Genomic DNA, 288,358 nt, shown 5'->3' with positions numbered 1-288,358 from the left:
CACTCTCTCTGTGTCACTCACACACTATGGGGGAACCTGAACAGCATGTCTTTGGACTGTAGGAGGAAACCAGAGCACCCAGAGGAAACCCACACAGACAGGGGGAGAACATGCAAACTCCACACAGACTGACCAGGGATCAAACCCACGTTCTCTTGCACCACCCAGGTGCTGTGAGACAGCAGTGCTACTTGCTGCGCCACCATGCCTTAACTGGAGATTGGACTACAATGTAATCATAGCAAGACTAATTATTGCTTTCTTCATTTTTTCTTTTCAAAGATTATCTGCAGCATCAGTCATTAATTTACATTGTTGTTTCTAGAAATTTTAAACCATACTGACGATATGATTCTTCAGAGCTTTACACTTTACATATTTAAACAGATGTAAACCCAACTGGCCATCAGAACCAGTTCCTGACAGATTCTTGCAGATTTTGCTACATGTTTTTTCAGTGACTCTATATTGATTTAATGTTGCTTTTCCATATTTGAATGTTTCATTCCAACTTTACACTGAGCCCCACAGGTCTCACACCTCTGACATTCTAGCCACTTCTTTGGCAGTCCATTGTACTATGGGTAGACTGTATCCTCTGAAACAATTTTTTTGCAGTTTAAAGCAGAGAAAGAATTGGTTGTTGTTTCCATTAAGTCATCTTGCTTCAATCAAAGCTTGCTGAAGCATTCAAAGTGAACCAAGTAAAAGAATTCAATAAAGACGAACTGGAGTGTAAAGGGATTTGTCGTTCATTTTAAATTAATTCCATTCTCTTTTATTTGATCCCAGCAGATGGGAACTGTCACAACCCGAGGGGGTGAAATCCTTAATATTTACCAGAAGCACCACATGTGAGCCATATAACTAACCCAACGCGCATGTTTTCAATTAACCTCATCACCAGTTCCCTAGCCCTATAAAAAGGAGTAAATATATTTCACTAAATTGTGGATTCTTGATAAGTGCTTTGTGATTCTTATTCACTGAGCTGTTCCTCCAGTTAGTGGTCATGTTCTTCATGATCCTGTCCAGGTCTTCTGTACTCACCTTATTGCTTCTTTTTGTATTAACTCCGTTCATCCAACAGTCTCATTTGCAGTAAACACATTGTGATGCCCCCTTACTATATGTCATCCATGAATTATATCTCCAGGTTTGCACCGTATGCTTGTACATACACTCTGCTGTTGAGATCATTGCACTTTATATTTACATCTGCATATTAGGGGAGCTTGTTCAAGAAAGAGACATGTACCTGGGGAGTGTTTTTTTTTAATGTGAACTAAACACCTTAATTCCAGGAAATTTTCAGATACCCACACCCCTCTACTTACGCAAATTTGACTTATGGAAATCCGGATATACATAAAAAATTTCTGGCATACACATTATTTACGGATAGTGCTTAACAGCTGAAATATGTTAAGCAGAAGTCGGTGAAACCTGACAAGACAGGAAGCTGCATCTTCCCAGTTCCCGCATGTTTTGAGGCTTGAACGCATCTCCTCTCGTTAGTGTAGTGCTTCTTTCACATATTTTTACCATTTTCATTACATTAGTTACATATTTGCCTCATCTCACAAGCGTACAGCAATCAATTTGCAGAAGAAACTGAAAGTAATAAGCAAGTATGAAAGTGGACAAGGATTATCGTCTATAGCACGGGAGCCAGGTTTAGCTGTATCCACTATAAATATAATAGTGAAGGATGCTGCACGTATAAAGGAGCACAAGATGTTGAACTGTGGGGGAGGAAGGGAAATCTGACATGTAACTTTTGACTTACATAAGGGGTTGAAGAATGGTCTATTTGCGAAAGTTGAGGGGTGTCTGTACTGTATTTATGAGCAAACAGAATAGGCGGTAGTCCGTTCCCTCAGCACTTTCTATGATATGAACCCAATTGCCCCATTCTGACTTCATCCATAATGCTGAAATGTGCTTGTTGGACCTCACATTGAATGACTGCCTTTTCACAACAACCAAGGAATGGATTACTGTTTCCATCCTGTGCTGAACCAGTGTGACAATATTTAAGCCACCAAACCCTTCCCAGCACACACAGACCTTTCTCATGTCTCCATTGCTCCTCAGAGGATAAGAGTCATGGCACCCAATCAATATGAAGCACCTAACTGAGCACTCCTTGGTTTTGTTATTGTTCGCAACATCTGGTATCAGAGGTCTGTGCACCGCAGTGCATTTTGGCCCCAGCGGTTTAAATCACCTTATGCATCATAAGCCTGAGGCAAAACCACTGATAATGTGCCTGATATTATAAATATAGCTGAACTGATCAATCAAAAACGATGTTCTATTAACCTTTACTCTATCAATGGTTTTTGTGTTCAGTTGGATTTTAAAGGACCCTGAGCTACCCTTAGATGCACTATGCTTGGTTTTCACAATTTAAAACCACAAACACATCTGTAACACTGTGGTAGCACGCTTTTCCAGGAAGTTCTTTAGAGAAAAGGAGATAAAGGGGCTTGAAACTGGGCTAATTATCTCTATATTTATGTGAACACATGACAGCACATTTTCTTTCCTACATGAGTCACAGCTGATTAACAAAACAGGGCCCCCTGAAAATGGTTCTTGTAGCGATGACCTTCTGGCTCATCTCTGAACACAGGAATAATACTGGTGATAAAGAGCCAGCTATTTGCATTTCCTTCAAGCTTTCCATCAGTTTGTAACTCTGTTTAAATAGATCTCTATCAACTCAGCACACAGGAGTTTTTCCTTAGTTATAAATAATAATAAAAAAGTCAATCACTTGGCTGCACAAGTGTGCACATTCTATATTATAGAAGCTGTAACTCTGTTTAACTGGTTACATACCAAACCATGTGCCAAGGTAGTTTCTTTTACATGACGTCAGCTAAAGTGATGTCTGATTTTTGCTAAATTCAAGGTGATTTTTCAAAAATCTAATTGGTTGCATAGTGCAAAGATTATCATGTCCACAGAGAAAAAGATCAGGATCTTACTTTTGGTACAAATACAATCGAGGGAAATTAACAAATTTCAAATACGTTATATTTATCAAAGTTTATTTATCATTGTTTTTTCCCTGAGAGGTTTGTTGCTTTGTTGAGAAGTGTTTACTAAAAGAATAAATGTAGACTCTAAATTCAAAGAACACTGTGTAGACTGTTAATAAGAAGTGGAAGAATGACATGGCACCACTAGGACATCACACATACCAAGGCATCTCAAGAAAAGAAAAAAGTTATTAGGGAGGTGACCAAAAGGAAAAAGTCAACTTTTAATAGAGCTGTAGGACTTAATGACAGTAACTGGCTGCACCCTGCACATTTTAGCATTTCACATATTCTACACAAGTCTAAGCTGTGGGGTCAGAAGACAAGGTGAAAAGCATTTCTCACAATACAGAACACACACACACTTTTTCAGAACCACTTGTCCCATACGGGGTCACGGGGAACCAGAGCCTACCTGGTAACACAGGGCGTAAGGCCGGAGGGGGAGGGGACACACCCAGGACGGGACGCCAGTCCATCGCAAGGCACCCCAAGCAGGACTCAAACCCCAGACCCACCGGAGAGCAGGACTGTGGTCCAACCCACTGCGCCACCGCACCCCCTCCAATACAGAACATTCAAACCCATATGCAAGAAGGCACTCAATCTCCTAAAACTATGAAAAATGTTAAAAGAAATTGCCTTGAGGTCTAATTCACAGGTGTGAATTCAACATGTGTCGAGCTGTTTTACATAAAGCAGTCCACAGCAACATATATATTATTATTAATATATACTATCTTTACCATTAGTGCTTTAAATTTTGTCATGGCGAACAGAGAACACGGAGGGAGCTGTACCCACGTGCAGGATTTTTTAATCAAAACCATTGGGTTAAACTTTTTCTTGTAGTTGGGGACAGGCAAATGGTTGGTCGATCAGTGAACAGGACAATGGTGAAGATCCAAAGTCATGGTTGGGGGATTAGGCAGGTGATCTTTACCAAAGAGACACGGAGCAGGGCTTGAGGAACAAAGAGGAACAGAATGTGGATGCCACGCCTGCGCCATCATGTCAACAAGGAACACCTGACACCCAACCAGAAGAGAGGCATAAAAGGCGCAAACGGACAACACCAGGTGCAGAACCTAGTTCAGCAAACCCTTGCTCTTTGGATTGTGTTAGTTAACTTAACCTTCCCTTGTTCTCCCGTCCACTCTCCCTTTCTCCTTCGCTACTCCTTTGATCCCCGCTGCCTTCTCAGTGCGGATCTCTGCCTGTTTAACGACTATGACTTCGAATTGTCCATCAAACCCTGTTTGTGCATAGATCGACTCGGTTTGTATCATGACTACGGCTTTGGATTTCCCCTGGAAATAAAGAACAGTACTCTGCATCTTGTGTCCACCATCTTGCTTCAGGCGAAAGTCATGGCAGAAGGTTCCGCCCACGCGTCGGACACAGCAAAGCAGGATCAGTTCCAGTGCGGGCTCGCTGCACAGGGAGCGCGCCTGGGAAACCTGGAGCAGACATTCAATCGCCTGGTTGAGGCGTTTACTGACCTGGTGACAGCGTTACAAGACCAAGGCATGCTTAACCCAGGGCTACCGGCAGACCCCGAGACCCCACCTCCGGTGAGACCCCTGCTAGTGATCACCCTGCCGCCGCCCGAGCACGACCTGTGACTCGCACCACCAGCCAGGTTTGATGACACCCCTTCCCGCCGCGCTGGCTTCCTCATGCAGTGTGAGCTGGTTTTTTCCTCCCTCCCTCATGTGTATCAGTGTGATCAAAACCGCATTGCTTACCTCATTTCCCTGCTGACTGGGAGGGCGCTTGACTGGGCCATGGCAGCATGGGACAGCAACTCCCCAGAAACATATGCCAAATTCAAGACCTGGTTCCAGGCTGTCTTCGGGCTCCCGCTCCAAGATTTAAATGCAGCTGAGCGCATTGTGAACCTGAGTCAAGGCGACCGCCCGGTGGCCAACTATGTTATTGAATTCTAGATCCTGGCTGCTCGAAGTGGTTGGGGGGACAAAGCACTCCTAGCCTGCTTCCGAAGAGGTTTGAACCCCCACCTGAGAAGGGAGATGACGTTCAGGAGGGAAACCTGGACCCTTGACACATTTATCAAAACGGCGGTCGCGTTGGACAACCTAGCTTGGGACAGGGAGCCGTGAACCAGAACCCTCCTGGAGCACCTAGGGGCTCCATGGGAGGAGGTTGAACCTATACAGCTGGGACCTGGCCGACTGACTGCCGTCGAATGCCAACGCTGGATCCAGGACCACCTATGCCTCTATTGTGGGAACCCTGGCCACCTGCGGCTCCAATGCCCGGTTCGCCCCCAGGTTCAGGTGAGTGGAGCCCTCTGCTGTAATAAACTTACCATACCTGTTACTTTAGCTAGTGGATTCGGGGGCCGCGGGGAGTTTCATGGATGCTAAATTCGCCTCAACACATCAAATACCCTGTAGACGGTGCAAGACCCGACTAAGGATAAGTACCCTAGATGGCAAACCTCTAGGTAAGGGCTATGTGGATTCCCAAACTGACCAGTTAAGAGTACAAGTAGGAGCCTGTCATCAAGAACACATGTCGTTCTATGTGATCGCGTCCCCAGAATTCCCTTGTAGAGCTACCTCTGTTGAAAGCACAGGCACTGACTCACCAGTCTCTATTCCCCTGAGTATCAAGACCTCGCTAAAGTATTTAGTAAAACCCAGGCAGCGGAATTACCTCCACACGGACCCTGGGACTGTGCAATCGACTTCCTTCCAGGTACCATGCAGCCTCAAAACAGGGTGTACCCATTGTCCCGACCAGAATAACAGGCCCTTCAGCACTACATCTCTGAGGCTCCTGCCACAGGTATCATCCGCCCATCTCCTGCCACTGCTGGGTTCTTCTTCATAGAGAAGAAGGATGGGGGCATGCGGCCTTGTATAGATGACCAAGGTCTAAACCACATCACCATTAAGTATCCACATCCTTTGTCATTGATCACCACCGCTGTGGAACAGATACAAGGAGCACAGTGGTTCACCATATTAGACCTCTGTAGTGCATACAATCTCATCCAAATCCGGAAAGGGGATGAATGGAAGACCGCCTTCTGTACGTCCCTAGGTCATTATGAATACTGTGTTATGCCGCTTGGCCTAGCAAACGCGCCTAGCGTATTTCAGGCCTTTGTAAACCACGTCCCGGGCGATCTCATAAACAATGGGGTATTGGTCTACCTCGACGATATATTGATCTACTCCCCTTCCATGTGTAGTGCCACCCTCCATTTCACCTAATTATGAGGGTGGTGCCCTGGGTTCTATTCCAACTAAATGTATAACCCAACTCAAGTATTTCGATAACAAAACAAACAAATTTATTAAATTCTCCAAACACCATCTTCTTTGGTCTTTAGCTGGAGATTTGGGGGGCAGGTCACCCTCTCAACCACTATGCTGCTGTAGGTGCCGCAGGATTTCGTATGTCATTCACAATACGCTCCCATTTCTGGCGATCATTCTAGCCTCGTTGATGGTCAGTCGCTGGTTCTTTAGGTTTTATTCAACATGTTTAAGCCATGTTTTCTTTGGCACTGCTCGTTGAACCCTCTAGTGGACAGGTTGCTCTTGCCAACGGAGCTTGTGTGGCAGCTGATTGATGTTCATTCTGCATACATGGCCAAACCATCGCAGTCTGCGTGTTTGGATTTGCTCTTCGATTGAGGGTTGATTGTCACACTTTTTCTGAATTATCTCGTTACAATGGCGATCACGAAGAGAGACACCCAGGATCTGTCTCAGGCATCTCATTTCGAAGACTTCACGCTTGTTGATGTCTGATTTGAGCAGAGTCCATGTTTCCGATCCGTATAGGAGGATTGGCAGGATCAGTGTTCGGAAGAGGCGAATTTTGGTCTTGGTGGAGATGTTAGCCTTCTTCCATAGGTACCATTTGAGCGAGGTGAATGCTGCTGTTGCCTGGCCAATCCTGCTGTGGACTTCGGTGGTGGATGCCACTTTCTTCTCCTGCACCAACAATCCCAGGTATTTGAATTTTTGGACCTGCTCGATTTGGATTCCATCGAGGTGGACGTTAGCTTGTGATCCATTAGTGGTCATAACTTTGATCTTGTCTGCATTGATTCTTAGACCGTAGGATTGGGCGATGCGGGCGATTTGGCACAGAATGTTGGTGGTCTCTGCATCTGTGTCGGCGAATATGGCACTGTTGTCTGTGAACATCAAGTCGGTGAGGAAGTTGTTTACGTCATATTGAACTCCACATCTGACCTCAAATGCCTTCCTCATAATGGCATCGATCACGATATTGAAAAGCAGGGGAGAAGCAACATCTCCCTGGCGGACTCCAGTCTGAATAGGAAATTCCTCAGATAGTTTGTTTCGGACCCGCACGGTGCTGGTTGAGCCATTGTATGATGCTTGGAGAAGTTGGATGATCTTCAGTGGTACATGCTCGTTCTCCAGCACCCTCCACAGGGCTGGCCGGTGAACACAGTCAAATGCGGATTTAAGGTCGATGAAGACGATGACAGTTCGCTTTCCACACCTGATCCTCTCCTCCACCATTTGGCGAATAGCGAATACTTGATCGGTGCAGCCCCTTTGTGGTCTGAATCCTGCTTGCTCTTCTTGACTGGTCTGTTCACTATGTTTCTGCAGCCTTGATTGTATGATCTTCATGAATACCTTGCCGATGATTGAAATGAGGCTGATGCCGCGGTTGTTCTTGCATTCCCGGCTATCTCCTTTTTTCAGGATTGGCACGATGATGGCTTTCTTCCATGCTGATGGGACACGTTCTGAGCGCCAGATGCGTGTCAGGAGAACGTGGAACCGTTGCAGTAGGACATCTCCTCCGGCTTTGATCATTTCGGCAGTAACTTGGTCTATTCCAGGAGCTTTTCCATTCTTCAATGATCTTATCGCACTCTTCACTTCATTTACTAATGGCTCATCGTCAAGGAATGGATTTTCCGGAGGGTTGATGGGTTGTCCCTGAGGCGGATAGTGGTTATTCAGTTGTTGGAAGAACTCTTTCCACCTGCTGCAGGTGTTCACCAGGGGATCTCACAAAGGTGCCATCCACTTTCTTGATATTGTCGTTGGTTGATTTGGATCTACCACTCAATCTCCTGAGGGTCTGATATAGAGTCCGGTATTCGTGCCTCGATGCTGCTTCTTCCAGGTCGGTTGCGACTCTATTCTAACAGGCGTCTTGTTCTGCTTTCGTCTGCTGTCTGACCTCTGTGTTAAGTCGCTGGTACTGTTCGAAGTCGGTAAGTTTAACTCGTTTTCGTTTTTCCACCAGATTTAGGCATTCGTCCGAAATCCATGGCTGTGTCTGACAGCGGATGGGTGAACACAGAGGGGGGCGCATTCTAGGATGGACTCAGATAGCTGCTTTTCTTCTGCATCAACATCCGATGGTCCGAGTGTTGAGAACTTGTTGGATAGGGCGATTTGAAATTCTTGTTGGAGCACCGGATCCCTCAGACATGCCCAATTCAGTTTGGCTGGTGGGGGTGCCTTGTGCTTTGCCTGTTTTAATCGCAGCTGTACCTTGGCACGGACGAGGTAGTGGTCTGATCCACAGTCGGGTCCCCTCTTTTTCATGTATATCTTTGAGCAACGATCGAAACCTGGAGTTGATCAGGATGTAGACCAAGATGGCTGAATCTTCACCAGATGGGTTGCACCACGTAAGCTGGTGTTTGCGAGGGTGCTGAAATTGGCTGTTACCGACTACCAAGTTGTTTGATGCAACAAAGGACAGCAGGCGCAGTCCATTGTCATTTATCTCACCATGACCAAATCTGCCCAGCATTTGTTCCCATCCAGTTCTGTCTGCACCGACGTGGGCATTGAAATCTCCCGCCAGAATGATCAACTCGGTTTGTGGGATCGTATCCAGCGTGTGTTGGAGCTGGTTGTAGAAGTCGTCCTTGGCTGTATCCGGGCTAGTCTCAGCTGGAGCGTAGGTGGACAGGATATGAATCTTGACTGTGCCGTCGATCTGCCAGACGATCCGAACACCATAAAACCCAAAGGAATATTCAAAGTTATTGTCCCATACACACAATATACTAACCCCAAAATCCCATCAGATGAAAATGAATGCAACAACCAAACATAAGAAAACACACTTCTTCACACACACGTACACTCAATATCTTACAAACAACGAATAACCTCGGTGCTACACTTCGACACACAACAGACTTTAGAAGTTTCTTACAGAACCTTCTGTTTGCACACAATAATAATACCTCAAATACTCCAGAGTATTTCTAACATAGGTAAAAACACCCTCGTTGCAGGCCTGGGCGCAGTTTGTGTGCGTTGAGACCCAAAATTATGGGTTGCTTCACTCTTGTGAGCAAAAGGGGAAAAAAACCGCAGTTTACCTTATCCACCGTCCACTCGCGTTTGGGGCGGGTGAAAACTCCAGCGATGCCCGAGGAACTTTGCATGTTACCAGTAGCACAAAGTGCTATCAGGTTCTCCTCAGTCCTCCTCCATCACCGGCGTAGCAGTTTGACGAGACAGGCTGAAAACTTGTCGTTTTAACTGGATGTCTCGTCAGACCACGAGGACACCACGGAAACTTAAACTCGCCTATACAAAATCCACACGAAATGATATTTTCTCTTTGGTTGCTCTTCCAGCAACCAAAAAAATATCACCTCCTCACACTCTGGAGCGTTCTCTCGAACACCTCCTTCTCACACTCTCTTCTGCACCATTTCTAGAAAAGTCTAGAAACTTTTCCCATTCATTCCATCCCTCTCTTCTCTCATTGGTTCGGCGCCAAACCGAACCCCTATCACTTCACAATAGGCAAAAAACTGACATAACATATAGGTTGCACCTGTTCGAGCATATGTTGGTATGGCTTCAACCGAACTATATCAAATTTAAGAAGCTTTATTTAAATCTTCAAAATTGAACACACAAACTAGTAGCGCTACAGGGCTACACATGGAACACCATGTCCATCTGGTGAGGCGTGTGTTACTGTCATGGTCGGGTCTGAAGGAAGCGGCGGACCCAAGTGCAGAGCGCTAATCGTGGTGGTGTCTTCGGGGAAATCCAAGAGAGGAGGTCAGAGGACGGGCAAAGGGTCTTCGAGGTGCAAACGTCGTAACAGGGAGGATCCAAAAGGCGAGGTCAGTACACAGGCAAGAGGTCGATGATCAGAAAGAGGCAGGAGATCAGGGGAACAAGGGACAGGTTCGGGGAAGGCATTCGGGAACAGGAAATGGCTAGAGAAGGTCGCTAACGAGGAGGCAGATCAAGGTTCCACATCAGCTGGTGGTCTGACGCAGCCTTTTATGCTATAGTCTGCGTTGCGTCCCAGGTGTTCCGTGTTGGCCCGGAGGTGAGGGCGTGGCAGTTACGTCATCTGTTACAACATCGGCTTTTTGTCAAACTTGAAAAATGTCAGTTCCACCAAAAGCAGGTCACATTCCTGGGGTTTGTACTTTGCCCCGAAGGCATCGCCATGGACCCAAGTAAGGTGCAAACCATCATACAGTGGACACCTCTGACCACAGTCAAGGCCCTGCAACGTTTTTTAGGCTTTGCCAATTTTTACCGTCGTTTTATCCGGAACTTCAGCACCGTAGCCACACCAGTCACCACCCTGACCGCAAGTCCCACACTCCAACTCCACTGGACAGCTGACGCACAACATGCATTTGACACATTGAAACAAAAATTCATAACCGCACCAATACGTCACCAGCCTGATCCAGAACTGCCATTCATAGTGGAGGTGGATGCCTTGGAGACCGGAGCAGAGGCTGTGCTCTCATAGAGGCAGGGTAACCCCACAAAGATGTACCCATGAGCTTTCTTTTTCAGGAAGTTATCTCCAGCCAAACACAGTTATGATATAGGCAACAGAAAACTTCTGGCTATTAAACTGGCCCTGGAGGAATGATGTCACTGGCTGGAAGGAGCCAAATACCCCTTCGTGGTCTTCACTGACCATAAGAACCTAGAGCATTTGCAGAATGCTCAATGCCTTGATCCACAACAAGCCAGGTGGGCTCTTTTCTTTTCTCATTTAATTTTGCTGTTACTTACAGACCTGGCAGAAAGAACACAGACGCCGACGCGCTCTCCTGGATCCATAAAGACCCAGTACCAAAATCTGACCCAGATTTCATTCTATCAAGACACTGCTTCAGGGCTCCCATACAGTGGAACTTCTCCCAAGACTTAACACAGGCCCAAACCACTGAACCAGAACCTCCCGGCAAGCCTGACAGCAAGCAATATGTACCACCAGGGATGCGGAAGACCCTTCTCCAGTGGGCACATGACCACCCCACCGCTGAACACCCTGGTTATGGTAAGACGTTGAGCCTGTTACAGAAACAATTCTGGTGGTCTTCCCTCCAGGACGACATTCAAGATTATGTTCTGACGTGCTATACTTGCGCGCAATCCAAGCCTTCCTTCCAAAAGCCTGCCGGACTCATCGTACCCCTGCCGGTTCCGAACAGTCCCTGGTCGCACATTGCCATAGACTTTCTAGTCGATCTCCCGTCCTCAGAAGGTAAGACCACCATCATGACTGTCCTCAGATTTTCTAAGGGTTGTCACTTAATACCCCTTTCAAAGCTCCCAACTGCTCTGGAAACAACAGAACTCTTGTTTCAGCAAGTTTTTGCTTCTTTGGGATACCGGAGGACATCGTGTCCGATCACAGACCCCAATTCACGTCCCGCTTATGGAAGGCCTTCTGGGGAAAGTTAGGAGTAACAGTAAGCTTGACATCCGGCTGTCACCCCCAGGCTAATGGGCAGGTGGAGAGACTACAACAAGATATTGGATGCTTCTTACGTAGTTACTGCATGAATAGCCCTCATCAATGGGTAAGATATCTCCCGTGGGCAGAATATGCACACAGCACCCTGACTCACTCCTCCACCGGATGCTCCCCATTTCAGTGTGTTTTAGGATATCAACCTCCGTGTTCCCTTGGCACCCGGACTCCAGTGACATCCCTGCAGCAGATGCTTGGAACCGGAACAGCAAAAAGGTATGGCAAAAGGTAAAGGAGCACCTTCTTCGCAGCCAAACCACAGTCAAGGCACAAGAGGATCACCGACGAAGACCCCTCTCCCTAGTCCCGGGTCAACGGGTTTGGTTGTTCACTCGGGGGCTCCGGGGTTCCTATATGCTGAAGAAACCAAGCCCCAGATATTTGGGTCCTTTCAAGGTCCTGCGGAGGGTAACTCCGGTGTCCTATTGTCTACGGTTACCGTCACATTTACGTGTCCACCCAACCTTTCACGTCTCTTTCCTGAAACCTTGTGCCACCTCCTTACACCAACCTGCACCAGTCACACCCGGCCCTCTTCCGTTGCAGGATGGAGGAGCACTGGCCTACACAGTGCGTGCCCTGTTGGATTCCAGACACCGGGGTGGCACGCTCCAGTATCTTGTTGATTTGGAGGGTTATGGTCCAGAAGAACAGAGCTGGGTGGCAGCAAAGGACATTCTAGATCCTGATTTGATTTCTGATTTCCATAGGGGTCATCATGATCGGCCTGCACCGCAACCCCAGGGACGCCTGCCAGGCCCTCGCAAAGCGGCTAGAGCCGCTCCTGGAGAGGGGGGGTACTGCCACGCGTGCACCATCGTGTCAACAAGGAACACACACACACACACACACTTTCTGAACCGCTTGTCCCATACGGGGTCGCGGGGAACCAGAGCCTACCCATCAACACACAGGGCGTACAGCCAGAGGGGGAGGGGACACACCCAGGATGGGATGCCAGGCCATCGCAAGGCACCCCACGTGGGACTCAAACCGCAGACCCACTGGAGAGCAGGACCTGGGCCAACCCACTGCGCCACCGCACCCCCGTCAACAAGGAACACCTGACACCCAACCCGAAGAGAGGCATAAAAGGCGCAGATGATCCCTGCTGCCTTGTCCTTGGTTCGGATCTCTGCCTGTTTATTGACTACGACTTTGGATTGTCCATCAAACCTTGTTTGCGCATCGAAAGACCCGTCTTGTATCACGACTACGGCTTTGGATTTCCCCTGGAAATAAAGAACAGTGCTCTGCATCTTGTGTCCGCCATATTGCTTCAGGCGAAAGCCATGGCAGTGGAAATAGTAAGGCGAGGTATGTTGTAGAGTACAGACAGGACAGATTCCACAACTGGGAAGGGGTTGAGAGGTGTTTTATATAGCTGAGTGTTCCGATTAAAGCCAGGTGTTTAATCGGAGCAGGTATTGCTGGTTGAGGTGTGGGTGTGCTCATGACAAATTCTATTGAATCAAAAAATTATGCAGGTACAGATACATGAACACATGCCACAAATGAATAAAAACAAACAATTTTTCAGTTCACACATTTAAGATTCAATATTTCACTTACAGTGATTTTTACCCATGCTTCCCTCAGTCAAGTTCACAGTAATGACTGCAGCCTTCAGCCAAAAAAAGTTTTAATTAGACTAAGAAAAGTTTTTTGTTAACTCTAGAAGATTTGTTTGGCACACAGCTCCTCACCCAAAGAATTCAGTATCTGCGGTCAAGTACTGTGCTGGCAATTTCATGCTATGGCACTCATTCCGCAGCAAGGACAAGGGCTCCAGTGAAGATAGAGTAGAAATAAATAGTTTCTAATATTAAGACCCTTTGGCACAAAATCTACTGCCCTTACAAGATGTTAATAAATCAGAATCAGAATGAGTTTTATTGCGAAGTATGTTTACACATACAAGGAATTTGTCTTGTTGACAAAAACTTCCACAGCACAGACAGAATGATAGTGACAAGACACAGATAATAAAAATAGAATCGGTGAATAAAAAAATAATACACAATATATAAACAGACACTAGACATGATATGTATGTACAAGTATGTTGTATAACTTGACCTTTCAATGTGAGAATAACGCACACATTTACATTTATTTAGGTGATGAGTTTTCTCCATATTGACTTAGCTAATTACAGATATTTACCCATTTATACAGCTGGGCAATATTTCTTTGTATAATTCAGGGTGGGTACCTTGCTCAGGGGTACTAGAGCAGGATATGAGATTCAAACCCAGGTTTTTTTATATCCAAATCTTGAGGCGCTAACCACTAAGTCATGCAAGGAACGGTTTAAAAAAGGAATCTACTTGACCTGGAACGACTTAATCTGAGTCTGGACTACTGTCCAGTGAGTATCTGTGGACTGACCTAGAAAGAGCTATGTAAAGAAGATCCCCCTACAATTTGACTGAGCTTAAAATGTTCTGCAAAGAAAAAGTCAGAGAACATTCCAAAATTCAGGTCTACTAATATATTTGGTTTCTACTCACATTCTGTTGATTAAAAGAAAAAAGGTGAAAAAAGGTCTGATATGATTTGTCTTGGAAGCTGAAATTCCATTAAAGGTACATCTCCCCTTCAAAGTATGCCAAGTGTTGGCTTTTACACTCTTGTGACACGAAAGCTGTGAGCCTCCCACTGCCCTTTACTCTGCAAACTGAAATTCCACTAGGTTATGTTACATGCTTGGGGGACAGTTTGCCCAAAGAAGCATGGACAGTGTGTGTTCCAGGACCTCCTTATACCATCAGATTCATGTTTCACAGCAGCGACTCAAACCCAATTCCCACCAGCTGGTACACGTTAAGCAGGGCTTTTACAGATGAAGTCAGACCGTTATTAAACATATTTGGTTTGAAAAAAATAGAATTTCTTTCTGTAATGTTACTTTTGTTGGTACTGAGGTTATTTTTCATTTCTGATTTCTGAAAGTGTCAAGCCGCTATATTCAATATAAAGTTCCATTTTTATAATAAAGTCCTTTTATCATGCAACCCTGATACTTCTGTTCTGCCATTCAGGTATCTCAACCAAGAGGTGCTACACCTTCGATTTTATTTGTAGATACCATCAATGCATGTGCTCACCAGTGCTTCACAGCAGGACTCTGTATTGTAAAGGTCCTTCATGGTGAGACTGTCAGTTCTTTCAATGCGAAAAGGACTGACATACTGTCACAGGGGATAAAAAAACACAGAAGAATTCAGCAAATTACTTCAAACAACACAGTGGGCTTTACAGGATACACAAATCCTCAAAACATTTGTATGGATTCTGTTACAAGAAAAATTTGTATTCAAGGCAAAGTGCAAAGCCAACATATGGCACAGTGAAAGAATGCACATAAGAGCAACTAAAGTGCTGAGCTTCTTGTGTAGTGTTGGGGTGCCAGTGTGGCAGAAATAAGGTCACCCAGTTACGACACTAAAACATTTCCAATACCTATCTAGTTCCTTAACTGTGATCGCTCTACTCAAGCACCAGAGTAAACACAAAGATTTACCTTTTATTTAGCACAATTTCAACACACTATTTTATTCAGTGTGGAGAACAGTTTTTTGTTTGGAGGGAGGTGTCCTATGAAATGAGATTAATATAGTATTTGTGTTTTTTTTTACATTAATTTATTTAGCAGACACTTTCAGCCAAAGGAACTTCCAATGAACACTAGGTACTATTATCAGCCCACACACCTTATTCATCAAGGTGATTTTCACACACACACACACACACACACACACACACACACACACACACACACACACACACACACACACACAAACTCCCTGTCCCAAGCAGAGTCGCCATGAACTAGAGCCTAACCCAGCAACACAGGGTGCAAGGCTGAAAGGGGAGGGGACATACCTAGGACGGGACACCAGTCCATCGCAAAGGCACCCCAAGTGGGAATCAAACCCCAGACCCACCGGAGACCAGGACTCGGACTCGGTCAAACCTGCTGTGCCACCACATCCCCAAATGATGACTTACACATCTAGAAAAAAAAAATTCTATATACTGTACATATTTTTTTTATGTTATGCCCAATTTCTGGCTGTTTGTCATCTGAATTGCTTACTTTCCGATTCAATAAAATACTTATTTCAAACAATGAAAATCACAGATTAACTACATGTGGACTGCATTGTAGAAAAAATGTACAAGCCATCTCAGGTCAAAGTATTATTGACAGGATATAGGTTGTTTGCTATCTCAAGATGTTTTGTCACTGAGGGGATGCTGTTCACTTATTTATTCTTGCTCATCACGTAAAACTATTCAATTCAATTCAATTCAATTCATTTTTAGAGAGTGCTCTTCTCGCACAGTGACACAGAGCACTGAACAAAGGGATAAAACAAATAAATAAGACAGTTGACTATATATTTACCCCTCCTTGAACTGCCACCTTACCGTGGTGGAGGGGTTTGAGTGCCTGAATGATTTCAGGAGCTATGTTGCCTGGGGCTATATGCCCCTGGTAGGGTCTCCTATGGCAAGCAGGTCCTGGATGACAGACGAGACAAAGTGCGGTTCAAAAGCCCCTTATGATGAGACAGTTAAACTAAGGCTTTCATTTACCCCGCCCGGTATGGGGCCACTGGGGCCCCACCCTGGAGCCAGGCCTCGGTGGGGGGGATCGCATGAGAGCGCCTGGTGGCCAGGTCTATGCCCACGGGGCTTGGCCGGGCTCAGCCCGAAGCCATGACGTGGAGTCACTCTTCGGTGGGCTCACCACCTGCCATAGAGACCGTAAGGGGCTGGTGCATTGTGATTTGGGCGGTGGTCGGGCCGAGTGCCCGGCTGAACCAAACCTGGGGTGCCAACTCTGGATTTTGGGACTTGGAATGTCACCTCACTGGTGGGGAAGGAGCCTGAGCTGGTGCGGGAGGTTGAGAGATACCGTCTAGATATAGTTGGGCTCACTTCCACTCACAGCTTGGGTTCTGGAACCACTCTTCTTGACCAGGGGTGGACTCTCCACTATTCTGGCGTTGCCCAGGGTGAGAGGCGGTGGGCGGGTGTGGGCTTATTAATAGCCCCCCAGTTCAGCCGCCATGTGTTGGAGTCTACCCCGGTGAATGAGAGGGTCGTCTCCCTGCGCCATCGGGTCAGGGAACGGTCTCTTACTGTCGTTTGTGCCTTTTTGGAGTCCCTGGGGGGCGTGCTGGAAAGTGCTCCCACTGGGGACTCTGTCGTTCTACTGGGGGACTTTAACGCCCACGTGGGGGGCGACAGTGACACCTGGAGGGGCGTGACTGGGAGGAATGGCCTCCCTGATCTGAACCCGAGTGGTGAGTTGTTATTGGATTTCTGTGCTAATCATGGTTTGTCCATAACGAACACCATGTTCATGCATAAGGGTGTCCATCAGTGCACTTGGCACCAGGACACCCTAGGTCGGAGGTCGATGATCAACTTTGTAGTCGTTTCTTCTGATCTTCAGCCATATGTCTTAGACACTTGGGTGAAGAGAGGGGCTGAGCTGTCAACTGATCACCACCTGGTGGTGAGTTGGATTCGATGCGGGGGAAAAATCTGGACAGACCTGGCAGGCCCAAACGCATAGTGAGGGTCTGTTGGGAACATTTGGCGGAGGCCCCTGTCAGAGAGGTCTTCAATTCCCACCTCCGACAGAGCTTCAACCAGGTCTCTGGCGCCTGTCGCGGCGGCAATCCCCAAACACGGTGGTGGACACCGGAAGTAAGGGATGCCGTCAAGCTGAAGAAGGAGTTCTATTGGGTCTGGCTGGCTCATGGGACTCCTGAAGCAGCTGACGGGTACCGACAGGCCAAACGGAACGCGGCTCTGGCAGTCGCCGCGGCAAAAACTCGGGCCTGGGAGGAGTTCGGTGAGGCCATGGAGGAAGACTTTTGGTCGGCCTCAAAGAGATTCTGGCAAACCGTCCGGTGACTCAGAGGGGGGAAGCGGTGTTCCGCCAACACTGTTTACAGTGGAAGTGGTGCGCTGCTGACCTCAACTGAGGATGTCCTCGGACGGTGGAAGGAGTACTTTGACGATCTCCTCAATCCCTCCGACACGCCTTCCGTAGAGGAAGCTGAGGCCGGGGACTCGGAGGGGGACTCGTCCATTACCCTGGCTGAAGTTGCTGAGGTAGTCAAAAAACTCCTCGGTGTCAAGGTTCCGGGGGTGGATGAGATCCGCCCCGAGTTTCTCAAGCCTCTGGATGTTGTGGGGCTGTCTTAGCTGACACGCCTCTGCAGCATTCCGTGGAGCTCGGAACGGTGCCTCTGGACTGGCAGACCGGGATGGTGGCCCCTCTTTTTAAGAAGGGGGACCGGAGATTGTGTTCCAACTATAGGGGGATCACACTCCTTAGCCTCCCTGGGAAAGTCTATGCCGGGATACTGGAGAGGAGAATCCGACCGATAGTCGAACCTCGGATTCAGGAGGAACAATGCGGTTTTCACCCTGGCCGTGGAACACTGGACCAGCTCTATACCCTCACTAGGGTGTTGGAGGGTTCATGGGAGTTTGCCCAACCAGTCCATATGTGTTTTGTGGACCTGGAGAAGGCATTCGACCGTGTCCCTCATGGCATCCTGTGGGAGGTGCTTCGGGATTATGGGGTTCAGGGCTCGTTGCTATGAGCTGTTCGTTCCCTGTATTACCGGAGCAGGAGCTTCGTTCGCATTGCCGGCAGTAAGTCAGACCTGTTCCTGGTGCATGTTGGACTCCGCCAGGGCTGCCCTTTGTCACCGATTCTGTTCATTATCTTCATGGACAGAATTTCTAGGCGCAGCCAGGGAACGGAGGGTGTCTGTTTTGGTGGCCGCGGGATCTCGTCTCTGCTTTTTGCGGACAATGTGGTCCTGCTGGCTTCATCGAAACAAGACTTACAGCGTGCACTGGAGAGGTTTGCAGCCGAGTGCGAAGCGGCGGGGATGAGAATCAGCACCTCCAAATCCGAGGCCATGGTTCTCAGTCGGAAAAAGGTGGCTTGCCCCCTTTGGGTTAGGGGGGAGTTGTTCCCTCAAGTGGAGGAGTTTAAGTATCTCGGGGTCTTGTTCACGAGTGAGGGAAAAATGGAGCGGCAGGTTGACGGACGGATCAGTGCGGCATCCGCAGTAATGCGGTCATTGTACCGGTCTGTTGTGGTGAAGAGGGAGCTGAGTCGTAAGGTGATGCTCTCAAATTACTGGTCGATCTACGTTCCTACCCTCACCTATGGTCATGAACTCTGGATCATGACCGAAAGAATGAGATCGCGGATACAAGCGGGAGAAATGAGTTTCCTCTGCAGAGTGGCTGGGCGCACCCTTAGGGATAGGGTGAGGAGCTCAGTCACCCAGGAGGAGCTCGGAGTAGAGCCGCTGCTCCTCCGCATCGAGAGGAGCCAGTTGAGGTGGCTCGGGCATCTGTTCCGGATGCCTCCTGGACGCCTCCCTAGTGAGGTGTTCCGGGCATGTCCCACTGGGAGGAGGCCTCGGGGCAGACCCAGGACACGTTGGAGAGACTATGTCTCCTGGCTGGCCTTGGAACACCTTGGGGTTTCCCCAGAGGAACTGGAGGAGGTGTGTGGGTAGAGGGAAGTCTGGAAGACACTGCTTGGACTCCTGCCCCGCGACCCGGCCCCGGATAAGCGGAGGAAGATGGCTGGATGGATGGACTATATATTTATAATTTCATTGTATTGCACGGCAGTACTGTCATGGCACGGGGTGAATGGAGTGACAGACTCATGTGTGTTAAACAAATCCTTTTATTAAGCCAAAGGGTTAGATAGGACAGGTGGTCAGGGGACAGTCGAGGTTCAGGAGATGAAAAGAATCCGAGGGACAGCCAAGAGCCATAGTCAGACGAAGTGAGGATCGAATACCTAGGGGAAGTAAACAAGTGAGGGAACAAGTAGTACAAGGGATCGGAGTGCTGCGGTGTCTCAAGAGGAGGTTCCGCTGTGAAGGGTGTTTGGGATGTCCTTTTATGCTGGTTCCTCCTGATCAGCAGGAGATGTCATTGGAGGGCTGTCAGACATGGGTGTGACAGCACCCCCCCTCCACAGGCGGCCCAAGCTGCCCTACGCTGGGAAGGAGGTTTCCCCCTGGGAAGCGTCGCCAGACAATCTGGGTGGTCTCTGTGGAAGGTCACAATAAGATCAGGGTCCAATATTTCACGGGCATTCACCCAGGACCTCTCCTCTGGGCCGTACCCTTCCTAATCGACGAGGCACTGCTGTACCCCCCACTGATGGTGGGAGTCCAACAACTCCTTTGGGATGTACGCAGGTTCCCTGTTGACCTGCACCAGAAGAGGGAGCAAGTTAGATGTAGCCAGCTTTAAGAACGAGGTCCCACAGGCCTTCAGGAGGGACACCTGGAACGTGTCCTCATTCTCAGTGGTAGATACAGTTTGTAGGTGACCAAGAACACTCAGCAGATTTCCTTGTAAGGCCCTATGTAACGGGGCTGAGTTTCCTGGAGGCCAGCTGCAATCGGAGGTCCCTTGTGGACAGACAGACATGCTGCGAGGGCACGAAGGACAACATCCCCCATTGCTGGTCAGCCTGGTGCTTGTACCGAGCCATGCTGGCCTCTAGATGGTTTCGGACCAACCACCACCTATTGCCACTCTCCTGGTGCCAGTCTTCCACTGCAGGCACCTGGTTGGGTGCGGTCTCCCACGGGAGCAATGTAGGTTGGTACCCCAGCACATATTGGAACAGTGACAACCTAGTGAAGGTGTGGGTTAGAGCATTGTGGGGGTATTCTGCCCAGGGCAAGAATTGGGCCCATTGATGCTGCTTTTGTGGGCAATAGGATGTTAAATTGGGGGAGATGTCTTGCTGGAGGCATTCGGCCTGACCAATGGCCTGCGGATTGTGCCCCGAGGTTAGACTCACCTAGACCCCGAGTCGGTCCCAGAAAGCCCGCCAGAACTTTGAAGTGAACTTGGTCTCTCGGTCTGAGGCGATGTCCTCCAGTAAGCCAAACTGTTTGATCACTCCGCAGAACAGGAGCTCAGCGGTCTCCAATGCAGTTGGAAGCTTGGGAAGAGGGATCAGATGACACACCTTCGAGAACCTGTCAACCAAAGTAAGGATCATGGTTTTACCGTCCGAGACAGGGAGGTCCACCAGGAAGTCTATCGCCACATGTGACCACAGGCAAGAGGGGATCGGCAGTGTTTCCAGAAGGCCCGTGGGTTTTAGCATGGGGGTCTGGGCCTGGGCACATGTGGTACAGGCCTCCACGTACTCTCAAACATCGTCAGGCATGGTCGGCCACCAGAGGCGTCCCTACGAGAGAGAGAGCCCTTCGGACTTCGGGGTAGCCCAAGGAGGGAGAGTCATGTGCCCATTGTAGCAAGGTGGATCGCATTCGGGTAGGCACATACTTCCTCCCCTCTGGTGTCTCTGGCGGAGCGACCTTGGATGCTTGGGCCACCTACAGGTCCTGGAAGAACCGTCATCAAATGGAGTGTGATTCAGGATCGTGTAAATGGGACCGGGCATCCTCGTTGGTATTCTAAGGTCCCAGTCTGTAAGACACCTTGAACCAGAATCTAGAAAAGAACAAGGCCCACCGAGACTGTCATGAGTTCAGCCTGCAGGCCGTTTCCAGGTATTCCAGATTCTGGTGGTCGGTCAGGACTAAGAAAGGGTGGACAGCACCCTCGATGCAGTGCCTCCACTCTTTGAGTGCCAATTTGATAGCCAGGAGTTCTCGGTTCCCAATGTCGTCGTTGCCCTTGGCAGGGGTCAATTTCCGTGAGAAATAAGCATAGGGGTATAGCTTTGACGGGCCACCTTGGCGCTTTGACAGGACTGCACCCACTCTGACCAGTGAGGCATCAACCTCGACCATAAACGGCAGAGAGGGGTCAGGGTGCCGGAGAACTGGGGTGGACGTGAACCATGCCTTCAGGTCCTGGAACGCTCTCTTGGCTGTGTCTGTCCACAGCAATCGTGGGCCCTTGGTAGCAGTGAGTGCAATGAGGGTGGCTGCGAGAGAACTAAAACTGCAGATGAACCGGCGATAAAAATTCTCTAACCCCAGAAACTGTTGGAGCGCCTTCAGCGTGGAGGGTCAGGGCTATTTGGTCACTGCACTCCCCTTCAGGGGGTCCATTGCGACCCCCTCTTGGATGAGAATCCAAGGAGGTTCCGCAGTGAAGGGTGTTTGGGATGCCCTTTTTTGCTGGTTCCTCCTGATCAGCAGCAGGTGTCGCTGGAGGGCTGTCAGACGTGGGCGTGACAAGTACAATGACAATAAAGTCTTCAATTCAATATGCCACAGTACTACATAATCCATGCATTTATTAAAGCTATAATTATGCCTACTGATTACGTAAGAAAGGAACAAGAACTCCCAACCAAAAGTCAAAGGAGAAAAAACCTCTGGAGGTCCAAGTGCCAGTGGCTCCCCACTCCTCCTGGGCATTCTAGATTAAAAAAGTCAATTTACAACTAATAAGAAGATTGTAGATGAGTGTTAACTACAGTCCTTGATTTTGTTTAAGAATTTTGAACTGATTATGCTTAGCTGCTGTTGCAGAACATTTCACAAACAGAGTTGTATGCGCTGATCCCATTCTGCTGACAGTTTGCTATTGACCGTGAAGATTGCCGAATGTATTTGGACATTTGAAACGTAAACCTAGATTATGGTATATAAACTTGAAATATCCACTCATTTAGTGGAGCACTCTGAGGTTTCTTTATTGCACTGGAACAAAGTCAGATGGCTGTACTGAATAAACCACAAAAGTATGAAGTTTTAAGTGTTTTTCTTACTCAACATCATCAAGAGAATCACAGTACCCTTTTGCACATGACCATTTGCTGTGGTATTCAAATCTTTTAGATGGATAGTATTGCTCAGTGGAGATTACTCAAGGTTAACATGCATTCACTGAGGTTCTATTGCAAGAAACATTCATCATTCTAGGAAGCAATGCATTCTTTAGCCCACTTAATTCATTTGTGATCTCACTTTGTAGTTTGATCTCACACCTAATAGTAATAGCCATTGTTTGAAATTTTTATTCACAGCATACCTTTGAAATGAAAGGTACTAATATTTTATCGAGAGTGAAATGACCCATCTCCAGACTGATACTAATCAGGTAATTGGCAGTGCTCGGACTTCATTATTTAAGTGCTTAGTCGAAAATTTTAGTGAATGGCCAATAAAAATGGTCCAAAACGTATGAAAAATAGCAGTAATTGTCACCAAATAAAATGGAGTAGGCTGCAAGATTCAAAGCAAAGCAATATTACCTAGTTATGGCCACTCTGTGAATCTTCATTTTAAAGTGGATGTAAAACAATCTTTTCAGATTGCAGTCTTTTACAAATTCCTTCCATGGTAGTTACTATAATGCAGATCACTGCACATCTTTGTAGCCACTTCATCCCACCCTGTGATCTGAAGAGTTTTAAGCTCCGTTTAGTTTTATACTTCTTTAAGTGGGTTATTTCTGTGACCCATAAAAAAAGAATGGCTAAATTTAATGCAAGTTTTTTTTTTTTTTAATCTTTAATGCTTTTCATAAAAAGAACGTTGTCTTGGTAAATCATATGAAGATTACCACACCTAGCAATGGTGTAAAATTTCCAGATTTACAGCATGAATCAATGACCATGTACTTTAAACACAAATTAAAATTAAGTTAATTAAGTTATAATTAAGTAAAATATGATATAAATGGTTTACACAGTCACTCAATGAACAATAAAATACATTACACTAAATTACATCTTGCTGCACGTTTGCAACATTCATAAATTTGGGGATTTTATCGCTATGAGCTGCATTGTGCATTTGGTTTGAGACCCATCTCTTGGAAGTACCACATTAGGGCTGCACAAAAAACTGGTGATCTCATATTTGACCTACGAATTTTGAATAATGGTGCTATTGATTGTCATTTGCTTTATATCAAGCCTTATATCTAAATATTGAGTTGGTGCGTGGTTCATGGTCCGCAATTGCTTATTCTGGAGGTTGGTAATTCAAAGTTCAAAGCATCTACTAAGTAAATGGTTAAATAATTGTAGGTAGCATAAACTGTAAATTGCTCTGGAGAAAAGTGTCAGCTAAAATAAAAAGTGTCAAAAAAAGAAAAAGTGTCAGCTCAGTGAATGTGGCTGTTAGTTTGCCATGGGGAATATACATGAAGTAGGTGACATACATTTATGGATTTCTGCAGCAGTAAAAGTCATAGTCAAGTGCCACCTACAACAAAAATATTGAAATGCTTCTTTGGTGAAAGAGGGATGATCTTAATAAAGACCTGAATGTCACTTTAAGATAATTACATAATCTCTCCCAGCAGGTTGTGCAAAACGAAATGAACACAAATATTCCCAGAAAGGCTGGTATTTGGGCAACATAATGAAACACTCACAAAAAGTTACTATTATTCTCTGTGAGTCTCCTTAATTCACTTCTCAAGGAAATTAGGATGGAGTCTATATTTTAGGTATATTGCTATTATAGTATATTGAGGACATCACCTGTAACATTTAAACTTACACCAATGGACCGCATTCTAGAGTTATTAATACTTTCTGGGCTTAGACATTTCTCCTACTCATTAAAGCAACTTCATCTGCACAATTGAGCCACATGGTGTCATTTACATGTATCAGTTCAGCCGAGACTTTTCTCCAAAGCAAGTTACAATTTTGAGATACTTACAATTATTAACCTATTTTTAGAGCCTTTAGATTAAAAGGCAGCAGTTCTAACCGCTACACTACCAGCCGAGTAATTTTACTGATGCAATTTAGGGTAAGTGTCTTGGTCAAGGGCACTATAATTTCAGATGGGATTCAAACCTGCAACTGCTGGATCCAAAGACAACAGCTCTAACCACTACACCACCAGCTACCCCATTTATTACTCATTTGATGTGATAATGGAGAATTTTAATATGCAGCTAAACTCCATGGCTTCTGTGTTAATTACTCTGCAATGTATTCAAAAGAAAAGGTCTACAGATTAAAAAAAACTTTATCTACAGATATGGTAGAACATTCTGCAAAGTGTAAAAAAAGTTTTTTTTTTTGTTTACTTGTTTAGCTTTTTTTACATATTACATCTTTTAATATGTTTTTTTTAATCTGTTACTGTTAATATAACAATCACTATATTTTTCTGTTGCAGCTTTCAGCTTTAATGATTTATGCACCTGGATATTTTTAAAAGGTGAAAGTGCCCAGCAGTATTAAAACAGGGCTCCCCATGTGCCTAAACCAGCAACCTTCGGGCATAAGTATGTCATTAATCACTATGCTATGTGCTGCACTGCACATACAATGATGTGCACGTCTGTTCGCCACAAGACTGAGTACTTTCAGTGTTCAGAAAGTGGAATTGAAATCATTCCACAGAGCGAGTGTTGTGTCATTCTTTTCCTGCCTGGTTCAGCTCTACTTGTTCCCTGTTATGCTCCATATGCAGCTTCATCACCCCCATTCAGGCACCAACCTGGAGCTGTCAACTTCCCTCGCTTTACTTCTCCAGACCATGGTAACTGACAGAGATTTGTTCCAGGATCCAAAACTGATACTCAAGGTCAGCAGGTCCAGGTGGAGTGGATGAGAATTCTGGTAAGGATTCTACAAACCAGACTGGGTGTTTGAGCAACTTCCACTTCATTGGTAAGAGATGGAATCCATGCAGGATCTTTGCTTTCCTGCTTCACAGGAACAGTGAACAGGTGAAGGGAAACTCTTCCCCAGGTTCACACAGATCTTGGTGTTACTGATTTAGTATAATGAACTTTAAACCAACCCAGATGAGAAAATTGTCTGTAACGGTAATCCATCCATCTTCTCTCCTGCTTGTCCTTAAAGGGTCACGGTGGCAGCAGGGAGAGCAGAGAGGCCCAGCCGCCCCTGTCCCCCACAACTTCCTCCAGCTTAACCTGGGGGATCCCCAGCCGTTCCCAGGCCAACTGTGAGATATAATCCCTCCAGCGTGTCCTGGGCCGACCTCGGGGCCTCGTCCCAGTTGGCCATGCTTGGTATACCTCCAAAGGGAGGTGCCCAGGGGGCATCCTTATCAGATGCCCGAATCACCTCAACTGGCTCCTTTCAATGTGAAAGAGTAGCGGCTCTACTCTGAGTTCCTCCCAGATGTCCGAACTCCTCATTCTGTCACGGAGAGTGAGTCCCAGCAACCTGCGGAGAAAACTCATTTCAGCCGCTTGTATCTGCAATCTTATTCTTTCGGTCATCACCCAGAGTTGATGACCATAAGTGAGGGTAGGGATGTAGATCGACTGGTAAATGGAGACCTTATGGCTCAGCTCCCCCTTCACCACTACAGTCCGGTACAGCGACCGCATTACTGCTGCCGCTGCTCCCAGTCTGTGGCCGATCTCACGCTCCCTTCTTCCCTCACTCATGAACAAGACCCCAAGATAGTTGAACTCCTCCACCTGGGGCAAAAACTCTCCCCTTACCTGGAGGGGTCATACCATCCTTTTCCGTGAGAGAACCATGGACTCAGACTTTTAGGTGCTGATCCTCATTCCCACCGCTTCACACTTCGCTGCAAAGCGTTCCAGTGCGTGCTGGAGGCAGCCATGTGACAATGCCAAAAGGACAACATCATATGCAAAAAGTAGAGACGTAAACTTACGACTCACACACAGAATGCCCTCCTGACCTTGACTGTGTCTTGATATCCTGTACATGAAAACCACAAACAGGAGTGGAGACAAGGTACCACCTTGGCGGAGTCCAACACCCACACTGAACAGGCCTGACTTAATGCCGAGTATGAGGACACAGCTTTCGCTCCGTATGTACAAGGACCGAATGGCCCGCAGTAGTGGCCCCGGTACCCCATACTCCCGAAGCACCTCCCACAGAATTTCCTGGGGAACACGGTCATAGGCCTTCTCCAAGTCCACAAAACACATGTAGACTGGATTAGCAAATTCCCATGCCCCTTCAATTATCTGAGAGGGTAAAGAGCTGGTCCACTGTTCCACGGCCAAGGCAGAATCCCTATTGTTCCTGTTCAATTTGAGGTTCAACTATCAGCCGGAGCCTCCTCTCATTCAGACTCCATGTCCCCTACCTCCTCCGGGACATGGGAAAAGCTCTCCCGGAGGTGCGCGTTAAAATCATTCTGGACAAGGTCCTCTGAAAGTCGTTCCCAGCACACCCTCATTAAACGCATGGGCCTATCGGGTCTGTCCATCAGTTTTCCCCACCATCTGATCCAACTCACCACCAGATGGTGATCAGTGGACAGCTCAGCACCTCTCTTCACCCAAGTGTCCAGAACATATGGCCTCAAGTCAGAAGAAACTACTACAAAGTCGATCATTGACCTTTAGCCCAAGGAGCTCTGGTACCAAGTACACTTATGAGCATCCTAGCGTTCGAACATGATGTTTGTTGTGGACAAACCATGACTAGCACAGAAGTCCAATTACATTTCCCCATTCGGGTTCAGATTGGGCAGGCCGTTCTTCCCAGTCACCCCCCGCCAGATTTCCCAGTCATTGTCAACGTGAGCGTTGAAATACCCCAGCAGGACTATGGCGTCTGTAGGTGGGGCCCTGTCCAGAACCCCTCCCACCTTCTCCAAGAAGGCCGAATACTCTGAACTGCTGTTTGGTGCATAAGCACACACAACAGTCAAAGTTTTCCTCTCTGCAACCCTAAGTCACATTGAGGCAACCCTCTCGTCCACTGGGGCAAACTCCAGCTGTATGGCAGCCAGCCAGGGGCCTGTGAGTATCCCCACACCCCCCCGACGCCTCTCACTTCGTGCAACTCCTGAGGAGGAGAAGGACCACCCCTTATCGAGGAGTTTGGTTCCAGAGCCAATACTGTGAGTGGAAGTGAGCCCAACTATATCTACTTGGTATTTTTCAACCTCCTGCACCAGTTCCGGCTCCTTCCCCCCAAGTGAAGTGACATTCCACGTACCAAGAGACAGTTTTCGTCGCGAGGGGCCGTGACGCCATGCGCCACCCCGCCCCCTCCCGCCACCAGGTATACATAGCACCAGACTCCCATGCTGGACCTTGCAGGTGGTGGGCCCACATGGCCCCCCCACGATGCCTTTTTGGGCTATGTGGGCTGCCCGGCCACCAGGCGCTCGCCTAGGAACACTACCCGCAGGCCTGGCTCAGGGTAAACGATCTCCTGTTTCTTTTTTCCATGGAGGTTTTTGGATCGTGTTAATCTGGATCTACACTCGAGACCTGTTCGCCTTGGGAGACCCTACCAGGAGCATAATGCTCCCGACGACATAGCTCTGGAGATCCCTAGATCACGCAAGCCCTTCTGCCACGCCAAGGCCCCGATCCAGGAAGGGTGTAACAGTAATGAGAATCCTTATCAATTTTGCTCCCAGTGATGGTAACCATAATGGTTTAGCAAACATCTTGTCTTTCAAAATTATTACTTGTTTAATTTTAACTTAGTTATTTTCAAGATCCGGTTGCAATAATGAAAACCATGCTGTTAAAGCGAAAACAGAGACACCTTTAAGGTATGAAAAAGAAAAAAATCTACTTGTCATCATCTTTAGTCTCAACTTCTTAATGAGGCATTGTGAAAAAATTAGATTTCATTTAAACATTATTTCTAAATATGAGAAGCATTGAGACAAATGTAAAACAAAATGAGAAACATGTCCGGACACCATCATTTTAGTTAAAAATTACATTTTTGCATTTAGATGACACTTTTCTCCAAAGTGTCTTACAATGTTAAGCTACTTAGAGTGATTTAACTATTTATAGAGCTACTTAATTTTTACTGAAATGATTTTGGGTAATTACTTTGCTCAAGGGCACTATAACAGTTGGCAGGATTCAAACCAAAATATTTTTATTGTTTCTAGCGGATTGTTTAGAGCGGATTGCAGTTGATACAGGAAATAAAACTGTTACTCCACTGTCTGACCAACTACTGCGCTACTCTTTCCTCTCTTTTGTGTGTTTTGCAGATTAATTTATTAACTGACACACAAAGTCACAGTGTGCCAACAGTATCCCTTCTTCATTCACATCTGTTCACTCCTTTATCTCAACCTGACGGTTCCTCAGTGCCATGCCCCCGCCATTGGTGTAATCTGAAACACCTGAGGCTCGACAGGATATAAGGCAGAAACAAATGAAGAGTGTTGTGGAACCTTATTCACCTACTGCTCACTCTCTCCGAGTCAGCCTACCTGTTGCCTCTGAATCCAATCACTTGCTTCTCGTTCCCTTTCCCGTCACCTACTCCCAAAACCCCTTCCACCCTAGCTCCTGATCTGCTTGCTTGTGTTGTGACCTATTGCCTGTTCCTCTGACTACGATTCTGGACTTCCTTGTGTACCACGTTCTTCATCCGAAGACCAATGCCTGTCCCTGACTACGATTCCTGTCTCGAGTTTGAATAAACCCCTGTTCCCACCACAATTGAGTCCGCCCTTATCCTTCCGGGTTGAAACCATGGCAGAAGGTTCTGCCCGATGAACGGACTCAGTGGAGCTCGATCATGTTGAGACGGCGATCGCCTCCCAGGGAAATTGTCTGGGTTCCATGGAGCAGACCCTGAACAGCCTCGCTGAGGCTTTCCAGTCACTGGTAGGGACAATGCAGGAACAAGGCCTGCTCACTGCAGCAGACTTCGCTCCTACATCCGCTTTCGGACCGGCGGAGACGCCAGAAACACCACCCCTGCAGCTGCCGCCGCCACCCCAGGACCACCGTCTGCTGCCGCCTGCCCGTTTTGAAGGTGAATTCACTCACTGTACTGGCTTTATAATGCAATGTGAGCTGGTTTTTTTAAGCCTTTCACAGGTTTATGGTACAGAAATAAGCCGTATTACTTACATCATGTTGCTCCTCGCTGGGAGGGCATTAGATTGGGCCACGGCCACCTGGGAATGCAATTCCAAGTCATCTTATGAAGATTTTAAAACCCAGTTTCAGGCCGTATTCGGTCTTCCCCTATCCGATGAGAGTATCACTGAATGTCTGTTTGAGATTTGGCAGGGAGACCGGACAGTGGCAGACTACACCATTGAATTCCGTACCCTCGCGGCACGCAGCGATTGGGGTCAGACTGCACTCTTGGCCAGTTTTCGCCGTGGTTTGGATTCACGCATCCGAAAGGAGATGGCATTTCGTGGGGAAAAATGGACCCTGGATTAATTTATCGACACAGTGGTGGCTGTAGACAATGCAGAACGAACCAAGGAGCCTCGGCATCGCACCTCACCAGAAAAACCCGGTCATGAGTGTCGAGGAGCGGAGCCCATGCAGCTGGAGCGTGGTCACCTGTCACCTACTGAGAGGCAGCGGAGGTTCCGAGATGATCTGTGCCTTTACTGCGGAGAAGCAGGCCGTCTCCAGTGCCCCGTCCATCCCAGAGCCCAGGTGAGTGGAATCCTCCACTGTAATCGGTTAACGGTACCCATTACGTTGTCATGCGGCACGGGGAGTGTGTCAGTACAAGCTTTGGTCGACTCAGGGGCCGCTGGGAGTTTCATTGACACTAAGTTCGCCCAGTTTCATGAAATCCCCATAACCCAATGTCCCAAGCACTTGAAAATCAAAGCACTAGACGGTCAGCCACTAGGCAAGGGGATTGTAGACTCCCAGACTGTATCCATTCAAACATCAATCAGGGCTTGCCACCATGAAACAATAGAATTTTACCTCATCACGTCACCTGATGTTCCTGTGATATTAGGCTTTCCGTGGTTAGCACGTCATGAGCCCGTCTTCAGGAGTACTGGAGACCTCACTGCATGGGGGAAACAATGTGAAGGAAGATGTCTTAAGTTACCTTGCAGGGCGACCTCCATCGAGGGTACGGACTCCTCACACCAGACCGAAATACCCCCCGAATATCAAGAACTGGCCCAGGTCTTCAGCCACAATCATGCCGCTGAGCTCCCTCCTCATCATCCCTGGGATTGTGCAATAGATCTCTTGCCAGGTACTTCACCACCTCATAGCCGTATTTATCCCCTGTCACAGCTTGAACACCAGGCACTCCAACAATACATCACTGAGGCTCTCGCCTCTGGCATCATTCGACCTTCCACCTCTCCAGCCTCCGCCGGCTTCTTTTTTGTGGAGAAGAAGGACGGGAGGCTCCGTCCATGAATTGACTATAGGGGTTTGAATCAAATCACTGTCAGATACCCCCATCCGATGCCACTGATCACAGCCGCCCTCGAACAGGTACGTGAGGCAAGGTGGTTTACGAAATTAGATCTCAGGAGTGCTTATAACCTCATCCGTATTAGAGAAGGTGATGAGTGGAAGACTGCCTTCAGTATGACCATGAGGCATTATGAATACCGTGTTATGCCTTTTGGTATTGCTAATGCACCGAGTGTCTTTCAGGCCTTTGTGAACCATGTGCTTGGGGATCTGGTCAACAACGGGGTACTCGTTTACCTGGATGACATCCTGATATTCTCTAAGGACCTCAACAGTTACATCGAGCTGGTGAAACAGGGTTTAAGAAGTTTGCTCCAAAATCACCTGTTTGTCAAGCTACTGAAGTGCGAGTTCCACCAACAATGAGTGCCTTTCCTTGGCTTTGTGCAGACCCCAGATGGAATCTTCATGGACCCTGGTAAGGTACATGCATTATAAGAATGGCCACGTCTGACCACTACAAAAGCCCTACAACGTTTCCTTGGGTTTGCAAATTTTTATCGCCGCTTCGTAAGAAATTTCAGTATCATCGCAGCACCACTGACCGCGTTAACCTCACGTAAAGCAAATAGGCTCCCTTGGAACCCTGAGGCCCAGAGGGCATTCGACGAGCTCAAACATCGGTTCACCTCAGCGCCCATCCTGCACCAGACCAACCCTGAACTTCCTTTTATCGTGGAGGTTGATGCATCGGAAACCGGAGTGGGTGCGGTTTTGTCGCAATGCCAAGGTAAACCAGAGAAAATGTACCCCTGTGCCTTTTTTTCTAGGAAGTTGTCCCCCGCTGAGCGAAGGTATGATATAGGAAATCGGGAATTGTTAGCGATGAAATTGGCATTGGAAGAATGGCGCCATTGATTAGAAGGTGCTAAACATCCCTTCTTAATTCTCACGGATCACAAGAATCTAGAATACCTTCAGAGTGCTTGATGCCTAAATTCTAGACAAGCCAGGTGGGCACTCTTTTTTTCACGCTTCAATTTCACGGTAACTTACAGGCCTGGGACAAAAAACACCAAAGCTGACGCCCTTTCCCGTGTGTATGAGGAGAAGCAGAGACCCGAGGACCCAGACTACATCATTCCCCGGGCCCGAGTGGTGGGCCCCACACTATGGGAGGCCAACCAAGGACAGCACCCCGAACCCAAACCAGCCGGAAAACCCGCGGGTAAGCAATATGTACCCCCTGGAATGCGGAAGATGTTTCTCCAATGGGCCCATGACCATCCTGCCGCAGACCACCTAAGCTTTAGTAAAACACAGGAACAACTGCAGAAACAAATCTGGTGGCCGTCCCTCAAGGAGGATGTACAGGACTATGTCCGGGCATGTCCTGTTTGCGCCCAAACAAAGGTGCGTAACCAGAAACCTGCCGGCCTACTACCACCGTTGCCAGTACCCAATCGCCCCTGGACTCACATCGCCCTAGACTTCCTTGTCGCTCTACCCAGCTCAGCTCTGAAGGTAAGACTACGATACTGACTATCATTGACCGCTTTCAAAGGGGTGTCGCCTGGTTCCATTGCCCAAATTGCCTACTGTGTTAGAGACTGCTGAACTCCTTTTTCATCACGTTTTCCGTCTCTACGGACTACCCAAGGACATCGTGTCCGACCGCGGTCCTCAATTCACCTCACAGGTGTGGAAGGCCTTCTGGAAAAAGTTGGGGATTATGGTGAGTCAACCCTCCCCATATCATCCACAGGCTAACGGACAAGTAGAGCGGCTTCAACAGGATATTGGACGCTTCCTCCGAAGCTATTGCTTTGATAATCCACAACACTGGGTGCGGTACCTATCCTGGGCCGAATACGCTCATAACACCCTTACCCACACATCAACCAGACGCTCACCCTTGCAATGTATCTTGGGTTACCAACCACCTCTATTCCCTTGGCATCCAGATCCCAGTAATGTGCCCACTGTAGATGTCTGGTACAGGAGCAGCCAGAAGGTGTGGAAGTCTGTATGGGATCATCTCCTCTGTCGCCAGTCGCAACTGAAACAGCAGGAAGACCGCTGGGGGCGACCCCTGACCCTCATGCCAGGTCAACAAGTCTGGCTATCCTCCCGTGGCTTGAAGGGACCCTACATGTCAAGAAAACTCAGCCCCAGGTATTTGGGTCCTTTTAAGGTTTTACAACAAGTCACACCTGTAACCTATAAGTTACAACTGCCCCGGCACTTGCGAGTGCATCCTCCTTTCCATGTGTCATTCCTAAAGCCCGTAGCCACTTCTCTTCATCAGCCGCCACCATCACCTCCTCACCCGATTGCCCTGCCAGATGGGAGCGGGCCCGCATACATTGTTAGGACGCTCTTAGATTCTCGTCACCGTGGAGGGACCCTCCAGTACCTGGTGGACTGGGAGGGGTATGGCCCTGAGGAGCGCAGTTGGGTGGCAGCCCGTGATATTCTGGATCCTGATCTCATTTCTGATTTTCACAGGGCCCATCCGGACCAGCCCGCTCCTAGGCCTCACGGCCGTTCTCCGGGTCCCAATAGAGCGTCTAGAGCCACTCCTGGAGGGGAGGGTCCTGCCATACCCACGCCATCAGCGTAATCTGAAACACCTGAGGCTCGACAGGATATAAGGCAGAAACAAATGAAGAGTGTTGTGGAACATTATTCACCTACTGCTCACTCTCTCCGAGTCAGCCTACCTGTTGCCTCTGAATCCAATTACTTGCTTCTCGTTCCCTTTCCCGTCACCTACTCCCAAAACCCCTTCCACCCTAGCTCCTGATCTGCTTGCTTGTGTTGTGACCTACTGCCTGTTCCTCTGACTACAATTCTGGACTTCCTTGTGTACCACGTTCGCCGTCTGAAGACCAACGCCTGTCCCTGACTACGGTTCCTGCCTCGCGTTTGAATAAACCCCTGCTCCCACCGCAATTGAGTCCGCCTTTATCCTTCCGGGTGGAAACCCATGGCACTCAGTGTGATAAGTACAGTATATAAAATTAGTTACATTATTTTCATATTGGATGGGGTGCGGTGGCGCAGTGGGTTGGACCGCAGGCCTGCTCTCTGGTGGGTCTGGGGTTCAAGTCCCGCTTGGGGTGCCTTGCGACGGACTGGCGTCCCGTCCTGGGTGTGTCCCCTTCCCCCTCCGGCCTTACGCCCTGTGTTGCCGGGTAGGCTCCGGTTCCCCGTGACCCCGTGAGGGACGAGCGGTTCTGAAGATGTGTGTGTGTGTGTGTGTGTGTGTGTATTTTCATACTGTAACAGCACTGAGGGGGTTATATCAGCATCCTGTAAATAGTTAATGTTAGTGTTCATTTGTGTACATAATTGTGTGTGTCATGTGCTGGTTGGTTATCATTCTATTTATGTTCAGTGTTGAAGAGGGGAATTCTGGGGAGTCCTGGGGGTAGCCCCTTAACCATGGGGTGTAGCTGGGGAGCTGGGAGTGACCCAGGGGGATTCTCCAGTGTTTTGCACCTTTTTGTACTGTCTGAAGCGTCTTTATTAAGACTGCTAGAAAAAAAGACATGTACATGTACATGTACATGTACATGTTTAATAAAGAGCACTTTCCTTTTATCCTGACTCCTGAACCAGTTTCTAGTAGCTCCATTGGGGGATGCTACAATATTCTACACAAAATTTGATCAGACTTTAAAGAAAAAACACAGCATTTAAAATTTTTGTAGAATCTTCCTCATATCTTGTAAAAATCTTAAAAACAGGATCACCACTATGGTTAGCATTGTTATCGGCTCCCTAGCTAATTATGGATGGTTATTGTCATCATCATCATCGTTACCAACTTCCTGACGGACAGGCAGCAGCTAGTGAGGCTGGGAAAATTCTCATCCAAGACTCACATGACCAGTACTGGCACCCCAGGGATGTATGCTCTTCCCACTGCTCTTCTCCCTGTACACCAACGACCGCACTGCAAAAGACCCCTCTGTAAAGCACCTGAAGTTCGCAGATGACGCCACACTCATCGTCCTCATCCAGGATGGTGACGAGTCTGCTTACAGACAGGAAGTTAAAGAGCTGGCTGTCTGGTGGAGTCATAACAACCTGGAGCTGGACACGCTCAAAACGGTGGAGATGATTGTGGACCTTAGGAAAAACACCCCAGCATTACCCTCACTCACCATCATGAACAGCACTGTGGCAACAGTGGAGTCATTCAGGTTCCTGGGCACCACCATCTCACAGGACCTGAAGTGGGAGTTCCACATAGACTCCATTGTGAAGAAGGCCCAGCAGAGGTTGTACTTCCTTCGCCAGCTGAGGAAGTTCAACCTGCCACAGAGGCTGCTGATGCAATTCTGTTCTGCAGTTATCCAATATGTCCTCTGCACCTCTATAACTGTCTGGTTCTGCTCAGCTATAAAATCAGACCTCAGAAGATTACAGCGGATAGTCCGGACGGCTGGAGGAATCATCGGCACACCCCCCCCAACTCTCCAAGAATTGTACTCGTCCGGAGTGAGAAAAAGGGCTGGCAAAATCATTCTAGACCCTTTGCACCCAGGCCACTTCCTCTTTGAACTTTTGCCGTCTGGCTGGCGCTACAGGGCACTGAAGCACCAAGACAGCCAGGCACAGGAAAAGTTTCTTTCCTCAGGCCATCTACCTCATGAACAGCTAAATGCCCACTAGGGAGTAAACTGGTGCAATAAACAATGCTATTTATATTTATATTTATTTTTCACATCATATCTCTTATTTACTTTCCCTTGCATTGTATATAACATACCTGTACAAACATATGTCTAGTGTCTATTTTGTATATTGTGTGCTTTATACTCTATATATTTTTTTTAATCTTTTTTTAGCCCACTCTACTTTTATTATGTGTCACTGTCATTCTGTGTGTTCTGTGGAAGTTTCTGTCACCAAGACGAATGTCACGTTCTCCGCATCTGGCACATCCGCGACACCTGCCGTTCCCTAATGGGAACGACTATAAAGAGGGAAGCCGAGGAAGCCCAGATGCGGAACCTTGTTTTGCCTCCTCGTTTCCCTGCGAACCGTATTACTGAGAGACCCATTCCGAATTCGACCCTTTGCCTGTTTCTTCCTGACCACGTTCTTTGCCTAGCCCTTCCTACGACATTTGCTGATCGCCTGACCCTCGCCTGCCCTGACCACGTTCTTTGCCTAGCCCTTTCCACGACGTTTGCTGATCGCCTGACCCTCGCCTGCCCCTCGACTACGATTATGGATTCTGATTCGGCTTCCGTGCACGTCGATCCGAACTCTCTGCACTTGAGTCCTTCCGTGCTACGCGCAACCGTGATAACGAATTCCTTGTATGTGTAAACATACTTGGCAATAAAGCTCATTCATTCATCCATTCATCACTATGGAAAAAAGTGCTTCATGTTTTTAATCCACCCTCCATCAGCTGCAGCTCAGTAGAACCCCAAATACAAAATCACACAGCAAATAACATCTGCTGCTGCATTTTATGGCAGTGCCACAGTGCCAAAATACATCAACAGCAGCAAATACTACAATCCCCACTATAAAAATGTTGTCAAACAATTTCAGCTTACATCCCACATCTTACCTAGATCATCATTAATGCAGGTGATGTGTGTGATTTTTTCCTTTCTTTTTGTCTTTTTTTCCCGAAAGAGCACATTATGGGTGTGCCGGCCCAGAGCCTGTGAAATTGCAAATCCCACTTCTGTGTTGTGCCATATAATATTTATTGGGAAGAGTAAATTATTCAAGCCCTCCATAGGGCAATACTTTAAGTCCTGTCAGCGACTGTCACCACTTTTTCATGTCCATCTTTGTCCCACAAATTATGTCCTTTGAACAGTAGCGTTTGTAGGACAAAAGTTGATGGAGGCAACTTGGACTGGCCAGCAGCAGCAACCTTATCGTGAGCAATAATCTTCAACAAGATTTTCTATAATTGCATTTCTGATTCTCAGTCATCCTGTATCGACTAGAGGAAACCGTACGTCATTCTGAGGCCCATCTAATTATGTTGTTAGTGATTGAACCATGCATGCTAAGTACGCTATCAAATTAAATTTACCTTCTGCAAATTAATTTTTTGCCAAGTGTGTCACACTATTTGCCAGATTTTTGGTTTTCTCAGCTTCATCATCACTTATCTAACCTTAACATAGCATCTTTTCTATTATTTTCATCTCAGAATGCCCAGCAGGACTTAACTGATAGAAATGATTGCAAGGAGAGATTTATGGTGCGTCCCACAAAAAGTAAAAAACTGCAAAATTTACAGTGATGAATCGAAGATTACAGTGATAAAAAATCTTTAGCATGGATTAAAATAACTCATGAATCACCTGTATTATAGCTATTAGGCCTACATGCAACCATATATTCAAAGCATGTTTATTCATCATGTTATGCTTGAGCATAAACCTCAGAGGATGTGCAGCACACAGTAATTAATGTAGAACAGTACTGATTATGAGGTAGAAATCCAGTTTGTTGTGTCATTTCTTACTCGTTCAATTTTCCTAAGCGCTTGTCCTGGTCAGGGTCATTGTGGTCCAGAGCCTATCCCAGAATCATTGGACACAAGACTGGGGTGGTACACCTTAGATAGGTCCAGTCCTTTCCAGGGTATGCATACACACAGACACACACACACACACAGACACACACTAAGGGCAATTTAGCATCACCAGTTCATCAGTTGGACTGTAGGAGGAAACCAGAGCACCCGGTGGAACCCCATGTAGACATAGGGGGAACCTGTAGACTCCACACAGACTGAGCTACTACATCTACTACATTGCAGCATCATCTCAAGCATTCTTGTCTAAAATGTGTTTGTTCATGTCTAATACGTGCTTGTATTGTCAGTGTCTGAATCTGAGCCTCGTCACAAGCATTTCAATGCCCAGTGTACCCAGTGTAACTGTGCAAATGACAAATAAACGACTCTGACAGGCTCTGACTCTGAGCTGAATTGAAACCTATAACCAAAGCACTCAGATAGTCCCATGCTTCATTTCTTTTTCCTGATTTCTTATTTCAAAATGAGTGACACTGTGGTTAGGTGGGACAGGAGCAGCCTGAAAAGACACTAAATCACTCAGGGGAGGTACCCTTGCCTAGGTAGCCCAAAAAAGCAGTGGAATCACTGTTGAGACGGAGGGGCTGCAATGACATGTGCTCCCCTCCATCCCATTCAGAGCCCCTGTCCTCTGAGAGATCTCCGAATCAGAAACCCCTCCAAACAAAAGGCTGCAAGAACTGTGCTAAATCCTATGGGGAGGAGGTATAACCTTGGAAATATGGTTGTCTTCACCTCAGCCAAGATGCAGAATTTTGGAAAAATAAAGCAGTGAACCTTTTTGAAATATCAAAGGAGAAAAAAGCCTTGATGTTTAAAGTAATATTGGCCAGGTTCCATATTGCTTTTGCTACCCATCTTTATTTACTGGGAGATACTATGTACTGTAACTGATTATTAAAGATATATGCTGCACAGGTACATACTGTGTTCACCACGGAAGGAGGCAAACAGAGGTGCACACCTGGGTTTCTCACATATCTCTGCTTTGCCCAATATCGTCTGTGAGCTGTTAACTTCAGGATCACAAAATTCATAGAGCAGTTATGGATATATATCCAGTGCTGTCTTTTCTCATCACACACTATGCAGTTGCATGGGGCCCCAAAGTGACGTTAAATGGTTAAAAAGTTCAGTTTATATAGATTTTTCCAAATGATCACTGTAAAGGATTAATTCATAGCAGAAGGAGAAGACTTTAAAGAACTAAGTATTGAATGTTTTTGTCCTTGTGCAGTTGTCCTACCTACTCTGTTACCATCCTCGTGGGTACTGTGCAGATTAGAAGATCTTTCCTTTGAGCTACACTGCAGTCGGAAACATTTCCATTGAATCTGAGCAGCTAATGTGTTTTGACCTGTGTAACATCTGGAAAACCTCTATGGAAAATGATAGCAGAGGTAGATATAATTAAAGGGAATATGATATTATGAGGAAGGAGCATACTTACCTCTGCCCCGAATTTCTAAATCTGCTCCTGGATATGTGGAAAGAAGCAGGTTTGCTCCACTGAACCGTGAAATAATAAAAAGGGCAGGTTGTCATACATTTTTCTCAGATCCTCGTGAACAGAGGCCCGAACAGCCCATGTGGGCAGCCTGATGAGTTGGCGTGTGTGTTCCCGACTCAGCTCTGAACAGGTGCATCATCAGTGAACTACTGAGGTGAAATTAATCTCTCTCTGCAGGTAGTTTGTACCTGCATAGGAAACAATCAACAAAGCATCGCCCTATTCCACTGGCACATGTAGAGATGCACAGATTTCCCTGAGCGACTTCAGGCGTTGAGGTGTTGAGTGCAGCACAGCAGTTTGACCAGCATCCTCAGTCTGTCTGAAAACCACAAATCAATTTCCCCAAGTACCGCCAATACACTGTAAGTAAAATCTATATTAAATCTATATCAAATTAAATCTATTTAAAATTACAACCCACCTTGACTGTTCTGTTGGCCCTCGCTGCAGCAAGGTTTTTGCCACAACTTTATTAAGAAATTAAGTAATGTAAAATGCTCCAGGCACTCAAATAACCTTAGCACCACAACACCAAAAATATTACACACAATAAAAAAAGAACAAAAATCAAAAATATAAGGGCAGATGGTACTAGAGCTGCTACTGTTTGGTATGAATCCTACTTTGAGCTGTAGCTCTCCAGAGCAAGACACATACCCTAAATTGCTCCAAATTGCACCACTAAAATTACCCAGCTGTAAAAATAGGTAAAGAATTGGAAGTCCTTCTGGAGGAAAGTGGCAGTTAAATGAATAAATGGAAAATATTAACAGATTCTTATATACTCACCAAAAGGACAAATATTGATCAGAATGCTGCTGCATGAGCTGTGTTTGACTTGCCAAAGTGTCCCCTTGTTTTTTCACCTCCATCTTATTGCATTGGCTTCCTATAGCCTTCAAACCTAATATCATAAATCATTCATTCAACTCACGAAATTCTTTAGAATCACATTCAGAACACTATCAGACTCAAAGAAGATCACATATCTTTCCATATATGTCAACAGTATTATATTAAAGTTACCCATATAGTCAAACCAAACCACTAAAAATAACATAAAAAAGCAATAAATGAAGACAAAACAACACTCTGAAAGAGTATTACATAGAAGGAATGTTCAAATCACACACACACTTTCAGAACCGCTTGTCCCATACAGAGTCACAGAGCCTACCCAGCAACACAGGGTGTAAGGCTGGAGGGGACACACCCAGGACGGGACGCCAGTCCATCGCAAGGCACCCCAAGCAGGACTTGAACCCCAGACCCCCCCTGAGAGCAGGACTGCGGTCTAACCCACTGCGCCACTGCACCACAGCACCCCCTTGCTGTTCAAATCACAATAAAGTCTAATTAAAATCAGAGATTAGACAACTTTTCTAAATAATAATCCTTCTCCTCCCCAGCACAATAGACCCTCACTAGACCCTAAAAAACTGAAGCTAGGAGGGAACCCCACTGGAGACAAACCAATAACTGACCCATATGAATAATCAGGTCCAACTGGGGAGGGGTGTAATCTTGCCAGCCTTCCTGAGGGGTGTCAATCAAAACAAGCACCCCCCACTGTAGTACCAGTGATTGCCCCAACCGTCCTCCTGCTCTTTTTTCCCTCCTGGTTACCCTTGAAAAGTTCAGATTTGTGACCCTTGTGACCAGGACAGTGAGAAGTACAGCTGAAGTGCCACTTAAGTGGGATCCACTAACACTAACCACTGCCAAATTGTCCTTTACCTGAGCCCCAGCCTCTGGTCCCATCTGTCTCCCAGCACCTGTCGATGACAAAGATGTCCTTAAGCTGTCCTACGGGGAAATCACACTCCCCTGCACTGCTCCAAGACACAGCGGCAAGGGCTGGGGGCAACTGCACAAGAGGTCTCCTTCTCCTCTGCATCAGGTACAGGGTCAGGTCACAAATCTCCAAACACTACAGGCACATCATGTCTTTACAGTTGTTCTCCATGTCTCCCAACCCCCAACACTGGCAGTAGCAGGGAGGTTGACTCTGAAAAAACAGGTAGCCCATGTTCCAGCAAATGGTGAAATACACAGGGGGGTAGCAGAAATCCTCAATCCCACAGAGTCAGGAAGGAAACAGATGTGAAACTGTTGCCACTCGTTCCAAAAGCCCAGCTTATCCCATGAATCCCAGCATTTCCCAACCACATCAAAAACTCTGCTAAGAAGACTTCCATGGCTGCTGTCAACACAAGAATGTCGCAATTCTTTGGTCATCCCTCTGCAGTGAAGTAAAAATGCAAGAAGGTGGCAGCTAGTAAGTAGTGCAGTGGTTAGAACTGCTGCCTTTGAATCCAAAGGTTGCAGGTTCAATTTCTGTCTCTGACTATAGTTCCCTTGAGCAAGGTACTTACCCTAAAATTGCTACTGTAACATTACCCAGGTGTAAAAATGACTGAAGAGTTGTAAGTCACTTTGGAGAAAGGGGTCAGCTAAATGAATAAAAGGTAAAAGTATAGTTGGCACTGTCCCTACAGGTCCCAGGGGTTTTGAGTACTCTGCCTTGGTCAGCATACATTCAGTCTGCAAGAACTACACAACACTCAGGCCAGCAATTCCCATAGCTTCCCAAAACAAATACCTATTCAACTATGTGCACAAACAGGGGCAGCACTGCATTATGGGAAAGCCACACCCCCATCACCACTATAATAAGTATTGATGCCTGATCAGACTCATGAATTCAATTCATTCTCACACAGAGTGCTTGAACACAGGCATAAAGCAAGAAAAACAAATACATTAGACAAAGAAGACAGTTCACTAGAGACTAGCATAATACATTATAACACCTAAAAATCATTGGTAATTATCAATGCTTTAATAGAGCTATAATTTTGCCTACTGGCCATGGAGGAAAAGAACACACACACACACACACACACACACACAGACAGACAGTCCGAAACCACTTGTCCCAAGTGAGGTCATGGCAAGCCGCCGCCTAACCAGGCAACACAGGGTGGAAGGCTGGAGGGGGAGGGGACACACACAGGATGGGATTCCAGTCTATCACAAGGCACCCCAAGCAGGACTCAAACCCCAGATCTACCAGAGAGCAGGCCCTGGCCAAACCCAGTGCGCCACCGCACACCCAGGAAAAGAACAAAAAAACTACAAAATAAAAGTTAAAGGAGAAAAAGTGCTGCCCACACCTCCTAGGCATTCTAGATTAAATAAGACTTCTCAGTCAGTTTACAACTAAATATAGCATTGTTGCTGTATGATAACTTGATTTCCCAGTTCACCAAGGTATGTCTAGTGCTTATGTGATGGCCAGCCAGCCTGTTAGTAATTTATAACTTAGAGAAATTAGACAGTTTAATGCATTTTAATACAGAGGTGGAAAAAACAGAAACACAGCCAAGCGGAATTACATTTCTTAGTGATATGCCTAAGTGAACATGTAAGTCTTTAGTCTGGATTTAAGGACTGAGATAGAGGGGCATTTCTGACAGTAACTGGTAAACTATTCCACAGTTTAGGTGGTCTGTGGCTAAAGCTGCAACCTCTTACTGAGGTCTTATTGATCACAGGTATTTTAAGGTAACCCGCATCCAATGAACGAAGATATCGTCCTGGTATATAAGAACCAATAATCTCACAAAGGTAAGCCAAAGAAATGTCATGTACTGCCTTATAGGTCAAAAGTAGGACTTTATAATCAACTATACATGTAACTGGGAATCAATGCGGTGATTTCAGTACCTAGGATTTAATGTACATTGATTAAATGTACTCTAGCACATGGTGGGCCAGGTGGGGCAGAGGCTGGGTCCCGTTGTGTGGCAGGTCTGGGAATGGAGTGCTGCTTGGCATGTATTGTAGCAGACTGGTGTCACATCCAGGGTGTGTCCCCTCCCCCTCCAGCCTTGGACCCTGTATTGCCGAGTTAGGCTCCGGTTCACCGCGACCCCACTTGGGACAAGTGGTCTCGAACTGTGTGTGTGTGTGTGTGTGTGTACTCCAGCACATGTGGCTTTTGAACAAGGAACCGATGAATCCCTTGCAAATTATCAATCAATTATGCAATGGGTATATTCCTGAGCAGTAAGTTTTGAGAAACAAATTTTGCTTTCCTTACATTAGACAACAACGAACATAGTGTCAACTACAGTACATTACTGTACTTCCACTTCACCCTCACAATTTTTAAATGTGGATTGATTGGCGGGGTTTTTTTTGAGGGTTTTTTTGGCAGACCTTACATAAATTTTTTTGCGCAGATTTTTTTGTTTTGCAAATTGAAAATTTGGGATTTAAAGCCAAAAGCCATTATACCAAAATTTCAGATGAACAAGATTTGTAAATCAAGGGGTGCATGTATTATATTGTGTATTTTGTATTGTTATTACGACGTAGATAACCATCCCTTCTTATCAAGGAGGGAAAACTATTACACAATAATAATTATTTTTTATTTAGCTTACTGCTTTTTCAAAGGTGACTTTCAATTTTAGGTCTATGCACCTAGTAATATATAATAAAGTTACCTAGCAGGATATATTTACTGGAGGAATTTAATGCATTTTGATTGAAAGTACTCCAGCACACGTGGGTTTTGAACCAGGAACCTCCAGTCTGCAAGATTACTGAATATGATTTGTTGCGGGTGTACTGTAAGTTTTGTTGTTAAGCTTAATTAGTGTTAACTGAGGAATAATTAACCTAATAGTGAAAATATACCTAAAGCTATTCATGTTTTCATTTTCACCCCTTAAAATGGAAATTAAGCCCATATGTGTTTCATTCATACAGCAAAAGCCTTTGCTTACCTACACAAACGATGAACCTCGGTGCAGCAAGTGGTAGGGAACAAATTAAGTTTGCTTGAGACTTTCATGTCTGCAGCTATGTCTCCTTCTCTTAATGTAATGCATAAATTGTACACATACACACACATTTTCTAAACCGCTTGTCCCATTCGGGGTCGCAGGGAGCCAGAGCCAAACCTGGCCACACAGGGCGTAAGGCTGGAGGGGGAGGGGACATACCGCCAGTCTGTCGCAAGGCACCCCAAGCGGGACTCGAACCCCAAACCCACCAGATAGCAGGACCTGGTCCAACCCACTGTGCCACCGCATAAATTGTACTTTTGCTGAAATGTACGTCGCTTTGGACAAAAGCGTCTGCTAAATGAATAAATGTAAGTGTAAATGTAAATGATTGCATAAACCATGGTAAAATGTGTAATATACTCAGAAACATAAGTACAGCTGATTATCCTGATGAAGAACTTGTACTGGAGAGGAAATGACTGCTAAAGCAGGTCAGGGAGAAACCAAATGGTTTCCATTTGACCAAAGAGTAAGAAAAGGCTCTAGACTTTCTCCTTACTTTTTAAATTGCTTACAGTGCACATTACAAACAGATTAAGGTGGAGAGAAAAAAAATGGGCCTGTGATTAAATCTGAAGAAAAAACTGCAATCCTGACACCTGAAAGAATAAGCTTTCTTATTGATGGTGAAGATATATAAGTATATTGGCGAATTCTGCCCACTGGGGTCAATAATAAACAAGTAATCTAACAGCCAAGAAATACTCCAAAGACTAGCACTTGGCAGAGCTTCAATTAAACATTTAGAAATGGTTCTGAAATATGCTGATGTATCTGCAAGAATAAAGATGAGAACTGGTCAAGCAATGAAATGTTCTACAGCATTATATGGGCATACGAGCTGGACTGTAGTGCTGGAGGAGACTATAGAGAGCCTTGGAAACAGACAGATATTGGAGCCAGTGAGACTAGAACTCTCATCAGAAGTTCAAATGATGAGATTAAGTTATTGTACTATGGATACACCATGTGGAGTATTGTCAATTACAGTGACAATAGACACACCCCTTTCAACCCTGAGGGCACAAGTGGAGTGAAATTTTAGGAAGCACTTCATATAAGTGGCCACCAAGAGCTGACATAGATTCAATAACTCTTAACAACACTTCCTGAACCGCTTGTCCCATGTGGGGTCGCGGGGAACCAGAGCCTACCTGGTAACACAGGGCGTAAGGCCAGAGGGGGAGGAGACACACCCAGGACGGGATGCCAGTCCATCACAAGGCACCCCACGTGGGACTCGAACCCCAGACCCACTGGAGAGCAGGACCCGGTCCAACCCACTGCGTCACTGCGCCACCGCGCCACCGCGCCCCCCCTCTTAACAACAAAAAAAGTGAATTGGGACAAAGAGTTGCTCTATTACTCAAAAAGTATGAAAGTGAAAAGACATGACAATTATGAGAAATAAAACCACAATTACAAGAAATCAAAAAACAATGTGAGTTGCATTTTACTTGCCTTGAAACACAGACGACGACTGCTCATCAGCACTAGATGTATAACACTTACGTGCAGGATAACTCGAAACTAGCATAAAGACATAGGACCATCTTCAGCCTGTTCATCTTCTCTTTGCTCCTTCTCTACTTTCTCCACTCTTCTGAAAAACCTAAAGCACGTAGTGTCCAAGGCCTATCTGTTGACACACTGGGTAATGCTGTGGCATTCGATTTCAATTGGTAAGCTAGCATAAATACTTCTCAAAACTTCAAAAACTCTTAAGTTAGGGAGCAGCAGTTTCATATGGGTGGTACTTCTGGACAATTCATCAAAATTTAAAATACCTCCTGATTTATTAATGGAAAATCAATACAACTCAATGCAAGTTATTAGAGAATCATGCATCTGAAAGATTTTTTGTCAACATAATACACTGCATTTCCTACTGTGTACAATACTGTACTTCTGGGAAAGGGTTACATTAATGAAATTTAATAAGAAATTGTTGAAAACCCTTGTTTGATTTTGTAGTGGAAAGGGAAGAACAGATATTTAAACTCTCAGTGACAGAGTGTGGGAGTCCGCAAGAGTTTGAAGGCATCTAAAGGTGGTGTGAGGGAGCGCAGAAAGTGTGATTGAGTTTCATGATTATGTGGCTCTTTAAAGCAAAGAAACATAGCATTTAATAACCTTAGACAGAGCCAAAGTGTAAAAGTTGGTTAATTAATTTGTGGAGGTAAAAGTCAATGCAGTTAGAAAGTCTCTCTCAGTGAGAAATATGTATTAATGCTTATTAGCGCTTTAGGAAAAATATCACAAGCTGTGAATACAGTGAATGATCATTGGAATCAGTAATTCAATGTAGTCACATCTAATGATTCATATTTGGAACAACATGAACTGATATTAAACCAACACAAAAAAGATTAAAAGTACTGATAAATACAAAACCCCTTCCCAGATAGGGGCCTTGGCATGGCGGAAGGGCTTGCGTGATCTAGGGATCTCCAGAGCTATGTCGTCGGGAGCACTATGTTCCTGGTAGGGTCTCCCAAGGCGAACAGGTCTGGAGTGTAGATCCAGACTAACACGATCCAAAAACCTCCATAGAAAAAAGAAACAGGAGATTGTTTACCCTGCCCGGAATAGGGTCACCGGGACCTACCCCTGGAGCCAGGCCTGCGGGTAGTGTTCCTAGGCGAGCACCTGGTGGCAGGGCAGCCCACGTAGCCTGGCCGGGCTCAGCCCAAAAAGGCATCGTGGGGGGGCCATGTGGGCCCACCACCTGCAAGGTCCAGCATGGGGGTCTGGTGCTATGTATACCTGGTGGCGGGAGGGGTTGGGGTGGCGCATGGCGTCGTAGCCCCTCGCGACAGAAACTGGCTCTTGGTACGTGAAATGTCACCTCACTTGGGGGGAAGGAGCCGGAACTGGTGCAGGAGGTTGAGAAATACCAACTAGATATAGTTGGGCTGACCTCCACTCACAGTGTTGGCTCTGGAACCAAACTCCGCGATAAGGGGTGGTCCCTCTTCTACTCAGGAGTTGCACAAGGTGAGAGGTTCTGGGCGGGTGTGGAGATACTCACAAGCCCCCGGCTGGCTGCCATACAGCTGGAGTTTGCCCGGGTGGATGACAGGGTCGCCTCAATGCGACTTAGGGTTGCAGAGAGGAAAACTTTGACTGTTGTGTGTGCTTATGCACCAAACAGCAGTTCAGAGTATTTGGCCTTCTTGGAGAAGGTGGGTGGGGTTCTGGACAGGGCCCTACCTACAGATACCATAGTCCTGCTGGGGTATTTCAACGCTCACGTTGGCAATGACTGGGAGATCTGGCGGGGGGGTGACTGCTTGGGCCAAAGGTCAATGATCGACTTTGTAGTCGTTTCTTCTGACTTGAGGCCACATGTTCTGGACACTCGGGTGAAGAGAGGTGCTGAGCTGTCAATTGATCACCATCTGGTGGTGAGTTGGATCAAATGGCGGGGAAAACTGATGGACAGACCCAATAGGCCCAGGAGTTTAATGAGGGTGTGCTGGGAACGACTGTCAGAGGACCTTGTCCGGAATGATTTTAACTCGCACCTCCGGGAGAGCTTCTCCCATGTCTCGGAGGAGTTAGGGGACATGGAGTCTGAATGGACCCTGTTCAAAACCCCCACGGTGGAAGTAGCCAGGCACAGCTGTGGCCAGAAGCTTGTTGGTGCGAGCCACGGCGGTAACCCGAGAAGCCACTGGTGGACACCGGTGGTGAGGGAAGCCGTCAAGCTGAAGAAGGAGGCCTTTAGGGCCTGGTTAGCTCTGGGGACTCCTGACTCAGCAGATAGGTACCGGCAGGTGAAAAAGGCAGCAGTGGCTGCGGTTGCAGAAGCCAAATCCAGGGCATGGGAGGAGTTTGGAGATACCATGGAAAACGACTATCAGTCAGCTCAAAGAGGTTCTGGAGAACCATCCGGCAGCTCAAAAGGGGTCGGAGGAGTTTCGCTCAGGCTTTGTTCAGCAGGAGTGGAGAAACTCTGACCTCTAATGAGGACATTGTCAGGAGGTGGAAGGAGCACTTTGAGGAACTCTTAAACCCGAGTGATATGCCTCCCTTACAGGAGTCAGGGCCAGAGGCTTTCAGGCTGTCAAGAGTCTATTTTCCTGATGACGGTGACTGAGGTAGTTGGGAAGCTCCATAGTGGCAAAGCACGAGGGGGTGGATGAGATCCGCCCAGAAATGCTTAAGGCCCTGGATGTTGCAGGGCTGTTATGGATGACACGCCTCTGCAATGTTGCGTGGACCTTGGGGACAGTGCTCTTCGATTGGCAAACTGGGGTGGTGGTCCCTATTTTTAAAAAAGGGGACCGGAGAGTGTGTGCCAACTATTGGAGCATCACACTTCTCAGCCTCCCTGGGAAAGTCTATGCCGGGGTGCTGGAGAGGAGGCTCCGGCCGATAGCTGAACCTCAGATTGAAGAGGAACAATGCGGATTCCGCCCTGGTTGTGGAACAGTGGACCAGCTTTTTACCCTCTCACAGATAATTGAAGGGGCATGGGAATTTGTTAATCCAGTCTACATGTGTTTTGTGGACTTGGAGAAGATCTATGACTGTGTTCCGCAGGAAATTCTGTGGGAGGTGCTTCAGGAGTATGGGGTACCTGGGCCACTACTGCGGGCCATTCGGTCCTTGTACATACGGAGCGAAAGCTGTGTCCGCATACTTGGCATTAAGTCAAGCCTGTTCAGTGTGGGTGTCGGACTCCGCCAAGGTTGTGCCTTGTCTCCACTCCTGTTTGTGGTTTTCATGGACAGGATATCAAGGCGCAGTCGAGGTCAGGAGGGCATTCTGTGTGTGAGTTGGAAGGTGACGTCTCTGCTTTTTGCGGATGATGTTGTCCTTTTGGCCCGTCACATGGTTGCCTCCAGCATGCACTGGAACAGTTTGCAGCCGAGCGTGAAGCGGTGGGGATGAGGATCAGCACCTCAAAGTCTGAATCCATGGTTCTCTCACGAAAAAGGATGGTATGTCCCCTCCAGGTAAGGGGAGAGTTTTTGCCCCAGGTGGGGGAGTTCAACTATCTTGGGGTCATGTTCATGAGTGAGGGAAGAAGGGAGCGTGAGATGGGCCACAGACTGGGAGCAGCGGCAGCAGTAATGCGGTTGCTGTACCGGAGTGTAGTGGTGAAGGGGGAGCTGAGCCATAAGGCAAAGCTCTCCATTTACCACTCGATCTACGTCCCTACCATCACCTATGGTCATGAACTTTGGGTAATGACCGAAAGAATAAGATCGTGGATACAAGCAGCCGAAATGAGTCTTCTCTGCAGGGTGTTGGGATTCACTCTCCGTTACAGGGTGAGGAGTTCGGATATCCGGGAGGAACTCAGAGTAGAGTCGCTACTCCTCCACATTGAGAGAAGCCAGTTGAGGTGGTTCGGGCATCTGATAAGGATGCCCCCTGGGCGCCTCCCTCTGGAGATATACCAGGCACGGCCAACTGGGACGAGGCCCCGAAGTCAGCCCAGGACCCGCTGGAGGGATTATATCTTACAGTTGGCCTGGGAACGGCTGGGGATCCCCTAGGCTGAGCTGGAGGAAGTTGCGAGGGACGGGGTGTCTGGGCCTCTCTGCTCTCTCTGCTACTACCGTGACCCTTTTAGGACAAGCGGGACAGAAGATGAGATAAATCCATCTATCCATCCATCTTCCTCCGCTTTATCCGGGGCCGGGTCGCGGGGGCAGCAGTCCGAGCAGAGTACTCCAGACTTCCCTCTCCCCGCACACCTCCTCCAGTTCCTCTGGGGGAACCCCAAGGCGTTCCCAGGCCAGCCGGGAGACATAGTCTCTCCAACGTGTCCTGGGTCTGCCCCGAGGCCTCCTCCCAGTGGGACAAGCCCGGAACACCTCCCCAGGGAGGCGTCCAGGAGGCATCCGGAACAGATGCCCGAGCCACCTCAACTGGCTCCTCTCGATGCGGAGGAGCAGCGGCTCTACTCCGAGCTCCTCCCGGGCGCATTACTGCGGACGCCGCACCGATCCGCCTGTCAACCTGCCGCTCCATTTTTCCCTCACTCGTGAACAAGACCCCGAGATACTTAAACTCCTCCACTTGAGGGAGGAGCTCCCCCCTAACCCGGAGGGGGCAATCCACCTTTTTCCGACTGAGGACCATGGCCTCGGATTTGGAGGTGCTGATTCTCATCCCCGCCGCTTCGCACTCGGCTGCAAACCTCCCCAGTGCACGCTGCAAGTCTTGACTTGATGAAGCCAACAGGACCACATCGTCCGCAAAAAGCAGAGACGAGATCTCGCGGCCACCAAAGCAGACACCCTCCGTTCCCTGACTGCGCCTAGAAATTCTGTCCATAAAAATAATGAACAGAATCGGTGACAAAGGGCAGCCCTGGCGGAGTCCAACATGCACCGGGAAAAGGTCTGACTTACTGCCGGCAATGCGAACCAAGCTCCTGCTCCGGTCATACAGGGAACGAACAGCCCGTAGCAACGAGCTCCGAACCCCATAATCCCGAAGTACCTCCCACAGGATGCCACGAGGGACACGGTCGAATGCCTTCTCCAGGTCCACAAAACACATATGGACTGGTTGGGCAAACTCCCATGAACCCTCCAGCACCCTAGTGAGGGTATAGAGCTGGTCCAGTGTTCCACGGCCAGGGCGAAAACCGCATTGCTCCTCCTGAATCCGAGGTTCGACTATCGGTCGGATTCTCCTTTCCAGTACCCTGGCATAGGCTTTCCCAGGGAGGCTAAGGAGTGTGATCCCCCTGTAGTTGGAACACAATCTCCGGTCCCCCTTCTTAAAAAGAGGGACCACCACCCCGGTCTGCCAGTCCAGAGGCACTGTTCCCGAACTCCACGCGATGCTGCAGAGGCGTGTCAGCCAAGACAGCCCCACAACATCCAGAGACTTGAGAAACTCGGGGCGGATCTCATCCACCCCCGGAGCCTTGCCACCGAGGAGTTTTTTGACTACCTCAGCAACTTCAGCCAGGGTAATGGACGAGTCCCCCTCCAAGTCCCCAGCCTCAGCTTCCTCTACGGAAGGCGTGTCGGAGGGATTGAGGAGATCCTCAAAGTACTCCTTCCACCGCCCGAGAACATCCTCAGCTGAGGTCAGCAGCGCACCACTTCCACTGTAAACAGTGTTCGTGGAACACCGCTTCCCCCCTCTGAGTCGCCGGACGGTTTGCCAGAATCTCTTTGAGGCCGACCGAAAGTCTTCCTCCATGGCCTCACCGAACTCCTCCCAAGCCCGAGTTTTTGCTGCGGCGACTGCCAGAGCCGCGCTCCGTTTGGCCCGTCGGTACCTGTCAGCTGCTTCAGGAGTCCCATGAGCCAGCCAGGCCCGATAAAACTCCTTCTTCAGCTTGACGGCATCCCTTACTTCCGGTGTCCACCACCGTGTTCGGGGATTGCCGCCGCGACAGGCACCGGAGACCTTATGGCCGCAGCTCCGAACCGCCGCACCGACAATGGAGGAGCGGAACATAGTCCATTCGGACTCAATGTCCCCCACCTCCCTCGGGACCTGGTTGAAGCTCTGTCGGAGGTGGGAGTTGAAGACCTCTCTGACAGGGGCCTCCGCCAAACGTTCCCAACAGACCCTCACTATGCGTTTGGGCCTGCCAGGTCTGTCCAGCTTTTTCCCCCGCCATCGAATCCAACTCACCACCAGGTGGTGATCAGTTGACAGCTCAGCCCCTCTCTTCACCCGAGTGTCCAAGACATATGGCCGAAGGTCAGAAGAAACGACTACAAAGTTGATCATCGACCTCCGACCTAGGGTGTCCTGGTGCCAAGTGCACTGGTGGACACCCTTATGCATGAACATGGTGTTCGTTATGGATAAACCGCGACTAGCACAGAAATCCAATAACAACTCACCACTCGGGTTCAGATCAGGGAGGCCGTTCCTCCCAATCACGCCCCTCCAGGTATCACTGTCGCTGCCCACGTGGGCGTTAAAGTCCCCCAGTAGAACGACAGAGTCCCCAGTGGGAGCGCTTTCCAGCACGCCCCCCAGGGACTCCAAAAAGGCCGGGTACTCTACACTGCCGCTAGGCGCATAAGCACAAACGACAGTGAGAGACCGTTCCCTGACCCGAAGGCGTAGGGAGATGACCCTCTCATTCACCGGGGTAGACTCCAACACATGGCGGCTGAACTGGGGGGCTATTAATAAGCCCACACCAGCCCGCCGCCTCTCACCTTGGGCAACGCCAGAATAGTGGAGAGTCCACCCTCGATCGAGTAGAGTGGTTCCAGAACCCAAGCTGTGAGTGGAAGTGAGCCCGACTATATCTAGACGGTATCTCTCAACTTCCCGCACCAGCTCAGGCTCCTTCCCCGCCAGTGAGGTGACATTCCAAGTCCCAAAAACCAGAGTTGGCGCCCGAGGTTTGGGTCGGCCGGGCACTCGGCCCCGACCACCGCCCAAATCACAATGCACCGGCCCCTTACGGTTTCTCCGGCAGGTGGTGAGCCCACCGAAGAAGATGAGATAAATACAAAGCAAATATGTGACTGTAGACCCAAGGGAAATACTTGGTACCAGCTTGGGTCTTTTTATTACCAGTAACTGTTTTGTGTCTTTTTAAAGATTTCAGCACATGGGAAATTTAGTATTTGAATCAAAAACAACTTTTACTGTGTTTTTACCAGCTCCACTACTTCTAATTTATTTAATCTACTGATTTATCATATTAGTGAAAAGCAGAATAATTGGTGCACCTTTATACTTGAGGACAGACTTTGTAACTTGCCTGGCAGAACAAGTAGCACTAATGTCCTGCATGTGTCTTAAAATGATCAACCAGGCAGTTTGGATACAGCAGGTAGCATAGTGAAGAGAACCACTGACTTTTGAATTCAGATACTTCTAAGTTCAAATCTCACTTCCTGCAACAGTGCCCTTGAAAAAGCTACTTACAATATTCCAGTATTTATTTAAAAAAAAAAAAAAAAAAAAACCCAGCTGTCCAAATGAGTACATAATTGTAGGTAGCTCAACATTGTAAGTTGCTATGGAGACAAATGTGGTTTTCATTTGTCAAAGCAGTGATCAGTGCAGATAGTTTACTGCCCCCTTGTGGAGACAACTCAAATACAGGCAAGAAACTGCAGGAATTTTGTCCATCAGATGCAGCTATTAGCCTCTTTTATTATCTTATTATTCTGGGATTAGCTCCATAATAAAGAAATGATAAACCACTTCTCTGGGGGGGGGGGAAAAAAAAAAAAAAAAAAAAAAAAAAAAAACACTGTTGACAATGTTTCATGCACTTTAATATATCAGTTTCTCATATTCACAACAAATACATTTACCTCTTTCCTTTAATATAATACAGTCAAATATTTTTACACAGAAATAGTTTCTTAGAATCTCATCTATCAAAACATTTTATCATCTTAAGCTTTGTTTTTTTTTTTTATTTCATTTTCATCATTTTAGTCTCCATGCCTTCTAGCAAACTGACATTTTAATTGTACAAATTTACAAGTCATGAGTTACCCAGAAGGTGGGTCATGGACAGTTCTTTGAGAAATTAGGAATGTAGTGGGGTGGATGACAGGCAAGAAAGGGTCAGATCCAGGATAAGGGCAGGCTCTGCAAGGTCAAAGCAGGGTATGAGGAACAGTACAGAAAAATAAGCAAGAAGGGCATAGGAGGACAGTGGGAGGGGACATTTCAAACATAAGAATAATGTCCAAATTGACTCCTTAATCCCTATGGTTCACACTTTAAAAGATAAACCTCTGTAATATTCTTTTAAAAAATAAAATATTTATACAAAATAAATACAGCTATTTGAAAACAAATTCCCATGTATTCCGCATTTTTATTATCATAGGCTTGTAATGTCACACCATAAACACAGATGCCCAGAATGGGCCTTGAAAATAAATAGGTGAGCAAGGACATCTTATCCAGTACACACGTGTGGCAGCAACCATCAGCTAGCTTGATTGCCATGTACAACAGATACTTCACAAAAGCAGGAAAATGTGATAATTTGCTGACTTCTTTCAGTAAAACACTTTTACAGTCTGAGCTCCAGTTGTTTCGATTTCTACAGTCAACTATGTTACAAATTAACAAAATAATTCAGATCAGACATATCCTTCAAACACACGAAAAGAGATCGTATACTTAGAAAAGGAAAATGCACCACAACTGTTAGGTATCAGTTTTACCCCATTGTCACTCATTCTTAAAAGAGAGGGGAAAAAAACATCTATTATTCATAGATGTTGCTGTATTTGACATATTTAAGAAGCAATACTCAGGAAACATCTGAAAATATGTTTAAACAGTAAGGGATTTGCCAGTACTGTAAATATTACTCAAGGACTAGACTAATCTCTGTAAACATCATAGAAATGCCCTGAGATCCTGCACGGTCTGGTCTCCTCTTGCATTTGGTACCGATCTTTAACTCTGGCATGCAGTTCACTAACACAACTTGTGTTTATAGCCTTTTTCTGCCACGGCAAAAGCAGGAAGGGGAGGGAAAAAAAAATGCAGAAGTTTAGTTAGCCTGCTTGACAATAACAACTCTAGCAAGGATTGCCTCAAAATGAAAAGATTATGTGGCTGCAGTGTTGGCAGTGCGCGCGGATAGGATGTGTTTGTCAGGTCACAACAGAATGATACAGCCTGACCACACACGCTTGACAGTCATATTACAGAGCAGTGAGGAAGTCAGTCAGTCCCTATGCGAAAAGCACACAAAAAAGAGGAAATCAAAACTGCTTACAGACTCATTAGCTCTGAATATTGCCCTGGGAGACAGCTGTAACAAGATTTTTGTGCACTTTAAACATGTACATTTAATTGGCGAGAAAATTTAAAGTAGATTAAGAGTAAAAACATTTGAGTTGATGGAAACATGTTATTTTGTCCAGTTAACAGAAATTGCCAAGTCCACCCCCCATAAAGTCGGTGAACTGATGAGAGTGCTGAACAGCAGGTGGAGCAGCAACCAAGAGTTTGGTTCCACAGACTCAAAGAGTAACTGGTGTCGCTGTTTAAACTGCACGGCTCCAGCTTGGCAAGTGTATGAAATGAAAATTCATATAAGCCAGCTTTTGGGGGGGGTAGGCCATCTGCTTAAAGCTCAAATTTGAACACTTCACACCAAATTCTTCCAGTGGGGCAGTGCACAAAAGCTACGTATCCTTGAGCGTATCAGGACAAAATTACTTACGCTGACCATTGTGAAGAATGCAAGTGAGCCAAGATGTGAGACATAGTAAGCTATTCAAAGCAGGGAAACTGCTTGAAGTTCTTCCATTACTTCTTCATGACCAACTTCCAAACCATGGCTGAATTAAACATGAACACACACTTTAGTGTGTCTTGTCATGTCCGGGCAACACTACTGTTTGAACACATGGGTCAAATGCATCCTTCTCTTCCTTAGTGGCTGCACTCCGCAGCGCACTTTGTCAAGTCATACAAGAACCCGCAGCAAATTACTCCACATTCCCGGTCAATGAAAGCACACATCAGCACCTTCTAGATCAGCTGAGGAAATGCACAAAAGCATTGGGACCTGAAGCAGAGTGAGTTGCCAGTCCACGTATCGACAACAAACTTTTCTTTTCAGAAATTGTGCAGAATTTAAAATCTCTTTATACTCTTAAGACTTTGTAACAATCAAGTCTTTTAAAAAGCACAAAACCAGGAGATAACACATTGAAGGATTTCAAACCAGGACACAGAGGGGAAACGGTGATGCTAAGATCCATCCCAGCGTTTCGATAGTGAGATATATTCTGATCCACCCAAACGCAAGTGTCTGCTCTATTGATACGAAGAAAAAAATAAGACCGGAAACTTGTATTTTCTGACATGTCAGGGACTGAGAAAAACGTAAAACGATCATCGCACATTGACTGACAGCTGGCTAATGCAAAAGTCACGGTAAGTAGAACAGCATACCGTGAAGTTGATACAGCCTTCATTACAGTAAATTCAGTGATACCTTAGTAACTGTCCACCTTTGACAGGAGGACATTCAAAGGCAAATAGTTTCAATTTGCAATGAGCAGAGTTGCCCTTCCAACTTTCTGCCCTTGAAGAGATGGTGTATACCAACAATTCCCTAGTTAGACTTGCAAGTGTAAATAGCTCAATCACATATTCAGTGCCTGGCAACACCGTTTTAAACTGCCCTGTTCACTGAAGTCCGACTACAAACAGAGCAGCTGTAAACCTGTTCCCACGGGAGGTCCGACCTAGAACGTGCCGATTCAGTGCTCTGTGAAAGCGTCAGTCTGCTGCTCCCAGAATTCTCAGTTCTGCTGTATGTGGAAGGCTAACACTGCCCACTGCTGGCTGGTTGAAGAAAAGCAAGACAAGAACGAACGCATAATGCTGCACATGATGACCTTCCAGAGACAGCGAATAGACATACCCTGGTGAGCAGTAGTGTCTGCTAGGCTGCATTAATTTCAACAAACATCTGAAGAGGCCTGTATCAATAAAGTAAAATCTAGGATTAAAGTAAAATCCAGTGTGCACATTTGTTATATGAACAGGGATAAACGGGTCAGCAAGACAAAACCCATTTTTACTTTTTGTAAAAAAGTTAGTGTATGCCAAAAAAGGAAACTGAATATTATACAGAAGTGAGGTGCAAATTTTACAAAAATTCTGCAAACTGATATGCAGATTGAGGGACAAAATTTTATTATACATTTTCTGCCACAGCAATACGCTTTTACTTTGGCAGTACGGACATAGACTGGACTAAAATAATAACAGCTTTATTTAAATACCTTTTAAAGAAGTGTTTCTCATTTGGATGAAGTACTACAAAGTGCAAGTAGATGCATCTGAATGATGAAGTAAGCAGTTAGACACAAAGACTTTAAACCAAAAGTTTTCCAAAACAAATGTTAACATTCTCATAAATACTAGAAATGATCCTAAATTCACAGGCCTGCCTGTCCACACAAAAAAAGGTTCAAAAACATAAACAATAACACTGACCCTTTAAACAACTACTGGAATGAGAAGACGGGTTTCTGTGAGACAGAGGAGCCGGATTACGGCGAGTTTCCAAAACGACACCACGTCCAGTGCAGGACCAGAATTTCAAAAGGTCAATTCTCATATCCCTCCTATGCAGTTATCCACAGCTTAATATGGGAGGTTCTCCATTTGAATGTTGCATGTGAATTCAGAACAAGGCAGAAAAAATTAAATACAATCACAAAAGAAAGCAAACTTTCTACTCATGGCAAAAATATGGCAAGGAAATTTTACTCCAGCAACAACACTGCTTAACAGCTAACAGGAATTTGTAAAAGAGACAAGAAGAAAAGAAACCTTTTATTAAATTAAGGAGTCTGGCTTCGTATGGCACAATGTGTAACAGAAGTATAGACCTCACAGTAACAAAACGAATTAAATAGCTTCCTATTTACTTTGCTGTGCTCTGAACTTGTCCTATTGTCACTACTGTCAGAGTAGACCGGCAAACAAGGACAATCACATTTGTCGCCGAACGTGGAGAGTTGTCGTGTCTAGCAGAAAACACCAGGAATCACAATGCAGTGATTAAAAGTACTATCGACAACAGCGTTTCTTCAACCAGCTTGTTAACACACATCTACAGCTTAACCCCTTTTTCATTCCACTACCTTCTGTAAATAAAGAGTGGACGTACATTCCATAGGCAACGCTCCACATGCAAGCCTGCCTTGTCCAGAAGGCGCGATCATTTAAGGACTGTATGAGAAGGGCCTGCCACGCGCTTTTTGAGGAACAGGCAACAGAAAAATAGTTGCTTTTTGTAGCTTCTTCAGAGCGCGTAAAAGTGCCGTTGGGTTTGTTTCGGACGGAATGTACTCGGAATTCTTTCAGCACACCCTCAAAAGAAGGAGGGGAGGAGGAGGAGAGAAAAAAAAAAAAAAAAAAAAAAAAGTCTTTTAGCAGTCTTTCCCCAGAACCAGATGAAAACAAATACCAACCACCTTGCTCCTAATGCCAAAAACCAAGGTGAAAAGACAAAACAATCAAATGAAAAACAAAAACAAATCATTCAAGTCATCTTCCAACAGGACTGACCCTGTGTCCTCTCATGCCTCACTGGGAAGTGGGAATGGCTCCAATGCAAGCCTGACAGCAGCCAGTGAGCAGCCGAGAAAGGATGCTCTCTAGAGCCACTGGTCAAAGGGTGTCTTTCGAACTCCAGCTCACCTTGTGTGACCCTACAGCCAACCATGTGGGAGGGACAAGATCAGGCAAATCTTCCTCTTCTCTTTCCATCGCCCCTTCACCAATGGAGCTACAGGGAGACCATTGGCAACGTTCATCTCCTATGGGGTTTTCCACCAGGTCTTAGTTATGGATTCCTTACAGTGCATGTCATCATCTCAGCCATATTGTTCACACGTGCTTCTTTGACATCTATTTTTCATTGTAGTTGAAATTTCTCCTCAAGAGATTTTTTTTTTTTTTTTTTGCTGTTCCAGCACAGTTGTTGCTCTTCAGATAGCAAGAAGGAAAACAGCACATTCGTTGTAACTGTTTATAATGGATGAACCCACTTTAGGAACACAAGACTTTTTTTTTTTTTTTTTGTTTTTTTTCAGTGATGAGGGATGAACAAGTGGAATCTTCTCTTCTACTTGAATGCTGAAAATTCCCCTATAAGGACGAAGCAAAAAGGAAAAAAGAAACTGACATTTCTGCAGTGCAACTTTGTTTCTACAATTGACTGGAGGACAAACAAAATACTTTTGTTTGAATGTTTTGCAGACTTGATGCTGTAACTTTAGAACTAATACGGTGTGAAACTAAAAAAAGGCTAAAACCATCAAAAAACTACACTTTTACCAAAAACAAAAAAAAAAGGGGGGGGGGGGTTCTCATAATGAATTTCACAGTACAGCTAATGCTATTGAAACCTCACAAAGCTGCAGTGCATAGTCCACTCACCATATCCTCCAGCCTGGATAGGGGTCTTGGGGGAGGCGCAAGTGTACAGGCTAAAGTCCTCCGTCTGGAAGCCAGCCCGATTCAGCGAAGGCTCAGAGGCGCTGCGGTGGATCTTGGGTAGCGACCGTGCCAGCAGTTCAATGGAGGCGAGGATCTACCAGACAAACAAAGACATTTCTATATCACACTTTCAGTATTATCATGTATTCCCCCAATCCTGTCAAATGATTCTATTATACAATTCCAGGTACTGAATTTGCATTGTAATATACTGAAGTTTGTGCTCTATCTTACTGATGTTTCTAATCAATGTTTTCTTGCATTAAACAAAGCAAATATTTACACTGACACTAACAGCTGAAAGGAACAAGGTGAATAAGCTTACTAATAAAGTCATCTGTTTCTATTAAGCCTCCATGCTACCACACAAACATGCTTTGGGGAGCAGAGTCAGGTGTGCTGAGATTGTTTCGGTCACCTGGGGGAACAGTGGCCGTTCCTCTCTTTTCTTTTTCAGGCATTCAGCCATCAGCCTCTTCATGGCCTTGGGACAGTTGCTGCGCACTTTGCTAAGGTCTGGGGACAAGTAGCCCCTTCCTACCATGAAGATGATCTGTGAGGAAAGGACTGTCATCAATCATCACATGAAGAAAATGGGTATAGAAACATTTCTTATACATACTTAAAAGCCCAAAAGTAAAGAATGCAATATCTAAACATGCAAAATTTTATGTCAGTTATAGGAAAGGGACTGCTGAGCTTGAAGGAGGGAAAAAGTGTGCATAATGTTAAAGACTGAACCAAGAATTGCAAAACAATAAGCATTTTTTATATGGAAGCAGGATTTCTGCAGAAATGTATCTCGACTAAACTGAAATTATCCATCAGCTGCCTCATACAAAAACTTTTAAGTAAAATGTCAGACAAGCTGTTTTTGCAAGAGCTTGAAACCACTGTCAATAATAGTCAAGAAAAAAAGGCAAAGAGGTCAACAGCTGAAGTACCTAAGACACCACTGCGACTATATCCTCTCCATCCTACAAATAAATCCCAGTGAGTTAATCCTATATTTGGCCTTGTAAGTCCAATGTGCCTGTACCGCTACAACTTTGTCAAAGGTCTTTCATTATATTCCATAATCCATACAGATGACACTAAAAGAAAGAGGGTTTTTATTCCATTACAGGACCACCATTCTCAGTGCCATATATGTCCTTGTGACCTATACCCACCTGGTCTCGGTTATTGATGTTGGAATATGGTAGAGCCCCTGACATGAGCTCATAGAGCACAATGCCAAAGGCATACACATCTGACTGGAAGCTGTAGGGGTTCTTGTCCTGCAGGCGTATCACTTCTGGGGCCTGGGGAGGGGGGACGGTGAGGACAGAGGAACTCTTAAACCCATGACATTAAGCACACTGGTCTTTAGCGCTTTCACAGGAACACCTGAGCACGATCACCTACAGCAGAACTGTTCAACCAGAATACTGGAGTGCCAGCTCCGGGGAGACAAAAAAAGACAAGATCCAAATTGCATTCTAGGCTGAACCAATGTAGCTCCTGCTCTGGGCTTTTAGTACCGTGACAAGACTTCAAAAACCTGATGAACTCCATCTTGGCCAGCTAAGCTCTATGCACATGGAGTAGTAGACAGAAAATCGCAGATATCCAAGGAAAGACAATTTTTCAGACTGCGAGCAAAGCCTCACGTTTCAAAGGCAACTGAAATGCTGTCCTTCCTCCGATCCCCATCACTATAGCCCTAGTTAGCTCCAGCAAGAACAGCACACTCACCATCCACAGGATGGAACCAGAGAGCTGCTCAAACTGATGTGAGCCGCTCCAGCGCGACTTCACTGTGGCCAGGCCAAAGTCACCTATCTTCACTGTCAGGTCTTCATGCAGGAAGATGTCTAGAAGGAGGGTCAAGGGCATTTCTCCCAAGAGCACTGTGGGATGCCATCTCAGGGAAAACCACCCCCTTCTTACCTTTTACCATCAGGAATCTTGATTTGTCAAACATAAAGGATACTGTTGCTCTTTAGGTCTCTGTGAATGATGGATTTGGCATGCAAATAGCTGAGGGGACAAAAAAAAGTTTCAATGACAAAAATATAGTGCTATCATAAGAACAGGACACAAAGAGCAATTTCACAAAATTGTCCACTACAAATTGCATGCTGCATGCTTACTGCCCTTCAGCATAAGTATGTAATAAATCCACCTTACAATGCCGTACCATACCCTGTTTGAAGGTCATCTCATGCCAGGGTATTTATACACGCTTGTTGGCAGCAACAATCAACATTGGCGCGATCACTTTAACGATCAAATTTCCCTGGGACTAGAGATACTATATGTTATTGTAAACTTCTTGGGATCTAGTCAGTCATTCCTACCATCTCTGCTGCAAAAAACCTTATGGCACGTACTGAAATGACTCACATATTGCTAGTTTGTATACTAAGCCTATGCATAAGCTTTGTGTAGCAAAGCATATTATTTAAATCGTGACCTCTCACCACTCACCATACTGATAACTCATTTTATTGTCACATAACAGTGGACTTTTATATTGCGTACACTTTTACACTAGATAGTATAGTTTTTGCACCGGTACTAAAACACTGCTCTAGTACAGTAATAGTGTTTTTTTTTTGTGAATGCAAATTAACACAAACTAAAAATGCAGATACTGTACACTTTAAAATGATATTTTCTGCACATTGCTCCAACCCATGAGTGAGGTGAGCTGGGGGGGAGAAACCGATGACTCACTCCATGCCCTGTGCAGTCTGCCGGGCAATGTCGATGAGCTTTATCATCTCAAACTTGGTCTCGATGATGTGTAGGTGGTGATAGAGGCTGGAGCCCTCGCACCACTGCGTCACAATGGCCAGCTGAGGCTTGGTGGTGTAGCCCATGAATAGCAGGATGTTCACATGTCGTGTTTTCCTAGACAGGGAGCCACGTGACACAGATACTGTTATGGCCAGGAGTTCAGAAACAAACTATTTCTGGTGTCTGAGGGGGATATCATTACATTACTCAACAGAGACTGGAAGGATACATACTCTGAAGTGTCCCCTTGTTAAATTTATAGAAAAAGGATTTTCCTCAGGTCTGACTTGTTAAAGGGAATCTTTGGTGGGGGGTTACTGTTTGTCTCTGCCAGTAAAACAGCAGAGATAGAGAAGAGTAGTCATGGACCCACAAAAACCCAAGATGGAGTTGTAATTAGGACAGAGCCTCAAAGACATGCATCAGCAATGAAAACCCTCCCGGCCCAGTAGGCTTCCATCTCAAGTCATATTGATTTGTACAGAACACAGCTACAGCATGATGAACCGCAGGGGGAAATTCTTTGTAAACTCATAACTGCAAGAGTGTGTGCAATCAGCACTAATGCTATTAGTTTGCCATCACTGAAGGCCTACTGACTCAAGTGTAAAGGAAAGTAAGGCATTTCTGGAAAAAACTGAATTCCATGTTCCTCCACTGCAATGATCTTATGATATGTTTCCACTGACATGCTGGTGCTATCCTTGTAAAGGTGAATTGTTTTGTGCCGATTTCCTATAAAGAGACAGCGTAAAAAGCTTTCTTTGGAAAGAAAGCTTTCTAGCTTTGTTCTTACCTGAGCACCCCGACTTCATTCTTGAAGGCCTGTAACTGCTGAGGAGTTGGAGCTGTAACATTAAGCATCTTCACAGCCACATCACCTGCAAAGGTGTAAAAGTGTGGATTAGTGACAAAAGAAGGGAAATGTTCCAAGTCATTCAGCCTATGAGAATGCTTTTTCTACAATGTGAATGCTTTACAAAGTTACAATGAACATTCAGGGATCTCCCAAATGAAATGAGTGATTCACATTTACATTTACTTAATTAGCAGATGCTTTTCGCCAAAACGACTTCCAGTTAACCGTACGTAGTGTTATCCGCCCACACCTTATTCACCAAGGTGACTTACACTGCTAGATATGCTACAATGGGTGACTCATCCATACATCAGTGGAACACACTCTCTCTGTCACTCACACACTAGGGGTGAACCTAAACAGCATGTCTTTGGACTGTGGGAAGAAACCGGAGCATCTAGAGGAAACCCATGCAGACATGGGGAGAACATGCAAGCTCCACAGAGACTGAGAAGGGATCTAACCCATGTCCTCTCGCACTACTCAGGCGCTATGACTCTATTCGCTGCACCACATACATACAAGTGAGGTGCGAGTATGTGTGTGTAAAAGCTACAAGTGCAACAAACTTACAGAAGAGTGACAAATGCACACACAACTTTTCTGAGGAAATGCATTAATATAGCATAGCTATCTACACACAGTTGCAGTCCTTCCCTCCCCTGCTGCAAGAAAGTGTTTCTTAGCAGCATGTTTTCAGAGAAACCTTGAAATAAAACTCCCTTAAATCAGGTCTAGCAACTTGTACTACCTCAACTGTACTGCATTACTGGTCACTTCTGATAAACACTGGATAAACAGAGTAACAAGGTGAAGCCCCACACTTTTTACCGCACAATGTAAAGATGTTGTGTTTCATGTTCTACTCAGCACATGGTTAAACAAACCACGTCCTTTAGGCATGAAAACTGGTAAGCTACAGTGTCTGACAGCACTCTCTAAGCACATCCTTGGTTTACCCATCTTCCCTTTGTTCCATCTTACCATGCCACTTGCCCTTGTAGACAGTCCCAAAGGACCCAGAGCCTATTCTCTGACCCAGCGTAATCTGGCCCTCGGGGATCTCCCAGTCGTCACTTGAGTCCCGTCGGCCCAAAGACTTCTGTAGTTGAGGGACACAGAGCAGCTATCAGCAAGCAGTCCTCACACCCTCAAGCCATCCTTTTCAGTTGGTCTTTTTCATTCGGTATTATTTTTTATAAGTTAATTAAAATATGAACACAGGAACTAAAAGTATATGTTTAAGTAAGCAAGCAGCACAGTGACTCGCCATTTTATTGCGATCCTCAGAGGAAGATGAGGACTTGCGCTCCCTTTGCTGCCCTGGAGACTTCTGTGGTGCCTTCACATTGGTCAGTGAACCAGGGAGGGAGGCTGGAGGTGTGGCTGACAGTCCTGTCGTGGAGCCTGAGGGACAAAGAGAAAAGAAACAAAAAATGGTAAGAAGCAGCATGCCCGAGGATGGTGGCAGCCAAACGCGGTTTCGAGACAAGAACGTGGGGGCTGGGGTGTTAAGCCAGTCAGTGTTGGGTCTGCTCTCTGTTACATGATATGAGGTGGTCGGAGGCAGCACACAAACACATGCAATGTAGGTTGTAGGGAGTGCTGGGAAGTAGGGTGTGGTGGCCAAGGCAAAAAAAGGGGGGAGGGTAGGGATCAGCCCCCAGACAGGCCAGCGTTGAGCTGCACTTCCACACTGAGCCCCTTTTGTTGGACCACTTGTATTACACAAGATGAATGGAGACAGTGACACTACCTCAGTAATTCTGACATATTTCTAGTTATAAATAAAGATTCTAAATATGCATCAAGAACTTTGATATCTTTCTCGGTTCAGCGTTCCCAAGTTGCAGAACCACCAGTGAACATTCAGAGCTACAGTGGCTGTGAACATGAGCTTGCTGAGGTTTGTGTGATTCTGGCACATTTGCTGGTAAACAGACAACAAAACCCTGGCTAGGTGGTCCTAGAAAAGCAGAAGTAGTTATCCTGGGATAAAATTTCTTAAAATAACTTGAAATAAACCATACTTTATGCAATAGACACATTAAAAATATAGACAAACTTTGTGTTACTGAGAAGGATGTTAAGTTAAATGTAACCATTTATAAATCAACATATATTATAAAAAGACATTTGACTACTCAAGTTGATGCAAACTGTTAGTATTTTACACAGTCACACCCTGAAGCTGGATGGGTGCAGAAAACAAAATAACGCCCCCACAAAACCAAACGTAGACACTTAGAAACTGGATTCGCATACTCTCCTATGCCAACTAAACATCTCAAAAACTGCATCATGGGATGCATAAGTAAGCTTCTAAGCAACCTTCCATAAAAACACCTACTACACCTCTAGATAGTCACATAAAATAAATTTCTGCAATTAGAACCTGAAGAGTCAAAATGTGGCGCAGTAGTCTAAGACAGTGAGGATGTCTGCTTAGGGGTGGTGTGACAGTGAGACTGAAGAGAACAGAGAGAAAGGGGAGAAGAAGAAAAGGAGGAAGAGCAAGAAAGAACAAGCATGGGACACAAAGGCCTAGCTACCTCGAAACACAGGACCAGGCTCAAAATCAAACACAATGTCATTGGGGTAGGAGTATAGGAGGGGACTTGAGGTCCGGGTTCGGTGCTTCCTCAAGCAGCGAGCTGGTTGGGCTGGGGGGGCTGTAGGAGGAGAGAGACAGACACAGATCACAGGCCAGGAAGCCCAGAAACTCCCCCACAGCGGGTGTGTGCCGAGCAACAGGTGTTAGAGAGTTGGGGTGGGGCAAGGGGAACCAAAACTCTGCTTCCCAAGGAGGAAATCTTTTTAAAGACCTGAGCTGGCCTTTAAAAAGATGCATGACAAGATGAAAGGAGGCTGCAAATACAAGACCCTATGAAATGTGCGCATTTACAGTGCAGAATGTTCCAGGTGTTAGTCTACAACTCACCCTGGAAGCTTGACGGCTATATTTGAGTTTGAGGACAGTGCAACCGAATACTCTCATAAAATGATGAAAAAATGTAGGATTAAATACAGGTAATGACTGAACAGCACGTATATCACATCCCTTTGCAATTAACGCAGATTTCATAGGGACCTTACGGAGCCAAGCAGACTGCTGGTAGTTATGGATTCTGTGTAAGTAACATGAAACTGAACAGATGACAAGCAGTGATCCTCTTACCTTTAATGAGGAGTGAGTGGCGATGATGAATAAACTCAACAGAACCTTTCAGCGTCAGCACATGAGCATTCCCATAGATGAAAAATGGCACGGACAGGTAGTTGGAAAAGTACCACTGAAAGAACATTAAAAACTCACCTCCATCTGACCTCTGCAACCCCTGATCTCGAATAAGGTCCTGAAATAGAATAATGTGGTAGAACAATCAATTTTTCTAGACCTGGGAGTTGGGATACACTTTTTGGTACAATGCTACAATAAGCAAAGGCACTGTTAAATTCACTTCATGGAGGATCAGTGTGAAGGCTAATGTTTACATCAACTGATTTACCTGTTGCAATTACTCCAATTGCTTTGCCACTTATATGTTCTCAAGCACATCTGTACACTTTCAGAAATGTTGCCAGATTCTTTTTTTTTTTTTTTTTTTTTTTTTTAAAAAGAAAAATCTTTTTCAGGCAAACTGAGGAAGTAGTTACGTAGGTGTGCTAATAAAAATTTACATTTATTCATTTAGCAGATGCTTTTGTCCAAAGAGAAGTACATCTCAGCAAAAGTACAAATTTTATGACGGTTAAATCTTAAATCAATTCATTCATTCATTAAAAATCTATCAACATGCACAATGGTTAACATGAACTGTTTGACACCTGATTTGAGTATCTAAGAAATTTGCATCTTACTGATACATTACTTCATTAACATTTAAATGCTAATTTATCAGCAGACCCTCCCCACTCACATCAATGTTAACAGGCTCAATAGTGTTGATGTGGACATTGGGGGCAGAGGAAGAGCGGTCCCTCTGGCCAAATTGGTTACGGTGGTCCTCGTCACCAGGACGGAAGGTCTGTGGGATGGGGATGGACTTGGTGGACTGGGGGCATGGAGAGGGGGACGGGGGGCAAGGAGACCTTGTGGACCAAGAAGCAAAGAACAAAGGTCATGAGTTGAGGCTCAATCCAAGCTGCAGAAATTCAGTCTTCACTACAAATTATACCTAGAAACAGGAACCAGGAATCAAACCAAGACTAGATGTGCATTAAGGCACTGTTTGTGTACATTTGTTCATTAGCAATTCAGAGTTTCTCATAAAAGCAAGGATGACTATGCATTTTGCGTTCACCTGGCACTTAATGGGTATGTATGGCTATGTTCGGGTTGTGTGGGGTGTCAGGGAGGGGTAGTACCCCTGATGGGGGAACAGTCATACTTAGGAGTAACTTGCCCACTTTGGTCCCCACCTGACACTCAGCTCACACCTATGGCTCCATGTAGCTGTTAGCATGTGACAGCAGCCACACCCCAGAAACCACTTCGACTGGCGACTAAACCAGGCAAAGGTAGCCGACGGGCCTGAATCCCTCAGCGAGTTAGAGCTTCTCTGCCGATATATATGAAGACTGGATCTGGCAGATTAAGCAGAGGAAACCTCACAGGTTCAACGGTCAGGAAGGCAGTGACAGCAAGCACTGTGGAATGCTCAGAGCCCAAGACACATAAGGTGTCTTGGTCATCCACTGCGCCCAGCCCTATCTCCAGCCATCCCAACTTTTGGCTTGCCACTGGATAAAGATAGGAACTGGGAAGAGAGAGTGAGGCTGACGTCAAACAACTCTCTCTCACTTTAATCCAACTCATGCGCAAGTCTCGACACCTTCTTATCAAGTCCTGTGGCGATGCACGGGCGACGAAGCAGCAGGTGTGGATACACTGGGAGCTGTAGCCAGGAGCCTGCACACAGACGGCTCAGGCTTAAGGATCGTTACTTCATTGACCAAAGCAGCAGTGGAGCTCAGCGTCTTCCTAAGCAACTAAGCAGCCCTACTCAGGATTGCACTGCTCACTTCCATAGCATGAGGAAGAGGCTAGAAAAGGTGCCCTAAACATTGCCTGCTTCACCTTACACTGGCCAGCATACCACGGCTGGCGGAGCTCCAACGTAAGCGGTCGAACCAATACAAAACGTAGGGTGACGCCGATCACCATTGGCACATGGAATGTAAACATGCTACTGGAGAACCTCACAGCAGACAGATCGCAGAGATGATCAGTGCTTGTCGCCAGACAGCTCGCAAGTTACAACATTGACTTTGCAGCCCTTAACGAAACTCGCCTTGCAAATGAGGATCAGCTGGCCAAGGTAGGAGGCGGCTATACATTCTTCTGGAGTTGCCGCAGCAGTGATGAGCATCACGAATCTAGAGTTGGCGTCGCCATAAAGAGTCATCTTGCTTGGAAACTTGCTAGCCTCCCCAAGGGTGTGAATGACCGACTCATGACAATGCAGCTCCTACTTAAAAAGGAAGACGAGCTACCTTGATCAGTGCATACGCCCCCACAATGACCAACCCAGAGGATGTAAATGACACGTTCTATGAAAAACGTCAGTCAGTGCACCGCACAGACAAGCTGATTCTGCTTGGCAATTTCAACACAAGAGTAGGGTGCGATGCTTCAGCCTGGTAAGCTGGTAGCGTAGTGGTTAGAGCAACTGCCTTTGGAAAAAAAGGTTGCAGGTTTGAGCCTCACCTCTGGCTATAGTACCCTTGAGCAAGGTACTTACCCTGAATTGCTCCAGTAAAAACTACCCAGCTGTATAAATGGGTAAATAATTGTAACCTTAACATTGTAAGTTTTGGAGAAAAGTGTCAGCTAAATGAATAAATGTAAATGGTAAGGAGTCATCAGGAGAAATGGAGTGGGCATGTGCAACAGCAACGGCCTGCTACTTCTGAAAACCTGTGCAGCACATGACCTTCTGATCACCCACACAGTCTTCTGCCTCCCTAGCAGCAACAGGACTTTGTGGATGCATGCTCGCTCTAAGCACTGGCATCTGATTGACTATGACATCATCAGGAGAAGGGAAAGACAGGCTTTGTCACCCTGATATCCTATGTGCGGTGCTGCCTGTTGGACGGATCACAGGCTCATAGTATCCAAAATGAAGCTTTGCATCATGCTGAAGAGATGATCACAAGGTTGTAAGGCCATCAAAAGGATCAAGGTGTCGAAGCTGAAGAACAGCCGCTTCACTGAAAATCTAGTGAAAGATTTAGAGAATGAGCATGTTGATTTCTTGAGGACGACGCTGAGAAAGACTGGGAGCAATTCCGCAACACTGTCCGTACAGCTGCTCCATAACAGCAAGACTGGTTTCACAAGAATGATATGGAAAGCCAGGCCTTACTTGCTGAGAAGCACTGCCTGCATCATGCCCATCAGAATGACCCATCCTCAGCAAAGAAGGCTGCCTTCATCAGTGCTCACATAACAGTACAAAATAAACTCCAAAAAAATGCAGGACTCATGGCTGAGTGCCAAGGATGAAATACAGGCATGTGTAGACAGGAATGACTCCAAGCAGTTTGATGAAGCCCTCAACACACTCCATGGACCACAGTCTTCTGGGAATTCTCCCATCCTGAGTTCAGATGGCACTACTCTTATTAGAGAAGACACAGATCCTTCAGAGATGGGCTAAACATTCTGAAGCTGTTCTCAACCACCCTTCAGTCATCAGGCTCCAGGTTGCTGTCGATTTTATGGATGTGCTACCAGAAGAGTGCAATGTGAAGAAGGTCATCAGTTAGCTGTCAAGCAGCAAACCTCCAAGGTCAGATGCCCTACCAGCAGAAGTATACAAAGACACTGCTGCTACAGAAACTCACTGAGCTGTTCCACTCCTTCTGGAAGCAAGGATCCATCTCACAGGAAGTTAGAGACGCATCCATCGTACACCTCTATAAGAGGAAGGGCAATCGCCAGGTAAGTGACAATCACTGTGGGATCTTGCTGCTCTCCACAGCAGGTAAAGTCCTTGCAAGACTCCTGCTGAACCGTCTGAGTACTTACCTGGAGCAGGGCTTACTGCCAGAAACACAGTGCGGCGCCTGCAAGGAACGTGGAAACATTGACATGATCTTCACTGCACGCCAACTACAGAACTGTCAAGAGCAGAATCGTGAACTCTACGCAACTTTTGCTGAAGTCACAAAAACCTTTGACTCTGTCAGTTGCCAGAGTCTGTAGAGAATCATGTCAAAATTTAGCTGTCCAGACAGATTCATACTGACGGTACAGCAATTTCATAATGGTATGATGACTCGTGTCCTGAATGACGGCGAAGCATCTGAGGCCTTCCCAGTCACCAATGGCATCAAGCAAGGATGTGTTCTAGCACCCACCTTGTTCAGTATGATGTTCTCTGCCACGCTGACTGATGCCTTCCAGCACAGTGATGGAGTATGACTGAAGTACAGAACTGATGGGAAACTCTTCAATTTGAGGCAACTGCAAGCCATCACCATCCTTAAGATCAATGCCGCTGTCAACAGAAGCCCCATCACATTAGAAGGTGAAGTGCTAGAAGAGGTGGAGAACTTCACATACCTTGGTAGCATCATCGATATGAAAGGTGGAGCGGATGCTGACATTAGAGTACAGATCGGCAAGGCAAGGGTAGCTTTCCTCCAACTGAAGAACATCTGGAGAGCAACGGACCTGAACATCAACACCAAAATCAGGATCTTCAACACGATCATGAAGCCTGTCCTACTTTATGAAGCTGAGACCTGGAGAACGACTGCCACAACCATGAGAAGAATCCAGACATTTAACACTTGCCTCAGACAGATTTTCCAGATTGGCTGGTCCGAGACCATTACCAACAAAGAACTTTGGCAGCAAACAAAACAGCAACCAGTGGAGGACGAAATACTCCAAAGATGCTGGAGATGGATCGGCCACAACCTTCGAAAACCTGCTTTCAGCATCAAATGGCAAGCCCTCACCTGGAAACCACAAGGGAAGAAAAATCGAGGCTGACCAAAACAGCTTGTGCCACAACAGAGGCAGACATGAAGGGGATGGGATACACCTGGAGACAACTCAAGAGACTGGCTCAGGACCGGGATGCTTGGAGAGCTCTCGTAGGTTGCCTATGCCCCAGGTGGGGCCGAAGGTGAAAGAAGAAGAATAAGTAAGGCGTCACCGAAGCGAAGGAAACCGTGCTACAGGACTTTCTTTGCCGACGACTGTGTTGTGAATGCTAGTAGACAGCCAGAAATGAAAGCCAGCATGGACAAGTTTTCGTCTCCATGGAACAATTTCGGTCTCACCATTAACACCAAGAAGACTAAGGTCTTGCACCAACCAGCTCCCCACACAGAACCCTCTATCACTGAAAATAGAGACCGCAAGCAGTGGACCACTTCACATACTGGGCAGTACCCTTTCCAAAGCAGTGCTGAAGTAAACTGCAGAATTGCTAAAGCTAGCTCTGTCTTCAATAGATCGCGCTCCAACATTTTGGAATGTCAAGGGATCAGCCTACCAGCTAAACTGAAGGTCTACTGTGCAGTGGTGATTTCAACTCTGCTGTATGCCTGCGAAACGTGGACTCTCTACCAGGGGCATGCACGACAGAACAATCACTTCCACATGTCCCGTCTCTGCAAGCTTCTGAAAATCAGATGGCAGGACAAAGTGCCAGACACTGAAGTCCCTTCCAGAGCCAGTCTGCCATCACTGCTAATGAGAGCTCAGGCCAGGTGAGCAGGGCACATTGTCAGAATGTCAGACGAGCGCATCCCCAAACAGCTCTTCTATGAAGAACTCACTCAGGGAAAGTGCTCCCTTGGAGGGCAGAAGTCCCTTGAGATCAACACCACCACCTGTGAAACCCTCGCACTGAACCATCCAGCATGGCGGAGATTTATTCACAATGGCTGCCAAACAGCCGAGGCGAACTGCTGAGGCTCAAAGAAAGCGTGAACTGCGAAAGTCCAGAGCTGCTTGCACATCATCAACAATGTTGTCACATTTTTGCCCGACGTGTGACAGGACATTCCGCACCCAAATCGGACTACTCAGTGATCATCGGACTCACAGAGCCCGGTTGCCAAATCAATAGTGATGTTGAGGTTTTCATCGACAACGATGGACAAACATCAATGGATATGCAACATGACAAAGTAGAGAATGACAGCCTGTGAATCCTCTCACCCAGCTGAGTCCAAAGCAGGCATGGATGGGCACAAATCAGACACAGGTGTGGTGCCTTCTGATGACGTCTCCTCCTGCATGATAGGATGATGCTCGAAGAACTTGGATACCAGAAGTAAACTACACAGAAAGATACAACGGCAGTTTACTTACAAAGCCCAGTAAGCATGTACTGTTCATGCAATCATGCCTTGCTTTCCTGACAATAAAACTTATCATGTGAAAGGTAGAGACAATTAATATCCACCAGTCACCACTGAAAACATGTTTTTAACATCAAAAACATCTGTGCACTATAGCCCTCACAGAAAAGCCAGAGAGAAAACTCACTCCAGCTGATCGTAGTTGACACACATGAGCGGAACCTCGGTGCTACAGCGCTGGTGGAACTTGTACCCACATGTCTGGCAGCGGAAGCCTTGGAACAGCAGCTTCCGACAGAAGTCGCAGAATGCCAGCGTGAAGAATGTCTTTCGCACCTGGGTCAAAATTGGATACCAAATTAGATTACAGTCAAAACTTTTTTGCTTACGTTTCTTAACTAGAGCAACTGGTTGCTGGTTCAAATCTCACCTACTGCTGACCAAGGTACTTACCCTCAATTGCTCCAGTAACATTACACATCTGTATAAGTTTGTAAATAACTGCAGGTAGCTTTACATTGTAAATGGCTTTGGAGAAAAGAATTAGCCAAATAAATAAATGTAAATATACTGTAAAGTGGCAGTGGCTATCATTGCAGACAGGCATCACTGTCACTGCTGATCAGAATTTACACAAGCTTACAGAATAATGAAGACAAGCATTTCATCCTATATCAAAACCCAAAGAGAACATACTCTTAATCCATATTATTTTTTCCCTACTTTTTATTCTACTTTAATGAGAACAAGGGTGTACTAGAAGAGTCTGCTGTACATCCATACTTACAAAATTGTGCGTTGTCAGTGGCACATTTTCTAAAACCTCTACATGCAGCTCCTCCCCAGTGAGCCAAGAAATATCCATGTCCCAGCCAATCGGTTTCTTTTCCCTGGACAAGAAGGGAGGAAGAAAATTGTTATAAATGAGACCTTAGCTCAAAATGTACATTTTAGCACTATATTTACTTGTGGAGGCAAGATGAGTACACAAATGTAATGAAGTCTTGGCTTAGAGCAGTGGTTCCCAACAGTTGGTGGCCTTGTAACCCTAAATGCTGGTACATGTCGTGTTATTGACCAATAATTTTGCCATCTTAAATTATTCAGATACAAAAAAAAAAAAAAAAAAAAAACAAAAAAAAAAAAATTGGCAACAGAACATAATAAACTCTATTGATAAAATTCATCTAGAAAATTCATCTAGCGCACTGGACAATAAAGTGCAAAATTCTAAAATTCCAAAGCCACCTATATCACCACATTCCGGTCTGAGTGCTACTTAAAAACAGGCTGTTGGCTAGTCTTCTTGATACCCAAGTATTGGATATGAAGTGACGGGAACATTATTGTATTAAGCGTATACAGGCATGCCCCGCTATCCACCCTCCCGGTATCAGCACTTATAATGCCTCACTATAATGTCTTTTGAAAATGAATACCCTTCTTCACTATGCATCCCAATGCCTCCTGCTATAACGCCTTTTATTCAAAGCGTCTCAGAAAAAAAAAAAAAAACTTAAAAATTAGCCTCTAAGAACGTGTTTTCTAACTCAAAATGATAAAAATGCTATAAAGCATATTGTAGGGGCAACAATGAGAGCAGTAGCGCTCCCATAATGCAGCACTAACACGGTGGATATAAGTAGCTGTTGGAAAACCACAGAGAGGAGTTATGGGGGACTAATGACTATGTTGTTGAAGACCTTTTGGCCAGGCGTATGTGTGCTCCATCAGCTGTGTTCCAATACTTCTGACTCCTGAGCCATTTTTCTGTAATGTCATCGACAGCATGGTCTGGCTGAATTGTTGCAATATTTCTGGGCAACTTAAATATAGTGTTTTGTTGTACTTTATTATTTCAACATATTATTCAAAGTGTTTACTATCATTTTTAGAGACATTTGTCACAGTTAGCTGGGGTTTTCGGTAGGGGCAAAGAACTGACTATAATTTTCCCCATAAGGAATAATGGGAAATAGGCTCCTGCTATCCGCCTTTTCATTATCCACCCCATTTTCAGGAACGGATTAAGGGTTCATGCGGGGTATGCGTGTACTGATAGTATCCACAATTATCTACTTTAATTACAATTTTAATAATCCTTCATAGCATGCCATTAAAGCAACCTCCTCATGTCATTGTAATATAATATTTTTAGACTGTCCCCCAACCCTCAGGAAGACCCTCTTGACTCTCTTTTGGGTCATGATCTTAGTTTGAGAAGCACTTGCTCAGAACAAGAAGGGAAAAAGGAAAAGGGACCATAATGGGAGGCGCATTATATCTAGAATAGTGTAAGTACCCGTCCTGTATTCTGTAGACAGCACAACATTCTGGGATAAGCCCCCTCATCATCAAGGCCTTCTTCAGCGAGTCTCTGACAGTCATGCCACAGCGAGCAGGGACCTAGAGAAATGGAAGGTAGGGACATGTTCCTGTCAGTGCCGGCAGCACATGCTGCCTCCTGAGCACCAGGGCATCCATCAGGTACTGCTGCATGCCCCAACGCTGCGCTTCATTCACTGTGTCATTGTCTGAGCCATCAGCCCTAAAAGTCTCCATACATTCTGCTGTTGCTACTGCTCATCAGCATCACTCCCTGGTTGTAATGAGAGAGAAAGGAGGTCACCTAAATTCCAAACCTAATTTCCCTCGGACTTCAACTGCTTGACATTCTGTATTGGGGGGGACTCAGGTCTGGCCAGAGACGCAACTTTCTTGTTTCAGCTAAAATAAATCCACTTGGATTCAATTCCTCATTTAAGTGCTTCCTTCTAAAAATCTCAAGAGATAAAATTCTGCTTTTGCCTACTTTTTCCTCAACACTTTGTAAGGACTCTGCTATTAATACGAATACTGAAGTTTGCATACATAGATTTTGCAAAAGGTGCCAGAGATATAACCTGCAGCATAAATACTGTTCGAATCCTGCTGACATGACTTGGCAGAAAAATCTAATGTAATTAAAGAAATAATGGAACTATAATTACAGTCAAGGCTATTTTAAAAATTTACATTCAAAGAATTTCAATAATTCTGCAACAAAACAACACAAAAATGAGGCAGGTAATTGCCCCTTAAATATTCCTACCTCACTCTTCCAACACATCAGCCAGTATAGTTACTGGTCACTATTTTTCTCATTACTTGCCTAATTTACCTGCTACACTAGTCGTTTGACCCACCAAAGCGTTCCCATATATCCCCCCACTCCTCCTTGTCTCTCTCCATTGGCTTCCTAATAGCTGCCCACATCAAATTCAAGACTTTAGTTACAGCCTACAAAAGCAGATCTGCTTCTCGATGTCTACAAGACCTGATCACTCAAATCTTTTACGAAAGCACTTAACCTGAACTGCTGCTTTGACACAAATGCACAGAAAGAAACTGTTCACTATGCAAAGCTGTTTTGGAAAGCAGCAACTCTGAATTAACTATAGCTTTCTTCAGTCGCTGTGCTTACAGAGCTGAACTGCCACAGCCCAGAAGACATCCAATTGGTGCACTTACCACTGTTCTCTGCTTGTTGGGCAGGAAGACCCTCACGATGGGCTTTTGTGGGGATTTGGGGTTATTGCGGGAGGGGTCAACAGGTGTATGGAGGACGGCCAAAGTGGTGGGGGCTGCAGGGAAACCCTGAGCACCACCAATCTTAACATCCAGGAGTGCAGGTGCAGGAGAGGGGCAGGAGAAGTCGGTGCCATTCCCAATGGCCTCCAGTAGCTGCTGCTCTCGCTGTTGTAGGGCATCCAACTTGCTGGTGTACTCCTCATAGGCCTGGGTAAGCAGTCAGAGGTCAGCACTTAGACTAATCGCACAATGCTGTATATTAAAAGGCAACAAAAAACTGGTATTAAAAGATTGCTCCAGTTGAAACATTAGAAAAACATTTTTGAAAGTGAATATGCAAAATTACAGATAAAATGTAAAAATGAAAGTAAGCATCTTATAACACAACTTGAAGGAACTCACAAAAGTAATTTTACTCACCTCCAGGTATATGGAGGGTGGATTGTGTTCACCACCAAACTTGTCAAGAAGTGCTTCTAGGTGCTCCTGTGTCAATTTTATCATCTGCTTGATGTTCCATATCTGCAAAAAGAAATCCAGTTCATCACATACAAAATACAAACAAATCTCAGCGTGCCTCACTTCTCCTGGTTTTGCATCTATTGTTTTCTCTCAACTTTTGACTTGTTAGCAAGAACAAATGTCAACAATTGCTTAAACAGGAATTGAGGAACAGGTGAGAAACAGAAAGCAAACAAAAGATCACAAAATTTACCATAATCTATTTCAAAGGTTCAGCTTGTAAAATAACACATTTGACAGGATATTTTACGAGGTGAAGCACTGTCAAATAACTTGTCTGTACATGATATGTAGGAAAAAATTTTAGGGACTACAAAAAAGTAACTCTTGTCAATTTAAGTAGAATTAAGTAGAATTTTTCCAGTTGATGCACGCTCGCGCACACACACTGTCCAAAACTGCTTGTCCCGAGTGGGGTCGTGGTGAACCGGAGCCTAACCCGGCAACACAAGGCGCAAAGTCGATGCAAAAAGGGAAATTACACAACTAAGATTTAACACCACAAATGGTGAACATTTTCTTTATCAGCCAAAAGAAAAACCTAACCTGAAATAATATGTAATGCACATGTAAAATTCTCTTACTGGAGTTTTAAGAAGTTATACCAAATATTGGGTGCCAGAATGGGTAGCAATAGTGCTTCGCCACTCCTGGGCTGTGGGCCTGAATCCAGTCTTTGAGTCTGCATGTTCTCCTTGTGTTTGCATGCATTTTCTATGGGTGCTCTGGTTTCCTTACACAGTTCAGAGAGATCCATTCCACCTGGATTAGTGACCATAACTGACTGCAAAGAGTAAACTGTATTCATGAAAAAAATACTTCCCAAAAAATCTGTTATTCGAAAGTTTTTGCATAGGGAACCCACTGTACTTTGCAGCAAAGGCACTACTTATTATAAACAGATGGAAAAAAATTCCATCTTAAACAATCCAATACAATGACCATGGTCCCTATGCTATTTCCACTTTAACATCTCCATGAAGCACTCATCCAAGGGGTTCCAAACATATCAAGGTCACAGTCACTAACTACTGCTTTTCCATGTATGCTGGCCAACAGATGGAAAGCTCACACCGCCCCCCACACACATAGAGCTGTAAAAACATTTGAATGATTCATAAGCCTGTCAGTTTAGGTATATGTTATAGAGCAACTTATAGTAGAGTGGTTACAGCTGTTGCCTTTGGGTCCAAAGGCTGCAGGTTCGAATCTCATCTACTGCTACAGCACACTTGCGAAAAGTACTTACCCTCAATGCACCAGTTAAATTATCCAGCTGTATAAATGGACAAATAGTTGTAGATAGATATAATATTAATTTCGCTGTTGCTTTCCCCAAAGCAAATTTCTATCTTTCTACTTTTCTCCAAAGCTAAATTAATGTATATACAAGACCTGATCATCTGCTACACTCCTCCACCTCTGCCCGCTTGGTGGTCCCACACACAGAAGGTCCAAAAGCAAAAGCACGAAGGCTCGGTTCTGGCTCCGATGTGGCTGAACAACCTCCCACTCTAACTCAGAACTGCTGAATCTCTGTCCACATTTAAAAAGGGTCTTAAAACTCATCTCTTTCAGACTCATTTCTCCCATGATCTCTTAAGTTCTTCTAATGTGTAAATGTTCATCCACTATAAATTAATATCTGTTACACAATGGATAAACCTTCATGCAGCTACTAATACCTAATAATAATAATTAGGAATGTGATGAGGAATCGTCAAAATTCAGATAGTTTTATGCAGCTACTCATGTGATGTACATTGGTTCATATGGTGGAACATAAACTAACTACTTTAGAATCACTCATCTGCAGCCAAGTGTTTCTTCCTGCTAATTTAATGCACACATTGTATTTTCTATGAGATGTATGTTGCTTTGGAGAAAAGCATCTGCAAAATGAATAAATGTAAATATAATAAGATGTATGATGGCCTTGTCTCATGACATCAATCTTTTGTTCAGTTCATGTAGAATGTAGGGAAACATTAGGGGGGAACCAGGTCAGATGATCCCACAGCAGTTCACACACTTTGCCATTTTGTTCTCGCCTTTTCTTTCACTATCATTTCATTACTGTCTGCTGGGCCAGTGTATAGTTAGCCTGGCTTCTTTCAATCATATTGTGCTAGACTGTGCTCAGACTTCCGAAGCTCGAAATATTGTAACGACTTGCATTACTGTTTTGAGCGGGAAAAGTGTTTATTGTAATTGGTTAGCGTTTGGTGACGTACGGGGAATATAAGGGGGTGATTCCGTCTGCCAGAAGGAGAAAGAAGAGAGCCTGGGGGCGCTAAGCAGGCTGGGAAGGGTGGCTGGAGGCGCAGGTCCTGGAGGAAACGGGGTCCTTGGACTGAGAGCGTTATTTCCCTGTGTGCCGGTGTTCAAATAAACGTTTGACATGAACGCTGCCTCTGCGTCTTTTTTCGCCCCATCCAAACCCACAAAATTAACCATGGAAAAGTATAAACCAGAAAGTTTTCAAGACTGACTGCAAGTAACAGAGGTTACGACAGAGCGTAAGTACAACATATATGAAAAGAGTAACAAAGAGCTAGAATATTTAACCAGATACAGGAAATAAATCATTTTAAAATTTAAATGCACTCACTGGGTGGAGATTACAGAAATGCTGTAATTTGGGAGAAAAATAAGTAGCATTACAAATGACAATCATCAAAGTGAAATTATTTGAGCCTTCAGGTCTTTAAGATTTAAGAATTAGAAAAACACTTTTTCCACTATTCACAGGCAGAACTACAGCAGAAAGTAACAACTGACATTTTATATGCATTATCAGTATAGAGTTTAACAATTAATAGTTTCAAGATCAAATAGCCCTAATTGCTAAATATTAAATAAAACTTTCATAATGAATCTTAGGTAAATATTACCAAATTACCAAAGCACTATCAATTACAAAACTATTGTGTTACAAAAGTATTCTGGTACCAAAAAAATACTTGAGGTTAAAACTTCAAAATAGTCAAGCAGTTCAATTTTGATGAAGACACTTCAGTAGTGGCACAAAACAGCATTTTTTTTATGACAGTCCCTAAGGTGTGAAGAAAGAGAGGCATCTTGGCTCAGTTATGAACCAATATTACTCAACAGCACTGCAGAAAGAACTACCTTGCAACCAATATGCAGCCCTTGCACTGGGTTCAAACACAAACTCTCCTAGGAGCAGTGAAACTATGGATATATCCTCTAGATTCTTGTTCTCTATAGATCCATGAACAAAGAATTCATTACCAAGGGAATCTGATTCAGGGCAACAAAAATCAACAGATAAAGTGTGGACACACAATGGAAACACTGTGGAAACGTAGGGAGTCAAGCTGAAAAGAGCACATTTTGGAGGCATTGCAGGTTATTAAAAAAATATATATAGTAAGGTAAGTGATTTCTCATTCTGGTTCTACTTCACAAGTGTACAGAACATCATGTTAATCACAAAATATCAAACAACCTAATCGCAGAATATTCTAATTACCAAACCCAATATTACTTCAGCAAGAAACAAGTGAAATCTGGGAAGCATACAGTTGAAAATTAAATTATTCCGTTTTGTGAAAGGAGCAATAGGACCCAGAAGTTCTCAGGTTTATTGGCCAGAAATCCGATTTTTCCATGGTTCCTCTGACTTCACCTAGGCAAACAGGCAAGGTTGAAAGAAAGAGAATCAAGATTTACTCTACAAGTTTACCAGTCAACCCTTGTAACCAGGAGCTACTGACCAATCATGCACCTGTCCATTATGGAGAATCTCTTTTCCAGTACAGAGTTGTGGAGGTCCAGATCGTATCCCAGAAATATAGGCCAAGAAGCAGGGTACACCTTGGATGTAAGCCAGTACAATTAATTTTATGGTCCTATTACAAGGTAAAAGCACACTTGTCAGTGTTTGTGGTTGAGCGTCACACTGCCAGCACTCCAGACAGCAGAGATGAACGCTCCACCACACACCTCCAGCGCACCACACCCAGGTACCAGACATCTTAGATGCTAATTTCAGGACCGTTTGCTGATTCTCTGGTGCTCAGCAAAGGGACGCGTCCAGATGGGCATGGCCTGGTTTCTAGACCCTGTGAATAAACCAGGTCAGCAAACCTACTCATCCAGTGTTCCAACTATGCCTGTATGTGTTACTTTTCTGTTTCCATAGCCTATGCTTTCATCCAAAGTTTCAACATTTTTCTCCCCTTTATGATGGAATATTTCACAAGAGCAATTCAGGTTACACACCTTGCTCAAGGATATTACAACAGAACAACCCATTTGGTCTCCATAAACACAACAGTACTCGCTATTTAAATGTGACAGAAACCCTAAATACTGCTCAGCTATAATGGACATAACACACTGATCGCTCTTGTAAATGAACCATAGTCCATGCAGGCCACGTTAAATTTAACGTTAAACCTATAAAAATGGTCTTAAGGTGTCCAGCAATTTCAAAGAGATTTCTAAGCAATTTAATTTTATTTCAGTTTTGTTTTGGATTTTAAAAAAACTATTTTACTTACTTTTCTAATAACAGCAACATTTGGGAAGATAACAAGAAACAGTATCAGAATTATTAGAATCAGAAGAAAGTAACACCTCCTGATTTTGCAGTATTAACCACTGTGGGGAGAGCAGCTTTCCTCTGAAAAACAAAAATTGCATTGAAATCCACGAGTACGTATGGTCAAGGCAAAAAAACCACTGAATGACAGCAATTGCACTATTGCCTAGTTAGGTTTACCATGAAACAAGCATCTTCATCACTGCATTGTAGGGTTTACTGCAGAAAAACAATTCTGTTTTCATTCTAATAATTTCCAAGTTCACTGGTAATAAATGAACTCAAAGTGTTATTCAATGTCATACAATAAAGACATCCATATTTACCCTGTGTGGCTTTATTTATGCTACATTAGAATGTTGTAGTATTTTAAGACCATAAAAACAGCTGCTTTCTAATGAGATTAACATAAATCTAGATACTACTGTTGAGGAATACCTTCTGCAGAAACAACATTTTACAGTCCAAAAAATGTTATTTTGTAAAAACATGCAACATTTTTTGGTTTTACACTTTTCCACCGGGGGGGACTTCGGCATACATGTTCTTTAATGCTACCTTTGAGTATAAATGTTACTGTGATGCTGCAGATAGGTGGAAAAGGGACTTTTAAGCTGTAAGTTCCTACCTAGAACATGTTTGACACCATCTATTGAACTTAAAGGAATGAACCAGCTAGCCTTAGGATTTCATTTATCTGTTACCCAAGAACTAGCAGTACAGCAATAGTTCTAGGGTAACAGTATTAGAATTAGATATTTTATGATCATACAATCTATAAACCTAAACATCTTCAACTTGAAATTCCTGCTCAATCAATAATGATTCAAACCTTAAGTGAACTCAAGCCTTAAAGAAAAAACAATGAAAATAAACAGAAAATGAAAAGATCATTTATACTGTAGCTACCCTTAAATGAAATGTGAATTTAAAAGCCAATTAATATCACCAAGTCTATTAGTGGACAGTGGTGCACTTGTGATTTTTAGAGCTGGTTTCAAAATTCTTCCCATGAATTTGTCATTAGAAATATGTAAATTGACAATTTTTGCACTTAAACATTTACTATGGAGACACAAAGAGGTCCTAAGTTATGATATTCAAAACTTCAAACAATTAAGCAACCTAAAAACTCAATTTCTTAAATGTGTAGTAATCAAATGATAAACCACAAGCTGCAGTATGCACAAAGCACAAGATTAACAAAAGATTATTTCCTGAGTCGCCACCAGCTGTAACAAGACCATGTCATAGCTTCATTTTCATTTTGCTTGCTATGTACTACACTACTGTTAGCAAACAACTACTGAATTTAGAAATATTGACACACAAAAAAAAATTCTACATACCTTCTACAGGAAAATTTTTCACTGAAAGCCTACCAAGAGCAAGTTCAATCGCGGCAACACACTGCTTTTGACGAAGAGAAATCTATCAAAAACATCCACCCAATGCAGTTTTAGACAAACTTTTACTAATTTAATGCCTTTCTTCCACATTAACTACAGACAGAATAATTACTGCGTGTTAATTTTGAGTATGTGAATGATTTGTTCTGACATATCAAAATTACGTGCCACCATCTGCACAAAAGACAATACGGTTTGAAGGTGAAGTATCATACTGTGTCGATGCAGTGTTTCTAAATGCACACTAGCGCTGACCAAATGGGTGTGTGCATCAAACATGATTACAATAATGAACAGATCTCTCAAAAAGCTATATATCCACGTTTCACTAGGTGCTTACCCAGTTCAGGATCATGGTGCTTCAGAGCATATCCCACAGAGAACAGGGCAGGGGAAGGCGGCCCATCACAGGGCAATCGCACAGAGTCATCTTTCGACTGTGGCAGGGAACCAAAAAACCCGAAGTAAACCCACATGAACATAAGGAGAATGTCCACACAGACTGAGCCAGATCTGAGCCCACACCCAAAAAAGAGTGCTCCAGACCCTGTGTTAAAAATATCCCATTGATTTCAAAGTAATGCATTACAACATAGATTGTAAACTAGAGATTTATTATGTTGAACTGCTTACCCCAACAACTGGTCAGGAAAATTATGGATTAGGTTGAACCACATTTAATAGCAGCGGAGATGGGGCTTGTATTTTCCTACCTTGTATAATCGCAGCTGATGAGAGGGGAATTTCAGACTAGCTTTTCTAAACTCAAAGTTCATACTAATATCCAGCCTACACATCAGGCACAGAAGGCAGAGGATAGAGTATATTACTTGGTAAAACACACAGCAAAAACAGTTTTTCTGCCGCTACCTTCTAACTGAATGGTGCAGACATTACAAAAGGGAAGAATAACTATGCAAAATAACTGCTATATCATTTTGCTATTTCTCCAGTAATGTTTTTACAAGAATACATTGGCAATTATTCATTTTTACAATTTATTATTATACATTTATTTAGCTGTTAACTTACAATGTCAATCTACTTACAATTATTTAGCCATTTATATAGCTGGGAAGTGTTACTGGAGCAATTTTTAGAGTAAGTACCTTGCTCAAGGGCACTAAAGCCAGAGGTGAGATTCAAACTTGTGACTTCTGGATCCAAAGGCAGCAGCTCTAACCACTACGCTACCAGTTATCCCAAAATATCTCAAGTAATTTTTGCTGTTCAGAAATTTCACAAAATTCAGTAACTCACACACACAGTCTGAAACCACTTGTTCCAAGCAGGGTCACGGCAAACCAGAGCCTAACCCGGCAACACAGGGCGCAAGGCTGGAGGGGGAGGGGACACACCCAGGACAGGACGCCAGCCTGTCGCAAGGCAGCCCAAGGGGGACTTGAACCCCAGACCCACTGGAGAGCAGGACCCATTAAAACCTGCTGCGCCACCGCACCCCCTCTTTTCCCCAGTAGCTTCCCATCACAATTCACTCGGACAGTTGAAAGCCTTGGACATGAGTTTAAACTCCAGCTAGAGCAACACTATTTCTATATCCTTATATACTAAACACCGTATTGGTGGAAAAAGAGGGACTTGCAGTATCTTGGCAACATAAAATTGACTAATGAAGGTTATCAGTGTACATTAGAATTAGATACCGTTAAGCCTTTTTGACTACAGAAATAAACAAACAGAACAAATCACAGTTTACTGAGCCTTTAAACAGTGATGCAGATAATGATGACAATACTTTCTAAACACGATTTTCAGGGTTTTCTCTCTACACAAGAGAACAGCAAAAAAAGGAAAATGCACATGTTGTCTACAATGCACCTTGCACTGTCTAATACACAAATGTTGCCGTTTCCCCATGAAAATAAATGATTTTATAACAAACAACAGATCAACCTCTAGAACCAAATACACTATAAGCTGAGCTGACAGAGCTAATGGCAGGCAAAGGATGTTAAGTTTCCTGGCTGGAACTTACAAAGTAATGCATTGTGAGACTGTGAATCAAACATTTACAAATTTAACATCAATGATCTCCTTTTTATTTTATCAGGAAAGTAAAGATATGACCCATGATACATGCTGAACACTTCATATGACAAGTGACCCAAACCTTTTAACCTACTTATCACTTTAAGGTACATAGCAAATGTGTACACATGTAAAGTGTGTCTTCTGTGATTACTGTGTTTGTCACCCTTTTGACATGTGCAGTTGATTAATGGTGCTTTTTTTGGTGTTTGCACATTACTATTTATGAAAAAACTGAAAAATGAAATTTCCTCTTCCAGTCTCACTTCGTCCATGATCTCAAGTTCACGTCAGGTATAAATGTTCACACACTATAACTTTAACATCATGCCCGGATCAATCCTTTACGCAGCTACTCCGGCAATGTAACGTAAATGTTTATATGCATCTCTAAAAAAAAAAAAATACTAGGAAGGTGATTAGGAATCGTTGAAATTCTAGTAAAGTTTTATGCAGCTACTTGCGTGATGAACATTGGTTCATATGGTGAAAGAAACTATTTAAGAATCACACATCTGCAACTATGTCTCTTTCTCCTAATGTAATGCACAAATTGTTTTTTCTTTGAGATGTACGTGGTTTTGGAGAAAAGTGTCTGCTAAATGAACAAATGTAAATGTAGAACTTTTCTGCTGAGATTATACCCTATTATACTATTTCTGACCCAAGCATAGACCACCTCAATTTGTTCTGAAACAATCTCACTTGAAGCCTACAGATGCCATTATCACTTTATAAATATCTTAGATGTGTCCAGACCAATCATGTATTGGTTGATACCATTAAGTAACGACCATGTGGACAACTATCACAATAATAAACCATCTTTAAAAAATTTTTAAAAAAAAGCTGCATTTAAAGTCTTGAAAGACAGACCTAAAAACCCAAATTCATACTAATAGAAAGTTAAGTTAATCTTTAAAAAAGATTGCATGTACTGCCCTCTACACATTAATCACATTAAACAAAGGTTTAAAAGGCCAGAAGTGGTCCCACGTTTAACTGCAAAATCTACAAACACATGACACACATCTAAAGGAAGGACTAACTAACCGCCCCCCCCCCTTTTTTAGACAGTGAAGGATTCCCCAAAACAGTGTGTCACACCTGCTTCAACACACTGCAGCTGTAGGGCCTGCATTGGTGTGTTGCAGTCAGAGAAATGTACACAAATTCCACATTATTGACAAAATGTGGAATAATATTGACAGTATATGAACATCATGCCTTCCTTAATTCATTTCGTCAGACCAATTCTATCTCCACCTGGCTGGTGCAAATGTTAGCCACGTCAAGAACACAGGCTCCAATGTGTGTGCACAAAAATAACCTACACACGTAGGCAAACCTACCTACATAGTGCAAAGCATATGGCTGCGCGCGCGCGCACACACAGTGCATTTACAGCATTTTCACATGTCAGTCATGAGGCGGGACGCAGTCCCGTGCTTCCCGCGGGCCCCGGCCCGTGTGCCCACTAATCCGACATGACATTCATCTCATTTTTACCCACACACGCCACGTTATTAATTTTTCAAAGTGTAGGACTTAATAATACATGATGATGTACAATCGCCCAAACAAAAGCGAAGCGACGCACGCACGGACATCGCCTGGCCACCCGAAACGTCCGCTGATCCAAAATGGCAATGAAATTATTGCCGTTGCGCGGACATTCCGTTGGTTTTACAACAAGGAAATCGTTTGGCCCCTCATCGCTCGCCCAACTTGGCTGGTTGCACAAAATGGATACACGTCAGCAAGCACTGACATAATCGCACAGCGCTGAAACGATGGCGAATTGCTGCGCTGCGAAACTAGGAGCCTCACAGAGGCCCGCGAGCGACGTGGAGCGTTATTTAACCGCGTGCCGCGCTGTCGCTCGCTTCCAACGGCTCTGTCTGTTAACGGGGCTGCGGCTGCACGAGCCCGTACACAACGCGGGCAGCACGCTCGAGCACCGTCGCGGGCCTACTGATAAACAATGTGTCTGCGAGCTGCAGTCCGCATCTACGACACGGGCGACGCCGTCCTGCACTCTCCCGCAGCACCGAAGCGCATAGCGTGCACTGCGTTCGCAGCGTCCACAATGCTCGTGCGCGTTTTCCGCATCGCCCGGTGCTCCGCACTGCACCTGTGCGGTGCACCTCCACACCAGAACCGGTATTTCTTGAAGACGTCCATCCAGCGATCGGCGCTCGCCATCCGACGTCTCCTTCGCTTCTGCCCCCCTCCCCCCCGTCACCCCGCCGCCGCCGCCGCCGCCGCCGCTGCTGCTGCTGCTGCCGCTGCCTCCCATCGCATACCTCCTCCGGAATGTCCTGGTGGCTGTCCGGGACCCCCTCAGAGCACACGGGCTCCAGTCCGGCGCCGAGTCCGTGCAGCCCCCGTTCCGGCTCCCGCTCCGGGTCCATGGCGTCTCCGTTGAAGACGGGCGGTGGGGACTCGGCGCTGCTCAACGCCGCCATTTTACACTGCGAGAAGCGAGCGCAGAATAATAGAGGGAGAGACAGGGACGGAAGGGGGAGACAGAGAGGCTCAGAGAGAGACGCGGAGAAATCCTCGCGTAGAGGGAGGCAGGGGACGGCCGAGGTTGGGGGCGGTCACCGGTCAGACACAAGCCCTCCTCCGCTCAATATATTTTTGTCGTTGTTATGTGGATCTCTGCTGTGTGCTTCACCGTCCATATACATTTGCTTGCGATATGCATTCTGTTTAGACTCGTTATTTATTTATTTATTTATTTATTTATTTATTTAGTAAGGCAATAGGGAGTGACACAAGGAACAAGACAGAACGAAAAAGATCCAGACACACAGTTCCTTGAGCCTGGTACGCCTGGCGAAGAGAGAGTTCATTTATTCCTAGTGGCTTCTTTATATCTTTTATTGCCATAATAATTGTTCATACCACTTGCAGCATTGCTTATTACAAAGCATATTGTGACGTGCTGAAGAGATACCAGTAAATAGTTGGAGACATTTGTGTGTTTATAAGTGTGACTTGCATTGATTCACTGTTTATGCTGGTTTGTCCTCTTGGGGGGATTCTGGGAAGCCTGGGAATTGACAACCGTGGTGGGGAGTTGGAGGGCTCACCTTTTTCTGTGTGGTGCACTTATATTCACAACAGTTTATGTGTTGTGATTAGGGCATGTACAGTAAATAACAAATAAAAATAACCATTTCTGTGTGTTTATAGTTCATTACTTTAATTCAGGAAAGTTAGGGAAATTTTTGAAACTTGTGTCTCCTAAACCCTCTTCTGATATAAACATAAGTCGGTGCTATAGGGGTGTAAGAAGTGGGGTGGAGCAGGAGTTGGGAGGCTCAAGCTACGCCATGGCATGGAACTGTGGAAAATGTGAAGGCGCACTATAGCATCCTACAGGAGGAGACAGCACAGGTATTTGAGGTGTCTGCTGCTTTTGAACAACTCTAGGAGGAAGTGGGTAGGACAGCTTTGGCCTGGCTGCACCAGGATAGGAAGCTGTAGCAACAAAGTCCACCCTAGAGAGGCCACTGCGGAAAACCTAAAAGGCACAGCTTCAGTTGGTGGTGAAGCACAACATTCCTAAGTGCCGATATGGGGAAGACAGTGCCCCAGCTAAATTGGCACAGTGGGGATGGACCTTGTCTTCTTAAAACAGAAATTTAATACAAGCAAAACTTCAGCATTAGCTTCTGAAAACATAGTTCCAGAATTTCAAGTTTCTTTATTTGGCTTCTCAGTCAATCATATAGCATAATACAACAATCATGAATTAGAAGAGTTTAAAGTGGATCATGTCAATGAATATAGTTCAGAGGGCATTTACCCCTCTTTTTGCACATTTAGGAGTGAAAAAGCCTAGGGGCTACAATATCAAAATCTGGCCCTGGTCCTGTCTTCCCATGTGCTTTTATTTCTCCCAATTCCTTCCATTGGTGGGTTTTGTTTTTTCTCTTGCTGGACAACTGTGTTTTAAGTTTTCCTCGTGCTGTTGCTTTTTTTATGTCAGCTCACATGCACGTCGTGCATTCTGTCTCATTTCGTGGTCCATATTGCCTCCTGGAGCTGGGTGCTTTTAGTAATTGTTTCCCTGCATACCTGGCTCACAAAATGTCTCTCTATCCAATTCTACCTTTCTCTGTTTGGGTTGCATATCCTTTTCTCTACTTTTCTATCACTCTTTGGCATGGATCCACTTGCATTTCCTACTACATGTATCTTCACCCCAAAATTGGCCCCATCTCATTCTGATCCATGCCTCGTCCTCCCTAATCCTGCCTTTGGGGCAGGTACTCTTCAATCTAATGCACTTACGTTCTCAAAACTGCCTTTCACATCTTTTTCTGTATGCAGTTGTGTTTGTCATGATTTATAAACATCTCTCTGTGTGGTTCTTTAGTTGAGAGGTAAAACTCAAAGGGTACACGAAAGGCCTTAAATATCCACCCACATACACACACACGCTGAAACAGCTTGTCCCAAGTGGGGTCGCGGTGAGCCGGAGCCTAACCCGGCAACACAGGGTGCAAGGCTGAAGGAGGAGGGGACACAACCAGGACAGGACACCAGTCTATTACAAGGCACCCCAAGCAGGACTCGAACCCCAGACCCACAAAAGAGCATCATCCAGCCAAACCCACTATGCCACCATGCCCCCATGTCCCCACCTTAAATATCCCTGTAAGCAAAGTCTACTTGATTATTATTAAGTCTAAGGGGCCACCGTACCCTCCAGCTAGTCTGTATCAGGCCTTCCTTCTAAAGCCCTGCTTTGTAAATGGTGCAGCCTACACGGTCTACAATATAAGTAAATCTGAATTACTAAATAATAGTTCAGGACACAAGTATTTAGGGAAGATAGGCAAAACATGAAACCACACACACACACACACACACACACACACATTTTCAGAACCGCTTGTCCCTTACGGGGTCACGGAGCCTACCCGGCAACACAGGGCGTAAGGCCGGAGGGGGAGGGGACACACCCAGGACGGGACGCCAGTCCGTCGCAAAGCACCCCAAGCGGGACTCGAACCCCAGACCCACCCGAGAGCAGGACTGTGGTCCAACCCACTGCGCCACCGCACCCCCTACATGAAACCACTACTAAATATAAACCACTTAAAAAGCTATGATGAGCTTGCTGAAAAGCACCTGAGTGATCCTGAAAAAAATCTGTCTAGAGGTGCTATGGTTAGATCTTTTGCATTCTGATTTAAGCTCTGGCAGAATATTATCCAATCTACACCATCCTTATTGTATAGTATGTCAGCAGCAGCGGTGTGCTGTGAATATGCTTCCTCTTAGCAGGAATTTGAAAACAGATTATGACTGAAGAAATCATAAATGGCGTAAATTACAGGCACATGCTTAATGAAAATTTCCTTTTTGATCGGGTAAATATCAAGACAGTCTAGAGCAGAAGGCCAAAGCTATATGAGTCACATACGAATGAATATCCTTCATCAGCTAAGCCTTGTAGAAAAAGGTGTATATACTCCTAAAAAATTAGAGTACTTGCATCTTAAAACTATGCTGCATTAGTAGTCTAATGTGAAAAACAAGTTTAAAAAAAGTATTTTATAAATTCATAAAATGGAACATCATAGGAAGGGTCTATTTTATTGTATTCTTTGTATTGTCTAATGTTAAATAAATATGGAAACCTATTTTAGAACATAATATTAGAGGTGTATGAGCATCATATAGAAGAAAGGTTAAGGTACCTGACTAGTGATGACATGAACCGCAAAAAAGGTACTTTGTCCTGAATTGTTTGCAACTGTAGCACTGAGGTGCATTGTCCTTTGACTCCTGAAGAAAAGTCACACATGGCTGTTGAAATGCTTTTATTTAGCTGGCACCATACTCCAAGGTGACTTAATGATGTACCTATACAGTGTGGTATTCTTACTGGAGCAATTTGGGATAAGTGCCTTGGTCAGAAGTTTGACAGCAGAAGTGGGGAATGAAACTTTGGTCTTTTGGGCTACAAGGCAATGGCTGTAGCCCTCTATACTACCTGCTGTTCCAACATAATAAAGAAAAATAACTAATAAGTTATTATTGCAAGTGAATAATCACAATTCAGATAATACCGTAATTTGTAATAATGCAGCCCCACTACCAAAAAAATCAATGTTTCAAGAAAGAAGTATGCCAAAGAGGGTAGAAACATCAGACATACTGTATGCATTTGCCTTTCGACAAAGTTTCTATTACTGATGATCAAAAAAAGGTATGTTATATAATTATGTTGTACCTAATGCAAGTCCAAAATGAATTTTATATTACTACAAAAAATGAAAAGGTAACAGCTGGACAAAAGCTGGAAAACAAGAACCAGTGCAATTATCTGAAAGTCATGGGCTTACAGGAGAATACTGAAGGAAGTATTGAGCTGTTTGTCTTTAACAATTTTTGCAGAACCAGTTGCTTTTCTGAGTGGTTTCAGCTGAGATAAATTTCACCTACAGATACCACACCAGTGCAACTGACCTGAATTCCCATCCCCAAGAAGTATACTTTTCTGGTAAAGGAGACATCAGAAGAGCTGTGATGAAGGAACACAAGATCTCCATCGTGTCTATTATCTATCTACATTTCTTTGCTGATGTTTCATGATGCTACAGCAATTTACATCTGTGTCCAAGGCTTTAGCCAATATTTGTATTGTGGTTTTTCCATCTTGGCTCACATGTCTGTGTAAAGAAAAAATACGCCTAGTCCACTCTAGAAGCTCCCTTCACAAATGTATTTGACTCAACTGTCTAACCTTCTTCTACTAGAAATGTTACCATTCAACCTGGAAATCATGCGGGATAGGGCAACTGAAGAAGATCTGGTCACATTTTTGAAACAGATTAGAAATGTCTTGGTATTAATACTGCATGTGCCATTTATGATTCATATACAGAGGAAATAATGGAATCACTCATACAAAAATACAAATTGAAGAAAAAAAAAAGCAAAATATGTTTTTCCCCAATCATCCCTTGCTTCTGATGAGCTCTGAACTGTTCAAACCATCATCTGTTTTCTGTTTGGTCATAGTGATCCAGATTAATTCACTGGAAGCATTGGGACAAAGGTGGGCTATATGAGGGAAAAAAAGCAGGTGTTCACATAAGCAATCTGACATACTTACTGAAGTTTCCAACAAGACACATTGTTACAGAGTCACAAATACACATGGGCAAGTTCACGGAGAACATAGGAGAGAACAGGTTCATCACAGCTGAGTATGGAGCCAGAATTGGAGCTATAACCATGAAGCTGATCATCAATGCTGATCTTTACGTTAAAAAAAGCCTTCTAATGAGTCTCATACACACTCACTTGGTGAAATCTTGGTGGAGGTATTCTTCAAGTCATAAGGGAATGTAAGTGTGGACAGTGAGAGCAAACACAGGAGAGGGGAGCTTCGGTACAGACTGGAACTGAAGCCAAACACCAGGCTGGAACAATGCTGTTCTATCCTTTTACAGAAAAACCTGACTCATATAAACTACACAAAATGAACATATATTAAATGTTCATAGATCTTTTCTTGACTTGGTAGGCTCCACAGTAAAGACATCTGCACACCACTGACTATCTGACTGTCTTTTCTCTTAGCCTCCTTAGCCAATTGGCAGTGTGATTCTGCCATGTGATGTACTTTTCTGCTGCCAAGAATGATTCAGGGTGGAATTGTCATTTACTAATAAGCTTGACAGGGAGCAAGGAAAAGTTCCAAATAATGTTTCTCCTAAATATGCTGAAAAATATGTAGAAAAATGCAGACCTTAACCATAAGAACATTGTATCTATGAAAGCACTGCGTATCCAGTCGTGGTGCAGTGGTGTACAGCCTTCCTTGGGAAGCCCTGCTGTAAGCCAGGCTCTGGAGCTCACTCAGAAATGCAGATTGTTTAACAAGGCAAAACACGAACAAACAGTCTTTATCATTCTTAAACTGAGACAGCTTTCAAAAATTCCTTGAGCTGTCACAAAACACCTCACTGCAAATAGCAGTGTAAAATTTTCACATACAAGTAGGTGCCACTCAAAGATTAAGAGCACCAAATGTAAACAAAAGAGGCCAAATAGTTCTTTGATATAGTAATAATTTTTCATAATGAAAGTTACATAATGAGGATTATAATCCTAGCATTGTTGGTTATGGACAAAAAAATTACCTTCCACTTTATGGTCCTGGACTAGTGACTAAAATGGTACAAGAAATATGATAATGATGTAGAACCTTGGAAGGAGGTCTTTCACCATTTTTTTCCAAAAAAAAAGAAAGAAAGAAAAAACTTATAGAAGTTAGATGTGTAAATTAATAATTTGTTTTGGATCAACATAAGAAAGATTAAAAGCAAAGACACAATTTCTTTTATAACAGCCAAAAAACAGAGTTCACATTCCATCACTCCTGAAGGGAGGGTAATGTTTCAATAAAGCTTTAAACCCACTATCCATAGGAGAGTACTACATATCCAAAAATAGATACACAAGTGCAAATAAATGGCTCAAACAATATGAGCAAGAAAAAAATAAAAAAACAAGCTTTTAATGCTTTTAAATTCCAGCCTTAACAGGTTAGACAATTAATTTCTGGTACCTCTGACAACAAGTGAAGTGGCTTAAAATAATTACTGAAAAATAAAACAGTTAGCAACTTTCTCTAATGATCTACCCATTTCTGCAGCTGGAGAAATTTATATTTTTTCATTTAGCTGATGCTTTCTTACAAACCAACTTACAATGTTAGGGTACTTAGACTTATTTACCCATTTATGCAGCTGGGTAATTTTTTTAATGGGGCAATTTAGGGTAAATACCTTGTTAAAGGGTATTGCATCAGAGGTGGGAATCAAACCTGCAACTTTTGGGTCCAAAGCTAAAATACTAACCACTATGCTACCAGCTGTCAGAATTTCAGTATAAGTACCTTGGACTCAAAGCTAGTACAGCAGAAGATGAGCTTTGAAGCTGGATAACACAATGAAAGGTAGGGGCACTAATTAGTACAACAGCTACTGCACAAACACCACAAGTTTCTTGACAAATCTCTGGTTTACTGCACAGAAAAGAGCTGCTTGGCTACAGAAGTGGATAACTTGTTGAATATGTTTTTATTCCATTGGGGCAATAAATGATTCCTTTTGCCTGAACTAATCCTACTCCTTTTCTGAGATCAGCACCAGAATTGAAATCAGGGCCTCGATCTGGAATGTTGGTCTGTTTGAAACATGTGTGCAACAGCAGGTAGTGTAGGGGGCAGATTGGTCATCTTAGAATATAAATGTAACACTGTAAGTTATCTCGGACAAAGGCATCAGTTACATTCAGTCATTATGGATAAGAATGTGTGCAAATGTAGAGTTGCAGTTGTCTGCACACCACCCCTGAAGTTGGGTACATCCTGGCTGGGAGACCATGCCGCCACAGGGCAATCTCACACTCACACATATGGACACAACAAACAATTTGGAGTCTGCATTACCCTAGAAATGCATGTCTTTGTAGAGTGGGAGAAAACCCGAAGATCCTGAGGAATCCAATGTGAACATGTGGAGAACCTGCAGGTACAGTCGAACCTGTGCCACTATCTTGCCACTTTCCATGTTGACCACAAGGGTGCAATGATGGGCCCGATGTGTGCCACACATTGAACATCATTTATTTTTATAAAAGGGGGATGCGGTGGTGCAGCGGGTTTAACCGGGTTCTGCTCTCCAGTGGGTCTGGGGTTTCAGTCCTGCTTGGAGTGCCTTACGATGGACTGGCGTCCCTTCCTGGATGCGTCCTCTTCTCCTCCAGCCCTGCACCCTGTGCTGCCGGGCTAGGCTCCGGTTCGCTGTGACCCCACTTGGGACAAGTGGTTTCAGACAGTGTGTGTGTTATTTTCATGAATAATAGGTACATTTGAAACTAGTTTATTAAATCTGTCTGCTTCTATTGCATTAGTCGGTTAGGCTTAAGTTGGTTATTTGTTGGTGAGTTAAATTTGGTTTATTGGTTTGGATTTTGTTGGTGCGATTAGTTTCGGTTTGGTGGGTGGGTTGGGTCAGTTAAGTGTCTTGGTTTTGGGGCATGAAGATGTTCGTTGGCGATGCTGGGTGTTGTTCTCTGTGGTTTTAGGGTGGTGGATGGACTGGGTCCTTGTGTGCAGCCGTTGAAAAATACGCACGGGGTATAACATCTTTTCCTGTGTATCTTGAATGAATGTCTGATTAACTGCCATTAACATCTTGTCCTGTGCAAGGTGGGCAAATACTATTGTCCAAAGCGACATCCAATGAACTTTATGTAGTGTTATGAACCCACACACCTTGTTCACCAAGGTGACTTACACTGCTAAATACACTACTTACAATGGGTCACTCATCCATACTTTTGTTGTGATACAAAATAAGGCAGAAATTTTAATTTCCAAAGCAATCAGTGTTTATTTTTTATGTGTCACAATGTGATATACACCATAAAGGAGCCTTTTTTTTTTTTTTTTTTTTTTTTTTTTTTTTTTTTTTTCCCCCATAATTTCCTGGATTGTCAAAAAGAATTTGTGCTCTACTGTAGTTTATTTAAAGATGAAGATCCACTAACTTTGAGAGAGTTCAGTATATTCTCAGACAGTTCATACAATCCTGTAATAGTATCCCAGATATGACTGATTATATTTGACCCTGGCAGGCATGATCACTTGTCAGTCTCTCATATTTACACTTAATATACGAAGAGTGCTGAAAATAAAATGAAAGGCATTTAATAGTGCATTAAAATACTTCTTATGGGAAGTTCCTTAAATCTCATCATCATAATGACTGCTGTTGACCTGCTCAGTCAATAGATCATCCAAACAAACAGGACTGTTGAGGCCACCTTAACCCAACTCAATTACCCTGTGATTACAGCCTCATTCTGGAGTTTGCAGGTGTCACTGATCAATAGTAGCATGATGAGCTGTGAACTTAATGATGCCATCAATCTGTCAATATTAAATTGTTGTCATCTCCTGTCTTCTAATAGTGGATCTCGTCGCCCCTGTGTCCACCAGGAAGGGGAAACACACTAAAAAAAGTGGTTAATGTCATCTTGATTGCCTTAACTGTTTGCCTTTTAAAGCCCACGGGAGACACTTGGTAGCGTCGCGGTCAGTGCTGCTGCCTCTTGACCTGAAGTTGGTAGGTTTGAATCTCAGCTACTGCTACAGTTCCCTTGAGCAAAGTACCTACCCTCGATTACTCTGATGAAATTCTTCAGCTATGTAAATGGCTGAAGAGGTATCTTAAAATGGTAAGATCCTTTGGAGGAAAGTCCCTACCGCATTAATAAATGTGACTAGTTAGAAGCAAATAGGTTATGAAAAATTTTATTGAAGCACTATTGTAGGAAACGAGTGGGGGTGCGGTGGCGCAGTGGGTTGGACCGCAGTCCTGCTCTCCGGTGGGTCTGGGGTTCAAGTCTGTTTTCTAGAATTCCCAGGAGGGGTGGGCAACCACTAGCCCGGGCCATGGACCCCCAGAGGTTTTTTTTTCTTTTTCCTTCCTCAACCTTCAGCTGAGAGTTTTTGTTCCTTTCCCCAGTGGCCAGTAGGAATACTTATAGCTCTGTAATAAGTTCTTCATTATGGTAGCCATTAGTTGACTGTCTTTATTTGTATCAATTTTTCTTGCTGTATGCCTGTGTGTTAAAGCACTCTGTGTCACTGCGTGAGAAGAGCGCTCTATTAAAAAAAAAAAAAAAAAAAAAAAAATCAGGAGAAGTTTCACAGAAGCACACCTTTATTTTCATGCCTTTTAAATCAGTTATGTTAACGTTGCTCAAAGAAAATTAAATATGGGGTGTTTTTACTATGCAAGATTTTTACCCATGACGTCTCGTTTGAGATGAATTACTAGTTCCAGCTGCTAGTGTTGTGGTTAGAGCCGCAGCCCCGCATTTGAAGGATTTAGATTTAAAGCCTGCTACGGTACCCTTATAAATGTATTTACACTCAGTGAATGACAATTACTCACTTAAATCACTAAATAACTTGGACACAAACGTACCTAACACTGTTGCTCTGGAGACAAGCATCAGCAAATCTAAAGCGCCCCCCAACTATTCTTTATAAATTCACTGACGTTTACACATTTAAACTGATGCTGCACTACAGCTGAAAACATCTCTAGTGATTCCCACTCTTCCTTTACCACACCCGGGCTTAAAATCTCGAGCTATAAAATTGCGCATGCGTACTTTTACCGGAAATTGCGTCTTATAGCGTCATTTACTGCCACGCTCAGATAAACTTTGCGCATGCGTCAGCAAGACTCAATTAGGTTGAACTGTAACGCTAAAGATCTTTCTCTTTCATTTTGGCATTTAACAGTGTAGTTTGTTCATGCGTCTATTGATTTGTTAACTTATTTTTTAAAGTTTATTTCTTAGGTCCTAGGATTTGAATCCATTCGATTTTATCAGACTTGGAATCTCCTCAAAATGTAACACCTTGCTAGTGTTGTTAGGAAAATGTTGTTCACAGATACCCCCCCATGTAATAACTCTCCAAAAAAGTAATAACATTCGGACTAGATTCTTCGTAAGCACAAAATCATGTCAAAAATTATTTTCCAAAAATGAGCACTACAACATTGTATACTCTTTGTAGGAAATACTGGCAATAGTTATCATTTAATGGGGGAAGATGTATGGTACAATTGAAAATAACATTTGTTTTGGAAGCTCCTGAGTCATAGATACACGATCATGAATACTAATTGAATACACACTTGAATATAGTCACACTCTTATGTGCACTTTCCGGTCTCGCCACTAGGTGGCGATGTGTAAACAGGTGGGATATACAGGGCAAATCTGTATTGCTAGCACGTTTTTCCTTTCCAAGCATAGAATGTCTCCATTAACACAATTCGGGAGATAACGGAAAATATGAAAGATAATGCGTGTCCTCAAATAGCAGGAGACAAGTTAATACATTTTGAAACTCAGACCAGAGATGAGCAAGTTGTCTTGACTGCGTAAAACAATGAGTTTTAAAAACAATTGCTTCTTAAAAAGCTGATTTGGCTGAGAATACTGCCTGCAAGCAAACCAACAGCAGTGGGCAAAACAGAAATTATAAAATGCTTGTGTGTTTTTTGAAATTGGTTACTTTGTGGTACCCGTTTGAAGTGCTGAGCATTCTGGCTCCTCTCCATATCTTCAATAAACTGTTTATCCTTGAAGAGTCCTTTCTGAAAAGAGGTAAGTTATGAATGCAGTGAGTCTCCAGTGAATAATGGTGTTCACAAGGAAAGTATGGATTTTGTGGAGATAAGTTAAGAAAACACAGTATCTCCTGAAAAGGAAATCAACCGAAGATAAATTGCACAGAACTATATTCATGTTCATTTTCCCACAAACTAAAATGAGTAAATATTGACATTAAATGTGTTTTATGTATACTCTGCACTGACTTACAAACACAGTTAGGATCAGGATTCTGTTCATAATTCAAGCTGTTTGTAAATCAAAACTCTTGTCACCAATCAATGAAAGCATAATAGTGCTGAAGCCCCTTTATTTTCAAGTTAGGTTCTAAAGCTATAATTTAAAAGAAAAAACAGGTAATACTTCAATAAAAAGATATTTTGACTCAAGTGCTCATCCTAGGCAGGGTCACTGTATTTTAGAGCCTTTGCTGGAAACATACTGTATGTTGTGAAAAAGGGTACCCCAGTGTGTGGGGGGACTTTTATTAACTTTTATTAAATTGAAACATTAAAAATGAGAATATTTTAAAAGTGCTGAAAATGAAACATATCTAAACAACCTTCTCTTCAATGTGAACTGTTGTCTAATTCATTGCATAATGCGCAATAATTGCCAGCATCTCGCCACTTTCAATTTGGTTTATTGTCTATACAGTACAATCAATAAAAGAATTATAACACAATGTACCTCAGTGTTTTTGCTTCAATTAAGCAAAATTCTAGGGGAATAATTAAGTCTTCAGTATAACTGAAATAAGCGAAAACTACACTTAGACTTTTAACATTTGTATTAACTTACAGCTACATGAATATTTAAAGAATTTGAAAAAGTTGAATAAATGCAGCCCCACTCTCCTGCACTGTCTGGGAGCTCCTTACTGCTGACTAATGGTTTGGTTAAGAAATTCAGCCTGTGCCTGCATGGCAACACATTTTCAAAAATAGACAAGTGAAGAAAATACAATTAAATACAGACACACACACACACATTGTCTGAAACCGCTTGTCCCAAGCGGGGTCACAGCAAACCAGAGCCTAACCCAGCAACACAGGACGTAAGGCTGGAAGGGGAGGGGACATACCCAGGATGGGGTGCCAGTCCATCACAAGGCACCCCAAGCAGGACTTGAACCCCGGACCCACCAGAGAGCTGACATAAAAACATGTCACCTCCATAAACACCTATTCAGTGTGTTGTGCTCTGCTTAGAAGAATGAAACAGTAGAAAAAAGAAAGGAAGACTGAAGGTAATGGAGGATAGCATTTGGAGGACATATCAAAAGTTGGTTTACCTTAAATACTGACTACGTGTCTCATTTGTAATTGAGGTCATGGCAAGTGGGCACTTGGTCTCTTTCAGTTTGCAGTAAAAAAAAATGTGTAGTAGACACATGCTATACAGGTGGTCCCCGGCTTACGGTGGTTCGACTTATGATTTTTTTCGACTTTATGATGATGAGCTGGCGATAGACATTCAGTAGAAACCGTACTTCGAATTTTGAATTTAGATTTTTTTTTCCTGGGCAAGCGATATGCAGAGCAATACTATCTCACGATGCTGGGCAGTGGCAGCAGTTTGCATCTCCCAGTCTGTCACAAGAGGTGTGTATTAGGTGTATTAAATGCATTTTGACTTTCAATAGATTTCACGGAATGTAATCCTATCGTAAGTCGGGAACCACCTGTACTTCTTATTCGCAGGGTACTTTCTCTACAAAGTCTTGAATATAACTACAATATGTAAAAAATACGTTGTAAGATGATGAAAACAGCTATTACATCTCATCTTTGTTACTGATTACTGATTTGAGGAACATCAGTTCAAGCAGTTTGAAGCATGTGCAATGAAATCTTTCCTTTACAGCTCCATGAAGCTGTTCTGCTTTCAGACAGAACCACTGTGTTTCTGTTCTATCTGAATGCATTTTGCTGCGGGTCATTTTTGCTCTGCAAAGGAAATTTTAGGAAATAGAATGGAGAAGGAAATGCAGTTCCAAATAAATAAATGAACTATGAAATGTTTGTATGTCAGAAAATTCATAACTCAGAGGTTTGAAAGATGATGTACCAGTGTACTGTCTTCATCCACTGTTGTTACTTAATATTCCAAATGCTTATGCAGTTGGGCAGCAGGTAGTTTAGTTCTTGTGGACCAGAACTTGTAATCTAATGATTGCTGGTTCATGACATAGAATGGATCATGCTATTGCACCCTTCAGTGCACATTGCTTGAAAAGTCCTTTTAAAATATACCCTGATTGTTCCTTGAAAAAATCTGAGCAGTGAATAACATTTGTTTCCTATCAACACCGATGCTTATCTATTGGCCACTTAATGGCCCATGCGTAAGGATGGTTCTTTTCTCTGACAGTATGGCAATGGCAGTTTTCTTTAACTTTAGAAATACCCCATTGTGTTTTTCATACACCTGCGCTGATTTCCTACCTCATATTCCACTGGAGAAAGTAGGGCCTTCTAGAGCTGCTGGAAGAAAAATTGTTTGCTTATAGTGGAATCTTGAAGGGTAGTCAAGAGAATGTGTGCTGTGTGTAGAATAAAGGATTGTTTGAAAAGTAAATTTTATTTTTTCTCTTTGCATGTTATATGGTTAGATTACAACGGGTGATGCTCATTTCAATGTACACCGATCAGCCACAGCATTAAAACCACCTGCCTAATATTGTGTAGGTCCCCCTCGTGCTGCCAAAACAGCTTTGACCTGTCGAGGCCTGGACTCCATAAGACCTCTAAAGGTGTCCTGTGGTGTCTGGCACAAAGACATTAGCAGCAGGTGCTTTACGTCCTGGTAGCATAGTAGTTAGCATAACTGCCTTGGACCCATAGATTGCAGGTTTGAGCCTCAGCTCTGGCTGTAGTACCCTTAAGCAAGGTACTTACCCTGAATTGCTCCAGTAAAAAAAAAAAAAAAAAGAAAAATTACATTGCTGTATAAATAGGTAAATAATTGTAACCTTAACATTGTAAGTTGCTTTGGAGAAAATTGTCAGCTAAATGAATAAATATAAACAGATGTTTTGCGGTGGGGCCTCCATGGATCAGATTTGTTTTTCCAGCGCATCCCACAGATGCTCGTCCGGATTGAGATCTGGGGAATTTGGAGGCCAAGTCAACATCTTGAACTCTTTGTCATGTTTCTCAAATCATTCCTGAACAATTTTTAAAGTTTGGCAGGGTCACTGCCATCAGGGAATACTGTTGCCATGAAGGGGTGTACATGGTCTGCAACAATCTTTAGGTAGGTGGTATGTGGTACGTGTCAAAGTAATATCCACATGAATGCCATGACCCAAGGTATCCCAGCAGAACAGTGTCCAGAGCATCACACTGCCTCCACTAGCTTGCCTTCTTCCCATAGTGTATCCTGCTTCCATCTCTTCCCCAGGTAAACGATGCACACGCACCCGACCATCCACATGATCTAAAAGAAAACATGATTCATCACACCAAGCCACCTTCTTCCATTGCTCCATGGTTTAGTTCTGATGCTCACATGCCCATTGTAGGCATTTCAGCAGTAAACAAGGGTCAGCGTGGACACTCTGACTGGTCTATGGCTATGCAGCCCCATACACAGCAAACTGCGAAGCACTGTGTTCTGACACATTTCTATCATGGCCAGCATTAAGGTTTTCATCAATTTTTGCTACAGTAGCTCTTCTTTGGGACCAAGCCAAATGGGCTAGCCTTCGTTCCCCATGCACATCAGTGAGCCTTAGGTGCCCATGACCTTGTCGTCGGTTAACTGATTGCCCTTCTTTCAGCCACTTTTGGTAGGTACTAACCACTGCATACCGGGAACACCCCACAAGACCTGCTGTTTTAGAGATGCTCTGACCCAGTCATCTAGCCATCACAATTTGGCCCTTGTCAAAGTCGCTCAGATTCTTACTGTTGCCCATTTTTCCTGCTTCCAGCACATCAAATTCAAGAACTGACTGTTCACTTGCTGCCATTAATACATTTACATTTACATTTACTCATTTAGCAGACGCTTTTGTCCAAAGCGACGTACATCTCAGCAAAAGTACAATTTATGCATTAGCATCATAATAAACATCCCACCCCTTGACAGGTGCCACTGTAACTAGATAATCAATGTTATTCACTTCACTTCACTTGTCAGTGGTTTTAATATTGTGGCTGATCGGTGTATTTTATGAAGTGGCCTTCTGTAAGTGTACTCAATACACAACACTGCAGACTAGAGATTACATACAAAATCCATAACAATTCATTTCAGCTGCAGCATTACAGCTTTTGAAAAAAAAAACAATTATAATAGTTTGTAAATTAGAAAAGGAGTGTGAAAAAGCCAGATGGCATGAAGGAAAGGAAACAAAACCACCCCAAGGTTATGCAGAAGAAAGAAAAAACTCCTGTGGGGATTTAAAGCCAACTGGCTACCAACCCCCAATGAATAATGGTGTTCACAATGAAAAAAGGCAGTATTATATTACAGTACTATAGTCCCTCATGACTGGCTACATACCACACAGCATATGTTTATCATCTGAAATGAAGCATAGCAAATAGAATGTGCAAATGATAATTTTCATGAAACATGAACGAACACAGATGGATGAGATCCTCCCAAAGTCGACAATGTCCCATACCAATATAGGAATCAGTATTTCAGGCGGAAGAATAAGTACTGCATTTATTTATTTATAAATTCATGGTCCAAAAGAAGTGCTAAATTAAATTGTATAGCTTTCTTGACTAGATTTCCTGAGCTGATAATTTGAAGCACAAGGCTACAAGGAAAGTGACTTGAAGATTCAGTTTATTAAGATGTCAATGGAATGACTCATGGGTCTGACTGTTGGACTCTCGCATGCAAACACCGAAAGAATTTGCTGGGTTTTTGCTATCTTTATTATGATTGTAATAAAAACTTTAGGTAACTTGTGTCTTACTGAAAATCCCAGTGTTTCATGCCTGATGGAGCCCAGTGTAAATTTTGTGTCTTATTTCATGAATGAGATATTGGGATGACTAATATCATTGCTCTTAAACTGGGCAGCAGGTAGTACCCTCATTAGGGCTATTGCCTTACAGTTTGAAGGTTTTGTAAATCCCTCTAAAGAGTTAATCAGGTAAAAAAATACCATGCTGAATAAATAGGCAAATAATTTCAAATGAACACACTCTCTCTGTCACTCACACACTATGGGTGAGCCTGAACAGCATGTCTTTGGACTGTGGGAGGAAACCAGAGCACCCAGAGGAAACCCACACAGACACAGGGAGAACATGCAAACTCCATACAGACTAAGCGGGGATCAAACCCATGTCCTCTTGCACCACCCAGACACTGTCAGACAGCAGCGCTACTTGTTGTGCTACCATCCTTAATATTATTATTAATAGTAGTAATTATTTATAATTTATATTAATATAATTCACATTTATTCATTCAGCAGATGCTTTTCTCCAAAGTGATGTAGATCACAGAGAAATAAAATTAAAAAAAAATAAAAAGAATAATAATAATAATAATAATAATAATAATGTTGGTTTTTCATATGATTTGGTTTGATCAAATCAGATAAAGTTACCCTTAATTCCTACAAGTTCTTGACGAGTTAAGGAGCAGTATCTAAAATAATAATGTTAGCATTGAAACTTGTTAGGTATTTGGAAGACCAAATATAATTAGTAGTACTAAGCAAGCGGAGATAATCACAAATATTGGGGACACATCACAATTGAATGCTGGAGGAGGGGTAGACTTCCCTGTTTTTCCTTGGTACACTTAAGATCTGAAAGGTTTTCAACTGTCAATAGAATAGCAGTCCACAAGTATAATTGATAAGGTAACCTACGAAACCTAATGGGATATTCTACTTTTCTTGCTTGAACTGCAGTGGACTTACATCATCGACACAGTTCATGAATATTTCAGTAGTTCTACCATCAATTAAACATGAACACTCACACTGTGAACGCCTTTAAATAATGCACCACTCTTTAGGATGCCCAAGATTAATGTTAAACCGCAAGCAGATAGCTGCTGTGTGTGTGTGTGTGCGCGCGCGTGTGCGTGTTGATCTGTTAGATACATACAGTAAGATAAATCTGAGAAAAAAGTGTAACTGCAGTAACATGGCTTTCCGTGCCACTTCACTGTGTGTCTTTAAGAAGGTACTTTAATAAGAGATGGATGTCACGTTGACAGCATGACATCACCATCCAGACAGAGGCGTGCAGCTCCACTGATCATGGTCACATAAGTGTGTGTACGCATGTGTGTGTGTGTGTGTGTGTGTGTGTGTGTGTGTGTGTGTGTGAGCGTGCGCGCGCGCGCGCTCGCATTTCTCGGTTTGTCTCGCCTAACGCTGCAGACCAGGCTCATCTACGCCGGACACCTGAACAAAAAACGAAAGCCATCTAAGAGGACATTTATTTGTAGGAGAACCACGAGCATCGGGCTAGTCCAGCTCTTTCCGCCGAAATGTCGTATTTACGTTCCGACTGGTTGTTGCACTTCATGTTATTCTCACATTAGAAATATATTTGTCTATATTTTTTGGGAGAAAAAGACAATTTTGTAACAGAGAGAGAGAGAAAATGGGATTACTACAAGAGTTAAACATTTGACACATTCGTAGGCCTGAATTTCAGCACCGAAACTCGATTTACGGATGGTGAGTCGCATTTTCGTCATTCGCTGTGAAAGAAAGGCAATTCAGTTGCGCTCTTATTGTCCGCGCGCTGCTGGTGCTGCTGCAAATGGAATCGGATGTAGTTGACGCCATTGAACTGCTCGTTTCAGTCTGGCATCAAGGTTTAATATGCACAATGTATGGCGACAGTCGAGGCACCCACGCTTAAAAAAAGTGGTGCTTTCGGTGCCCTAACGTGACACAGCTCGATGTGAAGGTGACAGTCGCTGCGCGCCATGAGCCCGAGGTGCAGTGACAATAGGCGCGAGGCGCGCGCAGTACAGGCGCAATCCATGATCCATCATGATGATGTTGTTCGGGTGCCCCTGGTGTTTCCATGCGTGCATGGGTTCATCACCGGCTGTCATTCAATGCACGCGATTTCGAGACAAATACACGGACGAATCGACGAACATACGTGTAAAAAAGCCACAGACGAACTTCACAGCTGAAACACGGAGGGTGCGGTGGCAATTAGCCGAACACAAAACAGCTCCATCGCCTTCACTTAGCAGGATCGATGGGGCTTCCAGCGTCGGGCTGCCGCGCTGTAGATTCCTCAGTAATAATAATAATAATAATGAAACAGCAGCAGTAGCCAGGGATACCTTCATGATTACGCTCATTTTTCGTTTCGCTGAGCGGTTTTGTTTATTGTTGTTTCCGCAATAATTGCAAAGGTAACGATGATGTAGACCTTTTTTTTTTAATTCCAAATGGTATGTCTTTAATATAATTATCATCTCGCGTTCATGATTCAGCGGACGCCTCAACGGACCGCGGACGTGTTGATTTCCCGCACGTGCAATGAGTGCGTCGCCCTGACGGACGAAATCGCGTGGAAATGACACAGTGAGTGGGGCGGCTGATGTTGTGCACATGCTTTGTTTTAGGTGTTCTGCGAGCGAGGGAGGCGTCGCTCCGGGGGCCGCGCGCGCGCGGATTTTGCGGCGGTGTCGCCTCGTGCAGAGCCAGAGGATCTGCGAGGGGAAGGGCTCGGATTGATGCGCGCAGGGGAGTGAGACACGCATCCGCACAGCCGCCACAGCCGGTCGTCAAGCTCTGAAAGACGCCTCTCCTCCATCAGCACAGAGACGACGCCTGCGCAGGCTGGCATGATCTGTCCCTCGGTGTTGTCCTCCTCGGGCTGCCGCTGCTGCCGCCGCTCTCGAGCCTGCTGAAGCCGCCCGGTCGAGCGCTCTCCGTGGTTTTGCAGCTGCGGATGCGCCTGTGAACGAAGCGAGCATGGCTGCTGGGAAGCTGCTGCTCTACGCCGGCCTCTCCCTGTCCCTGTGCGCCCTGGGCATGCTGGCCGTAGCCATCTGCTCCAACCACTGGTACGAGACGGACGCCCGCAGGTACAAGGAGCGCTGCCGAAGCTTCTCGAACCGGAGGAACGACCCGGGCTTCATCTACATTCCCAACACCAGCCTGCCACTGCGTGCCAGCAGGTCGAGGCTGGACCGCTGGGAGGAGAAGCTGCTGTTGGCCCGCAACCGGCGGCAGCTGTTCGCCATGAGCGCGGCGGACGAGTGCAGCCGCCAGTACAACTCCACTAACATGGGGCTCTGGAGCAAGTGCCACCGGCTGGGCTTCGACCAGGACATCGAGGACCTCATTCGGAAAGGTAACCACCTTCTGATCTGAGCAGTGCTTCCACGTGCAGCCCGCGAGTTGAGAGGTCAGGACAGGACAGGAACCGTGGTTTCGAGCCTCGGATATATGCGTCCTGGCGCGTTAGTGCGAGTCGCGTGAGTGTGAACAGCGGAATAAGTTCCATGGAAATAACTTGTTGCGACCCTGTGACATACCGGGTGGCGAGGCGTTCCTGCATCTCCCAACATTTCTTTAGCATTAGCTGCTCTGCTCTGGTGCCACGGTGTTCCAGGTTTCAGGGGCTTCACTGAGCACATCTCCTTTTCTTGAAACAGTGTAAGGAGGCACATAACACCGATTTTACCATGCCATTCGGCCTGATGCTTGAGGCCAAATCCCCCCTTACAGGTGCGATGGGCTGCGGGGGAGTCCATGACTGCTTGTGATGGCTTTTTTTGGTCCTCCCCAGCCTCTCAGCTTGTTACGCCACTGAGTTTTGAATGGGCAGTCAGTGTGTCATTCAAAAGCGAAAGTTGTCATGAATTTAAGAAAGGTAACGAAAGCAGGTGTGGGCTGAGGCTCTCGGTGATACCGGCCGACCATATTCAGAGGTTACGCTGCATGAAATGACGCTTTGTTTTCTTCCTCAGGCATTTCTGCTCCAGGCCAAGTGGATTCTGGTCACTGGATAGGCGCTGGGTTCTATCAGTCCTCTCAGTGAAGAACACGTTTAGGTCTGGAGATGGATGGGCAATGATGAGTGCAAGCTGCAAAACTGCAGCACGGCGTCACATTAATGACATTTAAATAGTCTTAATGTGGTTCCATCTGCAAAACAGAGTATTCGCACGAGCATAATTGTTACCAAATGCAGGAAGCGCAGCAGACCGAGAGCTCATGGTATATGGAAATGGATTGTTCTTCAACGCTTCTCCTTTGCTGCATACAACAGTGTTGATTTATGATATCAGGAAGTTCCATACCCAAAGGCCTTTGCATGGAAATGGCAATGGGCAGCATTCAGTCTTGATGTTTTCTGTAATTCTGTGTAGTAACCAGCTGGGGTATTGGTGCACTTCATCGACACTGTTGTTATCGAAGGCGATGATGTAATTTCCTCCGTTTTGTGTTACAGTATCCTGTATTATCTGTTTGTAAAGCTGGAGGTCTGTTGGGAATGTTTCTATTATATCTTTCTTAAAGGTACAGCAACAATTCAAGGCTCCTCATGAAAATCTATTACAGTAGATGTGGTATTCAGGCACTTTTGGCCTCTGCTACCCCCACACATCAGCATTGTTGTGTTTGTGTATGCGGTAGTGTGTGTGTGCACCAGTGAAATGCAGTTATACACTTTTGGAGGTCTTGATCCAGATGAGCAACATCTGTACATTAGGGTTTCCTTGACACAAGCTGACATGATATCTCACATTCCTTCTGGCTGTTTCATGGTGTGTAAGTTTGTAAAGGGGCACTCTCCCCATCCTTTTATCTACCCAACTCTGCTTTATCAGATTCCAGTCTTAGAGAGAATGCAAGGCTGGAAAGGATGGCTCTCAGGCCTGTCCATCTGTCTCCTTTACCCTCCCCTACCATCTGTCCCCCCAATTTGCAGCGAGGGTGATCCAGAAATGATCAAGACATCCAAAACATAAAATCCAATAAGGTGGGGCAAGCTCAATGTTGGGGGGGGGGCATCTGTCAAATGTTGAAGCCCTCACAACCACAAAGGATGGCAAGCAGATGGGTCTCCAGCCTCACGGTATGCAGTGCAGGGCACACCGCTTGTATTAAACCAAGATTGGATTAGTAGCTTCCTGTGGGAGCTCATCCTCCATGCTGGAGGTCTAAATTGGTCACCTAAGGGGGAAAGGAAAACATTCTTTTTGACTTGGGATGTTCCTTTGGGAAAAACATTATTCTAGTACCTGAAATGAAAATCCCAGTCCTTGTGTCTTCTCTTCACATACTGGCCATAAATACTATTAACTGATATTTTTTATTTTATTCAAAGCACTTTTTAATTGTTAATAGTCACTTTTTTGGCAGAAGTATGTAAAAAAGCTATATTTAGGCAATGGGTTTAATTATCTGCCAGAAAGGGATTTTAAAATTAATTGTATATTTGCATTTAATCCTTTCCTTAAATTTCCCGACTTTAATTACACATGGGTCTAGATTTTTAATACAAGGTAAATGTATTTGGACAGGACACTGAAGTCATATGAAGCAGTCAAATTGGGGTTGAGCTCATTATGAGTGCAATATCCGTGTAACAAAAATAGTCACCTAAACTTGTTCTAACAACCATTTTGAGCTGCTAGACCATTTTCTTACTTATTTTAACATTGGGGTTTTCTTGACATTGTCCAAAGGCACATCACGATTGCACAAACAACCCAAGAACAACACTTCCGTTCAGATGTCTGCCAAGACACGCTGAAGGACTTTTCCAACTACAATGCTGATAAAACCACATTACTACTTTATGGAAATGTAATTCCATCTGTTGTTCCATATACACAGCTGTGATCAGCTTCTCTTACCATGAACCCAGCTCAAGTGGCACGTATGGATGTACTGTTCTCACACAGGGTTATACTGTGACTTGGGGGTAGGTGATAGCCAATGGCCTAGGAGGGCAAACAGCGTAGGTGACAAGCAGGCATGCTGTTGCCCATTTGGTGGTTAGATATGGAGAAATGGGCTGTCAAGACACAGGCCCCTGCGGGGACTGGAAAAGGAAGCTCAGACACAGATCGCACTGGAATGTTGGTGTGACATCTGTAATATATTTCAGCTCTGTATACATGCTGTTAGATGAAGTTGCCTGCTCACTGTATCCTGTCCAGGACAGGGTGATCCATAGCCAATTGTGGGAGCAATAGAGCATAAGGTGGGGTACGTCCTGGGCAGCGTGCCAGTTAATCTCAGGGCATTCTCACAGCTGCAGGACAATTTAGGTGTAGGTGTTATAAAAGCCAAAATTTAGGTGTAGACAGATGTAGATGATAAAAGCCAGAATCTAAAATGAAGCGAAATTTTCTCATTTTAACCATTCATTATTGTTGTGGGAATATTTCTATTATATCTTTCTTAAAGGTACAGCAACAATTCAAGGCTCCTCAATCCAGCTTTTATTAATTTGGGGGAAAAAATATAGAGGAAATCCTATGTAAACACGGCAAGAAGATGAATGTTCAGACCAGGGGTTAGATCTAAACACACAGCTTCGGTACAGGTTGGCAGCACCATTATCTGTTGTGCTACCCTCAATTATCAAATTACTTTAAAGGATTGCTTACAACTAAAACTTATATAGTGTTGTATAACAGTAGTAAAATATTACAACTGAAGATGGGTATTTGGACAGTGTGTGTTACAACTGCCATTGTAACAGTTCTTTAGAACTGTTGCCTGAAATCACTTCATCTGCTAACACTATAGCTATGCATACCTTAGGCTTTTAGTTGAACTCCTAAGTTGTTGTGAAAGGTACCTCATGGCAGTGCCTGGAAGGGCTTAAATGCAGGATACACTACATGAGTGTAAAGGCACAGTAGCCCCCCCAGGTGTGAACTCTGGGGAGATACAGATTCTGGAATGGAACCAGAGAGCTCACAGAAGGGGTGTGGCATTGACTTTTTCCTCACTTGACTTTCCTCACTGTGGCATGGACCTCAGCACCACCATGCTGTTGGTGAAACACACACACACACACACACTTACTTTCTGAATCGCTTGTCACATACGGGGTCGCAGGGAACCAGAGCCTACCCGGCAACACAGGGCGTAGGGCCAGAGGAGGAAGGGGACACACCCAGGACGGGATGCCAGTCCGTCGCAAGGCACCCCAAGCGGGACTCGAACCCCAGACCCACCGGAGAGCAGGACCCAATGCAACCCACTGCACCCCCTTTGGTTAAACACAACCTGGCACATTGGTAAAAGAGTGGTGAGAGGTCAGTGGCAGGATAAAGGACATTACTAGTCCCAGCTGTAAATCCTGTTGAAGCACTGTCACAGGACTGCCCCTACTGTTCCAAGTCCATGGTGATCAGACTCCAGCATCTGTAAATGTCACAGCTTCTTGTTGACAAGTTGAAGCTAGCCTGGCTGTGAGGGTGCCAGAGTCTGGATTGTAACCCATAACCACCCATTACATACCTGAATCTTGAACTCACTCACACACACACACACACACACACACACACACACACACACTTTCTGAACCGCTAGTCCCATACGGGGTCGCAGGGAACCAGAGCCTAACCCGGCAACTCAGGGTGTAAGGCTGGAGGGGGAGGGGACACACCCAGGACGGGACGCCAGTCCATTGCAAGGCACCCCAAGCGGGACTCGAACCCCAGACCCACCAGAGAGCAGGACCCGTTCCAACCCCACTGCGCCACCATACCCCCCTCCTGAATCTTGAACTCTCACCACCAAAACCAACCCCCCCCCCCATCCAGAAGGACACCAGCCACTTTTATACAGTCTAGAGAGATTGTCCTCTCAGGTCCCTGACAGTCTCTGCTGAAACCCCACTTAAATTGGTGTCCACCCCAAGTATAGCTGCTATATTTCTTAAATACATTCCACATCGACCTGCTGTACATTAGGTCACACTACCCCTTATTTCCAAACAATTATAGCATAAAAAACCTCACTTTTTTGCACTATCACTTTAAAATCTGTTTACATTTCTATTTATTGAACCGACTACAACACTACACTTTATTTCATAGTGTTTTCAGTTTAGTAGATATTGTGAATTGTTCTGCGTCACGACCACGTAAGCACCTCAACCATCAGCACCTGACTCTGATTAGGCACCTGTCCGCAATCAGAACAATCGTTCATACAAACCATCTCCAGTTCCTTCCTAGTTGCGGAATCTCTTAGAGACAACTGTCTTACCCCTGCGTCCACAAACTGTTCTCAGCGACTTACCCATCTTCCTCCGTGTACCCGGCTCCTTGTTCCTGTTCCTGTTTTCCACGCTATCGACTCTCACTTCGCTTCATCCACCATGTCTTTGGATTCTTTCCTCGGACCCCATTTGCACCTCAGGTTAAACCGCACGAGTGAGAGTATTGCCTCGTCCTTCATATCTTTATAAAGAAGAATCCCGCAATTGGGTCCAGTCTGCTCTGCGTGATATACTGTAGTAGCAATAATATATGTTGTATACTGTATGTTGTCCTCTGTGTCACACCGTGGTCCAGGAAGAACGCTACTGCGCTCCAATGCATGTTTTAAACATATTGTGGAAGTGACAATAAAGTTGACTTTAACTTTGAAATTGGCATTGGGAGATGATACTGCTAGCTGCTGGCAAATGTGAAGCTATATGAAACTATACGTACAATCATTTGTTTCCGTTATTGGATTGACATTAGTATTTAGGGAAAGGACAATACTGCATGTTATATTGATGCTTAACCTTGACCTTTTTAAAATGGCAAAGGGAATTATAACCTTACTGTCTTTTAAAATTCTTGCACATATAAAAAATGGGGAAAGACTGGGTTGTTAGACATGGTATTGGAATAGCTTACATACAGAATTACAAAAAAATTGCAGAGAATTTAATGCACTTGGAAAACTACCAGTTTGACTTTTGGTCTTAAAGTAAACCAGCACATACAGGTGATTCCTTTTGTAACCAATTTGCCCTTCCTCTTTTTAAATGTCACATATTACATATTTGTAACTTGTGCTATTACGAATATTTAATATTGGACATTTGAAAACATTATGTTCCTTATCTCTATGAATGAGGCGTTGAAATCAACAATAATTCTAGCATACTTTTGGGTAACTAAGCTTTTCACTGACTTGGTCATCAGTATAAGCTTGTAGTTTTTAGCAATGAGTGGTCTGAGCTTCATTTGGGATAGGTTTACACAGTTTGGCACAGAGGAATGTTTTGAATAGAAGACCTCAAATCCGGGACTGAAACATTAACTCTGGGAATCATCCATCTGTTAAAAGACCTGGATTGCGGCCACGCCGACGGTGGCTTTGCTCGAAGTGCCTTTGGGCAGCTGATGGTGAAAGAGTTCTCCCATAAATAGGCCACCTCACACCCCCTTCGTCCTCACACCGGGCCAGTTATGATGCCAGACCTGCATGCTGTACTGTGGATTCCCTAAAGCCATGGGTCTCTACTGGCTCTTAAAGCCACAGAGTCAAAACAGAGGTGATTTTCCTTTAACATGGGCCTCCTAGCACCCAGCCAGTTCCAGTGAGATGATAACGCTGACAGTGGGTTGTAGGACTTGGGCTAGGACTTTGACAAGGCAACCTTTTTCACACAACTCACCAAGAGCATCTTTCCTTTGACCCCAAGCTCACTCAAGATGTACTTGAGTAATCCTTTCTGACATGTGGCTGGGTGACCCCAATCGTTTCAGGCGCGAGCGATCTGTCAGTGTGAATGTCGGCTGGATGAGGGGAGAGAAAAATGGCACCAATCAGCTCCTATTCAGCCAGCTGAAGTCTGACTGCTCATTAAGCTAGATGAGCACTGGGTCTTAAGCATGCTGAATGCAAACAGCAGATGTCCCTGAATAGTGGATGCATTGAAGTGCCTGGCAGAGGGTGACAATGATCGAATTCTGTCAAAGGGCGGAGCTGTTAAAGATACCAGTGTCCCAGCAAGAGTGAACGGACTCCTTCTCTGCTTGTGATTTTCATGGAAGCTTGCTCCCCCTTATTTGCATGCATGACTATTATTGTTCCAAAGACCCCAGTGCTCTTTTCTCTTCTGTGTAATTGGGAAGGTATTTAAATAAAACCATAAATTGGTCTCTGAGAAGCTGCGCTGCGTCAGTTCCCAAGAAATACTCTCTGCTTTGCGTTGTTATGGCAACACTGAGATAGTATTGGACAGATGTTATTCCTGCTCTCTGGTACGGATTATTTTTCCTTCTGCGAGGTTTTCATTGACAGCAGGGCCATACAGGGGCTCAGCCGCGCAAATATATAGTTTCTGTATGGTGTTTCGTGACGGACGTGAAGGATGGCGATACCAGCTGAAACACTGAGACGTGTTAACATACAATCACCATAAAACTGAAGGTTTGAAATCAGTGCAGGGTAGCTCTTGGACTACCTGCTACTGACTTTCAATATTTACAGTGTTCTGAACATGTATGGTATCCCTCACTGAAAGTGGCTTTCAGAACAGTTTTACCTGATTCAGAAAATATTTAGCAGGCCAAACATTATCTGTTTGGCCTGCTAAATATTGGTTTGTTCTTGGTTTGTTCTTTTGACTCCTATTGGCTACCCACTATTCTGGCTGTTATCCAAAAATGAATTTCCAGGGAAACAGCAGGGGCAAGCAGATACTGCAAGTTTGATAGTAAGTCAGCAGACGTGAAGATTAGAAGGGACAAGCAATTTAGGAAAAATGTGTGCAGTCTTCAACTCGGCCAAGGGATGTTGCTTCTGCCCTTCTTTCTGCACGCACAAGCGCCCGTGCGCACACATGCAAAAATGGACAAGCATGTACATGTATGCATGGTTTAGAGTCATGCTTTAAATTTGTTTACTTAAAAGTCCAAGTCATACAGGGTCAGTCACTACTGATATTAATATTTTAATGACATCCATTAGCTCCATGTGCTATATGCAGACGTTTGAATAGGGAAAAGAAAACATTACTTTCCTTCAGTGAGGTTCTCCGTTGATGTTTCCACACACACGCACAACACTGAGAGCTACAGGAACTGAGCCAAAAAAAAAAAAAAAGTTTGCTAGTGTCGTGTTTCTGTCCGGAAAGTGGGTCATCAGACCCAAGTGCAGCGCAGAGGCACACAAGGTGATGGGAGGATCTGAAGGTCATGGTCAGGAAACTAGCAAGGGTCACCGAGGAGCAGACGTCGTTACGAGGAAAATCCGAAAACCATGAGTCGAAGATCAGGCAATGGGTCGAAGGAAACGAGGAGAGTCAGGAGGAAGAGGGTCGAGGAACGGGAGCTTAGTCAGGAAAGGTAGACAGGGCGGTGCGAGACGCACTGGTGAGCAGTAAGGCTGAACATGGTTCTACAACGTTATGCGCTCCGGGCTGTCCTTCTGTGCATCTGGACCCTGATCAGCCGCAGGTGTTCCTCGTTGCCGAGGTGGAAGACGTGACAGCTAGATTGCTGTTTGTCCTTGATTTAAAAAAAAAAAAAATCCTACTGTGTGTTTAGGTTCACTTCTATAGTTAAAATAAAAACAATGCTTTTTGTTTTTGTAGGTGAATTCAAAATCACATGGCTCATTTACAGAAACAGTTTCTGAAATGAAATAATGGCTGGTAGCATAGTGGTTTGCACTACTGCCTTTGAATCTAGTAGTTCCTGGTTTGAATCCCACCTCCAGATGTTGTACCCTTAAGAAAAGTACTTCCTTTCAGTTGATCCCATAAAATTACCCAGCTCTATAAATGGATTGATAGTTGTAAGTACCTTAACATTGTGTGTTACTTTGGAGAGGAGTGTCAGCTAATTGAGAAATAAAATAACAAACATATTAAATATAAAAGCCTCCTGATGTCACTTCTCCTTGGTAAAATGTTTAAAAGTTTTGTCACCAGGTTATATAAACGAGGACAAAGCTGAACTGCATGCATCGGGCAACAAAACGAGCTGTCAGACAAAGTGGAAGTTGGTCCATTCCAGTAACCCAAAGCTAAGACCTTCTCGAACACAACCTGTTGCTTTTGCGCCCCAGTGGTTTTATGTTCATATTCTGGTAGCAGAACACTTCTACACATCGATCTCAACTGGAGTATGTGATATTTCCAAGATGATTCCTTGAAGTGCTGAGAACATTCTCTTTAGATCTTATTCCCTTTAGAAACAGAAGCCCTCCTTCCCCACCTCTCTCCACCTCTTACTGCAAACATCTGCTGATGTTTGAAGGTATACTGGCCAGCATTACGCACGCACATGCACGCACACACACACACACACACACACACACACACACACACACACACCTTTTGTGTACTGTGTTCCTGTGTCTTAAATGCCAGAAGGAAACCTGTCTAATTGAACCCATCCCTTCCCCCTTCAAAGACAGGATCCAGAACCTTCTAGCACACACACTGCTCGCATTATTTACCTTCACAACCAAGCTCCGTTATGTACCGTATGTAGTCTTTGACTTCCACTGCTCCCTGGTGTCAGTGTTTCTCTGCCCACCAAGAAAGGGTGTTTCAAGACTCATCCCTGTCTGTAGCAATCTCAACAGCAGCACTTGTAGAACTGTAGCGTAGGGGTCTCGCTTTCCTCATCCTCGATAGCATCAGAGCACCTTGCACCCTGTCCATGAATGCGTTTTTGTCAAGACTTGTTTGGGGAGAACAGGACAGCAGAGACTGCTGTTTTGACAACCCTCGCTTGCACACGAACCACTCTCCTCCTCTCACATCTCCAGCCTGGAAGTCTCTAAGCTGCTTCCTTAGTCTGTTTGATGCCTTGTGAGTGAAGGACACTCACCCCACCAGATTCTTCCACTCTCACAATCTGAATAAATTATGGAATAGCGCTTCCCAGCCGTCAAGGAAACAGGAGTCAGTATTAACTGTGCACGTACCCCTGTTTTCCTGCCATGACTGCTGGAGGCTAAGAGTAACACAGCAAACGGTCGGGGGGGGGGGGAGAAGAGTGTCGGCCTCAAAGTCTGTTGTTCCCAAAGTAACCTGGTTTAGCCAGGTTGAACAAACAAACAACTTCAGTGTTGGTCTGGTTGTAAGTAGGAATAATCTACAGATATTCCTCGGCTTATGATTTTTCAACTTTATGATGGTGAGCTGGCGATAGACATTCAGTAGAAACCATACTCTGAATTTTGAATTTTTCCCAGGCAAATGATATGCAGACCAATACTCTCTTGCGATGCTGGGCAGCGGCAGTGATCTGCATTTCCCAATCTGCCACGTGATTGCTATACAGATACCCCCCTATGTTTACGTTGTGTTTTGTGCATCGATCACATCACAGAAACGCCCATCTGTGTCTCCTGCTATTGGTGGGAAGAAGAAGTAGAAGAAAATTACTCTTGTGGAGAAACTCAAGATAATTGCCCAGCACGAAGGTGGCAAGCCTGTAATGACCATCGCACATATGTTAGGCTATGATGTTTGGTAGGTTAGGTGTATTAAATGAATTTTTGACTTACAATACTGTAACGGTAATTACTGCCACAATATTTTCGACTTACGATGGGTCTCGTGGAACGGAACCCCATCATAAGTCAGGGACCACCCGTACTTGCATCTTCATAGAGTTATTAATTTCATTATTATGCTGAAATAGAATAAAGATTGTAAATAGAAACTAAAGGTCTGGTGTGACATGCCATGGATGAGGGTCCTACTGGATCATTTGAAGGCCCTGGCCCTGTCAGCAAAGTCCTAGGATTTTATAAAGTGTAACCACACCTCTTACGTAATAAAGTTGAGGAAAATTGCTTGTGCAGTAATAGAGAACAACATATTAACTGTTTAAATGTTTGTTTCTTCTGTCATCTCAGGAAAGGAGTGCATGGTGTTTTCGGGAAATAGGGATAGTCTACACATAGGAAACCCATTTACAGGGACAAAACAACACAAAATGACTCAAAGTGTGTCATTCTAAGTATCTGCAGGCTTAAACTTGACTGGTTTGGTGTATTTTGGCTGTGAGGCTCCAACACAGAGAACTGCTGCATTTCTTGACATGGCAGCAGTTTGCACACGTACTTCCCAATGAGGTGAGGAATTATTGAGGCGAGAACTCAGCTCTTAGCGAATGACTGATTGCTTCATTGGATCATCATTTGCACCAGTGGCTATGCAGTACGCTTAGTAATGCCCTGATGAAGACAAAATCCTCTTGAGAGATGGCATTATCACCCAATGGCCCAAATTCATTTCCCCGAAGCTTTTCCAGAGACTTCCGCAGTCTCCAAAAGACTTAAATGCTGCAATAAAAACACTTGCCAGCTCTCACCTTTACCGCTCTGCTGTCATTGCCCAGGCACGAGGGCTGCAAAATTGACAGAAAATGTAACGATGACAGAGTAATGACTTTTTACCGCAATGCAAAAGTTTGATATTGTTTGTTGAGGACCAAGTGCTCTGTGACGCCCTGCAAAATGATGTCATGGCAGCATCTTTTCTACCATGAAATAGTGACGTGCGAATGCAGCAGCCTAGCTCATTCTGAGATGGTCCGTCACCTGTGGCTCTGTAATACGCACCAAGGTGGCTAAGGACCCTTTGTCACTGCGTTTCAATATCATAATACTTTGTTATTACGTGTCAGTTTGAGTTACTCGACATACGTCTCAGGTGTAAACTGGGCACTTTTCTAAAAACTGCTGGACTCTGCTTTTACAGAATAGAGGTGATGGTGCACACTAAGGACAACATTGTGGGATACAGTAGTAGTGCTGTAAGCAGTATCAAATCCCACAGCCCTTCCTTTCAACTACCATTGACGCTTGTAGCACTCCGGTGACTCCAGGACACCCCACCTAGCTCCTTGCTTGCAAGGACACGCACCCACATGGTGGCAGGGGCATTGTGATCCAGTCCCAGCCCATGGATCGACATCCTTTGCAGTTAACCTTGGGCTGTGACTGAAACCCCACAGTCTCCACCGCTGCCATTTTTATTGGCTAAAACTCCCTTGTCCCCCTTATCTTTTGTCCGCTCCATTGATCTCTGGATTACCTGTAATTGAATTCATAATAGGTGAATTAAAGAAGGGCAAATGGTTACAAACTTGATTTTTGTTGTTCTTCAAAGGCACAGCAGTGGAGGGTGTTATTAGGTGTAAAACAAAGGAACATTGTCACTGCCTTTGTCAGGAGGGCACTTGAACAAAAACCGACAGAACAAGTTGAAGCAGTGGATGATGTTCCTGTATCCACCCATTACTGCTTAAATGTGAGCAAGTGGGTGGTCATGTTTCCTTAGTCTAAGATGGTACCTTAAATTTTGGGTTAGGCACCCACAAAGTTGAAATACCCTCTCACAGTGATTTTACGCAGTCGCAATTGACAAGTCATCATATTGCATTCAAAGAAATATCAGTTTTTTTTTAGATTTAGTCATTTAGCTGACACTTTTCTCCAAAGCAGCTTATAATGTTAAGATAATTACAGTTATTTACCTATTTATACAACATTACTGGAGCAATTTTAGGGTAAGTACTTTGCTCAAGGGTGCTACAGCTAGAGATTGAATCATCAATCATTGCGTCCAAATACAGCTGCTCTAACCACTACGCTACCAGCTTTTTCCTTCACATAGTCTCAGAAAAAATAAAGGGTTAAAGAAAGAGCCATGGAGAAGAAATCAATTCAGAGCTTGTAGCCTAAGATGGTTGCTGTGGACACTCTTCATGGAGACGAGATCAGTGTTCTAGCCCACCATTCAATTGCTGTCATACCAGTTCACGTTCAGATGAAGATTTTGCTGTATAACAGAAAAAGATATCTGGCCAATGATGTCTAGACACGTGAGCTGTACGAGTGTCACTAAAGACATGTCGAATGAATGAGCAGTATGGAAACTAAGCTCCCAAAGCTGGATGAGCTGGACGTTGTCAGTGCCGAAGCTAAAGAAAATCTTGCCCTCTCTTGCAGCTTCGGGAACAAACTCACCAGTGATTGCGTGAATAGCTTGGAAAATTGTATTGTTGAGGCTAAACACAGGATCTCTGCTTTGGAGCATTTGGATGAATCACAAGCTGTGTCAATAGTTGACCTGGAGCTAAAAGTAAGGCTGCACCAAATGAAAGTAAATGAAGCAGAACATAAAAATAGGCAGGACTTACTAGAATGCTGAAGGAAATATTCTTCTTAAACGATTTTTGCAGGAAGAATTACGTTTCCGGATGTGATTGCCCACTGTATCCAATTGACATAAGAGCCACACTCCTAAAGCAAACGCCCACCTAAAGACTTTTCTGGTTAGATTTCCATGTCTCTCAAAGAAGATATTGAAAGAACAGCACTGAAGAAGCACTTTCATAGAGATTCTAGTCTGGAATTCTACCTGGTTGCAAGCAGATGTCCTACAAAGATGATGGGAACTCATTGAGGTTTTCAGATGTTTTACAGAATGCTGAGTTTACAAAGTCATGTTTCTTTCCCTTTTGTTTCTTGTTTCTTTTCTAATTTCAGTTTTTCTTCAAATTTTTTTTAATTGAAATTTGCTGTATTTTGTTTGGGGCTATTTGCCCTTTTTATTTTGTTTACAGTGGGTTTATGCGCAATATGATAACTTGATAGGGTGCATCAGTTGGTTGCGATCGCTGTCCTGCAATGATATGTGCTGACTGAAACGTTCTTAGTGGCTGGAGAAAGTTGGAGGTTCTCTTGGTTTTTGTGTATAACTTAGCTGTCATTACTGTACATGTATTTGCATCTTTGGGTTTTGTCCGCTCTCTGCATCTGTCTTCTACTTTACTGGGTCACGTGTTCCTGTTTACGTTGTGTTTGTTAACATGACAGATTGTATTACAAAGGTTACATCATTTTTGCAATTCCAATAAAATTATGATAAGGAGGATTTAAGTATGTGAAAATATTCTTAACCTCCGTGTACAGTCCTCCAGTTAGTCTTTATAGGATATTGTCATTAAGTCTTAGTTGTGTCTGAAGCTGCTCCAGCTGATACATCTATATATAAAAAAACAATATGTGGCTGCAATTGTTAAGTAATCTGTAGTCCTAGAAGAGGTCCTAGTGTTTGTTGTCAGTATTGCAAAGTACACACACACACACACACACACACACACACACACACACACACACACACACATACACACACACACACGCAGTCTGAAACCGCTTGTCCCAAGCAGGGTCACGGCGAACCGGAGCCTAACCCGGCAACACAGGGCGCGAGGCTGGAGGAGGAGGGGACACACCTAGGACAGGACGCCAGTCCGTCGCAAGGCACCCCAAGCGGAACTTGAATCCCCGACCTACCAGAGAGCAGGACCCGGTCAAACCCGCTGCGCCCCTGCACCCCCTATTGCAAAGTATTTAATGAAAAACATTGTTTTAGACCCAGCTGTATAAACTGTACCTTGGTCTGAATAAAAGTATTTGGATACAATAATAATAATAATAATAATAATAATAATAATAATAGCAAGGTTGGTTTTTCATAGGGGGGCGCAGTGGGTTGAACCGGGTCCTGCTATCCGGTGGGTCTGGGGTTTGAGTCCTGCTTGGGGTGCCTTTCAACAGACTGGCGTCCTGTCCTGGGTGTGTCCCCTCCAGCCTTACGCCCTGAGTTGCTGGGTTAGGCTCTGGTTCCCCGTGACCCCGTATTGGACAAGCGTTTCTGAAAGAGTGTGTGTGTGTGTGTGTGGGTTTTTCATATGTTTTGGTCTGATCAAATCAGATAAAGTTACCCTTAATTTCCTATGAGTTCTTGACGAGTTAAGGATCAGTATCTAAACCATGACATCTGTCTCTGCTGGAGCCTGGTAATTATAGTAAAAATAAGCAAGGTATGTGCCATGATTAGTCAACTCGCAGACAGGAATTGTCGGACCCAAATGCAGGTGTTTATTCAGTATCCGAAAACCAAAAGGGGCAGGCAGAAGTGAGGTTGGGGACAGGCAGTAATCTTCCGACAGGCAAACGTCATTACCGGAGCAAACCAGAATCCGAAATCCAAGAATGACAAAGCGAAGGTCAGAAAGCCGAAAGACGTAATCCGAGGGAGGCGAGGGGGGAACAAGGGACCAGAAACAAGGGGTAGGTGAAGGAACAAGGAGATACGAGGCACAGCTGGACGCAGAGGGAAGCGGTCGCTCTTGCGAGGTTCCGCAAGCTGGTGTGGCTGGACCGCCCTTTTATGCTTCGTCTCGTTAATGTGCTGCAGGTGTGTTTGTCCTGTCCGACACCAGGGGTGTGACAGTATGTGATCAGATTTGCTTCAGCAACAACATTCAGCTGTATAAAAAAAAAGAGTTAATTCACTTTGCATAAAATTTGAACAGCTCTGTAATGTCATGTAAGTTCATACCAACAGGAGTGAGTTGTGGTTTTGTTTTTCAGATCTCCATATTAAAGATCCATTATGCAGTGTGTTGCAGGGATTTTTATTTACCTTTATTAAGCAATAACATCTGGGGTCTCGGAGACAAAGCAGTGGTGCTAAGGGGAGGTGATTCTAAGTTTATTGCAGGCGGTACAGGGATTCCAGCGATAAAAGGCTGCAGTCCCAAACAAAACCAAACCTACAGGGTGACAGGGTGGTTAAATGGGTTTGGTGTCCACTTTGGAACCGCGCTCACAATCAGGGCACTTCTGCTCAAAGTGTAGCCTCTAGCTTGGCTGTAAAGGTGACGTCAGGGAAAGCACTGAGCTGGCTGCACTGCTGCACGATGTGGCCATGACTTCCAAAGACAGAGCATTTCGAGGTTCATGTTAATGTCCTTTTGTCTTGTATTCTCTTCCGACCATTCATTTGCATTACATTCAGTTCTTTTATGGTCCTGGGTGCTGCAGTCCAGTGATACTCATGTAATTGAATTTAATTTCCTGTTGCAGGAAGGTGATCTTATGGCTTGGCATGTTGTGGTATAATGCAAGTGAACAGAGACCAACAGACGTGATATGTGCCGCTTAGCAGAAAATGTGAAGCAGCGGTTGAATTCAGGGGAACTGAAGTATGTTTGGCGCCACCTCCCTCAGGGATTTATCCACCTTGAGCTCACTTGAAGCTTTGATGAGCTCTGACTTTGCAAGATGTGTCTCAGAGAAGCTCAGTGAGAGAGAGTCGCTGCAGAAATCCATTTTGTTGCAGTTTTGTGTTGCTCTGAAGAAAAACACCGTACATGCCCTCTTGTTCTCTAAAATCCACGGTATACGTATACTGTATGTTCTGCATTTAATACTGTGTGACATTTTGCTTCTTTCCTAAGAAAAAACAAGGTTTACCATTGTATGTATTTTACCACTATCAGCATTATACTGTATCTTTTTCTTTCAGAGCACAAATTATGCCAGGGGGTTTTAGTCATGCAAGGAGTTTGCAAGACCATTTATTTTAATGTGAGGTGCATCACGTAGGACTGAAGCTTGAAGACATGGATTGACAGAAGAAAGCCAGAAATGCATCTTCTGTCAAACACATGGATTCGCAGAAGACAGCCGTGAAAGCGTGTTGTTTTCTGTCAGATACACTGATTGACACGAGACAACCAGGAATACATGTGCTGTTTGATACTCAGATGAGAAATATGCAGACAATTTACAGAGTGCATAATAAATTGTACTCTCCAAGGACTAGACAATACAATTTAAAAACAAATGCCTCTCAACGGCACCCAGAAACCAGATTTTCCCTTGTTTTTGAAAAGCCCAGTAGCAGTTCCCTAGTACTTTAAATACAATTTCCATCAGCCATATAAAGTTATCTAATGATGAGCCACTTTGACATAATAATAAATGGGAAATTCTCCTGTTGAATATGAGTTACAAAATAAGTGGAAAATATGTCAATACAAGTAGAATTTACTTGCTTAGGTTAAATGTAGTGTTACAAAAATTAAAAAAGATCTTTTTCAAGAAAGCAGCCTCTTGTGGGTTTTTCCTGTATCACTAAATGTTTCCGGCTTCATGCAACAAACAGCAGGAGTCAGTAAACTCAGTGTTGGGAAACAGACCCCTAATTAGGAAGGAATCGACTATCAGTTTGACCATTGCAAATGAGCAGGAATTCAAGCTGTTCCTTAATAGACAGCTAAGAATAACCCAGAGCACATGGCGCTCTGGGAGTTCAGTGCAGTCATACCCTGAGATACACACATTCGCGTTCCAAAAATTAAACTTTATGGAGGGTTAATAAATAATATCCCTGCTTGGACTCACACAGCATTTCTTTGCTTTTATGAGAAGCGAATTTGGATTTTGCACACGTCCAGAGAGCTGAGCAGTGCAAGACATCAACATTTACGTTAATTCATTTAGCAGATGCTTTTCTGTAAAACTGCTTAATACTACAATAATAACTGGCTAGTATTTACACAAGAGCAGCACACACTTCTGCTGACATCTTTGTCGAAGGGGACTTGCAATGCTAGGTACAGTGCACCAAGCTCCTTACACCCTGCTCTTGTGTAAATAGTGAAATGATCCAGTAAAATTACCCACCTGTATAAATGAGTAAATGACTGTAACGGTAATAATTGTGAACTCAACGTTATAAGGCGCTGTGGTGAAAAGCGTCAACTAAATGAATAAATGTGAAACATGGCTTTTAATTTTTGTACCTCATGGAAATAAAAAAAAAAAAGGTAATTATTACAACTCTCCCATTTTAGGGTATAGTTGGTAGCGTAGTGCTTAGAGCTGCTGCCTGTCATGGTCGGGTCTGAAGGAAGTGGCGGACCCAAGTGCAGAGCGGTAATCGTGGTGTCTTCGGGGAAATCTAAGAGAGGAGGTCAGAGAACGGGCAAAGGGTCTTCGAGGTGCGAACGTCGTAACAGGAGGATCCAAAAGGCGAGGTCAGTACACAGGCAAGAGGTTGATGATCAGAAAGAGGCAGTAGATCGGGGGAACAAGGGACGGGTTCGGGGAAGGCGTTCGGGAACAGGAAATGGCTAGAGAAGGTCGCTAACGAGGAGGCAGATCAAGGTTCCGCATCAGCTGGTGGTCTGACGCAGCCTGTTACGCTGTAATCTGCGTTGCGTCCCAGGTGTTCCGTGTCGGCCCGGAGGTGTGGGCGTGGCACTGCCTTTGCATCTAAAGGTGGCAGGTTTAATCCCCACCTCTGGCTGTAGTACCCTTGAGCAAGCTACCTACCCTAAATTGCTCCAGTTAAATTACCCAACTGTATAGGAGTGGCACAGCGAGTACAGTGAGTGTCCTCTGGGTGCTCTGGTTTCCTCCCACAGTCCAAAGATGTGCTGTTCAGGTTCATCCATAGCACGTGAGTGACAGATAGTGTGTTCCACTGACATATGGATGAGTGACCCATTGTAAGTAGTGTATCTAGCAGTTTAAGTCACCTTGGTGAATAAGGTGTGTTGGCTGATAACACTATATAGAGTTCATTGGAAGTCGCTTTGGAGAAAAAATGAATAAATGTACATGTAATGGCTACAAAAGAGCTGAATGAGTGCAAGCAGACAGCAGTGCAGTATTGTACAGTAACTGAAGGAAAACTGCTGCCTTTTGCTGTGCTATGATAACTAAAGTAAACTGTTGAAGTAACTGTCAATGTAGTGGCGTTTTGTAATATTTTAACATAAATGTGTGTCAGTTTTGGGGTTCAGCAACACATAAGAAGTTTTACTACTGAAGTGAACGATAATTACATCTTCGAGTTATGAGAATTCACCTTACAAAGGAAAGCTTTTTCAAGATTGCATTAATTTTGTCAGGTGGGTGAAGGCTAACAGACCGAGTGAAGAGAATGAAACTCTTTCAGTGGGCTACTTCATCTTTATAATTACCCTGTTACTCTTTGTCCCTTTGTGGTCTTGACTGCAGCTCAGTTTGTTTTCCACTTTTACAGTAAATTGAGCAGCTGCCTGTTTAAAGAAAGTGCCTTGGGTTGTTGAGATGGAACACTTGTCCACTAGTTGTGCTTAGTTTATGTTTTTCAAGTGTGATTAGATTTTTTTTTTTTTTTTTACCTTTTGCCTGGTCTTGTTTTAGAAAGTATTAAAAGTATATAAAGAAAGTAAAATTTAGGGAAGGTTTGTTCAGCACACATACTAGGAGTTCTGTGTAGTTTTCTATACTTCTATCGCCATGCAGTGACAAGGTATGACGTTTCTCTCTCACTGTCGTTAGTTAGTTAATTTATAATGGATTCTGCAGTGTGAGTCAATACAGAATCCATGTGCTTGATGTTCCCCACATCTGGGGAAAGAAATACAGTTGGCCCTCCAGATTCGCAAGTTTCATATTCACGAAGTTGATTATTTGTGAGTTGGTCTTTAGTAATTAAATGGGCATTTTTTGGGACTTTTGCGACCTTGCAAAAACGCTCTCAGGTTACAAGATGTAACGAAATGTTCAACAATTCATAAAAGCTTGTAACGTGCATTACTATACTATTTTTTATGTATACAACACTGTATACAGTACAAAAATATATTAGAAAAATATATTTTTTGAGCTTTGCTGGCTAATGGGAAAGGGGGTTGTTGTGGTGCGGCAGGTCTGGGGTTCGAGTCTTGCTTGGGGTGCCTTGCAATGGACTGGCATCCCCATCCTGAGTGTGTCCCCTCCCCCTCCAGCCCTGTGCCCTATGTTACCAGGTCTGGCTCTGGGTCATTGCGATCCCACTTGGGATGATGTTTTCACACTGTGTGTGTGTGTGTGTGTGTGTGTGTGTGTGTGTGTGTGCGCCTAACGCAAAAAACTGCAGACGACTCGCACGTAGATAGCAAAATGTAAACAAAACTTAAAACGTTCAGTAAGTCATAAAAGCATAGGGTAGTATACAGTATCACGTTATTTTATTGATTATACACAACTTCATTATGTATACAAAAGATTTTTTTTAAAGCTCAAGTATGGTAAAGAATTGTGGGATCTATATGATCTGTTGGCGGATGCTGTGTATCTTTGTCTCAGTAGCCAGCATTAGTCACGTGTTTGTTTCGCAGTGATCCAAGTGGCCGTTTCATCTTGCGTTTCTCGCAGCAATTTGCAGTGAACTTTGTGCAAGAAACTTTGAACTGTAGTCATGGGTGCAAAGCGTGGTGCTCCTAACACATCAGGAAGTGATGCCAAGAAGTAGAAAAAGGTGAAGACCCTAGACCCTAGGGGGTCAAAACATTATTCGCAAATTTTCGGATTCGCGATGGGGCTGTGCCCCAGTCCCTTACGAATGCCGAGGGCCAACTGTACAGCTATCAGCTCCGTTGAAATGCTGGACCACTGGGTGACTTGATTTAAAGGAATCGTTCCTTAAAAAGAGCCTGTACTCTCAATTTACATTTACATTTATATTTATTCATTTAGCAGACACTTTTCTCCAAAGCGACGTACATCTCATAGAAAATACAGTGTGTGCATTACCTTAGGAGAATGAGACATAGTTGCAGACGTGATTCTTAAGTAAAGTTTGTTTGTTTCTTTCCACTTTATGCACCAATGCCAATGTTCATCACATGACTAGCTGCATGAAACTCAGAATACACGATTCCTGATCACCTTCCTACTGTTTTTTTTTTTTTTTTTTTAAAGATACACAAACATTTACCTACAATTTTAAAAAATGCTTTTGGTTTGATCATGATGGCCTCACTTACCGTCACACAAAGCTTTAATAACGTATATTAAAATCGACGAATATTGATGATATTAAAGTGTTTTGGCAGGCAGCAGTTACTGAAATGCAACAGCAATGTATGACGGATAATGAGTCTGAAATAGTATGATGTACAAAAAACACACAATCCAGACGTATGTTTTTGTAAGTACATAACAAGTGGGTGCAAAATAGTCTCCATATCTCAGTCTTGTGTGTATTTCATTTAGATTGCATCTACATTTGCTATTCATCACTAGGTTTGCTCTCTATAACAGTTCTGATTTCCAAGACAAAATACTGTTTTGAACATGTGAAAGATAGCATCAAAATATGTTCTTCCCAAATGTTCTCTTATTTCTGCACTAAAAGCCATTTTCAGTATGTGTTTTTTCCCCCATAACAAAAGACCACCACCTACCGTTTCGTCTAGGTTTCTTTAAACTGGCCAGAATGCAGGAAACTTACATTTAATAATTATGAATCTATACTTTACATAGGAGGGGGTGCGGTGGTGCATTGGCGCAGTGGGTTTAACCAGGTCCTGCTCTCCGGTGGGTCTGGGGTTTGAGTCCCGCTTGGGGTACCCTGCAATGGACTGGCATCCCACCCTTGGTGTGTCCCCCTCCAGCCTTGCGCCCTGTGCTGTCGGGTTAGTCTCCGGCTCCCCGCAGCCCCGCATGGGACAAGCAGATGATGTGTGTGATGTTCCTTACATAGTTGTCTTAGTATAATTTTAAAGCTAAATTTTACCTTGAACTAGAAAATGGAATGACATGTTTTTGTGCAATGATAATGTAAACACAAACTACACTGTGTTTTGTTTACTAAAAAGCTTGTCAATGTAAAATATGGTGTTCCTGATCCCAGTAGGTGAAGTTCCCGATGTCCAACAGAGGCACCACTCGAAATCCATGTAACTGAGCCAACAAACCTGTTTCCAGTTAACCTCTTGACCAGTTCCCAGCCCTATGGAAGGGTTGAAGATACATTGCTAGTTTACGGATTCTTCACCAGCTCTTTGCATTCTATAGCAATTTCTATTTGCTGACCTGTTCCTCCAGTTATGGTTACAAGGTGTCTCCGTTTCAGTCCCTTGCTCTTGTCCTGTCTACGGCAGTCCTGCGTGATCTTTTCCCTGTCCTCTGTACCACCCCGTCTATGTCCCGCCTCTTTGTATTGGCGCCATCCACACAACACTGTCACTGTAAAAACACCCCATGTGTCTCTTTTGTTCCCATGCACTTTATTTCCTGTTTTGCATTGTGCGCTTATATATGTATATACACTCTGCAGTTGAGCTTATTGCACTTTATGTCTGTGTCTGGATGTTACAATAAAACATATCCTTGTTCATTTTACGTCCGGATGTTCCAGTTCCCAGAAACAGTTTGACTGCACAGTTTTGTATGTTCATTGGTATTTGTTCCTTGATTCACATTTATTCTTAAAACATCTGCTTTTTATCCAAACACATTTTTATTGCTTAAAAGGGAATTGTGGTGCTATCAGCACAAACAGGCACTCAAAGAACAGTAAATTTAATTCAAACTGTTACCACATAGACCTGTTTAGGTTTGGGGTTTGAGTCCTTTGTTGAAGCAAACAGGATTCACTAATCCTGAGTACAGTGCAAGGTCATTATATCACATAGGGGTCAGAGGGACAAAGAGGCAGAAATGTGATTGTCATGTTCACGCCCGCACCACAATCAACAGCACCTGACACCAAACAAGCACCTGACTGAGCGCTCGCCTTTAAAAGGCCCTCCTCAGCTCCCATACAATTGTGGAGTCTTGCTGAGACAACTGTCCCTCCTGCACTATGTCTAGTTCTTCCTTGCCCCTTGCTTCCTGTCTCTGTTTCCTGGCTTTTGACCCTTTACTTCGTCTGCTGACCATGTCCTTGGATCCTTGCTCCCCACTCTGATCACCGATCGACTGATTCTTCGCCCATCCCCAACAACGAGAACTTGCCTGATCGCTTGGTTCCTGATGACCGATCCTGCGCTTTGGTTCAGCTGCTCCCACATCCTCGGTTCCGTGTAACAGTGATTTATCTACCATGCTTTATTAAAGTTTTATTTACATCATTCTTTATCCACCATTTTGGATAATTTGATAAGTAATATTACATCACTTTTGGGTAAAACTATGAAAAACTTGCAACTTTATTCTCCAACAATGTAGTAAGCCTGGTTTAATTAAGTACAGCTGTTTTCTTGATCGGAGCTGCCATAGAAGGCTGCACATCCTGATGACCGGCAACTAAGGCTTGTCAAATGCTCATGGTTATTGATGCTGATATGGTACTGGTGCTTAAATAATTCTGATTTGGACTTTATATTATTTGAAACTGTTTGAATTGATCAGCTGGTTCAGTTGGACTGACATGAGCATTTGCTGTTATGGAATGACTCCAGTACTCAACCAGTTTGTGAACCATTTTAACCCCTGTTGGATACCCACTACCAGGTCATGAACAAAACAGATGCCCATAAAAAGTAGCAGAATAGCTGCCACAATGAGTGACAGTTACCTGAGATGAACCTCAACAAAAATGAAGTTAAAAAAGCATGTTTTACCTAAGAAGAACCCATAGCGACACTCATATATTATAGTCATGCAGAACTTCGTTGCTATGGATATGCTATCCTACCTACCAGCAATAGAGGATTCTGGGAAAGGAGAATCAGTTTCTGCACACCATAGGAAAGCTAGTTAAGTGCAAGCTGTTCTGGCCACTGTGGCCCAAACCAGTCCTCCCCTCTGTTACGTGTTGCATTTTCCATTTGGTTCACATGGAACTAGTTTGTACAAAGCCTGACCCACTTGAAATCTGCACTCCAGGACATTGGCTATATTTGCAGAAGAGGTCACTGACCTGAAAGTAAAAGGAAAAAATAATTTGGTTAGGGGTTACCTGGTGTCATTGTTTGTTATGTTTCTGTGTTAAGGCTTGCAGGTAGTATAGTGGTTAATGCAACCACCTTATACTTGAAGGATCAAGGTTGTATTTCATCTGTTTTTGTAGTAGTACTTAGCAAATTATTTACCTTAAGTTGTTCCAGTAAAAATTACCTGAATCTTTTAATAGGTAAATAGTATTAAGTAGTTTAACATTTTAATTTGCTTTGAAGAAAAGCATCGGTTCAGTGAATAAATATAATGGTTATCAACACCAAAAATGTAGTATAGTACATCTGTAGAGCTTAAACAGACTGTAGTATGGATTTGCTTCCAATGGATTTTTATAGGTGGGGGTACGGTGGTGCAGTGGGTTGGACCACAGTCCTGCTCTCTGGTGGGTCTGGGGTTCGAGTCCTGCTTGGGGTGCCTTGCGATGGACTGGCGTCCCGTCCTGGGTGTGTCCCCTCCCCCTCCAGCCTTGCGCCCTGTGTTGCTGGGTAGGCTCCGGTTCCCCCGTGACCCCGTATGGGACAAGCGGTTCTGAAAATGTGTGTGTGTGTGTGTGTGGATTTTTATATATTTGAAAAATAATTCTAATGCCTTCTATTTTTGTTGGTGCTGTTGATTTCTCAACAGGATTACTTAAGACTGTCAAGCTCACATGCTAGCATTTGATTTCTGGAACTTTTTTGTTTAATATTTTAAATGGTAAGTTTCTGTTTACATTTATTCATTCAGCTGACACTTTTCAGAAAAACATCTTACATTGTTAAGCTACTTACACTTATTTACCCATATATACAGCTGGGTAATTTTAGTAGAGCATTTAAGACTAAGTACTTTGCTCAAGGGTACTGTGACTGGCAGCGAGACTTAAACCTGCAACCTTTGGGTCCAAAGGCATCAGCGCTGACCTCTAATCTACCAGCTTCCAGTTCAGAAGGCTTCCACATCAGCCAGGCTCAGGATTGGGGTCATGCCCTCCTCACCATCAGGAATAACAGTCACACCCCAAGACACACCCATCTAAGTCACAAGAATTTGACTTTACCAGGCGTCATTTAATAAGTTCAGCTTAGGAGGCCTTTCTTTGTGTTTAGGAGGACTGAATTTAGCCTTTGCAGGTGTCCTCATAGCGGAGCAGCACAAACCATTTACAGTGATATTTTTTAATTTACCATGTTCTTTTCTCCAAAGTGACATGCAATGATTATATATACACACACACACACACACACACACACACACATTTTCGGAAGCGCTTGTCCCATACGGGGTCGCAGGGAACCGGAGCCTACCCGGCAACACAGGGCGTAAGGCCAGAGGGGGAGGGGACACACCCAGGAGGGGACGCCAGTCCATCGCAAGGCACCCCAAGCGGGACTCAAACCCCAGATCCACTGGAGAGCAGGACCTGGTCCAACCCACTACGCCACCGCGCCCCCCTTTGATTATATATACAATGATCCCAAATAACTTACAATGCTGGGTACACTACACTAAACTACCTGCATCCAAACATCATAGGAATGTAATACACACACACACACACACACACACACACACACACACACACACGCAAAATGAACACGGGTCAAACCCTCATTCAGTTGTACTGTGAGACATGCTGTCAGCTTGTTTGGTGAGTGTGAATGCTTTTGCATTGTTTTCATTGATTTCGGTGTTGTGTTTTGTCTTTTTTTGAGTTAAAGACCAAATATATACATAAATACTGAATATCATATATACATATGCTTTGTTTGTAAACTTTTTTGAGGATGTGGTACATTATAGCTACGAAAGAGCTACTGGTAGACAGATGCAGTAATTAATGTCAGGAAACTGCTTTCTTTAATTATGATAACTGTTAACTATTGAAGATACCATGGCCATTCTGATAGGGTTTGCTGCTATTTTTGCATAAACGGGTGTCAGTTTTGGGTCTCAGGAAGTATTTTAACCTTTGTACCTAATGAGAATTACCTCTTAGAGTTATGAAAATTCACCTTACAAAGGGTTTTCCAGGGAGATGACCTTCACAAGGTTGAGGTATATTAAATTTTAAGCCCCCCACTGCCTGATTTTATCCCCTATTGCAATATCTTAGCTAAACTTTTTCATATTTGTTTGTTTCTTTATTTATCTGGATTTTAGATGCTATGTTTGTGTTGGTAGCACCCCTACATCCCAGATCTCTCAGCACACATTTAATATGAAGGGACATGTCTTAACAATACTGTCAGCCTCACCCTGGAGTAAGACTGCAGGATGTCATTGAGTGGTGGTCTGTATAATCTGAGCCTAGTGTCAGCAGAGGAGATGTATGGACGAACAGGCAGAGAGCGTGGGCTGCTGGGAGATTTTCACTTACGGGCACAGTCCCAGGGGGAAGGGACTGTGGTATGATCTCGAGAGGAGTGGGGCTAAGTGAGATGAGGTTGCGTTGGGGGAGGCAACCATTTTGAAAGCTAGAGAAAAATGTGGATGAGCAAAGCTGATCTCATGTGAATATGAGCCTGGAGCTTTTGAGTAGCTTAATCTCCTGGCAGGCTATGCATTAGATTACAATATTTATTCAGACTTCAGGCCAGGCACACATGCAGCTTTGCATTGCTTACATTCTACATGTACATGTTATCCATCTACACTGAAAAGTTGACTGCAGTTTTTCAGTGGAGGTCTCTGTCCTCTGGGTTGTAAATCCGTTCATCTCTGGGCACGGGTTACAAGCCTTAATCTCAACCTCACACAGGATCACAAATTATATATCAGCTTTGCTCTAAATACCACATTCTATCTTTCTCCGAACACAACAGCAGTTCTTATGTCAGAAGATATGGCAGTGCATGTATGGAAGGGCAATGTCCAGAAAGTTTAGTGTGCTCACCCATTGGTTTCCCTGTTTTCCTTTCACACAGGTGCTGCTGGGCCTTTGGGACCACAGCTGCTGCCCACCCACTGTGAGTGGGTTAGTTGTTTCATTTGTCCTATTTGTTCCTAGGGCTGACCCATTGCTGGCTCAGAAGAGTATAAGCAGAATGCCCGGCAACTGTTCAGCCTGCAAAAAATGAAACAATGGACTTGTGCAGTGCTATGCTGCTGGAGCCTTTCTGCTCCTGTATTGCATTCTATCACAGAATTTTTCTGTGTTGTTCATTTCAAGAAACTTGTAATTTTGCACGTTTATGCAGCGGTACATTTCCCTGGCAGTTAGTCCATCTAAGGCTTAGCTAGAGTTATCAGGAAACCATTAAGGAAATGATGCTGATGGAATTAAACATTTTAATCTGGAGTAACCTTCATAGGGTTGGCAGTCAGGTGTGTGTGCGAGGGTGGACCATGGACCACAGGCTACATTCATTGATCATGTCCTTTATGTAAATGAATGCTGAAAGTGAGAACCCCTTTCAACACAGTTCCCAGCTTCCCAGAGCTCCCATTGCAAGACATTAGTGGCACTGAAGGAGAGAAATAAAATCAAGCACTTGGAAGGGTCACCAAGCCCCATCTGCAGTCATTCAAGTGACAAAATCTCAGGTGTCAGGCTAAAAGGAAGATGCAGTCTGTTCTCCTGTTAAATCTGTTTTCTATTTGTTGTTTGTGTCTGTTTTTCTCTTTACCGATAACAGGCTTCAGAAAGTAAAGGTTCTTATTGTCTAAGGGCCAGGTTTGGCATTTGATTCTAAAAAGCCAAAATCTTCAAATGGATCGTATGAACCTACAATTACTTAAATCTTGGAATATATTGCTTCTACAAAGGTAGAAGTGTGGGGAAGGATTTTTATTCAACTTTTTTTCATACCAAAACTTTTGACAGTCTCACGGACAATTTAAGTATTCCATTGAAAATCTGACAGATATCAGGAGAGTTTCAGAAATGTGCTTTAATGTGCACCAAGATGAGTTTAAGCTGCCTGAACAGCAACATTTAACCAACCAAGTAACCAATGTCTACAACCACTTGTCCCAAGGGGGGTCACAGCGGCAGCACAGGCTGCAAGGCCAAAGGGGATGAAGACACACCCAGGATGGGATGCCATGCCGTCACAAGGCACCACAAAAAACATTGAACCTATTTGTTCATTTCAAAGATTCAGTTATTTTCTTATAATATCACACACACACACACACACACACACACACACACACACACACACACACACACACACACACACACACACATTGACTGAAACCGCTTGTCCCAAGCGGGGTGGCGGTGAGCCGGAGCCTAACTCGGCAACACAGGGCACAAGGCTGGGGGGGGGGATGCCAGTCTGTCGCAGGGCACCCCAAGCAGGACTCGAACCCCAGACCCACCAAAGAGCAGGTACAGGCCAAGCCTGCTGCACTGCTGCACCCCTGTGCCCCCCTCTTTTAATATCAGCACAAGCTATATCAGTTTACTGTGAATAATTTTTTGTATCATCTACAGTCCGAGTTTGCGTCCATCTTTATTTCATCTTTGCTTTTTTGCTGAAAGAAATGAGATACCTGGACAACGTGGCAGAACTCATAAAGCTGCCATGATTTATCCAAAGCAACTTTCATTATGACTGATAGAAATTGGTTAGTGTACAAACTAGCAAATATTTGTAAGGCCCATGAGAAGTGGACGGTTGAGAATGAAAATCACACTCTGTACATGACGATTCTTATTTTCTTGGGGGGGAACCCAGAGCGTGGCAAGCGTTGCAAGTGTGTACAGTTCCCATCTTAGCTTTATCCTGTACTATGACTTTGGGACACTCAAAGTATTTGTCATGAAGAACAGCAAATCTCTGGTAATCAGTCCACCCCCTACCAACTGACTCCAAGTGAAAGAGTTAAAGATCTATAAAGATTGCAAAAGGTCACAGCTGGTGATTGCTGAGAATGGAAGGTAAAGGCATTGAACTGCAGACTGTGGGGCCTTATCCCATTTGAAGTAGTTTAAATCCCTGTGCACTTCAGGGTAATTTGTCAAAAATTAAAAAGAAATATTGTGGTAAAATAACAAATTCTGTTGAGTTTGTCTACACTTCCTAGAAATGACAGCACAAACTGCCTACCAAGTGAGAATTCAAGATTTGGTAATTCAAGATTTCGTAATCCAACGATATATGAATCATCATATTGATTAATTAACCTTGTCTACCCAAGGACAAATGAAAGATAAAATGATTCCAAGCTGTGTGAGTGTCACCCTTTAGTCTACATGATTCCTTTTTCAGGCTTTTGAAGGAGCTGAAGGTTTCTTCTGTATCACGTTGGTCAAGTCAGATATACCCTGGGTGATTTGCAAACTGTCTACTGTGTAGTGGCAGGCCCGTGTGTGGGCCCATGAGGCATGGACTAAGATGAAAGTTTTGTCTTATGTTTCCTCATTCTAGACTTCCAAAGCAATTTTCCAAGCAGCATCAAATGCTGAGATGTGAGCAAATGCTACCTGTAGGGTTTTCCCTCATTCGCAGATCAAATGGCAGCTTGTGAAAGAAGCCATCCTGACTCACTGTTGCTGCAGAGCCTCAGGGGGAAAACTGTATGTAAAGCCATGAAAGTGAGGTTCCCATAGGAATCACTGTCATTTCACATAATCACAGAGGTGAGGGACAGCTGGTAGTGTGGTGGTACAAGTGGTCCCCGATTTGCGATAGTTCGACTTCATTTTTTGACTTTGACTCATGGGAACAAAACCCAATAGTACATCAGGGACCACCTGTACTTCCAATTCACAGTCACCCCTCACCTGTGCTCTAGTTTCCATGCTCTTACTTCTTTAGTTCAAGTTCAAGTTCAGGTTGTTTTTATTGTCATTCTTCTATACAGCTTGTATACAGTGGAACGAAGTGTCGTTTCTCCGGAGACCATGCTGCAACACAGAACATAGCACAAGACAATAAATAAATGTTATTTATTTATGTTATTATGTATTCATTTTTTCTTGTTAGTTGTCTAACAGGAGCCTTTATCCCAAAGAATGTTGGTTTTACGCTTACAGTTGTGAGAAAAAGTATTAGTTAGGTTAGTCTTTAGCTCCCAATACATTGCTCGGTTGTGCACTAGTAGGGCATGGCAAATTGTAGATGCTGGTGTCCAATCTTGCAGTCAGAGGGTGCTGGAGTACCCCATGGAAGTCCCATGTCCTGCAAATGCAGACTGGGCAGGTCATGATTCAGGTGACTGCTGTCTCCACGTAACCGTATGTTCAGGACCTGGCTCATCAGCCCCACGGTGTCGTTGGGTGTCCAGGTAGGAGTCCTTGCCTAAGTGCCCCTGAACAGTGACGGCAATGCAGGGCCACAACACGACTCTCGGGGGTCTCACTCAGGTTGCTTGGCCCCCTGGCTGCCGTGTCAGGATATCCTCTTGTGATGATGCTGTTGAGTTTCTTCTCCCATCGCTGTTCCCTACCATCCTCCAAGTACCCTGGGACTGGCAAATCCAGGTTGAGGCACCCAGGCTGATATTGTCCTCACCCAGTCAGAGCGAAGACTTGCCTAAGTTCGGTACTTCTTCTTTCTTGAGGTTCATGCCAACATCCTAGGAGTGTTCTATATGCCCATTTCTGACTGTGACACTCAGGCTACCACATCTGGACTGTGTGCCCCATCACAGTGCACAGGCTGGTAGAAGTCTAAGTTCAACCTCCCAGGGACCACTCACTGGTACTGGGCAATGTGCCCACATGTATGATGGAGACGACAGAGGCAGTATCGACCAGCACTCTGCTCTCTTTACCACACAGAGTAGACAGATGCAGTGGAGGGAGCCCAGGCATCCTGTTGGTAAGAACAGCTCTGACCTGTTGATCATGCTGGTACTGGGTCCTTTCTGTTGGCAACTTGTCTGAAGGACTTTTTCAGAGTCTGTGCCATGGGGGGGTTCTTGACAGACATCCGCTATCAGCTGTGCTTCATTTATCTCATGGAGTTTGGTGTCAAGAGTACCATGGCAGAGAAACTGGCACACAAGGATGGAGATCCTCCACACGTACTAGGTTCTCGGTGTCACCATAATAGGGCAGGAAAGCAGCCAGCCAGTCAGTCGCAGATGGTGATGCTTTTCAGCACACGATGGTCCTCAGGGGGCATTCCATTTCCTCATGCTGTTGCCTGCTCCTTCTGGTTCTGGTCGCTCTTATCCCAGTTGCTTCAGAGTGACACCAGCTTTAGCCGTTTGTTCCCTTAGGCGATATATTTTGCTTTTTAGCTTTTTCTCCCTTAGGCAATCTTCAGGCAAATAACTGGAGTCCATTTCTGTGTTCGTCCTGCTTCTGACATCTGTTAAACATTCTGTTTGGACTGTACTGTAAACAGTTACGAAATACAGATTCAGGAGATAAGACTGGGAACACAAGACTCATTATACTTCAGTGTGTCTCAGCAGTACAGTCAATAGAATGCGCAGATGCACCAGCCCAAAACTCAAATATCAACTGCACATGGGTCAGTGGTAACAAAACAACTCCCCCTGTTGGTTGCCTGTTGAATTATGTGCAAACACTTAAACTTGAATAGCAATGTATTATGGGACAGCCACAGCTCCACCACCGCTCCCACCCCTACTATATTAGTAATAATGACATTCTCTTAACACACATTTTAACTTGCAGTGCAAATCATTAAGAAATGTTTAAACATTCATTAAATAGTAATTGATTGAGAAAGTATATAAACCATTATATTTTGCAACTAGGGGGAACCCTTTTATTGGCAATAATTGTAACCAAGTACTTTCTATAGCTGCTGATCAGACGTATGCAGCCGTTTGGAGATATTTTGGCCCATTCCTCTAGACAAAATTGTTTCAGTTCAATTATATTTTTGGAGGTTTTGCTTGGGGGTTGTGGTGGCGCAGGAGGTTGGAGTGGGTCCTGTTCTTTTGTAGGTCTGGGGTTCAAGTCCTGCTTGGGGTGCCTTGCGATGGGCTGGTGTCCTGTCCTGGGTGTGTCCTCTCCTTATGCCCTGTGTTGCTGGGTTAGGCTCTGGCTCCCCATGACCCTGTATGAGACAAGCGGTTTCAGACAGATGATGTTTTGCTTGAATGGCCTGTTTCACATCACACTACAGCATTTCAGTGGGATTGAAGTCAGGACTCTTCTAAAATACAGAATTTCTTCTGTTTTGAGCTACTTTTTTGTTGATTTCCTCTTGTGTTTTGGGACATTGTCATGTTGCACAGCCTAACTTCTTTTAACTTTTAGATAACTGACAGACTCCCTGAGGTCAAAAGGGTGGCGAAAGCCTTGCTTGAAATCCAATCATGAACTAAGCTTTTACGCTTGTCATGAAACCCCAGGTTATTCTCTTAGCATACAATTTAGTTCTCCTCATTTTTTGAGAAATATAGAGAAATTAAATTTTGAGAAATTTAGTTCTCCCCAAGAGGGGCGCGGTGGTGCAGTGGGTTGGACCAGGTCCTGCTCTCTAGTGGGTCTGGGGTTCGAGTCCCGCTTGGGGTGCCTTGCGGCGGACTGGCGTCCCGTTCTGGGTGTGTCCCCTCCCCCTCCGGCCTTACGCCCTGTGTTACCGGGTAGGCTCCGGTTCCCCGCGACCCCGTATGGGACAAGCGGTCCTGAAAATGTGTGTGTGTAGTTCTCCCCATTTATTTTGTAGAAAGATCTCTAGACAAGGCTTCTGAGCAGACCTTACCTGAAAAGAATGGGTACTTAACATACTCTACTGCAATTTTATTCCAATATGCATAACTGTTGGCATTTAAAAAAGGGAATGATGCTCAACTGCACCACTGGTTTAAAGCAAAACTCAGTGTTCTATTTCATGGTAGTTCAGTTAGAAAGAAGCTGCTGGTTGGTTAGAACAGTAGAGGAAGCAGTGGTTTTGCATATGTATGGGGTGGCCAATAGTGTTATTTCCTTTGGCCCCCAGAGGTCGCAGGTTCAAGTCCCACCTCTAGCTCTAGTACCCTTGAGTGAGGTACTTGCCCTAAGTTCCTCCAGTAAAAATTACCTAGCTGTATAAGTAGCTTAACAGTGAAAGTTACTTTGGAGAAATGTGCCAGCTGCATGAATAAATGTAATGTGTGTGTCTCATCACATCTGTACAAGATGCATTGCTTGGCAAGTTGGCATAAAATGGTGGAACCAGGAGTTTCTACTAGATATGGTCCATGGAAAAAGCCTGCTGGTAATCTCTTTATGGTTATTTAATTAAATGCTAAATTCCCCTGCCTCTGATACTATCAGGACATAATGGCCTCCTTCAGGTTACATTCGCTCTGAGTGCGAGATAATGAAAATACCTCAATCTGTATTTATTCCCTTCATGGTGGAGGCTGTCAGACAAACCATTTCTCCAAATGTAAAAATTTGTAACATGTTTAACTTCCAGGTTTTGTTTCGAAGTGTGAGATATTTACCTGTATTTCAGAGGAATGTTTATGAACACTCCCATAAAGGAATACATCATTGTCCTTTTTTGCCAGCAGTGATTTATCACAGCACAGTGTCTCCAAGGCGCACCGCTGTGGGGCTGAGGTCTTCTCTCATTGAGCCTTACTGCTCATATTCAGGCCTGTCCTGGAGAACAGATGATTGGTTCAGTTTGGTTGACAAGGTTTAGGGGCTTGATGTGCCAGGCTCTGGGGTTATCTGTTGAAGTTCAGCTGCACTAGAATCGTACAATGAAATAGTATGATTCTCCAGTGGGTACTGGAGAACAGCGCAGTATCATCTAAACAACTTCAGCTGCTTAAAATGATCCAGAATCCTTTTTTATCCAAACATAGTTAAAATCCTTGCCATCTTGAGAAAGGAGGATGAAGCAAAATACATGAACAGATATTTGAATTTACTGGTCCATGTTAGACAGTGGTGCAACTAGTAGTGCTGCTGCCTCACAATGCCTGAGCTTTTTGGCGTAGGTTCGAGTCTGGCTCAGTCTGTCTGGAATTTAGATGTTCTCCCCATGTCTGCGTGGGTTTCCTTTGGCTGCTCTGGCTTCCTCCAGAAGTCCAAAAAGATACATTTCTGGTGAATTGGTGATGCTAAATTGCCCATAGTGTGTGAATGGGTGAACGAGTGTGGTGGTTACCCCGTAGATGGACTGGCGTCCCATCCAGGGTATACCTCCCTCAGCCTTGTGCCCAGAGTGCACGTGTCATGATGTTTTTAAGTGATGCTGGCTCAAATTATTTAGCACATTGTATGACTATGAAATCATTCTCCTTATGGATTAGCAAGACAGCTATGATGAAATTTTTACGTTCAAATGAAAAATATATTTTAATAATCAAAGATGTCCCTAAAACGTGTCAATTGTATTATGGTATATATTGCAAAATGCTTTATTCCCTATAGTAGTTTAGTTTCTCTCAAAATGTTCTATAAATTTATTAAATGTATATGTCTAAATCTGATTAGTGTCTACAGGGTTGCAGGGAGTAAGAGCTAGAATCCACAAAGAAAATTTCAGATACATACTGCAAACAAGCTCCAGAAGGGAAACCAGACCATCTTAGGACACATACTCACGCACTGTACTAACACAATGAGCAATTTAGTGCAACTAATTCACATAACCTGTGCTTCTTTGGACTGTTTTTGAGCACTGTGAGGCTACAGATATTAATGTATAAATTTAAGCTGTATGTATATCAAGTGGTATTTATTCAATACTTGTTGCATGTATTTTAAGAATGGTGGCACAGTGGCACAACGGGTAGTACTGCTGCCTCACAGCCCCCGTGCTTTTTGGGCATAACTTTGAATCCGGCTCAGCCTGTGTGGAGATTGCATGTTGCTCTGGTTTCCTCCCACAGTCCAAAGACATGTGTTTCAATTGGATTAGTGATGGTATATTGCCCGTGTTGTGTGAATGGGTAATTGACTGTGCTTGTGTGAATGTGTGTATATGATTGTGGTTACCCTGCAATAGACTGGTGTACCCCCCTTAGCCTTGCACCCAGACAATCTGGAATAGGCTCCGGACCCCTGCGACACTGATTAGGACAAGCAGTTTGTTCATCTTCATCTTCCTCCGCTATCTGGGGCCGGGTCGCGGCGGCAGCAGTCCGAGCAGAGTCCTCCAGACTTCCCTCTCCCCGCACACCTCCTCCAGTTCCTCTGGGGAAACCCCAAGGCGTTCCCAGGCCAGCCGGGAGACATAGTCTCTCCAACATGTCCTGGGTCTGCCCCGAGGCCTCCTCCCAGTGGGACAAGCCCGGAACACCTCCCCAGGGAGGCGTCCAGGAGGCATCCGGAACAGATGCCCGAGCCACCTCAACTGGCTCCTCTCGATGCGGAGGAGCAGCGGCTCTACTCCGAGCTCCTCCCGGGTGACTGAGCTCCTCACCCTATCCCTAAGGGTGCGCCCAGCCACTCTGCGGAGGAAACTCATTTCTGCCACTTGTATCCGCGATCTCATTCTTTCGGTCATGATCCAGAGTTCATGACCATAGGTGAGGGTAGGAACGTAGATCGACCGGTAAATTGAGAGCTTTGCCTTACGACTCAGCTCCCTCTTCACCACAACAGACCGGTACAATGACCGCATTACTGCGGACGCTGCACCGATTCGTCTGTCAACCTGCCGCTCTATTTTTCCCTCACTCGTGAACAAGACCCCGAGATACTTAAACTCCTCCACTTGAGGGAGCAACTCCCCCCTAACCCGGAGGGGGCAATCCACCTTTTTCCGACTGAGAACCATGGCCTCGGATTTGGAGGTGCTGATTCTCATCCCCGCCGCTTCGCACTCGGCTGCAAACCTCCCCAGTGCACGCTGCAAGTCTTGACTTGATGAAGCCAGCAGGACCACATCGTCCGCAAAAAGCAGAGACGAGATCTCGCGGCCACCAAAACAGACACCCTCCGTTCCCTGGCTGCGCCTAGAAATTTTGTCCATGAAGATAATGAACAGAATCAGTGACAAAGGGCAGCCATGGCAGAGTCCAACATGCACCGGGAACAGGTCTGACTTACTGCCGGCAATGCGAACCAAGCTCCTGCTCCGGTCATACAGGGAATGAACAGCCCGTAACAGCGAGCCCTGAACCCCATAATCCCGAAGCACCTCCCACAGGATGCCACGAGGGATACGGTCGAATGCCTTCTCCAGGTCCACAAAACACATATGGACTGGTTGGGCAAACTCCTACGAACCCTCCAGCACCCTAGTGAGGGTATAGAGCTGGTCCAGTGTTCCACGGCCAGGGCAGAAACCGCATTGCTCCTCCTGAATCCGAGGTTCAACTATCGGTCAGATTCTCCATTCCAGTACCCTGGCATAGACTTTCCCAGGGAGGCTAAGGAGTGTGATCCCCCTGTAGTTGGAACACAATCTCCAGTCCCCCTTCTTAAAAAGAGGGACCACCACCCCGGTCTGCCAGTCCAGAGGCACCGTTCCCGAACTCCACGCGATGCTGCCGAGGCGTGTCAGCCAAGACAGCCCCACAACATCCAGAGACTTGAGAAACTCGGGGCGGATCTCATCCACCCCCGGAGCCTTGCCACCGAGGAGTTTTTTGACTACCTCAGCAACTTCAGCCAGGGTAATGGACGAGTCCCCCTCCAAGTCCCCAGCCTCAGCTTCCTCTACGGAAGGCGTGTCGGAGGGATTGAGGAGATCGTCAAAGTACTCCTTCCACCGCCCGAGGACATCCTCAGCTGAGGTCAGCAGCGCACCACTTCCACTGTAAACAGTGTTCGTGGAACACCGCTTCCCCCCTCTGAGTCGCCAGACGGTTTGCCAGAATCTCTTTGAGGCCGACCGAAAGTCTTCCTCCATGGCCTCACCAAACTCCTCCCAAGCCCAAGTTTTTGCCGCGGCGACTGCCAGAGCCGCGCTCCGTTTGGCCCGTCGGTACCCGTCAGCTGCTTCAGGAGTCCCATGAGCCAGCCAGGCCCGATAGAACTCCTTCTTCAGCTTGACGGCATCCCTTACCTCCGGTGTCCACCACCGTGTTCGGGGATTGCCGCCGCGACAGGCGCCGGAGACCTTATGGCCGCAGCTCTGAACCGCTGCCCCGACAATGGAGGCGTGAAAAATAGTCCATTCAGACTCGATGTCCCCCACCTCCCTCGGGACCTGGTTGAAGCTCTGTCGGAGATGGGAGTTCAAGACCTCTCTGACAGGGGCCTCCGCCAAACGTTCCCAACAGACCCTCACTATGCGTTTGGGCCTGCCAGGTCTGTCCAGCTTTTTCCCCCGCCATCGAATCCAACTCACCACCAGGTGGTGATCAGTTGACAGCTCAGCCCCTCTCTTCACCCGAGTGTCCAAGACATATGGCCGAAGGTCAGAAGAAACGACTGCAAAGTCGATCATTGACCTCCGACCTAGGGTGTCCTGGTGCCAAGTGCACTGATGGACACCCTTATGCATGAACATGGTGTTCGTTATGGATAAACCGTGACTAGCACAGAAATCCAATAACAACTCACCGCTCGGGTTCAGATCAGGGAGGCCGTTCCTCCCAATCACGCCCCTCCACGTGTCACTGTCGCTACCCACGTGGGCGTTAAAGTCCCCCAGTAGAACGACAGAGTCCCCAGTGGGAACGCTTTCCAGCATGCCCTCCAGGGACTCCAAGAAGGCCGGGTACTCTACACTGCCACTAGGCGAATAAGCACAAACGACAGTGAGAGACCGTTCCCTGACCCGAAGGCGCAGGGAGATGACCCTCTCATTCACCGGGGTAGACTCCAACACATGGCGACTAAACTGGGGGGCTATTAATAAGCCCACACCTGCCCGCCGCCTCTCACCCTGGGCAACGCCAGAATAGTGGAGAGTCCACCCTTGGTCGAGAAGAGTGGTTTCAGAACCCAAGCTGTGAGTGGAAGTGAGCCCGACTATATCTAGACGGTATCTCTCAACTTCCCGCACCAGCTCAGGCTCCTTCCCCGCCAGTGAGGTGACATTCCAAGTCCCAAAAACCAGAGTTGGCGCCCGAGGTTTGGGTCGGCCGGGCACTCGGCCCCGACCACCGCCCAAATCACAATGCACCGGCCCCTTACGGTCTCTCCGGCAGGTGGTGAGCCCACCGAAGAGCGGCTCCACGTCATGGCTTCGGGCTGAGCCCGGCCAGGCCCCGTGGGCATAGACCTGGCCACCAGGCGCTCGCATGCGAACCCCCCCCCCCCCCAGGCCTGGCTCCAGGGTGGGGCCCCGGTGACCCCATACTGGGCGGGGTAAACGAAAGCCTCGATTTTATTTTCTTCATAAGGGGTTTTTGAAATAGCAGTTTGTTAAATGCCAAAAATCAAATGTGTTCTACAAATATACATATACGTATATTTTTTATAATATGTTACTGTAAAAGTAGTAGGGGGCACGGTGGCACAATGGGTTTGACCGGGTCCTGCTGTTTGGTGGGTCTGGGGTTCGAGTCCCGCTTGGGGTGCCTTGCGATGGACTGGTGTCCTGTCCTGGGTGTGTCCCCTCCCCCTCCAGCCTTACGCCCTGAGTTGCCGGGTTAGGCTGCAGTTCCCTGCAACCCCGTATGGGACAAGCAGTTCAGAAGGTATGTGTGTACTGTAAAAATAGGGTAGTGGTTGGACTCCTCTTTTTGATATAGGCACTGGATGGCCACAGATATTCCTTGAAGCAGTTTCTTAAATCAATGACACTTCCATAACTATTTACACTTTTATCCAAACTTGTGAATGCATTGGGACTAGAAGTTGGTTCGCACCTTGGATTGTTTGTAAGTCCACCCGATATGTCACAATAAATAAAAGCTTAATAATGCAACTTAATTTTTGCATTTATTGAAATTTTACCTGCTTTTAAAATGTAAGAAAAAGGTAAAATTAACTGAAAATCTGCAATAAAACATTTTTTCAGTTTTCATCATTTTTCGTATTTTCAGTGTTCCTTTATACAAGAAAAAATTGGGTCTGCTAGGAAATGCTAAAGAGATGCCTGTTTATTTTTTAGTAACATGGAGCAACATTGACGATGTCTACTTTAACTGAAAAATAACTTAAAATACATAACTCGTCTCCACAATCAAGAGGTTGTATGGTGCTGTGTTGTGTGGGACAGTGCTGGTGCAACAGGAGAGTCAAGCAGCGGAGTAAAAGGAGAGTGAGTTGAAGTGTAATGGAAGATCACATCTGGAGAGAGCATTTAAAAAGTGTTTTGTCCACCTTAAATGTCAAAGACGTATCCCATGGTAAACTTCACAGAGTGAGTGATGGATACATTCAAGTTTGCTGTCAAAGTACATAATATGTTTATTTGTTGGGTTTCTTTTCTAAAACTGTCTGATACAGAGGTGATAATTGAAATACAAATTGACTATGTGCTATGTGACGATGGTGGAACGATGTTCCTCTCTCTTTCTTACTGGAACTTAAAACACATCTTTCAGACGGCTTCTCTTGTCTCCTGTCTTCTCCATAAATTTACATGATGTCACTTGTCACCAATATCTTTGTGTTTCCTATCAGTTCTCTGTACTGCTACTCGTGCTGTTAATGTTACGTTTTAAAATGTTGCACTCTACCAATTCTATATGCAGTGACCTGTGTCGCATATGCTGGTTTAAATAAACAGTGACATCAGACAAACTGACAGCACATCAAGAATGTCTGGATCAATGTCTGCCGGTGAAATACACTTTTTTCCACTGAGTTGTACACTGAGTAGCCAAAACATTAAAACCACATGCCTAATATTGTGTAGGTCCCCCTTGTGCCACCAAAACAGCTCTGACCTGTCAAGGCATGGACTCCACAAGACCTCTGAAGTTGTCCTGTGGTATCTGGCACCAAGATGTTAGCAGCAGATTCTTTAAGCCCTGTAAGTTGCGAGATGCGGCCTTCGTGGATCAGACTTGTTTTTCCAGCGCATCCTACAGATGCTTGATCGGATTGAGATCTGGGGAATTTGGAGGCCAAGTCAACACCATGAGCTCTTTGTGATGTTCCTCAAATCATTCCTGAACAAATTTTGCAGTGTGGCAGGGTCACTGCCATCAGGGAATACTGTTGCCATGAAGGGGTGTACATGGTCTGCAACAATCTTTAGGTAGGTGGTACGTGTCAAAGTAACATCCACATGAATGCCAAGACCCAAGGTTTCCCAGCAGAGCATAGCCCAGAGCATAACACCGACTCTGCTGGCTTGCCTTCTTCCCATAGTGCATCCTGCTTCCATCTCTTCCCCAGGTAAACAATGCACATGCACCCAGCCGTCCACATGATCTAAAAGAAGTGGTGATTCATCAGACCAGGCCACCTTTTTCCATTGCTCCATGGTCCAGTTCAGATGCTCACGTGCCCATTGAAGATGCTTTCAGTGGTGGACAGGGGTCAGCATGGGCACACTGACCCATCTGTGGCTACACAGCCCCATATGCCACAAGCTGCGATGCACTGTATTCTGACACCTTTCTATCATGGCCAGCATTAAGGTTTTCAGCTACAGTAGCTCTTCTGTAGGATCGGACCAGATGGGCTAGCCTTCACTCCCCATGCACATCAGTGAGCCTTGAGCGCCCATGACCCTGTCGCCAGTTCATCAGTTGTCCTTCCTTGAACCACTTTTGGTAGGTACTTAGCACTGCATACCGGGAACACCCCACAAGACCTGCCGTTTTGGAGATGCTCTGACCAGCCGTCTAGCCATCACAATTTGGCCCTTGTCAAAGTCACTCAAATCCTTACACTTGCCCATTTTTCTTGCTTCCAACACATCAAATTCAAGAACTGACTGTTCACTTGTTGCCTAATATATCCCACCACTTGACAGGTGCCATTGTAATGAGATAATCAATGTTATTCACTTCACCCATCACTGGTTTTAATGTTGTGGCTGATCAGTGTATGTGAAAAGTGTCTACTACAAAATGCATAAATGTAAATGTAAAAAATCAGCTAGGGTAAATCTAACTCTCAACTGAAATATGCTCTAAAATAACATTTAGAAATAAATTACAAATATGTAAATATTAACTCAGTTTCTTTTTTAGCATGAATTCACTTTCTTTAATATGAGCCAGTCATAATAGCTATAAATTCAGCTCTAATTTGGCCTCTTAGGATCATGGTTTCAGTGTGATGTTTGTGCAAAATGATGTTACTGTACAGTATGCCAACAAGATGATTTTGGAGGAACGCTGTCTTACCATTGGGGACAAATCTGTATGATGCCACGGATCCACTGTTTTCTTTTTTCCATAGGCAAGCCACTGCACATCAGCCAAATAATCCCTGGTGCAGGGGGACAGAGGAGGTTGGGGTGGGTCAGAATCTATACCTGGCATTTGGCACCCATGTTCTCCCCAGCAAACAGGCCAGAAGCACTTAGCACATGTCCCATTTTCAGGGTTGTAGCACCTCTCATACGATTACAAATTTGCTACAACCCTGAAAATCCCAAGCCTTCTTTCCCAGGGACATTTTTAGATAGAAATATATCATTATTCAGTCTGGTGGAACTGTAAAAATCACGTTTTCAAAAATTTCTTAGAAAACAATTTCAGTGAAATTTTCACACAGGTCTTTCAGTGCCTATATTTCAAGGAACATGTACACAAGGAACCTAAATGTAATATGCTTGCGTCCTTTTATTATCAGAAGAGCTGCACTGACATTCTGCTCAGTGTTGAAGTGTGGGACGAAAAAGAATAAATTGAATACCCTCAATGCAGATTGTCTTTCACAGGAAATTAATAGAAAGTAAAAGTTTGACAGATTATTTACTATATTAGGAGATACATTACCATAACAACACGTGCCAGATACCTTGCGCCAAATGCTTCGATAGGCTCCGAATTGCCGCAACCAAGGCAAGTTTTTTTTGAAATTGCATGGGTAAACACAGGTATCCTCCATTATACAAATCTAATGTGTTCCTTAAAGTGCTCCTTCACCAAGAGTCTGTAAACTGGAAGGTCTTTTTCCATTGTTTTAAATGGAAAGAAATTATGCATTCGTGAACTTTATGCACATGCCCAAATAATACCACAAACACCCTCCAAATATTTAAAAAGTGTCAAAAAATAGTAATAAATACATCAGGATGATATGACATTAAAAATAATCAAGAAGGAAATTGGCAAAGACTACATTAGGAAGGTTTATTGTTTACTAAGCTACTGTATAGTAATTATCCATGAACATATGAAAGAAACATACAGTACATTTATTCATTTAGCAGACTCTTTTCTCCAAAACGACATATATCTCAGAGGACAGTACAAAAAGTGAATTGCATCAACAGAAGAAGAGATTTAGATGCAGACACGTGATTTTTGAGTACAGTCAATTTATCACATACCACCATATAAACCAGTACACATTACACAAGTAGCTGCATATAGGCTTCCCCATTATTAAACAACCAACCAACCAACATCTACAATCACTCGTCCCAAGTGGGGTCATAGTGAGCTGGAACCTACCCAAAACACAGGGCGCAAGGCCAAAGGGGGAGAGGACACACCCTGGATGGGAAGCCAGTCTGCCGCAAGGCAACCCAAGCAGGGCTCGAGCCCCTGACCCTCCACACAGCTGGCACTGGCCAAACCTGCCGCACCACCGTGTCCCCCCCTCATTATTAAACAAATTAAACATAGCAAACACGTACACTTACGAGATTAGGGGAGAAGTGGGTCAAAACGAGGTGAGTTTTGAGACCCCTCTTAAATGTAGAGAGGTATGTGAACAACAAAATCAAAAAATAAAAGGGAACCATTTCTCAGAACTGTAACAAAACAACTTGAAAACAATGCAAAGTTAAAAAGATGTTATCATACATTGTGCCTCCTTGGCTCATGACCTCTAAACCATATATGACATGACCTCATATATGACCTCTAAATCACATATGACCTCTAAATCATATCAGTCCATATGCCAAACACAGGTACAACTTTTCTAGGGCCTTTTAACCAAAAGTGTGTAAACCAGGGTATACCTGTATACCTGTACACATATAATGTTGTCTGGTTTACATGAAACAGTTCAAATGGATTTTTGAAATCTTGTACCAGTTGAGATGGTGGACTTCAGTTTAATAGGATGAAATATGTAAAGGTATGTACAGGTTGTGCAAGTTGCATGAAAGCATTTGGGCAGAAGGTAACATTTTCATATGGTCCTTGCTTCATCACAGCTTTGGAGTAGAACAGTAGCTAATGGCAGTGATTTTAAAAGCGTAAATGTATCTCGTTGCAGCATGATGCTGTTGTAAGATAATGGCTTGTCCGAAAGTGCTCTCATTCGAGCAGATTCTGAGCTGACACCCTTTGGGGCATTTCTCTGTTCTGCCTTTCATTGTTGTCACGTTTTTCTCCAGTACCAGGAGCAGAGTCATTAAACTTCTGTATCGTTCACATTTATGGCTTTCCAGCCTCAGGGGCCAAACTGGCCTGGTTTATCATTTCTTTGCGGTATACATTTGAGAAAGATAATATATTCTGTATCCTTATGCTTTGACTTATACCACCATTATTGTGTCAGATTTTTAAGAATCTCAGACTGATAAATCAAGAAAAAAAAGGCTTAAATATACCGTTCTTATATGTATAACCCACTACAGGTAACACAGCCTTATCTAACTTCACACCAATGCATGGATATGAATGCACAGTTTGTGTTGCTTAAAATACTGTTCATTAACTCCATATTTTTGCAGCATAAATGCAACTATAGCAATATTGACATTTAACCATTCCAAATTCACATTAATGCCATCTAATGTTAAATTCACTTCAATGAAATCATCAACCTCCTTATCTGAAACTTGAAAAAACTGAGTTGTTTAACATATCCTTAATTATTTAGAAAATATTGCAGAATTGAAAACCTGGAAGGCTGACATAGTAATTAAGGTGAAAACACCTTTGGTGACTGAAACAACACTCATGTGCAGCTTAAATAGCCATTTTTGACATTATTACATCTACAGAGCAAGTTTATTTTTGCACAAAAATTGAATTTATTCAATTTGTTTATAAATTATCAGTAGTTATGTTTTTCCTCTTTTTTTTAAGAATGTAGCTGTGCATAATTGGCTGTTTAATGTAGTAATACCACCATGAGCACACTGTGCAACTGCTCAGTTTCTTATTGATTAAATTGAATGTGATAACTAAAGAACTTGAACCATTACTTATGTTATATAGTGTAAACCCAGTCAAAAATTTCTTTGTTGTCCAGTCTTCAAAAAAACAGAGCCTAACCCACAAGTCATTTGGAGTAATATATTGCACTGCTGTTCTTTATGCAAATATGGGACCAGAAACACACACACACATTTTCTGAACCGCTCGTCCCATCCGGGGTCACAGGGAACCGGAGCCTAACCTGGCAACACAGGGTGTAAGGCTGGAGGGGGAGGGGACACACCCAGGACGGGACGCCAGTCCGTCACAAGGCACCCCAAGCGGGACTTGAACCCCAGACCCACTGGAGAGCAGGACCCGGTCCAACCTACCGCACCACCGCGCCCCCTAGATCAGAAACATTCAGTCAATAAATAAGGATAAGAAGGAACCTGCTAAAAAACAAAATTGCATTCAATTTTGCATTACATTCAACATGATAACTCATGTTGTAGTCAAAGTTGTCAATTCCTAATGAAGATGTCTTCACTGGAGGCATTTATCTTGTTTTAAGGAAATGTGCAATTAAGTGTCTAATTAAGTTATCCAGTGATTTGCGGGTTGAGTGTTTTAATTTCCTCCCAATCATTGTTGACTTGGAGTTCTTTTGTGTTTTACATTTACCTGAACTTTGGTACCATGCACTGTAGAAGCTGAGAATAGAATAGAATTAATTTATCCAATTTATCCATTATCCAATTAGTATAGCAACCATTCATGAGAAACTAAGCAAATTCAGAGTGATAGATTCTACAGTTGTGCATTTCCATCATATGCATTTTTTTGGTGCACTTGAAGTGAAACACATACAGTTTGTGCATTACCTCAGGAGAAAGAGACATGGCTGCAGGTGTGATTCTTAAATACAGTTAATTTGTTTCCATCACCATATGCACCGACGTTCATCCCACAAGTAACTGCATACAACTTTACCAGAATATTTCCGATTCCTAATCACCTTCCTAGTCTTTTTTTTTTTCTTTGAGATATGTATAAACATTTATGTTACATTGCAGGAGTGGCTCTGTAAACGATTGATCCAAGAATGATCATGAACATGTATACCTTATGGGCACGAACATTTATACCTTACATGATCTTAAGAGATCATAGGCAAACTGAGTTTGGAAGAGGTGAGTTTTAAGACCCTTTTTAAATTTGGACAAAGATTCAGCAGTTCTGAGCGAGAGGGGAAGATTGTTCCATCACAACGGAGCCAAAACCAAGAACCTCTGTGCTTTACCTTTCATGCATGGGACCACCAAGTGGACAGATGTGGAAGAGCGTAGCAGTCTGGCTGGTGTGTGGTGAATGATCAAGTCCTGTAGACAGCTGGGAGCAGTTCTATTGATTCAGTTGTAGGTCATAACAAGGGTCTTAAATTTGATCCGGGCAGCTATGGGAAGCCAGTGCAGAGAAACGAGTAGAGGAGATTCATGCGAATGCTTCGGCAAGTCAAACACAACTCAAGCAGCATCGTTCTGTATCAGCTGTAGAGGTTTGATGGGAGTAGCTGGAAGGCCAGACAGAAAAGAGTTGCAGTTTCCAGACGGGATGCAACCGTGACCTGGACAAGTAGTTGCGCAGAGTCGGTTGTGAAGTAAGGACAGAGCCTGCAGATGTTATGCAGGATGTATCTGCAGAACCAGGTTGTGGCTTCGGTGTGCTGAGAGAGATATAGACTTGAGTTAATCATCACTCCCAGACTCTTAGCTGAGGAGGTAGGCAAAATGAGTGAGTTGTCCAGTTTGATAAAGAGATCATGATAGGAAGACAGGCCAGCTGGGAGGTGTAGGATCTCTGTTTTTGAGAGGTTGAGTTGTAGGTGGCGATCAGACATCCATGCAGAGATGTCTGACGAGCAGGCAGCAATGTGCGCTGAAATGTCTGATGCTCCAGGTGAAAAGGAGAGGAAGAGCTGGGTATCATAACATAGCAGTGGTATTTGAATCTATGCGAGGCAATGACCGGGCCAAGGGAGGAGGTATAGATCGAGAAGAGCGGAGGACCCAGTACCGAGCCCTGTGGGACACCAGTTGAGAGAAGCAGAGGCGAAGAATGGGAGCCCCGTCAGACCACTTGATAGCATCTGTTAGATAGGTAGGACTCAAACCATCTTAGTGCTGTTCCTTTCATCCCAAGCTGACTAAGAGAGGAGAGTAGAATCTGATGATTGACAGTGTCGAATGCTGCAGACAGGTCAAGGAGGATGAAGACCGAGGAGAGGGAGGCCGCTCTGGCTGACTGGAGAGCATCAGACACTGCCAGGAGCGCTGTCTCTGTGGAACAACTAACTTTGAACTCAGACTGATATCCATTGAGGAGATGGTTCTGGGTGAGGAATTCAGAGAGTTGATCATAGGACGCTCATTCTATAGTTTTAGACAGAAAGGAGAATAGGGAGACTGGCCTATACTTGTGGATTGAGTTAGGATCCAGAGAGGGTTTCTTTACCAGAGGTGAAATGAGAGCAGTTTTGAAGGCTGATGCGAAGCAGCCAGAGGAGAGTGAAAAGTTCATGATCTTAGCAATGAAGGTGGAGAGTTGTGGGGAGATGGTCTGTAGGAGTGAGGATGGGATCGGATCTAGTGAGCAGGTGGTGGGTCTGTGTGATATCAGGAGGTCAGAGACTTCAGATTCTGAGAGTGGCTTGAATTCAGAGAGCATGACTTCGCAGGGAAGTCCAGTGCGAACAGGGCAGGGTGATGCCGAGAACTTGTCCGTGATTCGTTGACTTTATCTCTGAAAAACAAAGTAAAGTCATCAACAGTGATTGAAAAAGGAGGAGGGGGTGGTGGAGGACACAATAGGGATGAGAAGGTGGCGAAGAGTATGTGTGGTTTTTTTTTAGTTACAGACTGTATTTTGTTGTGGAAGAAGGTTGTTTTATCTGAGGAGACAGCAGAGTGAAAAGTAGCTAAGAGTTGTTTGGAGACATCCAGGTCCCTGCAAGTCTTGGTTTTACGCCATTGTCACTCTGCAGTTTGGTTCTATTAGTACGTAACATATCAGTCAGCCATGGGGTCATACTGGGGTGTGCTGGTCTAGATGATAGTGGACAGAGAGAGTCAATAGAGGAAGATAGGGTAGAGAGGAAAATATTAGTAACATTGTCTGTGGATAGATCCGAGAACTGTGCAGCAGAAGGGAGAGCAGAGAGATTTTAAGTTATAGCGGAAGGTAACAATGGGTGCAGAAAAAGGAGAGTGATTAGTGGTGAGGTATGGTTGGAAGGAGACAAAGAAATGATTGGAGAGATAGAGCGAGTAACAGAGAGGACAGGAGAGCCACAGTTATGGGAGAAGAAAAAGTCAAGGCAATTGCCAGTTTTGTGAGTAGTAGGGGACACACACAGGGAGAGGTCAAAGGACTGCAGGAGCGGCAAAAGACCAGTTGCATGAATGTCCTCAACGTGCAGATTGAAGTCACCCAAGAGAATTAGCAAAGTGCTGTCCCCTGGGAGAGAGCTGAAGAAGATGTCAAGATCATCCAGGAAGCGGCTGGGAGGGCCTGGGGTGGGGGGGGGGGTACAGAACAACCACAACAATTGACAATTGAATTCATTGAAATTGTTGATATGGCTGCAGAGATAAGTTCGTAAAAAATAATAGTAATAAGGGTCGCCTGTATTGTATTGTCACCTACTGTGTTAATTTGGAAACATAAAATGATAGTTTATTCATCACAGCACTCAAAGAACTTCTTTAGCAGTAGTGGTGAAGTGAAATAACAGCTACCTTCTTCTATAAAAGGTCACTGGTGAATGAGTATCTGTATGACTGAAAGGAGGAAGCTGTTTTAAATCACCTGCGTCACCAGGTAGCACTGTGGCTAGAGCCAACACCCAGCAAATGAAAGACCTGGAGTTAAGTCCCTGTTCCTGCTGTAGTACCTTTGAGAAAGGTAATGGAAACTCATATCTTATGGAATAACATCCACGTAACAGCCACGTGTTGTATGGCGTATCATGAGAAATTCTTTCTGCTTTCTTCATGCTTAGTGTCATGGTGTCCTCTGGAAGCGGAAGCGCTGGACCCAATTGCGGAGCACAGGAAGGCTTCTCAGAGGGAAATCTGAAAGGCATTGTCGAGTAAACAGGCAGTGGTCACCGAGGCGCAAACGTAGTCACAAGGGAAAATCCGAGAATCGTTGTCGAGGATACAGGCAAGGAGTTGATGCAAACCAGGAATACATAGATATCTAGGAAAGGGGATCGGGTACTAAGGCTAGGACGAGGATGGGGAATCGAGGAAGACAGGAGCTAAGGTAAGGTAAGTCACGCAAGCGAGAGAGCTAAGGCTGAACTAGGTTCCTCATTTGCCTGAGCTCCGAGTTTCCCCTTTATACGATTGCCCTGTGAGCCGCCGCAGGTGTTCCTTATTGTGATGAAGTGGAGGGCGTGACACTTATGTGTTATCCAAAGTGTATTGTCCCTTAAATTGAAACGCATAAAGTATGAATGTCTGGTTTACAGCATTCCTTAGGAGTTACAAATGGAGAGTTCACTATATCAGGCTTAAAATTAGATTGTGATGCATTCAATCTGACATGTAAAAAAAACTCTTGCTTCCAACACCAGGTTTCTATAATGGTCTTCATATTAGCTAAACACACTTTTCACATTTCCTTCAAAGTGTGGACATGTCAGCCTATGTTGTATCATGAATTTAACAGTGATGCTTGAATTGTTGGAATAAACCATTCTCTTGACTAAAAAAGTAACTAGGATACAACTGTCCTTTGACAGGCTGAATGGAAATATACAGTATATCCATTCTGGATTGACACAAAGCTGTTTTTTTTTTCCTTTCTTTTTTAATGTCTTCTGCTGTTTTATAAATTCATTATTCTACAAATAATGAGGGTCAGTCTTACTTCTCACATAATACAAGTGGCAGTAAGCAATTAGTTGCTGATGAAAACTCTGAGAAAGGAATACCTACAGACATGTGTGCAAATCTTTTAAGACTGTAAAAAGCACAGAACAATTAGACATCGAAACTGCACCAAGTCTATTGCACTACCTGTAAGGTGTGTGGAGATGACACTCTGAAGACATGCGACCCCAGCTTACCTCCAAGGTCTAACAGTTTTGTGAATTCAGCTTTTTTTCTCAAGTCAATCACAGTGGGGATACTTTACAAAGATAGAGCAGAAGAGTCATTTACACCATGAGAATGTGTCTTGCGTCACACCACATTTTCTATATTAAACATTTATTTTCTTTGTTGTTGTAGTAGTTAGTAAGTTTACATTGGATGTTTCTTAGTTCATTTGCACATTCTCTCAAACTCTGCCCTTTGGATTTCTAAAGTGAATCTAGCTTCTCCTTCTTGGATTATACCCCTTTTTGGCCTGTTCTTAAAGTTGTGCTTTTCTGCAATATTTTTCTTAATCTAAATACAAAAAAAATGTATTTTAATCAAACAGCCTTTCACAGGTTATTAGTCATTTTATACTTTGTTTTATAGGGGGGGCGTGGTGGCGCAGTGGCGCAGTGGGTTGGACTGGGTCCTGCTCTCCAGTGGGTCTGGGGTTCGAGTCCCACTTGGGATGCCTTGCGACGGACTGGCGTCCCGTTCTGGGTGTGTCCCCTCCCCCTCCGGCCTTACGCCCTGTGTTGCTGGGTAGGCTACGGCTCCCTGTGACCCTGTATGGGACAAGCGGTTCAGACGGTGTGTGTGTGTGTGTGTGTGTGTGTGTAGTTTGTGTTAGAGTGGCCTTCCCTTGCAAAAGATTACTTATAAATCTTCTTCAGATAGGCATGTACCATGGTTGACGTCTACAGTTGTTTTTTGCACTACTGTCTGAACTGTCCCCGTTTCATTTTCAGTATTTACCATAATTCTGATGTTGCCACACATTTATCAAGATAGTTCTTTGAGTGGTGCTATGATGCCTCCAGATGTAACCACTGGAACTTGGTAATGGTCTATTGTTTAAAAGTGGCATGCTAGACTATAAAAAAAACTACTTTCATAAAAATTGATGCCACTGATATAAAAAACAGGAGTACGTTGGCATAAAAGGAATTTTTTTTCTGGCAAAGGCATTCTCACAGATGCATAAGACTGTAATGCTGCGACTTTTTGGCATCATTATGACACAAAAATCTGTAAATTATTCAGCCAGTCTTTTTTTGTTTTAAAGAATGAAAAATAAATCACAGACTATAAACCTTCCCACAATCTCTATTTCACTTCTGCAGTTAGTGTTTGGGTATCCTTCTCTTTCATTTCTTCAGATGCCAAGTGTCCAAACATCCAGAAATGGCATTGTTATTAATAATAACCATCTGAAATCAGCAAATGCTACACAACGCCATTACTAACTGAAACAGTGGTTGTCCAAATTTAACATAATAATGCAATCCAGTTGAATATCTTTGTCTTCATTCCTGAAATGTTTATTACTTTAATGGCAGTTTGACTTTACTGGAAGGATCTGAAGGATTTTGAAGAATGTTTAGCTTTTTTAACATAATGCTCAGGTAACTGGAAGTGATGATATAAACTGCTTGTATGAAAACAGATTTTTATTGTGGAACAGTGTACATCTACTGTACATCAACTTGTTGTAATGGACTTCTCAACAGTTTTTCCTTGACAACTGCAGAACTCTGCTTTAGACTGACTCCTCCACACACACCACCTGCTCCTTAGACTTTAAAAGGAAATTGATGCAGTGGAATACTGTGGAATCCATCTCATCTCATCCTGCCAGCCACCTTTAGAGAAATTTTCTAAATTCCAAGTGATTCCTGACCCTAGTCCTGTTTGTGTTGGTGTTCTGCTCATGTACTCATTTTAATTCAGTATAACTAAATAAAAACCACACTTGAGTCCACCACAATCACCTGTCCTCATGTTGTGACACAAGCAAAATTGTGACTGGAAGTTTGCATTCATTGAAATTTGAATTCATTTTTATGTAACTTCAGTGTCACTTTTACCACTAAGAAGCAATAGAACAAACTTATGCTGTTGTCCTTCAACTGTTTTTCACTGTCTTAATTCATCAAAGAATTGTTACTCATCTGTGCAAAGTTCATGGATTAATTGCAATTTCTTTGTTTTATCTCCATGATCAACTCCTCGCTCTCCTCTGTTTGCCTTCAAAATTGCCTTGATTTTACTGCTGTTAAAGAAACTCTTTGTGGAACTACACTCAGTTCACAACTACAGCCCATTCTTGCTTCTACCACTCCTGTTGAGAATCCTGGAACAAGCAACGTCTAACCATCTATTTGTGTTCATTTCCCAAAAGGATCTCCTTGATGCTTGCCTTTCCGGATTCAAAGTCAGCCCTCCTTGCAATATCAAACACTCTCCAGTCAGCTACAGCAGCATCCTTCTCCTTACTCTTGTCCTCAGCCTGTCTGCAGCATTTGACTCTGTCACCCACCAGATTCTACTGTCCTCTCTTGGATAACTTGGCATCAAAGGAATAGCATTGAAATAGTTTGAGTCCTACCCGTCAGGGTGGTTTTACCAAGTGGCCTGGTCTTGTCATCCCTTCAACTTCTCTCAGCTGGTGTTCCATAGGGATCAGTTTAATTGTAGTAATTTCCAAGTACCTTCTTCAAGACCACTACAGCTGGAGGTAGGATTCAAACCTGCAACATTTAGGTCCAAAAGCAGCAGTTCTAATCACTACACTACCAACTTTCTCCTTGTTTGATGCCTGGTTCTTCCTCTCATTTCCCACCGAAAATACATACGTTTCCTTTACACAGCTACTTGTGTAATGTGCACTGGTTTATATGATGGTATAAGACAAATTGTACTCAAGAATCATGTGTTTGCTTTTAGATCTCTCCTGTTTGGCATAATGCACTTTGTGTTGTTTTCTGATATGTAGATCACTTTGGAGAAAAGCATCTGCTACATGAAAAAATTTAAATGTCAACCAGGGTAATCAGTTGCTGTATAAAGAATAGCTCACGCGATAATCAGAAGCTTCTGGATTTAGTTCCTGAATGATATGGTCAGTGAAAGAAATGCTACTTTGATAAATTTAAGGACCTGAAAAGGTGTCGTTAAATTAAGCTGAATACATGTAGCGCTTCAAAGCATTTGTACAAAAAAGTGATATAATGGAACATAGGTTTTACAGCACTGTAAACAATCTTATAGTCCAACATATTTAAATCAAACATAACCTTATTTGGTTTATTTTTAAATGGGCAGAAAATTTCAGCTCATCAAGATTTGATTCTCTAAGTCAGAGACAACATTTATCTGATGCTTTTCTCCAAAGCAACATACAATGTTAAGCTACCTACAATTATTTACCCATTTATACAGCTGGGTGATTTTACTGGTGTAATTTAGTGTAAGTACCTTGCTCAAGGGTACTGCAGCTGAAGGTGGAATTCTAAGACTCTAATCACCATACAACCATCTGTCCCACAACAATTGAAGTGGACCTTGTGATTTCTTGAATTTACCTCCATAACAGTAAATCGGGTACTTTTTGTCATTCTTTTTGGCCTAGCGTGATGTCAGCGTAATAGAATATAATTGCCAGTGTTCACAATGGTTCAAAATGGTTCGCTCAAGGGAATTCATCTGCTGTAGTGCTTTTCAGAACAAAGTAAAAAATACCTTGAATTTTCTTTTTATATATATAAAATGTAACAGAAAAACAACACATTGGAATAGGGTACTATTGTTTTCTGCTGAAAGTATAGCAACCATTCATGAGCAACGAAATAATTGCAGAGTGATAGATTTCACGATTGTGCATTTCCATCATTTGCATTTTTTGGGTGCACTTAAAGTGAAACGTGGAAGATAGAAGGTTTACTTTTACATTTGACTGGGTTCCCACATCGACCTGAGAAAATCCGTTATCAATCTGCTACACTATCCGAAGCTACTGTTTTGATAGGGTGGACATGAACAGCACAATCTACTAAAAAGTGGAACAAAAATATTTATTAAAAAACTTCCCAAAATACACTTTTAAGATTTCTGAAACCCATCTAGGTTTGGCCGTGGCTTGCTCTGTGGTGGGTCTGGGGTTCAAGTCTTGCTTGGGGTGCCGTCCTGGGTGTGTCCTCTTCCCCTTCAGCCTTGCGTCCTGTGTTACTGGGTTAGGCTCCGGCTCGCCGCGACCCCTCTTGGGACAAGCGGTTGTAGACATTGTGTGTGTGTGTGTTTGTGTGAAACCCATCTAGTCACAATCTGGATTGTTCCCTGCCGTTAATACCTGTGCCTGTTGACTCTGTATGGCCTAATCACACATCCAAACTAATACTGTTTTGTGAAAATCATGCAGACAGCGTAACTTGTCTTAAAGAGGGATCTTGCAGCCTCTCAATGCAAATAGATCTTGAACTCAGCCTTTGCAGCGGCAAAAGTCATAGCTTTGCAAAGCGTGATGTTACAGCCCACAGGGACAATACCCCTACGAATCAGAGGAGGCGCCACTCAGCGCCGCTAGCCCAGACCCGTGCACCTGTTCACAATCTGGTAATTGATGAGGTATAAAAAAGAAGCAAGAGGTGGAGGACAGAGTGTGAATTCTTAAGTAGTGTTTCTGTTATGCGAGCACAGCGAACATTAGTCACCTGTTTCCTCAGTTTTGTTCCTTGTCCCACGTTCATTGTTTCACCTCTACCCGATACTTTAGAGTTTGTGCTGTGCAGATATAAATACATTCTGCACATGGAGTCCTTTGTCTGTGTTCGGATGTATAGCAACGCGCGTCCGTGTTGGACTCCTGTCTGGACGCTACACGTGACGCATGATGCAGGTAACAGAGCAGGATCAAGAGTTCACAGGAAAAGAATTTCAAATATAAACAGATTAAAAATGGCCAAAAAAACCTGAAAGAGTAAATTTAAACATCTGGGGTACATACTCATGAATGGAGAGCTCAAGCATATGGAGTCCAACACACTCAGTTTTTATTCCTAAGCACTGACTCATAGGCTAGTTAAGTTAGATCTGGAAGAAGCATAATTCTTTAGTGGCACACGAATAATCCACATTCATACAACTGTGCTGTACGTGTACCTACAAATGCGAGCACTGGGAAAACCTAACTGTTTCCTCCATCATGTTGGCTTCGCAGTGGTCTGTGGTCCCTTGAATCGCATTTTGCCAATTTTGCATCTATTTGATCTCAAGAAATTTTTGCAGTTACTGTTCCCAACTTGTTATGATTCAGTCCTTGGCAGTTGAATGTGAAGATTGGCATTGTCCTTTTAGAGCACTGATTCAAGTACTTCAGCCCAGACTCTGTAGAGCAAACGTTTAATACATGACAATAATAATGGTAGATGTAACACATTTTATTATTTGTTGACATTTACTGTGTATATTGTGAATGTGATCTTCTCAGTTATGGTTTAAACCTTCAAAGCAATGGAATATAATTTTTGAAATGTATAATTAGATTCAAAAATATAATGGAAATGGACCCATTGTCATTTGCTTCACTAAAAATGTATGATGGGAAAAGCTATGTAAGCTGCTTTCATTAAAAGATTTTGTTAAGCAATGAATCAGTGATAAACATCATGTTTGTAAGGAAACTCTGGAAAGTGGTGTAAAAGCAAATAAAAATAATAACATCTGGCCAGCTTCCTCCTACTCTGCCAGTAATCCACCCTCACCACAGTAGTCCCGCATGGAAACCCCAGGTATTACAAAATCCTTAGAGATATGCTACTGACACAGAGGGTGGATCTCCAGCCATCTCTTACAGTGGGTCAGGGCTATAGCAGCTCTCATGTTGCCCCTGGTTTGCTCTGTTATACTACTTGAATATACTGAAAAATTCTTTTACACAGTTATGTTTTCCTTTAGAGGGAGACTTCGGTATAATTTAATCTAGGCATGGGTTCCAATACAACTTTACTTCAAACCACATGTAAAAACTCAACTCAATCTCTCAAAAATGGGGATCCTTCACCTCCCAGCTGGCCTCTCTTCCTGCCGTGAACACTCTGTCAAACTGGATAACTCGCAAATTTTGTCTACCTCCTCATCTAAGAGTCTGGGAGTGATGATCAACTCAAGTGTGTCTTTCTCTCAGCACATCAAAGCAACAACTCAGAATAGCAGATATATCCACAGGATCCGTCCTTATCATACAACAGACTCTACACAACTACTTGTCCAGGCCATGGTGACATCCTGTCTGCATGCTGCAACTCTCTCCTGTCTGGCCTTCCTGCTACTGCCATCAAACCCCTACAGTTGATACAGAACACTACTGCCCGAGTTGTGTTTGACTTGTCAAAGCGTTCCCATATATCTTCTTTACTCATTTCTCTGCACTGGCTTCCTATAGCAGCCCAGATCAAATTCAAGACTCTGCTTATGGCCTACAAATGCATCAACAGAACTACTTCCAGCTGTCTACAGGACTTGGTCATCCAATACATCCTAAGTAGACTGCTATGCTCCTCCACCTCTGCCCGCTTGCTGGTCCCACACACAAAAGTTCCATATCCCAAAGCACAAAGGTTCTTGGTTCAAGGTCCAATGTAATGGAACGACCTTCCCCTCTCACCCAGAACTGGTGAATCTCTCTTCACATTTAAAAAGTGTCTTAAAACTTGTCTCTTCCGGACTCATTTCAACCATGATCTCTTAAGTTCATGTAAGGTATACATATGTTCATTCACTCTAACTTTAAGATCATATCTGTTAAACAACAGATGAACCTTCACCCAGCTACTCCTGTAATGTAATGTAGATCCTTAAAAGAAAAAAAAATAATATTAGGAATTGTTGATATTTGGATAAAGTTTTGTGCAGCTACTCGTGTGATGTACACTGGTTCATGTGGTGGAAAGTAACTATATTTTAGAATCACACATCTGCATCTTTGTCTCTTTCAGCTATTTATTTATCGTATGATCAAAAACAGATCTTTAGCAACATAGGGCAAGCTTTAGTTTAAGCTGTAAAATTGGCTTCATGTAGCCACAGTTTAACGTCTGTGTCATCGATGTTCGTCAGATCCGCTGGTGTGGGTGTGTACGTGGGGCCGTAAGCCAGCAGATGTTCTACAGTTTGTTGCTGCTCTCCGCATGGGCATTCAGGGCTGTCTACTAGTCCCATTTTGTACATGTGTGCCCTGAATCGGCTGTGCCCGGTGCGTAGTCGGTTTAGGCGTTCCTAGCAGTGTCGGTGTAGCTGGCTTCCAGGTGGTTTAGAGGATGGCACTGGGATAAATCTGTGTAGCCATGAGCCACTGTCCTGAGTCCATTGCTTTTGCCACTCAGCTTCCGCCCAGGCCTTCGGTGACATGCCACTGCTGTTGTCAAGCAGCTGCACCACGCACTGATGGAAAGGCCTTCGAGATTGCTTTTGTTGGCCGGAGGTAATAGCAGTTAGGTGACTGTAAAGCAATGAGCTTTTATCGTTTAAGGAGTGTTTTGCCAATGCTATGCACTGTGCATTTCTCCTGATATCAGGTGGAGGTATTCCGCTTACAACAGGTAAGTAATTCGTTGGTGTGGAGCAGATGCAGCCAGATACAGTTCTCATTGTGGTGTTGCAGTCTTCTTTGTTAATGTGGGCACTTCTAGCCCATACTGAAGCCAATTTTACAGCTTAAAGCTTGCCCTATGTTGCTAAAGATCTGTTTTTGATCATACGATAAATAGTTGAAGGAGACATAGATGCAGATGTGTGATTCTTTCAGCTAATGTAACTCACACAAAATGTTTTCTATGAGATGTATGTCGCATTGGAGAAAAGTATCTGCTAAATAAATAAATGTAAATGTAAACATGAAATGAAATACTTTTTGTTTTTTCTTTTATTGTGGAGCCTTTTTGCGTTAGAAAGTGAATGACTGGATGGATATTATAAAGGTTACTGGGCCATTATTTCCCATTATTGTTTTCTGGATGGATTCCAAACAGCAGCACTCACGCACTCTGCTGTTTCATATGGGATGATCCAAGGGTCTCTCCCTACTCCACATACTCTGGTAACATTTACCCATCTGTGGTGCTTTGTAGAGACAGCAATGTTGGTTGTTTGTGTATTGTCCCATGACCATAAATTAATAATTACCTCTGACACCAGACAGTCTCATGTGCTCGTCACCAGCAGATATCCAAGAATGACCCGTCGGGCTGATAGGAGGCTTATCTTAGCTTTCTGTGTAGCGCATATCTCCCCTTGGACACTCCAGATGCAGATTTCACTTTCCATTCATTGAGATAATGAGAGATGACACACGGTAATAATATTAAAAGAAAGTGTTGCACAGATGTGTATTCTTGATGCCTGGAAATCTGTGCACTTTACAAGTATAGACACGGAGGATAGAAAACTGTCAAGATCAATGCTGCACATAGCATGAGCAGCAGTTCATGGATGAAGGAAAGAAGATGTAGCAGGCTGATTTAATCTAAAAAATACTCTTGTTGCAAAGTCTCAAGGGTTTTCAGGTGAAGCCTTATGACATACTGGTTGCTGGATAGCAGCATGGTCTGTGTAAAAAAGCTTTCTGAAGTACCTGGCTGGCAGGTTTTATCTAACTTGAATAAAGAAATCAGAAATTCCTCTTGGTACAACCTTATGAAGGGTAGTAATTGTCTTCATTATGATTTGTGTGGCTCATATTTGGGGATATGGGTTCTCAAAATATAAAGTGGAGCTAAGAAATCCTGGGTTAAATGGATTTGATTTGGAATGTGGTCCCTTTTAAAAAATAGGTATTGTTGTTTGGTTGAGTTTGCCTGTCATGATGCCCAATAAGAATGACATGATGATGTTTGATGTATTTCGTCTGACTGTACTGATTATAATAGATTGTATAATGATATAATGATTGAGCTAGGTTCGGTTAATGTTCTGTACCAGATAGTGTGGTGATATTTGATTGAGATGGACTGAACTGATGCTCTGTAGTAAATGATGTGACTATGTTTCATGGAACCGGATTATGGTGAAGCCATGTGATGTATGATGTCATGATATATGATTGTCTTTGAGAGGGCTGTCATGTTGCCCTGTAATAGAAAAGATGATGACGGTTGTAATAGAGTATTTGAGGATGTCTGATTGAGTTTGGCTGAGGTGATACCCTGTGCTAGATGATGTGTTGATGCTTGATTGAGCTGGGCTCAGGTGATACCCTGTGATCAAATAAACATTTTAATAGATCTGTCCTGAGGTCATGCTAAACTATAGCTCATGTCATACTGAATTATTGTTTTGGGTAGATATTCTAGCCTGTAATGGACAACCTGATTCTGTGACTGAACTTTGTTGTCCTGGTTACCATACAAATCCCACAACATAGAGAATGAGTTCTCTAGACATTTTTAATTCACTTAATGATCACATGTAAGACCTAACCTACCTGTATTTTCATAACTAAAATGATTCTTATTAACCTAACTTCTCTCTTTTATGGCTAATAGCACTTTAATTGCATTCCATATGTAAAAGCAATTATAAATTTGGCACCATATTACAAGAATGCTGTTCCAGGGACAGCATACCCACTGATTTTAATGTGTAGCTTGCTCTTATCAAATGTTTACAGACTTATAACTGTTGTACTGGAACCCATACCTAGACTAAATTATTCTGAAGTATCAAGTTTCTGTCTGAAATAGAATTTAGTTTACTCGTGAAATTCATAATTGGTTGTAATAAACAAGCTCATCAGGGTCAAGTGTATTTGCTGCAACTGCTGTTGTTAGTACTATAATTTTACTCACTTAATGCTGCTACCTAAAGCATGTTCTTAACTGCTGCACTACCTGCTGCATTAATACAGAATATGTCAGCTGCACATCCTCCTTGTGCTCAAACAACATTAATCATCTGTTACAGTAAATATGCTGCCCTGACAAAACATTTTTTGCTTACTCTGAAACTTTACTCACAATTTTTGCAGCTATTACAAGAATTAATATACAATTTATACAACTTGATATTTTCTAAAGCTCTTCAAGTTAAATGTCTTGTTTGAAGTGGAGAGCAACAGTTCTCCTAGACAGTTGCTTGCAGAAGCCTGCTTCTTCAACCATCCCACCAGCTTTGTCCCATGTTTCACAGAGACTTCTCATATTGTATAGTACAAGCATATGTGTAGGACAGTAATGTACTGATACTGGTATCCATATCAATGTGCTGTCTCTATCACTCCTAGGTTCGATTGCAAGGTGTTCCTTCATAAAGTACCACTACTCCTCTGCCACCATCCCAAAGAACCTCTCCTACAACATCACAAAGACCATCCGGCAGGACGAGTGGCACTCCTTGCGTAAGTAGGACTGCATTCTCTCGATTCTCTGTGCGACATAGCTGGTTGAGTGCTTGCTGTAACTGTGTGGGCAGCATTAGGATGTCTTTAACATGCTAATTACGTTTACAGCATAATGCGACCTACCAGCCTCTTCATTAATCACGCTTGACTAAGCTGTAAATAGAAACGTAAAAGTCCTTCAGGATTTGAATGGTTCTGTGGGAAAATAATTGGCGGATGAATATTTTTTGTTCAGAAAATAACAGATTCCTCAGTTTATAGTTGCCCTTTATCCTTTAATTTCCTCTTATGAAATTAAGTGGTAACTGAAGCAACTCAAGTAACTTAGCATTTGACCCATTCAGAAGTTTGGAATGAAACTTAAGAGAGTAGGATGGTCTGGAATAGAGTGACAAACTTTCACCATGTGCTCTCAGGATAGGTTCTGGACAACTGCAACCCTGAACTGAATAAGTGGTTGCTGTAAATGATTGATGAAAATTTTAATTCCAGTTTAAATATGCAGTTAACCTATTCACTCTCTTTTACTAACCACTTGTCCTGGTTAGGGATGCAGCAGTCTAGAGTCTATTCCAGAAGCAATGGGCACAAGGCTGGGGTTTTGTATAAACACTGAGATGTGTTTTAAAATGATAACTTTGGAACCATGGCTCAAAAAACATAAGGTTTATGGTTATTGCTTGTGTATGGCTACAAACTCGCATAGCTAGTAGTATATGCTTTTCATTATAATAATTATCTGAAAGCAATTTAAAAAATATTGTCTCATGTCTTTCTGTTTATTACCTACTGCCAGTATATCAGATTTTGTCTATTTTAACTACCACCTTGAAGAGACAAAAGTAACATTGTGTTTATAAAGTCATGGTGCTAATGTCAGTGAGTCATCATGGTTGTGTTGCTGTGTTGCCATCAAGGAACCTCTTACCCCAGATGTGAGTCACAACTTGCCTTTGCTACTGAACTGAAAATAGATCACATGGCCTCTGGAGTCCATTTGACTCCTACACTCATTGTAACTAATGTACTGGAGTGTTTCCTACCTGGGAAAACTGTTCAGATCACAGGTTTTTGATGCCACTGCTTTCTGTTAGAGCCCAAGGGGGAATACTTTCAAAATTAATTTTGAACATTACATAAGCCTCTACTATTGTTGCAGTTCTGTTATTTTATTTATATTTATCTTACTTGTGTGTAATTTTTCAAAAGCTTTTTTCCTCACACTGAATATAGTAAAAAGAGCCTCAAAGGAGCAATTAAATTATTTTTTGGTGATCGAGGTCCTTTTTGGTGGACTGAATTTAATATCTTGTACCTCATATCTCACTTTAAATGGGATGTCTGCTATTTCTTTCATATGTCGATACTTACTTCCAAATGTTCCTATATAGAAAGAATGATGTTTGTATGTCATCTGCTAAAGAAAGTGAAAAGTCACCAATATACTTGTGTTCTAACTTTCCTCCTGAGCAGGTATTCAGATGATAGATAAGGAGAATAAGCCTTGAAGCCACAATGCAAAGTTGTGTACATTGCTGCCATAATGAAAAAGAGCCTAAACCCAGCTATGAGACTAGACATAACAGACTAGACACTGTTACTGAGGGAAATCAAAAACTTTCTGCAATCACCAACAGGCTGCCTAAGCTCTTAAATGGGAACATGCTCTGGTCTTCATTGGGCTCATTCTCCGAAATTTGTTTTGCTGCCTCATGTGACTGAGGAATAGCACCCATTATGTTGCTCTGCAAGCAAAAGTGAGGATGCTATTAGCAGTAGATGGTATCCTGTGTGCTCCTGTTGCAGACACTGACCTGCAACCCAAAGAATGACGTCACCAAACACATTTACGAGATAACTTGAAGACAAGATTACACTGAAGGTTACGATGGCATTCGTCTCAGTGCCTGTCTGTGGTTTTTTGTTACTCATGTTTCTCCCCACCCGTTTCCCCTGCTTAATAGACCCATTTTCCATAGCAGATCTTCTGTGATGTAAGCAAGGCAAAAATGACAAAGGAAATGTAAACAAAACGTTCCCTTCAGAGGAGGCATGGGTGAGTTTCTAACTTTTTTACAGCCAAATCAATACAGTACCCTTGGGCTGAGATTAGATCAAAGTTTTTACCAACCCACTAATAACAAGTATCTGCAAAGATGCTGATACCATAGGTGCCAGGTCTATGAGCTGTGATCAGAAGCTGGGTGACTTTTTGACCATGCACAAGGATGCTCAGGAGTGGCGATGCCAATCTATGCAGTTTGTATAATTCATTGTGCTCTGGAAGCCATACATTTTAGATGGACTGCTAAATGAACCCGATATCCATAGACTTTGTAAATTTGAATCATTACATGTATAAGTTGCTTTTGATGTCATGGCATGTCTTTGAAACTGACACTGCTGGGCGCCTCAGAGAACACAAGATAAACATGATCTCATTTATTTCTCATTTGTTTTTTTGTCAGTCAAACACTGGAAAGCTGTAATGAAAACCAAGTGAAGCAGAATATTTTTATAACCAAGCATCAAAGCTACAAATGAGAATAAACATGGGGGGGACTCAGTGTCTTTGTTAAAGTGTATGACTTCTGCTTGTTTTTATTTGACTGTTTTCTTTTTACTGTATCTAAAATACTTAGCAGAGCTTGGGGATTTCTGTAGCATCAAAAGGAAAATGAACAAACCAAGGGCAGACAACGAGTAGGCTACAAGATAACTAAAGTGGTAGAAAGTATGAAAGTGACTGACTGTAATATTTGGCATGGATTATGGTTGTTAAAAGTATATCTTTTTGAATTTATGAGAGACTTCTCATTGAAAGAATGGGACAAACGGGTTTGGCACTAACCTATCTCTCCCGCCAGCCTTCACTGGTAAGCTGTATCCATGCAGGAATGCCACTGTAAATAATGCAAATATGTTTTTCTTAAGGAGAAAGAAATCTACTTTGAACTGATTTTCATGCCCCCTTTTTAAGGTCCTGAAATGTTGATTTACAGACACTACATAGACACTGACCTTTCTTCAGAAGCCTTTGTTAAGTACAGAGTATCAATCAAAACAAAACAAAAATGAACACAAAATGAAAAACAAGGACAGCATGGGGACACAGCGAATAGCACTGGTATCTTGAGTTACCCGGATGGTGTGAGAGGACATGGGTTTGATCCCCGCAAGTTTCCTGTGGTGTTTCCATGTTCTCCCTGTGGGTTTCCTTCCACAGTCCAACGGTATGCTGTTCAGGTACATTGGTGATTCTAAATCACCTATAGTGTGTAACAGAGAGTGTGTTTCACTGATGTATGGATGGGTGGTCCATTGTAAATAGTCTATCTAGCAGTGTAAGTCACCTTGGGTGAATAAGGTATGGGCTGATAACACTCTGTAGTGTTCATTGTAAGTCTCACACACACCGTCTGAGCCACTTGTCCCGTACGGGGTCGCGGGGAGCCGGAGCCCAACCCGGCAACACAGGGCGCAAGGCTGGAGGGGGAGGGGACACACCCAGGACAGGACACCAGTCCGTCACAAGGCACCCCAAGTGGGACTCAAACCCCATACCCACCAGAGAGCAGGACAAGGTCCAACCCACTGCACCACTGCACCCCCCTCACTGTAAGTCTTTTAGGAGAAAGGCATCTGCTAAATGAAGTAACGTTAGCTCGAGAAGGTCTGAAATCACTGATAGCATTTGTTGAATGAATCTCTCACTGGAATGTTATTATGCTGAAGCCATATATAGTAGAATGCCATATATATCAGCTGTACAAGGAATATTGGGCATTAAAGAACATAAACATAGTTTTATTTTACCTAAATAAAAAAATGATATTGTTACCTGGGGCCACTTCCTTCGTTGATTGTAAGCATCGGCTCCTCAATCCCAGCTATCCGACTATAATTTTGGGTCTCGTCATCTCTCTGACAAGCCTTCTAATTGCGTTGTCCTGAGCACCTCATCTTCGCTCTGGGTAGGCAAAGGTAAATGAAATTATTTGAACAGAGACACTGTAGTGATGTTCCCCTTTACGTTTCCATCAATTCCAATGTATTTTATTTCAGGCCAAGTTCTGGGCTGCATTACACAACAGTAAGAGAGTTTGGTGCTTTTCTTTTATCACACTGGCCAAAGTAAGGGAAAGCAAAGTGTAGAACAACAATAAGAGGTTGGTTTTGGGGGAATTGGGAGCCAGATTCCTATCTATATGGGATAACTCCCACTGAATGGCACCTGATACCCTTCAGCAGGCCAGGCATCTCACCAAGCTTATTAATATTGCAGAGGTGACCTTGCTGGTTACATTAAGGAAGGTTATTATTGAATCAGACACCACTTATAAACTGTAAATGGGATGTGAGGAAGTGTGTTAGTGTTCGTACACAAGCCTTCTAGTCAAATTATTTGAGGAGAAACAAATGTATTTTTAGATATGTTTTGTGATTCAATGCATCCCTTGCAGTGCTGGTTCTCAGTTGGATTTGGAATGTAATTTTTTGGTAAAAGGTTGGCAGACACACAGCAGGTACCCTAAGGTAACAGGTCTTTGTGTTTGACTGTTTCTTCCTTTTGAGAACTACCATCAGCAAAGTGTTTCTATAATACTGATAGTTACTATATTATGTTTAGTTCAGATGAAATATTCTGTTTATAACTGACAACTTTTCCTACAACGGTTGCAGCACAAGAGCAATAAACATCACACCTCCCCCATTAGAAGTGTCCCCATCAGAAACTGGTAGAGGAACAAAAGAAGATTATCTCTTTTGACTCATTGTTTAGGCTCTTTGTTTTGCACTTAAGACATGAAGAAACATTATAGATTTAGCTGTTTTCATACATGGTCTACTCTTGTACACACATGAACTTCAAGGGCATCTCACTGAGTAGGAGGACCCAAGTCCAGATTCAAAGTCTAAAGACCTTTGTTGCACAGATATTTTAGCAGTGACCATGTGCTAAACATGTGCTGTGTGCTTGTGAGATCATAGCACCATAGTAACATATCAGTCTGGCTCATCTCAAACCTCTAGACATTTAAAACTCCGTGTGTAAAGGCTGTAAAATGTATATTGATTTCTCTGGATCTTTGACTTTATTTGCACAATTTTCTTCATTCGTGTGAAGAAGTGTCATATGCTGCAGTTCCTGGCACAAGATTCTGTTCCAGTTTTCTTATTCACCATTTGAATCAGTTCTCATCTCCTGTGTGTGAAGCTTTCAGTTTTACAAATCCAAAACTGATTTAAAAATTGATTCTATCTCACTTTCTGGACTGCTGATATATATTGTAGCAGACAGACTAAGCTCTGGCTTATCCTTGACAGATCAAGCTTTAAGGATGTGATTGCTTAATTGCATCAGCTCCCTTTTGGAGTGGAAAATGTCAGTGCTCATAAAGGACATGAGACAGGATGCTGTTCAGGGGAAACATTCAAGGTGGCATGTAAATAATGTATGTTGCTTAATTCGTCATTCTTAAGCCAAAAAAAAAAAAAATGCACTGAAACATGACAATTTATCCCTGAGCTGTATACCAGAAATGTGCAGTAGCAAAAGGAGCAGTAGAAAAAAGAGAATGGATGTTCCCCTAAGCTCATTCCTTGGTCCTTTACATTTTTGCACTGGGTCAGTATGTAGAAATTTTAATTATTAGAAAACACAAGTACCGGTAGCTTGTACATAACAGAAAAAAGGCAAATAGTGTTTTTACGGCCCCCTTGTTTGTGTAGTTACGAGAACCAACTAAAATATGTTTTTTACTTTTAATAATAAACTGCATACATTTTAGAAGGAACAGAATTCATTGAAATGATCCAAAAGAGTTTACGGACATATGGTATTTCAGAATAAATATTGCATTATTTTAATAGTCTTATTACTTGCATTTTTGTGGTCCAATGTTTTTAAAAGTTTCATGGAACTTCTTGTCAGATCTAAAGTAAGAATAGGAATGAGAGAAATAGTGCAGTAAATATTTAGGCCACCATGAAAAATCCAATAGTGAGTCAAGCAGCCATTAATATTCATGAAAACTCTAGCTTTAAAGACCTTGGACAGGCTAAGCCTTAAATTTCTAATCAGGCTGAGCTGCCTGACAGTGGGCCTGGGATCCATGCAGGGAGGGATTTTTGAGCTGCACAGCTCACACTTACTCGCACTAGGGACGCACGCCTGCCCTCCACCTCCTGGCTCGAGAGGGTGGGAGGTGATGTAGGGGTGGTCAACTCAGACTGGTGCCTCTAACTGTAACATCTGCCTAGGCATACTGTAGGTGTATTAGCGGAAAAACTTAACTATGGCTGCTGTCATCTAGTGTGTTCATTGGTTCAATGACAGCTACTTAATGAAAGCGGTTTTAGTGCTTTTATAAGAGCCATGCACTGCAGAATAGTGGAGGTCTAAAACTAATCATTATACTTTTCTAGATATAGTGCAATGTCACTTTTGTACTGTTTTCATTAAAACAAATAGGACCATAGGTGTGGTTGTCAGTAACTCAGGCGATGCCCCCTCCTTTACACTGATGGCCACACTTATTTACGGTTGATGGGATTTTTTTTTTTTTTTGCTTTACTTATCTTTTTATTATGCTTAAAAAAATAAAATAAAAATATGAATGTCCACCTACTGACCCCTCATCTATGGGGGGGTGCGGTGGTGCAGTGGGTTGGACCACGGTCCTGCTCTCCGGTAGGTCTGGGGTTCAAGTCCTGCTTGGGGTGCCTTGCGACAGACTGGCGTCCCGTCCTGGGTGTGTCCCCTCTCCCTCCGGCCTTATGCCCTGTGTTGCTGGGTAGGCTCTGGTTCCCTGCGACCCCGTATAGGACAAGCGGTTCTGAAAATGTGTGTGTGTGTGTGTGTGACCCCTCATCTCTGATTAATTCCGAGATATAGTAAGGAGAATATGAAATTGATTGTAACACACATCTATAATTTAGTTTTTTCCTGAAAAAATTGCTTACTGTATTTTCCAATATGGGACAGGTAGAAAAGTTAGAAAAAACCTCTTGTGACGATTAAGCCGATGTTCCATACTGACATAAACACTGATGTGTGGAAGCAGGTTTGACTTTGGATATGTTAACTCGGATGTGGAAGGAAATCCTTTGTGGTGGTTTGCTGATAAGCCAGTGTTTGTAGTTGTTCTTGTAGGTCCTTCTTCAAAATGATGAGGATATGACCTTATTATTTTTACAACTAAAGCACGTACAAATATTTGACCATCAGCACTTCAATTTGTAGCCCTATGTGTTTGGAATGTTTTGGAATGACACTACTTAGCAAATTTCTAGTATAATTAAGTTCTATTTAGAAATGAATGACCTTACAAACAAGAATACATAATTGCATACATACATTTACATAGATATCATCTTAATGAGCAACTATAGTAAATCATTATTTTCTTGTGCCCAGTGGAACCCTTTAAAATGAGGCTGTAATAATAGCATTTACAATTCAAAAGAAGGAAAATTAATATTGCATTGCCAGTGGAGTTCCTATTTGGAGATTCAATCATAAAAGAATTTATTTACAGTACACAATATTTACAATTTACAGTAGATATGACATGCAGTGCATGCAGCACAACTGTTATTTATAAAATGGTGATAACAATAATTGAAAACTGGGGCAAAATAAATTGCATACTATGCAAAATTATGCCAATGCATGTGAGCACAATGGGTTTGTTTATCCACTCAGTGCAGCTCTTTAAATGTCAGTACGAATAATCCATTAGTGTGTATCAACTGTCTTGTTATCAACTGTTAGAAACAGCATTTTCTTGCCCTTTATTGGTCTGCAATGTGTAAGAATGAACGCGAACCCAGTCTGGCCCTTCTCAGTGATAGCTGCGTCACTATTTCTACTTTAAAATGGGAAAAACACATAGCCCCATAAAACCAGCCATGGGCGCCGTATCTGATGATCATGTTACAATAGACTGTCCGTAGTGAGCTTTACATTTGTATTTATCTGATCTTCTATTGCATCATACCTCATCTTATGAATCATTTAATATGTCCTGAAATTAATTTTTCATGTTTTAATGCTTCGCCATTTACCATATGTGCTTAATCTAAACTGCTCTTGTTTTAATTCAGTAATTTTTTAAACAGCCAAAAAGGATTTGGCGTTGCCATGTTTTCGGTTCATCAGTTTTGGTGTGCAGCATCCTAGGCAGTTCCACCTACTGTTTTGGTTGACCTGCCTGTACAATATGGTCAACTGCATGTACTAAAAGAAAAAGGAATTTTTGTCTTAAAAATTTAGATTCTGGCTTTTTGACCTCAGCTATGAGAATGTGTAGTGGGAACAGTCCCATATTTGGGGAACAACATAAGAACACAGCATTCGTTCTGCCTGTAGACTGAAAAACTGAATGTTATGTAAGACTTCCTTTTGACAAAAGTAAAGCTGAAATAAGAGGTAAGTACATATAAATGATCATTTTTTGATCACACCTACATAGATGGAGATGTATTATACCGTAGCACAAATAACCAATTGTAAAAATGGTGTATAGCTAAGCAATTAAATAAGTTTGATATGGGGTGCTACTGGTTGCCATATTGACTAACCCACCACAGAAAACACGTGGCACTGCCATAACATTGTAATGTATCATTTCTGATGCCATGTATCATTTCTGATACGTTCAACAAAATATCAGAATGAGCCTTTCTGTGGGTGATTCTCATCATGACCATGTTGTTGACCTTGAATTGCTGTTACAGTAATCTCTCTACTGTATGTGGAATGAGTATATATATGAGAATAATGAGAATAGAGTCCTGGATGCCATAGGACAGGCTGGAGGTGGAAATTTTGTTAAGTTTGAACTCTTTGATTTATTAAGTTAATAGAACATAAAATGCCATTAAGTCTATGAGAACTTTGAAGAGTGTATCCTAAGGGACATGGGTGTGGTTCTAAAGCCTGTAGGAGACAAAGATTTTAAAAAAAATTAAGACTTCTAAAATCAGTAACTTTGGTAATTTTAGCTTTAGTAAAAATCTTGTCAAAACAGCTGTCGGGGAAAAACAATTCTAACCTTTTTGCCTATTGAACATTCCTCATTTATTTACAGAATTTATCCAAGTGACAAAATTTAAACTTTGGTTTCATTTAGTTTTTTCAGGCTCACAGGTCAGTGTAATAGACCCAGCAGTGTGGCCCATGGATGGATTTGGCTGGAGCCTAATGGCAACTTTGAAGGATTTTCACCTCATAACAAACAAAAAAAAAAAAGATTTTTAAATAGGAAATAAAAACAAAACCTTTTGAGTATCACTAAACTATAGAATAAAAAAACCTTTCAGGAGACTGAACCCAGTTTAAAAATGTTGTTTGGGATATTGTTAACAATTATACATAAGGTCACTCACTTTGTTCTTCCTTCTTCCCTCCTACAAACTTGTTTTGAACCCTCTCAATGTTATCAAATGACTGAACCTGCATTTGTCTTATGGATCCTATGTCAGGTTCATCAGTCACATCCCACAAGTGTGGTGATATTCCCATTACGTAAAATGTGTAAGAGTGCACATATAATGCAGAAGACCAATATCATAGTATGGGGTGTGAGGTTGTTAAACTGTGTGGTCACAGATTACATGTTTCTGGAAGTCCAGTGTATCTCCAAAGTCCAAAGCCAGTTCTATTCTTTGTGGCCTTCCTGACGATAATAATGAACATGATGGCAGTGATGATGATTGAAGTGGTGGTGATAATGGTAGACTGTGATGGGCAGTGGGTCACATAGCAATTTGAGGTGTCAACTTGCAATCAAAGACCTCCAGTTCAAAACCTCACTAGAGTTGTACTTCTGATAAAGGAGCTTACCACACATTGTATCGGTAAATAATACCCTGCTCTAGAAATGGGTAAATAATTGTGAGCAGCATAGTATACAAACATAACATTGTAAGTCACATTGGATTGAAAAATCAGATGAAATGATAAATGATAGAAAACACATATTATTATTAAGTTTTAATTCTAAATACTTCTTACTTGATTGCTTTAATTTAATAAATACATCATTACTTTGAAAGGAAGGGGGCGCGGTGGCGCAGTGGGTTGGACCATAGTCCTGCTCTCCGGTGGGTCTGGGGTTCGAGTCCCGCTTGGGGTGCCTTGTGACGGACTGGCGTCCCGTCCTGGGTGTGTCCCCTCCCCCTCTGGCCTTACGCCCTGTGTTGCCGGGTAGGCTCCGGTTCCCCCGCGACCCCGTATGGGACAAGCGGTTCTGAAAATGTGTGTGTGTGTGTACTTTGAATGAAATTACATTTATGCCATAAATATTCTCAGTCAATTGCCGGGAACACTTTTTATATTTTACTTGCAATAATTTATCTTTATTTTTTTATTTGACCTGTTCCATCTAAAATAGTAAGTGCATGTAGTTCAGGAAAATTAAAGGGCACAATGAAATGTTTGCAAAGACAACAAAGTAGTGCTGAGTGACTTCACAGCAAGTCATTAAATAAAACTTTTCAAATGCCACAGAGGACAATACTGAGTTTGTCACATTCGAAATAGCAGCAGCATGAGTAGTGATGCGGAAGAGGAGGGGCAAGTTGATGGGCCCAATCAGAAGCTGCCAATCAAGCCCCCTGTGAGTGCCTTTCCGCAGATCATCTCCTAGTCTATTATTCTAATTAACGGAAGCTTCACAGCTCACCTGAGCCCTCATCATTAAGGCTCTGCACTACAGTGTCTTAGAACCGTATGAGGTGTGAACAAAAAAAATAAGGTTAATATATGTATTTAAAAAATTTAGTAGATTGTGACAGCTGCCTATTTCTTCTTACAACAGGCCATGGAGACTGGAACTGTGATTTCAGTTATACTTTATTCAGGAACTCTTTAAGTAGGGTGAGGTTATCAGGGAGACGAGAGATCAGAACATCAGTCAGAAGTTCAAATTCCTCAGACGAACCAGTTTCTTTTTACATCTTACACTCCAGAGGAAAAACACTCTTCTTATTGTCAAACTTATACAGGGGAGTTATGGCAACTGGATGTTTCTTTGTTGTACCTAGGTGTATTAGGGAGGTATGCAAACCAGCATGGTAAAGAGGTGAAGGTATTGATGTGTATTCTCAACAATGACATTATGTCACGCCCTCCACTTCCACGCAACAGGGAACACCTGCGGCGATCATGGGACACTCACATAAAAGGGGAGCTCAGAGCACAGCAGGATGTGAAACCACAGTTCAGCCTTGCTTCTCGCTTGTGTGCTTGCATCTAGTCTCCTACTTACCCTACTTACCCTACTTACCCTACTTACCCTACTTACCCTACTTACCCTACTTACCCTACTTACCCTTTCCTTGTCCCTGAACCCTTCTCCCATGTCTCCAAGTCTTTCTGGTATCCCTTCGACTGCCAGCCTGTCTTTTCAAATTACATCTCTCGGATTCTTCTTTTGCCTACATTCACACATCGGTGACCCTTTGCCTGGTTTTTTGGACAATGAGTTTGGATCTCCCTTAATAAAATACCCTGAGCTCCACACTTGGGTCTGATGTCTGAGTTCCAGGAGGAAATCATGACACATTAATGGGGTTTGAATCCCACCTCTGGCTGTAGCAAGGTACTTCCTTACCCTGCTGTGTAAATGAGTAAATCATTTTAGCTAAAATATGTAAGTGATCTTGCACAAGGGGTTAATAATAATACGTAGCAAACTGGTCTTTTATTTATTTGATTTATTTAATTGACAGTTTCTAAATTCATTTGCACAACAGATTTGAAAGTTGAGTTACAACTATATTTTACTTTAGTATATTGTAGCTGTTAGCATTGTTAGTGGTTCATAACATTAAAAACTTTCATTTCAATCAATGTAACTTTGGTAGTTTTTTGACCCAATACTTTTTTACTGAAGAAAATTTTTAGGGGAGTGTACAGCCTTTGAAATAAGCACACAGAATGTAACATTCTATCTTATGTATGCTGAATGCCTTGAGTATTACCATTTCTGGTATTTTCTGTGTTGTGTCTCACGACCATGCCCGCACCTCAACCAGCAGCACCTGACTCCGATTAGGCACCTGTCCACAATCGGAGCATTCATCTATAAAAACCATCCCCAGCACCTTCCCAGTTGTGGAATCTCTTCGAGACAACTGTTCTTCCTGTGGTCATGGCTCTTCCACAGCACCCTGTCTATCTACCTCCTTGTCCTTGTCCTTGTCCTTGTCCCTGTCCCTGTTTCCTACAGCATCAAACCTCGCAACGCCTTCATCGACCACGTCCTCAGATTCTCCCCTCATACCACGTTTGCACCTCGGATTCACCATGATTGTCCCTGACTTGCCTTGTCCAAGTATCTTGTCAATAACGATTCCACGGTTAGGTCCACACCTTGGTCTCTGGTCTGCTCTGCGTGACAGAGTGCACATTCAGTACTCTGTTACCCCTGCATGCCACTGTATGCACTAAAAATGTGAGCTGGCCACCATCAAAATAGTCCCTTTGGTTGGTCCCACACGTATAACAACCTGCCAATTTTTTGAAACCAGTCTGGAAAATATCTCTTTCAGACATTATGTTGTAGTCACTTGAATACTTCAAAAGTGACTTACAGGGATTCCATTTATTTTCATTTTAATTTTTGGGAATAGCCAGAAGTTGTAGGGTGCCACATGAGGTGAGTGTGTCACGTGTCGACATACAGTAGTGTTTTCATCACACAAGAATAAATAAGACATGATGACAAAGAAAAAACAGCCTCAGAAAAGCCTTGATCATGACCAACACAATAATAAACAGACTGAGTTTAAAACTGACAGGCAGCTTTAGAGAGGTCGTAGTCATAAGAGCAGGGGGTGCGGTGGCGCAGTGGATTGGACCGGGTCCTGCTCTCTAGTGGGTCTGGGGTTTGAGTCCTGCTTGGGGTGCCTTGCGACAAACTGGCATCCCGCCCTGGGTGTGTCCTCTCCCCCTCCGGCCTTACACCCTGTGTTGCCGGGTAGGCTCTGGTTCCCCGCAACCCCCTTATGGGACAAGCAGTTCAGAAGGTGTGTGTGTGTGTGGTCATAAGAGCCTCCCACTGGATTCATGCTTTTGTATGTTGCTTCATGTGTGGAACATGCATTGCTCATGCTTTGTGATTTGTAATAATGGTTTAAAGCCAAATACTGAGGGGTAGTAGTGGATTCAGGAGACCAGACCATCTCAACTGCTATCTGATTCAAGCTTTCAAACTCCTCTATCAAATCACATGACACACAGCTGAATTGCATCTTAGACATAATGGATAATTGTGGCTGTGCACCAGAAAAAAAATAGCCATTGCCATGCATTTAGTGTGCATCCCAACATTTTATGCATTTGCATAGAAATTGATCAGACTATGCAAACATATGTTGTTAGACCTTTTTCGTAAAGGATGTTTCCTACAGTGCACAGCTTGTGACACAAAAAATGTGCAGCCTAGATTCTAAAGCAATTTCTGCAGACTACAAACCACTTCTTGAGTATTTACCCCTTACATAAACGGGGCAAGAGTCCATTGAGAATGTGACCGAGGTGAGCTTAGTTAATTTTACCTGTCATATAAAATATCACATTCATTATTTTCTCTTGTTCTCCTTAATGTCTTTAGCTGAAGCCTTCAGAGAAGCACTGGTTATTCGTTTATGATTAAATTGTGCATAATAGATTGATCATCCGCTTTGCTAATATGAGGTATAATTACAATTAGCCATAGACTGCAGACAGACATGCTTAGCAATCTAAGGACTCATTTCTTGCCACCTTCAACCTGTGACTTTCAAGTGTGTTTTAAATGTTTGTGGATTGAGCATTTTGTGTTCAGCCACGGGGGTGCAGTGGCGCAGTGGGTTGGACCACAGTCCTGCTTTCCGGTGGGTCTGGGGTTCGAGTCCCGCTTGGGGTGCCTTGCGATGGACTGGCGTCCCGTCCTGGGTATGTCCCCTCCCCCTCCGGCCTTACGCCCTGTGTTACCGGGTAGGCTCCGGTTCCCCGTGACCCCGTATGGGACAAGCGGTTCTGAAAATGTGTGTGTGTGTGTGTGTGTTCAGCCACTTTCCTCACCAAATTAGAATTTTGGTGGTGACAGAAAGTGGCATCTAACAGCATGATGTGAATGAAAGGTGTATTGATTTACTGATGCTTTGGCCTGGCTCCTGCTGGGCTAAGAAAAGACACAGATCCACATGTGAGATTATAAAGGAAAGGACAGGGTGACGAGATAAAGAAAAATAGGGTACATCAGCATGTTCACCTGAAGTTTACACTGAAAATCTGTGGATATGGATAAGTGGTAAAATCACAAATCTTGATCTTATACATAGGCATAGTCTGTTTTTCATATTAAACAGGTGAAACACATGTTTTTTAGATAAAGCGTTACATGTTTAAATTTCACTGCATAATGTAGTGCAGTCCTTACCTATGATGCAATCATTAGCAAGCAGAGCTTCATGTTGATATCTTCAGAACCAGAATCTAACAAAGGAGTCGGGGTTCCCCAAACTTCTGGCCAGGCTTTCAGAATTTCTCAAGACCTTGTTGGTCATGCAACATGAGTCAGGACATCCTAATTTTCTAAACTGGCTTCAAACCAGATTTAGAAGTATTGAAAATCTTTGCAGTGACTGTCTTTAAAGTTTCCAGTGGATCCCATTAATAAAGATTTCTGCTACAAAAATGTAAGACTATGGTAAGGACTATATATGTATACAACTAAAGGAAGGAAATGGGTAGCAGCTTTTAAGAGATGTTGAATCTGTATAAAGTGAAGAGCAGAATTATAGCAGGAACTTCCATTTTCTGCTACAGAAAAAACAGTGCAACCATTTTGTAGATGCTCTTCAGCAGTCACTCAGTGATGGGCTGAACCTGTGAACCATGCAGACTGCATGGAGTCCACATTTACAGCGTGCTTGTGCACTCAGAAAATCTAACAGGGAAAGAGTCTTTTTGGTCACGGTTGTTCACAAGCTGCATTCCATGCAAATTTGAATAGGGCTCTTCGATAAGAGCTGAGGTCTGTTTTACTTTTTGCCCATATGAGCAGATAATTCATATTTAACACCAAATGCTTAGTTACAATGCTAATTCTTAGAATTAAAAAAATTATTGCTATAAATAGCATATACATAAAAGGAAGACAACATAACATTGCAGATTTTGTGAATGATTTTATTTCTGTTAATTTTCATTTAAAATAAAAACGATTTATTCTTTATTTAAACTGTAGACTATGAATATTTATCAGGACGCAGAGTTCTGATCCTGTTGGGTCAGAGACCTTCAAGGTTTGGAGAATACATTTTCATTAGTGCTTGATTGACATAAGGAAAAGCAGGTGAGGCAAAATGGTATCCAGTCAATCGCTTTATTATAGCAGTTAAGAGCTCTGGCTAATCAGAAACCAGCAAACCCTGTAGTCCTTAAGGACCAGAGTGGCGCAGCCTTTATGTAAGTGCTTGGCTCGACTTTCAGTGACCAAAAACAGTTACGAAGACCAATCTTATAACGGCACATGAGCAAAAATTGGCATAACCACATGTATAGTACACACACACACACACATACACATTTACATTGTTGCTCCATGACAACATTAAGCAATGTGCCATGATATAAATTGTAAGACCTTACAAAGAAAAGAACAACAACACAATGACAGTTCATATTGGCCTGATGGGAACAAGCACTCACCAGTGAATTTGCAGCATTAAATGGCCAGATGAAAATTTTTTGACGACTGAAAAATTATACTTTAATGCGTGCTCAATGTTATATCATGTGTCCTCAGTTAATGGGCTGTATGCATGCACACAAGCACACACCTTAAATGGAACATTGCCCAGAAGCAGATGGTACACCCTTGACAGAGACATTTCTATAATTTGGCTCACAAATGGTTATGGTATAAATAAACAAAATTTACAAGATCACAACCTAGGTCTTTCGCTCTGTTATAAGCACAGTATAGTATTACTATCAAATGTTTTGGCAGACAGGTCTATCCTAAAAATGTACACATGACAAAAAACATTCACAAATATTTGGAAGTGGTACTGCAGTATATACTAACACAATGTGTAAAACTGCATAGTGCAGGAACACATGTGAAGGTTCTTTTTAAAATATTCACAGAATGTTCATGAGTGCTCTAATACAAACACACATTTTTGGAACCGCTTGTCCCACACGGGGTCGCGGGGGAACCGGAGCCTACCCGGCAACACAGGGCGTAAGGCCGGAGGGGGAGGGGACACACCCAGGACGGGACGCCAGTCCGTCGCAAGGCACCCCAAGCAGGACTCGAACCCCAGACCCACTGGAGAGCAGGACCTGGTCCAACCCACTGTGCCACCGCGCCCCCCCCACATGTATAGTAAACGAGCCCTAATTTACAAATTGTTCTTGAAAGCTAACTCTCCATTCGTGTGGTAGGTCTGGTCTGGGAGTTTTAGACTGTAACCTTTTCAAGCCCTGCTGTAACTCCAGCTCTTCTCTCTGCCTTCCCATTAATCCTGTAGATGGTGAGGATGCTTTCTGCTAACACAGGTGCATAGTCATAGTGAAGGTGCTTATGTACTGCTGCGAGAGGTCAGACAGCCCCGTGTTAGCCAGAAACACATCCATGCTGCACACAGAGCTCTGGAAATAGCCTCTGCTATCTCTTCTCTGCACTGGGGTTTCAAATTGAGCGATTTAATTAAAGTCCCTACATATTGAAGAGGGACTGCAATAACTTCACCTCAAATCACAAATGTGGGGTGGGCAAAAAAAATGTCCCAGCACAGTAAAGGCATCATTACACCACTCAAAGTCATTCGTTTCCTGCATGTGGCCCCAAGCAAAGAGGTCATGTCAGCTCATCACTTTGTCAGAGGTCGTACCTGAACCCCTGATTGGCAAGTGTGCCCGCCACCTTATCAGCAGCACACACTCCAAAGTGTTCCTCCATCCAGGTTGGCGTCTCGAACCAAGGTCGTCTCATTCCAGGCTAGACAAGTTGACAACAGAATACCTAATGTGTCTGCTTGTTACAAGAAGCCCCGTGGCCAATTTTTTTCATTGTTTTCACTTTATTAGCCCTCTTACTTTATCATTTTTCTCTAAGTAAGCTGAAAATGAACAAATTATGTTATTCTTTAGAAAGCCTACCTGCTGTACAAAAGTCCTGCAGATTTTTAACTAATTTTTAAGAATTATTGAAGTGGTCTTTAACTATGCATCACTGTCCAGTATTATGAGCCACACAGATGACTTTACCTAGGGAATCCACTCCTGACCTGATTTGTGATTACCAGTGAAGGGGCCCTAGGCACCTGACCACAATCACTTGACAGCATCCTTCACCCCATGGCAACTTGCACAGGCGATGAGCATCAAGCAGGGCCTCTCAAACATTGTACATTTTCTTATATCCAGTGGTTTTTAGCTTCGATCCCCACTATGTGTGTAGGTGTGTGACCCCATAGTTCTGGCTTTAATGGGGATGTTCTTTGAACAGAATGATTCAAACTACATTAAACTGAATACATATTCATTGATAATGTATTACGTTAGTCTGTAGTCAACTGTCTTCTTTGTTTCTTTGCCTTATGCCTCTGTAAAGCACTCTGTGTCACTGCGTGAGAAGAGCACTCTATAAAAATAAATTGAATTGAAATGAATTGAATTGAATATTCTGAAAGCATGCAATAATAATAATAATAATTTTCTTGCAATAATAATCACTTTCAGTTACGTAAAACAGAACTGGTGTAGAATACCTTCTGTTGTGAATATATTGGTTCTGCAAAAACATTTGCACCACTAAAACATACTCTTTGTATTTCATTAATTGTGAAACACGGAGCAAAAAAAGCACTGAATTTAAAGGACTGATTATTCTCAATGATATAATTTGTCAAAGCTTTGCACAGTTATCTGCTCAGGGGTAGAGGAACAGTGCAAACACACCAATGCCAGCTCCAAGAGAACGGTGATTGATAACTCACAGTCCCAACAATTAATATGTATTGTCAATCTTACCTTTCTGTATGTTATTTGTGCAAGATATCAGGCACAGTTAATTAAACAAAAATGAATAAAACATGTATAAAAAATAAGCAATCATTCTTTCATAAAAAAAAAAAACATGTTATAAATTACTCATAAATTTTCTGTTTTATATGCATTATATGCTGTTAATTTTTATGTGAATATTGCAGGGTTCACTGATGTTCATAATTATTTAATTCCCCTACACAGAGTGAAATGAGTACAGCACAAGTAACTATGAGATGCCCAGATGGAATATGGTAGGTGGTATATCAGCTGGTATTCATTCCCTCTGAAAAAAATGAACAGTTTCCTTCTATTTAGCTTGGACAGGGAAATTTGGAATCATAGAAGAAGCTGCTCGGCAAATGGCTGCGATAAGGGCCATTTCAAACAGAGTGACCATTTTTGATGTGAATTATTTCAAGGGTCAAAATCCCTCCAGCTGGTAGGGGACTGAAGGAACAGCAAAACTTCAAGAGAAATTCAAGCTCTGTTGGATGTCCTTGGCATGAGATGACCATAGCTGGGGAAGGACTTTCTAAAAGACTTTGTTTCCTCAATGCCTGAAGCAGAATAGCTTAAATGACCTCCTACACTTGTGTATACAGAGCCTGACGTCATGTCCCTGATACAGCTAGGTGTAATTACTAATAGTTTAGGACCTTGTAGTTCTCAGTCCTCAATTCTTATATATATATATATATATATATATATATATATATATAATATATGTATATACATATGCACATGGCCTGCAATGTTCTTGTAAGAAAGATCACCTTATTGCAATGACCTGCTTTACCGAGAGCTTGGGCAGGAACTGTGTTTATTCTAAATAGCTGAATTATGGGAAAAATGTAAGTGTTCAACCACTGGGGGGACTTACGGGGAGTGTAATAGGGTGACTGTGTTTTCCCAAAAGAATGGGAGACAACCTGTGTGGTGCTCAACAGGCTAGGAAAGCTAGCCAGTGGTCAAGGTCCTTGAAAAAACAGGGTCCTTGGAGTGAGAACATTTTTTCCTTTATGTGCCAGAGTTCTAATAAATGTTCCTGATGAACACTGCCTGTGTGTCCTTTTTTTGCTCTCTCCAAACCCAAAATGCACTGTCTCACATTATATAACTTCAAATCACAGCTGTCCTATTCCCTACCTTGTAAGAACAGCATTAAAAAACACACATGTAAATAGTTGGCTTTCAAAAATAAACATGGTGAATGCTCACATGAACCAGTACCTTATGCAGTGTCTTCTTGTCTAGAATGCTCTAGAATCCACAACTGGTTACTTCCCCTTGGCTGAAGTCTTTTGTACTTAAAAAGCAGCCATGCTGGTGTTTTGTGTTTCTGAAAACCACTGTTTGACTATTTACTATCACTGGGCTATTCTGCAGACAGGCGTGATGTGGCCAAGGGCGATAGTGTGGGTGGGAGTGATGCCATATAGTTACTCTGTTTAATGACAGCCTGACTGACAAGCCCCCCCCCCACCTGCTGGTGCTCTCGGCCATGTAGACGCCTGGTACCTCTTATCTTTAAATGCATTCAGAGCTCACAAAGAGCCAATTACGTTCCTGGGATTAATTAGTCAGCAGTGTAATTATGCCACTTCTATGGCGCACAATTATCAGCCGTCTGAACTCGGCTTTTTTGAGCTCAACCTACAGACTTGCTAAGGCGACCACTATCTCAAGCTGTGCAACAGCAGTAATTCTGTGCGAAGCTGAGGGGATCTGCTCTCGGTCACAACTTGCCTTAATCTCTCTCATGAAACTGTGCACGTAATTGCTTTTTCTTAAATGACTCTCTCTGCTTGGTCTGATTAGTTTAGGTTCTTCTTCATAGAATGAAATAGGAGAATCGCCTGGATTGCTGAACTGCCCACTGCCTTGTTTGCTACTTTTCCCCAGCAGTGGAGCTGTGCTTGTCTTGGAGCAGGTTGCTCCGATAAGATGACTCCACCTGAGGCATTGAGTGAACAGTCAAAGGGTCTGGGTATGACAGTGTCCCAGAGATGTTTTCCTTTCAATCAAGCACTGTGCTGTTGATTTCATTCAGGGCCTTTATTGTCTTTAAATGCTCCAAAGGTGTGTATTAGTTTATCATAGTAATGGGCCACAATCAGGCTCAGAGAGGACAGCTTTAGTTAGGTTTATTAGACCTATCCAATCACGAAGCACCTTTGTCTGGGAAATGTAAATAATTACAATGCAAATAAAAGTCCTGAAACTAAGCAGTTGGGACTTGGACTGTGCGGAAAGTCAGACCCCCAAACAAACCTAATAGACTGAGTTTTTTGTATCTTTTCTGCCTTATTGCATGAAATAATCATGAAAAGCAGTGTCCCTGATGGTTATCTCAGATTCTGAGATTCATTTACTGGATGCAGTTTTCCATAAACAACAAAGTACTGTACAATCAGCATAACAACAAGGGTAAAGATAAGCTTATCAGAATTGGCAGTAAACAACTACCTTTTGTGTATCAGTTACAAATTGCTCTGTACTATATTGCAATAGTGCCCAGTAACAAAATTAATTATACAAGTGGTATAAATATATGCAGAACGAATTTCATAAATCAGGCACCACTAAGAATAACAGCACACCAGGTGCTGTAATTGCAATACGCTAGGTGTATGGAGATGAAAAATGAGCATCATAATTGTTTCGAGGTACAGCTTGAAGAAGGTGGGCTGCAGCTTGTACTTAGTAGGCAGATGAGGACAAAAGACATGTAACTTAGAGCCAGTCACCTTCAATGGCCAAGGAAATCCATAGAGCAGAATCACACAGTTACTTCCTTGGAGCTTTAGATGTTTTCCTTTTGGCTTTTAACAGATCTCACTGGAGCTGAAAAAAGGGATGGGTTGATATAGTTAGATGGTTCAGAGTGAAAGAAACAACAACAAGAAACAGGCTTGGACAGTGGCAGTTGTACTTCCTATGAACTGTGGGGTAGGCGAGGAGGAGTATCATGCACGTGAGGGAAGGTACAGCCAAAAACCAGAGCACCAGTCTCTACGCTCTGGAACTTCAAGCATGAAGCCGGCTGGTTTCTGGTTCAACTGCAGTGAGGTTTGATTGAAAATGGCTTGGATTCAGAGCCACTCTGCCCAGGTACTGGAGGTTTTCAGCAAACTGCAACATCAACAATGAAACTGCATGGACTCTAGCACCATTTACTAACTGTATGATGTTATCATGCCAAGGAGGGGTGGCAATCCCAGATTTTTTTTTCTCCTGTACTGGCCTTAGGAAGTTTTAATAAAAATTGTGTACTATTTTGTGTACTGTTTTGCATATTATGTTGAATCTCATACTTAAGCACCCTGAGACAACCTTCCAAGAAGCACTATATGAAAAGAAATTGTGCAGAAATTAATTTAAATTTCTGCCAGCATGTGGAGAATCAACTTTTTGTTTGTAGCAAAGCTGGATCATCAAAGTTTGACATACTGGGATCAGATCAAGTCTGCACCTTTGAGGGAGAATAAGGTGAAGTACTGTGGACTCTGATAGAGTAGAGTAGTCTGAGGTATGGGTTGCTCAGAGACTCTGCATTTACTGGGGCAGGCAAAGAGCTGCAGAGGACAAATCCAATGTCAGGAATTTTCTTAGAAAAGTTATCAGCAATCAGAGAAGAACTGAGCTGAAATGGAAGAGGAGTGTACAATCGGAGGATGTCGAGTCGGCAGAGCTTAGTAAATTCATTTTGGATTTTTTGATTAAATGATACTCTGGTAGAGGCAATGGACACGGGAAAGGTTAAGCTTAAGGAGCCTTAGATGTTTTTTGCTTCCATTTATCAGACCGTGGTACAGCTTTATCTTTGTGCATCACTTCTGAGCACTGTAAGCTGGAGGAACAGGGTCCATAAGAAACAGACAGGAGCGGGGACAGGCAAGAGGGACAGTAAAATATGGATTAAGAAGATAATATAAGGGAGGAGTGGTGTGTTGATTGGTGATCAGAGCCATAATCCTTAAGATTTTGTAGATTCCTCTTAAAGGTGGAACACTGAGTGCCTGAAGCATGTGGTCACAAGCAATAAGTGGTCCTTTTATTAGAGGAAGGAAAAGAAGAAGCATGCAAGGCTCTTGAGGACTGTAAGGGTAGGAACATGACGGATGGAAAGGAAAAATGGGAGAATGGGTACACTGCAGGGGGGCGCGGTGGCGCGGTGGGTTGGACCATGGTCCTGCTCTCCGGTGGGTCTGGGGTTCAAGTCCTGCTTGGGGTGCCTTGCGACGGACTGGTGTCCCGTCCTGGGTGTGTCCCCTCCCCCTCCAGCCTTACGCCCTGTGTTACCAGGTAGGCTCCGGTTCCCCGTGACCCTGTATGGGACAAGCGGTTCTGAAAATGTGTGTGTGTGTGTGTGTGTGTGTGTGTGTGTGTGTGTGTGTGTGTGTGTGTGTGTGTGTGTGTGTGGGTACACTGCACTGCACTAGTTTGGTGTATGCTATAGATGAAACACAATTTATCCTGCAAAGTTGTGGGACAATTACCCATGTAGAGATGATCAGATCACATCCAGGAATGGGCTGCAGTTCTCACTAGTTCTCAGTCCAGCTTCTCTTCAGCCTCTGTTAGGTCCCTGAGGAGAAGACTGCTAAGTCCCATGGTAAGCACCTTCTCTGAGTAACCTGACCATGTGGACTTGGGCCATGCTCACCAGATCTGACACAAGAAACACAGCCTTCTGCTTGTGTCTCTATTCCCATGAATTTAAATCTCCATGTGCTTCTGATGAGAGCATAAGTATGTGACAGATTAACACACAGGTGGGGAGCTGGTGAGGATTGGTGCACAAAGGTCAGGACTTGTGTGATTCATGGGAGGATGCTATACATGAAGAGACCTGTCCAACCATATGGTTTTAGTGGTTGCATGTATGCAGCACATGGCAGCACAGCAAGTAAAGCTGGTGCTTCACAGTGCCTGAGCTGTTTGGTGGGCAAGAGACTGAGCTCAGCTCAGGGTGTATGGAGTTTGCATGTTCCTCCCTGTATTTATACCCTGTAAATATGCTTGAAAGAAGGCAAACCCCTTCCATTCTTTCCTTGTCTTAAAGACCAAGCACATTTTTGCTGAGGGGAAAACATGATTGGCTGGCACTTCTACACATATTTCATTCGCAGAACATCGAACCCTTACTGCTGCCATCTCTAGGTCTCAAGACAGGAATATTCCATCATCTCTGATGACATTCTGCATGAATATTATTATTATCACAAAACATTTCCTCAGACCCATTTGCTTAATATTACACATTAGTTTACTCTTTCACACCAAAGGCCTGCATTTTATGATCAGTTCACCACTGATGGGTGTGGATCCTGGTTAATTATTTAAAAATCATATATTTGGATTAGAAGACAAAGACAATAAAATCTTAATTAAATATGTGAAATCCCAAATCAGTGTAGAATGCACACACACACTGGCTGAAACCGCTTGTCCCATGCAGGGTTGCGGTGCGCTGGAGTCTAACTCGGCAACACAGGGCATAAGGCTGGAGGGGAAGGGAACACACCCAGGGCAGGATGCCAGGCCGTCGCAAGGCACTCCAAGCAGGACTCAAACCCCGGACTTACCAGAAAACAGGACCTAGCCAAACCCGCTGTGCCACTGCACCACCACACCCCCCACTGTAGAGCACAGTTTGGTTTTTGAAGGAGACATGTAACCCAGCTGGGGTGGACATTTTAAACATAGCCACCGATTATACCCCTTTCTTGTCTCCTATTCTATACTGAAGCCATCCAGAATCAGCAAACATTTCATCCTTGTCCCATGGATCTCCTTCAACAAATCATTTCAAATGTTCGGCATATTCAACATGTACAATTACTAGTTATTTTGTTTCAGCACAACTCCCTGATTTCCTGTAGTCAAAACCGCCTTACTGAAAAAAGATTTTAGGATTTTGTCCGAACTCTCAGCATAGCCTTCAGTTTTTGTCAGTGTCTCTGTTTATCATGTGCCCTTACCCACCCCCATTTCCACAGCTAAACACACAGTAAAGCAGGCCTTGGATCACTGGCTGTGACCAGCAGAGATATTCTGGCTCTAGAGGACACTGCCTCTCCCAACAGACTGCTGTTCTGTATGCAAATCCACTGTCTGTGCGAGTGCTGCCTTGTGTCGGTCCAGTTGACAAAGCTCCACACACTCGCTAGCATTTAATCTTCCCTGTCAATTGACAGAACAAAGCACATATTCCCCCACCCCCCACACTCTCCTCAGGGGGCCAAAGTGGCAGGCAGATTCTGGGCGAAGAGGTGCTGGCTGCCTGTGAATTATTCTTGTGTTAAGAGCAACTCTGCAAATCTATGGCGAGAAGTATTGGGTGTTTATTAACACAAACACTGGGCCTATAATCTAATCATGTGCAAAAACAGCTTCAGTCAGTCAGTGCATTAGATGCCTAAGTCTTTCGCACCTACGGGTCCATAAAACCTTACATTTTAGTCATTTAAGTTTTCTGCAAAGCAACTGAAAATGTTTATCTACCTACAATTATTTACCCACTTTTATAGCATGGTAATTTTTACTGGAGCAATTTAGGGTAAGCACCTTGTTCAAGGGTACAACAGCAGTAGGTCAGGAACCTTCCGATCCAAAAGTAGTCAAACCAGATGAAACCAGCAACCTTAAAATCTAAAATCAGTAGCACTAACCACTAAACTGTCAGCTGTTATAGCTAAACAGAAAATTGACCTGAGTGATTGCTCTAGAAGCCGACAGCACAGATGGCGTCAATTTTGCTATCTTTTTTCAATTAAGACAGATCAGCAAGCCCCATAGCTACACAGGTTGTGCCCCTGCAATATACCAGTCACAACATGGATGTGTAACACCATGACAGATTTAATCCACTCTGACTGTAAAGCCTCTCAGACCAACACAGCTTGTCCTGCTGGATCGCAAATCTCATCATCTTTGGACGTAGCCTCACAAACAGTGTAATGAATGTGTTCCATGCTCCACCTGGAGCACTACACTATGGAAAAAGACTGTTTTTTTTTTTTACTTCACCACTGTACAAAGCCCCCTCCCTGAGTGCCTTACCGTGAAGCTATCGTCCATTAAGTAGGCATTGCCCTAATTGATACTGTATAGATATTATAAGAGGCAGCCATGTCTGATGGGAAGGCTGTCAACCCCTACTCCAATCAACACTGTCATACCACAGTAAAACTGGTCAGCCTTTACATTTTATCTGGAAAACCATATTAAAGCACTGGGGGGCGCGGTGGCGCAGTGGGTTGGACCAGGTCCTGCTCTCCAGTGGGTCTGGGGCTCGAGTCCTGCTTGGGGTGCCTTGCGACGGACTGGCGTCCCGTCCTGGGTGTGTCCCCTCCCCCTCTGGCCTTACGCCCTGTGTTGCCGGGTAGGCTCCGGTTCCCCCGCGACCCCGTGTGGGACAAGCTGTTCCAAAAATGTGTGTTTGTATTAGAGCACTCATGAACATTCTGTGAATATTTTAAAAAGAACCTTCACATGTGTTCCTGCACTATGCAGTTTTACACATTGTGTTAGTATATACTGCAGTACCACTTCCAAATATTTGTGAATGTTTTTTGTCATGTGTACATTTTTAGGATAGACCTGTCTGCCAAAACATTTGATAGTAATACTATACTGTGCTTATAACAGAGCGAAAGACCTAGGTTGTGATCTTGTAAATTTTGTTTATTTATACCATAACCATTTGTGAGCCAAATTATAGAAATGTCTCTGTCAAGGGTGTACCATCTGCTTCTGGGCAATGTTCCATTTAAGGTGTGTGCTTGTGTGCATGCATACAGCCCATTAACTGAGGACACATGATATAACATTGAGCACGCATTAAAGTATAATTTTTCAGTCGTCAAAAAATTTTCATCTGGCCATTTAATGCTGCAAATTCCCTGGTGAGTGCTTGTTCCCATCAGGCCAATATGAACTGTCATTGTGTTGTTGTTCTTTTCTTTGTAAGGTCTTACAATTTATATCATGGCACATTGCTTAATGTTGTCATGGAGCACTTATTTTAGCTATGGCTAAACATCTTGCACAAAAATTGTTTATTGCAGTCACACCATCTTAGAATTTATAAGGAACATAGTTTCCAGGATAGATTCCACAACTCGGATAAGTGGATATTGACCCATGAATGTATGAAAATATATTTCAGAATGACCAAGAAATACTTTTTACACACATTAAACAATATACTGGTGTTATCACTGATGCATAAAAATACCTTTTATCGATATTTTAACAAATTTTAGGTGACATATTTTTGTCTGGGAATGATTGATGTTTTTTCTCATAAGAACTAACATAAATTCATAAATTCACCTAATGAGGTGATTTCATGGAAGAAATTGACCCTGTTATGTGAGACATGGGTATATATGATTGCCAACATAAATATGCATTTCTTTCAATATATTCTTCCATCTGTTACTATTATTTTCTTTCATAGCTAATGCCTTTTTCCAAAGCAACATACAGTGAGTGTCCTTTTTACATGGCACACAGTAACTTCGGCTTTGGTCAAGTTTACTGTGGCAGGTCTACCTGTAGTCCATCTGTAGTTAAAAACCTCAGCTTCACCATTCTGTGATATGTGTTGTGGACTTCTCTCTATATACAGCAGTATAGTGGGTGAAACCTAAAAGCCCAGAGCCCCTCCTGCTCCTCACCATCCTCCTCACTCGCCTACCACTTTAATGAAAAACTGGGAAGATCAATGTGAGAAACATCCGGGCTGCCAGGGAGGCCATGGTGGCACAGAGCTGTTGTAGATGTGTGCTCCTATTTGTATTGATCCTACAGCTCTGCGTGGGAGGGCGTGAGACTCACCAACTGGCCTCTTCACACAAGCAAGCCCTTGGCAAAACTGCTTTTAGGGCCTGTATTTCTGTGACATGAACTAGTCTCTCCTGTTGAGAACTTCTCATGGAAGGAGGAGGAAGCTCTTCTTTATAGAGGTGGATGGTGCTACTTCCAGGCATGGAAATTTACAGCAATAGTTCACATAAAGCACAAATATGAAGAATGCAACAGCAAAATTCTTCACATTAAAATTTTAAAGTTACCAGATTTGTTTCTCCAAAGCAACCTACAACTCAGAGTAACAAGAGTACATTTCACCATCAGACTGAGAGATACAGATCACAGATCAAGCCACAGCCTTGTCTATCTCTCGCTCAAATACAAACCAGTCATCAAAAAATATCATGCAGTCACAAGGAGCATGAGGGACAAGGAAGCAAATGCTTTGTGATTCTTGAAAGAATTAATAAAGTACCATTTTTTTATAGGTCCAGACATGCAGTTCTCAAAGTATTGCCAGTTTGCAAAATACTACCATTTATGTCAGCATGCATTACTTGGGTAGTTGAATATAGAATTGAAACGGAATACAGAAGTTTTTTTAATAGGTAACATAGTGCAAGTTTGTGGAGCACATGAGAGATCAGGAGAGAACAGGGGTTGAAAAATATGTGTTTTGAGAGCATTTTTGAATGTTGGGAGGGATTCAGTGGTTCTCAGAGAAATGGGAAGGTAATTCCACCAGAACTGAAAACTGGAGCCAGAACTGAGAACCTTTGTGCTTTTGATTTTTAAACTTTAGTGCATGGGACCACCAAGAGACTACAACTGGCATACAGCAGTAGTCTGACTTCTGCGTAGCAAGTGATTAGGTCTTCTAGGTATTGCAGAGTAGATCCATTAATGTCTTTGTAGGCCATAACTACAGTCTTGAACTTGATACGAGGGGGACTTCAGGAACCCAATTGAAAGACATAAAGAGGAGAGATACATGGAAACACTTTGGCAGGTCAAACTTAACTTGTGCTGTGATGTTCTGGATCTGCTGGAGAGACTTGAGAACAGAGTCTGAAAGATCAGAGAGGAGGGAGTTTCAGTAGTCTAAATAGTATATTCCCACAGCCTTAACCAGAAGCTGTGTAGGGTGTTTGTGAGATAAGGGCAGATCCTGTGGATATTATTGCATGTTTGAGTCATGGTTTCAATGTTCTGGGAGAAGCAAAGACTTGAGGCAATCATTACTCCTAAGATCTTGACCAGCAAAGCAGATTAAATGAGCAACAGTTTGACAGAGAGTTGGGTTTACCAGCAGGTAGGTTTACCTTCTGGGAAGTTAAGATTCTCAGTCTTGGATTGGTTGAGCTCAACATGGTGATCAGTAATCCAAGCAGAAATTTCGTAGACACAAGATGCAATACGTGTCTTAATCTACCAATCGTTTTTGGTACTGTTGTCTTGTCAAGACTACTGACTAACACTTTGATGACTTTTAGGAGCAGCAGGTACCATTGTGGTTAAAGCTCTGGCCTTGCACTCAAAGAACCCAAGTTTAGATTCTGTCTCCTGTTGAAGTACCCTTGATCCTTAAATGTTCCAATGAGAATTACCGGAAAGAATGGATAAATCATTCTAATCAGATTTGGAGAACATCATCAACTAAATAAATGTGTGTTCTACACCTAGGCTTTACAGTAGGTGGTACTTCTGCCTTACAGTACTTTGGCTCTTTGGGAGTAGGTTCATGTCCTGCTCAACCTGTGTGGAGTTTGCATATTCTCCTTGTGTCTGTATAGGTTTCCTCTGGGTGCTCCACTTTCCCGTTACATTCCAAAGACAAGTGGTTCAGGTTAATCGGTGACTCTAAATTGTTTATAGTGAATGTGTGTATATGTGGTGTAGGCTCTGAACCATCGTGACTCTCACATCATGAATTTAATGGAACTCAGTGCTTTACACCTTGTTTAATTAAACAGTGTTTATTAAACAGAGACTTTTCTCCAAAGCAACATACAGTTCAGAGTACAAAACTGCATTTCACAAAAAAAATAAAACACTTTAGGTATAGACATATGGCTGTCAGTGTAGTGTTAGTTTGATACTTTAGTTTTTCACTAGTGGATTATGCAAGCAGCTGCATATATAAAGTCTGATGGAAAATACAGATGGTGTGATGCAAATTCATTGAATTGTTAGATCAGGAGAGAAATGGATCCAAAGAGATGTGTTTTAAGACTCTTCTTGAATGGACTTCAGCAGTTCTTGGGTGAAAAAACACTTAGTATGCAGCACAGAGAAACCCATGATCCCAGCAGAGCGCATCACCGGGACCAACCTGCCATCCCTCCAGGACCTGTACATGTCCCGTGTCAGGAAACGGGCTGAGAAAATCGTAGGGGACCCCCCTCACACCCCGCTCACTGTCTGTTTACCCTACTTCCCACAAGCAGGCGATACAGACTAATCAAAAACAAGAACTACCAGACACCAAAACAACTTTTTCCCGGCAGCCATAAAGATTCTAAATACCCCCCATAACCTCAATCTTCACTGGACTTTTTACTACTACTGTACCCTACCTGTTCAGCATTACATCCATGTGCAATATGTTCTTACATCTTTTGTGCAATATCATGTGCAATATGTTTCCTTATATCCTTTGTGCAATATCATATCCATGTGCAATATGGTTCTTTATATCTTTTGAGTAACATCATACCCATGTGCAATATGTTCTCCAAATAGCTGACAATCACTGCACTATAATGTCACTTTATGATACAGGTCAATGCATACTTTTTTCTATGCTTGATCATTTAGTTGTATTATGTCTGCATGGTTTTATGTTCTGTCTGCATTATACTATGTTCTTGTCTGCTGCATTATCGGTAATCATGTTTGTATTAATCTTTGTCTAGTTCAGTATGTGCTTATGTAGTCTGTATGTGTGAATGTGCACTGTAGGTTTGCTCTAAACTGGAAACAAATTCCTTGTATGCTCAGGTATACTTGGCCAATAAAGCTGATTCTGATTCTGATGATATACTGTAGTGCTACATGCAGTTTAGACAGAGGTAACTACCGGATTAACGTACCAGAGACATATGTTAAGACCCTTCTTGAAAAAATTCAGCAGTTCTGAGGGAAAGAATTATAGTTCTAACAAGTTCTAATTGCAGTTTCCACAGGAGTAATGTATCACATTATAACAGTATTTAAAGACATTAAATAAACAGACAATTATCCAGTCGTGCTGTAAATGCAGTAACAACTTTCCATGGTGATTCAATTAAACATTGTCTGTTTTTTTAATTAATACACACACACAAATTTTCTGAACTGCTTGTCCCAGCGGGGGTCGCAGGGAACCGGAGACTACCCGGCAACACAGGGCGTAAGGCCGGAGAGGGAGAGGACACACCCAGGACAGGACGCCAGTCCGCCACAAGGCACCCCAAGCGGGACTTGAACCCCAGACCCACCAGAGAGCAGGACCCAATCCAACCCACTGCACCACCGCATCCCCCCAGCTTTTTAATTAATATTTTTAAAAAAATTAAATAAGGCTGATAGGCAACTTCTTTATATTGACATTTCTTTAAGAATTCTTCAAAAATGTTTAATTCTTGAATTAAAGAATTTAAAAAATTTAATTTAAGCATTTAATTTTTAAATTTAAAGGATTTTTAATTCTTTTAATTAAGTTTTAATATTTTAAATTTTTAATAAAGAATTCTTTAAAAATTTTTCTTAAAGAATTAGTTTGCTGTGGGGTTACAATAGACATGGAGAGATGTCACAATGTCACATCCCTGTTAGTCTTGAATAGCCAACATTCTGGGATGAATTGTCAGAACAAGAATATCACCTGTCAGTGTGGGCAAGGAGTTCTCCAGCATTCTACCTGTCCCCCTCAAGAATCTACGAACATGAGGAAACCCCATGACACTCAACACATTTGGAGCAGTTTTCCTTTATTCAGTCTCCCCCCCCCCCCCCCCCCCCTTTAGATAGGTGTCATGTCCTTTGAAATGTGGCCTATACTGTATATGCATGTGTATGTTTTTTGAACAACACTGACGTTGTACTGAGGTGCTTAATTCCATCTAAGTGAAACATTTGCTAAAAAAGTAAACATTATTTCTGTGATGTAGCTGCTGGAATCCATTAACACAAGCAAGCTGGGGGTTGCAGTATTTGTGAGAAAATCGTAGTTGTCTGAAAGTGTTGTGTTATTTACTTACAAAGCTTTTTTTCCCTTCCAAAGTGTATTTTCTTGTAGTACCTCCCTAAACTCAGAAATATAACAAAATGAAAATACAGCCAAAGAAGAATAATTCACTTAATAAATTACTGGAGAACCCAAGTCTGCACATTGTTGACAATACATTTTATCTGTCTTGGCATTACTGTAACATACTGGTGTTAAATTTTGAGACAGATTAATGTCAATACGCTTATTACTTAATACAAGAGTTTTTTTTTTTAAGGTGAAATTTGCCTTTGGTGTGGATTCGGTGATCACTAACCTTTTCAACTTCATTTTCAGTCTTCCTGTCTTCCATGACCATAAATGATCTGATGAACATTAAAGTGTCCTCTTCACTTGTCATGATATTGGTTGTCTGGGCCTTGTGGAACCAATAAGAAAGGAGCAGAAATACACAACCATTTTCAATGACTGCTCTGTTCTCCTTGGCAGGAGAACCCTGAATGTTAATCCACAGGCTGCAAAAAAGCTTTTGAATTTCTCGAGCAGGTGCAGGTCTAATATATTCCTGTAGATGGTGAGAAAGCTCGTGCATGCCCAGAGCACAGCCCCACATCCTTTATTTGTACTCAGCAGGGCTGCATTCACCACAGCTGAGTGGCTTGAGCACAATGTTAAAGGGAAGCGGCAGCTTAGTTGCAAATACTGTTTCTAAACACCAGGTGTTTGGTAAAAAAATGGAAGTAAAGAAAATTGTAAAAGGTTGGATTATTTTTAATAGTCTTCATATTTCTCGGTTTCCTCTGGCTGCTCTTCCTGTCAAGGGTTATGGTAGGTCAGCGACCCAAACAGGTAAGGCCAGCTCTTCATTTCCCTAGCAACAGTCTCCAAGTCCTCCTGGGGAATTACCAGACATTTCCAAACCAGCCAAGAGATAAAATCCATCCAATGTGCCATGGGTCTTCCCTGGAGTCTCCTTCCAGTGGAGTGTAACCCATATAGTCCCAGTGGGAGCTGACCAGGAAGTATTCTTACAACATGCCTGAGCTATTGTAAATGGCTTCTCTCAATCCAGCAATTCTACTACAAAGTTCTTCCGGATTACAGGGGACTTTTCAACCTCTTGCTCCATCTCTGGCTCCTTTGCAATTGAGTAGTGAAATTCAAGGTTCCTAGAACCAGTTTCCATTTCCAGGATCCAGTCCATCTAAATATGTTTCATTCAGACCTGCAAATTTATTGATATTGCACCTGACCACCATTCTTAACCTTACTGGTGGTGAGCAAACAGGAGGCTCTACATCATCATTTTATGCTGAGCCTGATAGTGTTATGTTAGCCCTCTGGCCTCAGGACACTTGCTGGCAAGCACCATCCCCAGAACTGGTTCCAGGGGTAGATCCTAGTAACCCTGAACTCAGCAGAGTACACATTTTTTTCAGATACTCATGGGGGTCTTTATGAACAATTCTTTGTCTGGACCCTAACCCTACCTCTCAGATCCAAGGCAGACATTACCAGGAGAACAAGGCTCTAGGGAGCATAGCGCTGTGGTGGTTCACTGAGACACAGAATCCCTAACATCATGCGAAGGAGATGGAGCGTCAGTGAAGTTAATTATTTCTGTAGTGAAAATAAAATATAGAATTAATTTATTGAAATTGTATTTAGAATATGTAGTTGTTCCATACACCAACTGTGTAATTAGAGCACTATTTTGCACCAGAAGAAGTTTTTTAACTAACTTTTTTTTTTAACAGCATGATTTCCAAGTGTTGAGATGGAATAAAAAATATTAGCAAAAGCACTCAGTGGAATAACATACAAACAGCTGAAGGTGTAAAAATTAGATGTGCATGACCATTATGAGGACATGTTTCATCCGCCAAACACCCCTGTTACATCTGTTGCTGCAGTTTACATTTAAATGAGTTTGTGTGCATTTGTATGTCTGAGGGGGGTGCGATGGTGCAGCGGGTTTGGTTGCATCCTGTTCTGTGGTGGGTCTGGGGTTCAAGTCCTGCTTGGTGTGCTTTGTGACAGACTGGCACCCTGTCTTTGGTGTGTCCTCTCCCCCTGTACCCTGTGCTACCAGGGTAGGCTCTGGTTAGCTGTGACCCTGCTTGGGACAAGTGGTTTCAGACTGTGTGTGTATATCTGAGGATAGATCCACCTCACAGGATATAATCCTGTAGATCAGACATAGTGTGCTGTTTGTAAAAGGATTATAATTCAAATTAAAACCACTATCAGGATTGTAGTCTGCATGTAATAGTGTACTTTATTTCTCCAGTTTAGCCATACATACTCATCTTCAGATGAGTCAAAAACCTTTTTTACTTCTCACAGGTAACTTTTTCCAGTACTCACGGGTAACATTTATTCAAAACATAGAAAGCTATTTTTCTATTTAGAACAAGGATAGTAAATGTCATAGATGTTTGATACCATGCAGGTCCCCTTTTAATTCAACTTAAATTGTTCAAGTCAACATTAGGATAGGTCAGAAACACGTTTGCTATTTGTGCTGAATCGCTTGTTGTGATGTGAAATATGCATGTTTCTGCCATACACAAACAAAATCATTCACTGAAGAGAATTTATTGTTGGATACCTTTTGTCAGTGACCACATGTCTAGCAATCTGTAGTCACTGTCATGTGGAGCCAGTGCAAGGAATGTTGGGATTTAAGTTGTGGTACAGAAAGAACTTCATTCAAACAGAGCTTGGTTTTAGCTCAAACCTACAACTGCGGAAATATGAATCACCATTCCAAATTGTTTCCTTTATTCAGACCAATCTGTATTTCAATTTGTTATTTGGGAGTGTTGTTTATTTAGAGTGAATCACTTCTTATTCTGACAGTGTGCCTGACCATACAATGATAGATAGGGAATTTTATAGTGTAGTTCTAATTGGATTATATCCCATTAACATGCCCGCATTACCCTATTAAACAGCACAGTTAAGGACAGAGCTCTCACATAAAACTGTAAGGTACATACTCGCCCTGACCTAATGAAGGGCAGAGTGAGTTTAATCTGGTCTTACGGTTTGTGTTTTTTCCTACATTTAAGGTCAGTGGTCACAGTTCTTTTGTTATGAAAATCGCATGTAAAAGGCTGAGTGACCATTTGAAAAACAGATAATGTGGCACCCTGAGATTCCAAATAGTATTGCTCTGGAGCAGCATACTTTATGCAGAAGAGAAATGATATTACAAGGACCATTCAAAAAGTCTACAAAATAACGTGATGGATGGCTGCTGAAAGACAACGCAAAACAAAAAGTATGAATTCATGAACTTCACAGCGTTGTGACCGACTTGCAGCCGTAATGCTTTTTTGTGTATGTTGCTAATATTTGTTTTGTGCTCCATGATCCAATTTATGAAGTAAAATGTATTTTATAAGAGAAGAAGATGTAATAAATTGTAAATAAGCATTTAGTGACAAAGGCAGTATAGTGACCCTACTAGGACAAGCGGGAAAGAAAATGGATGGATGGATGGATGGATGGATGGCAGTATAGTGGTTAAAGGTCTCTGTTGTAAACAGAAGGTTTTCCCTGCTATGGTACCCTTAAACAAGATGCTCCAGTAAACTGCTCAAGTAAAAATTAAACAGCTGTACAAATGGGTTAATAACTGTAAGTAGATTAACATACGATCTTAACCATTTAAGTCGCCTTAAACAAAGGCATCAACTAAATAAATTAACATCTGAGCACAAGAAGGGGATTCACTTCTTTATTCTGGAAATACACAAAGAGAAGTAAACCCAAAGTGTAGGCTAGTGACCTCACTACAGCTGATTATGATAGGGTTGTTGGTCCACACCCTTCATCTGAACCTCACCACTGCACTGCCATCTGTCGATCACCCCCCACTGAGAGGAACATAGGGCATGCTGTTCTCCCCAACCTTCTGCTTCGCACCCCCCCGGATGAGAACACAGGGCATGCTGTTTTCCTAATGCACCCCAGTTCTTGACTGCTTTAGAGAAACAGCTCTTTGGATAAGGTCCGACTTGCTGGCTCTGCAGCTGCCTCGCACTCTCATAGATGTGGGACTGAGTTTATTCTCAGCCATAAAATACCCGTAGTTTGTGGATGTGTAGGTATGTGTGTTTCACTCAGAGCTCTGTAGTGGAATGGTGTCCCATTCAGGTGGTACACAGACTTGAGTTTTGTCCTCTCTGTGACTGCTTCCTCACTGTTGCAAAAATATCATGATAAGCAGTTTCTGAAAATTAATGGATGAAAAACTACTTGAATAAAGAATTACTGTAATCAGTGTTTCAGGTCCCATACTGGGTGTGTCCCCTCCCCCTCCAGCCTTGTGCCCTGTGTTGCCGGGTTAGGCTTTGGTTCACCGCGACCCCACTGGGATAAGTGGTTTCAGACCGTGTGTGTGTGTGTGTGTGTGTGTGTGATAAACTCATAGACTCTCCAACACATTGGCAGTTCATAAATACAATTTGTCAATAACTTGTTAGCATAAAGCTGTGATTCTTTTTTTAATAGATTGTGAACATTGTTTTTAGCTAAAGCACCAAAAGGGAATAGAAGTGAATTATTGCCGTTTTCACCAAAAGTTTCCATCTAAACCCCCCATCTCCCTAATGACAGCGAGTCGGAGAAATTCAGAAATAATGACAGAAATAAATCCTGAGTTTACCAACTACTGCTGTGGAAAAACTGAAATCATTTTTAGGAGGTGAGAATCTGTCTTCATTCATAGTCTGCCAACCATGTCTCCTAAAGCTTATTTAGTAGAATGTTCCAAGAACAAAGGAGTAGAATGAAGCAGGGTCTTAAATGATGACTGTGGAAATATGGAAACAAAGCCGATTTCCCTTTCAGCTAAATTCTTCATTTACTCTTTTGTTTATAGTAAATCCAGAAGTGTGGAAGATTAAAAACCTCAAGACCATCAAGTTTAAATGAGTGTTAGTTCTTAGAAGCTGGTGTGGTCCCAAGGCGGTGACTGACAATGCTTCTGTTTATCTCCCTTCTCTGACACAGCAAGGTTTTCCTGTCCACTGAAATGCTGATGAAGCCCCTGCCTCAATCACATTTTGACATTTTTTCTCCCCCGCTGTTCTCTAGCCTGTGCTCTAGATCTGTAATTCCTGTGAGAATGTCTGACAGCTGGGCTTTTAGATTGAAAGGGCCATAATGCCAGTGGAGCAGGTGACACAACTGTCACACAGTGACAACAGGGATTGAAGTGGACCTACTGTTGTTGTAACTCTGAAGCATGGCTGTTTCTCTGTTGAGCCCTCGCCACCAAACAAGGTTGAAAAAACAGACATAATTATCGTAATATTGCCTTACTACCCACTCAGGGAGAGAATTCAGTGCTGAGCAGCCTATCAAAATGCATTCAAGGTGCCGAGTCAAACCTGACCCATAGTGACCACTCACGTGGTTTTTAAGGCAAGTCAAGGGAAGAACGGGGTGGGTTGCCAGGTCCTTCCTCTGCATGTTGGGAGAGGCAGATGTAGGGAGAAACATGGAGCTGCCATGCACCCTAAACAGGACTCAAACCCCAGACCCACCACACAGTGAGGCACTGGCCAAACCTACAGTGCCACCACCCCCCCACACTCTGTAAATATATACTTCATCATTTTGAATGAAGTAAAGAAATGTGACTGGTACACTACACCTGAAACTAAGATGTTTTCTCATGTTTGCCAATATTTAGATGATGGGCCCTATCCATGGAGACTCACAACTACTGAGTTAAATTAAAGGTGTGAGAATACATGGCATACGAGAGACCACAACTTGTTATACTGACCTGAAAACAGCTGTAGTCAGGGCAGCAGCTCAGCATCATAATGACAGAAAAATTTTTCTTGGAATAACACGGGCTGATCCAGTCTGAAAAGAATGTTCTTCTGGAGGTGTGATCTGTAGAGATGTTGCGTAGTTTTGCATGTAGAGTATCAGTGATGTCACTATTATAGTATCAAGAATCAATGTTTTTGTATGTATTGCTTGTGCTTTGGGGGCACGGTGGCACAGTGGGTTTGGCCTGTGCCTGCTCTCTGGTGGGTCTGGGGTTTAAGTCCCACCTGGGGTACCTTTTGATAGATTGGTGTCCCGTCCTGGGTGTGTCCCCTCCATGCCTTACACCCTGTGTTTCCGGGTTAGGCTCTGGCTTGCCGCGACTCTGCTTGTGACAAGTGTATGCGTGCGTGTGTGCTTTTCAGACTTGGTCAGAAGTTTCACAGGACTTGTAGCCAGGTGCTTTAAACCAAGTTTTGCTTTATTTAGCTGAATAAAATAGATATACTGCTATGAGCACTACAGAGCAAAAAATGACCACCAATGGAGTATTCAAAGGTTAAAAAGAGGTTGTGTCTTACATCAATTCAATTCAATTTTTTTTATAGAGTGCATTTCTCACACAGTGATGCAGAGTGCTGAACAAAGGTTTAAGACAAATTTATAGTTTACTATACATTAAATTATTACAATGTAATTATAAGTAGAGGGGTGCGGTGGCGCAGTGGGTTGGACCACAGTCCTGCTCTCCGGTGGGTCTGGGGTTCGAGTCCTGCTTGGGGTGCCTTGCGACGGACTGGCGTCCTGTCCTGGGTGTGTCCCCTCCCCCTCCGACCTTATGCCCTGTGTTGCTGGGTTGCCTCTGGTTCCCTGTGACCCTGTATGGGATGAGCGGTTCTGAAAATGTGTGTGTGTGTGTGTGTGTGTGTGTGTAATTATAAGTATTAAAGCAGATTACTATTGCAGCAGAGGGTGTGTGGTGGCACAGCAGGTTTGGCAGGGTCCCGCTCTCCAGTGAGTTTGGGGTTTGAGTCCTGCTTGGGGTACCCTGTGATGGACTGGCATCCCATCCTGGGTGTGTTTTCTCCCCCTCCAGCCTTGTGCCCTGTGTTGCCAGGTTAGGCTTCGGTTCACCGCAACCCCACTTGGGACAAGTGGTTTCAGACTCTGTGTGTGTGTACTATTGCAGCAACACATCATCAACAGGGTAAAACTAACCTCTCTCACAATGGTCTAAAACTAGCTCATGTCCCCTATTAGTGGATGAACAATCCAACACTTGGTCAATTCTGCTTCACAATGATAAGAAGAAATGACATTTAAGGATTAAAATGCAATGTCACTATGAATGCTTGGCTGCCACAAGCCAATTATCCTTGTGTTAACTGTTCTGACACATCCAGCTTGAAACCCACAAAGCCAAAAGCACCGTGAGACCCCACATTCATAGTCTGAAGTCATAACAGAAGTAAGCTTAATGGAAATGCAGGGAAGGAACAAAAACTCCCAACCTGAAGGCAAGGGAGAAAAAAACCTCTGGGGGTCCAAGTGCCAGTGGCTACTCAATCCTCCTGGGCATTCTAGATTAAAAAAGACTTTTATCTCAATTTACAGCTATTAATAACATTGTAGCTGAGGGCTAATGACTTGGTGTCTTGGTTCACCATGGCAGACAGTCATTAGCTTCAGTCAACATAGGGTGCTGGTATCATGACAGGCTGGCCTCCTCAGGTCTCATCATAGGGAAACAATACTCAACAAGAAAAAAATGGTTAGTGACTGATGACTTCATGAGATTATACAATTTTATACTGAAGGAAAAAACAACACAGCAAACAGGAATTACATTGGTCCTTGAAATGTAAGAATAAACATTTAAGTCTTAAGCCTGGATTTAAAGGCTGAGACAGATGGGGCATTCCTGACAATAACAGGCAGAGTATGCCAAAGTTTAAGTGCTTTATAGCTAATGGCATGCCCTCCTACTGAGATGTTATTGATCACAGGTACTCTAAGGTAACCCGCATCCAATGAACAAAGACATCGTCTTGAAATTTTAGAATCAATAATCTCACAAAAATAAGCCAGAGCAGTGCCATTTACTGCCTTATTGGTCAAAGGTAAGATTTTATGATCAACTCTGAACTTAACTGGAAGACAATGCAGTAATTTAAGTCACAGTGTTACATAGACATTCTTCCTAGTTCTTCTAACAATTCTGGTAGCAGTATTCTGTACAAACTGTAACCTGGATACAGTCTGGTACGGACAGCCCGATAATAGAGCATTGCAGTAGTCTAATGTACTTGAAACGAAAGCATGAACCAATTTTTCAGGATCCTGCATACATGAAAATTGCCTTAATTTAGTTATATTTCTCAGCTGAAGGAAGAACAACCTAGTCAATGCAGCAACATGAGAATCAAATGACAGGTCCAGCAAAACACCCAAATCCTTGACATAGTCTGTACACGTGAAGCTTAAACCATGGTGGTAAAGACTGACGTGACTGTGTGAAGAGTTTCAGCACCGCCACCCACCACAAGTATTTCTGTTTTAGTGGCATTCAAAAATAAAAAAAATATTACTCATCCATAATTTTATATTGGTAAAACAGTTTGCTAAAGACACAATATGTGATGGGTCATCAGACTTAAACAAAGCATAATCATCTGCATATGATTGAAAATTTACATTATTCTTACAAATAATATCACCCAATGGTAACATGTAGAGTAAGAATAATAACGGACCGAACACAGAGCACCCAGGCACACCATATTCAATCATAGATGAGAATGAAGGGGCACAGTCATCAGACTTTAGTGAAACTGTTTATAGTTAGCTACGTACGAATGGAACCACTTTAGAACAGTGCCCCTTAGTCTAACCGGGGTTTTGAGTCTACTGAATCCACTACTGTGGTTAACATTATCAAATACAGCACTCAAGTCCAATAACATAACAACTGAGGGATGACCAACATCAGAGGAGATGATAATATCATTAACAACACAGGTGAGGGCCATTTCAATGCTGTGACCAGGCCAGAAACCAGACTGAATTTTTTAAAATATATTACTATAATGAAGGTATTTTACCATCGATGAAATTAATGAAATTCAAATGTCAGATGACAAGTCTGCTGATGGAATGCATGGGTAGATTTCCCCTATCTAAAAAAAATGACTGGGGATGCTGTATAAAATGGAACACTGGAACAGACAGACCTGTTTTCATTTCTGAATAATAGTACATAAAGCATTTTTAATGTTTTCTGCAAAACAATGGTTTGTGCAGCTGTACTATGTCTACATTTAATTTATTAATTTAGCTGACACTTTTCCCCAAAGAGACTTACAACGTTAAGCTACCTATACTTACCCATTTATCCAGCTGGTTAATAATAATAGTAATAACAGTACTGGCATGGTGCACCAAGTACCAAGTTTGCACTGCTGTCTCACAGGGGCTGGGTGGTGCATGAGAACATGGGTTTGATCCCTGCTCAGTTTGTGTGGAGTTTGCATGTTCTCCTTCTGTCTGCATATGAGTGTCCTCCTAAAATGCAAAGACATTCAGTTCAGGTAAATTGGAGACTCTAAATTGCCCTTAGTGTGTGAATGGGTGAGTGTGCATGTGACTACCCTCTGATGGACTGACCTATCCAGGGTGTTAGCCCCCTCGACAGTGTGCTCATTGCTTCTGGGATACGTTCCAGTTCACCGCATCCCTGCTCAAGATAAGCAGTTATTGAAATTGGATATAATAATAATTTATTTTGCTGATACCTTTGTCCAAGGTGATAAAGTTTAGAATAATAATTTTAGTGTTGGTAGGTCTCAAGATAATATTCACATGATGTCAATTCAGAATTAAATAATGGGTAACAGCTGATGTTAATGTTGAGCGTAAGCTCATTCCACAGTTTAGGGTCAAGAAGAAAGAATGAACAAACTTTCTATGAGTTCTTGGGCAGAGAAGGTACAGACAGAAGGAGGTACAGACAGATGGTAGAGGCACAGCAGTGGTTACAACAAGAGCAGTAGTGTGAAATCAGAGTCTGGAGGTACAGTAGCGTGGAGCTAAGCCAAGTAGTGATCTGTACCTTAGAATAACAGACTTCAAACTGAAACCTGGCTAGAATGGAGAGCCAGTTGAGAGACCTAAGATGAAGAGTGATAGATGCTCCGGTTCATAGAATTGGATGAAGTAAGATAAGTACGGAATTTGATACATGAGATGGGCTGCAGCATTTTGATTGGGTTGGAGAATGCAGGTGGAAGACACAAGAGAACTCATTACAAGGGAACTGCAATAATCCAGTCTGCAGATGGCAAAGTTCTGAACAAAGTATTAAATGTAAAAGTTTGTCAGAAGGGGATAGATTTTTCAGATATGCAAATGTTTAAGTAGCATGGCTAGGCCAAGAAATTCATGTGATTATTATAGTTGAAAGAGTCATCCAGCATCACAGATTTCTGATGAAGGTCAGTGTAAAAGAGTGTATAGAGAACTCTTAAATGGGATAATGGTGAAAGATCTGCAAAAGTCAGTAAAATATGTCGGATTTAGAGAGGTTAAGGGAGTGAACCCGGGTACTGAATCAACAGAGAGGAAAGAATAGATCCCAGCACCAATTCCTGTTGTACACCTACAGAGAGGGCTCAAGGATAGGAGACAGAAAAGGACAGGGTTATAAAGATAAGAGCAGCCGGTCCAATGCAGTGTCAGTGATGCCAAGATACTTACGTGAAGAGAGGAGAGGAGACTGTTAAAGACTAATGACAGGGGAAAAGATTGAGGGTAGATAAGTGAGACTTAACTTCAACTTAGCATTTACCAATGCAGTTCTCAGTTCTGGTAAAACCCTAGATGCTGGTCAAAGTCAAAGTGGATTTATTGTAATTTCAACCATATCCAGCAGGTTCAGCATACAGTGAAACGAAACAACGTTCCTCCAGGACTACGGTGCTACATAAAACAAAGCTAGCTATGCAGGACTACATAAAGTGCATGTGTGCAAGATGTGTGCAAACAGCACAAGACAGTGCACACACACTGACAGTATAAAACCGCTTGTCTCAAGTGGGGTCGCGGTGAACCGGCCTTACCTGGCAACACAGGGCACAAGGCTGCAGAGGGAGGGGAGACACCCAGGACAGGACACCAGTCCATCGCAAAGCAAGACAGTGCAATAATTACTAAACAAAACAATAAACATAGTAAAAACAAAGACATTACAATATAATAATAACTACTATAGATATAAAAATACTTTGTTAGCACACTGCTATGGTTTTCATTAGAACTATTCTTTTTGTTAATTAGCCTTGACTGAGATTTTCATTGAAAGAATTCATTCATTCATTCATCTTCCTCCGCTATCCGGGGCCAGGTCGCGGGGGCAGCAGTCCGAGCAGAATCCTCCAGACTTCCCTCTCCCCGCACACCTCCTTCAGTTCCTCTGGGGAAACCCCAAGGCGTTCCCAGGCCAGCCGGGAGACATAGTCTCTCCAACGTGTCCTGGGTCTGCACCGAGGCCTCCTCCCAGTGGGACAAGCCCGGAACACCTCCCCAGGGAGGCGTCCAGGAGGCATCCAGAACAGATGCCCGAGCCACCTCAACTGGCTCCTCTCGATGCGGAGGAGCAGCGGCTCTACTCCAAGCTCCTCCCGGGTGACTGAGCTCCTCACCGTATCCCTAAGGGTGCGCCCAGCCACTCTGCGGAGGAAACTCATTTCTGCCACTTGTATCCACGATCTCATTCTTTCGGTCATGATCCAGAGTTCATGACCATAGGTGAGGGTAGGAACGTAGATCGACCGGTAAATTAAGAGCTTCGCCTTACGACTCAACTCCCTCTTCACCACAACAGACCGGTACAATGACCGCATTACTGCGGACGCCGCACCGATCCGTCTGTCAACCTGCCGCTCCATTTTTCCCTCACTCGTGAACAAGACCCCGAGATACTTAAACTCCTCCACTTGAGGGAGCAACTCCCCCCTAACCCGGAGGGGGCAAACCACCTTTTTCCGACTGAGAACCATGGCCTTGGATTTGGAGGTGCTGATTCTCATCCCCGCCGCTTCGCACTCGGCTGCAAACCTCCCCAGTGCACGCTGCAAGTCTTGACTTGATGAAGCCAGCAGGACCACATCATCCGCGAAAAGCAGAGATGAGATCTCGCGGCCACCAAAACAGACACCCTCCGTTCCCTGGCTGTGCCTAGAAATTCTGTCCATGAAGATAATGAACAGAATCGGTGACAAAGGGCAGCCCTGGCAGAGTCCAACATGCACCGGGAAGAGGTCTGACTTACTGCCGGCAATGCGAACCAAGCTCCTGCTCCGGTCATACAGGGAACGAACAGCCCGTAACAGCGAGCCCCAAACCCCATAATCCCGAAGTACCCCCCACAGGATGCCACGAGGGACACAGTCGAATGCCTTCTCCAAGTCCACAAAACACATATGAACTGGTTGGGCAAACTCCCACGAACCCTCCAGCACCCTAGTGAGGGTATAGAGCTGGTCCAGTGTTCCACGGCCAGGGCGAAAACCGCATTGCTCCTCCTGAATCTGAGGTTCGACTATCGGTCGGATTCTCCTTTCCAGTACCCTGGCATAGACTTTCCCAGGGAGGCTAAGGAGTGTGATCCCCCTGTAGTTGAAACACAATCTCCGGTTCCCCTTCTTAAAAAGAGGGACCACCACCCCGGTCTGCCAGTCCAGAGGCACCGTTCCTGAACTCCATGCGATGCTGCAGAGGCGTGTCAGCCAAAACAGCCCCACAACATTCAGAGACTTGAGAAACTCGGGGCGGATCTCATCCACCCCCGGAGCCTTGCCACCGAGGAGTTTTTTGACTACCCCAGCAACTTCAGCGGGGGTAATGGACGAGTCCCCCTCCAAGTCCCCAGCCTCAGCTTCCTCTGTGGAAGGCGTGTCGGAGGGATTGAGGAGATCCTCAAAGTACTCCTTCCACCGCCCGAGGACATCCTCAGCTGAGGTCAGCAGCGCACCACTTCCACTGTAAACAGTGTTCGTGGAACACCGCTTCCCCCCTCTGAGTCGCCGGACGGTTTGCCAGAATCTCTTTGAGGCCGACCGAAAGTCTTCCTCCATGGCCTCACCGAACTCCTCCCAAGCCCGAGTTTTTGCCGCGGCGACTGCCAGAGCCGCGCTCCGTTTGGCCCGTCGGTACCCGTCAGCTGCTTCAGGAGTCCCATGAGCCAGCCAGGCCCGATAGAACTCCTTCTTCAGCTTGACGGCATTCCTTACCTCCGGTGTCCACCACCGTGTTCGGGGATTGCCGCCGCGACAGGCGCCGGAGACCTTATGGCCGCAGCTCCGAACCGCTGCCCCGACAATGGAGGCGTCGAACATAGTCCATTCAGACTCGATGTCTCCCACCTCCCTCGGGACCTGATTGAAGCTCTGTCGGAGGTGGGAGTTGAAGACCTCTCTGACAGGGGCCTCCGCCAAACGTTCCCAACAGACCCTCACTATGCGTTTGGGCCTGCCAGGTCTGTCCAGCTTTTTCCCCCGCCATCGAATCCAACTCACCACCAGGTGGTGATCAGTTGACAGCTCAGCCCCTCTCTTCACCCGAGTGTCCAAGACATATGGCCGAAGGTCAGAAGAAACGACTACAAAGTCAATCATCGACCTCCGACCTAGGGTGTCCTGGTGCCAAGTGCACTGATGGACACCCTTATGCATGAACATGGTGTTCGTTATGGATAAACCCTGACTAGCACAGAAATCCAATAACAACTCACCGCTCGGGTTCAGATCAGGGAGGCCGTTCCTCCCAATCACGCCCCTCCAGGTGTCACTGTCGCTACCCAAGTGGGCGTTAAAGTCCCCCAGTAGAACGACAGAGTCCCCAGTGGGAGTGCTTTCCAGCACGCCCTCCAGGGACTCCAAGAAGGCCGGGTACTCTACACTGCCATTAGGCGCATAAGCAAAAATGACAGTGAGAGACCGTTCCCTGACCCGAAGGCGCAGGGAGATGACCCTCTCATTCACCGGGGTAGACTCCAACACATGGTGGCTAAACTGGGGGGCTATTAATAAGCCCACACCCGCCCGCCGCCTCTCACCCTGGGCAACGCCAGAATAGTGGAGAGTCCACCCTTGGTCGAGAAGAGTGGTTCCAGAACCCAAGCTGTGAGTGGAAGTGAGCCCGACTATATCTAGACGGTATCTCTCAACTTCCCGCACCAGCTCAGGCTCCTTCCCCGCCAGTGAGGTGACATTCCAAGTCCCAAAAACCAGAGTTGGCAGCCGAGGTTTGGGTCGGCCGGGCACTCGGCCCTGACCACCGCCCAAATCACAATGCACCGGCCCCTTATGGTCTCTCCGGCAGATGGTGAGCCCACCGAAGAGAGGGCTCCACGTCATGGCTTCGGGCTGAGCCCGGCCAGGCCCCGTGGGCATAGACCTGGCCACCAGGCGCTCGCATGCGAGCCCCCCCCCCAGGCCTGGCTCCAGGGTGGGGCCCCGGTGACCCCATACTGGGCGGGGTAAACGAAAGCCTCCATTTTATTTTCTTCATAAGGGGTTTTTGAACCGCACTTTGTCTCGTCTGTCATCCAGGACCTGTTTGCCATGGGAGACCCTACCAGGGACATATAGCCCCAGGCAACATAGCTCCTGGACTCATTCAGGCACTCAAACCCCTCCACCACGGTAAGGTGGCAGTTCACGGAGGGGCATTGAAAGAATTGGACAATTCAAATAAATGAAACTAAAACCATAAGACAAGGAGAGTTCATAGTTCATTCTGCTTACACACTCACACACACATCATCTGAACCGCTTGTCCCATACGGGGTCACGGGGAACCGGAGCCTACCCGGCACCAAAGGGCATAAGGCTGGAGGGGGAGGGGACATACCCAGGATGGGATGCCAGTCCGTTGCAAGGCACCCCAAGCGGGACTTAAACCCCAGACCCACTGGAGAGCAGGACCCGGTCCAACTTCATTCTGCTTAGGCTTTTATTAATTACATTTATATTAATGAATTTCTGCAATTAGTATAATCTCTGCATCCCCAAATACTCCATCCATCCATTGTCAACAGCCACTTGTCCTGAGTGGGGCCCGCGGTAAGTCAGAGCCATGCCCAGTCACACAGGGTGCAAGGCCGAAGGCAGAGGGGGCACACCCAAGACATGACACGCAGGGCACCCCAAGCAGGACTCATATAAGGCAAATAATTCCTGTTGTACACTTACAGAGAGGACTCAAGGCCAAGAGGGTTTGAAATTTAATCTGGTCTGTAATGGGCAACCAGTATAAGGTAGAAAGCAGAGGGGTGGCTCTTGTGTAGCGGGTATCAGAGAACACTAAACCTGTAGCAGTTCTGCAACAGAAGTATCTACTTTACCATATTATTTCCTCAAACAGGAACTATAAGAAACAAAAAATTCCAGCTGCAGGCAGTGACACTCGCACTGTTATGGTACTGTTTCTTCAGTGGCCACAATTGAACTGCAATAAAATGTTCATCACTGGAATCTGCCTGATTAGTAGAAAGTAATTTCCATTTCCAGTTTCCAGACATCAAACTGCACAATGATCTGTTTCATGGCGTCACTGTCATCCTAATTAAAAAATAAATAAAGCTAACTTGAAATGAAAAAGAAAAAGAATTCATGTGATAGTTTCTCTGATCATGGAGCATTGCAGAGAGGCTGGGTTTTTTTTCTTTTTTAAAAAAGCCAGCCATTTCTGTATTACCCTTTTTAACTGAAAGTGGGAGATTTTCCCTCAGCTCAACACAGTCCTGGTAATAACGAGTTTAAGCTGACCTGGAGCCCAAAGAATTGGGCCCGTTTCATGCTTTGCCATGTGTGTAATGTGTAAGAGGGAAGCCGAGGGGAACTTCTGATGAGATATATCTGTCTTCTCCAGCAGTGACCTCTTCCTCTTGTGTTTACCTTGCTGAAGCTGACGCACCCACTGTTGCCGAGCGTGAAGGGTATTAATTACGCCGCAGGGAAGCTGGACAAATCACCCTGGGAGCTGCAGTGTGTTGGGGGGGTGGGTGGTACCCAGCATTCTCCTCACATTACTCTTCCTCTACGATTGCACGTCGACTCTACTGCAGGCATGCTGAAGCTTATGGGTGGGTACTTAACCTGAGCTGTTTCAATAAAATATTCAGCTGCAGAAATGGCTAGCACTGTATAATTTAAGACATACAGAGTTGCTTTGTGTGCCTGCCAAGCTAATAAAATGTAAAAAAAACAAAAAATTAAGCATGTAAATTCTAGTAGAAATGGCAGAGAAAATGGCCCTCTGATGCAAATGCCTAGGTGCTGGCTAGCATCCAGTATAGTCAACACGGTGATTAATTTACTCACCAGAATACACTGTTTTAACCATGTGAGGAACACAGCATCCCTGCTACGTACAGGTCACCCTACTGTTTGTGCAGATGTTTGCCAAGTAGACAGTGTGCCTCACCTAATGACACAGTAAGGCATCTTCGCACTCAGCCTGGGCCCTGAGCACCACATCCCGCTTGGACAAGGTGAGACACTTGCAGCCGCCAGGCCTCGATTGCACAAGATGAACAACTATAAAGCAGAACAGCAAGGACTGCCAAGGAAAAACTGAATTATAATCATAAAAGTAATGATTTCAGCACAGGCAGGCAAAGTGAAATGGGCCGTTTAATTAAACGTTCTGCCAGGATGGGGCAACACATTAACGCATTGCACCATCAACATTCGAAAGTCATTTACAAGAGGCAAGCTGACTCTGCCGGCAGCATGGCTTATGCCCTGGGGCAGTAGGCCAGCGCTCGACTGCCATGCATGATACTTGGGTAGGGGGTAGGTCGAAGGGTAGCAGGGGTGCAAAATGCCTGACAGGCTGTCCAATAGGACCTCTCCTCTCCTCTCTCTGAGCTGATCTTCATCACTGACATGTCACTAGAGGAAATCGAGAAATCTAGGTATGACAGCAACCACACACAGACGTAGAGACTTACAGAATCGAAGAGCTGATGGAAAATTATGCACAACTTTAAAAACTGCTGATCTGTAACATATCAGGATATTTCGAGGCATCAGTTTTACATTTACATTTACATGTATTCATTTAGCAGACGCTTTTCTCCAAAGCGACGTACATCTCATAGAAAATACAATTTGTGCATTACATTAGGAGAGAGAGACATAGCTGCAGATGTGTGATTCTTAAGTGCAGTTAGTTTGTTTCTTTCCACTATATGAACCAATGCATATCACACGAGTAGCTGTATAAAACTTTATCAGAATATCGACGAATCCTTATCACACACACACATTTTCTGAACCGCTTGTCCCATATGGGGTCGCGGGGAACCGGAGCCTACCCGGCAACACAGGGCGTAAGGCCGGAGGGGGAAGGTGACACACCCAGGAAAGGACGCCAGTCCGTCGCAAGGCACCCCAAGCGGGACTCGAACCCCAGACCCACCGGAGAGCAGGACCTGGTCCAACCCACTGCGCCACCTCACCCCCTTTTGTAGGCACTACATACTGTAAATTGAACGCACAATCACAAACAAAACACATAGATATGAAAGTCAGTGTTTATGTAGTAAATCATTGCAATTGAATTCAAACTCATTGAACAATGTCTAGAGGGGGTGCGGTGGTGCAGTGGGTTGGACCTCAGTCCTGCTCTCCGGTGGGTCTGGGGTTCGAGTCCCGCTTGGGGTGCCTTGCGGCGGACTGGCGTCCCGTCCTGGGTGTGTCCCCTCCCCCTCTGGCCTTACGCCCTGTGTTACCGGGCAGGCTCCGGTTCCCCGTGACCCCGTATGGGACAAGCGGTTCAGAAAATGTGTGTGTGTGTGTGTGTGTGTGTGTGTGTGTGTGAACAATGTCTGGGCTGTGCGACTTAACGTTAATTTAATCCCAGCTTGGTGTGTGTGCAGTGTTTATGTTCTACCCTTGTTTGCTTGCGTTTCCTGCCACAATCCAAACACATGTGCTTCAGATAAACAGGTGACTATAAATTGTGTGTGTGTGTGTGTGTGTGTGTGTGCTAAATTGCACTGCTGGGTGGTAATGGGCTAAGGGTGAATGTAGGGAGTTTAGTCTACATGTACCTATAAGCCACCTTGGATAAAGTTATCAGCTACATACCAATTACTAAACTTTTGTATGTCACTTTGAAGAAAAGCAACTGCTAAATGAATAAATGTAAATATAAACATCTCACACCACTCAGCAGTCAGGAGGTTCACAATATCCAAATTCAGTTCTTATTAAAAGAAATTCCTCACAAACTGATGTAGGACTAATAAATGAGAATCCTCAAAGTAGAAATTCTCATAAGTCAAATGAGTGTATCTCAGATATGACTGAAAAGGTATTTCACAGATGGAAATGTATTAAATTAGCTTTGCTTTTCCCTTTTTATGTCAAAAACATAATCTCTGAAATATTCTTAGTAAGTTTGTACAGTCTCTTGTATTTAACAAACTCTTGTACAAAGACCTTATAAAGATGGGCCTGTAGACAAGGAGTGCAATAATAATAATAATAATAATAATAATAATAATATAAAAGAGTGCAATATATATTTAAAATATATGCACTATCGATAGCATCTCTTTCTGCATACGCACCAGATAAACTTTCCTGTAGCCCATATGCACAGATAGATTGTATAACTAGAATTTTGTTTTCAGATACACACACACACACACACACATTTTCAGACCCGCTTGTCCCATACGGGGTCACGGGGAACCGGAACCTACCCGGCAACACAGGGCGTAAGGCCGGAGGGGGAGGGGACACACCCAGGACGGGACGCCAGTCCGTCGCAAGGCACCCCAAGCGGGACTCGAACCCCAGACCCACCGGAGAGCATGACCCGGTCCAACCCACTGCGCCACTGCGCCCCCTGTTTTCAGATATTTTTATCAAATATAGATATATGCTATTCATATTAAATGTGTGGATTTAATTAGATTAGATTAATAAATTAAATGTAGTTTACATTTTTAAAATATACCCGTGGACAAAATCCTTACATAAAAGCAGTCACATTCTACAACCATTTCTGTGTTCTGTTCTGCTATTATATTTTAACTGAACTGCTATTTCTCTTAATATCGTAAACTAATCGAAAAATTATAATTTGGGCTTTTAATATATTGAGAGAACGACAAGGTACCAAGTCTTTTCACACCAAGAATGGAGAACCCTAGTCCTTGTTGACCACGGTATATCATGATTTCCTTTTTCATTTCCATGAAAAAGAAGATATTTTTGTACAAATTGATGTATACCTCAACAAAAAAAGTGCATTTGAACTCTTTATTACTCAGCCTTGATTGAGAACTTGACTGCGTTGTACTGTAACAACCCACATTAATGAAGAGCATCACGTTTGAGCAGGAAAAGATGTTTATTGTATATAGTTGGGAATTGTGGGAAAGATTTAAAATAGTTGTTCAACTGCTGGGGGCTGAAAGGGATTGTAAGGGGTCAGCCCCTGTTACACAGTGTGAGAAAGTGAAGAAAAGCTTGAAAAAGGCTTGGAAAAAAGGTTGAGAAAGACTTCTTAAGGTGTAGGTCCTTCAGGGAAAAGCGTCCTCAGATCGAGAGGACATTTCTATTCATTCATATTCATATTTCTATTCATTTCTATTCATTAGCACCTATACCTTTCACTGTGTGTGAACTGTGTTCCAGTAAATGTTCGTAATGAACACTGTCCACGCGTCCTTCTTTGCCCCATCTGAACCCAGAGCACCACGCAAAATCTTCTAAACTAAATCTTTCAGTTTATAGAAAAGATTTTTATTTTTTTATGGGTCCAAATGAAAACAATTTAAAATACAGCACTCTTCTCAGTAAGGTGACACAAAGCTCTAAATAAGAGAGCAGAGATTGTTTTTAAAACAAAGCAAGTGACAGTAAAAGGAAGCAAATAAAACTGAGAAGTCAGTTTGCTGGTGTACTAGTCAGAATGAGGTAATTTGAAAACTAGAAAAACAAAAAACTCCCAGGCCAAGGGAACAAGCGAAAAATAAACTGCTTGGGCCCTTGTACTAGTGAGTTCTCCCCCAAGGGCATTTAAAAGCATTGCAGTGGGTGGACCTTTGTGGGAAATTTCATCACAAAAGGATTTACTTATCTTTTCGCCATAAAAGGTGCAGATATTTATGGAGTAACACTGGTTAAGCCTAAGATGATCGAAAAATCATAGTTTTCAGCAAACATTTCGTTAAACATGACATTAGGGATACAAAGTCAAAATCATAGCCCAAGCATGAGTTAAAAGCTTGAAGGAGACTATGGTGACTATGGTTCTTTTCTTCAGTTTTACAGTACTCTGCAAAAGTTTTAGGCACTTAGGGAAAAAGCTGTAAAATGAGAATGGTTCCAAAAATAATGCTCCTAATTAATGAACTTCCTACAAAGCTTAGTAACCACCCATCATCAACAACCACTTGTCCCGAGCGGGGTCGCATCCTCTGGTGGGTCTGGGGTTTGAGTCCTGCTTGGTGCTCCTTGCGATGGACTGGTGTCCCATCTTGAGTGTGTCCTCTCCCCCTCTAGCCTTCCGCCTTGTGTTGCTGGCTTAGGCTCTGATTCGCCACAACCCCACTTGGGATAAGTGGTTTCAGACAACATGTGTATGTGTGTACTTTCTTTCTTTAATGACATACAAAACCCTTACTGTAATACTGTAACTTTTTGCAAAAGGAATGCTGTGAAATCTAAAATATGCTCTTTCTCATTGACACTAATGCAGAAGACATTAAAGCACCGTCTAAAACAAATATTTTTCTGAAACATCTATGTGCCTAAGGCTTTTGCATAGTGCTGTACATTGTCATGCTTTCATACTGTATGTCAGCTATGGCTGATGTTAAAAACCTCTGACTGACTCTGTATGACTTTCCATTATGACAAAAACAAATTGCATTTATAATCGTATTAAAATTGTTATAGAACTTAATTATTTATGCCATAAAAATTAAGAAAGCATTTCATTTGCGCAGCTGGTTGAGGGTGTTATAGCAAAAAAAAAAAAATGTTTGCCTCACAACGTCAAATCAGGAGTACAGGATACAGCACAAAATCATCCACCGCATCTAAAATCAATTCCAGAAATTAATTTGCATGTTAGATGCATAAAATATTGCCGTAGAACTCCAAAAATAGAATTTAATTGCATACTATTCTGATGCTAGTCAGTTGCAGGCATAAGCCATAATTACACAATGGTGAACAAGGTTTTTAAACAAATTATTTGATTTTCACTAACAATTAAAGGTTTGGTTCCTAGTGCATCAGCTGTAATAGGCTGCCTTGACTTATTGTCAGAGTCTCTAATGTGAGTAAAGGAAAGCTGAAGGTAAAAATGTGCTTCATGCACATATGCTTTCATTCAGATTTCGGAGATGGTAGAAACACATTATCAATCACATGGATAGCCTAATTTGCCTTTTGTTACTGGCAATGAAATTGTTGGTGTCTATGTGACGTTATTGTCAGTGAAGTAATGCAAGGGAGCCAATGCCTTGTGAATCAAGAGCGATTTAGTGCCGGGGTGTGTGTTTGAGCGGAAGTGCACTCCTCCTCATCATGCAGCTCGTGTAATGGCTTTCCTGCCAGACTGTCCTGCCCAGGAGTGTTTGTCCTCTGATTGTGGGATTTACTGCGACGATGACTCATGTCTGGGGGTCAGAGCCCAGTGCACACTTGCATACACTTGTTCCAACTTTTGAGTAAAACATGGGAAGACTCCTGCAAGACTTCATTTTCCAGGATGTGGTTGGTAGGCCTGCGGATAAAATGTTACCGGCGCTGCAATTACGCATATCATACCGTGTCCGTAGAAAACAATGTCGCTGCTCCTCAAAGAGAGGTTTTAGCAAAACATCTGTGAAAGACTGAGAACTTGGTGCATGTGAAAATAATTTGCAGAGGTGAATTTGTTTTAGAGACTCGGGGGTGGGGGGAAACCAGACTGCAGCTGTGGATTTAAGCTTTGGTATATATTATACAACATATTGAATTATAAATATGGAGGTCTCTTTCATGTTCTGGCTCAAATATATGGAGCAGGAAAGAAAGTTTGCTGCACTAGGAGTAAATATACTTAGATTCAGTTAAGTGTGATGTTTCAGAGCTTAATGTTTTTGCTTACTATGAATTCCGATCTTTTCCTTCCACAGCCCTCTGGCGGAATCGGTACACAAAGGCCCCATAGATCTGAGAGCTGTAGGTTTAAATGTAACTGTTACACAGAGCTTGAAATTCAACTCATTTGAAATCTCCAGCTGTTTTCATAAGGTTAATATCTTGGAGTATTGTCACAGCTCTGGGCTTTGGCACGTAAACAAAAGACTATCTACATTACTGTTGTCATCGTACATATTGAATTGTTGTGATGGTAACCGAAGCAAGTCAAAGGGTATTTGTCAGTTCTCAGTACCATGGGATGCACTGCCTGATTGAGCTAAGCCTGTCCCCGGTTCTCTCTTCCCCTCCTCAGACTTGCGTCGCATGACAGCTGGCTTCATGGGAATGGCGGTGGCCATCATCCTGTTCGGCTGGATCATTGGGGTGCTGGGCTGCTGCTGGGACCGAGGCCTCATGCAGTATGTGGCCGGACTGCTTTTTCTCATGGGGGGTGAGTCACTGGGCATCCAACCGGAACTCCACCACCTTAACTTTGGGGCAAGGTGCTCAAGCTAGCTTCCGCATAACATCTCTCTCAGGCCCTCTACAAACATAGCAATGTAATAATTCAATTCAATTTAGTGACACAGAGACACTTTAACACAGGCATGAGGCAAAAAAAAAAACAAAGAAGACGGCTGACTATAGACTCTCATAATATAATGTTATTATAGAGCTATAATTTTGCCTACTGGCCACGGAGGAAAGGAAGAAAAACTCCCAACTAAAAGTCGAGGGAGAAATAAACCTCTGGGGGTTCAAGGGCCAGTGGCTGTCCAGGAGTCTCTAAGCCAGTTTACAAGTAATAATGGCAGTGTTGCTATATGATAGCTTGATTTCCCAGTTCAGCAAGGTACATCTCGTACATCATGGCGGTTGGTCAGCATGGGGGTGCGTCTCTGACTGCCGGCTGGCATCCTCAGGTCTTATTGAAGGGAGACAATGCTCAACAAAGAAAAATACACACACACACACACACACACACACACACACACACACACACACACACACACACACACATTTTCAGAACCGCTTGTCCCACACAGGGTCACGGGGAACCGGAGCCTACCCGGTAACACAGGGCACAAGGCCGGAGGGGGAGGGGACACACCCAGGACGGGACGCCAGTCCGTCGCAAGGCACCCCAAGCAGGACTCAAACCCCAGACCCACCGGAGAGCAGGACTGTGGTCCAACCCACTGCGCCACCACACCCCCTGCCAAAGAAAAATAGTAATTTGTAATTTAAACAAGTAAATTTAATTTGCATTGGTATAGAGGTGGGAAAACAAGCACAGCCAAGTGGAATTACATTCCGAGGTGGAATGCCTGAGTAAACATGTAAGGCTTTAGTCTGGATTTGAAGACTGAGACAGATGGGGCATTTCTGATAGGAACTGGTAGACTATTCCACAGTTTAGGTACTCTATAACTAAAGGCACGACATCCTACTGAGGTGTTATTGATCACAGGTAACCTGCATCAAATGAACAGAGATATCATCTTGGGATATAAGAATCAATAATCTCACAAAGGTAAGCCAGAGCAATGCCATGTACTGCCTTATAGGTCAGAAGAAGGATTTTATAATCAACTCTAAATGTAACCGGGACCCAATGCAACGATTTAAGTACCGGTGTTATATGGTCGTACTTCCTAGTTCTAGTGACAATTCTCGGAGCAGCATTTTGAACGAAGTGTAGCCTGGATACAGTCTGGTATAACCCTCCAATAAAGCATTACAATAGTCCAGCCTGCTTGAAACAAAACCATGAATCAGTTTCTCAGCAACCTGTCTACATAGGAATCATCGTAATTTAGCTCTGTTTCTTAAGTGAAGGAAGCACGACTTAGTCAAAGCATTTACATGAGATACAAATGATGTTCCCATCCAACAGGACACCCAAATCCTTGACACAATCTGTATGCTTGAAATTAATAGCATTTGTGGTAAAGATTGGTGTGATTGTGTCAAGAGGTTTGGCATCACCACCCACCACAAGTACCAAAGTTCTAAAGAAAGCTTCCTCTCTGCAGACATAGTTGTTTAAGTAAAAGTAAAATTTCTCCTGCACTCCTCTCCACAACATTCTCCATGTTATTCTCCACATAGTCAGTTAACCAGAAAACTATGGACTTTGAGCACTAACTTTCCCGAAGGTTCCCTGCTATTGTATCTTTGTGATTCCCAACTTGCTTGTGTCAGTATAAATATCCAGCTGCACAAACAGATAATTTATGGAGGTGATTTTTGTTAAAAGTGTCTACAAAGAACAAAAACTAAAAAAAAAAAAAAAAAAACCTTTCACAAGGCTGTAGATCATGCATGTCTCTTGGAGCAGGTCCAAAGTAGAGGGGTTCATTCAGATGGTATGGGATTATTCATCCAAAGCAACACTTATTTTGGTTAATTCATGAGCAGGCAGCGCGCTCTGACAGTCGGATGAGTTTTGACTTGGGGATGCATGTCAGCATGCCTGCCTGGAATGATGTTCGACTCACAGCTGCACTGCCCACAGCAGACTCAGTGATTGCGTAGCAGTGCAAAGCTATGCCTCATGGATGCATAATAAATTGACTATTTAACAGCTAATGACTATTCAAAGTAATAAAGCAAAAATCCAGCATTCACTCTTGGTCACATAATGGTAGCAAAGCCCCCATCTAAAGCAACGTAGAGAGCAAAGCCACAAACATTATACATACAAATTGTCAAAGACCCTTTCCACTCATCCTTTGCACCGTATTCCTCTCTTTCCCTTCTCAGGCACCTTCTGCATCATCTCCCTTTGCACGTGTGTGGCTGGCATCAACTTCGAGCTCTCCCGCTACCCACGCTACCTGTACGGCCTGCCAGATGACATTAGTCACGGCTATGGCTGGTCCATGTTCTGTGCCTGGGGCGGGCTGGGCCTCACACTCATTGCCGGCTTCTTCTGCACCCTGGCCCCCTCCGTGCAGCCTCCACCCCGCTCCACATGCCCCAAGGCCCGGCCTGAGAATGGCACCGTGTGCTAATTCCATCCATGCGGCTGGCCAGCTGGCGCCGCTGTACCCCCGGGGTTCATACCTGCTCCTCCACAAGGAGCTCCCTCACACAGAGGGAAAGACAACAACGCCTGCATTCGTTTAGAATCATTTCTGATCTCTCCTGGCTAGAGACTGTGGTATTTTTGATGTGCGTGTGTGTGTGCGTGTGTGTGTGTAACAACTGGAGATGGTCACAAGACTAGATCTCCTCAGCAGACTGCAAATCTGTGACAAATATTGCAAACTAATAACAGACATCAGCACCTTGTGTGTGGAATCCAGGGGTACAGACTGAAATCAAACTCTTTCCCAGTGACCCCACTGGTGCATTTTGGGATATGAATGGGAAAATGGTAGGGGAAAAACATAGGGGAGTAACATTGTTTCATTAAGAAGACATCATCCATCCACATGCAGGCCTTTCCTGGTTCTCCTAAAGCGAAAGGATTGTCTCTCAGTAAATCTCGCACTTTTTGAAAGCAGACTGAAGATGTCTGGGAGAAAAGGCGAAGAGAATATGGCCGTCACCGTGAATAGAAGATTCTCTGGAGTTCATTGGATTCACTAGATTCTTTTTTTCAACAAGTGTGAGGAAAATGGAGCCCTATGGTACAATATGACTAGAAAACCACCAGAGCTTGTCATACTGGAGAAGGAATATGAATGATGAAAGCATGGACTCCCTGGTCTTATTCTTCAGCGGAGACAATGACTGCACATGGCAGACGATCTTCCCATATTGTACAAAATTGTAAAGAATATCACGCGGGATCCAAACTGAAATTTCATGCTTGAGCATTTTCATTTTCTAAGTGCATTCCATTCTTAAAAGTCTAACCTGGGAAAAGCTGTTTTTTGTGTTGATTTTCGTTTCTTTTTTAATTAAACCTGTCTTTACGTGTGTGTGGGTGCCTGGATGGGAGTATTAACATTGTGTGAAGAATAATTTGTTTTTCATTCCACCATTGTCATACAAGTAAGTACCTGTGGGTGTTTTACAATTTCTGTAGAAAAAAGTATTGTAAAAATGACAATAATAATGGTTTAAAACATAATAATAATCAAGACTTGCCCAAGGGAAAAGGTTGGGTATTTTATTAACAGAAAATGAAAGTTGCAATGTCCTGTTTGTGCCACACAATCTCTCTTAGAGTTTACATTTTGTCTGGAGTTGATGGGAACTGATTTGTTCAACATTATATGTTCAATATCACACCACGGTTACCCCCTGCACATCTGGGTGGTACTCTGTGGTATTCCTGATTACCACACTAGTTTCTCCCTTAAAAAATATTTGATACATTTATAAGGATTCCATACCCAGTGTGTTTTTTTTTTGAAAACTTGTGTCCAACAACTGCATAATGCATTCTAAGTATTTTCATAATGCATTGTAATTCATTTATTATGCACAATGGCCTAAGCACTCATAACCACTCATGCCTGCATGTAATAACCCACATAACATTTTTATAGGAACATTTTATAAGAAATTAACCTAATATATTATGAAATCATTGGCAGACTACATTATAAGAGTGTATTAGAGGAAGTGCTGTAATTCATTCATTTATTTTCATCATGTTATCAGCCTTAAATTTCCATATTGTTTTATATTTTACATTCACAACTTACATATAAATGTGTGATAATCCACCCAAAACATAATTAGGCAGCTAAGTTAATCAACTGTATGTAGCATCTCCTGTCCTTTTAGACTGTTATGGTTTAGACGTTGGTGTCCATACCCCAGTATACAGGCATTTGGTATGTGGACATTAACACACTGGAACTTCAAGAATTTGTACGAATCACTTTGGTACAATGACTCTTTCATCATATCTTGACTTTTCAGTCCACCTGTATACCAAATCTGCAATGAAACATGTTCAACCATCCTGACCGACAGAAGTCCCATGATTAAACACACAAACCGCTGTGTGTACAGACCATGGAAGTTGGGAATAGAAGCCATCTCTTTTCATCTTTATATGAAATTCTGCATTGGATCGTGCTCTCCTGTGCACATTCCTATTTTCATTAATTTTGTTGCTTTGTTTGTGTTCATTTAGATTTTTTTTATAGGTCCAATGTGAGTAAGTACGCTTAAGAAAGTACTGGCAAAAACTGAGAAGTCAGAAAGAAAGAACTTTTCATAATTCAAGTGTAAATTATAAGTGTGGAATCCATCCTACTGTAGTGACACAGTGTGATGATAACAGATACCATACAAAGTGCTGCAGATCCTTTTTGCCTGCTTAAATTGTAGCCAAAATCTTCACACTGATCATCGATGTGCTATGCCTGAGGTTCACACGCTTGCATTCTGTTTTCCATTTTGACATTCCGTTTAAATTTTTTTCTACTACGTGCATACATTCCTTGAACAGCCAAGAAATAGGCTGTTGAAAATAAGTATTCCTTTATTGTTTCAGGGTAACTGTGAAAAATTGTCATGAAACTTGCAGAACGTTTGAAATACCCACAGTTCACTCAAATCCAACTTCATTGATAGTTGCGCCTTGTGAAACTAGATAATAGGAGCAATTAGTTTGATAAGGAGGACTTTCTTTGTAAAGACTATAATAATTTTATTAATGGCTGCCTATGTTTTGAATAATTTTTGAGTGAACTTGTGTCAGTCCAGGAATGGATTATAATTTTCCTCATACAAAACAATGAAAATAGCTTCTTAGATATCCAGACATTTACAGATTTACAGGAAAAATGAGTTTCAGACAGCAGTGCAGGGTGGAGAAGCAAATTACAATCAAAGTTTACAGTCTCCTGGTGTTCAGAGCAGCAGCAAGACTCAGTAAACTGTGCATCCTTTATGGCTGGTGGATAATGCAAGAATGTTCTGGCCATATTCATTTAAAAGCATGAAAGATTAGATTTTTTTTAAGTGTGTAAACATGTTCACTTTTCAAATATTAAAATAATGATACCCAATCGTGAGGCATTTGAGAGTGCTCTCTAGGTCGAAAAGCGCATAGCTGTGACTAGCAATAGAAAACAAGGCTGTACACGTAACGATTTATTTTTCCTTTCAAATTGTAACTAAACGCAGTTCCGATTAGGCAAATGTGACTTCCTTCTCTCTATCTATTTCCAAATATCATTGCTTGACTTGCTCCGTTACGCTTACAGCAAGGATCCGCAACCATGGTCTTCAAAGGTTTAATCGCATTAACCTTCCATCACTTTTAAGTCGTGTTAAACCTAAACATCTATATTTTAGAAAACTGTTACAGGTGCAATGGCCCTATCCCTAACCCTTTGGATGTAGATTCAAATCCAGTTCACTCTTTGTGAAGTTTGCCTGGATTTCCTCTGGTTTTCTTCCAAAATCCAAAAACAGGTATTTTCAGGTGGGTTGTTGTGTTGGAATTACCTGTAGTGTGTTAAAATGTGAGTGTGTGTGTGTGTGTGTGGGGCGGGGTGGGGGGGAGGGTACCCTCCTGTAAAGGGTGTACCCTGACTAGCTTTGGCCCTTTGTGCTTCTGGGATAGACTCTGGACCCCTGTGACCCTGACATGGACAAGTGGTGATGACAGTGATGGAGTGTTACAGGTGCAAAGGTACTAATAAAATATCTGAAATCTGTTTTTGGATTAAAACTGAACAAATAAGTGTTTAATGTAGGTTTACCCAGTGCTTTGTAGTAAGAGCAAGTAAATTAGTCAATGTTTATTAGAAACAGTGTTTAGTCACCTACAGACATGGGTAGTCAGAACTGGTACAATAAATACAATAAATAAAAATTAGTTATTGTTTCAGCCTTAACACATTTCAACAGTTAACTTTTAACTTAAAATATCATGTTATCAGTCATTCACTCACTATAAGACACTTATTCCAGAACTAATAATGAGTTAGCTAAAATTTGTTACATTTATATTTATTCTCAAAAATGATTCAGGATACAAAGAGTAATACATTTAACAATACACCAAAAGATTCAAATGGAGGCCCACTAATGTCAGAAGTGAAGTTAGTTGTGTATAATCCACCAGTATTTATTACTATCACCAATAACACTGCGCAAGCAAATTTTAAATAAATCAAGTTGAAAGCTATTGAAATCGGGTTACACCTGATTTCAATATACCAATTAATTAATTTAAAATTGCTGAATGGAATTTACTGGACAGCTATGAGTGTTGAGGAAACAAGAACTACAAAGACCCAGCAATCCGAAAAGTCTGGGGTTCTAACCCCCAGATTAGATCTTCAGATGCAAAGAATGACTTCCAAACTTATGGAGAGGGTCTTTAAAATGGTTGCTATTATCATGTTATATGATGCTTGGTCTCATAATTCATTATGCTGGATTTGTATAGTATTTATATGGGTTAAAAGTTCAGAAGGAGTGGTTAAGACAGGTCTGTTTCCAGGTGATACTCGGTTTACGTTATGAAAGTGTGTATATGTCATGAACACATTTAATATGTCACAGGCATAGCTTTCTATAGTTTGGCAAGAATTCATTTAAAAACGTCTGCTGTGATTTGGATCAACTGTCTGTATCCAAAGTACATACCATGATTTGCCGAAGGAAGGCTGCTTTCTGGAATGTTTCTTTGCAATGCTCAGATCACAAAATGCCACACATTAGAAAATGGCAATCATCAGTATTGCTCTCATGAGGAAACGAAAACATCTCAAAAGCCAATCTAATAGAACCGCTGGATACAATTAGATGTTAATTAATGGTTTAATGGCCAGTCTGCATGATTATATTTTCTCTCTGATGTTTTTCTATTAAACAGCAGATGTGCTGCACTTTCTGTTTCCCAAGAAGAACTCAGTGCGAGGCTAATTAAATCCCCAGCAAGCTATCCCTTTACTGATTTATTCATATCCATAAAATTCCCTCAATTCTTGGCTTCTAAGAATTGAAAATTGTCCAGTTGCTAATTCATTACTCAACATGACAACCTCATTTATCCATACCAATTTACAAAGCATGATGTCTGCCTATCCTGAAAAAAATTTATTGGAAAAGGGTCAGTCGAGAGACGAGAAGAACGATTCAAAAAGAGCTCAGATTTGCAAGGGTTAATGTTTGCACAAAATATGGAATTTTAATGTATGGGAATGAAGTTAATTAGATTAGTTTTAATGCAATGTTTTTCACAGCAAAGGAATCCTTTTCTTCTCGAAAGGAGCACATCCTGTCAGACTGTGAAATCGATTTCTTGTTACAATTTAATGCTGTCCTTGCTGTCTACACAGACAGTGACAGTTGTTACTGGTGAGGTCGTGACACCATGTAAGTACAGGAAAAACCTCTTTAAGATTTGCTCTCACCATTGCTTTTAATAATTTAAATTATTCACCACTTATAGGGGTCATGTGAGTGGACTTCCTGTCAGGGAAGCACAGTTTCTCTTGTTTTCATAGAAAGAATTATATTCCTCGGCTCTAAAACTTCATCCTAAAGTTTTTGTTTAGGAGGACCAAATGCCTAAAATGCATTGTTGTATGTTTCCTGCTTAGTTTGAAATAGTAGGGGAATTAACGTTGTGCCTTTTTAATTTTCACAAAGCTGAGCTATTTTAAAAGAAAAAAAAAAAAAAGGCTTTCATTGGGTGGTAGCAAAGAAATCTACTGAGCGTGAAATTACAATAACCCTACTTGACACACTTCACATAATATAATTTTTCCCCGTTCTCTCCCTCGAAGCAAATGCAAAAGATAAAAGCTGCCATCAGAACACTTGAGAAGATATGGATGCAGAAGCACCACCAGCTCAGTGTTGCTGATGCTGCAGAAAAGCACCTAGACATGAGCAGCTCTCACAAGTCTTCGGTGCACACTTAAACAGGCCTCACTTGTGTCTTTAATACACATACTTACAAATTTAATACACACATTTAACACAGGTGAGTGTGAATGAACACAGATTTGGGAAATTAAATTTAAAGACAACAGCTACAAAAGATACATGTACTTCATACTTAAATAGGCAAAGTTTTGGACATTTATGCATTCGCAGCTTTCTGAGGAGACATATAAGATACAGTTTTAATGTGCCCATACATAGGGGAACAATTCAGTACAGCTCACCCAAGAATAAAGCAGGTACTTGAAGCAGATCTTTAAGGACACTGCCGGTTTCTCTGTAATGTGACACGTGACGGTCCTGTAGGTGTAGACAGGTGAAAACCAAGCTTTAGGTTGTGGTTTCCAGCAACGCCCATGTTCACAGTAGGGTTCACTAGCACATCACCAATGGTATCTTGTGTGACCACACATCCAGTGCCAAGGACCACTGGAGTCCCATCTGGAGACAATCGTCTTGGAGCTGCATGTTTATAGTGTGACTCATTAACAAGGGGAGGACGCAACCTCAGCAACAACAACAGCGCTTTGAAGGATCTCCATAGATGAGAACATCCAAAATTCATCCATGTAGAATTGCATGGAGAGGTGTCATTTTCTAACATGAAGTCATGTCTCCTCTGTAACAGGAACCTTTATTGTTTGCGTACGTGTGCTCCCACGCTAAACAAAGGCACTGAGTGTAGCAGCCACAAAAAAAGCTTTCTGGATGGTGTAAAGTAGTAAAAGGGATTGTGGTAACAGGTACTGCAGCTTTCTTTTCAACAAGTATAAGAAACTGTCAACCTTTTACATCAGTAATGTGTCTGTTGAGTAAACAAAAACAGTAAAATAAAGAAAAAAATAATTCCTGGAAATGTTCAGCTGTGGAATGTATAAGCATAAAAGAATAAAAATCTCCTTGGTGTGTTTACTTCTACTGCTTGATGTCTCTGTGACATGCCAGTGCTTGAAAATGAAACATTCAAAATAGTACCTCCTTCTTTATTAATACCAAGGTTTATCTAATTCCAAATTAAAATGCAGTCAAAGTAAACCCAGATTGCATAATATCTGAAAATAAGAGGTATCTTTATAAAACATGCTCAGAGTAAATGGATAGAAGCCAGAATGACATTACAGTGATTTCAGCAGCCTATTACTTATACTTTGGTGTCCAAGATTTAGGATTTTCCCGACTGGTGTGGAGAGGAAAAAAACATGAGCACTTCACTACATTAAATAGCATATTAGCAATGCTAATATCTGGAAGAGGAAGAAGGCAAATGTAGAATTTTTTGTTCCACTTACTAAAGGTAAAGTCTGACTGAACTCAGCGCTTAATGGACTCATTTGAAAAGATGAAAAGGCACAAGTGCGGCATTTAATGAATACTTTATGAGAGCTTTTAGAGAATCTGTGTGCACACACGTTTTTTGTGTGTGAATTCATTCCAGACAGAGAAAGTGGAAATGTGTTTCATTTTGGTATGAGGCCAGGGGGTGTGGATTTACACTTGTTATGGCTACTTTTCACCCAGACGGTCCTGCAAACTTCTACTAATCAGAGCTTGAAATATAAGGGGATTTTGTATACTGGGCATTTGTATACACACTTCCTGGGCATGACTGCTGGATATGCATTAATTACACAAACACAATAAAAAGGCATAAACATTAACTGCGCAAAAAAGTAATATTGCTTTGAAGTGAACATGACAAAAAATCAATAAAAATGACCATTCTGAAGGAAGATGCCATATAAAGCAAGTTATTCAGCTGAATAATAATCTAATAATCTATAACCCTTTAGAGAATAACAGAAACAAGTATATCTGTACTGGAGATATATACAAAGAGGGGCAACAAAAAAAGTAAATATTAGAGCGATGGCTTTGCATCTGAACAACCAATGTTCAGATCCAACCTCCTGCTATAGTACCCTTGAGATGACACACTTACCCTCACCGGATACAGTAAAAATTACCAAGCTGGATAAATGACTGTCAGCATCTTAACATTGTTATTGGTTTTGTAGAAAAAACATGAGCTAATTGAATAAATGTAAAGTAAAGGCAAAGAAGTGAGACATCACAGGCCACTAACAGCTTCGCCTGGTGAAGGATTTATTGGGCCACACAAAGCTGGGTTAAGAACTGAAAAGATGTTTCCGAGTGGGAAATAAAAGGTCATATTGAGATTGCTTTGGTAGACTGACAGCTTTCAATGATGCACGATGTTCAGCTAGTAGGAAAGCCTAGGCGTTCCTTTAAATTGTTCTTTAAAACTGCAGCTTGAAAAAGAGAAATTATTTACTTTCTTTCAGAATAATGCAGGGACACAGTCCAGTCACAGAATGTGACTGGACAATTTGCCCAGAATCTTTGAATTGTAATATAGTCTGACGAAATAAAGGTTAAATGATGTAGTATAGGGGGCGGGGTGGTGCAGTGGGTTGGACTGGGTCCTGCTTTCCGGTGGGTCTGGAGTTCGAGTCCCGCTTGGGGTGCCTTGCGATGGCCTGGCGTCCTGTCCCCTCCCCCTCCAGCCTTACGCCCTGTGTTGCCAGGTTAGGCTGCGGTTCCCCGCGACCCCATATGGGACCAGCGGGTCAGAAAGTGTGTGTGAGGTGGTATACCAATAAGTACAGGCACACTTCTATTTGTGAACTCTCTTCATCTGAAATTTCAGTATAATGATTCTTGGCCTTTGATACCCAAATTCTCATTTACAAACAAAAAATCAGTAGAACTAAATTTATTCAAACTGTGCCCAAACAATTTTGCACAAAGGAAATGGAAGTACACTCAGAAAATGCATAGATCTTAGTGAATATTAGCCAGTAGCTTTAATTTCCTACATTGTGAAGATCATTGAAAGGCTGGTCCCAGCACACCTCAGACCTGGTCAGGGGGTGCATGGAACTCTTGACACCTCGTTTTTTCACCTGACGAAAATTTCCAGACTGTTCCATACTACCTTTTTCTGCAAATGAAAAATTACTTACATTCATCTTCTCTAGAAGTGACTACTGTAATACTCTCCTAATTTGGGCCCCAAAATCCACCTTTAAATAGCTCCAATATTCTCAGTATTCAGCAGCTATAATCCAAGTCCCACCTGTGTCTGAATCCGTGCACTGGCTCCCTGTAAGATTTCCCGTTCAAAATTCAATTTTTATACAGCGCTCTTTTCACACAGTGACACAGAGCACTTGAACACAGGCATAAGGCAAAGAAGACAGTTAACTACAGACTAGTGTAATACATTATCAATGTTTTTATAAAGCTATAAGTATGCCTATTGACTTCCAAATCCTCATACTTACCCATAAAGCTTTATATGGTTTGGCACCTCTGTATCTTTCCAACCTTCTATCAGTCTATTACCTCACAGTCTTCATCCAATTCTGACCTCTTACAGGTTCCTCAAACTCACCTACATTCTAAGAGAGAGTAAACTTTCTCCTGTTATGCCCAAATCTGTGGAATTCCTTTCCCAATATAATCACAGACTCTTCTGCTCTAAGCACCTTTAAATCCAGGATTAATACTGACATGTTCAGAACTACCTTTAAATATCATTTTCATTCATTCAGCTGAAGCTTTTGTCCAAAGCAACATACAATGTTAAAATATAAATCTATCCATTTATGTAGCTGGAGCAATTTATAGTAAGTACCTTGCTCAACAGCAGAAGAGAGGTTTAAACCTGGGAGTTTTGTTGAGTCCAAAGGCAGCAGGTCTAACCACTATATTACCTGTTCCATTATCATACATCAGTTCTCTTTTCTCCTCTCCCTCACCATTTGTTTCACTATTAGTGCCCTTTGTTATCCTTTCTGCTGTAACTTATGCAGACTTTTTAATTTTTTATTATTAGCCACAAAGACATGTGTGGCATGTTTTATATATGGGTCAGAAACTGCAACTCTTAAGACCCAAGCTTATGTTCAGGTTATGTTCTGAAATACTCTGAAATCCACAGGAAAAAGTTGGAGAAATGTTAGAATGAATACACTAAATATAACGACAGTTGCACAGCCATGCCCTCAAAACAATTTAACACACACTGTGGTAACTGATAGCTCATGCAAAAGCTCCCTTTAATGGGAACAGTGAGAGTCAGCAATTTGGGACAGCAATGTGTTCATTCCAGCAACAGCATGAAGGTGTCACCAGTATACCACAGAAGCTTGCACTAGGAGAGACACCATTATGACTTAATTGCACTTGAGAGAATGTGGAAAAAGCTAAATTTTGCCCAGATAAGTCTAATTGGCCCTCACTGATAATAACCCACTGCTGTTTCAAATAAGCTCTGAACAGGGGGAATGATGTTGCTATGTCAGAGCTAGACAAATCAGATAACCCACTATCATTAACCACCTGTCCTTGTCAGTGCCGTGGTGGTTCTGAGCCTTTTCTGGAAACACAGGAAACAAGGCTATTCAGGGAAAACCCTGGATATGACATCAGTATACCACAGGAAATAAAAAATCACAGATCAGACACAACCCCAATTCCAAAAAAGTTGGGACAGTAGAAAATGCAAAGAAAAAGAAGAGTGATTTTTAAATTTACTTTATACTGTTTTTGTTTGGATACAAGTCAAAGACAAGGTATTTCATGTTTTACCTCATCAAATACATTGTTTTTTGAAGATATACATTTATTCTGAAACTGATGCCAGTAACACGTTCCAAAAAAGTCGGGACAGTCGAGTGTTTACCACTGTATAACATCACTATGTGTCTTAATAACACTTAAGCATTTAGGCACTGAAAATAACGGTTGGTTAAGTTTAGCAAGCGGAATTTTCCGCCATTCATCCATTATGCAGGTCTTCAGCTGTGCAATTGTACGGGGCCTTAGTTGCAATATTTTGCGCTTCATAACGTGCCACAGACTTTCAGTTGGAGACAGCTCAGGACTGCATTCCGGCCAACCTAGTACCCACACTCTTTGCTTACACAGCCATGCACTTGTAATCCGGGTAGAATGTGGTTTGCCATCATCCTGCAGGAAAGACAGCACCTGGATGGCAGCATATGTTGCTCCAAAATTTGTACATATCTTTCTGCATTAACGGTGTCCTCACAGAAGTGCAAGTTACCTATGGCACGGGCACTGGCACACCCCCATATCATAACAGATGTTAGCTTTTGGACATTTGCTGATAGCTTGGATAGTCCTTTTTCTCTTTGACCCGGAGAACACAACGGTAGTGTTTTTTCTAAAAACTGTTTGAAATGTTGACTCGTCAGACCACAAAACACAATTCACTGTGCATTTGTCCATCTCAAATGAGTGGCACTTCTGGACAGTGTTGATGTATGGCTTCTGCTTTGCATAGTAAAGCCTTAACTTGCATCTGTGGATGCAGTAGTGAATGGTGTTCACTGACAAAGGGAGTCATACTTTACTTTAAAAATACTTTACCGCAGAAAACCTGAGCCCATGTCATGATATCCATAACAGACACATGATGGTCTTTAAGACAGTGACATCTGAGGGGTTGAAGACCCTGCACATTCAGAAGTGGTTTTTGGCCTTGCCCTTTACACACCAAGATTTGACCAGATACCTTGAATCTTTTCATTATATTGTCATTATACTGTGTACAACAGAAGCTGAAATGCCCCAAATTCTACTAAGTTCTCTTTGGGGAACGTTGTTCTTGAAGAGCTGGATGTGCAAACACATCTGTTGACAAACTGGCGAGCCTCAATCCATCCTTAATAGGGCAGCACGCATGGACACAGGGGCTTGGTACTCTATAATTTTGTTGTATTGCACAGCAGTACAATGACAAAGTCTTCAATTCAATTCTTGCTCTTGAAGGACTAGGCTTTTTTGGGAGGCTCCTTATATACTGTAACAATTGCCTCACCTGTTTAACATCACCTTATTTGAACTTATCAGATAGATAGTCCTCAACTTCCCGTCCCAACTTTTTTGGAACGTGTTGCAGGTATCAATTTCAGAATAAATGAGTGTCTTCAAAAAACAACGCAGTTGATTAGGTAAAACATGAAATATCTCTTCATACAATTTCCGTTTGAATACAAGTCAAAGTAAATTTTCAAATCACTCCTGTCTTTACTAGCATTTTCCATACTGTTTCAACTCTTTTGGAATTGAGGTTGTAGACAAAGTGACAAACTGTTTTGACAGAGCACAAGGGAATGGGAATCAATGCGCCAGCTAAAGTGCAAGAGCAGAAGCAAAATCTTCACACGCTACCCAAAAGCACAGTGTTGGCAACAGACTGGACAAGTCTTTGGTTCTTAAATGAAGACCTTCTGTGTTAAAGAATGCCAAGAGATTTTGGTGCAGAAGCATTCCACCAAAAAGTGCCTACCACGTCCAAAACTGTACACTTCTCATGTCTTTAGAAACATACATCTTAATACTCATGTCAGGCATCAAGTCAAGTGTAGAAAATACTGTTGGCACTTGTGCACACAAATACTGACAAGTTCTTGATGCTATGCTATGGAGTTCCTTTCTGAATTTTGATATCTTCCATATGTGTTTGGGCAATCTTTTCAAGATGGCTGCATTCTTGACTAGCGAAAAAATTAGGGTCATGGGCAGTAAGAATCTCACACAAGTGTAAAGTTTTCTTTTTATTTAAGATTTTAGTTTTTTCCAGACCTGCAGAGGTACAATACCATTATCTCATTTTAATTTTTTAGCATCTTGTAAAATCCATGGTTAACTGCACTGGTTTCTTTGAATTTTTTTTACTTTTCTTATGAATACTGTTGAATACTGGACAGTGGCAAGAACCTACAGTTGATAAAGAATTAAGACAAAAGAAAGAGTGGATGGACACAGATCGACCCCAGAGACTTGGTGGTCATTTCTGTTGCCCTAAAGTGCCACTATCCCAACATCTAGAATCCTGAACATAATCGACACTGACATGGTGATGGGAGGATGGAGGATCCCATGTCAAACAGTTCACCCTGGTGGTTCCATTTTTCATTAAAAGCTGAGGTTTCCATTCTTTAACATAAACCAAAGTATAACAAAATGAACATAAAAACCCTTTACATCTCGATCACCACACCTTTGTTTTTATTCATTTTACTTAACCGAACACCTTGTCACCAAACAAAAAAGCTGGAAGAGGACTGTCCCCTTTGCTACCAGCATGAAGGAAAAGCCAGATATCTGGAGAACGCTCTTGTTTTCAGGCACCGTTTGATTTTAGTAATACTTCTCGGGGCCTGAGAACTTCTATCACCTCCAGGAGAAACTGACCCTTCCTAGCTTTGACAGCTAGAGCTCAATGTTCCAGTTCTGTGGCTTGTAGCTAGAAACTAGTCCTAAGCTTAAAGGTTTGTATGTGTGCCTGCTCTCCCCTTGGCATTCGACCCATTCACCCTTTTACCCCCTTCAGTCTCAAGAGGACACAGTGCTTCTGATACAGAGCTTCAGTAAGATCTCCATAGAGACAGAAGGGGCAAGCAGGTCCCTAACAAACACCAGTGACAGGATGTAACTCATCTATGCTTCAGGTATTCTTCATAACCATGTTCAAAGGGGAAGACTGAGCTTAGATGCTTTATAAACAATGCTCAAGCTAAATATGAGCTCTGTGTCAGGAAACTTCTACAAGGAGCCCCATTATGATTCTCCTCATTTATTTACTGTTGAATATAAATTACCTAACATTACCCAGACCATCCCCTAATTCTAAACCCCTAAGGGTATGGGAGAAGGTCCATTTTTGGCATAGATTTAAAGGCAAATGCATCTCAGTTAAAGATGGAATCTCCAGTCCTCATTTCAAGATAATTCTGATCACTTTCACACCACTGTTAGTGTAACATATGAAGTCCAGTCACTCTCATGTATCAGTACCATACCTCCAGAACTCCTTCTGTCAGGTGGCTTTGTGATAAGTTGGCTGTGTTCACGTCTATGCCCCTCCCCCACCTACCTCAACACCCTAACGGCTTCCAAAAACAGCTACTCATGATGTCATGTTTAGAGAAAGACAGGGAGAGGGACTGGGATAGGGCAAACACCATGAGAAAAAGATACAGGGAAAAAGAATATATAATGGTGTTATTTTGTTAATATTCTGTAATTGGATGATGGGAGGTCTGTCGCCGGGCTTGCCGGCTGTTTGCTGTCCCTAGTGGCGGTCCATGGCGGCACTCTGTAGCAGATCTGTGGGGGTCTGGCCAGGGGGTCTGAAGGCGGTCTGGAAGCCGGGTGGGGGGGAGTGAAACTGGCTGGTGGGATTTGCGCTGGGTGGTGGGTAAGGTGCCCAGCCGGCTCTGTGGAGGGGTATCTGTGCGCTGAATGGGGCACTGTGCGGGGGCTGGGGGGGTGCAGTGGAGCCGGGAGCGTCCATCTCTGTGAGCGCCTGCAGGGACTTGAGCCAATGTGGCGGATTGTCATCCTGGAGAGAGTCCAAACTGTTGCCTGAGGATGCTGGGACACCTGTAACGAAAGGAAGATGGGTACATTGGGTGGAGCTGTACGGTGCAAAGTCGAGCCTACACAGGTAAAGCCCCTTGGCCACAATGCATCAGGTGGGAGTTCCTGCACCCCTCCTTCCAACAACTACTACTAAACATCACACACTTTGCTTCTGAACAGATGTTCAAGTATGATGAAATCACTTGTATTAGTTGACCTGTCTGATAATGATAAGTAACAAATCCCATTGAACACAATCTCTTGTGACTCAAAATTAAGGATAAAATATTAGTGACTGCAACCCAAAAGCAATATATCAATACCTGCTGTCTTACAATAAATGCAAATGCTCCTGCACAGTCAAACCTTGCAAAGGCTGGTTATCGGAAAATATTCATCACTTAACAGACTCATGGCAGTTTGGTTCTGATTATAATCACCAACAAAGTGTAGGATTGTTGTTACTGCAAATCATCCATAATCAAAATATGTCCCAAGCCTGACTGAGCATGAATATTCATGAGGACAGGAACAAATGCTCACATTTACAAAAAAGCCCTTTTACAGGAACATGAATGAGAATATGAAGTACAGACTTATCAAAAACAGTCTCCCTGATATGATTAAATCTGACCTTTCATTAGAGGACTTCATGTCTCAAATTTTAAATAACTAGGAACAGACAAGCCACGCACCACACCACCTTTAACAAAGCAGGTTCCAGTAAACCACACAAGACAAAGATTCTAGCATCAACTACCACTGTGTCATCCAGAAGACTCCATGCAGAAGCCAGAGCTGAGAGCTAAGAGGTGCGCATATTAAACATTAAACAGCCAGTTAGATGGGAAACTCCTCTCTCCCTTATGGTCCATCCTTTAAGACTGGTGCCTGGAGCATAATTTACAGTTGAAATAAGACAAAGCAAGGAAACCCCTGTGAGAGCTATAGCGGTTTGCCTGAAACAAGGTCATGGAGTTGAGATGAAACCACCCCCACCCCCCCCCCCTGCTTTTCTTTTCTTTTTTTTTTTTGTTTAATTTGAGGTCATAACTTGGTAAAAGCTTATAACTTGGCTTATGTTACATTTTGTGTTTTCTTCTTAAAATGAGAGCTTTTACCTTACATTTGTGCAGCAGTCAAGAAAAATACACAGACTTGAAAAATCCAATCAGTCCTTCTCTATTAACTGCTTATCGAATTGGAGTTGCAGTTGTTATGAAGTTAACCCTAGATGGAATAGAAGGCCCAATAAAAACAATTATACAAGCAAGTTATAAGACATGACTAGGCAGCTGACAGCTGACAAGCAATTACTAGACTGACTAATGTGCAACTTCACAGTATTAAGATGCCATCTCAGCATACACTGACCACCTACATGACAGCTGCACAGTGAAAAGGGCACAAATTCACAATGGGCTCCAGTCTGGTCCACCACTGAAACCTACATATACAAAGGTGAGAAACCTGAGAACAATCTCCTTCCAATGAAATTTTGACAAGTGACCTGAAACATTCCCAAAATGACTCCCTAAACCCAAAATCAACACACTACAAATGTCACCACAAGCTGCTGGGTAGAGACAGGAGATGGGCAACGGATCGCAGCACAGCAAACTGGTGAATGCTGAAATCTGTTTTTGTCCCGAGGACATCAGGAGCCTGTGCTGTTACTGGTTAATTGTGTCAGAAGCAAACGTTACGAGTGATTTCCTCCCAGTTTGCAAAGTTGGCATATACTGACATAAGTCCTGTTGCGAGCCATTAATTTTGCACCTCAAGCAGATAATGGATGTCACCGGCAGACTGCCGGCCGTCGCAGCAGGCGTGATTTGCAACGCTGATGGTGCAGGGCTGTCTGTGCTGACCGTCATGGTGCGGCACCCTGTTTAACATCCTCATTATCCCACGCTGCTGTTGCGTTATAGGGGCGTCGCTGCTGGAGAGTATTCCATAAAGGCAGGGTGCTGATTTAATTGGAGCATCAATCTGTTCCAAGTGCCTAATAGTCTCACAGCAGGTTCTGGCCTTGCTATCTGTCATAGGGAGAGGTCAGGTTGAACCAGAACACACTGGTACCTCTGGGGGTCTTAACTTACACGGCACAGTATTCTCCTGTAACAGTCAATTTGAGGTGAACAGAATCATACTGGGCAGGGGGAAGGAAAGTCAGCAGATTCTGACTTTATTTACTGATCAAATCTCCTTGGATCATAATAAAGTCTTGGTATTCAATACCATTTCTTTATTACTTGATCATTGAGCTAAAACCTAATCAACTAATTAACAGACTAGACTCACCAAATTCATTAAATCAAATTAGAACCATTTTATTACTCAGAAACTGACACATGCCACAAATAAGCAAGAGTTATGAAAACAACAAATTCATTCCTCCCCATAAACGTCCTCATGATCAGCAGGCTGTTATGCATCATATTGTTATCACGACTCTTGGTAAAATAAAGTGCTGATACATCTTAAGCCAGCCTCCTGAACAGACGCTGTGGCTCCTGGTGTGACCTACATTCCACACAGAATGAACCCCAGGTGTGCTGCTGGATCAAAGAGTTACCAAAAACCAAACTGGTGTCATTTTGTGAGCCAAGTGCCTGGGGTATTCTTCTCAATACTAGTGAGGAGCAGTGCATCTCCCCCCGACAGCAAACACACCATCACAAGTCCTAAAGTTCACTTTGTAAAGTGTGGTTTTTATCAACACAGAATAAAGGGATGACTCCAAAAAGTGATGGCAGTGGCCAGTTGAGATCAGCCACCCTGAAAAACCAGCGTTATCAGACCCCATTGAATACTATTTTAGTTGTCTGACTCATTCTGTGGACAGCCCACAGCATTACTTTTTGAAACACAGCACAGGCCAGCTGCAGCCTAAACAAACGTCAAACCATATCTGCATATTCACCTGATCAGGTGAACGGGTTGCTACATGTGAAGGAACTGATGGTAAGAATCATGGCTCTTGTACTTCATATGGAATTATTATGAAATTGCAATCACGGCTGGCAGAAAAAAAGAAAAAAAACTCTAGTTTTGCCAAGTTTTGCCAACAGTGTCAGACTGTTATCTATACAAACAAATCAGCAGCTGCTTGCATTTAACCTGTTTCCATTACTGAGGTGAACCGGCAGCTTTTGGTTTTGTGGGTGCAGTCAGTAAAGAACAACTAGAGCAAAAACTAAAGCCAATACTAAAGTCTTAACCCAGTGATGTCCATTTTTTTCACCAAGGGCCAAATTCATTATTGTGAACTGGTTCAAGGGTCACACGTGTAACAATCATAGAAAACAACATACTGAATCAAATCTCCAACCTGAAAAATTACTTTTAATGAGGTGCTACATGTAACTGTTACTGTGCAATGCAACCAAATTTGTAGAATCTATGGAAGGTATTTTACACATTAATTTTAGATATTTTTGTGGGTCAAATTACGTGATACGGCAGCTCATATGTAGCTCTCGGACCACATGTTGGGACACCCGCCCTAGACCAAGATCTCAGTCGTATGGTCTCCTTGGTGAGACTTGCCTGTTATAATTGCGGGGTCCATCCAACTTGCCGTGCCATCCCAACTGAGGCTGTGTGAGACCGGTCCTGAGCCAAGCGGTGGACCTGTATGGTTAACGCTGGAGGAGGATGAGGAAGAAGAGGAGGAATTGGGCAGGCCCCCAAAGTTGATGTTGATGTTGGGCAAGAGTGCCCTCAGACCATCTTGCCACTCCTTCACATTTAGGCTTTCAACAGAGCCACTTCCTTCTGTAAAGAGAATGAGAAAAGAGCACCCCCTGAAGTAAGAGCAGAGCAACACACATATTCCCTCAGGCCAACGATGACAACCGACTAGAATATCTTGCACTGTATGCCCCTTGCTGTAAAGGAAAAAATTGTTTCTTCACATGCAAGATGCTTGTGTGTATGGCATATGTTAAGTGTAGTATTCTTCACAGTGCTGCTCTCAAAAAGTGCAGCACTAAATTATTAAAGGCAACTCTTTCAAACAAAAAGTGTTTTTGAAAATGCAGATTAGCAATAGCAGTACCAAGCCTGGATGTCAAAGGTGTTATTGTAAAGCTGCTTTGAGTTCCCTTTTTTTCTTTTTTTTTTTTAAACCAGCAGGGGAAGTTACCATGCTGCCTCTCCCAGTAACACACTGTTGTCATGGGGTATCATTACGAAGGTCAAGGTTCCAGAGCCCGTTATAACTATGGCATGTAGCAGGTGGCAATACTGGTCAAAGTCAGCCGAAATACAATGGAATTCCACTTTCACTTGAGGACAAATGCTCTGAAGGGACCAACTAGCAGTTCCTGCTGCGAAGAAGCAGTATCGGCCCCCCGTGGTAAACAGCCCTGCTCTGGGACACAAAATCCCCAGGGGATTATGGCATTGTGGAAAACCGCACACCATGAGTCCTCAGAGGAAGGCTCTTAAGCACCAAGGTGTTGTCTGTACCAATAAAGATGGCTCAAGGAAGAGTTGAGGAAGTGAGATAAACTTTAAATAGCATTTTGGTTCACCCTCCCCATGGACAACATGTCACAGGGACTGACAGGAAGAGAATGAGCAAAACAATCCATTTTACCAGATCCTTTTTGTTTCAAATAAAAATTCACATTTTCAGCAAGTTGCTGATCACAGGACATACTCAGATTAGGCACAAATAAAGGAATGTTTAACCTTTTGATACTGTGTGCATAAAGAAGTAACTTGACATACCCAAATAAAAGACAATTTCTGAAGTACAATGATAAAGCTATAGGACTTTTTACTTTGTTTTGCCATTCAAAGCATTTCAAACACATCCAGGTGGAAGCAGAGATGGACAACAATGGCAGGTTAAACATTTTACGAGCATGTCATTAAATGAAATTCTTACCTCTGACCTTTAAAGCCACTAACTAAGCACACCGACACAGCATTAACTAAATTTTGAAAAGACCATGATGTAAGGAGAAACACAGCTCATGTGATTCATAAATCACATGTAGCTATGCCAATGAACAATATTACAGGTGTATCATGTGTCTGTGTTTACAGGGTGTAAGTCACTGATCAAACAAAGCAAGGCCTTTCTATGTACCACAACGGCAGGAGTACAAACACAGAAACAGAAACAGCATTCAGCATACCTACAATGCCTCCTTCTCTTACACCAAAGCTTAGTGCACAACAATAATATTACCTGTGCTGCTCTTTGCCCCCTGGGATAAACAAGCATCTTTTCGCTTTATTTTTATTTCATTACATTTTTTTGTACGTAACAGTTATAGACAAAAAAAAAAACAATTAACAAATGCAATTTTACCATACAACTTCAAACATGCTACCATGCTCCTATGTAAAATTCATGATCAATGAAAGTACAATAATGCAAAGAAATGCTGAATCTAAAACCCCTAGTTGAAAATGCACTGCTAAAGATAACTCAAAACCAAGACACAAAAAAAACTGCGAACAAAGATGAGGGCATGTGGAGCGAAAGCAACCATGGGCATTTTAAACAAATGGGGAGGGGAGTAATTTCTGTTGCAGGTTATTTCTGCAGCTTGGGTTTACCTCATAAATAATGTAGGTATCTAAGCCAAGATACAACCGCCGACTCAACGTTTCAGGAGACAGTGAGAATCATTCTGTGCAAGGAGATAATTTATCAGATGCTGGAAAACTGTATCTCAACCAGGACACTTCACCTAGCAACAACAGGCCAATCCTTTCAACCACAAAAGTGAGTGGTTGGCAGTAGAGGTCAAGAGGGCCAACTTGAGATGGAGAGGAATTCCCATTGCTGACTGAAAAGTGGAATTATTGCTGGATCTGTGGGAGCCAGGAGTCTAAAAATAAAAAAAAAAACAGCAGCCCAATGCATGCTCACCAGGTGCCTCGGTGAACTATTAATCTCCTTTACTTGGTAGCAGAAGCCAAGCAGCAGAGATGGAAGGGTGAAGTGGACCAATGGCTTTGTGCATTCCTGGTGGTGGCCAATCAGAGCATGTGCCCAGGCCAGCAACACAAGGCCAAGGAGAAAATGGAAAGGCAGATCCAGGCGGCCACTTCAATCCCAGCAGCTCACTGCTTTCTTGCAGGAGAGGGGTTGCGCTCACGCTGACCGCACGAAAGAATCCAGCTCCTACCGATGAGTCACTGGCCACACTTGAACAGCCTAATCGTTTCACATGAACAACTCATGCCTCTGTAAAACTGCCACGTTTATGCCACATTCACAGCCGTGTGGAAAATGAAGCTCTGCCCATCTCCTTTAATAATATGGGAGGAAAGAGAACCCATCATATTACTCAATAGGCTCCCAAGGAAAGGATTTACATTTGCCATTTTCATCTGAAGGCAATTTAAATTTACGTGGTTAAACAGTAACAACAAATTATTCCTTTTAATGGAAATGGGTACGCCATAAGAAATCCACATAGGAACATATCACAATTTAAACACAAAATAAATTGCTACAAAATAAATCACATCATAAGATGTAACCCCAAACCAGATATTAAATTCAAGATGCCTCACAGCAAAACACTGTTAGAAAATAACTCTTACTATAACACATAGTGAGACAATGAAAGATTTGAAAGGGATATAAAGCATTAATCTAGCTACTGAGGGCTCCAGAATCTAGCAATGGGGTAGCTTCATTTAAACGTGCAAACTAATAAGAACACTCGTCCAAAGTTATTTTCATAGAAGAATTAGAGGACGTTTGTTCTGTAATTTTCTGTCTACATATCGAAAAATTAGTTTCTTCTACTCTGAGAAGCTATCTGTGAGGAACCCACAATGAATGACATTACTGGTGTGTATCAAAGGATCAGGATCTAATAAACCATAAGTGAAACGGTGGCATTAGACAATTTGCAAGTGATTTCATGAAAGACACCTCTCCCTCTGAACCACTAATCTCTCCTCCAGAGGCATGACGTTCCACCACAAGCTGTTTTGTTTGAGATAGTTGACCAGTCTGTATTCCAATCAACAAAATTAGTTTTCATAGCTTCAATCAACATCCACTTCATCTCTGTCCTCAGGCTCAGGCTTTACAGTGTCATACTGTGGAGACCAACACTCAACCACAACAGAGCGCAAAGGAGCTATTCTGAGCAATGTCCTGCAAGTGGTCATAGCAACACTCTGGAAGAGGGGTGCACAATTCCATTCCTACTTATTTTCACATGTATTCCAGAATGTTTACACTTATTCAGTTGACGCTTTTCTCCAAAGCAATTTATAATGTTAAGCTACTTAGTTATTTACCCATTTATACAGCTGGATAATTTTACTGGAGCAATTGAAGGCAAATACCTTAATCAAGGATACTACAGCCAGAGGTGGACTCAACCTGTGACCCCAGGGATGCAGACACTCTAGCCATTATGCTACCAGCTGTCTCAAAAACACCAGCAACAGATGGAAAGTTTTACACACAGAGGTCATGCCTAGGGGGCACCAGGATTTTGAATCTAAGACCTCTTGCTCTGCTGTCAAATGCTGTAACGCTGAGCTATAACCCCTGTCAATCAACGAAACACTACAACAATTGGCCTAATGCTAAATTGAATTTCTGAGCTACCTGCTTCTTTAATTTATGAATAGGCTTATTTCTGCATGACTGAACACCATGTCTTCATGCAGAGTAATAAGCAACAATGAAAAAACAGAATTGTGTGAATTACAATAGACCATAAAATTACTTCAGAAAAGAACAAAAAATTCAGGAATTTACAGCTATATCTCTAACACGTATGTGGAAATATGTCACAGCTATTTACTTGCTGTTTACACAAATGTGCCATCCTAAAATGTTCAGTGTGCAGATATGAGACATTTTCATAACCTATAGCGTTGCAGTGACACCTTGTGCTCATCGTGTGTAATACATATATTCATATCACATACTTTTCACCCCACTGTTGGGCTCTATGCCACCAGAAAGGCAAAAAAAACTGAATGAATTCAATTAGGTGAGTTATCACACTCCAATAATGTTAAATTTTTCAGATCAAACAAGGGCCCAAAAAGCTTGGTGTTGCCTGACAATGGACTGACAGCCTTGAATGGAAGATTGTTTCCTGTCAAGTAATAAATCCTTTCCAAACTTACTCGCCCAAGGAACATTCTTCTGTCATAACCAGAAACTATAGGAGGGGGTAAGGCCTTCTGTCACTGCAGGTCCTATTAAAGCTTCACTAATGTGCATAACCAGCCAAAAGAGACTTAAACTGTGACACCAGGCTTGCAAGTGGAGCAACACTGGGAGCACAATCTGAATAGTCGTTCTTTCTACCACCAATCAATAAGTCGAGTGCCTACATTTACTTGAGCAAATTAGCATATATTTCTGTACCTTTGTACATACTTGGCTATGCTACTTTGTTCCTTTATTTTTTTTTATCATTATGAAGAAGGAAATCATAATGTGGAGTGTGCAAAAGCTTGGCAATTTTCTTGTTCATAAATTCTTCCCTATGGGTGACCAACTTAGCAGATCACTCTCAGATGGATCATAAGCACATGCTTGAGCTTTAAGTACACATTACAGCAGAACAAACACTCAACAGTGATTTAGTCAGAAATTAACTAAACTGCAGAAGTGGGACAACTTCTGAGTGTGCCTGGCTTATTATCCTACAAATCTATACAACAGAAATGACAAAGGGTGCTCTTTAAACTCTAAAGTCTAGGAGAATTCTCTCTCCACTTAACATGTAGGGAAGACCCAGTTGCAAAATTATACGACCGCTGCACAAGCTAGTCAATGAAACAACAAATATTCCCATTTTTCTTCAGATTTCACATATAACAAGCAAACACAATGACAACTAAAACCATCCAAAAGTGTTGTTCAAAACAATGAATTATTGTATGCAGGCAGGCTTTTTGCTTTAACATACAGGCAGTCCCTGGGTTATGAACGTTCAACTTAACGTACAACTCGTAGATACGAACCACCCTCCATAAAGCCTGCTACATTAAAAATTCAAGTTACTGTACATACAATGACTTGTAATAAACAGGCGCTACTTTGCAACGCACATCAACAGCTCGTCGGCTCATGGGCATGTGACAAAGGTAGAATGTCGTAAATTAGAGCGTAAACGGCGTTCAACTAAATATTTATAATGTAGCCTGGTCCGATTGTCTAAAAAAAATACAGAAAAGCACTTTTTCCATGCCAGATCTGAATACTAAGCAAATTTAATTGATCAAAATCAGAAGAACCCTTGCTTCCTGTTTAATATCATCGCTTACTTAACTGGTAAACACAAAGATAAACATTGTATTTCCGCTTCCATTACTAATGACGAATTTATGTCGTTTTTCAGTAATAAATTAGAGAATATCTGTGACTCCATAGTGCCCTCTAGGTCGGTCTTAGCCAGTGTAAGTGCTTCTGACGACGATATTAGTTGATATCCGCACCGCTTCAGTAGCTTCGACGGAATAACTGTAGAGGAAATTACCATGGTAATTCGCTCTATGAAAGGTACTACCTGTCCTTTAGACCCAATCCCCACTAAATTACTGAAAGCTGCAGTTTCCATGCTTGCAGAACCTATTTTCAATATTAATATGTAGTTACTTAATGGCTGTGTTCCAAAAGCTTTTAAAATTGCCATTATTAGACCCCTACTAAAGACATCAGATCTGGATTATAACAACTCATGTAATTATAGACGCATCTCCAATCTACCATTTTTATCCAAAATTCTAGAAACGATTGTAGCTTCCCAAATTGTAAAATATCTTAATCATCATAATATATTTGAAAAATTTCAGTCTGGTTTCCACACTGCTCACAGCACTGAAACGGCACTCACATGTGTTGTTAATGATATTCTCATCTCTTCTGATTCTGGTCAAATCTCTATTGTTATGTTACTGGACTTGAGTGCTGCATTTGATACTGTAGCCCACAGTATCCTACTGAGTGGACTTGAAAACCTGGTTGGACTAAGGGGTGCTGTTCTTAAGTGGTTCGACCCGTATTTAGCTAACCGTGAACAATTTGTACTGAAATCTTATGACTGCACCCCCTCCATCTCAACTATGGTTCAGTATGGTGTGCCACAGAGCTCTGTATCGGGTCCATTACTGTTCTCACTGTGTATGTTACCGCTGGTTGACATTATTCACAAACACAACGTGAATGTCCATTCGTATGCCAATGACACACAGCTATATGTATTGTTTAAGCCTGATGATCCATCACATGTGGTGTCTTTAGCTAACTGTTTTACCAATATAAAGTTATGGATGAGCAAAATTTTTTTCTCTCCAAATACCAGTAAAATAGAGGTACTTGTGGTGGGTGGTGATGCCAAAGCTCTCGACATAATCACGCCAATCTTTACAACAAATGGTATTAATTTCAAGTGCACAGATTATGTCAAGGATTTGGGTGTCCTGTTGGATAGAAAGCTGTCATTTGTATCTCAAGTAAATGCTTTGACTAAGTCGTGCTTCCTTCAATTAAGAAACAGAGCTAAATTACGATGATTCCTATGTAGACAGGTTGCTGAGAAACTGATTCATGGTTTTGTTTCAAGCAGGCTGGACTATTGTAATGCTTTATTATTGGGTTGTCCATACCAGACTGTATCCAAGCTACAGATGGTACAAAATGCTGCTGCGAGAATTGTCACTAGAAATAGGAAGTATGACCATATAACACCGGTACTTAAATCGTTGCACTGGCTCCTGGTCGCATTTAGAGTTGATCATAAAATCCTACTTTTGACCTATAAGGCATTCCATGGATTACTCCAGCTTACCGTTGTGAAGTTATTGATTCTTATATCCCAGGACAATATCTTCGTTCACTGGATGCAGGTTACCTTAAAGCACCTGTGATCAGTAACACCTCCATAGGAGGTCGCGCCTTTAGACAGAGCACCTAAACTGTAGAATACTCTACGAGATACTGTCAGAAATGCCCCATCTGTCTTGGTCTTCAAATCAAGACTAAAGACTTACATGCTTAGTCAGGGATTCCACCTCGAAATGCAATTCCACTTGCCTGTGTTTGTTTTTACCACCTTCATACCAATGCATATTAAATTGACTTGTTTAAGTTACAAATTACTAACTCTGTTCTTTCTTCTTCTTGTTGAGCACTGTCTCCCTACATAAGACTTGAGGAGGGTGGCTGGTAGTCACAGACGCATCACATGCCGACTGAAGATGCATACCAACTGCCATGGTGGATGAGACATACCATGCTGTGCTAGGGATTCAAGCTACCATATAGCAACAATATCATTATTACTTGTAAACTGGCTTAGAATTGTTACTTAATCTAGAATGTCCAGGAAGGGTGGGCAGCCACTGGCTTCTTCTCCCTCAACTTTCAGTTGGGAGTTTTTGTTCCTTTCCTCCATGGCCAGTAGGCATACTTATAGCTCTACAAAGGAATTATACAATAGTCAGTAGTCAACTGTCTTCTTCGTTTCTTTATCTGATGTATTTGTTTTCTTGCCTTATGCCTATGTTAAAGCACTCTGTGTCACTGCATGAGAAGACCATTCTATAAAAATAAATTAAATCGAATTGAATCAAATCTGGATAAACAATCCTGCACTTGTGTCCAGACCTCTGCGTCCTCTGTTCATCATGACAGTAGTAACATTTATCTTTTTCTATGTCTCTCTCTATTATAAATACTGCTGTTACATTTATTATTACTACTACGTCATTACACAGTATTATTATGATTTTTCATATTATTACTACATCATTACATTACATTATTATTATTATTACTGTTTTGTTATATTAAACATATTTTAGTGTATCCAGAAGTGTTTCTTTAATTTTTTTATGCATAGAAAGGTACACGATACACTATATATATATATAAAGACACACAGGCTGACGTTACATACCAGTCATACCTAACTGTTCCAACTTGTATCAAAATCCGACAAAGAGACTTAGGAACGGAATTCGTTGGTAATCCGGGGACTGCCTGTATCCCAAATACTCGTCTGAATGTTTGTTACTTTTAATACATCCAAAGCGGAGTTTCAGGCACCAGTATAAATACTACAGGGGACAGAAACACAGGATTGGTTCAATAGAAAGCAGCTGCACTGGAGACTGTAACCTTCAGGTGGCACAGCCTCCAACTCACCTGTAATAGGTATGCCGCCCAGCGCAGTGTTATGCTGCATTGGCAAACTCAAGTCCAGGAAGTGGCTGTTTGAGGTGGCGTTGGCCGTGTGGTTCGAGTGCGTGACACTGTTTCTCCCAGATGCTCCTGCCCAGGGGTAGCGGGCAGCTGGACCTGGGAAGCTGAAGGAATTGAAGACTGCACGGTGCTGCAGCTGTGATGGACGCTGGGGCAGGGGGCCGATAGTGGCGACCCCCTTACCTGACAGGCTGCGCGGGGGGCCATGAAGTGGGCCAGCTGGCGATTGGGTTGGTGGCGGGTCCTGAACTGAGAGCTCCTTCTCAATGAGGTCAGCCAAGGCCTTACGGGTGATGTCAAAAGGGTCAAAGCCAAGGTCATCCTCCTGCTGCTTGGAGGAGTCAAAGCCAAAAGCTGCTTGCCAGTCAGTGGAGGACGATACAGGTATTGTGTCTGCCAGGTGAGAGGTATTAGCTGTTAACCATCTTTTGCCTCTAAGAGATGGGTCAAAAGCTGTTACCCACATTTAGTTAAATGTTTCTAGAAGAATTAAGAAAAATTACAACTGTTTGAACAGAAAAATATATAAGTTGTATCTGTGGGCAAATATGTTAACCAGCTTACCTACCTAAAACAACCAGACTGATGCAGGGTCAAATAATTTCCCAGAACTCACCTGAGGTGAAGAGGCTTTGGGGCTCTGGTGCAGTGGGCCAGTCTGGGTTGCCCTGTGGGCCACCAGGAAAGGGGGCTAGGCCACTTGGGACAGGGTTGGGATGCCGAAAGTTACTGTTGTCTGAGAAGAGCGACTGTGACTCGGCAGCCGCCCCCTCAAAGGGGGAGCGTGCCGTGATCGTGGACAAGCTGATGGGCACCACCAGGCTAGTCTTGGCGAGCCCAGGAGGAGGCGAGGGGGAGTCACTATTGGAAATCTGTAATAAGGAGGAAGATGATGACTAAGGCAGCTTAGTCTAAATAAATATCAATTTAAACTTAAAGCACACTTCATGCAGATCCAATACTTGGTCAGACCGGAGCACAGCTGAATTAAAACTAACTTTAATATATATAATATATATAATATATATATTTATATAGCATTAATTTTCCAGTGTGCAAAAACAACAGTGTTCTAATAAATCTTCTAATAAATGGGTTTGGGTATTTCAGTCACACCAATCACTCCGAGGTGCATAAAAATCAAGCATACAGTCATGCATCTCCTTAGACAAACATCTGCAGTAGAGTGGGCTATACTAAAGAGCTCAGTGACTTTCAACATAGCACTGTCATAGGATGCCACCTTTCTAACAAATCAGTTTGTCAAATTTCTGCCCTGCTAGACCTGCCCCAGTCAACTGCTAGTTCTACTATTGTGAAGTGGAAATGTCTACAAGCAAGAGTTTAACCCTTATGCAGTGGATCACAAAAGCTCAGAGAAAGTTGCAGGTGAAAACTAACTGTTCTTGGTAGCAGCACTCACTACCATGTTCCAAACTGCCTCTGGAAGTATCGTCATCACAAGAATGGTTCGTCGTAAGCTTCTTGAACGAGGTTTCTATGGCCAAGAAGCTGTAAACAAGCCTAAGATCACCCTGGCCAATGTCATGCGCTGGCTGGAGTGGTGTAAATCACACCGCCATTTGACTCTGGAGCAGTGGAAACATTTTCTGGAGTGATGAATCACGCCTCACCATCTAGCACACTGATTAACGAATCTGGGTTTAGCAGGAGAACGCTACATGCCTGCATGCATGCATAGTGCCGACTTTGGTATGGAGGAATAATGGTCTGGGGCTATTTTTCATGGTTTGGGTTAGGCCCCTTAATTCCAGAGAAGAGAAATCTTAATGTTACAGGGTATAGTGGCTTTCTACAGAATTGTGTGCTTCCAACTTTTTTGGCAACAGTTTGCAGGTAGCCATTTTCCGTTTCATAATGACAATGATCTTGTGCACAAAGCGAGGTCCATAAAGAAACGGTTTACTGAGTCTGGTGTGGAAGAATTTGACTGGCCTGCCCAGCCCTGAACTCCATCAAACACCTTTGGTATGAACTGGAATGCCAGCTACAAGCCAGGCCCCAATGCCCAACCTTACTGATGCTCTTGTGTCTCAATGGGAAGGATCCCTGCATCCATGTTCCAAAATCTAGACTGCCAGAAGAGGGTAGGCTGTTACAGCAGCAAAGGGTGATCACCTCCATATTAATGCCAATGAATTGGAAATTAAATGCACCAGAAGCACACAGGTATGGTGTTCATATGTCTACATACTTATATAGTGTAATGTATTATAAATTCTATACTGGAGAGTAAAGTCAGTCTTATTTCCCAAGTCCACCAATACAATGACAATTGGTATACAATGCAGTCATGGCAAGGGGGGGATTTGTTTTGATGGATACCTCTGCTTTGTCAGGTAATGATGACAGCTGCTGACAATGGAAAGGTGATTGTTAACAGACTTTAAGCAACTAGCAGCTGAGGACTAAGGGGTATTTGGGGAGTGTTGACATAACACCTGGAGGACTGCCTGGAGCCAACCAAGGATGTGTGAAACTTACCATTTGTTCTGTTGCTTTTCCTTGCCTGTTTTTGGGTTCTCCCTTAAAGGAGAGAACTTCTTTTTTGAGTTGTGTTAAAAAAAAAACTTTTACTTGAGACCTGCTGCCCTTGCATGTTTGTCCCATCCATGTAGTCACATCTACCCAGCACCAGGTGAGAATGCTTAAAATGTTTACAAATATACTTTATTATCAGATACTAGTTACAATATTAATAAAATTTGTTATAATGGTTTTTTAATTAACAACTTTGCTAAGTAAGTTCACTGCTATGTTAATTAAAATCAATAGGTTAAAGTTTTACCTAACTATGCTATACAGAAGCCTTTTCAACGACTTTTTTCAGAAAAGCAAAATATGCAACTTACCCGTTGTAAATTCTCCCCATTGCCAATACTGATGGATTCTGGGGTCTTGTCATTCGGACTAAAAAGGAACAGAAACATGAGCAAATGCAGCAGGACAAGACCAGTTTATAGCCTCATTTAAACAGTGAGGTATCAGAGGAGAAGTTCATGGGGAGGTCAGAACATCTGGAAGGATGGAGATGGGGACTATTCATTTTCCAAAGGAAAACCAGCAGATGAAATTTGTGTTACACCTTAGAGGAACACAGGAAAACAATTCAGATAGTAACAATTAAGGAGAAACAGCAAATGTGTTTTACCAAAATGCCTAAGATCTTTCATTAAATGCAGAAGTAATGCACTCATTTACAAGAATATTAAGAGTTCTTTGAGGTTCCAGAAACCTTAAAATGGTCATAAATGTCCAGTGGCTTTATACTCAATGCCACCTTTCAGCAGATTTTCAGCATGTACAGCATCCTTTTCATTCCACCTCTCTGAAATACAACTCATTTCATTCAATATAAGTCACTAAAACAGGAAGTCTCCCAGACGCTGTCCTGCAGAAAGCCAATGCTGTTCACAGCTGATTCGTGACACAGTAACTTTTACACTTTCTCAGTTTTTACGTAAAGTTTTAAAGACATACAGGAATGTCTCCCTTTCTCTTCATATTTGGCCATGCTTAATGTCAGTATTTGGGACAGCTGGTAGTGTAGTGGTTAGAGTGACTGCCTTTGGACCCAAAGGTCGCAGGTTCGAGCCTCACCTCTGGCTGTAGTACCCCTGAGCAAGGTACTTACCCTGAATTGCTCCAGTAAAAAAAATTACCCAGCTGTATAAATGGGTAAATAATTGTAACCTTAACATTGTAAGTCGCTTTGGATAAAAGCGTCAGCTAAATGAATAAATGTAAATGACTGCCCTCCCAATGTAAATCAATTTTACTTCAGCAAAGCAGTTACACAGATGCTAAGGGACAGTAATCCCTTTTCTCTACTAGAACCCAGGCCAGATTTAAGGAATTCAGAAGAACGGGGATAAGAAATAAAGCACTGAGAGTCTCCTGAAGATGAGGTTCTCGTCAAATCCATCAGATAAGATGCCAGTAACACGTACTGCAAAAGACATTCTCTCTTACCCACTTCTGGAGAAACAGGACTATACGTACCTAGCAGGTTCACAGCTGGAGGAGAAGGGGGAGAGGGATGGCCCCGAGACCAGAACCAGTTCCGCATCTGGCGTCATATGCTCTGAGTCAGACCCACCATCCAGGAGAGGAGGCGACTTACGGCGGTCGAGGCCAAGCCCATTGGCTGTTTTTCCTGTGCTCTGTAAGGATGGCCAGGCTTCTTTACTGTTGCTGTTGGGTCTGGGAAAGGAGGATTGAGGAGTCAGCAGAGGAATGAAGGCATCTCCTACAAAAGCTATCCAATATGTCTCTAAACCAGTAGGTTTGGATTCAGGGATAAAGTGTGGCACAGATCACTGTTGCAGTACAGCTCCAAGGTTGTGGGGTTGCATTTTACCTAAAGGCTATTTAAACATTCTTGTGTCTTGCCACAATACTGTAGACATGTTCAGAGGAACTGATGACTAGGCAGCCCTACTGTACCTTCAGGCATTTTCAAGGCAGGTCTCCTACTGCCTCGGTCTATAATCAAAGTAGATGATACATAACAATAATGACAATTAATACCTCTGTGTGGAGTTGGACTTGCTCTTGGATTTCTCTGCCAAAGTGGCTGAGGTCTGTAAGAAGCTGGGGTTCATCTTGTATAGTTCGTGAAGTAGCTTCTGCTCGTACTCTTGGTGTTTGCCCGCCTGCCAAGAGCCAACAACCGGAACATGTGAACCTATGTTGTGTACCCCAACTTGAACAGCACAATGAATAGGCTTTGGTATGATGGTTATTGTTCTCCTGATTTCAAACTAATTTGGGCAATTATCCATAACAACATTTTGGGAGGTCACGCTGCTATTTTTTTTTTTAAAAGATTGCCACATAAAATTTTGTGTCCACTGCAAAGACCCACAACTTATAAATTTTTCTCCCTCTACGGTGATCCTAAGTTGCCTCAATTCACAGATTTTGATATGTCTTAACAAGGATTATCCAATTTTGTCCTCAACACACTCCCAGAGGATATAAAACAGACTAAAAAAAAAAAAAAGGGGTTGAAACCATGCAAGTAAAGACTGTTGCTATGGATGTATTGAAAGTTGTTTGACGAAAAAGGGGAGATTGGGGCATTGACAGCCACAAAACAGCATCAATGCAAAATTAGAGAAACTACTCTGTGGCAGATTTGGAAATAAAAATAACCAATCTGATTGCATGAACACCACTGAAAGTTGCTTTGTCCAAAGTGAATAGAGGATCTCGAAATTTAAGTACAAAGTTACCTCAGTAAACACACCGGGGGGGGACTTTACTATGCAAAAATGGAAAATGTAAATTTGAAGACCGTGGGACTGCCTGAGCATGCCAAAGGAAACACTCCTCTTAATTTCTGCAGTATGAACTATGTTCCTGGGTGGGACTGCTGGGTGATTCGCCTCGTATCAAGTTTGATTCTGCATACCAACTCCCTGGCTGCATTCCCAACGAGCATCCAAGAAGCACTGTGGTCCAATTTCTGCAACTCTCACACAAAAAAGGACATCGAAAAAACCACAGCACAGAAACGCAACATCACCTTTAAAGACTCCCGTTTGTGATTCTACCCCAACCTGCTGAGTGAAACCTAAAGACACCAATCTGATGCAGTCAAAAGCTTTCAAATAATGCAAAATCTGAAAAGGTTTTGCTTTTAAACCTGATAAAGGTGTCTCCATGAAAGAAAGATTCACCTATTGACTGCCAGGCATTAGCCATTGCCTTCTTGGCTTATCTGCAGGACTGAAACCGAGAGCAAAGCTTCTTTTCATTGTTTATATACGACTTTATGTTTCTCCCTCTGTTCCTGTGTTTCACTAGCTTCTTTACCTTTAAGTAATTTCTTAGTATAATTATTTTATCCATTTGAGGGGGCTTCACTCTTTGTATTCTACTAAAGGTGGGTCTTTGGGGGAAGTTTAGTCAGTGATGTCTAGTTACGAGTTAGGGTTCAGAGGTGTCATCCTTGTCTGACACCGGTAAATATAGGTGATGGCTGAAAGGTTCTCACTGACACGTACATTTACTCAATTAGCTGATGCTTTTCTGCAAAGCCACTTGCAATGTTAAGGCACTTACAGCTGGGTAGTTTCTACTGGAGCCATTTTAGAGTAAGTACCTCACTCAAGGGTGCTAAAGCCAGAGGTGGGATTTGAACCTGCGACCTAACCACTCTGCTACCAGCTGCCAGCAAGGGGGATGTTGCTGTTTGTTAAAGTTTTGTTCTTGTCTGCTTTTGACTCTTGTGTTTCGACATGTCTCGCTTCCTCTCTTTCCTTTAATTCTTTGTTTTCCTCTTTCACTTTTTCCTCTGTTTTCTACTTTCCTAGGTCATATGTTCTACTTGACTGACAACAGAACAGACTGTATTTCTTGGGCAACTTTGAAATTTGAAAGTAAACTTGAGTCTCAATTTAAAACTAACATTTGGGACATCAATATAATTACAGGTTTGAGGTTCTTATGCAAAAATATACTAAATGTAAATTCAGTCTGTTCAAAATTTCACTGAAATGTTTTAAAGTCTTAGTTTTACTTTTTGTTATGAATAACTTTGTATAATAAAAGAGTGGTATTTTGTGGTTGTGGTCTATACTCACAGTTTATGCTTTTTATACATGGAGGGCAAATGCAATTAATTTTCTTGTGTCTGCAATTAGTTTTATCAGACACAAGAAAATTATCTGAATGACAACTCATGGTTTTGTACTTCCACAGACAACTAGCACAGATAATGGCTGTTGATCACTTCTATGAAACACTATTTGCTTTTATTGATTTAGGCTTGTAGCCTATGGAGCTGGTTAGTTTCTTTTTACTGGAGCAGTTTTAGTGTACCATGCTCAAGATCAGTACAGCAGTAGATGAAAGTCGAACCTGCAACTCTTGGATTCGAAGGCAATGAATCTAACCACTACACTATCAGCTGCCCCATGTAACTTTCTAGTTACATCCTTAACTGCTATCTTAGCCACAGCAGTCCCCCAATCCTATAAACCCATTTCACTAAATCAGTAACAAAAACTTTTTAATAGATGCTCAGTCAAGCAGGAAATTGCATATAGTATCACTACTGCAGGGAGGAGGTAATTTTCAAGGTTTTTTTCCCCAAGAGAAGATAAAGGGAGCACAAGTGTGGAAAAGCACTTATTGAATGTCGTGGGTATGCATGGCTATCCTTGGAGGCCATGGTAAAGGTTTGTAGCCATGCTGACTGGATTGAAACCAAAGTGTTTTCACAAAGATTTTTTAGTCTGTATGAAAGTTCACTTTGACTTCCATTTGGTTCCAGTAGTGTATCGCTCTCATTAACATCTCCGCTGGTTATCCCACTGGCAATGATTAGCTTATTGAACCAGTTACCATAAAATTATATTGAAGGCTTCAGGGGCAGCAGATGGAGCTTGTGAAAAAGCTGGCTGCCGTTTCTTTCACTGAAGTGAAAGATCCTTCACACTTCATACAAAACACAATGACAAAAATGTTTGGACAAAACTTCTCCACTTGGTTGTACGATCATGTGCCGCTTAGCGATGTTTCGCTTAACGACTGACCGCATATACGACAGTGGTCCCATAAGATTATAATGGAGCTGAAAAATTATCAACTAGCCACATCGTAACTGTCGTAACGCAATATGTTACTCACGTGTTTGTGGTGGTGCTGCTGTAAACAAACCTACTGCGCTGCCAGTCATATAAAAGTACAGTACATACAATTATGTACAGTACATAATACTTGATAATGATAATTAACACCAATGTTACTGGTTTATGTATTTACTATACTGTACTTTTTACAGTGTACTCTTTCAACTTAAGAAGTTTACTGTGAAACAGTATGCTGTGTTCACTGATATATGGATAAGTGACCCATTGTAAGTAGTGTATCTAGCAGTGCTAGTCACCTTGGTGAATAAGGTGTGTGGGCTAGTAACACTACATAGTATCCACTGTAAGTCGCTTTGGAGAAAAGCATCTGCTAAGTGAATAAATGTAAATGTTATGCCAGTAGCAGCATCATAAATCTGGTGTTTACTGTGTCTCAACTGTATTGAGGCTATATGATCTAGGTTTATATAAGTACACACTATGATGTTCGCACGATGACGAAATAGCTTAACGATGCATTTCTCAGAACATATCCCCATCATTAAGCAACAAATTTCAATTTGATGAATTTGCTTTGTGTGTTTGTACTGAAGGTGATGTACTAAAGTCAGGCCTTTCATTCAGATTCTACTATTAACTGCAGTTCAGTGACACAGTGGCCTTTCCATGTTTAGAGCAGAGGCACAAAATCAGACTTTTGACTGCAGATGGTCGTTACCAGAAAGAAAAGGATGAGAACCGACCTGCATCTCCTCCTTTGTGAAACTGGCTGCCTCGTCCCCTAGTTCATGTAGGTACATGCAGTCTGGCTTGGGACACTGCATGCTCTTCAGGAAGTAGCTGCAGTATTTGGTTGTACCTAAAGAGGCCTGTTGTGAGGAAAGTGATAAATGAAGAGGATGTTCATTTAATGATATAGACAGTAGGTTGGAGGGGATAATTCCCCCATATGTCTCAGATTTATAAACACGCTGGAGTGCAACAAACTGCCAAATAAGGCCACTGGGACAAAACTGATGCCAATATATGAAACCTGAAAAGCACATATAACCAAAACAAATTGAGAGAGAGGGGGGGAAAAAAAATTCAGTCAACCAGCACTGTATGCGCAAAATTTATTAATGAGCCACAGAAACTTGTTCTGACACATGCTTGCACTGCTTAGACATGATGATGATTTATGCAAGTGGGTAATCTCTTCATTTACAGGCATTTCATAATTGTGTTCATTATAACTATCAAATATCACAGAACAACATTTTACATGCAATACACAGTAAAAATGCTGAACCCCATTACATTTATCACAGACATACTGCGATACACCTGGACACATCAGTGATGTACCCTAGGGACATAAGGTGTTTTGGGTCTTTCGACATAAACCGATCATTGTACATTGATCAGACCCTGAGATGTTGGAATTGAGAATGCATCTGCAAGCTGAATGGGGAAACTCAACATTTTACTGGCTCCTGCAAAACCAAAACAGTTATAGCGAGCGAGCAAACAGATGCAGGATCATGTTTTGTTAATTTGCACATTTTTACTTTACTTGTAATGCACCAGTATGATAATTACTGCCTGCACTACTAATAGTAATTCCAACATTACAAGGCTGCAGAAATAACAGCAGCCTCTTGTTTACCTTTATGTAAAGTTCTTTTCATGTCACAGCTGTTTACAAAAATACTAAAATATTAATCTGATGCACAGCAGTCCTATTTCATGACTTACTTTAAGTGTTCTGCCATCAACAACAACATTGTTGACACACTGTATGGCTCTGAGAGCATCTTCGGACCGTATATACGTGACGTACGCGCTAGCGCTAGGACCCTGTAGGTGAAAGCAGGGTTAAGATGAGTCATCAGCACACTCAAAACACTTTGCTTTCTAAATGAACTTGCCAGAGCTGTCCAAACAACCCACAATTTCTCCTTGAAAACTTTACCTTTTAAAGGTTTGCATTTATAAATGAGGACATTGGCTAACACTTATGTAACATCAATGAAGGTGTGGTCAATTATCGGAAAAACATACAAGAGCTTAAAACACAATTATACACTTTAAAATGTTACCAAGAGCAAGGACACCTCTTAAAAATGCACCACATCCTTTCATCTCCCACAGAAAGTCCAAGCCATTACCTGTGAGCCCGCATATGATGTGCTGTTATTGATGACCACTTTGTGTATTTTCCCAAACTTCCCAAAATATTCTGGCCTCTTTAAAACCTGAATAGAGTGAAGGGGACAGATTACTTACTTTGATAGATTATCAAAAACTTACAACAAAACCTTGCTAAGAAAGCAGTTTGAGATTTTAAACATATACAGAGGTTCATTACTATACTAAAGAAAAAAAGTACAACACTCTGACTTGAGCTGACCACCTTCTGGTTTCAGTTGTCTACTTACCAGCCTTGTTTCCTAAACCAGTAAGAGATATTCTGTATTCATTTTTACAGGTACGGTAAAAGGTGTAAAAATACACAAATGCTCCCTCTGGGGTAGACTTGGAGAATATGCAGAGGCAAAGAAATAACTAAACAGCTACAAAACACCAAAACATAATTACAAAAATCCATAGGATGTGTGTCAGGAAACACTGACTAAAGAAATGGTGAAAAGTACTTAAAATTATACTACTGAAAGAAATTATTTGAAATACATAAGAATTTTGGATTTTCGGCTAAACACATCAGCTGTTTAGCCTTGTGATACACCTACAGTGTTCTTACTATGGGGTTCCAATTTAGCATAATGGCACTCAACCATCATGTGGTTGTTTTCCTTTGTCATGTGGTCCTAAGTAACGGAAGTCAACCATGTATATACGCAATCAGCCGTACACAGGGAGCTCCTGATAACAACTCTCATTCTTGATTATCAGCTCCGAGTAGCCAGTTAACACAACAGTGACAAGGTAAATCTAGGAAGGGGAAAAAAAAAAAAAAAAAAAAAAAAAAAAAAACTCAAGCAGACAAGACGATTACCAAATACAGAATAAATTTAACTAGGTACAGAAACTCAATTTCACTTAGCACAAGGCAACATAAGAATGTACGAGATGCTGTTAACCTAAAGCAATCACAACCATCGACTGTCAGTCTAATGTCACAACTGATATGTCAGCAGTACTACGACAATTACTATTATTTACGTGATATTTTCCCCAAAGCAACCCACAATGCTAAGTTACAATGATTTGCCCATTTATACAGGTCAGTAATTTTTACTGTATCAATTCAATTAATTTTTATTAAAAGGTAGTACAGTAGAAGAAGGGATCCCAACCTAGGTTGTTAGAATCCTTGTAGAAATAAACTATAAACATTAACTCATTTAAGTAATTGCACTAATGGAACATCTTTTAGGGAGCAAGGCTGATGACGGACTCAACATTTGTGTGAAACTTAGAAGCAGTGAACAGTGAGTGATAATTGAGGGACTGGACAGAGACAAGTACTACATGCTCTCTGGCAGGGATGTGCTCTGTGGTCTCATCAGGATCGAAAACCTTCCTTTTGCCATCAAAGATTTGGTGCAGAGCTTTTTGCACGTGGTCATGCATGCCACAATCTTAAAAACAGCTTAAAGAACAAAAACACCCTTAAACCAATGCAAAACCTTAATCTTGTAATCAAATTAAGATTTATATTTAAATATATTCATTTAGATGATGCTTTTCTCCAAAGCAACTTGCAGTGTTAAGCTACTTACAATTATTTACCCATTTATAGAGTTGGGTAACTTTACTGGAGCAATTTAGGGAAAATACCTTGCTTCAAGGGTACTACAGCTGGAGGTGAAGCTCAAACCTATGGGTCCAAAGGCAGTAGCTTTAACAACTATGCCACCAGCTGCCCCATCATCTAACATCAAGTATGTTAGTAATGCTACAGAGTTATCAAATTGCTCCAGTTTTTAAACAGTCTCTCTCGTGTACTGTGTATTAGTCTCACATCTTATGTTTGTGAGGTACTCTGAACGACCAACTCTGCACTGGACAAGCAGTTACTGACAATAAATTATAGTATTAAAAGAGGTGCTACAAACTTGTTGCAAATATGATTAAAATACGTTGGCGTAGTTACTGTAAAGCATAAATATACCTTTTATTTGGATGTTTTTTCCTATAAGAAATAGCAGTTGGATCGCAGTTGAATACATTGAATAATCGACTTTCATTACAGTAAACTCCATACAATCATTCACTTAGCTATATAGCAGATCAGTGCAACAGAACATGGGATATTTAGAGTCAGTTCACATGAAATACATCTTTGGGTTGTGGGAGGAAACTGAAGCACCCAGAGGAAACCCACATAAACACGGGGAAAATATGCAAACTACACAAAGACTGAGTGGCGATCAAACTGACGTCCAACTACACAGCTCAGGCACTGTGAGATGCCATTGTTACACACTGCACTACCATTCTGCCATATTAAGGCTCCGTAGCATTTATTTGGAGGAGCTCAGGCACAAGGCAAGGAGGTTTTTTTCTTTTTTTTAAACATTATTTGCTAGTAAGAGCATTCTAAAGCCTGCACATATGTTGTCAGACTTTCAGGCTTTATTGTTTACAGTCAGCGGTCCAAGGACAGTGATGAATAAAACACGCAGAAACTCCAGTGCTACTTGCTTGGCTGACCACTGTGGTTCTACTGAACCTTGGTTTTGAGATTCTGGTCACTCCCACAGGACTGCAGGAAATTGGACACATCGCCAGGGTATTTTGTTTTTCCACAACTCTCAACATGCTGAGGGAACCCAAATACCTACAGAAACTGCATTAGTTTTCATTTACATTTATTTACTTAGCAGATGCTTTTCAGACAAAAGTAGACCAAAAAACAGACTAACACTTATGTCAGTTGCTGAGCAGGAGGAATGTGCCTGGATTTTCAAAGTCTGATGAAACAAAAGCATTCACATGCACAGATTTACAGTGTTCTCAGCATTTGGATTTAATCTTGTTAGCTGCTTAAAAAACAGCAGACAAAACAGGATCCTTTAGGCAAATTGTTTACTCATGTTACTTAAGCTATGCATCATCGTGGAGTGATGATATGCCACGAGAGTCTGCTAAAATATTGAGAAATTTGTATTCTATCAGTTTTGTTACTGAGGTCACACAAACAAGGTCACTGTGTTCTTCACGTTAAAGTGGAGTCGAGATTACTTTTTTAATTAGCAATAATGAAAAAACTGATGAGACAAATTCTTCATAAACAGTCTGGGAAGATGGAGTCAGTCTAGTACTGGCTTAATGCTAATTTGAAAATTATAATGACTTATTCAAATATATCTGACAATTATTAAAGGATTAGCAAAGAAACCTAGTTTCAAATTTCCCCCACTTCTTAGAACCTCCATCAGTCCCAGAATCTTTGTGATCTGGAAAGGAAAAAAAAATCACTAAACATGTGAAGGAATCAGAAGTGATTCAAAAATTGGATTTCATAATCCTTTAAAAGATAACATGAAATTGTAAAAAAAAACATTCTTTGGAAGGAAAAACATTTTTTTCCCCTTGCCCTCTGATGGACTGGAGTCTCATCCAGGGTGCATCCTTCCATATGCCCTGTGTTTCTGAATTGGACAGGTGGCTGCTCACAATGAACAAATTAATTAGCATTTACTTCCTTTTGCATGAAAAAACCTCTTAAGTTCTCTAAGGAAGGATGTTAAGGGATGCCTACAGAAGAATGAAGGCAACAAGTAGTGAGGTCAGCACATCAGTGACTCTAAATTCCTGGCAGTGTGTGTTATAATGCTCTGTTGTACAGATGTGTGAATGATTAAATAGTTCAGGGGAGGGATCTGACACTGTAAGCTGTCCTAGAAAAAGGTGTCAGCTACACATTACTTAGTAACCACTGTACATCGCTTTGGAGAAAAGTACCTGCTGAATGAATAATTATAAGATGAAAGCAAGCAGAGGGTGACTTGGATTCACCTATTACTCAGTGATATTTACATATAAAAATATGTCTACCCAGTATGCGATGTCATGAGCTCATAGAAAGCGGTGTGGTACAAAGTTGACCTGCCCTCACACCACAATTGACCGACTCACCTCTGGATCAGCCAGCCTCTGCGAAAGCCCAACAACAAAAACCAGGTTCCGCTGCACCACCCGGACGCTAGCCAGGTGCTTGCGGTTCTCCGTGATCTTCTGTTTCCTCTCATTTTGCTTCTGCTTCTTCTCATTCTTTATCCGCTGAAGCTCCTCCTGTGAAAGGGGCTTATAGACCGCTGGGTCCTCTGGGTAGGGCTGTGGGCAGCAGTATAGACAAAGTTACATTCCTAGACACCTGAACTTCACTCTCAGATGATCCATACAAAAGCCATGTTCACGTATTTATCTGCCATCTTATTCAATGGTAACTATGCATAGCAATCAGAATAAAACATTTTCACAAAAACATGTGGTTTTAAGGTGCAAGCAAGCTACAGGTATTTGTGAAGACATGTATGGAGCAGTGGTTATGAATACTGAATCTGAAAGCCCTCCTGCTTTGAGATGCTGCAAAATTATGCTTATCTTGGATAGGAAATTTGTGTTTTGTAACACATAAACTAACAAAATTTCTGTGAATATTGAGTATAAATATAATATTTCCTGGAGAACGGGGTGGTGTGGCGGGCTTGGCCTCTGCCTGCTCTTTGGTGAGTCTGGGGTTCGAGTCCCGCTTGGGGCGCCTTGCATCGGACTGGCATCCTGTCCTGGGTATGTCCCCTCCCCCTCCTGCCTTATGCCCTGCGTTGCCGGGTTAGGCTCCGGCTCACCGCGACCCCACCTGGGACGAGCGGTTTCAGTCAATGTGTGTGTGTATATAATATTTCCAGAAATATTGAGAATTGAGTAATTCTTCAGTTAGGTTTTGTTCAAATACCAATGTCAGCCATAAGAAGCTAATATCTATTGTTCAAATAACTTCATAAAAACATACTACCAGGATACCTTCTCTGACCATAGGATTTGTAAAAAAGGCATATTTATTGACTGTCTGAAGCGTTACACTTACATAACCACATATAAACTGTTCTTTACTAGAACCCAGCAAAATCACACTAAGAACTCCTCAAATGAGTGTCAGATTATTAACTAATAGGCAGGAGCTCGTTTTGTTGTAAACCAGCTCAACAAAATGACAAAACACACTTTTCAATTAAACTCATTCCAGACCAAGAAATACATTCAGCATAAAACTAGATGACAAAAATGGATATCAATATTAGTATAAACATATAAAAAGGCGCACCTTAAAAAACAGAAAAAGCATGCTAAATGGGTAAAGGTTCAGTGTTTTAAATGACCGTTTCTGAATGGACTGAGACCCTGCAACACACCTCACAGTCATAGAATATCTATTTCACAGCCGTTTTATATATGACTGTACCTCAAACTGTGCAACTTGTCACAGCTGCACAAAATATAACAAACATGCAGAGTGCACCTCCAGAGCACTACGGATGTCACAAAAATTCTCATTTATCTGACAGTGACATCGGCGTCTGCTACTAAACTGAGAACTCTCATTAGCTGACAGTAACACTTGCCTTTAAAGTTTTTGTCACCTGTGGAAAAACATACAAAATATACTAATCGCATAATGTCTGAATAATGAAGTAATTTTTGAAGGAGAAATATAACTAAGGAAACTAATCTTGGGTGGGGTTATGACCAGCACTGCCACTATATGCACTACACCATACCTTCCTGCAGGCAGGGCAGAGCCCGTTCTCGTCCGTGCGGATGCGATGCCAGCAGAAGCGGCAGATTTGATAGCCACAGGTGCAAGGGAAAAAGTTGACGTCATCGATTTCAAGTGGCTCCATGCAAAGAGGGCACTCCATTGGGTCTTCCTTCACGTCGGGGCTACGGGACATCCTACGGAATGGTACGGTTGAAGGGATCGACACAAGGCAGTGCAGTTGTTCAGAGCAGGGGTTAAGCAATGCTGTGGGGAAAGAAAAGACACATGATGCAGTGAGGAGGGAGAATATCAGGAGTGATTTTGCCAGTCTTGCTGCTTTTCAGAAATATGACACACCATGTTAAAGCATGGGTCCCCAAATCAGGTTAGCTAATATACCTCCAAGTTTCTCACATAGTACCAAAGCACTTCACTGAAGCTCTTCCTTAAAGAATCTCCTAGCATTGAAACTGCTAACATTCAAAGAGAACTGGAAATCCCATCTTAAAACAAGTGAAAACCTAATGTACACCTGACTCTCACTCTCAAACTAGCTTCCTGGCACCACAAATGGAGAGACGAGTGAAAGTTTATAGGTGAAGGATTAAGACCTCAACAGAAAATGGAGGAATCAAAAAACACATACTTTCATTGTCGCACTAACAAAATAGCAACAGGGCTATCATTTACAGTTTAATTGTTAACTGTACTAACTGCAGCATTTTGTGAGGGGCAAGAACATGAGTCTCATGAGTACCACAGATAGTACGACACTAGAGAGACTGTCCCAGGACAGTACCACAGACAGAGGTGCAGATGGGGCACGAGGAGGGGCGGTACTAAAAATATCATAGCTCTGGCTGAATGGAGGAGGGGCTGGTCCTGGATCTCTCTTTTAAAGGGAAGCTGAGACAGGACGATGGCAAGAGGGGACTGCTGGCTCCTCCCCAAATCTACATTTAGGACCAACGGTCCTTGCCCAAGCCAGTTACAACAAGCTGTAATGTGCAGCCAGGTTTACTTTCAGTGTAAAGTCTGCCACAGAGTATATGAGGTCCATTCAGTCTGCTTGGTATATGAGCATTAGAGGTCTACATTAACATTAGCAGAAGGCAGGTCCATTAAGTTCTGGAAAGCCCATAGATTAGGACTGCATTAGTGATGAATTCTAAATGAGTGAAACCATAAGTTTTTCCACTATGCACAGGGATCCCTGCTGACATAATGAGGGAGACCCTCCTTCCCATCAAGATGTCAGTGGAGCAGCATACTAGTCAACAGACTGCCCCCGATGGGCCTTGTCATGCATAACAAAGAGCTCGAGCTTTCTGTCTGTGAAATCAGGCTTTTCTGAATGTGGGTGAGTTCCTGATCAGCTGAAGAGGACAAACGGGAGTGCAGACAACAAAGCGACAGCAATGTATTACGGGAACCATGCAGCAAATCAACCTGGGCAGAAGGTGCTGCATTGACAGTAACTTGTAAACATAATGTTGCCCATTTAAATTCTAGGACGCTACTATAATACCTTTCAGCACTAAGTACTAAAATTGCTAAGGCAAAAATACAGCCGTATAAACAGGCAAAAACTAGTTAATTTGGGTAAAAGCACCAGGTAAGAAACTAAATACACCTTACAGTGTATGCCAATGGCTGCCTAATACAAAAACACAAATGAATTTGGAATTTACTAAGATTTTCAGTGTAGTGCCCAGTCACAAGTGTGGCAAATGAAGCATTAAATCGCAAACTCTTTTTTTTTTTTTTTTTTAAATAAACATTGGGGAAACTTCTCTTGAAAATATATGCATGAGTCTGACTAGTGAACCTAATCAAGACAAATGAAGCATTTTCAACAATTTAAAAAATTAAACTGCAATCTTTCTATTCAAGATTAAAATTTGGCAGAATGTCCGATTTCAGTTCACATCTGAGATCAAGCATCACAGCCAGAACTTAAGATCTACATTTAAACTTGAGAACAGTTATTGAAGAAAATGATGATCTACAGTTACATGGCAATGTTGAATATAATTTGGAAGCAGGACTAATGAAATGAGATATGAGAGGTGCAAATATGCCATGGAGTTTTCAAATGCCAGTTTTTCTGTTTAGTTCCCCCTCAAAAATGTACAATTATTTTTGCTGCACAACAGTTTTACAGAACTGAAAGAACAACAGAGTAAACTTTTGTTTGGTACCACAGCCTGATTTGAAAAAACCAAGACAACCATACTTCTGTTCCCCATTAGCCACATGGGGCAATTGGTGAACATGTTGCTGACCCCAGTATGAACTTCATCTCTCCTACTGGAAGACTGACAATTTCTTGCAAATACGGACTCTCGCAGCCATTAAACAAATGTCACCTGAGACTGATGTTTCTATACATCTTGTCTGTGTCTAACTCTAGATGTGCCGAGTCCACGTGCATCAGGACACTACCACTTTAGAGAAAGGTTTACTTCACTCATTGTAAACGCACTCCAAATGCTACTGGTTCAGTGAGATGTGTTCAGGTGTCCACCACCTCATTTCTTCTCAAGACCACAGTAAACTGTAGGTTCTGACCCATGTAGGGACTACTGTAAGTCATGCACTAACTGACAGAGCCCATGGGAAAGTGTGCCCATGAGCTTCACTTAATTGGTTAATTGGTTTTAAAAGAACCAGGATACACACTGAACAAAAGGGGAACAAGTGTTTTAATCTGTGGTCAAAGTATACTGCAGTGCATATAGGGCTGACTGCCTCTTCCACTCCATTACAACAATATTAACTGAATTATGGTGAAATAAAGTCATAAATTAGGATTAGGAGAAATTCCTTTTGCTGCCTCATGGGAAGAGCTGACTGGAGTTATATTCAAGAGCGTGTCCCCTCCCCCTCCAGCCTTATGCCCTGCGTTGCCGGGTTAGGCTCCGGCTCGTCGTGACCCAGCTTGAGACAAGCAGTTTCAGTCAGTGTGTGTGTGTGAGTGTGTGTGAGAGAGAGAGAGAGAGAGAGAGAGAGAGAGAGAGAGAGAGGCAATAAGAAAAACAATTACAAAAAGTTCTATCCTTTGGAAGGGGAAAAGGTTTTCACAGACATTAACTTGTATCACAGCTATGCTGCACACTTCTTCAAAAACATCCATCTTGAGACAAAGTTCAATATAAAAATGACAGTACAGAACAAAACGCGTGAATAAGTGCTTTTCCCCTCAGCCTAACTTTAGGAACTGTAAAATAAAAGTGACTTCTTTGAGGAGTGAACTGAAATCTCTTATATATGCAGAAACAGCTGTATAATCAGAATGACACCAAAGTAATTCAATAGAAAGCAGGAAAATAAACAAGCAGACAATATTATACTTAAACTAAGCGGTTCCATTAATAACTGTAGCCAAAATAAAAACAACTATTTCTTTAATTTTGGTAGCCACAAAGCAATGAGCACAAGGTAACTGCTGACCTCATGCACCTCTACAAAACCTCAGCCGAGATCTTTATCACATTGCTGAGAATTACGTAGCATGTTTTAATAAGTGGGCCATGTTTTACAGCTTTTGGTACTGAACAATGTGCCCTGGTGTGGGAAACACCTAACTTTACAATACACATGCGGATTTTAAGTTGAGTCTTTTGGGTGCAAAGAAAGAGCCGTAACGGCTGTAAGCGCACAGGCAGGTAGCGTCCATGCAATCATGTGGGAGTATCAATAGACAACTGTAAAACTTTTGTTCTGAAAACCCAAGTCAGCCTGAAAAGGTTCATATGCCTGATAAACAACACATGAGTCATCATGACATTGGCTTGACTGACCACGAGGTCAGACAGGAAATGACAGCATCTCATTAGCAAAGTGTTGCTCCAGGATTGATTCAGATGCCAGGGAGTACTCATTCAACTCAATTCCTGGCAGGATAAAACCTGCAACTGGCCCTTTTGTTTTCAATCCACCTGCCTGAAAGTGGACCGATTCATCTAAGGTTTTAAAATCCCTCCTTGGAAGGAAGGCATCAAACCTCATGCTTTCCTCTTTCATATAAAGTAAGAAAATAGCACCACCTCCAAACTGCAGCAGCTGATGGAGGGAGTGGGTGGGCCTATTCAAGATTATAGCCACATTAAAACAGTGAGTTGTGAAATGAACTCCTCTCTCTAAGAACTTTCACAGTCTTCTGAAAGACACTGAACAACAGAGCATCTTCTTTCCATAATATTTGGAGGCGGTATCTGTAAAGGGCTCATAGCAATTTTTTTGGAACAACAGAATGTTTGATTTAGTGACTTGGGGTCAAAAGGCAGTCGAGAGGTTAAGAAAGCAGACTTGCAACCAGAAGGCTCTTGATGCAAAGCTGCTCAGTATTTTTTTTAAATACTTATTTCTTCTAGCTGAAGTTTAACTAAGCACTTATATATGTACATACACCCATTAAAAAGATGGTTTAGTATGCACTGTGTTAATTAACGGTTATGGAAAACTTGTGATCAAAAGACCCCACCAGCATTATTACTCTGACACGTTTTTCTACAGAAACTTACAAATATTAATTACACTGAGGACTTGAAGGTCCACATGTACAGGATTTTTATAACTTCAGAACATTTTTCTTATGAGGAGAAATATACCTTTACAATACACATCTTCAATAAGACTTTTATAAAACTGTGTGTTCTGAAAACAATAATAAGCAATATTTGGGGATGAAAAAAACTGCAACAGGTAAGTATCCTGGCTGACTACAATCTGGGTTATTTTAAGAAAAAAAGCAAAGAAATTATTTTTCCAAAATAACTTTAGAATGCCTGCAAACAGCTATGTCCAAACTAAGTGTGACCGGTACACTTACGTCAGCCAATATGGACCCACAGAGCTACAAAATGCCGAGGCTCAGTGAGGTTCACCAGTCAACATGCCACTGACTTCTTAATATCATTAGCAATCAGGACCCATTTTTCCTAAGCTAGTACTAAACATCTGGCAAATAATTCTGACTTTAGGCTCAGCTAGTCTGAAGGCTACATAGAGACTGATTTCTGCCTATATGTATGTATTCGAGCCAACAACAGTGAGATCATGAACATGGAGAAGATACATTTCAAAAGTCTTGGAACACACATCGCATGTTAAAGGTAAATTCTCATGAAATGTTGCAAACTGCAAGAGATGGGGTCCTCTAACTAAATACCTAAATTTTACTTATGTCTAATAAACTGAAATGGAAGTTTGAACCCAAGAAAGAGACTACGTTGTGCACTGTACTGAGGATTTTCATTTGGATACCCCAGTCTAAAAAACACAAACTACTCTTAATCTGTTAATACAGTATAATTTTTCCACCAAATACAACTTTCTTATACACCTACCCAAATATCTGAAGTCTGTAAAGCTGAGATGTATACCATGTGAAACTATAATCTCTGTTAAAAACAAACTCCGGGCTTTGTCACTCTCTTTTTTTGAAGATTAGTGTACCTATCACCCAAATCTATGTATTATTATTTGTTCATCTATGGAACTTTGCTCCCCAACATAGGCTGGCTGTCGCATTCACAAGGAGTGCACAACCCACAGATTTTCAGTTTTGGCCTCAGAATAATTGAACAATCTCCCTTCCCTTCTTCCAATCCTCCTCAAAACTGCTGAATCTCTCCCAGCATTCCAGAAGGGTCTCAAAATCCATTTCTTCAAAAATCTCCTGACAAGTACAAGAACTTGTAAAATACCATCTAGTATGTTTTATATACAGTATATTCATATTGCAGACACTTTCTTCCAAAGAAATTTACAATGAACATGCATTGATTGGTATGTATTGATACCTTTTCACCAAAAATTACTTACAATGCTAGATTGAGTACAGCCCACGAACTACAGTGAATCGCTAATCTATACACAAGAGCGACACTCCCACTCTGCACAATTTAGTCACCAATTCAATTTAAACATGTGTTTGGACTCTGGTAGGAAACCAGAGCTACCAGAGGAAACACACACTAAAACAAGAACATGCAAACTAAAAAATAAGCAAGGACAAAACCAACATGCTCGCACACTGTTGGTCAGGTGCTGTAGCAACAGCGTTACTCGCTGCACCACTGTGCTGCAACAATTTCCTATGTATCTGAACCCCAATTCTACAGACAACTACCAGAGCAAATTTTACATTGTAATAAGTACTTTGCTTCAGAGAGAAGCATCTGTTAAGGGACTGAAAGCTGCTTGTCTTAAAGATGAATCGGTGAGTGGCATGTGCAGAACTGAGGACACAGTCAGTGTCTTCATGATCATGGTGAAGGGAGAGTCAAAGTGCAGTTTGTTTGTGTTTTTTTTTTTTTTTTCCCCTGACCAGAGACTCTTCTGTTCTGCAAAGTCCCCAGGACTGGTACTGAAACATCACTTACCACCCATCAGCAGCCACACTTGTGTTACTGGCTGGTCCCACACACTTTCCTGCCACACACAAACACACACACTGACAGTTCGCAGCATATGCATTACTAATATAACTGGTTACTATTACATGTTTATGTAGACCACAAGGTATGGCAAAAACACTGCTCAAAAACGGAATGTCGTTAGAATGTTCAAACGTTTCCACGAACATACAAAGAAAGAGTTCCTTATTATAATTAAAAGATTGCAGGCTTAGTGTATCTTACGTATTTAACGAGAAGAGTAAGAGGAACTGCTAGGTGACTTCACTACTATTGCCACTCAACGAAAACTCACTATTAGAGGCACACAGACGATTTAAAAAAAACAGAAGTCTGAACATTAAGTTAACACAGGAACTTTTACAGTTTTTATTGCGTGAAAGTGAGCGGTGGACATGCGCCCTAACTCTGTCCAACTCGGAGCCCGTTGTGGAAATGCGAGCTGACCGAAGCTAGAGCTAAATGAGCGAGGCATAGTAGTTGGTGACCAGAGTGAGTGACAGCGGTGCACAACATCAAGAGGAAAACAGCAGTGAGCAGTGGAGAGCAGAGGCGATCGAACGAGACGGACCGCGTAACGCGGGTTCCCTCCGAACACACACAGCCTGAGCTCGCGGCTACACCCGCGCTCAACTGTGCGAAAAAAGCCGGTCGGTGCGAACAACAACGCCGGGCCACACGTCTGACGTCAGACTAGCTACTCCAAGTTACACCGCTTCGTCTTAGCGCGCCAAATCGCCCGACGTAACCAGTAAAACAGTATTTCTAACAGCCTGTAAGGGTTATAGTTGTTGTTTTTTTATTATTTGTGAGGCGTAAGGCCTGCACCGCCCGGCGAAGCCTGCAACTTTCCTACCCGTCGGACGCGCACACTGTGGCACTTCCTCCCGGGCGGCCGCTGCCGGCCTCTCCCTCCCCCGTTTCCCACAGCGGGGTGCTACTGAGAAAGGGTGGGACAGTGGTGAAAAATGGATTTGTAAACATACATACACGCGTAGTCGTTGTGTTACCTTACTGTATAATCTTGAGTGGTTCATAGCGACAGTTGTGGGATACTCACCCTGTCTCTCTCTATTTGCTGGGATTCCTCTCACACCAAATTGGGGTGGGGATTGATTATCTTTCTGTACTGCCAAGAATTGTGTGACCAAGGCACCTTGGAATCTGATTGCGTTTATTTTCTCCAGATCGGGTCTGATTATTTTGAGAAAATACCTCGCTTTTCCTCTCAGTCTCTCAGTGTGTAGCAGCAACACCTTCCAGCCACCATCTTACATTGAAATTGGGAGGAGGGGGGGGGTGCGACCATTCACGCAGTATTGCGCTTGCGCAGATTTGTAAGCGCGCATAAGTGGGTAATGTAGTTTTATAAACGAACTTTATTTTCTACTGAACAATATAATTGTTTTTGATATACCATTCCTCCATAAAGATGAATAAATGTGAAAATACCCTAAAGTAACAACAGCAATGATATGTAAGAATGCCTTTAAGAAATATTTGAAGATGAAGCATGTTACAATAAATAAACGATACTAAGAACTTGAAAATGACCATCTGCAAATACACATCAGGAATGTAAACTTATAACGAGCTCTTAAAGATCACAGGTAGGTACACTACTCAAAAGTTTTGAACTATCCAGAAATGTTCATTTTTTTATTATAGAAACTGATATTTCTATTCACCAGAGTAGTGTTACATTGATCAGAGATGGTAGTCAGTACATTGACAAGGTCATAACATTATTTTTATTTCATGTAACTGTTCTATGCATTGAAATTTACATTCATCAAAGAATCCTCTCTTGTGCCAATCAGTCTGTAAATGACACTACCGTTTCTTCACCAAATCAGAATCTGATTTATTTGGCCAAATATGCACACACATACAGGGAATTTGGATTTAGTTCCCAATGGCTCATAGTGTACAGTAGACAAAAAAAAAAAACACAACATACATACATAAATACATACATACATACAGGGATTCATTTTGGGGGGAGGAATAAATAATGGGGGGTGGAATAGATCATCAGGGATCAAATAAATAATGAGAGAGAATAAGTAAAAGGGAGAAAGTATTACACAGTGATCTGTAGTGCCTGCCGGCTGGGAAAAGTTCAAAGAAGTTGTGGCCCGGGTGAGAGGGATCTCTCACGATATCCCCTGCCCATCTCCTGATTCTGGAGGAGTACAGGTCCTGGAGGCAGGGCACTCTGGAACCAATGACCTTTTCGGCAGACTCTAGATTCTAGAAACTAAAAGGTGTTCATCATTGATACAGGCACACAGAAATTTGCTGAAGCAGCTTTTCCCAAGCGGGGTTGCAGCGAGCGGGATCCTAACCCGGGCAACACAGGGTGTAAGGCTGGAGGGGACACACCCAGGACAGGATGCCAGTTCGTCACAAGGCACCCCAAGCGGGACTCGAACTCCCAACCCACCAGAGAGTAGGACCTGGCCAAGCCCGCTGCGCCACCGCGCCCCCGCACCTTCGTCACTGGTACAGCAGTATTGGGGGGGATTCCTCCTGAAATCAACTGTCATCTCTACCATTTTCACTTTATTTAGCTCGAGATTGTTCCAATTGCACCAGAGGATCAGCTGTTCCATCTCCTGTCTATTTAAAGACTCATCACCATTTCTGATGAGTCCTACTAGGGTTGTGTCATTTACATATTTGAGGAGCTTGGAGTGCAGTCGTTGGTGTTGAGGGAGAAGAGCAGGGGGAGAGCACAGATCCCTGAGGAGCACCAGTGCTGATTGTGCAGGAGTTGGACGTGAACTTCCCCATCTGCCTCCTGTTTGTCAGAAAGCTAGTGATCCACTGACAGATGGAGGCAGGCAAAGTGAGCTGGACAGGTTTACTATGGAGGAGTTCTTTAATGATGGTGTTAAATGTGGAGCTGAAATCTACACACAGGATCCTTGCACACATTCCTGGATTTTCCAGGTGCTGCAGAATATAGTGGAGACCCATGTTGACCGCGTTATCCACTGACTTGTTCTGTTGATTGGCGAATTGAAGTGGATCCATTATGGGACCTGTGATGTCCTTTAGATGGACCAGGACCAGTCTTTCAAAGGTCCTTCTGTCCACAGACGTGAAAGCAACAGACCTGTAGTCATTTATAAAATCCTACTTTTGACCTATAAGGCAGTACATAGCATTGCTCTGATTTACCTTTGTGAGATCATTAATTCTTATATCCCAGGATGATATCTCCATTCATTAGATGCAGGTTACCTTAAAGTACCTGTGATCAATAAGACCTCAGTAGGAGGTCATGCCTTTAGTTATAGAGAACCTAAACTATGGAATAGTCTACCAGTTACTGTCAGAAATGCCCCATCTGTTTTTGTTTTCAAATCCTGACTAAAGACTTATATGTTCACTCAGGTATTCTACCTCGTAATGTAATTCGACCTGCCTTGGTTGTTTATCACCTTTATAAAAATGCATATTAAATTTACTTAAGTAACAAATTACTAACTCTGTTCTATCTTCTTGTTGAGCACTACCTCGCTGCATAAGACCTGAGGAGGCCAGCCAGTGGTGACAGATGAATCCCGTGCTGACAGAGGATGATATCCATCTGCCATGACGATCGAGACGTTCCATGCCGAGCTGGGGATCCAAGATGCCATTTACCAAGAATATCATTATTAGTTGTTACACACTGGCTTACAATTGTTACTTTCTAGAATGCCCAGGAGGGGTGGGCAACCACTGGCCCGTGGACCCCCAGAGGTTTTTTTTTCTCCCTCAACCTTCAGTTGGGAGTTTTTGTTCCTTTCCCAGGTGGCCAGTAGGCATATTTATAGCTCTATAATAAGTTCTCCATTATGGCAGCCATTAGTCGACTGTCTTCTTTCTTTGTATGTTTTTCTTGCTTTATGCCTCTGTTAAAGCGCTCTGTGTCACTGTGTAAGAAAAGCGCTCCATAAAAATAAATTGAATTGATTTTAACCCTGTAATGGATGATTTCTTGGGGACCAGTATGATTGTGGACAGTTTGAAGCAGGAGGGAACTTTGTGTAGTTCTAGTGATCTATTGAAGATCTGTGTGAGGACAGGAGCCAGCTAAGCAGCACAGGTTTTCAGACAGGAAGGTAAGACACTGTCTGGGCCTTGTGCTTTCCTGGTCTTTTGTTTCTGGAAGGGCAGACAGACATCCTACTCACAGATCTTCAAAGCCAGTTGGGTGGCAGGGGGGCTAGGTGAGTGAAACTCAGTCATATGTATATTAGGAGAACAGAGACGGGTGTAGACATTGAGTTATCAAATCTGCAGTAAAACGCATTCAGGTCTTCAGCCAGTTGGTGACTTCCCACCATGTGGGAAGATGTTTCCTGTAGTTGGTGATTTGTTGCAGGAATTTTCACACTGATGCAGGATCATTGGGTGAGAGGCTGAAAAACAGCTTATCAGTGTAACTCATTTTAGCCACTCCGATTTCCTTGGTCGGTGTGTTCCTGGCCTGCTTTTACAGGATTTTGTTCCCACTTCTGTGAGCTGCCTCCTTGGCCTGCTGGAGCTGCCTGAGTTTGGCTGTAAACCACGGTTTGTCATTTCCGAACTTTGTTGGGATGCACAGTTCCTCACAGAAGCTGATGTAGGAGGTCACAGTATCAGTAGTCTCATCCAGGTCAGCAGCTGCAGCCTCAAAAGCCCCCCCAGTCAGTGCAGTCAATGCAGGCCTGTAGCTCCAGCTTTGCCTTGTCTGTTCATCTCCTCACAGTGTTGATAAAAGGCTTGGCAGATTTTAATTTCTGCTTGTGTATTGGGAAAAGATGAAGCAAATAGCGATCAGAGTCCCAAAGCTGCATGGCCGCAACAACCATTCTTCAGCACCATATAACAGTGGTCCAGAGTGGTATTGTCTCTGGTGGGACACTTGATGTGCTGCCTAAATCTAGGTTTTTTTTTTTTTTAATCTTAAAAATATTCTTTGGATTGTTGTCCTGCTTCATGCTCATCCATCCATCTATCCATCCATAATACCCTTTAACAGTCATGCACTGTTCAATATCTGTGTTCTTTTGTTCTTTTCAACCTTTTCTTTCTGTTGTCTAGTTTCAGATATGGCTTTTTTCTTTGAAACTCTTCTTCTAAAGCCCAGCACCTCAGAGTAGTCTTTTCACTGTTGGCAATGACACTGGTATTTGGCTGTCATGACCACACCCACACCACAGCCAGCAGTACCTGACTCCAATTAATCATCTGAAGGCAATCAGGGCAGTCAGTTATAAAAATGATCCCCAGCTCCTTCTTAATTGTAGACTCTCCTTCAGAGAATGGTCTTTCTAGCATGCATGGTGAGGTCCTAGTGCCTTACCTGGCCACCTTCCAGTTCCCCACTCCTTGTGCCTGTTTCCTATGATATCAAACCTAGATTCACATCATTGACCATGCCTTCGAATTCTTCATTTGGACCCCGTTTGCACCTCGGCTTGAACCACCTTTGCCCCCCACTCAAAGTATTGCCAGCCCCAATTATCTTTACAAAAAACAATCCCGCAACTGGGTCCACACCCACTCCTCCGGTCTGCTCTGTGTGACATTGGCATGTCCTGCCAAATGGGGGACCTGTAAGGTTCTCAAACTATGGACTGCAATGTACTTATTGTCTTGTCTTGTGCCGTTTTATTGTCTTCTTTTTCTTTCCTGATTAGATCCAGTTTGCCATCTTCTCTCAAGACAGTAGTAGACACCTTTGTATGAAACATTCAGCTTTTTGGCAATCTGACACATTAAGTAGTAATTGCTATTAGCAACATTAATAATGATGTGTTGGCTATATTTTTAAATCAATTTAATGGTGCCTTGACAACACAGTAGCAATTTTCAAAAAACTAATATTTCTGTGTGACTGTGGACTTTTGAATGTTAGAGTAGAATAGAGTAGAAAAAAATTGTTCTGAAGTAGAAATACAATTGCTTTCAAAGAAATACTTAATCAGCCAAAAATTTTCTTGAGTAAAAATAAAAAAGATGCTTAAGGTCAAAAAAAAAAAAAAAAACACTCTGATATCTAGATGTTTTGACTCAAAATAGGGTTTTTAATGTTTGGAACTAGTAGAATGATAATACTTCAAATATACACTTGGAACTCCTGGGAAACTAGGAGGTATGGTGGCACAGTGAGTAGTGCTGCTATTTCACAGCCCTTGGGTGATATAAGAGGACATGGGTTCAATCCCTGTTCAGTCTCTGTGGAATTTGCATGTTTTCCCTGTGTCTGTGTGGGTTTCCTCCCACAGTCAAAGACATGCTGGTCAGGTTTCTCTAAAGTGTGTGAATGACACAGAGAGTGTGTTCCAGTGATATATGGAGGAGTGACCTGTTGTAAGTAGTGTATCTAGCAGTGTAAGTCACCACAGTGAATAAGGTGTGTGGGCTGATAACACTGCATGCAGTTTATTGGAAGTTGCTTTGGAGAAAGTATGTGCTAAATAAGTAAAATATATTTTCATGCTATGTATCTTTTCAATAAAGTACATTTACTATGCCAAAAATTAGATATTGCCAATTAACCTAATCAGATAAACACAAAACAAAAGATCATAGTCTGCTACACATTATGAACCAGTTTTATCTGATGCCATTGTCCATGATAACTTACAATGTTGGCTTTGTATAGTAAGTTACTTGCACTTATTTGCCCATTAAGAGGGTCTGGTAACTTTTAGTGGAGCAATTCTCTGGATTTGCACTTCTGTCTTTTGTTGACACAAGTACTATCCCCCAAATAGCATAAAAATGCAAAATGCCACTCAGTTCATACGTTCAAAACTGGAAGAAATTTAAAACCATTTGAATTTGCTTCATTTGGTACAGCTGATGTTAACATTGGAATTCTAGTTAGGTACTTGTTAATCAGTGAATAGTAAGCAAGCTAGCTGCAGAAGAGGACAGACAGCCATAATTTACTGTAATATATTTAAGCTGGATGTCATATTTATGTACACGAAAACTAATACACACACACACACACACACACACACACATTTTCAGAACCGCTCGTCCCATACAGGGTCGCGGGGAACCGGAGCCTACCCGGCAACACAGGGCGTAAGGCCGGAGGGGGAGGGGACACACCCAGGACGGGACGCCAGTCCGTCACAAGGCACCCCAAGCAGGACTTGAACCCCAGACCCACTGGAGAGCAGGACCCGGTCCAACCCACTGCGCCACCACGCCCCCCCCTGAAAACAGGACCCGGTCCAACCCACCGCGCCACTGCGCCACCACGCCCCCCCTGAAAACTAATACATTTTGGTGTATAACAACGCACATGTAAAATGTATGTGGGTATGTTGGTATGTTATCAAATAGTGGTACTGGACTGTAAACTGGCTGCTTCAAGAATTGCATGTCTGCATCTATAACTTTTCATTTGCTGTGAAATGCACTTTCATTTGCTCAAAGTCGTACCTTGCCTAAGAGAAAAGCATATGATAAATGGAAAAAATGGAAATGTAAAAATTAAAATATTAAATTGAAATCAAAAGAGAAGAGAGGCATAGATATGGATTAAAAGACACGGAAATATATTTCAGTAAAAACAGAAAGAATGGCATAAATCAAAGACAAAGTCAAAGTCTACTTTGTTGTCATTCCCACAATATGTCCAGGACATACATAGGAGTGAAATAGTGTTTCTCCTGGAACACAGTGTGAACAAGGAGGAAAACGTATTGTATTACTACTACAAAAATTTACAGTGACAAGCTACAAAACTAAAAACACTCTGGAATAAAGCGCAGTGATCTGTTCAGCTCAGTAAATACAAATATAAACAGATATTACTGGGGACAGTGCAAAGAAGTATGATTGTTTTATGTAATAATTGTTAGTGAAAATGAGCAGTAGTGTGACCTAATGTATGTTGATATGGAAATACATTAAAAATACAGTAAGCAGCTATACTTGGTGTGGAGACTGATTTAACTGAGGTTTCAGCAGAAACAGTGGGATAAAAAAGACATTCTGTGCAGTCCATATTAAAGTGGATGGTGTCATTCTGGATAGGGGGTGTGGGTGCAGGGGTTGGAGTTCAAAAGTCAGGTGTGGTAAAGGTGGTTGAGAGAGTTCAGGATCCTGACAGCTTGAGGCAAAAAACTGTTGCACAGTCTGCTGGAGTCGGCTCATATGCTCCTGTATCTCTTCCCAGACATCAAGGCTCGTGTCAGTTCTCTGGCCCATAATGCCGTGTGGACTATTATGGTGCATGTTGGTGGTAATGATATTCATTACCAGCAGTCTGAGGTGTTAAAGAGCTGCTTTATTTCTAAGTGTAATAAAGCCAGAAAGAAATGTTAATCTAATAGTGTCTGGTCTTTTACCCAGACTCTTCATGGGAGACTTAGTGGACTGGTGTCCTTTAACAGCTGGTTGGAGGTATGGTGCCACTGTAACGGCATTTTATTTGTTAATAATTGGGATAATTTCTGGGAAAGGTTTTTTTGCACATGATGGTGTAGACCTCAGCTGGAGGGGTTCATTTGTTCTGTCCCAAAACTTGGCCTGCAAGCTGCAGGACTGACCCAGCCATGGGTCGTCTCCTTTTGCTGCTGTGTGTATTGATGGGTTTGTTTCTCGTTTGTTACTCTGGTACCAGTGGTCATTTCTCATGTGATGGAGTTTCTTGTGCTGTGTCCAGTGTGGGCCTCAAAACTTTAAATAGAAGCATTAATTGCAGCCAAAACATAGAAACTATTATAAGGCCACGTTTAACTAGACTTAGTGATAGGAACTTTTGCATCAGAAACCTTAAATACACTAATACAGATATTCTCAACTTACCATCAGACAAAACTGTAATATAAAAAGCTCCCTGTTAAATATTCGTTCACTAACAAGTAAAGCTGTTCTAGTAAACGACTTAATATTAAGTTACAAGTCCGATCTATTCTTTCTTACTGAAACCCGGCTCGGTGAGTCCGATACGATTCCACTAATCCGGACGGATATACACTTTTCTCCAAAGCGACTTACAGTGGATAGTATGTAGTGTTACTAACCCACACACCTTATTCACCAAGGTGGCTTACACTACTAGATATACTACTTACAATCATGGGTCACTCATCCATACATCAGCGGAACACACTGAGATATATTTGCTGATGCCGTCTAACAACAGTAAGAAGAGCAAACTCCTGCGATATACTTATAAAAATACACACACGCATCTTCCGAACCGCTTGTTCCATACAGGGTCGCGGGGAACCGGAGTCTACCCGGCAACACAGGGCGTAAGGCCGGAGGGGGAGGGGACACACCCAGGACGGGACGCCAGTCCATCGCAAAGCACCCCAAGCGGGACTCGAACCCCAGACCCACTAGAGAGCAGGACCCGGTCCAATCCACTGCGCCACTGCGCCCCCCTCCTATGAAAATACTACTCTAAAATTATTGATTATATTACTCTGATTTTAGAACGAGCGCAGATTAATCAAATCAAATGGTTTTTGAGTACAATTCAGCGGTAAGATTCGCCTTACTGTGGCTCCACCAAAAACTAAACTCAGTCAAACTGTGAGAAACTCGCCGTGGTTCAACGAATCAACTCGTGCAATAAATTTAGAATGTCGTAAATTAGAGCGTAAATGGCGTTCAACTAAACTAAACGTTTATTATTTATGCAGCCTGGTCCGATTGTGTAAAAAATACAGTAAAGCACTTTTTCATCATGCCAGATCCGAATTACTACGCAAAGTTAATTGATGAAAATCAGAAGAACCCTCGTTTCTTGTTTAACTGGTAAACACAAAGATAAACACTGTATTTCTGCTTCTAATGATGAATTTATATTGTTTTTCAATAATAAATTACAGAATACCCGCGAATCCATATTGCCCTAGTTCGGTCTTTGCCAGTGAAGTGCTTTTGACGAAGATAATATGCTGTCCGCACCATCTCAGTAGCTTCGACTTAACTGTAGAGGAAATTACCATGTGATTCGCTAGATACTACCTGTCCTTTAGACCCAATCTGAAAGCGGCAGTCTCTGTTCTTGCAGAACCTATTGTCAATATTATTACGTCGTTAATTGCTGTGTTCCAAGAAGCTTTTAAAATCGCCGTTATTAGACCCTACTAAAGAAATCGGACTTGGATTGTAATGTACAGACCCGGCATGCCATCTCCAATCTTCCGAATTTATCAAAAATTCTAGAAAAGATCCTAGCTTTGCAAATTGTAAAATATTCTGCCGCGCAGCGCCGTGGGTTTGGATGGGGCAAAGAAGGACGCAGAGGCAGCGTTCATCGCGAACGTTTCATTCGAACACCGACCGACGCACAGGGAAATAACGCTCTCGGTCCGAGGACGCCGTTTCCTCCAAGACCTGCGCGTCCAACCACACTTCCCAGCCTGCTTAGCGCCCTCCATCTATGTCCTCGTCCTCCTCCCCCGGCAGCCGCATTCACCCCCTTATATTCCCTGAAACGTCACCAAAAGCTAACCAAGTACAATAAAACACATTTTCCGCTCAGAACAGTAACGCGGGTCGTTACAATACCTTAATCAACATAATATATTTGAAAAATTTCAGTCTGGTTTCCGCACTGCTCACAGCACTGAAACGGCGCTCACACGTGTTGTTATGATTGTAGCGCGCCGGCGCGGTCCGAAGGGGGGGGCGCGAAGTTGGAACAGCTGGAAATAATCACCTCCGCTATTTCTTCCCCGGCCGCCAACGGTGAAGGGGGAGAGCCTACGAAACCCCCCGTTGAGAGCGTCTACAACCCTGGGCTCCGCACCCCCCTCCTCTGACCCTGACCTGCACCTGCACCTGCACCTGTTCCCTACACCTCCCCCCCCCCCCCCCCCTCACTGATCCCTGTGTACCGCCCACTACAATACAAAATAAAACCCCTTCACCACATCTTACCTGTTGTGCCAGCCCCTCTCTTGCTACAATGATATTATCATCTCTTCTGATGGTGGTCAGATCTATTCTTATGTTACTACACTTGAGTGCTGCGTTTGATACTGTAGACCATAGTATCCTACTGAGTAGACTTAAAAACCTGGTTGGACTAAGAGGTGCTGTTCTGAAGTGTTTGACTCGTATTTAGCTAACTGTGAACAATTTGTACAAAAATCTTATGACTACACCCCCTCCATCTCAACTACGGTTCAGTATGGTGTGCCACAGGGTTCTGTGTTGGGGCCATGACTGTTCTCACTCTATATGTTACCATTGGGTGACATTATTCGCAAACACAATGTGAATTTCCATTCGTAAGCCGATGACACACAGCTATATGTATAGTTTAAGCCTGATGATCCATCACATCTGGTGTCTTTAGCTAATTGTTTTATTAAAATTAAAAATTATAAATTTATAATTAAAATTATAAAATTATGGATGAGTAAAAATGGATTATCTCTAAATGCCAGTAAAACAGAGATACTTGTGGTGATGCCAAAACTCTTGACATAATCACACCAATCTTTACAACAAACGGTATTATCTTCAAGCGTACAGATTGTGTCAAGGATTTGGGTGTCCTGTTGGATGGGAAGGTCATTTGTATCTCATGTAAATGCTTTGACTAAGTCATGTTTCATTTAGTTAAAAAACATATCTAAATTACGGTGATTCCTCTGTAGACAGGATGCTGAGAAACTGGTTCATGCTTTTGTTTCAAGCAGGCTGGACTATTGTAATGTTTTATTGGAGGGTTGTCCATATCAGATTGTATCCAGGCTACAGCTGGTACAAAATGCTTCTGCGAGAACTGTCACTAGAACTAGGAAGTACGACCATATAACACTGGGTACTTAAATCGTTACCTTGGCTCCCAGTTGCATTTAGAGTTGATTATAAAATCCTTCTTTTGATCTATAAGGCAGTACATGGCATTGCTCCTGCTTACCTTTGTGAGATTATTGATTCTTGTATCCCAGGACGATATCTGCATTCATTGGATGCAGGTTACCTTAAAGTACCTTTGATCAATAAGACCTCAGTAGGAGGTCGCGCCTTTAGATATAGAGCACCTAAACTGTCAAATAGTCTACCAGGTATTGTCAGAAATACCCCGTCTGTATCAGCCTTTAAATCCAGACTGACATGTTCACTCAGGCATTCCACCTCGAAATGCAATTCCACTTGCCTGTGTTTGTTTTTATCACCTTTATACCAATGAATATTAAATTGATTTGTTTCAGTTACAAATGACTAACAAATTACTAACTCTGTTCTTTCTTCTTGTTGAGCGCTGTATCCCTACATAAGACTTGAAGAGGCCGGCCAATGGTCACAGATGCATCACATGCTGACTGAAGATGTTGATCAACTGCCACAATGGACAAGATGTACCATGCTGAGCTGGGGATTCAAGCTACCATATAGAAACACACACACATTTTCGGAACCGCTTGTCCCATACGGGGTCACGGGGAACCGGAGCCAACCCGGTAACACAGGGTGTAAGGCCGGAGGGGGAGGGGACACACCCAGGACGGGACGCCAGTCCGTCGCAAGGCACCCCAAGCGGGACTCGAACCCCAGACCCACCGGAAAGCAGGACTGTGGGCCAACCCACTGCGCCACCGCACCCCCTCCATATAGAAACAATATCATTATTACTTGTAAACTGGCTTAAAATTGTTACTTAATCTAGAATACCCAGGAGGGGTGGGCAGCCACTGGCCCTTGGACCCCGAGAGGTTTTTTCTCCCTCGATTTTCGGTTGGGAGTTTTTGTTCCATTCCTCCGTGGCCAGTAGGCAAAATTATAGCTCTATAAAAACATTGTATTATGATAGTCGGTAGTCAACTGTCTTCTTTGTTTCTTTATCTGATGTATTTGTTTTTCTTGCCTTATGCCTGTGTTAAACCACTCTGTCACTGCATGAGAAGAGAGCTCTATAAAAATAAATTGAATAGAATTGAATTGAATATTATTATAATTGTTGTTGTTGTTATAGAGACAGAATAGGAAGGTTGTTGAAAACATTATTTTTGCTCAGAATATTAACTGAGACTGAAATATACAGTATATTATCAAGTGAAACAAATGAAAACACTTGTTTGTTCATTAAAATTTAATGTTATACCTTGCTCACTTACAATGCAGCAAGTAATCTTTAAACCCAAGTAAAAAGTGTAAAGGTTATTAAAAAGAGCGCAAAAACCAATGCCTCAAAATCAATAATTATTCAATATTCTCAGATTTTACTTTAAACTGACCCTTAAAAGGTCTGCTTTTCAAAATACACTTAACACATCTCAAATAAAATTCTATATCACATTGCCTAAGTAAGTGTAAGTAAACGATTTGTCCACTGCTGTTTGCCAAAACTCCTGATGTAGAGCAAAAGGACTTGCAGTTCCATTAACAGCCTTTAGTTGGTTGCACAACACGGTAAAATGCTGCTGCTTCTCATAAATTGATCAATGATCGGGAGTAAATAAGTCTTTGGAGAGAAGACATTTATTATGTCACTTTAACACACACACATCATTTGAAACTGCTTGTCCCAAGCAGGGTCACAGCGAGCCTGAGCCTAACCCGGCAATACAGGGCGCAAGACTGGAGGGGGAGGGGACACACACAGGACAGGGCATCAGTCCGTTGCAAGGCACCCCAAGTGGGACACGAACCCCAGACCCACCAGAGAGCAGGCACAGGCCAAACCCGCTGTGCCACCACGCCCTCCACATGTCACTTTAAATTCATTTTAATTTTAAATTTACTTTTACATTTATTCATTTAGCAGATGCTTTTGTCCAAAACAACGTACATCTCAGCAAAAGTACAACTTATGCATTACATTAAGAGAAAGAGACATAGCTGCAGACATGCGACTCAAGTAAACCTAGTTTGTTACTTACCACTTGCTGCACTGAGGTTCATCATTCAAGTAAGTGCATAAAACACAGGACAGACAAATCCTTATACCCTCCTACCCACATACACACACACACACACACACACACACACTTTCCGAACCGCTTGTCCCATTCAGGGTCACAGGGAGCCAGAGCCTAATCTGGCAACACAGGGCGTAAGGCTGGAGGGGGAGGGGATACACCCAGGACAGGACGCCAGTCTGTCGCAAGGCACCCCAAGCGGGACTCAAACCCCAAATCCACCAGAGAGCAAGACCTGGTCCAACCCACTGTGCCACCACGCCACCACACCCCCCTTGCCCTCCTACCACTTTGTTTTAATAATATTAAGATACACAAGCAAGCAAATACAATGCCGGAGCAGTGGCTGATAAAAGGTTTTATCTGGTGATGCTCATGAAGATACGGTGCATGAACATTTACACCGTACATGAGCTGGAGAGATCTTGGGCGAAATGGGTCCGGAAAAGGTGAGTTTTCAGACCCTTCTTGAATGTAGACAGAATTTCCACAGTTCTGAGTGAGAGGGGAAGGTCATTCCACCACAACGGAGCCAGAACCGAGAACCTCCGTGCTTCATCTTTCGTGCGCGGGACCACCAAGCAAGCAAAAGTAGACGAGCGAAGGGGCCTAGCTGGGGTGTAGCAATTGATCAAGACCGGTAAATAGCTGGGAGCAGTTCTACTGATGCATTTGTAGACAATAACCAGGGTCTTGAATTTGATTTGGGCAGCTATAGGAAGCCAGTGCAGAGAAATGAGTAGAGTAGATATGTGGGAACACTTTGGCAAATCAAACACAACTCGTGCAGCAGCATTTTGTAGAAGCTGTAGAGGTTTGATGGCAGTAGCAGGAAGGCCACACAGGAGAGAGTTACAATAGTCCAGACAGGAAATCACCATGGCCTGGACAAGTAGTTGGGTAGAGTCAATTGTGAGGTAGGGACTGATACTACAAATATTATGCAGGATGCATCTACAGGACCGGATTGTGGCTTCGATATGCTGAGAGAAAGACAGACTCACGTCAATCATTACTCCCAGACTCTTAGCCAAGGAGGTAGGCGAGGTGAGAGTTGCCCAGTTTGATCGAAAAATCGTGACAAGAGGACAGACCAGCTGGGAGGTAAAGAATCTCTGTTTTGGAGAGGTTGAGTTGGAGGTGGTGATCAGACATCAAGGCAGAGATGTCCGACAGGCAGGCAACAATGTGTGCGGAGATGTCTGACACACCAGGTGGAAAGGAGAGGAAGAGCTGAGCATCATCAGCATAGCAGTGGTGTTTGAATCCATGGGAGGCTATGACCAGACTGAGGGAGGGGGTGTAGATCGAGAAGAGAAGAGGACCCAGTACCAAGCCCTGCAAGACACTGGTTGAGAAAGACAGAGGAGAAGAGCGAGAGCTCCGCCAGACCACTTGATATAATCTGTCAGATAAGTAGGGCTCTAACCAAACTCAAATTTTAACTTCACAAGAAATTAAAATGGATAAAATTAAGTATTACAAAGTTTTTGTTTTATAGTAGCTACAGTGCATTCATTCAGTATTCAGATTTTAATTCTTTTACTTATTTTTGTAGCAGCAATATGCTGAGATTGTTTAAATTAATTTTTTATCTAATCAATATACACTCAATACCCCATAATGACAAAGTGAAAACAAGGTTTTAGAAATTTTTGCCAATTTATCAAAAAAAAACTGAAATATCACATTAATATACATTTTCAGACCCTTTGCTATGACATTTGAAATTTAACTGAGGTGCATCCCATTTCTGTTGATCATCTTGGTATCTTTCAAATGTTTTTAAACCTTGTTTAGTCCACTTGTGGTAAATGTAATTGACTGGTCATGTTCCGGAAAGGCACACACCTGTCTATATAAGGTCCCACAGCTGATAATGTGTATTAGAGCAAAAGCCAAGCCATGAGGTCAAAGGAATTGCCTGATGAGCTTAGAGACAGGACTGTGTCAAAGCACAGATCTGGGGAAGGCAACAAAAATTTTATGCAGCAGTGAACGTTCCTAAGAGCACAGTGGCCTCTATAATTCATAAATGGAAGAACCTTGGAACAACCATGACTCTTCCTGGAGCTAACCACCAGGCCAAGCTGAACAATCGGGGGAAAAGGGCCTTAATCCCGAACGTCACTCTGGCTGAGCTCAGAAGGGCAACATCATTTCCAACACTCTACTGATCTAAGCTTTATGGCAGAGTGGCAAGATGGAAGCCTGTCCTTTGTAAAAGACAGATGAAAACCCTCTTAGAATTACAATAAGGGGCCTAAAGGACTCTCAGACTGTTGAACAATTTTAACATAAGGCTAGAACATAAAAAAGGAAAAAGTGAAGGGGTCTGAATAGTTTATGAATGAACTGTACATAACATTTGTACAAAATAATAAATTTTTGTAAATCTGTGATTTTGCACTAATAGTAATTTTTGTAAATTTGTGATTTACACCTTGTGTTTTTTTTCTTTCCTTGTGTTTTTCTTTCCTTATGTCCTTACAATTTATGTCATAGGCTGCTGAGAGGATTCACAGAGTAAGAATTTCATTGTATGGTGTAACAAGCTGTTAACTGTACACATGACAATAAACTCTTGAATCTTGAATCTTGAAAACAAATCATAAATGAAGGGATGTCTGTAATAAGATTATGTTGACACAATTTAAAATTTGCTTATGTGATGAACTAGTCAGCAATTGGTATTGAATAAGGGTTGTTTTAGATGGATTTTTTGAAAATGAATTTACCTATTTAAAATTCAATTTATATTTATAGAGCACTCTTCTCACATAGTAACACAGGGCGCTGAACAAAGGCATAAGAGAAATAAATAAGACAGTTACCTATCAGATAAGATACTGTCATGCTTCCGACCGGGAAGTGAGTCATCAGACCCAAGTGCAGCTCAGAGGCACACAGGATAGCGGATGATCCGAAAGTCGTTGTCAGGAAACTAGCGAAGGTCACCAAGGAGCAGACATCGTTACGAGGAGAATCCGAAAACTGTGAGTTGAAGATCAGGCAATGGGTCAAAGGAGACAAAGAGGGTGAGGAGAGTCAGGAGGAGGAGGGTTGAGGAACAGGAACAAGGACAAGGATGGGGAGGTCAGAAAAAGGTAAGCAACACTACCCAAGAAACGTGAGCAAAGAGTAAGGCTGAACGTGGTTCCGCGTCTTCCTGCGCTCCGGGTTCTCCTTTTATGCGCCCGGTCCCTGATCAGTCACAGGTGTTCCTCATTGCCGAGGTGGAGGGCATGATAGATACTGTATTGTCATTGTATGTGTCATGTAAAGCGGAGGACACGGGGAAGGCAGGAACCGAGTGCAGGATCATTCATTCAAGGCCAAGGGGATAAACTTGTTCTCATTGTCGGGGATTGGCAAATTGCCAGTCAATCGGCAAGCAGGGTGACAGCGAAGATCTGTGGACAAAGTTGAGGAATGAGGCGAATAGTCGGGAGCCAGGGAACAAAGAACAGGAGTCTGGGACAAAGGGGAACAAGACATGGAACATGGAGAGTGCTATGAGCGCAGAGGGGACAGTAGTCTCAGTGTGAGTTTCTGCAACTGGGAAGTGGCTGAGTAGTGGTTTTTATAGCCCAGTGTTCCAGTTGAACTCAGGTGCTTAACTGGAGTCAGTTGGTGCTAGTTGAGATGCAGGTGTAGTCGTGACAGTATGCAATACAATGAAATTTTGTGTGGCAACCCTCAGAAGAACAGCAGCAGAAAGAACACTTGAAATAAATAAATAAATAAGAAAGAATTGGGGGGGACTAGTGGTGGATGTGGGGGAGTAATGGAGGCGACAGCTGGCTTTTGTGATCAGTTTTCTTTGGTTGGGCAGGGAGGGTGTGATGGAAGCCTCAGCTCTAGGAAAGAAGTTGTTCCTCAGTCTGTTGGTGCGGGATTTTATTGTGCTGAACCGTTTGCCAGATGGCAGCGGTTCAAACTGGGAGTGACCGGGGTCCTTGATGATACTGCCAGCCTTCTTTCTCAGTCAGTTAGCATAGGTAGTGTCCAAGTTGGGGAACTCCATCCCTGCAATGCGCTGGGCCGCCTTCACCACACGATGCACAGCCTTTCGCTTGACAACCGTACAGCTGGCATTCCACACAGTGGCGCAGTTAGTCAGGATGCTTTCAGTGGCGGTCCTATAAAAGTTTAGCAGAAGTTTCTGTGGGAGCTGGGCCTGTTTCAGCTTCCTGAGGAAGAAGAGTCATAGTTGGGGCTTTTTGACCAGGTGTGAGGTGTAGTAGGTCCATGTCAGCTGTTTTGGCACATAAACTCCAAGGAACTTTAGGCTTTCCATGCTTTCCACTGCTTCTCCATGTATGTGGAAGGGCGGGGTGGTCTTTCTCCTTTGTTCTCCTGAAGTCCAGAACCATCTCCTTTGTCTTAGAGGTGTTAAGGATGAGGCTGTTGTCCTTACACCACTCAGCCTGATGTTCCACCTCAAGTCTGTAGGTCCTCTCCTCATTGTCTGAAATCAGCCCAACTATCCTTCCCTACTTTTCATTGTGAAGCTTCAGTTGGTTGTCAGAGTAAGTATAAACTTAACTAACATCTTGTTTGGGATTCTTTGGCGGAGTTTCAGTTGGGAGGCTGAAAAGTCGGTAGCTACTAGCTTCTTCTGGTGGCTTATTCAGCTTAAGTATCCCAATCACTTTTGCATGTCAACATATTTTTGGAATTTTGTTTTCTTTAAGGCATATGTTATGGAAAATTTAAAGCCAATTGATGGTCTGTTTGCTAGCATTTATGATGAATTCTGGGTGTATGTTGTCCGGGCCTGGAGCTTTACCAGGTTTGAGATGTTTGATTGCAGTATCCATTTCTTGAGGTGAAAACTGTTGACATAGGCCCAAATCTGCTGAAGGTCTTCTTTTAGTTCATTGAGCACTTTACAAGAAAACATTTTATCACGTCCTGCAAATTTGCCATTTTGGATAAAAAATGTGGCCACATCTGCAGCTTTAACAGGTGTGTTATTAGTTTTTATCTTTCTCCTTGTGCCAGTAAGTCTGTGGACGGCTGTCCATGCTTTCCTACTGGAATGTGAGAAATCTATGCTTTCCACTGCTTCCCTCCAGCGTTCTTGCCTGGTTTTGTCTAGGTGCTTAATTAGTTTGGAAGCTGTAATTTTGACTTCTTCATTAGTTTGAGTTCTTTGGTGTTTTTTGTATAATTCTTGACATTCTTTATCCCAGCCAGGAACAAAAAGTTTTCTTACACTCTAGGAATGTGCTTTTTAGCTTTTTCCATAATAATTTTGGTGAATTTATTGTATAATTCATTTAAGTTATCTTTAATTGGTTCTTCGAGACTGCTTATAGCTTCTTCAATGTCATTAGCAAAGTTGTTTCAGTCGGCTATCCACAGATTCCAACGTTTAACTGGGTAGCTTGGTGTGGGCATAATCAGTGCAGGGTGTTGTATTATAGATGGTCTATGTTGTGATCTTGGGAATATGCCCAATACTGTTCTTGTTGGGCTAATGGTTTGTGGGTTGTCACATTTTGTTGCGAAAGCCAGGTCTGGATTTGTGCCACTGTTCCATCTTCCTGAATGAAAGCTGTCTGGTTACTTGTTGTCATAAAGAAGTTGCAAGTCGGCATTTGATGCCCAGTTGACTAGTTGTTCTCCACAGGCTGAATTATTGTGGCAGCCCCAGTTGACGTGTTGACAGTTAAAGTCACCAGCAGATATTGCTGGATGGCTAAAAACTAGGAGAGATGTAAAAACCACTTTCGGTGGTTTGTACACATTCACAAATTTGACTCCATAGATATCCGCAGCTATCCATTGAATATTGTTGTTTCTTGACGAAGTTGTCATGTCAGAAATTTGTACATCTGACCTTGCTAGCGTGGCTATAGAGAGATGTTCTTCATGTATAGCTTTAACTAGGTTGAAGCCAGGTATCTTCACCTGATCATCAGAGTTGCTGTGCGTTTCTTGAAGTAAGATTGCAACCGCATTATGTTCAGTAGCGAGTTGCTTAATGATATCACGTTTGGCAGGTGTCAGTCCTTCAACGTTAAGTTTTAGAACTGTTGGGCCGGTCAAGTCTTGGAAGGTTTTTCTCATCAAAGTTTCTT

At 43.0% G+C, this 288,358-nt stretch overlaps 3 protein-coding genes across 8 annotated transcripts; 1 reads left to right on the top strand and 2 right to left on the bottom strand.

The window, feature by feature from the left end:
* Nucleotides 1-58,485: 58,485 nt before the first annotated feature.
* braf (B-Raf proto-oncogene, serine/threonine kinase) lies at nt 58,486-86,510 on the bottom strand. Of its 2 annotated transcripts, XM_029248667.1 has the most exons (20): nt 86,293-86,510; nt 75,857-75,958; nt 75,377-75,643; nt 74,169-74,272; nt 72,654-72,756; nt 72,054-72,202; nt 71,724-71,843; nt 66,457-66,628; nt 65,853-65,892; nt 65,089-65,208; nt 63,807-63,943; nt 63,521-63,638; nt 62,474-62,558; nt 61,615-61,791; nt 60,869-60,915; nt 60,631-60,749; nt 60,066-60,197; nt 59,312-59,446; nt 58,834-58,987; nt 58,486-58,542 (listed from the first exon to the last, which is right to left on the bottom strand). In XM_029248667.1, exons 1-20 carry the CDS (start codon nt 86,452-86,454, stop codon nt 58,520-58,522), a joined length of 2,466 nt encoding a protein of 821 aa, XP_029104500.1. In that variant the 5' UTR covers nt 86,455-86,510; the 3' UTR covers nt 58,486-58,519. The 2 variants fall into 2 exon arrangements, with proteins under 2 accessions (XP_029104500.1, XP_029104501.1); XM_029248668.1 differs by lacking the exon at nt 65,089-65,208 and having other exon boundaries at nt 86,293-86,509.
* Nucleotides 86,511-103,445: 16,935 nt separating this feature from the next.
* On the top strand, nt 103,446-223,562 carry LOC108936329 (transmembrane protein 178B). 4 transcript variants are annotated; one of them, XM_018755654.2, is made up of 6 exons: nt 103,492-103,895; nt 104,807-105,271; nt 105,362-105,540; nt 163,893-164,006; nt 217,418-217,555; nt 219,871-223,562. In XM_018755654.2, exons 2-6 carry the CDS (start codon nt 105,159-105,161, stop codon nt 220,119-220,121), a joined length of 795 nt encoding a protein of 264 aa, XP_018611170.1. In that variant the 5' UTR covers nt 103,492-103,895; nt 104,807-105,158; the 3' UTR covers nt 220,122-223,562. The 4 variants fall into 4 exon arrangements, with proteins under 4 accessions (XP_029104785.1, XP_018611170.1, XP_029104786.1 ...); XM_029248952.1 differs by lacking the exon at nt 103,492-103,895 and adding an exon at nt 103,446-103,483 and having other exon boundaries at nt 104,807-105,540; XM_029248953.1 differs by having other exon boundaries at nt 103,492-103,656; nt 104,807-105,540.
* Nucleotides 223,563-232,623: 9,061 nt separating this feature from the next.
* Nucleotides 232,624-269,643, bottom strand: LOC108936580 (CCR4-NOT transcription complex subunit 4-like). Of its 2 annotated transcripts, none has more exons than XM_018756036.2 (13): nt 269,435-269,643; nt 261,972-262,216; nt 260,329-260,526; nt 256,392-256,478; nt 255,979-256,080; nt 254,985-255,110; nt 251,171-251,295; nt 250,643-250,843; nt 249,493-249,550; nt 247,236-247,491; nt 246,563-247,012; nt 237,952-238,179; nt 232,624-234,420 (listed from the first exon to the last, which is right to left on the bottom strand). In XM_018756036.2, the coding sequence occupies exons 2-13, from the start codon at nt 262,143-262,145 to the stop codon at nt 234,110-234,112; spliced, it is 2,316 nt and encodes a 771-aa protein (XP_018611552.1). In that variant the 5' UTR covers nt 262,146-262,216; nt 269,435-269,643; the 3' UTR covers nt 232,624-234,109. The 2 variants fall into 2 exon arrangements, with proteins under 2 accessions (XP_018611552.1, XP_018611553.1); XM_018756037.2 differs by having other exon boundaries at nt 269,590-269,642.
* Nucleotides 269,644-288,358: the final 18,715 nt, after the last annotated feature.

Source organism: Scleropages formosus, chromosome 24, assembly GCF_900964775.1.
Source record: "Scleropages formosus chromosome 24, fSclFor1.1, whole genome shotgun sequence".
Lineage (NCBI taxonomy): Eukaryota > Metazoa > Chordata > Actinopteri > Osteoglossiformes > Osteoglossidae > Scleropages > Scleropages formosus.
The sequence above is the reverse complement of the archived record's forward strand: the minus strand, read 5'-3'. Positions and strand labels throughout refer to the sequence as shown.

Bases quoted from the DNA above. Each gene is read 5' to 3' on its own strand.
- braf (XM_029248667.1), bottom strand. From the start codon at position 86,454: ATGGCGGCGTTGAGCAGCGCCGAGTCCCCACCGCCCGTCTTCAACGGA. The intron at 63,639-63,806 runs GCGAGTCACTGT...CCTCAACTACAG, and splicing joins CTGAGGATCGCAATAAAATG to AAGTCTTTGGGCCGACGGGA. The intron at 58,543-58,833 runs GTGAGTGGACTA...TCGTCCTTATAG, and splicing joins TATCCAGGCTGGAGGATATG to GGGAATTTTCAGCATTCAAG.
- LOC108936329 (XM_029248952.1), top strand. From the start codon at position 105,159: ATGGCTGCTGGGAAGCTGCTGCTCTACGCCGGCCTCTCCCTGTCCCTG. The intron at 164,007-217,417 runs GTAAGTAGGACT...TCCCCTCCTCAG, and splicing joins GGACGAGTGGCACTCCTTGC to ACTTGCGTCGCATGACAGCT. The intron at 217,556-219,870 runs GTGAGTCACTGG...TTCCCTTCTCAG, and splicing joins ACTGCTTTTTCTCATGGGGG to GCACCTTCTGCATCATCTCC.
- LOC108936580 (XM_018756036.2), bottom strand. From the start codon at position 262,145: ATGTCCCGTAGCCCCGACGTGAAGGAAGACCCAATGGAGTGCCCTCTT. The intron at 256,479-260,328 runs GTGAGTCGGTCA...CACTCTATTCAG, and splicing joins AGAGGCTGGCTGATCCAGAG to GTTTTAAAGAGGCCAGAATA. The intron at 238,180-246,562 runs GTGAGTTGGAGG...TTCTCTTTACAG, and splicing joins GGGCGGCATACCTATTACAG to AAGGAAGTGGCTCTGTTGAA.